At 29.2% G+C, this 288,358-nt stretch overlaps 7 protein-coding genes across 7 annotated transcripts; 3 read left to right on the forward strand and 4 right to left on the reverse strand.

Annotated features, from left to right (window-relative positions):
* Positions 1 to 15,316: 15,316 nt before the first annotated feature.
* On the forward strand, positions 15,317 to 33,861 carry LOC129964314 (PI-PLC X domain-containing protein 1-like). Its single transcript, XM_056079089.1, has 6 exons — positions 15,317 to 15,425; positions 22,241 to 22,356; positions 25,518 to 25,844; positions 28,318 to 28,625; positions 30,997 to 31,169; positions 32,741 to 33,861. Exons 2-6 carry the CDS (start codon positions 22,272 to 22,274, stop codon positions 33,165 to 33,167), a joined length of 1,320 nt encoding a protein of 439 aa, XP_055935064.1. The 5' UTR covers positions 15,317 to 15,425; positions 22,241 to 22,271; the 3' UTR covers positions 33,168 to 33,861.
* A 21,518-nt stretch (positions 33,862 to 55,379) lies between these two features.
* Positions 55,380 to 78,518, reverse strand: LOC129980614 (hairy/enhancer-of-split related with YRPW motif protein 1-like). The gene is made up of 5 exons (XM_056090998.1): positions 78,219 to 78,518; positions 75,168 to 75,225; positions 67,791 to 67,874; positions 66,918 to 66,990; positions 55,380 to 58,720 (listed from the first exon to the last, which is right to left on the reverse strand). Exons 1-5 carry the CDS (start codon positions 78,296 to 78,298, stop codon positions 58,164 to 58,166), a joined length of 852 nt encoding a protein of 283 aa, XP_055946973.1. The 5' UTR covers positions 78,299 to 78,518; the 3' UTR covers positions 55,380 to 58,163.
* Positions 78,519 to 98,684: 20,166 nt separating this feature from the next.
* LOC129974749 (uncharacterized protein K02A2.6-like) lies at positions 98,685 to 100,599 on the reverse strand. Its single transcript, XM_056087571.1, has 3 exons — positions 99,844 to 100,599; positions 98,878 to 99,723; positions 98,685 to 98,708 (listed from the first exon to the last, which is right to left on the reverse strand). Exons 1-3 carry the CDS (start codon positions 100,597 to 100,599, stop codon positions 98,685 to 98,687), a joined length of 1,626 nt encoding a protein of 541 aa, XP_055943546.1.
* An 11,097-nt stretch (positions 100,600 to 111,696) lies between these two features.
* Positions 111,697 to 125,565, forward strand: LOC129981540 (ketohexokinase-like). The gene is made up of 6 exons (XM_056092415.1): positions 111,697 to 111,983; positions 113,073 to 113,189; positions 116,532 to 116,666; positions 116,756 to 116,828; positions 120,806 to 121,041; positions 123,869 to 125,565. Exons 1-6 carry the CDS (start codon positions 111,886 to 111,888, stop codon positions 124,179 to 124,181), a joined length of 972 nt encoding a protein of 323 aa, XP_055948390.1. The 5' UTR covers positions 111,697 to 111,885; the 3' UTR covers positions 124,182 to 125,565.
* A 4,081-nt stretch (positions 125,566 to 129,646) lies between these two features.
* LOC129963433 (kynureninase-like) lies at positions 129,647 to 216,439 on the reverse strand. Its single transcript, XM_056077797.1, has 14 exons — positions 216,316 to 216,439; positions 174,701 to 174,886; positions 171,422 to 171,545; positions 163,962 to 164,044; positions 162,375 to 162,436; positions 152,130 to 152,201; positions 151,931 to 152,005; positions 150,930 to 151,076; positions 146,476 to 146,574; positions 142,012 to 142,147; positions 140,654 to 140,739; positions 137,761 to 137,994; positions 135,084 to 135,207; positions 129,647 to 129,896 (listed from the first exon to the last, which is right to left on the reverse strand). Exons 1-14 carry the CDS (start codon positions 216,347 to 216,349, stop codon positions 129,883 to 129,885), a joined length of 1,476 nt encoding a protein of 491 aa, XP_055933772.1. The 5' UTR covers positions 216,350 to 216,439; the 3' UTR covers positions 129,647 to 129,882.
* Positions 216,440 to 246,076: 29,637 nt separating this feature from the next.
* LOC129974765 (uncharacterized) lies at positions 246,077 to 248,491 on the reverse strand. Its single transcript, XM_056087572.1, has 2 exons — positions 248,228 to 248,491; positions 246,077 to 247,369 (listed from the first exon to the last, which is right to left on the reverse strand). The coding sequence occupies exons 1-2, from the start codon at positions 248,489 to 248,491 to the stop codon at positions 246,077 to 246,079; spliced, it is 1,557 nt and encodes a 518-aa protein (XP_055943547.1).
* A 13,205-nt stretch (positions 248,492 to 261,696) lies between these two features.
* LOC129967176 (uncharacterized) lies at positions 261,697 to 279,221 on the forward strand. Its single transcript, XM_056081868.1, has 10 exons — positions 261,697 to 261,899; positions 264,627 to 264,780; positions 267,441 to 267,507; positions 270,164 to 270,234; positions 270,780 to 270,954; positions 272,128 to 272,446; positions 274,147 to 274,326; positions 275,223 to 275,323; positions 276,397 to 276,586; positions 276,862 to 279,221. Exons 2-10 carry the CDS (start codon positions 264,671 to 264,673, stop codon positions 278,100 to 278,102), a joined length of 2,454 nt encoding a protein of 817 aa, XP_055937843.1. The 5' UTR covers positions 261,697 to 261,899; positions 264,627 to 264,670; the 3' UTR covers positions 278,103 to 279,221.
* The last annotated feature ends 9,137 nt before the right edge of the window (positions 279,222 to 288,358 follow it).

Here is a 288,358-nt window from a genome sequence, read left to right on the forward strand (position 1 = left end):
GTGGTTCGAAGACACTGTGGGATCATACATACCTCAGCAGTCGTATCGATTGTAGCCCCAACCATTGCCCAAACTTCCCACACGTATTTTATCCATTCTGACTGAATGACATATCGATTAGACGTCGTTTGAAGCGACTAAGGAACCCATTATCATAAAATACAATCACATAATACAGTACAATATAATAATGCTGAAATAAATACAGGCTTCAGTGTATCAATAATAGTAGAATATTCTTTATTTCTAAACAATAACAATATTGTTAAAAAGCTTATTGTTAATAACTGTTATTGCTAACCCTAACAACATTGTTAAAAAAGCTAGAAGGAAATAAAATATTATTATTTACTCCCATTTAAATTTCTTTATAAGTAAAACAGAAAACTGAATTTTATCATGAACCAGTGAAATTTTTATTGAATAATGCTTTGACGCGAATTATAAAAAAGAATATCTGTTGTACAACTAAGACTTTAATGCTGAACAATTCTATTTCTTGGAGCCATATTTTTGAGAAATCCATTTGGTTTCAGCAAGAAAAGTTTTTATATTATTTGAAGTTTAATCACTTCCGCTTCAAATTAAAATCCAGATTTTAAGAGAGCTGGAAGAAAATAAAAAAATGAATAATAAATAAACAGAAAGATGTAAAGCCTTTAAAATAGTATGGATTATATATATATATATCAACATTGTTAGCCATAACATTTTAATTAGGTAGTCGTTACAATTTTACATACTAGCCATAAACCATTTCATAAACTGTAATAAAAAATAACATAAATAAATATAGAATAATCCAAAGTTTAAAAACTTTTTAGAAAACATCAGCATTGCAATCTCCGGAGAAATATTAACTTTTAAGTGAAAATTTAAACAAGTCTTTAAGTATGATAATTAATCTTTATCTAGCCTTAATATCTTCAACTAAATTAAGGAAATAAAAGCTTCTATAATCGATTGGAAAATATTTAATTTTTATATTTTTGAATATATTATATCCATAGACACAGAGAATAGCTGTTTCCTTATCTATTCCATGACGACAGTTATCATTTTTTGATAGAATTTTCTTCGATGAACAGAGAAACTGGCATGGCCAATGATCAGTTGTTTTAAATAAAAAATTCCATATAACTTTATTTTCCCTTTGAAGAAGAAGCTCAAAAGTAAATCTTATCTCCACTATGGACTCGCAGTACTCTTACGATAACCTTAAAAGAAATTTTTTGTCTTATTCTTGCCCAAGATGTTGGTATTTTAACAGTAAAATCTATTTCTCATTTAGTAGTTACTTTAAACAAAGAATCAGCTTTATCATCGACAGCTATATCTTTATGGACTTTAACCTAATATAGTCTGCAGTTTGCCTTGTTATAATTTATCGGTTTGTAGATTCCGAATAATTTGGTTGCCGATTTGCAGCTCCTTCAGCCTCTATTTTAAAATTATTATTATTATTTAAAATTTCTCATATACAAAATATACCAAAAGAAAATATTGTAATCGTCAACAAGTCGAATTTTGACGGATCGAACTCGAAATTTTGACGGGTCTCTTTGTTTCAAGCATCCGAAAAACATATTTTAATTCTATCTGACTGTCTGTGAATATGATTACTTTAAAACTCTTAAAGGGTGAAATTTAGCATATGATTTTGACTCAAAATTTCCAGATTTCTGTCAAATTTTGAATGAAATCCGATGAGAGTAAGTCTGTCTGTCCGGTTGTACGTATGCAATTTATCAAGATAACTGCTATTCGAAACAAGTTAGGTAGAAAAAATTTGATACAGAGATTTAAAATGTCTATTCTTATGAAATTTGGAGCCAAATTCGTCAAGCGGTTGCTAGTATAGGTTCGTACTTTTACAAACATGTAAAGGCAGTAACTCAATAAAGCAATGATTTAGATATATGAAATTTGGTATGTGGTTTTGTAGTTATAATCGTTGTTTTATGTCAAATTTTGGTTTGTCTGTTGGGGAAAAGGTGTTCAAATTGCAAATTCTGTTTTCTTGTACTTGTTTATTGACTAACGATTAATCTCAAAAAAGTTCAAGACAGATCGCACGTTAATAGTTTTTTTTTTTCGTATCGATTGTTCTTCGACGAGATATTGTAAATATTCCACAAATACATTTATTACATAATATGCGAGAAAATTTTTCTTGAGACCACTCATGCTAGTGTAATATCATAAATAAGTATCAGTATAATCCTTAAAATTCCTCATTATTTTATTATTCTTAAGGAAGGCACATATAATTATCCATTTCGTTTGCTCTAATTGAACAAACATCCATATCAGCATTTTGTTTTTCAATATTTTGAACATTATTTTTGAAGATGCCAATGGGAGAATGTCCTACTGAAACACGCAGAGCAACATACATACAATCCGATAACTCTTAATTATACAATGTAAAGATTTCTTTATATATATATAAATTAATCTTATTTTTACACGTACAATACCTTTATACTAGATTCAATCTCATAAAGGATCAGTTTCTCAGCAGCTGAGGTGTATTTCTTTTAAACCTCAGGTTTAACTCCACAAGTCTCACTGCCACATCTACAGATCTTATATTGTATCTTAATAACTTTCATCTTTAATGAAATTCATATTTGGTGTCCAAAAGATTTGAAAAGATAAAATATATGTAATAAGGCCAAGATATTTTATCTCGGTAATATATTCTATATTTTTATTCTGTAGTAAAATTTGTCAACTTTAAGAAATTTTCTTAGGGAAAAAAACATGTACTGATCTAGTTGGATTAATTTGAAGACCATATTTAATTGCCTAGCCATCAAATTGACTAGGAACTTTCTTAATTGAATCGATAAAAATGTAAGCCGGTGATTTAGCATTCAATATGGTAATATCCTCCTCTTACCTAGTAGCACAAACATAATGTACAATATTATATGGTTGTATTATACAATATTAAATTGATCAATATTCGCAATATTGATCGATATCATATAATATCGCCCAATATTGTACAATATTGTGCAACAGGTTGTGCTATCTGGGTTATATTCATATTCCAAATTAGTTTTTTTTAAACCTATCAGTGATTAATATCCACTGTAATTAGGGACGACGAATATTTTAAGAGCGGTTATTGCGTCACCAATATCAAAAAGTCACAAATACAAGTGATCAATACTTTTCAAAGAGGGGTGTGATTCAAATCCTTGATACGATCTTACTGATGATATTTCGATTACAGGTTTTGGATCACGATAGAAAGTAACAATCGATACGATATCACTGAAATTTGCCGGAGCGGTGACTTCACTGGAAAGTAACAATCGATACGATCTGTCCAATGGAAGCTCTCGAAAGAAATCTGTGATTGGATTGAAAAGTGAACAGACCAGTTATTGGAATTATCGTATCGTATCATTGAATGGCATATCACTGAAATTTATCGGAGCGGTGATTTCACCGGAAAGTGCGAGGCTTCACTGGAAAGTGCGAAGTCACCGCTCCACTTTACGGGAGTGACCGATATTCGTAGTTGATGATGCACTATTCCATACAGATCATTTTTAATTGCTCGTGACATGATTGACTTTGATTACATGTACTCTGTTTACTGCTGGCGCCATCTATTGGTAGAATATAGGACTAAAGTAAACATTTTAAAGAAATGACATATATTTTTAACTCATCTTTTCCAGAAAATGGTTCACTCTAATAAATAAATTAAATAAATAGTTTTGAGAAAAAAAAATTTAAGAAGTAAGCTGAAACAGATAAATTAATTCAATCACACGTTACTTAAATTAGTAAATTAAGTATTAATTACAAATAATAAATTTTATATTTAATATTAAGTAATAATTTGTAATTAATAATATTATTGAAATAACAGATATTTGGAACGCATATTTTAAAATAACAATAGCAATATTATTTGTTATTCAAAAAATCGTGGATTATGCATCTCTATATTTAATTGCCTAGCCATCAAATTGACTAGGAACTTTCTTAGTTGAATCAGTAAAAATGTAAGCCGGTGATTTAGCATTCAATATGGTAATATCCTCCTCTTACCTAGTAGCACAAACATAATGTGCAATATTATATGGTTATATAATATTATATTGATCAATATTCGCAATATTGATCGATATCATATAATATCGCCCAATATTGTACAATATTGTGCAACAGGTCGTGCTATCTGGGTTATATTCATATTCCAAATTAGTTTTTTTTAAAACCTATCAGCGATTAATATCCACTGTATGGGTCCTAAACAGGATTTCATCATTATATTCATATTCAATATTATTTCTCCGTCAATTATGACTCTATTTGTCAAGAAATTATCATTCATATTTTCCAAGTAACTGGATTCATTTCCTTCATTGAGAATCTGTGTAATATTACTCCACCTGGTCGCATTACAGACGCTTGACATATCTAAACATATAAAAATGTTTAGAAGTGTTTCCAGTATTTTCATTTATTGTTGAAACAACTTTCTATAAAGCTAGAGAAGAACTTCTATATTTTCTACACCTGTATTGGTATCTATGAAATCTAGCTATCCAAAATAAAATGTGAATTTATATCAAAATTTGAACTTAACTTGTCAAAGGAAGACAGTTTGTTAGCCTACCTCTTTCAATACCTAAATGTCTCAAACGGCCATTTAATGAAACTACGAAACTAACTGGAGTCGCCCGGATATAAATGCAAAATCTCACTCACATTCATTAAATGTGATTAATTGAATATCCATGGCACGTGCTTTGTTCTCTAGGGTTGTTAGTACAGATGGATTTGGAGGAAGGAAAGTTTTCTAATACTCAAAGGATGTCCGAGCATACGTTTGCTTAGCAGCTATCAGTTAAGCGAAGACTTCTTTTTTAGAATAACATGGACTGTCATCGTGTTTTTTGAGAGCGATGGGGAACTTCTGTTATCTTTGAAAGAGGAATTCGGGCGTTCTAGAATTCAGAGGTAGCTGAACTAAAATGATGTTACGAATGAGAGGGCTATATATTCTTATGCATGTAATCTCAATAACTTCAATAAATGAAATTTGGCATGTGGTCTTTTAACTAGAATTATAGTTCAGTTTCAAATTTTGGTTTTAATTGGTCGAAAAAAAGATTTTCATTACGCTTCTATCGCTTTTCTCTGTTATACTCGGAAGTATAAAACGTTCATGCGCTAGAATCTGAAATTAAATTCCACATTTTTTTGGAGAGGGGGAGGAAAGGTAATATTCTATAAGGAAAATTTAGTCAAGTTTCATCATCGTCTAAAGGAACAGCTTGAGTTCGAAGTATCCTTAAAAATAACTAGAAAAAATGTATTATTATTTTATGTAATCATTAATAATAAGCGTCAATTAATGATTGGTCTTCCAAATTTAAAAATATTTGCCTAAAGATTAAAAACAATTCAAAATCGCATTTGCTATCAAAAACAAAGAAATACCAATCTAAGTCTTATCGTCGAATAGAGGAATTTCAACGAATTAGACGATATATTTTATCAATTTTTCTTTTATCTTGATATTAGATGGGATGTCCCACACTTATTCGAAGCCAAGTCATAAGCACGTGGAACAAAAGGAGGCGTGTTCCACGTGAAAAATACATTACATCCAATCAGTGTAGCTGCAGAAAGTAGGCTTGTCAAATACCGTCTCGTGAATCGCTGTTACTGCGCAGTGATACGAACCTTTGACCTTGCGGTATCGGCCACCACTGATTAATGTGTAACAAATAAACACGTGCGATTAAGGCAAGAATGTAAGAGCAGCTTGTGAAAAGCAGTGTTTTCAGGTAAACAAACAGCAATGTTGCAATAAATGTTATCAAATTTATGCATCAAACGTATCATTCATTTTCATTTTTGGTGATATTGATAATGAATAAAAGTTATTCGGCAATATTGTTTAACTCGTTTAATCCTGCTTAAACATGCATGTCTCAATGAAATACTATTAGTATATATAATTACCCACCGTCTTCTGTAATGCTGAGCAAAAAAATATGTCTCCCCCTCTCATTTTGTCTGCATCATTATTGAAAGCTCAAATTTCGCCCCCTAGTTTGAAGTCAATAAAATAGATCAGGTGTTTTAAAAAGTTAAACTGACTGATTTATCTATTTGCGAATAAAGCTAAACAGGAATAAAAATCGTAATGGAATCGTAAATCTCCCATTCCATTCACATTTTTTTGCTGGATTTTAGCAAAAGTCAATGAGTTGAAATCTGCAGTTTTAGACAGATTCATTGTATTCTCATTTTCAAGTCAATTAAAAGTTATTGTTAATATTTTCTTTTAGATTTTTAAAAATATTATTTCGTGTTTGACAATGCATTTTTTTCAGTTAGTGCGTCATTATTTACTTCGATTTTAATAATTAGATTTGATTTAGGTGTTCGCGAACTTTATCTATAGAGATTTCATTGCTTGTAAATGAAGATTAGCCAAAGTGGGAATTGCACGATGGCGAGATAAATCCAAATTCACATCCTTATGAAATCTAACAAAACAACAGCATGTCTAGACGGTCATATCTTCTTCTTGTAATTAGAAATGGTTAAAGGAAATGCCTTGTCTAGAAGTTTATCCATTGAATGTATTTAATATCTTTTTTGTTTAAAAATCATTATTTTGGACAATTGTGATTCAACAATAAGTAATATTAAGATATAGATATCTCTTATAAAAGCAGCATTATCCTGTAGAAACTCATTTTTACTTACTCATATATGAAATATAGAAGAAGAATCGTAATAGTAAAAAAATTTGAACTCGTATTTTAACAAATCTCCAAGATTTAGACCTCCTTTTTTAAAAAGAAAATATCCGTCTGTCCATTTGCCTGTCTGTGACAAATATAACTCGAAAACACTTTGAGCTAGACGGATGAAATTTAGTATATGGTTTTGATATCAAAGTTGTAGATTTCTATCGAATTTTGAGCAAAATACATTTTGAAGAAGTCTGTCTGCCTGTCTGTCCGAATAAAAGTTAACACAATAACTGCAAAACGAAGATTATTAGAATTTGGTGCATAGACTTAACATCTATAGTATATACATCTGATCTTTTAGACGATCTGTACTTTTAAAAACATGTAATTGCGATAGCGCAAAAACACAATGAAATATGTGAAATTTGGTATATAATTTTATGGCTACAAGTGTAGCTCTATGTAAACTTTTTTATTTCAATAGGTTGGAAAGAATGTGTCTAAAACGCAAATTCGATTTTCTTATATTATTAATCGCATGCCAGGGAGTAATCGTCAAAAAGAGCTCGCCAAAGATGTAAAAATGCTAAATACAAACCAAAGGTTAGTGTTTCCAAATTTTCTTACGCCAATGCTATGCTATGCAAAGTATTCTCTGGGATAACATTTTATTAAAGAGTATACGAGAAAGTTTCGGGGAGACCATTTCCATTCGTTGAAATATTATTTTGTGTTGAATAAATAAATTTACAGTTAGTATCTGATACCACTGGGGGTACTATTTCAGAGCTGATCGTTCTCTGATTCAGGTCTAAATTACGATCTGTGGATGAGTGAATGAAATACATGATTGAAGTTCGTCCCATAAAAAGGGTTGTGACGCATGAGTAGCTCTTGGCCCTAGTTGGCGCTACTGAAACAAGAGACGCTCTCTCGGCTTAAAATCGCTGACTTCGTTAGCTTGCTTGTCTATGACAAGTGCCACAAAAAACAACAACAGCAGTTAGTATAATAAAAAAAATCAAAATCAAAATCAAAATGTTCATGGTAAAAAAAAATTTTTTCAAATTTTATGCCAGCAAAACCTGTTTTTGATTCGTTTCTCATTGAAAATTTCACGAAAAAGAAAACTTGCGAATATCCATTCTCAAACAGTTACTAATTATATGAATTATAATTTGGAATGTAATATATTTTTCGTCATTCAAATTAGATTTAAATTATTTTCATCGTTTCAACAAATATTTAAGTCAGTGCTTTTCTTTCATGAAACACACGCATTTGCCTTGAAAACTAAGCAATTAAGAATTTCCTTATTTTTTTTTTCATAGTCTACGGCGATGTCATAATGTTTTTTTTCTTTCATATTTTCTTTCATCATTTGTTTGTGGATCTAATCAGGAAGCGATCGTACGTAATGTATTCGATGTGATGAAAGACTATACTACGTTTTTTTTATAATCACGTATCAGTAAATTTCACGCTAAATGTGCTTATATAAAGCAAATAAAATAAACCACATTGCTTTAATCTCGGAATCTATTGCCTTTTTTTTATAAATATATAAAGAATAAGATAACAGAATTTTGGTATTGCGTATTATAGCGTGTGCTATTAGATTTACGAACAGTTACGATCTTTAGGTAAATATGATAATACTCATTAGAGATTTTCATACGCGTATAAACGCATTAACCGCATTAGAAAAGTTAATGTGCACAATAAATAGAACAGGTAAATGATTATAGTAATGTGACTTTAATTTCTGTCGTTGTTTGATATTTAAAAGCACCTAATTACAAATATGTAGAATTAGCTACGACTATCAAGTTATGCATACGAGAATTAATAGAAATTAAGCGTTGGCAATATTCTTGTCACAATAACTGTTCGCCAATATAAGGCATAAAAATAAAATATGGTATTGCAATAACATGGCATAAAAATCAAAAATGGTGATAAAAAATTTTAAAATATTGAAAATTGAAGAAAAATCAGTTCACTTTGACTTTCTTTGATCAATTATCATTTATGTTCAATTCTAAACTAAGCATTAACTTTACTCCTTTGGGAGAATCTGCATTTTTCTGCATAATATGGCAAGTCATTAATATTTAATATTAGTCATTAATAATAAAATGGGACTACAATGATTTAGTGGTAAGTTTTAGGTTTTGGAGCCAGAAGTTTCCATGTTCGAAACTCAGTTCTGCTGAAAATCGGTTGTGTATGTGGTTCCATATTAGTTTTTGGTGCGTATTAAATCTGAAGTCGTGGATCCAATGTCCTCCTTTGGGTATGGTGCGGAAGTTTGAAAAAGGAAGTTCCAGCACAAGTGTAGCTCTCCTCATCTGATCAAGGTTTATAATTATGAAATCCGCCCCAAAATAGCTTTTGTGTTGATTTTAAACGGAATGCTCATACAATTAAACCTAAATCTGCAACGAAACAATGCATGGCCATCTTGCAAACTAATTTATCACTCTGTATTTTATTTGCTGTGGTTGCAGTTGATCTCTATCTGATAAAGCGCGCCAGTCTGCTTCTTAATCTCTGGTTCTCTATGGCGCTCTCAATATCAATGAATTTCTGAGGTTTTGGAATTATCTTTTGTTTTTTGATAATAAATCCTAAATTGATTGGACTTACAAAATAAAGTTCTGATATCGATGTTAATCTTTTGTAAAGGAACGTGTAATAGAGTATAGAGAAATCAATTGCTTGAGGAAAGCAATATTCTTAATTATAGAACTACAAATCCCAACATTTAATTGATTTCGGAAAAATCAATGACTCTGCTAATATGATTGTTGACTTTGGTATTAATTTTCATGCAAAGTTTAATTTCTCACAACATATTGATAATATACGAAAACTATATTTAAAAAAGCTTACATTTCTGAAGCATAAAACTATTGATTTCTTTTTTTTTTTTTTAAAGAAGTGATCTTAAAACTTTTCATCGTGGGTTTTGTACCTTATAGTACAGTGAAGGAAATGGAACCAAAAATTCGTACAAATCCTCAATGTAATGAAAACATCGCATATCAAATTTCATTCGAGTAAACCGTAGCATTTTCTAGGGAAAGCATTCGCATATTTGAAATTATATAGACCGATAGACATTCAAGCCTTTACAACTTTATTAAGCTTCATCTAACATCAGTACTGAAACCAGCAAAAGTGTTATTTCCGTGTTTTTCTCTCATTTATCACAACATCATGTGTTTTGTATTTTATAATACAATGAAGGAAATGGAAGCAGATATTTCAAATATGTTCCTTTCCATCAATTGTTTCCAAAATTTCGTATAGATCCTCAATGTAGTGAAAACATAGCATATCAAATTTCATTAGCGTAAACCGCTGCGTTTTCGTGGAAAAGCATTCGCATATTATAAGTATAAATGCGGAGAGACAATCAAATCTTTATGCCAATTTTTACTTCATTTATAAGCTTTGTTTGAGATTCGTACTAAAACCAGCGAAAGTGTTACGCTCATGATTTTCCCGCATCGTGCATTTTGTACGTCATAGTACAGTGTAGGAAAAGGAAGCAGATTTCTAATATTTACTTTCTATAGATTGTTTCCAAAATACAAATAATGTTAGAGATAATATCGCATATCGACATTCATTTGATTAAATCGCTACATTTTCTAATAAACGTGTTCGCCTATTTGAAAATAGACAAATAGACAGACATATATACAGCCCGATAGACAATCAAACTTTTATACCAGTCTTTACTTTATTTATAATTTTTGTCTAAAATCCGTATTAAAGCCAGTAAAAGTATTATGCCCATGACTTCTCGCTTATTAACATAATATCACTGTTTTGTAATTCAAAGTACAGTGATGGAAATTGCAAGCAGATTTGGGATGTGAGCACAGGCGGCTTCCAAAATTTTGAACAGATCCTTAACGTTAATGACAAAATCACATATCGAATTTCGTTTACATGAATTTCTGAGTTTATCAGTAATTGAGTTCATATTTGAAAATACACAGATCGATAGACAATCAAACTTTTGATTAAGTAGGTCCAAACTTTAAATCAAATCCACGTTTCTAATGATAAATCTATATGTTTTATTTCATATATCTAGCTTTTGCGTATTTCAGTTACATTTTTTAGAAATACTTTTTGTTAGAATTTTGATTGGATTTCAACTAGCTATTATTTAAAACGTGGAAAATTGTCAAAATCTTAAATTTCTCTATACTTTGTTTACAAGACAGTAATATTGTAATTTATTGTAATCCTACTTTCAAATATAATCTTTTAAGTCACATTAATTTTATTTCCGTACGATTTTTCTCTAAATGAAAACAATTAAAAAAATCTCTAAATATATTTTACAACACTTTATATTGCTTTATTTGTTGCATTTATACACGAGTGCATTGAAATATATTATATAGATTTCTTGTTACGATAATTTATAGAATTAAAAAAAATATGATAAAAACAACCGAGACATTATCAAAATGGCTGGTGGAGTGAGATTTTCTTTTCCTTATATTTCTGAACAAAAAAAAATCTACTTCAACTTTCCGGCTTGCAAACAGAAATTTTATTCATATGCGCTCAAATTGTGACCTTGCTAATTCTAAAATCATTATTCGATTCCCTCCTGATCAGCAAAGCTTCGCAAACAAGTTACAACGACGCATGTGAAAAAAAATGTACGAAATAAGTTCACTTTATTAAAAAAAATATGTTTTTATATTGAATGGAAAATCCTTCATAAGTAACACGAGATTGAAATGATAAAACTTGTTTGTTTACCCTCTTTTGTTGCGCGATCAAAAGATAGCATCGCTTGTCAGATACGAAGTTTTATCTTTGCTCTTTCCCGCAGTGATCAATGCTCGTCTGACAGCTCAGAGAAAAAGGAAAATATTTGCTGATTTATTTTGCCACGATATGTTTTTTTAGATTGATACACTTTCTATAGATTGTGTCATTTTTGATGCAAAATTCGCTCAATACGATGTGTAGAAACGCTGCTAAACCGTTGGATGTTGAGCTAATAAAAGTATCGAGTTTTAGGTTGATGACTTTTTGAACTGAATGATTTTTCGACACCTGACACTGCTATTGCTACGAGAAAGTGGTAATGGAAATATAACTACTTAATGTCTGGATGCTCCATATTACTCTAATTAAATTATAAAGAATTTTTTTAAATCTTGATTTAAGGATAAAAAAAATCCATCGATAATGGTCTCCTCCAAACTTTCTCACATTCGCTCTGAAAAAGTGTCATTCTTGATTTTCTACTTAAAATTGTGGACCTTGGGCTGGCCATGGATGCTGTGAGTGCTCAGATACTTATTTTTACTCATGAAAGTAGCGTGCTCTGCAGTTTAATAGAGTAAATCAAATATGCATTTTTAATGCTTTTTTTTTAACCAATTGAAATCAGAATTTTTCTCTGAACTACAACCTCTAATATAAAATCACATACCAAATTTAGTTTATTTAAGTCATTATGTTTTTATTTCATTTACAAACATATAAAAATACAGCCCTACAGTTGATTAACCCTTGAGCGATTTGGTTCCAAATTTGATAATTGTCTACATTTTAGAATTAAACTTTTGAACCGATTTTTCAAAGTGAACGCGTTCTCTTGTACTCGAGTAAACAGTCTTCCACTGAATGGATTCAAAACTTGACAGAAATCTTCAAATTTGCATTGAGAATACACATATCAAATTTGCTCGTCTGGCTCAAAGTGTTTTTGAGTTATCGTGTTCACAGTTTTATAGACTAATTCAAAAAAAAAAAAAAAATTGTCCTTTGAACTCAAGGAAGTCTGTAGCTTAGAAAGTAGTTAAAATCTCCAAGTTAAAAATTTTTTATGACGATCACAACATTTTTTTTTTTTTTGTGTGTGTGTGTGTGTATTTCAAATATGAGGAAGTAAAAATTAAAAAAGATCTAACCGTTTGTAGAGAGTTCTTTTTTACAATACATTTATATATCGACTTTTCTGCTTCGTTCAAAAGTTGTTGATCAGACATTAGAACATGGGAACGTTATTACTTGTGCATTAGGGTGGAATAAAAAAATCATTTTTTGATTTTTAATTTGTAATGGTGCGAAAAAGTTGCCTTTTGGTGTAGATAAAATAAATTATAAATATGAAAACTATTGGAGTAGGTCTTGATGTGCCGCAAAGACGTAAAAGTTTAATAAAATTGAAAATTTTGCTACATTTTAAAGTTTTTTTAGGAAATTATCAACTTTGATTTTTAATTTGTAATAGCGTGGAAAAGTTGTCTTTTGGTGTAGATAAAATGAATAAAAATTATAAAAAAATATTAGAATATATCTTGAGGTGCCGCATGGACGTTAAAGTTTCATGAAAACACACTTTTTGACACTTTTTAAGGATTTTTGCATGCCTCGATTATGAAACAAAAAGCTTTTATTAGGCACTGTTATATGAACAAAAGTATAAAAACAGTTTTATTATTGCACTGGCATGGCACTAAGTCGTCGCCGAAACAGTTATTATTGAAATAAGGCGGAGATTTGTCTGCGTCCGGTGACAAGGACAGAGCTGGTTTCAAATCAGAGCTTTGCCGAGTTCAGTTGAATTGGCGTCTCCCTTCGGTCTATTGTGTAACTGATTAACTTAACTGATTTGTTAGTTTGTGCTTGTGTGCTTTTCTGTGAGTAAAAATGGCTCAGTCTAAATTAATGAAGACAATATCGGAGTGTTCTATTTTCGGGAAATTTAGTGATTTGCTTGAAGTTGAACACATTACTGACGAATCTAGTGCTACTCTTATATAGACATCAACCCCAAAATTGATTCAGAGAAGGATGCTTCTGTAAGCGAAATATATGACACTTTAGTTCCTATAATAGAACAAATATGGTCAAGAGCTTTTATTCCCTTTTCTTCTAGCAAAAGAATTTCACAAATGATAAAAGCGTATCATGCTAAATACAGGAATTTAATAAAGTTCTAAAAGCAGAAAATGATCTGATAAGTTTAGTTGAACCCTCACAGAATTTAGAGAAAAAGCTAGATGTTTATTTAATATTGCTGACTTGTATAAAAGAAAAAATAAGTGCCGGTTATAGAATAAAAGTTTCTAAATGATCAATACTCTAACAGGAAGATGGTTATAGGTAATATTGATGTTGCTACCACAAGCGCCTTGAGGAAGAAAGAGCTAGAAAGAGTAAAGAACTAGTTAAGTTTAATTATTAACTAGTTAAGTAAAGAATAGTTAAGTTTAATCAAGAACGAACAAAAAATACTAGTGCATCGGGAAAAATTATTGGCGACTATGACAACGCTGAAGAACAAGAGTAGTCTTTACAAAAAGAGGCAAGCCAACCAGATTCATCAATTAGACAAAACGCTATAAAACTGTCAAGTGCCTGTGCGGTTTAATATTGAGTTAAAACTTTATACAGAAGGCACCTGAAGCTGAACCAAATAGTATAAGGGACTCGGTTATCGAATTTCCCCAGCTTCCGTGTCACATGCAAGCAATGGAAAGAGCAGTGAGACTGGTGGTAGAATCGGCTCAAAATGTCTGTGGTTCAATCGCAAGAGAAGCATACATAAGAGCAAAAATTGACTCACGTGTGAATATGCCAAAATTTAATTTTAAAAAAATTGGACATAAAAAATATTTTTTTATTATTATATTTTATATTTAATAATTTTTTCCAATTGTAATACTTATTTATGTATTTAAAAGCATCTTTTGTAATATTATATGAAAGAAAAAATTCATAAAAATATTTTTTTTTTATCAAAGTGTATAGTTTTTTAATTTTTTTACAAACTTTATTTTTTGAGGCACCTCGAAATATTGTTGTATTGCAACCAGAATATTTTAAAATTCTTTTTGACCTTAAAAGCTAACTTTTCACCACTATTGCCAAACTAAAATCTAAGAAAAAATTTTAAAAGCCCTTTTTAAGAATTTCTATTTTTTCACTTTTTTTTTTTTTTTTTTTTTTTGTAAATTTCAAGCTTTTTGCGGCCCCTCAAGATAATCTAATATTGCAGCTAAATTTTTAAATATGGTTTTTGAACTTAAAAGGCAACTTTTCCGCACTATTACCAAAGAAAAATCTATGAAAAACTTTTTTACCAAAGAAAAACTATAAAACCAACCAAGTATTGAAAAAATTCTTAAATTTTTAAAAAAAATTCATTTATTTTGTGCGCAAAATATAGAAAATAACTCCTTTAGATTGCCGAATTTATTTCATTTATGTGTATTTTATCACAATTTTTTTACAACATATTACTAAAAAAAAAAAAACTGCTTCTACAGAAATTTCACTAAAATGAATATTGCAAGACTTACGTTGCCTTTAGAGTCTTATAGGAATTAATCTGGCTCTGATTGTTGACACGATTAAGAACATATAATTCCGTTTCCCCGATAAACAACATTTTGACCGTCAGCAATTTAATGCACTTTCCTGGCGATGAAACGCCCGTTTGGCGACAATTCATTGACTTCCTTCAATTACGATAAGATAATAAATAGCTATGCCCATTTCTCTTTATAAAAGAACCGGCAGATGCTCACACCTTCAATGGTGCCTGTTTTGTTTTATCCATGCCTCCGCTGAGCTATTATTACAAAATATTTATCGACACTTGGTCCTGACATTGATTGTTAATCAAAGGTAATCTTTTTTTATTAATATTTATTTATTTATTTTAAATTATAGAAAATACTAGCATAATAAACCCTTCAATAAGTTTATTTTCCTCGCAATTTTTATTTATTGTTTTTAGTATTGTAATTATTAATTCAAATAAAATTTTAAAGATGCAAATAGTTTATTTATATAGAATTTCTATTGATTTTTTTCTGTTGAATCGAAAAATATAGTAAAACAATACTACTTCCATATAACTTCTATTTAATTGTAAATATCGTAGAATATTTCAAAAGCATATTTACCAATGACATTTCTTGTTAGAATAGCAATAAAAGATTAAAAAAAAGCTTTTTATACCAACAGTATTTTTTCTTAAATTGTTTTAAAATTCAGTTTTAATTTTTTACAAGAAAAAAGAAATCGTTCAAATATTATCTCATATACAAAGGAAATTAAACGACATTTTGTGTTTAAGATGTTATTAATATCCTTTTGGAATTATCTTTGCAGCAATTTTCTTTTATGAATTACGAAAAGTGCTTAACATAATGATCCTTTCAGTACAATATGATTATTATTTACATATTTTTCATTTGTTATTTTTAGTATTGTGATTGTGTGTGAATTTTAGACTCAAATTTTTATTTACATCACAAAATTTTTATTTAATTGCAAGTATTACTGAATATTTTAAACGCATATTTTCAACAAAGGCATTTTTTTTTTTGTTGGGACACCAGAAAGAATTCTATTTTTTAAATATTATATTAGATAATGTTAATAAAAATATTATTTCTCTCCTTAAATTGTTTTTAAAATTCACTTTTCAATTTCTATTAGAGAAAAAATACTCAAACATTAATCGCATACTTTATAAATTAAACAAGATTTCATGTGAAGTTCTTATTAGTATTGCTATGAGATATAATTATCCAAATTAAAAAAAAAAAAAAAAACTGAAACATAATTTTATCAAAAATTAATAATTACTTTGTAGGAATTAATTGTTTAAATATTAGTATAGGATAAACAAGATAGAATAAAGGAGAATCGAAACTCATAAGGCACGAGGGGAAATAACAAACCACGTTAGAATCTTCCAGAAACTAGAACTACAGCGTAAAAAAAGTGCATAAAAAAAAAAGAAAATGACAATGGCTCTGTTTTTTCCCCTTCGAATAATCGGCTCTCTTTTTTTTTTTTTTCAACCAACTTCTAGTTCCATTTCTTCGATGAACGATATTTTAGATGACATTCCTTTCCTTGCGAACGCGTTAGAATCTTCCAGAAACTGGAACTACAGCGTAAAAAAAAGTGCATAAAAAAAGAAAATGACAGTGGCACTGTTCCCCCCCCCCTACTAATAACCGGCTCTCTTTTTTTTTCCAACCAACTTCTAATTCCGTTTCTTCGATTAACGATATTTTAGATGACATCCCTTTCCTGGCGATAAAAATTCCTTTGGCGACAATTCATCAGTCTGCTTCATACATTTTTATTCAAGTTTATTTCTATATTCTGCTTCGATAGTAAATACATTGTCTAGAAATAATTCATTTGTAATATGCCTCCTTCTTCGAGGATCAGTAGTGATTCAGGAATTAATTTCAAAATTAATTCATGGCGAATATCAGTTAATTCTGAATCTGACAGGAACCTTTTTTTTTCTCTTACATGAATAAAAGTAGTCTTTCGACCGTATTGATAAGTATTTCTTAAAAATATTACATATGCCAATTTTAAAATCTGAATTTCGAAAGTATTTGTAAAATTCCAGCACCTCAAGTTCACTGATTCTGAACCATTGAACAATATCAGTTGAAGTCTGAGCAATTAGAAACAATTTGCATCTCGAGTACTTTTATTGATCCTATGTCTATGAAGAAGTAAGGTATCTGCATATTCAGTTTCATCTCTTGTAATAATGAAGATGAATGCGCGCGCGTGTGTGTATGTGTGTGTGTGTGTGTGTGTGTGTGTGTGTGTGCGTGTGTGTGTGCACGCGCGCGTAAGCATGTGGCGTAGGCGCGTGTGGCATTCTACAGACAAGATCATTTGACCAGCAGCACTTCGGAAGATTTTTCTGAAATTTTAGTTGGAATTTTAATTTATTAAGAATTAAGCTGAATGTTGGCGTTTTTTCAATAACTTCCGAACATAGTATCGCACAAAAATAAATTTTACACCATTTAAAATTTTAAAAAGACATCTTTCTAATGATACTAATTTCAAAATTGGACAATTTTTTTCTGATCTTTGGCAATTTGTTGTTGTGATTTATGGCACTTTACAAGCTCGTAGACAGTTATCTGTCAGCGACTTAAGCCGAGTGAGCGTCTCTTGTTTTTTCAGTAGCGCCAACTAGGGCCAAATGTACGATTTAGCTACTTCATGCGCCACATTCGCTTGCACAACCCCTTTTTATACCTCACATTCACGCACCTTACAGATAGAACACAGAAGAAGAACAGTCGTGCCCGAACCGAGACTCTAACCCTTGACACCCAGAACACGAGGAAGATGCGCTACTCATATACTAGGATTCCTGCGTGGAATTTTATTTATTAATTTATTTATTTTTGCTTAATTTCCAACAACGAATTACATGCTGACCTGAACCCAAACTGTTTTCATTATTTCATCACATATTTAATCGATTGACTTTTTTTATTTATTGAAAGCTATAGAAGAAGGATTTTATTTAATATCTGTGAAGTTTACAAGACAAATAAAAAAAGTGCAGTTCGAAAAATAGTAGAGGTACAAGACATTTGCGTTTTTAATTGCGATATAATGTCTTGGAAGTCTTCATTTAAGGTTCGTGCATACAATGAACAGAATATATGCAAGAAACTAAAATAGCATAACTTTAATATCAGTCAATTTGAAGTTATATTGAAACGATTTGACACAAATTAAACATAACCAATATCCCTGATGAACGAGCAAGTCTCCAAAGGTGTCTAATTATAAATAAGATTTTTAAAACAAATAATTAGAAATAAGAGATTTAAAATAAATGTATGACCTTTTTATGAAACACTTTTTCCTGTATTATATTTATTAGACCCTAGAGTTGCTCTTTACCTGCTATATGTAGTGTGAGAGTTTGATACTCTTTGTCTAAGGTATTTTTAGAACATTCTAAATTCCTGAGTACTCTTATCTCAAAACTTTTCGTTTTATATATGTGATGAATTTTATTGGATACCCTGGCTCTGCAAAACAAATTTTTCCTCAAAACCGCCAGTTTCAAAAATACATAATTTTATAATAAATCATTTTTTTCGTGTCAAAATTCCAATTTTACGGAATTTTTGTCATTTGCTTTTTAAAGGTTTCTATCAGATAAAAATAAGGCTATTTGATTACAGAATTACTTATTCAAATTCCGACTTTAATCGTATCCAAATATTTGCTAACTATCACGTGTTATTTAGTGGTTTCTATTTATACATATTAACAATCTGATTATACAAATAATTTGCCCTGTCCATTAATTTTCAATGTTTTTTTTAAAACTAAACACCAAATATTCATGGAGAGGATGCATGACTTGATCATTGTAAGACATAATGGCTTTGATTCGAAATAATTGCCTTTCATAACTTATGCAGAGCAGGGGAAGAGGAATTAATTTCAACTAATAATAAAAGGGAATGTGTGTGCATGCGTCGTTGCTACATATGACAGAGAGTTGGAATAAGATTACACACATTTTGCAGAGTTATACTTTCAAAGACAAAAATGCGTATATCTTAATTTTTAAAAATTTTAATTAAAATTAATTTTAATGTATGCAATCACTTTGCATTTTTTGTTGATAACTTCTGAAACTATCATCGCAATTTTTTACCATCTAAAAATTCTAGAATCTTTTTAATCATATCTATTTAAATGTTGATCAAATTTTAACTGAATTTTAATAATTGTTAAAGACATTTTTATATAGTATTTACAGTAATAATTTTTATTGCTATAAATAAGTAATAATTTTTATTACTGTAATAAATTACATCACTTTCATCGTTTATGCAAATATATTAAACAGCTTAATTGTTTGCGCGCTTTTCCTTCCATTCTTGAAAGCTGAGGAATTAATATTCCGTTTATTTTGTCATATTCTTCTGAAACGTCGTTATGAAGTTTTACTTTCTTATTTTATTTCATCATTTTTTTTTGTTGTTGTTGAAACTACTAAAAAGGCCTTATGAGATACTAGTTTCTTCACCCCCAACTTCACTTGCTTTTACATGTTCTCTCTTTATCTCCATTTATCTTTATATATGATCTGTCTACCTCTTTCCCTCTCTCTCTCTCTCTCTCTCTCTCTCTCTATGTATATATATATATATATATATATATATATATATATATATATATATATATATATATACACAGAGAGAGAGAGAGAGAGAGAGGAAAAATGCAATCAAATCATGCAATATGCAAATATTCAATCATACAATAATATAATACATATAATGCAATCATACAGTTTTTGAATTTTTACATTTAACCCATTAAGATGTTTTAGAATCATTGATTCTAATTTGAGTAGTGAATAATTAATTTTTATTAAATAAATAAATAAGTAAAAAATCATAATAAAAAAGTCCTTTCTATAAACTGTTTAAATTAATATAAAAACTGATTAAAATTAGAGAAACAGTTACACAGAAATAAAATTCATGTCACTAAAAGGGTACTTTTTAGAATTTTAAGATGGTATAAAAGTATTTTTTTTATGTAGTAGTACGTCCTGAAGTTATGGAGGAAAAACATAAAATATTTGTACATCCATTTCGCTGCTTTTAGAGGCGCATGCCAATTTTTTTAATATATAGTTAAACCGTTATATGCGAAGGAATATGTCTGCTAAATTTTGTTTAATTCTGTCTACTGTATAAGGATCAAATAAACAAATGTATATTCAATTCTATAGAGAGAGACTAGGTAGCATATACGATGCACTGATGGGTTAAAATGGCTGTTTTTTCATTTTCTTATTAGTATTTTCAATCCACCGAATAGACTGTTAGATGCGCTCGACTGGTATATATATTTATATATAGATAAAACACGCATTTTTATTTTGACATTGGAGCATTTTATTTTGGAATAGACAATGTGTAATTAAATGTTATATGACGTAAGCAATTGTGTTGTCTTATGACTTCGATAAGGAAATTCATACGCACAATAAAAACGAATAGGTCTATTCAAATAACTCGAATGTTTATCACAGTCTGATGTTTTAAAATACGTTCTCGAGAGATTATTAATTATGCATAAAAAATTATTTAAAAATATTACATCATCATTATTCTCGGAGAAGGCGTTGATCGTCGAAGACGATTAATTTTTAATATGTAGTATTTATTTCGGCCTTGAGTCTTCACAAATAAGGATAAACAGAAATTGTGTTTACAAGCTACTAACTATTTTATGAAGAATAACATCACATGCATTCACGCACAAAAGTCGCGTGAAAATTCAAAACTCGTGTCTTGTCGCATTTATAAAGTCAATTCATGCTCAGGTAAAATACGTTAAATACGGCAATTTATTTTATGTGTCTTCCAGACGGAACACATACACATCACGATGCAGTAAAAAAAAATTAAGTAAAATTGCAATAGCCAGACAGATGAAATTTAAAGGATATTGAAACCTCTAACATGGAAAAAACATCGCAATATGATATAACATTTTAAGTCCGACTGGTCTTTCTTTAAATTAATTTTTTAAATATATTCTTTATTAAATAGAAGTACTAACACACACGCACACACACACGCAAACATACACATACACACACGCGCGCACACACACACACACGCGCGAACATACACACACACGCGCGAACATACACACGCGCGCGTGCGCGCGCACAAGCACACACACAAAATATATTGGATATTGTTTATATCATGAGTATAAAATGTGTAGTTACTGAAGCAATGAAAATACTTTTAAAAAGTATTCTTACATGGGAATTTCATTAAAATGAAAGAGAAATTGCGAGAAAATAAAACTGATATCATTAAAAGTGAATTTTTCGCAATTTTATGAAGTAGTGTGTATGTTGCTGTAAATATAATAGACTGGTGCTAAAAATAATTTAAATGTGTAAATGTAAAAAATTAATCTGAATTATCGGTGATTGTGAATTATCACCGGTGATTATATATAATCACCGGATTGATCATATTTACTGTAACATATATATTGTTTCAGTATTACAATATATTTTAAAGATATTAAAGAAAACTGTTAACAATTGATTAATTTTAAATAAAATTTGCATAAAAATTCGAAAGTTTTGAAGGAGTTTTAACTTTATAATGTCGCAATTTACAATTAACATCCTCACTATAAATACTATAATGTAAAGTTATTTTGAAAATAATTTGAGCAAAATGTTTGAATAAAATATCAATAGAATTTTGACTTTTCAAACATTTTATGATCAATTTATACATGTGAAATTACTTTACAAAACAAATATGATTTTCGAATTCCATTTTTATACGAATATAATGATAACGATGAAATATTCATAGTTGTATTCATTTTCAAAAAAATCATTTATAAAGTTTAATTAATTAATTAGAAATCAGTAACCTAATTAGGATTATTTAAAAGTAAATTATCATAATAATTGAACTTGCTTTTCTTTTTACCAAGTTGAGATTTTGAAATTTAATTGATGTATGATGTTAGTACATAATTATTAATTTTATTATAATTTATTGAATTGTATTAAAATTTATTGAATTTTATATTGATTGCTATTGTATTATATTGCAAACCTTGTATTGATTTTGTTTCAGATATTTCCAAAATTTTCGAAGCCTCATAGAAATGCTACTGTATTGTTTTGGCTTCTTCATTTACTTCAACTTTGTGCAAATCGCCCAGTCAAATCACATCATCAATAGTGAACAAGGTAAATTCTATACTAATAAAAATTTTGTGAATGTTTTACCGACACTTTTTAGTTCAAATCGAGTATGCAATTCATTTATTTTGGCATGCATTTTTATTCTTCCTTTCTTTCTTTCTTTCTTTTTTTTTTTTTTGAAAAGTTTATTCACATTTAGCTCGTTTTAAATCCACAGCATCATGTTTCAATTTAGAGACATTTTATAATCAATCTTTGTCGCACGAGCGTCATGCAATAAATGGTTCATAATTTACAATTTTTGAATTAAAAATATCACTTATTTAATAGAATTCTTTATAACTACATTTAGACCACAGAAATCATATCCGACTAATGAAGATAAAAACTAAATATACTCCTTCCCCCCAAAATAAGATATACATTTGGAAAAAAATGTTATTCAAATTTAGGCTAGTTAAAACATTAATCAAGTATAATAAATTTACTATTGGCATAAATAATGCATTCATTTCATTTGAAATGAAATCTGGCTTTATTTACTTTTCATAACATTCTTTGTTTACAATGTTCTTATTTCACTGTTATAGTTTGTAATGAGTTGGCAGATTGACTTCTGAATTGACTCGATATCAGACAAATTCCATTTTGTAAAATTAAGAGACAGACGTAAATCAAAGTTTGACGGATCTGACCGTGTTTTGCTACTTCTATAACATCAAATTCGTAAACAACATTTCGTAAAAAGGTAGGAATACCCCGAGTTCAGCACAATTGTATTTATTACAATCCTATTGTTTCTCCACAATTTGCTTTTCATTTTATACTTTTACCTTCTCAGCAAATGTATTTGTCTGTCTGAGGACAGCCGCCAGCTTGTAAGTGCTTTAATCTATAATTGACTTTTACAATGAAATATTTCCCTCGTTGATACAAGAAATCTTAGAGCATTAACGGTTTATTGATCCTATTTTACTTTCATTTTTTTTTTAATCTTTGCAAGTAATAATACTTTCCAAAAAATAGCCTATTTCATAAATAGAGAATATGTTATTTTATTGTACCAAAAGAAATATTTTTCTTGTCAAAACTAAACTTATTATTTAATGTTTATTTTTCCTTCTATTTTATGTGCTAAAGGTTTCTCACAGATAAAATCAAGGTTATTTCATTGTTAAATCTTTTGTTTTATCCGTTGATTTTTTAATTGTTTTTAAAATGTATGCATATTTTCGGACAAGGAAAGTAATACGCGTCATTCAAAATGATTTCACGAATTGCAAATAGCTATAATTTCCGTATAAGCAACAATAGAAAGAAAGTTTTAAACGAAATACAGAAAGATGATTAGTTTGAATGCATTATAATTCCACGAAGATAGTTCCATTGTCTGCAGCTCGGTATTCACTTGTAAGTCCTCTCGCGTCAGATTCTTAAATGCAGATAAAGAATATTTAGAAACTTAGATTTGCATTAGAGAGCCACATTTTAACTATATTTACTGAAATTTTTCTCGTACTTTTATATATATATATATATATATATATATATATATATAGAGAGAGAGAGAGAGAGAGAGAGAGAGAGTTTAGTTTAGTTATATTAACGTCCCGTCGTAAAGCAACACTAGGGCTATTTATGGATGGACCTCGTAATTTTGAACCGTGGTCAGATGACGAGGGCGACACCTGAGCTGGCACTAGGAAAGGTCTGAAAAGAGGAAATTCGTTAAGCTCTCGTTGATGAATCTATTAAATCTTGTAGTATCTTTTGCATACTTTATATGCCGCAAAGTTTGAAGAAAAAAAAAGAAAGAAAGCGCCTAATTTTTTAAAATTTCATTTTATTTATCTGAAAATGCATATGGAGTATTATCCTTTCTTAATGCAACTATAATAAAATCACCGTGAGAGTCAGCGGCATTTTGTCATGGGGCTTCTTAATCGCGTGGTCTAATTGGGCTGACCTTAGTCAGCCTTGACTGCATGGATGATGACTTTGTGACTACATAGACACATTGAGGAATAAGTATGCAAGCAAACAAACCTTCCTTCTATATTGTGTTCAATTTTTTCTTCTTTAGGTTGCTTACGTTACAAGGAAATTATAGCATACTTCAATTGTTTTTACTGTGAGTTTTAATGGGCTTACAACTAAGAGTCAAAACTCGTTTCACCAACTTAATGAGAGATATAAGGAAAATAGCACGAAAAATGTCAAAAAGTAAAAACATATAGTTGGAAAAAAGTTACCGAATTTCGTGTAGTTACCTCTTGGGTAGTGTGCTTACCAAAATGGATTTTTAATTTTTAATTGCAATAATTTCGAAATATAATGTATAGAATTTGTAAGACCGCTTCCCTGTACAGTAAATTTCTTAGTAAAGAAGATGGTTTCACAGATTTAGTAATGAATGCTGAATGGATGCTGAGTTAGTGACCCTTAGTTTTGGCGACTTAAGCGGGTGAAAAAAATAATAATAAAGGATCCCGAATATTAGAGATTCATGGCGGTAGCTTTATTAAGACTCGAATTTCGGTATTTATTCAAGAACATATAATATCTTGTCACGACACCTATAAAAAGTGCAGTCTTATAGATAGGATTGTCCTGAATTGTGTGTAGTTGAGATAAGTCTCTCAGTGGAATGTCGATTTTTGAATTATCTCTGAGTACTTTGAACACTGTTGCTGCTATTTAAGAGCGATTTGCTTGCACTACTTCCTACAAGTTCTGTTTAGTGAAAGCTGCATTCGAGTTTTATTACCAATATTTCGTGTTTTCGTGCCAAAGAAGGCATTATTATCTTTTATTGAGATTTTTGGACATTTCGCCATACACCCACCGGATGGATTCTGGATTTTTTGATAATAATATAATCACACTAAAATCATTATTAGATTTAGATCAAATTAGATTTTCACTGATCTCAATTTCTTTTACTCAATTTAAATAACTTTTTAAAAATATTTTCAAGTATATTTAAAATTGTACTTTTCTGCTTTCTATACATAAGATGAAAATAAACGGATGCTTATGTTCACATCACCGTTAATTAAAGAGCAAATTTTTAAGAGTAATATTTAGATAATAAATCAAGCCTAAAGTCTTATTATATTACCATGTCTCAGACTAAAAATCCAATTTTTTTTTAAAAAAATTGTTACTCTTCAAAATAATCCCAATCATCATTTTTCATTTTCCAGATTGTTATTCTAACAGCCCTATGGCAGTAAGGGTCTTCCTGACTGTATCCTCACTCACAGCATCCACCACAACGAAAGGTGTCGTCAAGCGCCATCTGGAGGTGAACTGGGTCGCACCCCTACCGATCCGGAGTGACCGCATTCACATTTATCGTGTGGATCCGGTGAGGGACCCAACTGCCATCCCCATCCTCTCATTGGAACCAATTGATTACCCCGGTGGTTATTATAAAACCGATATTGAATTATCCGTCCACACCAGGAATTTGAGAGTCTCGTCTAAATACACATGTTTAGGATACTGGGCCACTTACAAAAGAATAAGCGGTGAGTTTTCACTCAAATTTCTGGCTAACCAAATCTCATTTTTACTTTCTTTTACAAGGAGTAATCACAATTCGATTTCGAGATTTTGACGCCTCTTCACGTTTCTCCAGCCCAGAGTAGAACACTATCTGTAAAATTATTATCGCATTTTTTGATTACACAATAATTTATTTGATAGTGAAGATTGTGGTCTGGGTGAAATGGCTTGAAGACACATGATGTCTTTTATGGAGTTTATTGGTAACATCAACAACAAAAGGCACTTGATTACGCCATAGTGTAGCAGGCCTAGAGAACTACACATAAAATTTACTACACATAACTCGGGAGAAAGAGAGCCGAGATCACACTCCCCCTAGTACACGAGTCGAGTTCGCTTCTACTGGAAAAAAAAATATACTAAACAACATGATTGGCAGTTAGCTCCGCCCAGGAAGATCACGTGGTTAACTGAATTCTTAACACTATCACCTCTGCATTGGTAAAAGAATAGAGTTCTGAACTCCTGTCTAATTTACTAGCGGTTTGAACTGGAAGATAACCCTGCTGTTGAAAATGTTTCTGAACAGTACATTACCCCACTGTTCCATCTTATTTGGGAATGATGACTACGGGTCTAGAGGCGTAGGTCGAAGGACCTCTGGAGGTGTTCTTCATGAGTTGGAACTCTCTGCTGGTTGGGTCAAGCTTGTGAACGCTGGCTGAGGCGTAGTGAAATTGTGGTGTGAAATGGTTCTGCAGGCCCTCCGGTTATACTGTGCAAAGACCTTGTTGTTAGCCGGTCGGGGGTGTTCCCGCTCTTTCTGTCCCATCTTATTAGTTCATTTGACGTATTCACGGCGCCATTCATATCTCTGCTTTTAATTGGAAATATTCAATGGAGCACTTTTCGCAGCTTTCTAGACAAATTGGTTAATGCTATTTAATCTCATGATCACCGTCTTGAGTAATATTTTAATACATGTCTTTGCATGTATCTAATGTTCCATTTTAATAGTAGTAATATGAAAATTTTTTTGGTTGTAATATTTATGTAAACGATTTGTCTTTTCTAATAATTTAAGCTATTCGAAGAGAACTTTGAAATTTTCTAAACTGTATCAGTTTTATAAAACAAACTATAAAACCTCCTAACTGTATCAGTTTTATAAAGTATTCTCTGCGATAAATTGACTAACATTGCTTATTCTCGTGAACATCGCCTTGAATAATATTTTGATGTATGCTTTTACAAGTATCCAATGTTCCATTTTGATAAAAGTAATCTGATTATTTCTTTTGGCTGTAATCTATATGATTTACACCTGTAATACGATTTTGTATATGATTCTTATTACAGGCCTGTATACGATATCATATTGGCGATATATATATCTGTCTGTATACAATTTTGGTTGGAATATTTTGCAGTAATTTTAGCTGTTCGAAGCTGTTAGCTATGAAATCTTCTAACTGTATCAGTATCTTAATGCATTTTCCACGACCATCCAATAATGATTTTGACATTCCTTAATCAATTAGATTAATTTATGACGTATTTCTTTTTTATTCACAACTCTTTCATTGATAAAATAAGCTAAATGTATTCCTTGTTTAATACCATTTGCATTATCAAGGAGGAAAAAAAATTTTTTATTTTATAATATACAGACATTATCATTTTTTTTCATTGCAAGCCCTATCTTTAAGTCTTTTGCATGACTTACAAATTGCATTGAAATAAGAATTGTTAAATGAGATCGTGACCAATTAAATGGCATTAACATATAAAAGCTTAAAAAAAAGGAAATCGATATTTTTTCTCAAAACAGATGATTGACAAAAACTCAACACCTTACATGTTACCGAAGTAATAAAATTTCTTGAAAACGAAAAAAAAAAAAAAAAAAAGGTTGCTTCAAAAAGCAACGTTCACATTAAAACAACATTGTTCAGTCAATTGATATTAGCTATATTCCGCCAATCAATATTGACAACAATAAATTATTGACTGATATCTTGAGCAATTAATTGACGATAACATATACATGTTGAAAAAAAAATAATATTTCTTCTCAAAACAGAAGTTTAACAAAGGTTTTACATCTTACATTTCACCGAAATAATAATTTTAAAAAATCATAAGAAAAAGGTTACTTTAAAAAACTGTTTGCATTAAGGATGTTAAAATGATGATAAGGATAAAAATGATGAAAGAAAGAAACGCTAACACCACGTCCGAGCGCCATTTACACATTCGTTACAACTAATAAAAGCAAGGGTCGAAAATATCATATTATGTCTGGGCTCCACTGAACTTTTGCTACGGCCAGTGCATCATTCTTTATTTGTACACGTGCAAATTTTACTGGCTCGACAATGCAAACTTGATCCAAAGGTATTTTTAATTCACTCTTAGACTTTTAATTCACTCTTGTGCTTTACCCACTTCATTTTCATTTGAACACATTTATTCAATTGAATTTCCTTCCAGGAGAAATGGTAACTTCGACATGTCTGCGGACACAACCGAAATGGATGTCCGAGAGCGCATACCACCTTGCTGGCCTGCAGCTGAGTGAGATCATGATTCCGGGCAGCCACGACTCCGGCAGCTTCTTCTATAGGCAGGAACGCGAGCCCTTTTCCAAATACAAGTACGCGCAGGAAGTGTCCATCTTCAACCAACTGGTGTACGGCCTTCGCTACTTCGACCTGCGAGTGGGACACTACGGGGACAAGTTCTATATCAATCACAATTTTCTGAGGACGGAACACACAGTGAAGTCCATTTTGCACGAGGTGAGTCGTCATTTCAATTTAGAATTGATGAATGAAAATTTTTTAATGATGTATAAGGGATTGATATCATATTATAAGTAGATTGCAAAATGCATGTCGTAAAAATCTCTTTTCAATTACAGAGTCTATCTTTTACTTCCAAAATAACTCAATAGATGGAGCCAGGTTTTGATTTACCTTTGATATAAATTTCCGAGATGCTAATGTTATTTCAGAAGCATTATAATTGCCGCATAAGTAAGGATCCCAGATTCTAATTATAATTCAATCTTCATAACTGTATTTTTGGAATTTTTTTAAAACGCTCATTTTTATGGGTTATGGATAATGATTTTAAGTTATACTATTAGTTTTTTAAATGCAAGTTTCAATTTTTTAATTTTTTCAAATAAAGTATCTGTTTTTTACTTTCAAAGCAAAAAAAAATTCAAAAATTCTCCATCTATTCAGTAACTTGAGAAATGGAGATATAAATTTTAAAATAATAAAAATAATTATTCGAATCAAATATCACTTCAATGGCGTTATAATATTACAATATGCTCAAATTTAATAATAAGTTAATTTAGACTGACGTCGCTTTAGATTTCAAATTCTTTTAATGCTATAATCTCCTTAAGTTTGCCTTTGATATTTTTTAAAAAAAATACTATCGGTAAATATATGTACTATCGGTAATATATATCGGTAAGTATATGCGCTATGTATGTTATAAAAATATAGTTTAACCTGAAGCCATCAAATTTAGCACATAATTACTTCTTTGGTAGTAGGTGCTCACTAAGAATTTTTAATTAATTAATTCTAAATTGTTTTAAAACAATTAATTTTCATTAATTAAAAATTTATTAAACTTTTAACTTTTTTTTTCTTGTTGAGAACTAAAGTAATATGGGAGGCTTTGAGTACGTTTATCTATTGATTCTTGTAAAAATAGCCATTTACGTATAAAATAAGAAATTTATATATTGTTCTCTGGTATGACTTTCCCATATTCTAGGACTAGATAGTGTAAAAAAAAAAATCGTAGCTAAATGACCACTGGATATGTATCCCAAATTTCTGCCTAGAATCAATTTGTGGTTTCAATCTTCGTTCAGTAAACGAGATTCTTGAACAACAATGATCAAGAACCTCGTTCTTGAATAAGTTGAGTTCAAAAGATCTCAAAAGGCGTTTTCACATTTTTAATATATCACTACCATATATAGTTGATTGAACGCTATTGCCCACTTTCTATCTGGATCACATCAAAAATATTTTCAAGGCGAATAATATACTTTTTACAATTATGGGGTCCATTAAACGCTATTTTATATCCTAGTTAACCTCAGATCATATTATTACATATCATGAAAATACAAAAATATGAGATTTTCAATGATGGTATGTGAATTTAAGTACAATTTTTTCTATGCTTTCTACATTAAAATTTTTTTGTTTGTTTGTTTACAAAGATATTTTAGTTATAGCGTTGAAACACATGCATAGTTGTGACAATTTAAAATATTTTTTTAAAAATATGTTGTCATTGCTATAGTTAAAAGTTTTTATGTATACTTAATTGAAGATAACATACAGACAGACGAATCAAGCATAAAACTCCAAACTCATATTGGAGTTTAATGCTTCGAACATTTTGAGTATAAAGCTCCAAAATAACAAAGCTATGTAATAAATATTGAATATGTTCAGCTGCACTTATCTAGATTTTTTTTACAATCTATGTGCAGAATTATAGTTATCTAAGTATGCGTTCTTTATGCTTGATGTTAAGTACAGAATATCTCATGGTTGAGTGTCATTCAACAGGTGTCTTGTAAGAGTTTCTCCTAGAATCTTCTTAAGTCCAGCAAGCTGTTTTCGGATCGTCTCCCATGAACAACCTCAATCCCTCATTCCTAAATTCCCTCATATACAGCTACCCTCGTTACCACACACCACTAAAATCCTATCCCATCTGCAAGTACTGTCCCCATTTGCAACTAACTCCAGATCATGTTTTTGACTGCCAGACCATTATCGGTTCCCTCTTTCAACTTGGAGCACCCCCAATCAAAATTCTCCATAGCCATCGGGCTCCAGAACTTGCAGATCTTGTCACCAAGGCTTTTGGAGGACTCTAGTCTTTTGCACTAGCACTGTATGCATAGACACGACAACAACAACAACACATACCACCAATCACTTTTGGTGTCTTGACAGGCCATTGTTCGTCTTCGTTCGTTCGTATGCTGAACATGTGGGAAAGCAATCCACATATTTTTACTGTCTGAAAGGAATACGTTGAAGGACATTATAAATAATATCCAGCAACAAAGATTCAAATTAGAGGTTCGAATCTCCTAAAATTTATTTTTTGTTCTTGCAGGTGCATAAGTTTTTGTCTTTAAGTCCGAAAGAAATCATCATCTTGGACTTCCACAACTTCCCTCATGGATTTCACAACGACAAGATTCACCAGAAACTGCAAAAACTCATCGTATCTGTGTTGGGATCCCACCTTATACCTTTCACAGACGAATTTGAAAATGCTACAATCGGGTAAGAATTCATGCTTGTTCATTTATTTTCAGGAGAGTATTGTGAAAAAAAAAAAAAAAATAAGCGATGATCTCTTTTTTTAGGATTTTGTTTCATTTGTTTTAAGAGAATTTTTGCGTAAAGGGTTGAAAAATTCAACTTACATGGAATTCTCATCCCTTTTCTCTTTAACCGAATTTTCAAACAGCTGCTGAGTTTTTCATACATTTTTCATACATAATTTATTGCAGTGGTGTAGTGACCGAGAGAAGTGGGGGAAAGCATAAATGCCTTTCCCTGCCTTTCTAGGTGGTTATTATTTTTATGTTGTTGCCTTTCTTTAAAAATGCCAAGGGAACAAAATATTAGTGCACTTATGCCGCTTTTTGACGAGAAATGTCTTGATTTTTGAAAAAATAATAACATAGACGACATTTATGCTTATTAATCAGTGACCAAAATGGTGTAGACCAGATAAATAGGACATGGGGAATAATGTCATTTTTCGTCTACACTGACCTAACAAGTGTAAATGATGTCCGAGGCTTGTATCTCCCTTGGAATACTTGCCATTTTGACTTAAATAAGATGACAAGCAAGTACTAATATTTTGTCCCCTTATCCACTCCCTGCTACACTACCACACTTCCCTGATGATGAGTTTGAAATGAAAAAACATCGTATGTCCAAGTATCACTTATGAATGACAATGAATTTATAAAATGAAAAAAATAAAAGAAGAAGAAGAACAGTTTCCATTTTTGCCCTTACTAGAAAAGATGGCATCGCTCAATGAATTTGAGCAGCAGTAGACATAAAATCTACGAAAAAAGAGGACATTTTAAAGTCATTGATTATAATGTGTAGCAGATTGGGATGAGCGAGGATAGAACCTAAGACCTTGTGGTTCGCAGTCCAGTAACATGACCACGATACAAAAGCAATTGCTCGAATAGCGCAGTTGTTAACTGGCTTATACGCTTTCACCACAGACTCTCCCTCCAGTGAGTCGGAGGTGAGACGAACGATATGGCTGTTGAGTGGTGATGTATTTGCTGTTGATTCTAATGCGCCTGTACCCATTTGAGTAGCGCCAAGCGTTATGGCGAGCGTGTGTGGGTGAGTGGTTGCTGATGCTGTTGCTGCGTCAAGCGAGTCTGACGACTTTGGGTTGCTGCGGCCTTTTTGTGTTGCTGCATCAAGTGAATCTGACGACTTTGGTTTGATGCGTCACGTGAATCTGACGTCTTTGGTTTGCTGCGTCAAGTGAGTCTCACGCCTTTGGTTTGCTGTGGGTAGATGGCGCCACAACAGCTGTACGAAGGTTGAAAGTTCATCGCCCGAGGTCACCAATGTGGCTGATTGGTAGGAGCGAGGATAGAACCTGCGACCTTGTGGTTCGCAGTCAGTAACATGACCACGATACAAAAGCAATTGCTCGGGTAGCGTAGTTGTTAACTGGTTTATAAGCTTTCACTGCAAATGTAATAAACATTATTATAGGTATTTAGTCTTATTTCCAAAATTCTAAAAGATCTTAACCAAATTTATAAATGAAAAATATGTGTTAATATGTATCTATGCTTTTCTAGGGATTTATGGGAGCACAAGAAAAATATTCTCTTGAGCTACGACAGCGATACCCGAAACTCTTTCTTCCCGGGTGTATTCTGGCCCAGCATTCCGAGAGCGTGGGGCAATAAACAAACTGCAGAAGGGCTAAAAGAATACTTCAGGGAATTTTTTGAAAAGCCCACGCCGCAGGGTTTATGGGCCTCCATGGCAGAGATCACCCCAAACACCAAGTCCATAATCTTACACCCGGTGAGTGGCCTGCGAGTTCTGGCTGAGAAAATCAACAGGAACATCACGCATTGGTTCAGGGACCTATATTGGCAAAAGGCAAATATTGTGGCAACGGATTATTTTCTAGGAAATGATATAATTGATGTTGCCATTCGGACAAACAGAATCAAAGGCATATGTCCAGAAAGTGCCTGGTCAAATATGACTCCTTGAAGAGGACTTAAAATATGGTTTCAAATATTCGTACATTAAGGTAAAACTTTGATAATCATGATGTTTCTTGGGTTTTAAAGGTAGCAACGAAATTTTATAGAAATGTTTATTAGCATATTAAGAACTTTGTATTGAGAAAAATAGTTTTAAATCTCATAATATTATGTTTATTCTGAAAAGTTTAGAATTAACTTTGGTATAAAACATATTTAACATGTAAATGGAAGAAAAATATTCATCCTTACATAATATGAATTCGAAAACTTGTAATATATTTTATTGAAAACATAAAATAAAACTGAAACAAAATGAATAATTTTGATACTTTGTTTTTTAATTATTTATTGTTAAAAGCAGAAAAATAGTAAAGATTGTTTAACCTATACTATTTCCTGTCTAATTTGTTGATTGAGCAATGAAATCTTGCTGACTGAGTATTTTTAAAAAGAGATTATATGTGATATTATACATATTTTAATATTATTTTTATTATTTTGTCCTCCTTGTTTAAAATTTTTGAGATTATTGTTTACTTTATTCCATCAAGTATGTTATTTGTTTTCTGATCTTGTTAACGTGCAAACAAGTGCACATGTTCTCATATTTTTCATCCTCATCGTATTTTCTCATACTTGTATATTTAAATTCCCATAATCCGGCATCGTTTTTTTTTTATATCTTCATTTTTTGTATATATTTCTTTTGCAATTTGTTCATTTTTTTTGTATGTGTTTTCTCTAAATAAATGAATTTTTTAAAAATATTTTGCTACTTGTTGTTTAAATTTTCTACAATAGATGGCGGCACAATGCATACGTCTGGTGGCAATGCATTCGTCTGGTGACAATAATTAATTATTAATATTATTTTTACAACCATTAATTACAACCATTGGGATTTCGATTACAAAATGCATCAGAAAGAGAAACGTTGTGAATATCAAATGCATGAATTAGAAAATAAATAAATTTCAAATTTAAATCAACAAGCTTACTATTATTTAAGTGATTTAAAAAAAAAAGTTAAAATAATATTTGAGAATATCGAAACTGTTATACAAGTAAAAGACAAAATAATAGTAATAATAATAATAATGATCTTAATGTTTAAAAGAACTATTTTAAAATTCACTCAACTTATATTTTGATTCATCATTATTATGTCTTTGACTTCAAAAAAAAAAAAAAAAACATTTCTTATTCGAGTATTCGAAAAATTCTTCTTTTACGACTTATTTATTAAATAATGAGCATCCAAAGGTAGTTTTTATCTATATACATATACAGATCTATTAAAATAAATTATGCTTTGTAAACAAATATGCTAAAAAAACAATATAAAATAATGAAAAAAAAAAAGCGGACTTTGATTTGAAATTGTAGCAAGTAATAAATTGCTGAATAAATTTACAGAAAAACTTAATTTAGAAGTTGCCATTAGATTTATCAAAAAATTTGAATTAAGGAAAACTTCTACTAAAAATGCAGCAAAGGAAAACAAGGAATTTTAAATTAAAATAGGCAATGAGCGATTAATTCATTTTCTTTAACAATTTTATAGCACATAATGAATAAGTAAGTCAAGAATTTAAAATAAAAATAAAAAGATATTTATTGATAAAAAAAGTATGATAATAATTATAGTAAACTTATAATGTAAAATCTCGTAAGTTACGAAAATTTTTATTGTCTTTTCCTTACTGGACACATTGAATAGCAATCATGTGAGCGAGGGAATTAAGGAGCGTAAGCAGTTATTTATTTACGATTTAATGTATGGCTGTATTTAGTAGCTAATGAAAATAATTCAGAATTTTTTTTAAAAAAGTTATAATTTCAAGGCTTGACTTTAAACTAAACAAAATCAATTAATCACGAGTCAATATTCTAAAACGATATAAATAAATAAATAAATAAAAATTCAAGAGTCAGAGAAAAAATCGAATTACTGGTGAATTAGAATTTAAAACTTTCAAATTAACCAAGATACCCATAAATCTGTTGGGGTCTGTTTAATTTGAATCTCTTTTTCACAAATGTTACAATCGAAAGGTATGTTCGTATTGCACTAATTGCAAATTGCTCCAAGGCAAGTGGGTCTTTTTTTACACAAAAGAGAGTATGACCCCCCCCCCATTCTTATTTCAGGATGTGTGGGAAGGAGGAGAGAAAGGAAAAAACTTGCTCTTGCAAAGAATCGATAAACCTTCCTGTTCCTTTTCACAAATAAATAAACAGCTATAAATTTTATATCACAAACAAACAACCTTTTCTGTGCAAAGCCTGGTCAAGAGGACTATTCAGTTATTTATTTATTGAAACCTGCGGCAAAGTGAAAGGTAAACTATTCCTCATTGCAGAGAGCGGCGATCCTTGCGACAGATGACAAAACGATGTGTTTTCTTCCTCATTTATTTATTTGCACTTTCGTTAAACTATTGCCTGCACAATGAAAAAAAAAGACCATGTGGAAACTAAATTTAAAAATATGAAAGAAATTCTAAATTTAACTATTTGAAAATCAACCGATATAGGATTTAGTTTTGACTAAGTTCGAGTCTTTTTTTTTTTTTTTTTTTTTAATTACAGTGCAGTACCGCTACTTACGCGCGGAGTGCTATTGGAAGCAATCGGTTTAATCAACTTAAGACCAACTTTCAGGACAGACACAAAATTTTTTAACTATAATCAGATCTCTGGTCTGATAATTGAGTTTTCCAATTATCCAAGAAATATTAACAAAATATATTGTTCATAGTTAATACAGTATATATCATGCAGTTAAAAAGTACGCATATTTTAACCTGTGATACTTGTATACCAATGCAAATTGATTTTATAAATTGCATTAAAAATTTGTAATTTGTAAGCGCTTTTCAACCAATAAAAAAATTTAACTTTAAAATTTTTTGTTTTAAAGTTTATTTTATAAATATTTTCATGCTAGTCGCCTCAGGTGACCATCTAGTTCTCCTGGAATACTCTTTATAATTGTATTCAGATACATCGTTAGCTATAATTTTATCATCATGATTCATCTAAACAGTTTGATATTAAAGCCGTGTTATTTTAACTGTCTTAGTAAGTTCAGTTTATTGTGTACAGGAATCATTTTAATACCGAACAGACTCAGAGTAGCTACTAAATATGTAAATATTCGGTTTATCTATCTTCTGAATTTCGCCATATAGTGACTTCACTTTTTTATATGTCTTGTAAACTTCACAGATATTAAACAGAAACCTTTTTCTTTAGCTTTTAATAACGGAAGAAAATCATGTGATTAAATATTTTAATGAAATAATGAAAACGGTTTGAATTTAAAGGCAACGATCTAATCTATTGCTGGAAATCAGACAAAAAAAATATACATCTTTTTTAAAAAAGTGCCAAAATTCAGTAAAATGTGTTCAATTATTAAAGTAGTATCATTAAAAAGACAAAATATTCAATTGGAGTAAAATCTGTTTTTGTTAATAATATTTGCAGAAGTTATCACCACCAAAATTCAGTTTAATTAATTTAAATTCTAATTAAATTTTCAAAAAGTTCGCTCCTAAATGCACATTCCTACCCTCAAAGTTTTATATATGTGTCAAATTTGTCTGTAGGTTAAATGGTCTGGCCTGTGGAGCGCTAACACGTACACATACACATATCAATCTTTATTATTAGTATAGATTAAAGTAATATTATTATTATTATTTAATTTATTTCTTTTTGTCTGCTCCTATATAAAGTATAGAAAGATAAAGCCCTGTACTCACACCAAAATTCAGTTTAATTAATTTAAATGCTAATTAAATTTTCAGAAAGTTCGCTCCTAAATGCACATTCCTACCCTCAAAGTTTTATATATGTGTCAAATTTGTCTGTAGGTTAAATGGTCTGGCCTGTAGAGCGCTAACACGTACACATACACATACACATATCAATCTTTATTATTAGTATAGATTAAAGTAATATTATTATTATTATTTAATTTATTTCTTTTTGTCTGCTCCTATATAAAGTATAGAAAGATAAAGCCCTGTACTCACACCAAAATTCAGTTTAATTAATTTAAATGCTAATTAAATTTTCAAAAAGTTGCTTCTAAATGTACATTCTTACCCTCAAAGTTTTATATATGTGTCAAATTTGTCTGTAAGTTAAATGGTCTGGCCTGTAGAGCGCTAACACGTTCACATACACATATCAATCTTTATTATTAGTATAGATTAAAGTAATATTATTATTATTATTTAATTTATTTCCTTTTGACTTCTCCTATATAAAGTATAGAAAGATAAAGCCCTGTACTCACACCAAAATTCAGTTTAATTAATTTAAATTCTAATTAAATTTTCAGAAAGTTCGCTCCTAAATGCACATTCCTACCCTCAAAGTTTTATATATGTGTCAAATTTGTCTGTAAGTTAAATGGTCTGGCCTGTAGAGCGCTAAAAGGTACACATACACATATCAATCTTTATTATTAGTATAGATTAAAGTAATATTATTATTATTATTTAATTTCTTTTCGCCTTCTCCTATATAAAGTATAGAAAGATAAAACCCTGTACTCACACCAAAATTCAGTTTAATTAATTTAAATTCTAATTAAATTTTCAAAAAGTTCGCTCCTAAATGCACATTCCTACCCTCAAAGTTTTATATATGTGTCAAATTTGTCTGTAGGTTAAATGGTCTGGCCTGTAGAGCGCTAACACGTATTCATATACATATCAATCTTTATTATTAGTATAGATTAAAGTATTATTATTATTATTATTTAATTTATTTCTTTTTGTCTGCTACTATATAAAGTATAGAAAGATAAAACCCTATACTCATCAAAAAAAAAAAAAAAAAAAAAAAAAAAAAAAAAAAAAAAAAACTGGAATCAAATTATTAAATTTTAATGAATTTTTACATTTTACAGCGCCCACAGTCTGAAAAAAATTTATTTTTGGAATAACATTTGACTATATAAACAACTTATTCTCACTTGAAATTTTCTGTTTAATCTAATTTTTATATTTTGCATAGTATGTATTCGTATAAAATATATAAAAGAATACATTTAGATATAGTATGTAGTCATTTTAAGTCGCTGTTTATGAAAGTACTAATGTTTTGTTTCCTACTATAGGATAAATCGATAGAAAAGTGTCAACGACTTCTGATCAACAAAATTTCTCGTGAATTTTTTTCATTGATGCCATTAGAGACATTTCCTAAATGTTTTTATATTGATCGTAATTTCAAAAAGAAATAAAAAATCAAGAACAGAGGAGTTCTTTTTCAATAAACTAAACTGAAATTCATAATTCTAGTGATTTGGTCAAGATGACTTTATATGATGAAAATTCAAATATAATTTATAATTCAGAAGAAAAAAAAATTAACACATTTGTGTATTTAAAAAAAAAAAAATATATACATTTTTTTTCTTATTATTATTTTATCGGTATATGTTCTTAGAGCAAAAACTGATGTTTCATTTAACTGGTTTTGCTATTTGTTCATTCAGCTTTTTCTTATCATATCATAATCACGTGACAAATATCACTTCGCACATTATGCAACATCTATATGTATAATTTTCATATTTTTTTTATGTATTTGTTCTTTTTATATGCTAACTATGGAGAAAATAATTCCAGTGGTGAAATTCTTGAAAATTTAATCATAATTATTAGTTAATTATTTCTTTACTTCGACATGATATTATAAAACATCATAAAGAAATAAAAAATTTAAAATAAATGTAACACTAAGAATTATTATTCTACAAGATTTGTCTATGCCAAGGCAAATACAAAAAGTAAGCAATGAATAATCAATGTTCCAATATATTATAAACTAGCCAACTTTGGAGACCAATCGGTTCGTTGGAATTAATTGTAGTTAAAAGTTTAATTAAAAATTTTAGTTGCACAATTTACTCTTAATGGTTTTCTCGGCAAAGAATTTTTGATCTTGAAATTTCTAAAGACATGTAAAATCTCTGCTTTAAAAGACATATACTATTCAGTTCATTGTGTAATGCCTTTCTCCCCCCCCCCTCTCTCTCTTTGCCATTTTACCATGAATTTGAATTTTAGTTTGAAAAACGGAAGTGGTGAAACCTTAATTAATGCAAAAATTTCCTTGCGGAAATTTTTAAAAAAAAATATTTTAACATGAAAGTAGAAAATAAAATTTTCCATCTTCGAATTTTTATGTATACTACAGAATAATTTTTTGAAATGATTCAGAGGATGATTTAATACAAATTTCTCTGATTCAACAAAAGAATTTAATGCGCTCCAGTAATAAAGTAATTTTCAAAGAATAAGAATGATAATTTGTTTTTGTACATTCAGTTAAATTATATTAAAGGGCAGCAGTATTTAGAAATAATTTTCATTGTTGATTACTGTGAAGTTAAATTAGTTGTAAGTACAACAAACTTAAAAAATATATTAAAATATATTTTAATTAAAGATATACTCAGTTTGGAAAAATAAGCCGTAACTTTATTCTTCATTAGCAACTGTGGGCAAAAAATTCAAAAAGAAATATTTGTACCAACAATGAAAACGTTATGAATTTTTTTTCAACAATTTCTTTACAACAATAAAACATATTATTGTAAAATAAGTTTAAAAATGATTTTGAAAATTAATTTGAAACAGACAAAAAAATATCACTACTGCAGTTAAATTGATATCTTTGAAAAAGCAATTCCATAAATTTTAAGAAGATACAAAACTCATTTTTGTGTTGAAATATTTTCCAATGTTACTGTGGAAAAACGTCAAGAATTTCGTCTAATTTTTGATTAATTAAATTCTAACTAAAATTTTTGAAAAATCGCTCCAAGGTGCATATTTTTACAATTCAAAATTTATATGTACCAAATTTGTTAATTGTAGATCAAACGGTCAGGTTCGTAAAGCCCCAACACAAGCACATATTCCATTTTATTTTATTAGTAGAGACTAGTAACCTTCAGTTCTTAGGGGATATTGGTTATATTTAATTTCAGTTTAATCATTTAGATATGACTTCATATCCATGATTTGATCAAACTGTAAAAACTTGTTATTTTCTCTATTTTTATGACTTTATTTTCTGTGAGATTATTTTCATGACATCATAGCATTATTACAATCCCAAATGAGAGGTTCATCTGTTTTCTAAATTCCGTATTATAATTTTACTTTTTTATTCATCTCATAAATTATCTGTTTTCTAAACTCCGTATTATAATTTTACTTTTTTATTCATCTCATAAATTATCTGTTTTCTAAACTCCGTATTATAATTTTACTTTTTTATTCATCTCATAAATTATCTGTTTTCTAAATTCCGTATTATAATTTTACTTTTTTATTCATCTCATAAATTATTCGGATATTAAACAGAATAATCCTTCTTTAGTTTTCAACAATGATAAAAAACATATGATGAAATAATGAAAATGGTTTGAATTTCACGTCCACGGGACAATCCTTGATAAAAACTAAGAAAAAAAAATATTTTAAAAATATTAGATTTAAGAAACATTTGAACGATTATTAAATTGATATCAATAAAAATACAATTATTATTATTTATTTATTTATTCCTGTTGTATTTTTGGAAGCTATTGGAGGAAATACCAAAATTAATTTTTAGATTATAATAATTCTAATTGAAATTTGAAAAAAAAAAATTCCTCCGAATTTCCACCCTTCAAAGTATAAATATATGGTAATTCTAGATCAAACGATCTGGCCTGTAGAGTATAAGCACACACGCACATTCATCTTTTTTACTGTTTCACATACGAAGTAATAAAGTGATCGCAAAAAAAAAAAAAAAAAAAAAAAACTGATTTTAAAGATTTTTAATTTTTACATTTTAGATCTCCCTGAGTTCGAGAAACACATTTTTGACATTATGTCTGCCTATCTATTTGTGCATACGATAGCTCAAAAATATTTTGAGCTAGATAGGTGAAATTCAATATATGATTTTAACACCATATTCCAAGATTTCTATGAAATTTCGTGCGAAATCCATTCAGACGAAGCGTGTCTGCTCGAATATAAGTTAGCACAATAATTATAAAATAAAGAGAGTTAGATAGATAAAATTTGGTGCATAGATTTAACATCTAAAGTGCAGATTCCTATCATATTCGAAACTATATCCATGGAGACATTGACCACCTGTCGGTCTATATTCCACAAACTTTAAAAGTGGTAACTAAAATACGCGCTGACTTGCATATATCAAATTTGCCATATACTTGTGTGACTACAGTTGTAACTCTATGCCAAATTTTGGTTTTAAACAGTCGGAGAGGAGGTTTCAAAATACAGAATCAATTTTCGTGTACTATTAACCGTATGCCAAATATTAATCGCCCTTCTTCAAGGATCCCTTGAGAGATTCAGTAAAATATCTAAACTCGTATCAAAGATCCATTTTTCGTAATTATTGTTTGCCAATACCGTACAAGGCATTCATGGTCTTAACCAAGATCTACAATTTTAAGGGGAAGGGAGGGGGTACTTTTATAAGAGAATATGCGAGAAAGTTTTAGAGAGACTTCACTCACTGATTTATTAGTACAAATAGAAAAAAATAATTATTTATATTTTTCGTAAAATATAAATAAATTTCAATCCTAATATTTTATAAACTAAATTTTAAAACTTTATAGCTAATATTTTATAGCTAAAAAAAATTAAATTCCTTACATATTTATTTGACAGCTAAACTAATAGCATGTTTTAATCAACTTGACTAAGGCTATTCAACCTGCTACTAGAACGGAACTCAGCTGCCTCAGGCTGCTACTCGTTCAGAAATCCGCCACTAACTAATACCACTTGTCATCTAGATAAAGAGAAGATAACTTCTTTTTCTTTTGAAAAATGAAGGACGTTTTAGCATGCTGAAATTCCAAGGTTCTTAAGAATCAGACATTTAAATTCGGGTGAGGTGACGGTTGAGTCCGGTTTACTGCCGACTTAAAATTTAAAATTCTGAATTCCGTTCTAAAATAGCCTTGTGAGCTCTAAAAGGAATAATAATTTAATTCAGCTCTTCTGGTGCAAGTTTTTCAATATCATTCCGAGCAACTATTTATTTTCGAAGGCTTTAATACGATGCTGAAAGAAATGAGTTTGTTCATAGGATATTGAAATACACTTCAATGCTTATATGCATAAAAGAACCTTAAATCAACAACTCCATCCCGCCCGAAAGCACACAGAAAATTCAGGATGACCGGACCGCCGCGACAGTAAACCCGCGTTCCTACGACCTGTCCCGTTTTCAAACATGGCACACTTTCCTCCATTTCCACTCTTTTGCTGTTTTCCGAGGTTCTTTGATGTCTGTACATATTATCGACAATTTGCGGGAAACTCCGAATCGCGTCTACAGACAATAAAGAAGCCCGCGAAACCGCAGGAGAGGGGAAATAGAGGAAAGTGTGCCATGTCTGAAGACGCACAGGTCGTAGGAAAGCGGCTTAACATTGGCGGGAACTGTGGTTGAGTTTTAATGGCCATCACCGGTCACGGTACAACCATTGCCTTGGGAAGTATATCCAGTCATCAATGAGAGGAGCCGACACCCACCTTTTTCTGTATCCACTAGGTTGGCGAGAAGCAACCACCATGCCGGAAGCTTATAATCCTCAATTACGATGTGCTCCCTAGCAGGAGATATGCATAAAAGAAATCGGAAATCGTCTTCTAAGAAATCAATAGAGTTTGTTAAGTTATTATTTTAATTGTAAATGCTTTGTCCTTTTTTTTTTCTTTTAATCTTCAAAGGGTTTTCGAGTGAAAAAAAAAACACCAAGAAATTCTGTCTGAGACCTTGAATTTTTGTCGCTTACATATAACGCCATTTCATGCACGAAAAAAAAAAATTGACACATTCATATACAATAGAAATGTTTAAAGGTGATGACCTAAAAATTAAACAGCGGGATTTGTCTTCCCAAAACTTTCTCGCGTATTCTGTAGTAAACTTGCCATGCCAGAGAACGTCTTACATGGCATTGGCGCACAAAAGTTACTTTCGGCGAGAATTACTGAATATTTTACATAATCTCCTTGGGTTAATTCCTTGCATGGGATTAATAATAACCGAAAACCAAATTTGTGTTCGGTTGAGATAAACAGGCGTTTATCTCAACCAATTGAAACAAAAATTTGGCACAAAACTGCACTTGTAGTTACAAAATTCCATACGAAATTTGATATATTTAAGTCACTGCGTTTGTAAATTAACGTGTTGGTCTATTTCGGAAAGTACAAACCTACAGACGGTCAACTCGCAGTAGGATTCGACTGAATATTTGATAGGTGTCTAAACTATAGATGTTAAATCTGTGTACCGAATTTTTAATATCTAGCTCTTGCTATCGTTTTGTAGTTATCGTTACATTCGAACAACTACACAAATGGATTTCCGCTGAGCAGGTTTTTCTAACTTTGTACAAAAAAAAATATCTCCAGAAGATAGAAATCTGCAAATTTGACGTAAAAACCATAAACCATATACCACATTTCAAGCGTCTAAGTCCAAGCGGTTTCGAATTATCTTTGTCACAGAGAGACGAACATTTTCTAAAAATTTGTTTCTCAAACCCAGGGAGGTCTGAAACGTGGAGATTCGTCAAAATCCGAACATTCGAATTTTTTTAGGGTTACTATACTTTCACTATACTACATATACAAGAAAGTAAAAAGTAAACATAGAAATAAAATTAAAAAGAATTTTTTTAATTACATTTCAAAAGGTTTTTATTAATATATATATATATATATATATATATATATATATATATATATATATATATATATATATATATATATATATATATATATATATAGATGTGTGTGTAACAATTTTCTGAAGACAGTGAAGATACTTTTAATTTCGTGACGTCGTTTTATTTCATTTTGAAGAAGCAGGCATATGTACAAGCGATGAGCACACAGAACGACACAGAAAAGGAATGAGGAAAAGCTTTTGAGCTTTTGGACATTTTATCCCTGGTCTTATATAACCTATGATTTTGATAGGGAAAATATTTCTTTACAGTGCTAATGTATTATGAGATTTCGATAGGGATTTTCGTTACACGCGTGGACAAGGTAGGGGAAACACAGGGAGATTTTAAAAAAAGAATTTGCCTCATCAACGATATTTTGCCTCTTCACTCACAGTGTGGGAAAGTTAGATTTTAGCTGATTCAACAAAGTTTCTCTTGAATTAATTAAGTAGAGACAGTGGAATTGGATCACGAGATAAGAGAATATTTTAGAATGAAGTTACTGTGGGCTAAATAAAGATAAAATCTTGGAAATTAATTAAATTGAAATTAAAAGTTTAAAATATCATCACATATATACATAATTTTTTTTAATTCTAATAAAATCTTCGAAGATTAATAGCGCTTTTTTTTTTTTTTTTTGCTTATAAATGTTGAATGTCTAATCATGTGAGATAATTTTTTTAGTTTATATGACCCCACTGGGGGACGGGATCCATAGCTATATAAGTCGACCCCTAAAACAATACAACATTTACACGCGAAGAACTAAAGTCCATCTGATTTGTTGATGCTGAATCGTCAAAAAAAAAATATAAAAAGTTCATCGCTCACGGGGCAGCATGCACTTTCTTCTTCCAGGTTGCCACATTTGCAGCGTGATTGCCTCCTGTTCCGTCGCCAAGGGGAAACGCGTCTGGTGCGGGGGGGTCATGGGCCACCGGTCGGGGGTTCGTGGGAATCCTGCGCTCAGCGCTGTCACACCGTCCGCGTGCTCCGGCTCCCTTTTTTTCAACCTTCTTTCGCCACAATGACGGGGCACGTGAACCGTGGCCAGTGTTTGCAGACACGTGCGACGCTGGGCCCTGATCACCTGTTCGCGGCCCGCAATCCCTCCCCCCTCCTGCTGCTATTCCGTTTTTTATTTTATTTTTGCATCTGTATGGTGTGCGGGTGATACTGGAGATGTTAAGTGAGTGCAACGGCAGTTGGGTGCAGTGTGGTGGATTTTTTTTGTTGGGGGGGGGAATCACCCCTCCCTCCCTTTTTCATTCCGTTGGAAACTTTCGGTTGTTATGGAAAAATCTGTTCAGGCTTCTGGAATGAATGAATTGATTTTTTATCTTTTTTTTAAACAGATGGTGTGGATCTCTGTAGTATAGTTTTGTAGATATTCGTTCAGATGGCTAGAAAGCATTGAACAATAGTGTTTTTTTATAAAGATTTTTTGAACAAATGAAAGGGAAACGCGAAATTATATCGTAGAGCTTATTGAATTATGTTCCGTAATTGTTGGGATGATAATTGCGGTACATAATTTAGAATTGACATTTATTTAACATAATTTGTCAAATAACATAATTTAGAATTGACAAATTTCTGTGTTTGTCAAATAACATAATTTAGAATTAACAAATTTTAGTATTTGTCAAATAACATACTTTAGAATTAACAAATTTTAGTGTTTGTCAAATAACAATTTAGAATGGACAAATTTTAGTATTTGTCAAATAACATAAGTTAGAATTGACAAATTTTAGTATTTGTCATATAACATAATCTAGAATGGACAAATTTTAGTATTTGACAAATAACATAAGTTAGAATTGACAAATTTTAGTATTTGTCATACAACATAATTTAGAATGGACAAATTTTAGTATTCGTCATATAACATAATTTAGAATGGACAAATTTTAGTATTTGACAAATAACATAAGTTAGAATTGACAAATTTTAGTATTTGTCATACAACATAATTTAGAATGGACAAATTTTAGTATTCGTCATATAACATAATTTAGAATGGACAAATTTTAGTATTTGTCAAATAACGTAATTTAGAATTAACAAATTTTAGTATTTGTCAAATAACATACTTTAGAATTAACAAATTTTAGTGTTTGTCAAATAACATAATTTAGAATGGACAAATTTTAGTATTTGTCAAATAACATAAGTTAGAATTGACAAATTTTAGTATTTGCCAATTCTAAAATTTGACATTGCTTATTAGTTTCATATATTCTTCTATTTTTAAAGAAAAAAAATGCATTAAAATTAAAATTTTAATGTTTAAATTCGCATTATTATGTACTAAAATTTTCATATTAGCTATTTTAAATTGAAATCTTGGGAACTTCGAAAAATTATGTTTAATTTATAAATATTATGATTTCTAAATAAATGCAAGAAAAAGCTGAAAATGTTGCATAGAACTTTTTGAACTTTGAACCGCTATTAGTGGAATTGCTTAAACTTAGAGAACACCTATTGCTCTCAGACTTTTTAAAAATTTGTTTCCAGACAAATGTAAGAAAATCAATTTGATTAAAATATTTTAATCAAATTTAATTTTATCCAAAATATTTTAATCATTTTGATCAAAGTTCAATTTATTTTGATAAAATATCTTAATCAATTTGCTCACATTTTTTTATTGAAATTTGGAATATAGATATTTTAAATTGTAATCTGAAAAACTTCTATCGATTTTACTTATTTATATAGACATGCAATCTAATTGAATAAAATAAAAACTGTAACACATAATTTTTGGAATTATTTGATTGCATCATTTTTGGAATCGTTCACATTTGACCCGATCTACTACTGCCAGAATCTACTGCTTGGGTAAGAAAATCAGCATACCTGTTATACCGAAAGTAGTCCCTTCAAAATTTTGCGAAATAGTTATTCATAAAATATGTTCATTAAAAAAAGTTAGGAAATAGTTATTTTAAATCATATTCTAGAGACAAATTGAGCAGTTGTATTTATTTATGAAGATGATGTTTTCTGAAAATAATTGAAAAGATGAATTGCTTCCCTACTGTTTCTCTTCTATCTTCTTCGAGTTGTTGAGTCGAGTTGTTCTCTCCTGTTATGGTATTACGTATTTATGGAATTTAGTTGTTTCCGTCCTTCTTTGGTATTCTAATGTTTTGAATTTGAGTAATTGAAACCAAAGCCCTTTATACTATCTTTGAGACTCTTGGAGTATCTGCTATTTTCCTAGCATCTCTTGTTTCAAATTAGTTTTCAAAGTTTTTAAGAATGTTCAGAGCGGTCTCCCTGAAACTTTCTTGCATATTAATATGCAAATTTTACTTTTAAATTGTAAATTTACTTTCCTTTTTTATTATATAAATTATACTTTTCCTGACTATATATGCAGGTGTATACTATCACAAATATGATTTTTATATACTTTTATTTAATTTGACTTGTTTCGTATTTGTTATAATGTGTTTTTTTCACTCGTTTCTTAACGTGTTAAAATTTAGAAATTGTGCACTCCAGTGCGTTCTCGATGAAAATTGATTATTTAAATATTTTAAAAACAGTTACCATTTTATCGATAAAAATTTGATTCCAGACGAATAGCATCTATCAGTAATGAATCTTAGAAGAAATTGATTTCAAAATAAAAATAAAAAATACATTTAAAAAAATTAATGTAAAAATATAATTTTAATATTTAACAAAAAAAGTTTTTGAAGAATTTTTTTTGTTAATTTATTTTTAAATTTGCATAATTACTTTTTAAATTAAAAGACATTCGAAACTAAGAGATTCGAATATTTTAAGATGATATTCTAAGCCTGATTCTTCTGTTTTTATCTTATTTTCAAAAATTGAATTTATTTGTAGCTTAATGTACACAAATATAAATTTTTTTATATACATGCACTTATGCTATAAATATATATCTTGTAACTATAAAAAAAATTATTTTTATAAAATTTACTTAGAGATGCTTTTAAATGTAATCAAGTTAAAGAAAAAAAAATTGTATGAAAATAAAATTAGCATCAATGAAAAAGGGATTTTATGAATTTTAAAGTGATTATCATTTGAATTAAAAGTTAATGGAAATTAAGATTCAAATTTCAATTTCAATTAATTTTGAATTAAAGATGAATGAAAATATTTAAATCCCTTTCTTAATGTGTAGCTACATCCAAGAAGTATTAGCGAGTCATATTTGACAGTTCTCATTTAATTGGTCTACAATATAGAGATGTTTTCATCATGTGTGTAGCTGCTTACAGAGAGTATGCCAGCCTATAAGATTATCGTGTTAAAATGGATTCATTTTCATTTATTTAGTCATGAAATTTGTTTTCGTATTACAATCACTTATTTACTTTGAAACTTCGTTGAATTTCCTAAAATTATTACTAAAGGCTTTGTGTCTGATTTTCATTCAATTGACAAACGCTTAATTATAATTTTACATTGCGAATATAAAAATATACCCTTAAGACTTTTATCTAGATAGCATATGCATTGAAGAATCGATTGAATGTTATATCAGAAAAATAATTCTAAATATTTTGGGAAATAATTAGTAAAATGCATCCTGAAGTGTAGTAATAAATTAAAGTCCCTTATTTTATTAAAGACAGCCTTTAAAAAATATTATCACAAATTATTCCTTTATTACAATGACATAGATATTTACAATGCTAACTGAATGTGTTCTCTCATCTTATTCCGAATAGTTTATTAATTTATTAATTAAACTCTGACATTTTTGATTAATAGTAGAAATTTTTCAATAAAAATTTGTAGCTTAACAATTATAATTTTTTAATTAATAAAATTAAATTAAAGATTTAAGTACATTTTCCCGTATATCTTATATTAGTTTATATAGATTATACAACTACAACAGAAATATTGAAAAACGTGCAATGTAGAATTAAGATCAGGGGTGGAGATTAAGTCGATCGCCAACACATTTTAGGGTGACCGCTTTTACTGAGATTTAAGACGCGCATGCTAAAAGAAACATATTTATGGAACATTGTATGCTCTTTAACTCTTAAGGAAAACGAATTTTTCTACTTCAAAATGACATGATTTTAAAAGTACACTGTTCAGAACGTAAGAATAATTTTTGGAATCTAATGGATGTATCCTAATTTTTTTGAAAAAAGTTGCATATCATTTAACATTGTTCTTTGGTTCGACCGATATGTGTGAATCTGCGTTTTCAACGATGAATATAATTAAGACAACTTATCGTCCCCACCTCACAAATGACCACTTAGAATCCAGTGCAAGATTAGCAGTTAGTAAGTATATACCGAGATATTCAAGATTGACGGACAGTATGCAGATTAAATCTTCTGCTAACTATAACTACGAGAATTAACTTTAGATTTTTTAATTTATTTTGAACTGTTTGATATTAAATGCATCATATGATATTATTATATTTGTGACAATTATTATGTTTGTTGTTATGTAGGTAAGTATATATTCTGTGTTTATTATTAAGTTATAATAAATATTGTAAACCTACGTCACTGGGTAGATCGCAGCACCTTGAAAAGATTAGAAGCAGCCCATACCCTGAAAAGGTCTGATCACCCCTGATTAACCAAACCAAAAATACAATTAAGATGATTTATGTAAAGAAAAAAAGTCCTTAGCATAGAGCTATAATTTATATCTAAAGTGAGCTGTCGCCAAAATTGTGCTCTGCCGCCATTACGTTTGCATTAATTAAATGAATAAATTATTTCCTTCGGCCACAGTCAAAGAAAAAGCAAAGCAAAGGAAGAAAGAGTTAAAAGAAAAGGAAAAAAGATATGTTGCATGGGCTCTCGAGGATAATTGTTAATACTCAAATTAGACCAATTTTCCAATTAGCCAGGAGATAAGAAATGATTTATCAAAAGGCTTTGGTGCGACTTCAGACGTACCGCCCTCCCTTGTAATAATCGTAACTTCTTATCTTTTTCTTAGCTTTGTTCCAATTTTATAAATTCGTTTTCAGAAATTTCTTACGTAATGATTCCGCTTTAAATGAATTTACGTCATCCGAACTCGGTCCAAAATTGTGAGGCTTGTCCAAAAGCATACCCTTGCATTTATTTCAACAGGAGGTTAATATAAGTAAATTAAACTAAACTGAAATGAATTCGTCTTCTAAAGAAATATTTTCGTGGACAGCATATGTTGATCAAACGATCTAATTATTGAATTTGTAACTGAATATCAAAATTAAATAAGCTAAATCCCTATTTTTTTGTCTATTTTTCTCGTATATGTAGTATAGAGAAAGTATAATAATCACCAAAAAATTCGAACTCAAGATTTTAACGAATCTTGACTTACTTTGACTAAACTTTGAGCTAGATTGTTGAAATTTGGTATACAGTCTTTACACCAACTTTGTAGATTTATATCAAATTTTGAGTAAAAACTGTTATGAGGAAGTCCCGCAATTGGAATATAAGTTAAACCATAACTACAAAGCGAAGAAAACTAGATAGATAAAATTCGGTACACTGATTTTAACACCTATATTGTAGACATTTATCAAATTTTGAACCAAATTCAACTGTGGGTTGACTGTCTATCAGACTGTAGTTTCAGAAACATAAAAACGCAATGAATTAAATATACATTGAAATCAGTACGGAATTTTGTAATTACAAGTACAGTTTTGCGTCAAATTTTTGTTTTAATCAGTCCAGAAAAATGTATCTAAAAGGCTAGCTAGGGATTAATCGCCAAATAACTCGCCAAGGATGACACGATAGATTCAGTAAAAATTCTAAATTCATGCCAAAAAAATATTTCCAAAGTATTGTACGCCATTGCCATATAAGGTATTCTCTGATATGAGAAATTTACTAAAGAGTATGCGAGAAAGTTTTGCGGAGATCATTCCCACTGGTTAAATTTTTATACACTGGTTGAAAAAATAATAAAGCTTAAACCTATTTTTTTTCTTATAAAAAAAAACTGCACCTTTTCAACATTTATCCGATTTTAGTCAGATTCCGTTGTAATTCCCCTGCGCTTAAAAATTATAAACAACAAAAAATACAATGAAATTACAGTAGATCCTATGTACATCACTTTGATGAAAGTATTTCAATCTCCCAAATCTAATTAAAAGAAAAAACAACTTTTTTTATGAGATCTGTTTTATAGTTTCATTTTCGTACTATTTTTTTTTCATTATTTGAAATAAATTTGTTAAACTTAATTTGATACACAATTTGTAATAAAGTTTTTAATATTATGATTGAATGTCAAACTCATTTATCAAAATATTCAATCATATGCAATCGCCAGTGTTAAAATTAATAAGGAGAAAAAAATGCTTCTTTTCGACTTTAACTCTGAGATAGAATTTTCATATTAACATTTTTATTTCATTTCGTAGAATATACACTTTTTAATTTTCATCCAGAGTAATCTGTAGTAGATTGATTTAATCAAATTCATATTTTTTCAGTCGTATCAACAGTCAAGTGAGATTTTTTAAAAAAGTATTCCATATTGATGGTCTCACAACCTAAAATATCAATAATCTGAGCAAACAGGTTGGTCGCCAAAGGCGTCTAGTACTTATATTCTCAATAATAGGAGAAACAGCATGCTCAAGGACCACCATAGTAACATTAGCTCTGGATCAAATAAGTTCATTTTAAATAATGCATTTAATTAGTAAGATTTGTGTTTATTGCACAAAATATATAAATTATACATTTAGTGTATATTACATTAATTACTATTACTTTAGTGTATATTACTATTAGAGTGATAAACTTAAGTTTCAACGTAAGAAAAGTAAGTATGCATAGATTTTTTTTTTCAAACTGACAATATATTTAATGTTAAAAATAGACAGATGGGGTGGTTGAAAAATGTCTTTTCAGCCCCTAAAGTCTAAGCAATTGCAGACACTAAAACGCTTTTAGTACAAAAATTGCTACTTTAAAGAGATTGTGATTCGCTTGATTTGATTTATTTTTCTATGTTTAATCGTAAGGAAATTATGAGTAAATGTAGAATTCAACTCCCTCCTTCCTTCCATCATTTCTCTCTCTGATACACATATATCAGAAAAATTAAAACTGGATTCTTTTGAATTCACGACATTATCCGAGGTCCACAAATTTACCGGAAGTGGAGGATAGTATCTTTATCAAAGAATATGCTAGAAAATTTTGTGAAACTATTCTCGTTAGTTTATTGTTTTATATATGCTACATCACTACTAACAATAAAGATGAAAGTGGGTTATTTGTGAGTATGTGTTTGGCAATAGAATACATAAAAAAAGCCAATTCTTTAAATTTTGAAAGGGTGTAAAATGCAGCTTAATTTTTAATTACTTAACATTTAAATTAAAATTTAAAAAAAAAATCACACCGTGGTACACATGGCCATCTTTCAAGGTGTGAATGTACCAATTTGGTAGCTGTAGAATAAATGATTTGGCCTGTACAGCAAAAACCCACACATCTTTATTATTAATCGAGATATTTTTTGTTAAATAATTACAAATTCTTACATTAATGATTTGTGGCTCATTTTACCCAAATCTATTAAAAAATAAAATAAACGTTTTATCTGCTTTTAGATATTTAGATACCAAGTGTAATTGATCGTGCATTTGTATCCGTTTTACATTTGTGTAATCGGATATCAACTGTCGATTGCTTAATGTGCTATAATTGACATTCGTTTTCAGCAGCAAGTTTGACCTAAATAATAAGTGGCTAACAAATACTAAATAATAAGTAATAATAAACACTGAGTGAGACTCTGTGAAATCCAGAAGTTACACTGTACAAATCACCAAGGAGAGGCGATCAAGTTGGGGTGTAATTTTGAGTATAAAATAACGGAATATATACTTAAGAAAAGTCTAAAATAATGGCTGATAGAAGTTTCTTTACTGTTAATAAAGATAAATGTCTGTTCGTTTTTGCTTGTGTGTTGGCTCTCTACAGACTAGATCGTTTGACCTAGACTCCAAATATATATATATATAAATTTGGGAGGGTGGAAATATGCAAATCGGAGCAATTTTAACACAAATTTTATTAGAATTATAATAATCTAAAAGTTAAGTTGAATTTCGAAATCTTTCCACTATAACTTCCAAAAATATTAGCAAAAAATAATTATTACATAATCTTAAAATTAAAAAAATAATTTCCAATGTTATCTATTATTTTAAATTATAATTTACTTTATTATTTTTTAAAAATATTTTAAGCATAATTCTTAATAATATATATCACATAAAATAAAAATAAAGTAAGACCTGCTCGAACACGTAATGATTGTATGAAAAAATTAGCCTTTATCTACATGTTGCCACCACAATTTGAAAGCTTAAGAAGTTAATTCTGATTGGAAATTAAATCTAGAAATGTTTCATTTTTAACACCTATCTGAAGGAAATAAAATAAAAATAAAACGATATTTTCTAGAAAAATAAAGGCAAGAAAAAAGGGTTTTGTTACTTTTAAAATATCTGCATTACAATTCAATAATTCAGTGAAATTTAAAGCAAACATAATATTATATATTCTACAGTGTGGATATTCTGATTAATATATTCAGAATATCCGCATTAATGAGCATTGAATAGCTTATTTCTGTTCCTGTAGTAATAAGAAAAATGGTTTAAATAAAGAAAACTATATTTTTTTCATGTTCATGAAAAATATATTTTATTAATGTTCAGAAGAATTACAGAATTCCTATTTTTTATAAAGGTTCTCGTATATAATAAAGAGTAAAATTTTTACATCTATCAATGCAAAATATTATATCTCTACTAATGATAAAAATAAATGTATATGTGTGTTTGCGTATTAGTGCTGTACGTGACAGACAGTTTGATAAAAAGCAATCAAATTTGGTAAAATTGCACTTTGTACAATTTCTCGGTAATTTTTAAGTAGAATTTTAATTAATTGAAAATTAAGCAATATGTAGGCGTTTTTCTGTGCTTACTTCCGAAAATATTACAGCACAAAAATAATTTATACATTCTTTCAAAATTCAAAAAATTACTCCTTCAGTGATACCAGTCTTTTGCAGTATAATTCTTTTCTGTTTTTAATTAATTTTAGAAAAATATTTAATTTATTTTTAAAAATAATTTAAGAGAATTTTACAACATTATATTTCATCTTTGAAATGAAATTTAAATTGTTTTTATTGTTGCTATTAATATTTCATCTTGACTTTTTTTTATTTTTTCAAATACGAAGAGAAATGATTTTAATAGCTAAGAAATTCAATTTCGAAATTTTGATGAATTTCTGCGTTTTAGAACTCTCCGCATATGAAAATTATATTTTTGAAATGACATCTCTCTGTGGACACGATGACCGAAAAAAGCTTTGAGCAATAAGAAACTTGGTATTGGGTCTTCAAACTAAGTTTGTAGATTTTTATCAAATTTATAAAAAGTTGGTTGAGTATAGGCGAACACGATAAGATACAAAACGTAAAAAGTTTTGCAGATAAAATTTGATGCATAACTTATGCATTTACAGCGCATATCAATATCAAATTTTGGACCAAATAAGTCAAGGTTTCATCTTCTGTATTTCTGCATGCATGTAACTGCAATAATTAAAAAACAGAACTATTAGATTAATGAAATTTAATAAGTGAATTTTAGTATTAATATTAAAACAGTAATTCTCTGTCAAATTTTGGTTTTAATCAGTCAAAATAGTTCTTCTGAAATGCATTCGATTTTTACTTTACTATAACGAAGTACAAAACTCTTATATGTAGGACTCTGAAAATAAAAATTTGAGCGCTCTTGGTATTCACGAACTTAACCATGTTCATAATATTATAATGCCGAATAAAACCTTTATTAGAGAATACGTGAGAAAGTTTTAAGGAGACCATTCTCACATGTTAAAGTATGAAATACAAATGGTGTAATTAATTATATTTACTTAATAATAACATATTTTGCATTTTCTGAAGTATTTTAAATTAAGTTCTTAAATCATTTGATTTTTCCCCCTTATCCCTTTAAAGGGCCATTTTTTTCTAGTCATATTATGTTAAAATATTTTTAAGCTTGAAATTAGAATAAGAAAGAGAATTCATTTAGCTTATTAGATAAATTTAATTTGATTAATTAATTAATTAGGTTAATTAATAATTAAGTAACAAATCAAGAGACATCATTTTGTGTAAGATAAAGAACTGAAACTTCTTAGTTTCTATCTTTATAAAAAAAATTTGACAGAACTGATGCCAACCTACATAAATTCATACAAATATTGATAAATTTGGTGGGAAGCATACTTCCCACGGCCTTAGAAAGGGTTAAGTAAATATTGGTCTGTAATGAGAACAAAACTCAAAATGAACAAAACAGAATTACAAAAAAGAAAATGTACATTTATTATAAAGTATAACATACATTAATATCAGTTTAGCAATAATTTTCAATGAGATCATTCTTTGCACAACATACTCATATAAAAAATACGTCCTGAAGAAAATAAGACTTATCTCTCCTATGTACAACAATAAATTAATTATTATTCTGTAGTTACAAAGTCATATAATGAATATTCACACGTACATAATGAAAAGTTGCATATCAACTTCAGAAAAAATAAAACACAGGGCTACTTAAATTTTTTCCTTGCAATCCATTTATAGCCTGGAAATTTTATCGCAATCTATTTTTGGTCCAAAAAATCAACGTAAATAAGAAAATAAAAGACCAATCAACCCAGGCGTAGAAATACCTTTCTGTGACCCATCAATAGAAACAGAGAGTCAGTTTGACTCTTGGTCTAAAGATAAGTCAATTTCGAAAGTGTTCCAAGTATTTTATTTATAAGGAAATTAAACATTTTTACAACTTAAATATCTTTTTAATAAATATTAATATGATAATGTTAATAGATATTAAATTTAATTTAATTTAAATTTACAAATAATAGTTTGACTATTATTTGTAAATTGCATGGCATAAAAATCATTCAAAGATCTCTAAAAGGTAGATTGGGCCTGGAGCTACCAAGATAGGCAAATATAATTATTTTTTCATATTACAAAAAATTCAATTTTAAAAAGTTGCAACAGAAATTTCAATTAAATTAAATGTTAAGTTTTTTTTAATTAATTAGGGTAAAAACATAAAAGAATTTGGTAAAAGCAGATGATGCTCACATATGAGTGATAATAATATTGAGGTATTTACAATTTAAGAAGACCTCATTTAAGGCACAAGTTGGCATGAGGAATACATCTCATATGCTCGCAAATTTCATTCAATTATTTATTATCGTGAACATTTCCTAAAACTATAAAAATTACTTTGTCATAACAGTAATAATACACACATTCCATTGTTCAAGGTACTTAAAAAAAGGCCCTGTTCCTCTATAGGAAAGAATTTTGCACAAATTGGTTTTTAAAAGAAAATTAATGAATAACTTACTTTTATTGCTGCTTCTCTAACATAAAGAATGATTTCCTCAAAATAACAATATGGGGGAAGGTTGAAGAAACCTTATTAAAATTATCCCCATATAATTTTAATCAAGTTTGTTTAACTTGAATAATTTTATTAAAAAAAAAAGGGGGGGAGATTAAATTTATCATTTAGTGTTTATGGGATTGTATTATAATTCTAAAAGGAAATAACAATCATAATGTAATATACAGTATAATTTTATATATAAAAAACCTTATTATATTCGCAGCTTGTCAGTTACGGAAACATGGCAAGTTCCTCATCAATAATTGAACTTTATAAATCGCCAAATTAAACTATACAAAAACAATCTACTGGCTCACTGAAATCACTTTAACAAGCTACCTTTATGATATTTTATAACAACTTTGTATAGAAGGCACTTATGATAATGTTTATAAATTATCTTACAAGGCTGCCTATATTTAAATTAACAGTTTCTTCAGAGCAAGAAAAAGTAGAAATATAACTGAATATCACAGGACTGCTACACAATGAGTAGAGATATGGTTGATGAGATTTATTAGACATAGAATATTATTATATTCTTAAGAAAAACCTTGTCGTTTTTCTGAAGAATTCACCTCGTCTTCTCCCACTTAAATATCTTCATTACTGATGCCATGGGAATATCCTTATTTTTTCTACAAGCTACAAAATGATTCTTAATTATAACTTATCTGTAAAGAGTACAGTACAATCAAAATATCAAGAAAGGATTTACAATTTTTATACATTGTCAAGACATTTTTAGTTATTACATCAATTTTTTCCACAGAAACATAATAAATATAAGTAAATTTGAATTATCTGTTATATATCAAATAACTACTGTAATCTATTTTATAAATTTGAAGATAACAGCTTTTTCAAACTATTGCAAAAATTTCAAAAGTTATGGCATAGATAAACCAAGCCCCAGTTCTATCTGATGGGTAATGCTACGACCCCAAAGTTTAAACATTACTTAATCATAACAAAAACTAAATCCTGTTAAAATTATTATTTCAAAACTTCAGTAAAATAATGGAAGTTAATTCAGTAAAATTTCAAATATCTGAAGTCAATTAAACACGAATCTCTAATATTCCAAATCAATTTTTGGAAGGGGAAGAATTTAAAATAAGGCAACATTATATAATAAAATCATTACGAATAATTTTAATGCATTTGTATAATATGTATGAAGTCAATTCTTATGTGTGATTTAATTTGTTCAACTTTTATGCAAATCATTCGCTATTTACATCTCTTTGCACCTTATAATTCTTAAAATTAATTTTATGAACTAAAGTTAATATCTTTTTAAATTTCTGACGCCTTCCTTTTTATTTAATTACTGATAATCCCTTATCAATTATCCGAATTTAAAATATCTGGATAGGCCAGATGTCCATTTAATTTGGGGAAATGGAACTACCATATTTGGTTACAAATGTATAATTATCTGAACTGAAAAAGATCATGTTAAAGGTTTTGTAAGTTCATTTGGGGTTGTGCCCTGAGAAAGAAAATTTGAAAATCCTGAGATAGATAATTCGAATATTTAGCTTTGCTCTATCCTTTTCCAAACGATAACAAATTATATCTTCGAATAACGACACCGGGAGACACAAGTCTATTCACACTGCTACATTCATTACAATATTGAATGATTTAAGTGTCTATAAATATCAGTAGGCCATCTCTGTTCCCCATGGTCTATACGGCTTTACTGGCGATCTCTGAGCTGGACTTTCTGGTAATAGCATCGAAGCTCGTCCGAAATTACCAATTAGACTGGAAGCATTCAGAGCTACAGGACTGATTGGCAATTGAGATCTTATTCTGGATGGTGACATCTTGCTGGTACTTTCGGTGGACATTGCGCTGCTGGCACTGCTTGGTCTTCTATCACTACCACTGGCACTGCTGCTGCTGTACATGGATAGGTCCCTGGGACTATTTCTGGCACCTTGGAATGAGGGGTACTGCGGAGTTGGCATGGCAGGAAGGGCTGAGAACCATGGATTCGGTGAAGGGCTCGGATGCGGTGAAGAATTTAGAGCCATGTCTCTTTGGGCGGAAAAGCACTGTAGGTGGCTCATCAGCCTCAACCTCAAAGGGTCCTGAAGATCGAGTCCTTCGAAGCCGACGAGGTACCGCGCCACTTCAGAAGCACACTCCCTGAAACCGATGCCATGATAGTCCATAACGAAGCTATGAGGATCAAAATTGAATACATCCATACCTGGAAAAAGACAAAAGCTTTAACGTATATATTATTTAATACAATGTAGGAAATCTTCTTGAATAATAAAAATAAGGAGTGACGATCAATTTTTATGACAATTTCTTTACAAATATCAGTAGTTTAGTTTAAATTACAAAAAAGTAATAAACCAATGCATGGCATTAACATCATTTTCCATCCCAAGCCCAAATTGGAGAGGGGGTGGAGAGAAAACAACTTAGCAACGTTTACCAGAGTTATTAATTTGAGAATTCATAAGATATTAATGAGCTTAACGAAAAAATACGACAATCTTACTACGTCTAGGTAATAAAAATCTTTCCGTTTAAGGAACTGCCGGTTGACCTCATATATTATTTTTGTAATCAACATCCCTTTTTCTCAACTAATAAGTTTATTAAGTCTACAGCGAAGAATAAGGAATCTTATGAAGGATTTCTTTTTACTAATTTCTGATATATACATTCATATCACATTTAAAATTTAAGTAAAAGAAAATGCTACGTACATTGTGACATAATATATTTCGTAGGTGCATCGCACATAAGACGTCTTTTTAAAAGCCATTAAAATTACCTATATTAATTACTGAAAACGACAAACAAACAAAAATTTCAATATGGTTACACTCCGATTTCAAACACCTGTGTACATAGTTATAAACCAGTCCTTATAATTTTGTGTGAACTTTTGCTTGAATGTTTGGTTTGAATTTGAAACCATTCCATTTGGGAGGGGGGGGGGTAGAGGAAGTTTGAGTGTGCCGAAAGCTTAACATGGATTTGCTAGTCTCCATTTATTATTTTTTTCTCAATTTAATGTTCATCATCATTTGCATTTTATTTTATAAATGCAAATGATTTTTATATTTAAGACTTCGAAAAGTTACAAAAACAGTGAGAGTATTCTCCTTAGAACTTTCTGGCATACTCTATAATAAAGATGTTATGTCAGTGAACGTCTTGCATGGCACTGTTGTACAATAGTTAGGAAATATTAACCATTGGCGTGAATTTATCATTTTTACTGAATCTGTTGTGTGATCTTTGGCGAGTGTTTTCGGCGATTAATCCCGGTATGGGTTAAAAGCATCAGAAAATCGAATTTGTGTTTTAGACGAATTTTAGCGGACCGATTGAAACAAAAAATTAACACAAGACTACACTTGTAGTCAAAAAATTACATATCAAACTTGATACATTTAAGTCATTGCGTTTTTGACTTATCGCCATTACATGTTTCTGAATGTAAAGACCGACCGACAAACTGCCAACCCCTTTTTGGATTTAGCTCAAAATTTGTACTAAAGATGTTAAATATTTGTACCGAAATTAATCTACCAAGCTGTCTTCATTTTGTAATGATCATGCTAACTTATATTCGAACAGGTGGACAGACAGACTTCCTCAGGACGAATTTTGCTCAAAATTTGATAGAAATCTACAAATTTGTTTTTAAGCCCGTATATCAAATTCATCCGTCTATCTTAAATCGTGTTTGAATTATCTTTGTCACAGACAGATAGATATACAGACAATTTGCAAACGTGTTGTTCGAACTCAATGAAGTCTAAAACGTGGAGATTCGTCAAATTGCTGATAATAAATTTAATTTAACAACAAATCATTTGATCTCTTCTTATATTAAAAACAGAACGAGCAAGGAAGAAAAATAAATAATTTAAGAAAATTTTAATTCTTTTGTTCGTATTCACAATAGCAAAAACTTTTTTTCTTGGTTGAAAATCTGCTTTCACGAATATAGTTTATAAATAATATAAATCAACAATAAACCAAAACAATGAACCAGAATTTTATCATAATTTCGTAAATAAAAATTTCTTTTATAATATGCTACGATAGAAACGATGTGATATATTTCGATTGTCAATTATATATCTCATTTTCAGAATTTTGACCATTGCATTAAAAAAAAAACTTATATATTTTTTACTAGCGGCCTCCTTACTCGTAAAGAACCAGGAATCAAATTGTTTTGAAAATACCATGTCATACCATGAACTCTTGGACAATCTAGATGATTTTAAGGATAATTAAGCTTTGGAAATGAGGAAACAAACGGTCTGCACGATCCACTTTTTTATATACATGTATATACTCACGACAAAAATAACCGAATCAAAGAGCAGTAAAGCGTGGCTTTTTCTCGATGACAACGTTGATGAGGCATAGCACAACGTGAGAAGAGAAAGAAACTCAAAAACAGGAAAAAAGGCGGTAAAAAAAAAAGCAGAATGTTTTATATTCATCACTTGCGCTCTTACGTTCCATCTTTTTTGTTTTGCAACTCAACTCGTCGGCAAATCGCTGTGAACACTGTGAGAACAAACGTCGATAAGAGCGTGGCAGTAAAAAAAAAGAAAAGAATAATCAACAAAACAAAATCAGAGCGTAAAAAATCCAACTCCGTGAGACAACAGCGATTCCGAGATGATAACATCCTGCGAGAGGAAAAACTCCGAGAACAGTTCACCTACTTTTTTTCTGCCTGTCGAAAGTCGTCTGCTGCTACTCATTCTCTCGAACATCAGTGAGGGGGGAAAGGGAAAAGGGAGGTGATAAAAACAAGTGGCTCTCGTGGGAAAACAATGCGGTTGAAGACAAAACTTCAAAAGAATACTAGTAAAGAAAAAAGAAAAATGGTTTTTGGAGAACCAAATATCTTTTTAATGCGCGTGAAATGAGTTTCTCATCTGTGAAAGTAATTTCATTTTTTTGTGGAATTTTTGCGGCAAACATGAGCGAAAAAAAAATTCTTCACTCGAGCTATAGAAAAAATAGTTTCTGAGACTGAGGTATATGCAATGAGCATTGATGGTTCATATATACAGTAATAAATGGGGAGGAGAGGATTTAAAGAAAAAGTGTTATTATTTTATGTCTTACATAATAGAAGAATTATCGATAATTTCTGAAGGAAATTAATATTAATTTTTTTTTATAACTATTACAAAAAATTTCATGAGATTTTTTTTTAAATATCGCAAGAAAGAAAATTTTTACTATTGCACTGTTTTTTAAAGATGTCACCATGTGAGTTTTTCACTATAATAGATGAATTACTACTTGAAGCCGAAATCTAAAATATATTATAAAGGAAATAAATTGAAAAATCAGTAATTTTTAAAAAAATTAAAATTACTAATTTTTTTGTGATTTTATTTTAATTTTATACTACTGAATTTCCTTTTTTAAAACATAAAAATAATTTAGTTCATGAAAGATAATTTTTTAAATAAAAATGTAATTACTTCATTCTTTTTTAAACATTTTAATTCTTTACGGTCTATATATAAAAGTCTTATTCCTTTCAATAATTAATAGTTTTTAAATGCTGTTATTAATTAAAATCAAGAAAGAACGGCTAAACTGGTAGTATGCATTTTTTCTCTAAATCAGCGATTAATCTATTAAAAGTACAGAACGCAATATACCTCACCAAATACAAAATGCATTATGACTGTTACCAAATATGTAACATAATATCGTATTGGAAATGTATCAGGATTTTAAAATTTAACAAAAAAAGTTACAACCTACACCAAATAAGCTTTGAATATTCGCCTGCTTGTATTCTATCCATTCTATAAGATTGATATTATAATAGCAAAAACAATATACCTGTAGAAATCAACTACCTGTTAATAAATAATGAGACATACCCCCATACCCACTTCAGTCATTACGTAAGTGAAAGCAAATAAAAGAAAAGACTATGTAAGAGAAGATAAAGAGCCCCCAACTGACGTTTGGCCCTAATTATTTCCGGTACGGCCCCTCTTTCAAATTACAGTAATCGCCCGTCCCTCGTTAATAAAGTGACCAGCCAGACAATAGGCCCGTGGCGCTCCTCGGTTGCTGGAATTGGCGAGCTTGGCGCAACTTTGCCTCCTTTCCCACGCTTCCGATTAGAACAATTATGGCGCTCTGACCCTTGTGCTGCGCCGACCGCGAGGACACGTTCGGAGACTCAACAATGATTAGGAAGAACCAAATTCCATCCGGTTTCGCGTATTTATAGGTAATTATGTGTTTTGTGCGTGTTGTTTCATTACTCTTTCTGAACCAGAAGTGCGATTCATCCGCGAGGATAACCTAGTTAATAGTTAAAGACATCTGAAGTTTTATTTCATTAGTACATTAATGTTCGAGTTCAGTGACATCTTCTTGAAAATACTGATAAATGAATCTGTTTGGTCTTCAATATTAAGTGTACTGATAATCAATTTACTGATTACAAATTATCAATTTCTGAGAAATTGATAATTTGTCGTTTTAGGTCAGATATGACAAGTACAAAACAAAGGTCAAAATCAAATGGTTTCCAGAATTTCCAATAGTCAGCAACGATTCAGTTCTATTGTATGAGAAACTATAATCGATGCATTTACAACTTAGTTAAATGGTCCTGATAACAAATCTAGGGCAGTTCTATATTATTAACATATTCGATTAAAAATTTATTTTAAGCACAAATAGAAGTTATTCTGTGTTATAAATTGCAAAAGCAAATAAAATAAATATTTTTATGACTATAATATGGTTAGAGAGTTCAAATAATTCGTGATTTAAAATTTGTCAGAAATGTGTTCGACATAACTATATTCGTTATAAGACAAATAACTCTAGTTTTGGTATTAAAGTATAGTAAAGTATTAAGATAGGATACCAATTAGAAAAAAAGTGATTCTTTGAGATATCAGCAAGATACTAATGGGAAGAAATATATTGTTTTACTATTTGGTTTACCAGATTAGTTTGAAAATTTGAAAGAGCACACATTTTTCAAACTTTCACTCCACAGTAAATGTTATATCTCAAAATATATTCGAGTTCGCATGAACTTAGCCTTATGATTTTTTCAGAATTGGAAGGTTCCAGTTCGGGGAGGCTGATGCCTACACAGATTAAGTCCTCATCCTCTGATTACGATTCGATGTGGAGGTCTCCCTTAAAAAGCCATTGTGTTGCAGAAAAATGAGATGCCAATATAACAACGCTATATCAATCGAAGTTATTCTTTGTCCAAGAAGAACCAACTGTCAACGTTATCTACTACCAGCTACATTTTCGTTAATTTTGCATTCTCTCGGTGATCACCCCCTTCTCCAACAAAAATTACCTTCCTTCCATATGTTGAATTTTTCCTACACTGATTTAATAAATCTTTTAAGTTAGTAAATAGATTCAATATGAATGATAGAATACATAATTCATATTGAAAAAACTATATTGATATTTTAGAAACTGCATTGATAAAACATTTTTCTCTCATTACAGTCAAAAATATAACTGCAATAAATATTCATTAGGAATCAGCCATAGAAGGATTATTCGTAAATTCTTTTACAAAACAGACGGCACCAATATAACTTGGAAACTTTTCTTAATAGTCATTATCGCAGCCCCTCCCAGCCCCCCCCCTTGGATCGCATTATCATCATCCTCTGCCCGAGTTCTTGGCCATCCTCTTAGTACAACAACATGAAAATCTGCCAGATTTAAAATGTACATTGTCTTAAACAAAACATATCTACGATTAAAACGAATTTCAAATTTCTGTTCCCTTCTTTCTGAAATTTAAAGCTGAGATTCAAGTTTATTGTGGCCATTGTTAAAAAATTCTTATTCAAAGAAGGATCTTTGATTGAATAGAATCTGGAACATGTGATAGTTGCACTTTGAAATACAGATAGTGATGTGGCCTTTGTTTCAAAAGCCATCACACAAAACGGATCATCGATTGAATCGAATATCGAGTACGTGATTCTTTCAACCTAAAATATACATTCTATATTTAGTCTACAGGGACCCTTGTATCGGAACTCAACTTTTTATATCGACTACAGAAGGTAAAAATTAATATCCGCAAAAGTTATTTCAGAATCTTACTAAATATTTTATTAAACTCCTAGAGAATTTTGAAACCTTAAGTGATTTTGTAACACAATCGAGTGACAATGCGTTATTTTTCACACTAAAAAATTCCCGCTCTCTCTCTTTTCTAATTCATTTTTTTGCATTCAAAAAATGATTTTCCATTAGTATCCTAGAATAAAACACAATTAGAAAAAAATGGACACATTTGTTGCTGTTCAGGAAATTATTTAAATGCATATCACATTCGAATGCATTCTGCGATCTGATAAAGAATATTTTTCACATCTAAATTAAAATATTCGAATATTCTTAACGAGTTTTTAAATATGAACTTTCGCACATCAGAATGCGAATTACTCTTTACATACTTGATAAGGCATAATATCTCTATAAATGCCTGTATCTACATCCACATTAGTAAAGGAATCGAAAAATTCGACATACGTAGTCATAACAAACCAAAACCAGACATGTACAGTTCGGAAGATGGCGTGGGAAAAAGTATATTGAGCAGACGATATCTGACCTTGCAGACGTGACTGCCGAAGGTAGATCAACCAGGTGCCGAACTCCCCAACAAGTGTTCCTGTAACTTGACACTCGCCACCCGTCCAATACAAATCGAGTGTCACCCCGATTAGAACGATATTTTTTTTTCACTCCCTACCTTGCATTTCAATTTCCAAAGAAGGAAAAGAATAGTTGGGAAAAAAAACACCCTCAGGCACATGTTCGAAATAAAGAGGCAGATGGTCCTTTTCTTCAATGGAGAATTCTCACATTTTACACGTGAATCACCATTTTTTTTTTTTTTTTAAGCAGATTTATGTGCAGGTGAAATGTTAACGCTTGTTACTCCGCTGAGCAAGGGTAATTTCGGAGTCAAAAGGGAATAATCGTATAGTTAAAAAAAATATCATGCCGATTAAAGAGATATGCATGATATTTTTTGAGATTATTCATGTCGTTTTTCTCATGCGGGTAAGGAGATTTTAATCTTAACCTACAACGATTTAAATAAATTTTGAACAAGTGTATTAATTTACTGACTGAATTTAAAAAAAGTGGGGGGGGGAGAAGTGAGGGAGGATATTCTATGTAAACGAAAATCAGCCAGTAAAAAAAATAAAGAAACGTTTGCCAATTAAAATTTCTTGCTCTTGTATAGTAATGAGGGGACGGTTTTTCAATAAGATTTCAAATTATAATACGTTCGCCAACGCTATTTGGAGATGAAAATTAAATTTTAGTAACTTTGTCAGTGGTTTTTGGATATTAAAATCAGATTTCTGGCTGCAAAATCCAACATAAGATTTTTAATTTTACCATATTAATTATTACTTACTCATTTTTTATTATTTATTATTATTATTTAAATAATGATGATTAATAATAAAAATAATTTATTATTATTATTATTTAATTTTTATTATTAATTGCCATTATTTAATTTTTTTATTATTAATTATTTACTAACCTCGAAAGAGAAACGTAAGAATTATGAAAAAACTTAGTTAATTTAAGTTACGGATGAAATTATAAAATTGAACAAAAAATGTAAAAAACAAAGACAAATGACAGACACATATTTTTTTCTCTCCTTCAAAACTTAGCTAAAACATTTGCCAATAAGTTATCTTATTTTTATAACATAGCGAAATAAAATCATTAAATTAATAAATATATGAATAAAATCTTCTGATGTTGTACTCTTTTTCTAAATTTTTTGCACTCTCTTTATAATTTTTTTTAAAAATAACAATTTGTTCTAACAATATACTAATGTATATAAATGAATTAATAAGCTTTTTTCTCACTGATAATAAACATTCTGCATATTATTTTTGTTCGTTGAAATGAATGATATCATACGTAAAGAAGTTCATATCAATTTAGTGTTGAAATATTCTGAAGTTAATATCTTTGAAGTCTGAAGTTAATATCTTTGTAAAGATTTTTTTTTTATGAAAAAAACTTGGTGAAAACTTCAGATTTAGATATTATATTTTTTCAGAATTGTTGATTAAGCTGAAAATTTAAGAAGACAGAAAGCATCATTACATTTTAAAATTTGATGTAATCACAAATTGATGAAACCTTTTAAAAAAATGAAATTGAGTGTTTCAAACTGTTATTAATCAGCATTAAAATATCTGTTTTTGAAACTGCTAGTCCATTTTGGAAATAGCTAAAAATAATAATTTAATATTAAACAGAGGCATATCTAATAAATTTATGTACTAACAACAGCCAATATATCCTAAAAAAAGGGAAATTATAATAATCATAATTACCTTTGGAATGCATAAACCTTAAATGATCCACGGTCATTTGCAGAATTTCAGCTTTTTCAAGCTTGGCAGAACCCTAAAAATTATTAGTTTCGTTATTTTGTTATCTTTTCAGTGCAATAACAAGCATAATATGAATAAAAGTATTGCCTCGGGTCTTACAAGAAAATAAGTAATTAATGTCAGCCAGAAATATTTATCTGGAATTCAAATTAAAGGTACATCACTCATGAAAGAATATTTACAACAGAAGAATATAAATTAACATTCAAAAATTTCAAGATAAATATTCCATTAACACACACAAGAAAGCTCTCGCTCCAACATTTGCAATTTATAGGTATATTGTTAAATTGACAAATCTATTTTATTATAATTCAGGACATACCGCTTTTATTTGGAGTAAATTTTGCAATATTAATTCATTTACTGTATGATCAAATAACGAAGCAAATCTTGCTTTGGACTATGGTCAAGTAAAATGAACGATATTCGAATCAGATCTCTTTATCCAGTTTTCTGCACCATAGTAATATCAGGATGTTTCCACATGTCCATAGACATAAGGTATATTAAAACTACATAATTCTAATATACAATCTTCCTAATTTCCATATCTAGATTTGGCTCTTAGATCGTCATAAAGATAGAATATTTTTAATGATTACAATATTTTTTTTTTTGTTTATTTCATACACAAAAATTAAAAGTTAATGAATGGGCAATAAAAAAACATTTTTAACTGAATTTTAATTATGACACATTTATTAATGAGGATATGGCGACATATGAAATATTTTTGAGATCTGTGAATGTATTCAAATACACATTTTCCATCCATTTATTTACTAATAAAATTTTACAATGAATAATTACCTGTTTCTCGAAAGCAGCAGGGACTAACCTCCGTAGCTCCGACAGTGAATTATTTATTCTGTCTCGTCTCCTCTTTTCAATGATCTAAAAACAAAATAAATTATTTTAGGCTTACAAGCAAGCATGGTCCATTTATAGTAAGATATTTCAATATAACTTCCAAAATATATCATAATTTCCTTTATTTTTGTGTGGATTCAACATCGATGAAAAATTAAAGCAGTTTTAAAGTTGCAGCAATTAATTTAATATAATTATTACTGTCTTTGATAGTGTTTTGCGTAGTGACACAAAAGTCTGAAATGACATTTCCTCCCCACACAAAAGTATGCTTTATTTGAATTTTTTTTAACGTTTTAAATACATAGTCATGATAACATGTGGTCACCCAAAGCCACCTGAAATATCATTACAGAGATTCAACATCGATGAAAAATTAAAGCAGTTTTAAAGTTGCAGCAATTAATTTAATATAATTATTACTGTCTTTGATAGTGTTTTGCGTAGTGACACAAAAGTCTGAAATGACATTTCCTCCCCACACAAAAGTATGCTTTATTTGAATTTTTTTTAACGTTTTAAATACATAGTCATGATAACATGTGGTCACCCAAAGCCACCTGAAATATCATTACAGAGTCAACTTAATAAATTCAGTATTGATTTTTTCGTATCACGCGCTTTATTATGGCTTCTTAATTCAATGTCCCATGTAAAAACTAGAAAAAATGTATTAACGACAAACTTCTTAAGTGCATTCAGATATTGAGTATTACAGCTAAGATAATACCCTGCATACCAAATTTTACACCATTCCAAAGACGGACGCTTGGACACGTATAGATTTAAAATGCACAGTAGTTGCGCATGCACAAAGATTCGTGTTCGAAGTCTTTCCATTATAAAGCCAATAACCAGTTACAAAGCAAATAATCTTTTTTTTTTTCTCTTCACGATTCTTTAAATTCCATTTTTTGTTGTTTACTTTGTTCTTCATAAAATTATAATTACATCTAATTCATAGTGTACATTTGATTAAAAAATATCATGATGCATTTTTTTCTACTCCACCAATGATTTATTTTCTCAAAATATGAATCACTCTGATCATTTTTTAGGCTTAAAAAACGCTTTATCCCGAAGAGTTTGCCTTCTCTCCAAACAATGAAAAAATGATAAAGAATAAAAAGAAACTCAATTCAAGATTGTTATTCTGTCCATTTTATTCAGATATTAAAGATAATTGATAAGATATAATTATAAAGATAATTGTTCTGTTCCTTTTATTAAAATAGTTTAGTTCAAGATAATTGTTCTGTTTATTTTATTGAAGTAGTTTAGTTGAAGATAATTGCTCTGTTCATTTTATTGAAATAGTTTAGTTCAAGATAATTGTTCTGTTCATTTTATTGAAATAGTTTAGTTCAAGATAATTATTCTGTCCATTTTATTGAAATAGTTTAGTTCAAGATAATTGTTCTGTCCATTTTATTGAAATAGTTTAGTTAAAGATAATTTTCACATTAATTTCAATTTATTAACTTAAAAGAATTTCGCAGAAAGTTCCCTGAAACCAAAATTTTTCTATGCGACCTTATTTTTGGTCGCGAATCTCAGTTTAAAAATATCTGTATTAAATAATTTTAATAATGAATTCTTCTCTGGTTCTTCCTGTTTCATTAAAGGGCTTTTAACTTTTCATCATACAGACGAAGATTCCAAAAGCAATGTACTAAATATTCCTTGACTTGAATTCATCTGTCATAACTTATTTCACTGAAAACTTTTTTTCACCTGAATACAAATACATAAACATTTTAAAAAGTTTACATTAAATCGTCCTTCAAGTAAATTCGCTGCAGATATTTTATCTCATTAAAAAAATTTATCTTCTGAATACAGGTACATAAAGGCTTAAGAAAGAAAAATGAAAAGAGAGAGAGAGAGAGAGAATCATAACAATCTGGTGCATTCCGAGAAGGCATTTTAAATAATAAAAGAAGCCGCCTGTCCGTGGGGAGGGCGTTTTTCGGAAACGAAAAGACAATAGTGTCGGATCGCGAAGATTTCTTCGTGGGACGAATACCGCTTTTAAAAAGTCACGTTTAGCATTTCCGATTCCAATGAATGTGAAGTTCGTGAAATTCCACAAGAAAATAGGTTGCCGACTAGCTTCCATAATAACGATCTCGTGTGACATCAGTCGCTTGGATGAAGTCTTTTACGTCATTTCAAGCAATAATAGTTCAAGGAAGACAGTACCGGGTTCTGAACAGAACAAGACACAAATGTGGCGCAGGTCACTACTCCCTTTTGCTTAAGATATAGGAAACTACTTCGGGAATAAAGTATAACTCTTGTATTTGCAAACCCATAATGTTCCCAATCATGCCTCAGGAACTGCCTGACTGATCATTTCAATTCTTTTGCATATGAACATAGGATACGTTTTGCATATGAACATTGTATTACTTATAAATAAGGCAGTTTATTACCATTGAAGGAATTCCAAAAGCGATGATTCGCGTTTTTTAAATGCTCATATTGTTGAGAACCATGACATATGATTCTTTTAGGAACCTGACTTAAAAATAAGAGTATTTACAAATTTATTAATACGTTGCTTCGATTTTCCATACTTTAATCAAAAGGGTATCATTATCTTGAAAGACTGCTTGAACTGTGGATTCCAAACGCAAGTGGTATTATGAAAAAAAAAAAAAACTCTAGCAGCGCCATCTTTTTTTTTAATTCCCCATTATTTTTTAACTTTAAATAACGAAATTTTAAAATTAAATAATTTTTTGTACTGAATCTGGGACAATTTAGAAATTTCGATGGGTTTTGCCTTGAAGGACCAACCAGGACGAAAAATCAACAACAGAGCCCATTCCGGTTAATCTGATATATCTGATTTCATTGTCATTAACACGAAACATAGATCAATTCAGTGAACTTTTCAGTGGAGTTTTGAGACTTTAAATAAACGATGATAAATGTATTATAGAAAACTGAATTTAAAAGCATAGATCAATTCAGTGAACTTTTCAGTGGAGTTTTGAGACTTTAAATAAACGATGATAAAGGTATTATAGAAAACTGAATTTAAAAGCATAGATCAATTCAATGGAGTTTTGAGACTTGAAAGAATCAATGACACGATGCTAAACGTAGTATAGAAGGCTGGATTTTATAATATTTATATAGGAATGTTTCTAATCTATCGGCGAATCTGACATACATAAATGTTTCAACTTGCAGAGTCTACTTATGTATTAATACTGCAATTGCGGTAGGACAGTTCATATCCTGATTGTTAAGTCCCAATTTTTTATTTATTTTCAGATCAAATGAATATATATCTACTCTGTAATCGTGATGTGACAATTCTTTATATTCAGATTAAATGCGCTGCTTGTAATGCTGCACGATTGTTTCACTTCCAGACAATGGCTGTAATATTGCCTAAATTGGCTTGTAAAGGACTATTTTCATGACTTTTCCAGTTTTTAATCCATAGGGTGTCTGTCACATGTTTAAATTTTAATACTGAATCGCTAACTTTTTTATTGTTTTATGAAGAGCTACTTTTAAATTATATTAATTTAATGTTCTTTTAATTATAATTTTAATATTTCTTTAATCCGATTTCATGAAAAATTTAACAATCTATCAAGAAATTGAATTTGTTTTATCTTTATGATGGGTAATTATTTATTTGGCGCAGTTTGGCAATCATTCTGGATCTTGGGTCATAAAATCCTAAACCAGATCAATTACCTCATTTACTAATCATAGTGAGCATGCGCGGTGGTTTGGATAAAGAAAGAGATAAGTAGGAACAAACTTAAAAATCGCATAAATTGTGATAATCAAATCTAATTTGTGAACAAATTCACAACAATCATTCGCTATCGTTATCAATATCGTTACATTTTCGCTTCTGTTTGACGCCAGTTAAAATTTATGTACTTTCACATTTTAATTCACTTGATTAGAATAATTATAATTTTGGCATATGGTAAGAATGCAAAAATCATTTCCTGCAATAGAAGTAAAAAGAAAATTTATCAATTCTTTTTCAAAAATGAGGCAAAAGCAAAGAAAAACAAAGCCAAAAATGCAGGAAATTAGTAAAATCCCTAATTTTGTTAGGCAATGGCGTGTGGAAGTGACAGTAATGATGGCATTGCGCTATTGAACTCATTTAACAAAGTGCAAATTTTGAAACTAACTTAATTTTTAATTTCATTGGGAACATATATTAAGTGCAAGACAATGGATCAAGAAAGTTTTAGTTCACTATGAGTTAATTTTACATGAGAAGAAAAAAAATGTTTTATCTTCGAATGTATTAGATTTTGTCATTGACATCAAAATTATGTCGAACAATAATTTACTTTTTATATAATTATTCTGAATTGATATGTATGCATACTAAGTACCTTAATAAATTATTTTTTACTAATCAGCTACTTTCCTATCCTTTTACTCCAGTTAGCTAAAATGTGGGTTATACAGGCGATATCTCAACATATTCGAATCCGACTTATGTACTTTTTATTACTGTCATTTATTGCATTTCAAAATGTAGTTGCGTACTATTCGTTTCAGTATTTCAAAACTAGTACTTTCAGACTCTTGCACTTCGCTAAGGGGTGATAAGCAGAAAGATGAACGATTATTATGCCATCTAATTCCGTGAATAATCTGAGTTCACCCTATTGCTAAATGTAAAAATCTCCTCTTTTCATCCTCCCCTTTTTTGACGAAATAAAACCAAAAGCACAAAGGGTTCTGAATCCAACAATGAACAGTGGCAGTGGATGATACAGATATTTTTCAGCTCTAAGTAGTATCCATCATCGGGCCACTCGTTTAATAAACCAGGTGCTCACTCTTTTTTTCTCTCATTTGATAAAAAGAGTCCTGCTAGGTTTTACACAAACAGAACTGCGAGGAGAAGATATCAGGATAAACTACTGTAAACTTGATCGTAACACCTATATGGTAGTAAAATTTCTGTACTTTTTTTCAAACTATCTTTCCTTACATATTTATTTACTAAAAGCATTTACCAATTCACTTTGGTTAAACTTATGATGACCTACCTATGCCTGAAAGATTTCTGTATAATCAATGTTAAAAAATAGAAAAACAACAAACAACAATTTTGGAACACCCTTCATAAAAGATGGACATTACAAAATCACAATTTACATCGATTGTAATGGGTAACTTTAGAATTTTATCAAAGTAAAGTATTCTCATTAAATAGGTAACACTTTATAGAATGTATTTCACAGCCTAAAACTGATATCTTTAATTAAAAACATTTAGGGAATGCTAATTTCCATATCTTAAATTTTTTATACATGTAGAATAAAAATGTGACGACAAATCTCGAAATAATGCATCTTGAAAAAAATTGTTAAATACTTTTTCCCTTTAATTTTTTCTTTGCAAAGTGAATTGGTTATTTGGGTAGAAGTTTTATCAAAGCAGACACAGATAGAATTAAAATGGGAAGTTTCTAGATTGCAATAAAATTAGTTGATTCAGCGTATTAGAAAATATCGTTATGTAATAGGGCAAAGCGTTCTCGCCGTAGTCAAAACAGTTTAAGAAAGTGAGCAGTATTAAAACTCCAAACAGTTCTCAATAAGAAATTATTTATCATATACATATTTATGATTAACTTTTTTTATCTTTACTTTCTCTCTTGTATAAGAATTCAAAATGAATTCCTGGGTAAGTTTAGGTTGATTAAATAACTCATCTAAGATTCTTATTATTTAGTATGCATTCTGAATTAACCATGATTTATCAAAAAGTCAATTTATTCTGAAAAAAATTAATTCGCTTTCATTTTCACAGCACCTAAGTGAATGAATTTAATGAATAAAAGTTTATCTGTTAATAATTTTTAATAATTTTCGTTCGATTAAATTTCTTTTCAATTACTTTCATAAATAAGAAGAAATTTGTAGCGTTACAATAGTACTTTTTCTGAAGATTTGAAAGAAGTTAAAAAAAAAAATCTTTAGCGCCGAAATATGAGCTTTACATAGGCTTCGAGATGCATTAAGGAACGATAATTTAACGATGGAAATCGATCCAAAAACTATAAATGTAAAAAAAAAAAAAAAAAAAAAAACCACGTTATGTCTTTAACTAAACAATTATTTTTCTTTCACTGAACAGAACATTATTATATTTTTCTTTTTTAATATGATTTTCAAAATTTTAATTCCTAAAAAAATTTCAAAATACTATTCCTGATTATTAACAAAAAATACATTAACAAATAAGTTTTTACGCTTCTCTGAATTAACAAATAAGTTTTTTTCCTCTTAAATTCATTGCAACTGTATATATTCCATTTTTTGATTTTTAGAATTCTAAAATTTCGAAGAAAGATTTTCGGTCAGTCTCAATATAAAATAATAATTGTTAACTTATAATTCAGTTGACATTCAAAATTTTGTTCAATTTACTGGCAACTCTATTACATTACAAATATTAAAACAACAGAAAGACAACAAAGTCACACTTCCTAATCTTGAATCGTGCTGTAATAACGCAAAAGACATCTAAGTCAGTATGCCATTCTCTACACGCCCATACCAAATCAAAATGTCAATATTTGGCCCCTACCTGGAACAATAGTAGTCTGGTATTAAGGTAACAGCCTCGGGACCAGAAGGTTCTAAGTTCGCAACACTATTCCAATAAAAATTCGCTTTGTTTGTGGGACTGGGGAATGTTAAATCTGATGTTATGAGCCACACGTCCTCTTTCCGCTGGCATAATGAGGAGAGAAGTGACATCTCAGATATCACCCCCATCTTTTAATCTGTGTTCAAAATTACGAGGCCCGTCTCAAAATAATGTCTCAATATTACTTTCAAATGGACCGTTAATATATCTAAACGAAATCTGACCCATGACTGAAAAATGGACTTTAAATGGAATCAGATTATGAACCTATAAACCTCCATCAATTTAACTTAAAGATAACTAGGCCTCCGAATAAAGAATCACAAGATAAAGAAATTATAATATTTAACTTAGAGGATATTTTGTTCAATTCATAAAATATCCACTATTTTCTTTTTGTGAACACGTTGGGAAAATGTAACTTGTTTCAATTAAGGATTGGATGAAAAGAATAAATATTATCTAGTATTATCCTCGCTTTGCACCTAGATGAGATGGCAAGTCGGGAACAATGTGAAAAATTAGATGTGAACTAGAATAAATGGCTGAATAAGATTCATTTATTTATTTTTTAAATCATGAATTTTAGTTTTGGTAGGAGATTCAATACAATAAAATTGTATTTCTGCAACAAATAAATATGAAATATACACTCACTCCTCTTCGCCTTTTCCGATTCATTATGTGTTGTCCATCGTCATCATTTGAGGGTGGGCTGAAAAAAAAAATGAAAAATTATCCAGATTAGAAAGCAAAAAAAAAAAAAAAAAAATGTAATAAGAGTTCTGGAATAAGGGCATGCTAGATATAGTATTTCTAATAATATTTTTATACGAAAATACCATTCGAAGAAATAAAAGATTATGAAATTGGTTTTTTCCAATTTAACTTCAGTAACTTCTGATTATTAACTTTTTAGAAATTATGGTAATTCGAAATCTGATGAAGCTAGTTACTCTTCGTTTTTAAAAGTGCTAAAAGAAATGACTTTGTTTTCTAGAAGGATTTCTTAGAGAAACTAAATGATATTTGTGTTAAAAAGAAAAAACTTCAAGTAGTTAGCCAAACAAAGTTTCAATTTTTGTCTAACGGCAATGCGAACGTAACCGCTGAGATAGTAATAATGAATAGATTAATACCCACAATACTTTTCTACAATTTTTTTTTACTCATTATCTTTGGTTGAGTTTTAAACTCAACAAGTGCTCTAGCTAAAAGAATTTTCGGTAAAACTAAAAACTGCAACACATATTTAATCAAATATTGCCCTCGTTATATTTTAATGCAATATAGCTAATTCAAGGCATTTTTTTACTTTTTTATAGTTTTTTTTTAATTTATATAATTCACCCTTTTTGTTCATTAAATGTCTTTATTTCCTTACACTTCTGTCTCTTTTTATTCGAAAAGCGCATAAGTAAATGAGAGAAAACCTTCTAAAACAAAATCAGTTTCAGAGATTCATCATTCAACTTTCCCTCTGAAATGTGATATAATGCGATTATACAATCAGGTGATCAAAATTTTGAGATCAAATTTAGTAGATTTGTGATTCTGATACCTACTGTAGCTGCAGGAATTGAGCGTTTGACATGCAATAGAAATTTGGAGAAGAGAAAAGAAGATTCAAGTGTCAGCGGCGATGGCTTATCATGATTCAAAATGGCGGTAACTGTCCTAAAATATTCTTTGTGTTTCAAATAATGACGTTAATCTATTTAATCTAAATTATAATCTCATCCTCAAAAAAAGAATCTTGAATTAAAAAAAAAAAAAAGAGAACTTTTTCTCGACTTGATGAAAGAAAGACAGTGAGAAAAAAAAGGAGTTAATTCGATTACTTTCATGAAAGAAAGCGATAATGATTTAACAAATTTGGTACTAACCCTTTAAGCAAAACATCGATAGTAACATCTCTAATTTCATGCAAAATTCACCTATCTTTATTTTAAGGTTCGAAATTCTTGTAACCTAGATCAGGTAAGCACAAAATTGAATTCCTTGATTTGTAACTTTAATCTTCCAATTAGGTGTAACCTTCTACTCGGGACACTATGGTTATTTTAATCCATGTAATAAGATAAAGGGCGTTTGAGATTCCGAAAAAGTTCTACGTGATTTTACATTTTAAATTATTTAATATTTTTACTTAATTGCAGATTTAAATATTAAAAATTCAATTATTCTATGCAACCGTCAGACAAGTTACAGCAATCGAAGGGGTTAAATAGGTTGAATGAAATGTATGAACATTTCTTATATGTATTAATAAATAATACAACAGTTAAAATTTTTGTTCAATGCAAACTTGCCCTTTTCTTCATTTATATGCCATTCTTTTGACAATCAGAATTTGCTTATTATTAATCCATATTTGAGTTTTTTGGACACATTTTTCAGTTTATGAATCAGTTTGTTTCAGTTCAATTCTGAATTGGAATTTCAATTTCCAATTTAGAACACATAGATTTTAATTTATGATTCACAACATATTTTTTAAAAATGAAATAAAAAATAATGGAATCCATGAAATAAAAAAATACAAGTATTCCATGCAAAATACAATATTGTAAGAATTGCCGATGCTTTTATAAGAGGATGAATCAAGAAAAATATTATTGCCTACAATTTAGTTCCAACTGAACTTTCGAAAAAAAAAAAAAAATGTGCTGATCACTTTTCTTAAACATCTATACCCAACAGAACCACATTTTGAACAATTTTCCTCTGATGAAATTTCAATAGATTCTATGAAAAAGGACTTTTAAAAATGCTTTCAAAATTATTCCTTTAACTTTACTAATTGTTTAGCCTTGAAATAAAGTGTATTTTTGAAATGGATAGCAAATATTTTAGTAAACATTTTCAATGGCAATTATATTCTATAAATTCAAAATGAAATCGCATATTTGAATTACTAATTTTTATGCATACATATAACAAATTTTTTTTTGTTTTTTGAAAATAATAATTTAAAAAAGTATTTGATAATAAACAAATGAAACTAATTTTATTTCTGACAAAACAGAAATTTATTGAAATTTTGTCAAAATTTCCTAGTTTTAGAAAAATTATATTTATTTTTATATTTTTATTACTAAGAAGAAAAATTCTTTCAATTTTCTGACAGCTATCGAATTTAAAAGACCAAATGTTAAAGTTTTTAAAGTGTATTTATTTAAAAAATTAAAAAAAAATCCTACAAATACTTTTTAATATGACATGTAAAAAAATACCAATCACTTATAAATAAATTTTAAAAATGGTGAAATGGCTTACTATTGTTGTGAAATTCGTTTGATAAAATAGAAACTTAAAAATGAAAAATTTGAAATAATTTTAATACATAACTCAAATGTAATAATTACATAAAACCACAGATATATTAATATCACTAATAAATGAAATGAATATTATAAAATTTGGGCACAATGATAGTTCAATAGGAAATTTTAAATATTTTTATCTTAATTTTCATTTATTTCATATATTTAATTTAAATAAAATTCAAATAAAGAAGTAAATATATGCGTAAATTAAAAATTTGTTTTATTTATATAAAAATAAATTATAAATGGCATCACAAAATCTCAAGACATTTCTGCATTTGAGTAATCAAATAATGAACTTAATTAAATATTTTTCTATAAAACCAATAACCTGAAAACATTTTCTGCAAATATTTATCAAAAACTTAAGCCTATTTACCTTTTAGATCCCTCCGTTAATTCGTATCCCTTCGAATCCTCCGAAAAAACATCATCACACTCAGAATCCATGTCACTCATGTTGACAGCTAGCTTCACTCCGCGACTAAAGACAGCAGCCGAATGCGCAGGACAGCAGGAGACGCGTTTCTATGACAACCTGCGTCGGAACGACCAATGATGAGACACGCGAGTGGCAAACGAACGGTACAACGGGTCCGCACCGATCATCCGGAGTTAATTTCGAACCGACACTTTCCCACGGCATCGGAGTTCCTTTGGATCAGTGCGGAAAGAAATAACAATAAAAAAAGAACACCCACTCGCCAATGCGCTGCTCTCTTTAGATGGGGGTTGCCGACAGCACGATCTCTCTCGTGCATGATTATCGCCAAATGAACTTGGCGAACTTCACTCCCAGCTGATGTCGCCAAACGCTTTTGCGGTGAAATTCCGCCACCAGAAAAAAATGATGTGCAGGTATGTCAATCATACAGTTGGCCCGTATTATTTTATTGCAGAGTGTTTTTAAATTTATATATAACTAAATAATTTATTCAAATTTTTTATAAGTAGTTTTAGAATTACACTTTTGTCGTTTATTATCAGTTTCTTGTTTCATAAATTAAAAAAAAAAAAAAAAATTGGGAATAGAACTTTTGATTTGTTACATAATTGTTCTCAATTTAAAATCATTAAAATCGGTGTCTAAGTGCAGCTTACATTCTTTTAAGAATCTTATAATAAATAAATATCTTTTTTTTAAAAAAACATTAATAAGGAATAAATATCTTTTTTTAAAAACATTAATAAGGAATAAATATCTTTTTTAGAACAATAATAAAGAATAAATATCTTTTTTTAAAAGCATTAATAAAGAATAAATATCTTTTTTAGAACAATAATAAAGAATAAATATCTTTTTTTAAAAACATATTCTTGTTTTTTTTTTATAGTAAGAATTCATATGGTACAAATAATTTTGTTCTTTTTAAAATGTTTAGTTATTTTTATATTCGTGTTTTATTTACTTGTAATATTTTGAATAGGCATCTGAAACAACATAGAAAACAACATCTGATTTCCTAAAATAAAAATATCAGTATTTAATAAACTTTTTCTGAAAAAAAATTATAATTTTTATCTCAAGAATACAAGTATAATTTTTTTTTTTTTAATTCACAGGCAATTCATAGGGATTTTTATAACTTTCCTTTTCTTTTCATCTTGCAGGAATTCGTAATATGTCTCCAAAATTCCTCAACTAATAAATGAGATATTTAATTTTTTTCAGAATTTCACTAAGTAAATATTTAGATTTAATTTTGAAATCTTGAAAAAATTCAAGAATTCACAATCAATCTAAAGATTTACTCAACAATTAAATGACAAATGTAATTTTTTTCAGAATACCATTAAGAGAATATTTAGATTTTGATTCTGAAGTCTTCGCGGAAATTTAAGAAATCACTATCTATTTCCAAATTTCTCAACAAAAAAAATAACAAATTTAATTTTGTTTTTCAGGATTTCGATAAGTAAATATTTAAATTTTGATTTTGAAGTTTTGACGGAAATTTTGGAATTTACAATCTGTCTCCAAAATTCTTCAACAATTAGATGACAATTTTTTTTTTTTCAGAATTTTGTTAAGTAAATATTTAAATTTAAGCTCCTAAGTTTTGGCGGAAATTCAAGAATTCGCAATCTATCTACAAAATGCCTGAATAATTAAAGGACAAATTTACATTTTCAGAATTTCGTTAAGAAAGTATTTAAAAATTGATTTTGAAGCCTTGGCAAAAATTTAAGAATTCACAATCTGTCTCCAAAATTTCTCAACAATTAGATGACAATTTTTTTTTAAGAATTTCTTTAACTGAATATTTAAATTTAATTCTAAAGTATTGGTACAAATTTAAAAATTAATAATCTGTTTCCAAAATTCCACAACAAATAAAAGACAAATTTATTTATTTATTTCAGAATTTCTTTAAGTAAATATTTAGATTTTTATTTTAAAGTCTTAGCAAAAAATTTTATAATTCAGATTTCAGAATACTAAGAATTTTTAAGCAATTCTTGTTAGATATTTACGAATTATATAAAAGCAAACTTAAAATAATAAGATACTGTAACTGTTCTTAAATGCTGCCCATTACTACGTTGTAATTTTGATAATAAAATAAGTTTGCTCCATATTTTTGGTAATAAAACAACATTAGGAATGTTTTTGTTTTATATTTTTCATATAATTCCAAAATATGGTTCATTTTGTGTTAAGTGTCATGTAGTGAAAAAATTAGAACATAATTAAAATACTGCTTCTTCTTGCCAACCGCTTGAACTAATTTTGCTATAGATATACAAATTAAATGAAATAATATACAACATTTCATCCATCTAGCATATTAGGTTTTTGATTCAATGTGTTTACATGCACATCAACGGAAAACAGATTCACCAGCATTGGAATTTGTCCCTTATTTGTAGATATCTGAAATTGTGGAATTAAGATTCATTTGTTTCGATGGCTTTGTTTCTTGAATTAACGTGTCTGCAGGTTGGAAAATTCCATTTTTTTAAACTAAGGGAAGTCTGAAACAATGGAAATTCAGAGATAGATAGAGAGAAAGACAAAAGATTTTTTTGTGATGAAGAGATAGACGAGAATAATTTTTTTGGTAAAAGAAATTTACCTGAACACATATTTTATAATATGACAATTTTAATATGGTATGTATATGTCTAAAAGTTCGAATTTGTGTACAACATAAATTCAAGATTATTTCATGGAATTGATTCTGCTTACAGAATAAGTAAACAATTTTTATTATTTGTAGTAAAACAAATTTATAATAAGTTCTGAGCTTAAAAACCTAAATCACGTCATCAACGCATTTTTTTTTTGCGTCATTTATTGTTTATTATAAAAAGCAAAATACGAAGATGTGATATCTTACGATCAAGGGTAAGCCCCTTTCCCGAGGCCCGTATGTGTCTTGAGTTCAGTCCCTTTTGCCCTCTTTATCTTCATTGCAGTTATCCGACTTCTTTGATAGCTGTTCATTTTACAGACAATTTGTGGGAAGCTCCTGACCAATGTCCACAGAGGATAGTGGTCCTATAATGGGTGAGATGGCAGTTTAGTTTAGCTTAGTTATATTAACACCCCGTTTTACAGTAACACTAGGGCTATTTTGGACAGACCTCGTAATATTTGAACCGCTGTCAGATAACGAGGATGACACCTGAGCTGGCAACCCCCACTCCACACCAGAGGGAGGACGTTTGGCCCAGATGTTTAACGTGCACCCGACACGCTTACACGACTGTTTTTCGCTGGAATCGTCTGAAGCCGGAGGTTCTGAAGCCGAGACCTTACCACCAAGCCACCGCGGCCTCGGGTCAGATGGCAGATTTACGACCATATCCGTAAAGTTAATGGGCCATGTGGACGGGGCTTTGCTCTTTCTTTCAGTCTATCAGCATTTTATTCCAATCTATATTTACTACTTACTGTAAGTTTTAAAAATAGGCCTTTTTGTTTCTTTTTATTTTCATAAGTAAAAATTATTTTACAAAAATGATCCTAATTATCTTCTTACTAGAAGCAAAATAAATAAATAAATGGTAATTTAATATTACTTAAGTGCATAGCTGTTAAACTTGAATAGATCAGTGTCAGTCTGTCATTCACAATCATTCAACCCTATACCACGCCAGTGAAGTAGAGGCACTCATATCTATCACCAATAAGAGAAACTGGTCATAATTGGCGTGGCGTAGACTGGAAAGTTAGATATCCAGTGCTGATTTCTTAATTATACGTGCAATTTCTCGTGGCAATCTAGATGCAATGGAAACCCATCATGCCATTTAGATTGACCGATCACTGGATGCAGGAAAAGTTCAGGGCCGAGCTAATATTGCTAAGGCTTAACAAGGCATGGATAATATATATATATATATATATATTATCTATTTTGATTTAATCATTATTTAAGTATAGCAAAGCTTAACAAATTGAAATAGGAAAATGTTCAAATGCAAATTTCGTAATTAATGCAGTTTAAAAAGTAACAGAGTATTAGAATTGTATATTTTTTTATTTAGTAAATTATATGTACATATCTCTCACTGATTTGCTGTATGTTATTAATAATTTATGGATTAGAGAATGGAGAAAAAAATATAGTAATCATAAAAAAAACGCGATCTCAGAACCTTCATGCATCTTTATCGATTTTGACTGTCTTCCTATCATAAGCGGATACCCTCTCTCCCTTTCTCTTTTTCCAATTCCTTTCATCAGTCTATCTAAATCAAAATCGGAAAGGTTGTGACGATTGAAATTTGACATGTTGTATTTTTAATACCTAATTCATGGATCTATTTCGAATTTCGGGCAAATAAATCCAATGGAGAGTCACCTTGTTCGCGTATATGAACGCAATAATTAAAAGGAAAAAATAATGAGCGAAACGGAAATGAAATTTTGCATATGATTTTATCATCCGTCGGTATCGAATTTTGAATACAATGCTGTCTGTTTATCCGTTAATGATTAAAAGAAAGTGATATCTCATAAGCTCAATAATTAACATAAATGAAATTTTCCATTGTCTTCGTACCAAAACTGTAGTTCTTCATGAAATTTTAGACCAGAAGGTCAAAAAAGTACAAAAAGTATTTTCAACAAGTTAACTATACGATGCGATTTGACCCAAAGTGCCATATTGTGTAAATATATGAAAAAGTCAAAAGTAGAGCTCATATATTGATTCAGTAAATTACATTTACGTTTATCATTTCTTGAAATATATATTTATCTTTTAAAAATAGATAAGTGACTTCATTTAAAAAAAATCGATTTTTTGGCAAAAATTTTGAATATATTTTTATTCAATAATCTTAATCTCTGAACAGCTTTTTTTTATATATAAAACAATCTTAATTTTGTTTCTGCTTTTATTAATTGGGAAATTAAAATGTTTTTTTTTCATATATTCATAATTTATATTTTAATGCTCTATTTACTTCATTAAATGTTATCTTCTCAAATTTTGAATTTTGATGAAATTTACTTGTTTAAAACCTTATAAATTTAAGTCCAATGCATATTTTTGTTGTTCCGATTTCTTACAATAATTTCTCCATATGCTCTGTAGTTCCAGAATTGCAAAATAAACAATCTGATCATTTAAAGATATCTTACTAGTGCTACCTAATGTGAAAAATTAAAAAAATTCATGTTATTTTTCAATTTTCAAATACTGTCTATTAAATCGTTCGAGAATAGTGTCATATGCAGTTTTAAATTATCTAAAAGATTTTAAATAAATCCTTTAATAAACTTCGGAGCTAGGTTTTTTTTTTTTTTTTTTCTTTTTCTTTATACCTCTTAATGATAAAAAAAAAAGTTGTGTTTCTTCCATTTTTCAAATCACTTTTGATTTCGAATTGACATTCTTTTGTTCTATAGGTGTTTTGCAACCTATTTTATTCAAAAAAAGGTTTTAATTAATAAAATGTTTATAATTTATAAGATTTTGGAAGAAATTCATTCTGATTGTAGTCACACACACATTTTAATTAAGGAATTATTTTTATTATTTTTGTTTATTTTCCCAAAATCTTCTCTTATGGTATCTTCTCTTAAATTTTTAGATTCTACGGCAAATATTCTTAAATTTTTGGATAATTAATTAAATTAAAAATGTAAAGAAAATCTTCAACTTTTTACTGAGTTTCCCACTCAAATAGATAATTTTGTGATGACCCAGCTGCGTGATGATCCGAGAACAATAAATCGGTGGACAAGAGAATGCTCCATCAGTTTCCAATGGTGCCTGATTTTGGATTCGCAATCAAAGATTGTTAATCAAAGATTGTTTTTTGGCTGCTAAATATAGACTATTCATTCTTCAGTGTGTGATCATTCGTAAAAGTAAATCGTCGTAAACTTTGAATGAATGCTTAGTTTGACTGTGATGGTTGTTTTGTTTAGATGAAAGCTAGTCTTTGGATCAGAAGTTAAAAAGAATATTTTTAAGATAGGTGACTAAAAAAATCGGTTTTTTTTTTTTTGTGAAATTATGAAATTTTTTTTATTTAATATTTTTAATGTTTTAACAGATATAGTTATAAAATTGTTAGAATTTGGTTTTTAAGTCTATTTTTTGGGAAAATTACACTGATTTTTTATTTGCGTTTGCATACGTTTTAAATGCAATTTTAAATCTTTAGATGCTATTTTCTTAAATTCTAATCTTTTGATAGAATTTTCTTATGAAAAACGTCGTGAATTAAAATCTAATGCATATCTTTTGTTCAAATTTAATATAATATTTCCCAATTTGTTCTAGAGTCCTTGAAGTAGAGAATAAGTAATCTATTCATTTAGAAATATTTTATAGCTGTTTTAGTGATTCACAATGTGAAAGAAATTGAAAATTTTGTGTTATTTATTATTCGAACCCAAATATTTAAAGAATGGATAGAAATATAACTTATTTTTAAGTTCAAGAACTAGATAACATATTTTCTAAACTACCTGCAAAAAGTGAAACAAATTATTTGACAAAATTTTAAACTATGAAATTTTTGTTTTATACCTCTTTTTATCTAAAAAAAATGTTTTTTTTTTCCAATTTTTTAAAAAATTTTTGTTACATAACTGGTATGTTTTGATTTTATAGATGTTTTTTCAATCTTTTTAACGCAAATATTCAAAAATATAACTATTTTCGAACGTTTTCCAAAATATTCATCCCGAAGGTAGTCACATACTTTAAATCAGCATTCTTAAATTTCCAAAAGTGTTACTTTTGTTGGTTGTATAAAACATTTTCTGGTTGTTGCTTTTATACTCATATGCATATTTTTTTATTGTTATCGGAAAAAAAATCTGACAAATTCTATACAAATTTTAAAAATGAGAAGAAAAAAAAAAAAAGAAAAGAAAAGAAAATGTGTTTAATGATTAATAAGATGAAACTGTGATTACCCCTGCTTCCATCTGTTCGCAATTTTTCTTTGAACAAAATCTTATAGCTTTAAACGAGCAATTCTTTTAAATATAAAAAATTATTTATCTCGTGTATCTTGGAAACGGTTCTAATAATTTGGATCAAATTTTATATTTAGATAAGTGTTTACTTTTTTATTTTATCTATATAGGCGTCTTTCCTGGAAAAAAAAATTACAACTAAATATTTACATGTGGCTATACAAGAGGTGCATATGCGTATCAGCGATGGTACAGTGGTTAGGACTTGGGACTTGGGGGACTTCGGACCCCCAAGTATTTTTCTAATGTCTGATCCCGCGTTTGCAATTCAATGAGATTTCACTTCTCTTATAACTTTAAACGAGCAATTCTTGTATATATGTATATGCATAAGTTTATTTCGTGTATCTCGGGAACGCCTCCAACAATTTGGATCAAATTTTATGTATAGATACGATTTTGCTTTTTAAGTTTATCTACATAAATGCCTTTCCTGGGGGGAAAAAATGCGATTTTTACACACATATAAAAACATTTTTCTTATAATTAACTGTTAGAGCTTTTTTCTTTCTGCTCTCATGCTGACAATGTCATATAGCTCTATCTCGTAATTTTTTGTGGTAATTGCATTGTCGCCTTAGGATGATAATCTACTCGCACCTCAAAATTTTGTGAGATGGCGTGGATGGTTATGAGAAGAGGTAAGATTGAAAAATATTCATGTGTAATCAGTATGAGATTTGTATATAAATATTTTCCCCGAAAAGACACGATTTTACAAAAAAAGTAGGGAAAAAAAAAACTGCAGACCGATCTTGGTCTCCTAAATATTATTATTAAAAGAAGAACTATTTAAACTTTTTTTTTATTTCTTTCATATATACAAATAACAAGTAAAATATTAATTAGTCTGAAAACACAGTTTTGGAATTATATCTGTGATCACGATACTTCAAAAATATTTTGAATTATAGCGACTAGATCAATCAAATTAATAAGTAATTGTAACTAAATCAGTCAAATTTAATAAGCAATTTTTGCTTCAAATTTGTCGATTTATATCAAATTCTAAACTGCATTCATTTATATTAAATATTCACCTTATCTTTGTCTATCCGAGTGAGCGAGAATGGGATAAATTAATTCAAAGTGCATAAAATTTACCACACAGAATTTAAAGAATTGTATCGAATTCTAAGTTAAATTTTGACCATCTTTAAATTTGCAGATTCCCAGGTATAAACGCAATAATCCAAAAATAGAACAATTTAGAATAAATGAAATATGGTATTCTATCTTGTCACTAAAACTGTAGAATTTTTGTTTCAGTTGGTCTATAAAAAAGTGTTCAAAATGCACAATAGGATTTCCTCACCACGTTACAAAGTCCAAACGTCCACAAGCGTTGAAAATAAAAATCTGAGTATTATATGGCCATCACAACCTTGATCTAGGTCTACATAATTTATGCCTGGAGAGAAAAGGTATAATATTTTAGTTAGAGACTATGTCGAAAAGTTTCGGGGGGATTACTCCCCCCTCCCACCTGGTTTTATTGCTTAAATGAACGTTTTGATTGGATGCAAATTTCATAAAAGTTAGTATGATGCATAATAAAATGATGATACCATGTACAATGTATGATAGAATAATAAAAACTATCACTATCTGCAAATCAAATCATACCGACAGTTTTTAATCCTTTGCCACCATTATGTGTGTTAGCCTTGCAAAGAAAAAAAATCAAAATTAGCGCAGAATTTTAATTCGACTTTTCACGTGCACTTTCTCTGCGTGGAATGTTTTTGGCTTAATCTCATTGTCTAGTAAATTATTATCTGCCTTTCTATGGATTTTATCACAAATGTGTTGCATTTCCACAATTCTAGTTCAAAGAACACAAACCAAATTTCACTCATCTAGCTCTTCTCATTTACAAAATTATAGTGTTCGCATGTACAAGAATAGACAAACATGGTACTTTTTGATTTCCTCCATTTATAATTTATTACAGATCTGCAAATGGTGATTTGCAATGCAAACAATACACCAAATTTCATTTATCTAGCTACTTGCGTTTTTGAATAATCATATTCACATCGGATCGGACGAACAAACTTTCCTATGAGTCGTTTCATCCAAAATTTGATCCAAATATATAATATATCTTAAAACCAGATACCAACTTTCTTTCATCTAGCGTATACTATTTTTAAATTATTATGTTCATAGATATATCTAATTATGTGCATAAACATTTTTGAGTACTAAGAGGTCTAAATCTTAAAAGATTTATCAAAATTACTTATGATAACGAAATTTTTTCTTAGGATACTTAGTATCCAAGAAAGTAACCATTGGTAATGGTTTCAGCGAATCTTTCTCGCATGCTTTCAAAGTGTTATTTTCCATCCCCAACTCCACGAGTTCTCAGATTTTTATTTTTAGGGTTATATACATGAAAGTTATGTGCTTTGACGGATAGCAAAGAAAATGAATTTGCATTTTGCTTATTTTCGACCGATGAAAAGCCAAATGTAAGACGTAACTACAATTTGAGTTCCAAGATCACATACAAATTTCATTTAAGTCTTTTGCTTTTGACCGATCGCATTTTTAAACATGCGAAAGTGAAGATTGTTAGGTGGTCAATTCCTTTATACATTTGGTTCAAAATTAGATAAGAATCTACATTTTGAATACAAAATTTATGTACCAAATTGTATCCGTCTAGCCTTTTATACTTTGTATTGTCTTGTTGCTTATACACAGATAGTCCAATTCACAGATTTCCACAGAATGGATTCTGTCCAAAAATTATCTACAAATAGATCTTTGAAGATATCTAAAAATTTAATGTTGAACCCGCATATCAAATTCCACTCATTTAGCTCATTTTGGGTTAAATATAATTTTTGAATTATCATGTTTATGGACAAACAAGCATAGTTACAAAATTTTATTTTTCGAATTCAGGTAGGTGTGAAAGGTGGAGATAGATCAAAATCCCAATTTCGAATTTTTTAAAAATACCAATATTTTCTCTGCCAATTTTGTACTCGAAAAAGTAACCAGCGGGAGTGGTCTGTCCAAAATTTTCTCACATACTCTCCGATAAACTTGTCATACTAGAGAAAGCCTTACATGGCATTGGCGAACAATAGTTACGAAATATTAACCATTGGCGTGAATTTAGCATTTTTACTGAATCTGTTGTATGATCCTTGGCAGGTTTCTTTTGGCGAGTAATCCTTGGTATACGGTTAACAGTATGCTAAATTCGAGTTTGTGTTTTAGACACGTTTTCCCCAAACGATTGAAACAAAAATTATCTACAAATAGATCTTTGAAGATATCTAAAAATTTAATGTTGAACCCTCATATCAAATTCCACTCATTTAGCTCATTTTGGGTTAAATATAATTTTTGAATTATCATGTTTATGGACAAACAAGCATAGTTACAAAATTTTATTTTTCGGATTCAGGTAGGTGTGAAAGGTGGAGATAGATCAAAATCACAATTTCGAATTTTTTAAAAATACCAATATTTTCTCTGCCAATTTTGTACTCGAAAAAGTAACCAGCGGGAGTGGTCTGTCCAAAATTTTCTCACATACTCTCCGATAAACTTGTCATACTAGAGAAAGCCTTACATGGCATTGGCGAACAATAGTTACGAAATATTAACCATTGGCGTGAATTTAGCATTTTTACTGAATCTGTTGTATGATCCTTGGCAGGTTTCTTTTGGCGAGTAATCCTTGGTATACGGTTAACAGTATGCTAAATTCGAGTTTGTGTTTTAGACACGTTTTCCCCAAACGATTGAAACAAAAACTTGGCCCAAAACTATACTTATAGTCACTAAAGTATACAGATCACAATAAAAAGTCACAATTTTGTTTCACAATAGTCACAATACAGTTTAAAAAGACACAAATTTGACATTTTTAAATCATTACGTTTTTGAGTTAGCGCGTTTACATGCTTCTGAAATTACAGACCGTGAGACAGTCAATCCCTTTTTGGATTTACCTCAAAATTCTGTTAAACTATACATACTAAATCTATGTGGTGTATACTATACATCTAAATCTATGTACTATACGGTGTTTAAACTATACATACTAAATCTATATCCAGAATCTGATGTATCTAGCTCTCTTCGTTTTTCAAGTTATCGTGTTAACGTATAGTCGAACAGACAGACTTCCTCTAAAAAGATTTTACTTAAAATGTAATAGAAATCTGCAAATTTAGAGTAGCCCTTATAAAAAATTTCCACCATTTAGTTCAAAGCATTTTTGAATTTTTTTTTTGTCATAGACAGACAGATAGACGGACATTTTCCAAAAATGTTTTTCTCGAATTCAGGGATGTATAAAACGAGGAAAGGCCCGCGATGGCCTAATGGTAAGATCTCGGCTTCGGAAGACTTCGGGTTTCAGGTTCAAGACCCGATTTCACGGAAGAACCGTCGTGTAAGAGGGTCTGGTGCGCGTTAAACCAGTCGGGGTCGAACGTCCTCCCGCATGTGATGTGGAAGTTTAGAGAGAGGGATGCCAGCTCTGGTATCGTCCTCGTCATTCGACCACGATTTAAAATTACGAGGTCCGTAAAAAATATTCGAATTTTTGGAAGATTACCATACTTTCTCTATACTGCGTATGTGAGAAAATAAAAATTTATAATTATAGGATGAAAGTATTCTATCAGGCATAAAATGAAATTTAAAAAAGTATTATTTCTTCCCAAATAATTATAAGGTGCACATTATTTGACAAGGAGATGCTCTTACTTACGTAAAAACCATAAAGAGAAAGGAGAAGAAAAAATCACTTTTGAATTCCTTCCTAAAACATTAATTTCTCTCTCCCCAACTTCCAAACGATAGAAATACAAATAACATTTCGAAACATAATCAACAGTTGGCTTGATTTGATTCGGAAGTGGGGTTAAAGAATTCCGTGAAAGGGCTAATTTTTCTGCGCGTCAGTATGTAGCTCACGGAAGAGTGCAATCGAAAAGAGAGAGGGGGGGGGAGCCGCCTATTAAGGAGCGCAGGGTTCAAATCACGTGGAAAGCGACCGTTACCGGCGATTGTTTGGATTGAGTGGGCAGGGGCCTGACCTCCGCCCGCACGGACACCCGCCATGGGAACGCACGCCGACAGAGGTTCACAGCCGACGCTCCAACACGCGCTCCGCCGGAACAACACACGCGGCACGAACACAAGCAGAACGGAGAGGTTCGCCAAATTGGCGCATTATCGCCCAGATTTTGTAGATAGATGAGCCGAAGATATTACTGATCACTTAAATGCCGCATAAAGATGAGAATTTGATAGGATTGGAGAAAAAATAAATGTGGTTTTGAGAAGCAGTTTAATTACATTTGACTGTTTAATTACATTTGAATTAATTACATTTGATAGTGTAATTACATTTGATTTACAAGTGATTCAGGTTTATTATATGACTTATTTCATTGCTATTATATCTTTCATTCTTTACCTTGCTTATAACGCTAGTTGCATATAATTTTATTTAAAACAATTTGTATGATGCTGATTTCAAAATAGAGAAAGAAAAATAGAATTTCTGTCATATTTCATTTTTTTGGCTGATATGCGAGCTATATGAAGTGTAATCGTCAAAATATTCGGTTTTGTGATATTGCCGGATCTTTACGTTCCAGATCCCGCCAAAGCCGAAAAGGACCTTTTTGGAATGTCTGTCAGTCTGTTTGTAAACATGATAACTCAGAAATGCTTAGAGATAGATGAATGCCATTTAATTTGTTGTCTTTATATTACATTTGTAAATTTCTATAAAATATTCAACCGAATCTATTCATAGAAGGTTTGTCTGAGAACAAATGAGCGTGATAACTTCAACTTGTAAAGAGCTAAATGCGTAACATTTAGTATATAATTAGAGTATCTGAAATGTAGATCCATAACAATTTTCACCTCAATCTGTCAATGGATTGTTTGTCTGTCTGTCTATTCCTTAGCTTTCATGTAAATACGATAAAAACACAACAACATAGTCAAATGAAATTCAGTATATGAACTTGTTAATAAAACTGTAGCTTGGGTAAATTTTGATTTCAGTTTGTCGAAAATAAGGCATCCAACATGCATACTTGAGTTCTTTTCACCACAAAACGTTCATCAGGGCCAAAATGTTTAACATACAAAGTAAGAATTGACTTAAAAATCTCACAATTTACAGGATCCTAACACCTAATTATTTTTTTTACGGAAAATTATTTAATTTTGGGCTTTTATTAACATTAAGTATAATGTTAACGAAAACATAAAATTAATTAGAAAATTACAGTAATAATATTAACATTATACTTAATGTTAACATTATTCTTGTATTATTATTACTTATCACTTGCAAGTTTTATGATATTTCAAAATTCTAAGAAATGTAGTGTTATGTTATTTGAAAAAAAAAAATATCCGCGCCTAGCCTATTATTAAATATCATTTATTTTGTGTTGAAAAAATTTTGTCTTGTTTTTAAAACTATTTTGCTAAAAACTACTTTTAAATTTCAGTTATGCATTTTTCTTATATGCGAAGTACTGACACATTTTAGAAAGTAATTGCCAATTCTTTTTGTCAAAGTTTGGTTCTTAAAACTACTTAAATAAATATTAAAATAAAATCAATAAAAAAAATTTGGTGTTGAAAGTTTTTAGAGGAAAAGAGACCCAGAGATTTTCATTACCTAACAGTCCCTTAGATGGTTCAATATTGCTTCCTGACGCATATGTGCAGGACTCTGAAAAAAGAAAAATCTGAATATTCCAGGTGTTCAGGATCTTTCCTAAGGTCCGCAATTTTTATGCGTGGCAGATATCGTAGGGATATGCGAGAAAGTTTCGGAGAGAATAATCTCGGTGATTGTTTTCACAAAAGGATAAAATCTGTTTATGATCAGAAAGAGATGCGTAGATTCCATGGTACTGATAATTAATATAAATCAATTGTCAGAACAGTTAATTACATTTTTTCTTCTTATTTTTCATTAAAAGATGACCAACGTTCATGATGACAAAATGATAGTCTTAAACGATCGGATCGTTATATTTTAGGACAAAAAATAAATAAATAAGAGAAAACCTACAAGTTCATTTTTCAACCATCAACAGGCATTTTCAAATGTTAGAATTTTTAAAAAGCTCTATATTTGAATTCCACATTGATTAAAAGAACATTGATTCAAGAAACAATACATTAAATATGTTGTTTACACTATAAATGTATTGAAAGTGATTCATTTTTGTAATAAAACTAAACCTTTACTTTACTTACTTATATAATTTGAAAAGTTTCAGAAAGAAATACTAATTCCAATTTTCAAAGGAGGATTATGTCATTAGCTGGTGGAATTGCAAAACATCATGATTTTTTTAATTGCTTTCAATGTGTATTATTAAAATCTTAAAACAAAATAATAATAATTAAATAATAAGTCCTGAAATGTTGAATCTGTCAGAACATTTTTCTTTTTTCAATGACAACGGAATATCATGCATGTCTTTAGTAACCAGTAAAAAAATTATTGGAATTAGGTTGATAAGTGATGATACAGTCATTACCAAATCCGATTTTTATGCCATAAAATAATCATTTATTGATGTCCCCACAAAACTATTTGAACGGTAAAAGTTATAGTTATAATGGTGATATGAGATCGTATTTAATTCAGGTTTTTGTTGTTATCGTCGCTAAGGGCCAGAAGTTCTATGAATACGGATAATGAAATTGTAAAAAAATTAATCAACTGTTATTGAACAAAATAAAAGACATATCATTGATAATATTGTAATGTCTTTATCTAGACATCAAATAACGAAGCAGAATTTCAAGACAATCCTTTATTTTATAGCTCTATATATACAAAAGAACAACTTGTTCTAATCTTTGTTAAATAAATAGTTATTTACACTTGTAGTAGGAGATACAACAGTCGAAGTCGAAGGATTTCTTGAAACTTAGTTCTCCATCAATACGGAGAACCAACACCACAGGGAACTCAGAGGTTGTTAGTCAACAAGACCACTCCCGTGGTAGTTCTCCGGACTCCGAATTCGTGGCCGTAGTCCAACAGTTTCCTGCAATTCGTTTCTTCTCTTCTCGTTTCTCTCTTCTTTTGTTTACATTTGAAGTTATAATTTTTGAGTCATTTTCTTTCTTCTTATTATATGTTAAAAGAGGAAATACTGGTGTGCTGATGGATGCATGCTTTAATGCGAAACACAAGAGTGACTGTCATGATAAAATGTTTTCTTATTTTCCTTTCAACAATCCTGGCTAGGGTTGGTACCTTTGGTATAGATTTTTTTAAGCCTTCGAAGTCGGTGATATGCTCCGATCATTTTGAAGAATTCATTCAGTGTGTGTTCATTTATTAAATCTTAAATGGAATTCCAGTAATCGCAAATGTTTCAGTAATTTTTTAGAAAAATTCTTCGAAAAAAAATTTGGTAAGCGATTTGCCAACAAAAACAATCAAACAAAATCGTGTGAGCATTTCTAATTCACTTTATTAACATTTGATAAATTTCTGATAATTTTGAATATGCTTAGAAGGTTTTAAAATGTTTACATGAATATTACATTGCATTTTCTAAAAACTCTTATCTAAATTTAATTAAAGTAAGTAAACAAACTCCTGCTGCAAAAATAACAACTGCTATAATGCTAAACTTAGGTGGAAGTGAATAAATTTCTTAAAGATTTATTTAATAAGTGAAATCTTTGCTAACTACTGAAAATTGAATTTTATATTGACTGTTATAATATATATATATAATTATATATAATTGATGTATTTTATTAAAAGTGCTCTTAATTTGATAAATTGAATGCTATACATAAGAAATATATATATAAGTTTTGAAAACACATGTCATTTAATTAAGTATATAAATTAGTTAAGTATAAAAACCATTAATTAACATCAAATAATTTTTGCATTTGATTTTTAGTTTTTGGCATTATAACAAAATGCATTATGAGGTTTTACTTTTTTATTATGAACCTTAAAGTTTTCTTTTAGTAATTCATGTTATTCAGTTATTGCTGGGTAATCATGTCTAAGAACAAAAGAGCATAATGGATGCTCCAGAAAGCATTATTACTAGTTTTCTAATTACATTTGCAGATTTGTGATGGATTCAAAGTGAATTTATATCAAACAACTTTTCTATTGTTAAAAATGAAATGTCAATAGTTTATTGTATTAAACTGTTATCATAATATCATGTCATACCATTGTGCACCTCAATGTTTTCTGTTTTAATAAATACAGATCTTTTCATTGAAAATCAATTTCCATATCAGCATTTATTATATAATTTTTATTCCCAACTTCATTGCTACATCCATGTTTCACTTTTTTTTCTTCTATTTTTTTAACATATCAATTTTGAATTATAAAATTCTGTAAAAGCATAAGTGTTTCTTCTAACTCATCTTTATATCCTATTTAACTTTCTCTCTCTCTATATATATATATTTATCATGACCTTATTCTTGTTTATTAAATTTACTGTATTGTATGTTTTATTTTATGATATTCATTCAATGTAATTTTTATTAATGTAACTTTAACATTTTTTAAAAAAAACTTCATAAATGTTCTGCTTTAAAAGTATATTGTTCAGCATAATGTTTTTATTCGTGATAAAAAAAAAAGCTATTGTTTAGTATTTAGAATGTTTCTGTTGAATAAAAATGATTTCATCATTTACATTGACATTCTTGTCATACTGTGTTTATATTTTTTCTAAGTGTCTAGAAAAATAAATGTTGATAAATAGTTTTTTGAATTAGTGAGTACATTGAAACATCCATTTGATCATATTTTTTCAAATAATTATCATATATATATATATATATATATATATATATATATATTTTAATGTGTAAATAAAAAAATAGGAAACTGTAATTTTTTTTTTTTTTTTTTTAATGATCTTTACAAATTAAAATGAAATAACTGATTCATAAGTTGCATAGATTTAAAAAATGGTATCTATACCTTTTATATTTCATAATTTGAAATTGTAAACATAATTTATTCAATATATACTAATTTTAATTTCATGTTCTTTCCTCTGAGAAAACTGAAAACATCAAAGTCTCAATATTAATAAAAATCATTAAATAAGAAAAAATGTAATAATTTTATTAACAAGCTTTAAAATATTAACTTATCTAAGAGTAATAATTTATTTTTAAAAAGAACTATATTTATAAGATTCAACATTCAATAATATTTAAATATGTAAAAAAAGAACATATGTAATTTTTCAAAAACACTGTCATAGTCATTTGTCAAAATTTATCCTTTGGATAAAAAAAGGGGGGGGGGAGAATGAAGCAGCACCAAACGAATTAAAAAGCGACGTTAATTAATTATGCAAAAACATTAACTCCATTGAAAATACAAATTACAATTTTCATGTAAGTAATAAAATTATATAACTACGAAAATTTGGAGAAAATAATTCAAAATAATATCTTAAAAAACATCAGAAGTTTTTAATAATTGATCGGCTAGCGTAACATTTACTAAACAATGGTTTCATCAACGTTATCGACAGACATCCCGACATGCGCAGAACGGTTGAAAATTGAACAGAAACGGTTTGTTTGGTAACTGACACATGACCGTGAATTAACCCCATTAAAGTTTAAGTTTGAAAACGATATAAAAAAAAAAGAACCACTGATGAGAATGAGGTCAAATTTGAACGGCATGTTATTGAAGAAGGCGGAAAGCATATGGCAGAAGAAAGAATTTAGTTTCAAATTTTAGCAACAGATAACTCTATAAGCGGCAGAAGATGTAAATTAAAATACCTGTCATGCGCACGACACATTTCAGTGTTATAAAACCGCCAGTTACACGGCTGTTCCTCATTTCGCGTCTCAGACGTTCGCCAAGGGTGTCTCATTGCAGAACCGCTGTCTGCTGGTAAAGCTGTATTACAAGAACGATGTTTGTGCAAGAGCAGCTCTGCAAAAGTTCAGGACATTGAAGCGTATAAAAGACGTTGGTCCAATGAGTGTCGTGGGTCTGAAGAAAATGATGCACAAATTCGAAACGACAGGTTCGTTTTATGTGCAATCTGGTAGAGGGAGAAAACGAGTGCATTCGACGGTAGTTGAAGAAGTGGTCACAGCATTACAAGAGGGGTCGGCCGGTGGTGTGTAACCTTGCTGTCGGCGCTGCCGAGCTTTTTTTTAATTCTTATTTCTCATCAGAAAAATTAATAAGGCAAAGACTGCCCTTTTAGTAAATAAATGTAAACGAAAATAATTGGCATGACACCATATTTAAATTTTTTTGACAACATTTAATTGACGTAGGACGAAACATAACATATAAGAACACTATTACAAAATTTAGTACGTTAACATCATAGAACTTTCGAACATCCATCTCTCTTCTCTCTCGGCACCGTCTCTCCCGCCGTCCTTCTTCTCCACACTCTTCCCTTCTGTTCGTTTTCTGGTTCTAATCATCCGCAGCGCCCTCACACGCCGCCCCTAAGAGAAAAACTGCTCTTCAAACCGCAAAAGTTTTTCTCTGATTCCTTTGGACAAAGTTAATAACATATAAGGTAAAATAACTAAACGAAATAAGAACATCTCATCCACGTATTGAAATAACAATAAAAGCTCCGAATATATATATATATGAAAAATAATTAAACGAAATATGAACATAGCATACATATATTAAATAAAAATGAATACATATATTGAAAATAATTAAACACAATAAGAATATAGCGTACATATGTTGAAATAAAAACTGAACAAAACATACATTAACACAATGGATATTGAGAACTAATTTTAACAAGAAAAAGAACTAATGTTTAGTTTGTAGACGAGATAAAGCATCAGCGTCTTTGTTTAAGATTCCAGGACGATGAGTAATTTTGTAACTCCATCGTTGCAAAGCCAATGCCCACCTAGTTAATTTAGGGCTTTTTGGAGTTTTTTCAATTAAGTATTTTAATGGATTATGATCAGTTACGATTTCTACCGTAGTTCCATGCAACCATTTATCAAATTTTTTAAATCCAAACAAAATAGCATAAGCTTCCTTTTCAATGGTTGACCAATTTTTTTGAGTTTTGTTAAATTTTTGGCTTACAAATGCGATGGGTTTATAATTTCCCTTTCCATCTTTTTGGGTTAGACAACAACCAACTGCATAGTCAGAAGCGTCTGAGTGAATTTCGAAAGGTTTACCAAAATCAGGGGCATTTAACGCTGTCGCCTCACATAAAGCTTTCTTCAATCTAAAAAACGATTCTTCTTCGCGTTTTCCCCAATTTACATCTCCTGATTTTTTCCCTTTGGTTAGTTCAGTTAGAGGGGTTGCAATTTCCGCATAATTAGGAATATATGATCGATAAAACCCCATTAGTCCTAACACAGATCTTACTTCCTTTTTCGTCTTTGGCCTTTCTAGTCGTTTTATTGTCGCAATGTTTTCCTCGTCTGGTGCATGCTTACCTCCTCCTATCTTATGGCCTAAAAATTGTAGTTCTCGGGCCGCGAAAGTGTATTTTTTAAATTTTAAAGAAAACCCTGTCTTTTCTAATTCCTGCAATACCTTTCTCAGATGAATTAAATGTTCGCTCCATGTTTTGGAGTACACTATTATATCGTCAATGTAAGCTTGAGCATAACTAGAATGGTTTCGAAGAACACTATTCATTATTTTTTGGAATGTACCCGATGCTCCCGACAGACCAAAAGGCATAACCTTCCACTGATATACTCCGTTATGAGTGGAAAAAGCTGTTAAAATTTTGTTCTCATCATTCATTTTAATTTGGTAATATCCTTTTAGCAAATCTAGACAAGATAACCATTGAGCCATCCCCGCAGTAAAAACTAATTCTTGTGTATCTTTCATGGGGTAATTAGGAACTTTTGTTACAGCATTAAGGGCTCTATAGTCAATACACATTCGAATGGATGCGTCCTTCTTTGCCACACATACTATAGGATATGTAATGTCTGCATTCGAAGGTTCAATCAAGTGTAAGTCCAACAGTTCTTTCACTTGTCTGTCCACCTCTGCTCTATAAGACATTGGAACACTGTAGGAATGCGGTTTCCGTCTAGTAATATTGGGCAAAAGTTCAATCACGTGCTCCCCGATTGCAACTGGTTGCACTGGTCTTTTGAATAAGGGTTCAAATTCTTTTAATAATGTCTCCAATTCTGTTTGCTGCGTAGTTGATAAGTCAGGTGAGGCTACGGATTTTACTTCCTGCCAAAAGGAGTCTTCTTTTAATGGAGTATTTTCGATGTCACCAAATTCTTCTTCCCCTTCAAATATGACGTTCACACTTCCGGAGCTAGCTATAAATTCTCTCATTTTATTTTAATGCACATGCCTCAGACTACCATCAGGCATCTCCACTAAAAATGAATGTTCATTCTTTCGTGATTCGATGGTACATGGACCTTGCCATCTAGCTAAAAGCTTGTTTCTAGAATCAGGTAATAGAACAATTACCTTGTCTCCTGGATTAAAGACTTTCTTCGTAGATCTCAAATTGTAATAACGAGCCATTCTTTCTTGCTGTACTGTTGAAATCAATTTTGCTTTCTCAGCTGCGTCTTCTAGCTGCTTCTTAAGCTTTTCCATGTAAAGAGGTACTGGAGTAGTATCCAACTGCAAACCCTCTTCATCTGCCACCCAAGTGTTCCTCAGAATAGATAAGGGTCCTTCTGGTTTTCGTCCATATAACAACTGAAAAGGTGCTACGCCGGTCGTGCTGTTGGGGACTTCTCGATAGGCCCACAAAATGAATGGTATTTTTGTATGCCATGTACGTGGCTCTTCCAAAATGACATGATGTAGCATGTGATTTAACGTCTGATTAAATCTTTCTACCAGCCCATTCGACTCTGGATGCAATGGTGTCGAAACTCTTGGGCTGGATCCCATTCTTTTTTCAAACTCTTGTGTCAAACTAGCATTGAAATTAGTCCCATTGCATGCTATTATATTAGGCACACCTGTCCGCATGAAGATGGTTAACAGTGCTTCACATGTAGCTTTGGCAGTTAAACTGGTCAGTGGTACTGCCTCAGCCCATCTCGTGTGTTGGTCAACTAGACATAATATATATCTGTGACCTTTTGCACTCAGCGGATCTATAGGTCCAATGATGTCGATGTTTACCACTTGGAACGGCAATTCTGGTCTTGCCATGGGAGTAATTGGTACTCTGTCCTTTTGATTTATTCGCCTTGTCAACTGACAATCTTTGCATTGTTGACAAAAAGCTCTGACATCTTTGGATATTCCATGCCAGTAAAAAGAATACCTTATTCTTTCAGCAGTTTTTCTTGCGCCCATGTGACCTCCAAATACCGAACAGTGAGCTAAATTTAGAACTTCAAGTCTACGCTTCTTAGGCAAAACTAGCTGAGCAACGGACTCCCCTAAAACTTTTTCTTTGTGAAACAAAAATTTATTATGGAAATAATATCCTCCGGACTTTTCATTTGCACATTTTCTAGCATATTCCAAATCTGGACAATCCACTTGATCTTTAAGAAATTCGTCCGACCTTGATAGTTCTTTAGCATTCTTTTCTGAATTTTCCACAGATAATGCCCTTATTTCTTCACTTCCCAAGACTGGGTTGTCATCACTTGTTTCATTGACGATTTCTCTATCTTGAATTGTCTTCAGTTCTGTGTCCTTTTCGGAAATATCAACGAAATAATTTTCTTGAACACCCTGCAACTTGTCCCTTATTTCTGGGGGCAACAGTACATCATCCACCAGAGTAGGAGCAACTGCACACAGCACTTCTTGGTGAATCATGTTCCCGTCTTTGCCAACGATGACACCCATTGGAATATTGACAAGAGAACATTTCTCTGCTGGACCAAAAATGCCTTTTATATAAATTGAAGCCTTATCTTCAACAGGAAAATCAGTCAATATATCTCTTCTGACTACGGTTATTTCAGTACCAGAATCAATTAAAGCTGTTGCAGGCTTTCCATTCACACTCATACGTATCTTTTCTAGATTACAAAGACCTTTATCAAGAGCAGGTCGTCTGTGAGACATCACTTTAGCCACTACTGCAGTTTCCTTAGTTACCGGTTCTGGGTCCACGACAGTTCTGTGAACATTTGCCTTTCTTCTACTATCTTGATCTGAGTTCGTCTTTAAAAGTTTGGGACAGAACTTCTTTACGTGACCATCCACTCCACAGAAATAGCAGGTAAACTTTGGACGGTTTTTCGGTTCGTATCTATTCCGTGTGAAACCTTTATCTTGCTTCATCTGTTTAGGACTATTATTATAGTCTCTGTTATCACGGCTAAAGGCGTTATTTCTAACATTTACTTGTTAATGTCCCTTGGGATTTGGATTCGATGGTCTCCGATAAGTTTTTCGAATGCACTCGTACTCGTCTAGCTTGTCTGCTAAATCTTGGGGTTTGACTAATGTCCCCCACACATCAACAAAATGGTCACGAACCTCTTGGGGAACTCTCTTCTTTACTTGATCCGTAATGATCAAGTCTTTCAGTCCCTCCAAATCTGTGACATTCAAAGCACTTATCCAGCCTTGAAAGTAATTTGTAACTTCATAAATGAAATCTTTCCAACTCTTCTCTGGATTTCTTTGGTGCTGAACAAATTTCTGCCGAAAACCTTCAGCATTCAATTTAAACTTCTTCATCAAGATTTCCTTCACATGTTCAAAATTAAAAAATTCTTCTTCTGGAATTCTTGCGATCAGTTCCACTATCTCTGCAGGCATGAGAGGTATTAAACATGACACCCAGTTTTCCTCATCAATTTTCAACCTCTTGACTTGTCTCTCAAACAATGACATATATAAGACAATGTCACATTCTTTTTCGTCGAATTTCGGCATGGACTTGGAAATTTCAATCTGCGGATTGATATGAAATTGTCCACCACTAGCTGAACTAGCATTAGCTGCAGCCATTCCTGCTTCTATTTTTTTCTTTTCCAATTCAAATTCCATCTCCATCTGTAACTTCGACTTACTCTCTTGTTCCTTTCTTGTAGAGATTATTGTTTCTAGTAAAGTTTTGACAAATTCTTCTTCATATACCTGACTGCCAGTGATTAATGTTTTTAGCCCATATACTGTCATATCAGATTTCGGTTCCTCCCCCATTTCAGTTGCCAACACTATAAGACCACACTTGATACCCTTTGCCAAAAACGCCATTATTAAATAATAATTCTGACCCGAAAATAGAAATTTACCCTGTTTCTTTTGAATTATACAAATATTTTTTTGTTGTTTTAAAAACGCGCAACAAGAATTCTGTTACTGCGGTGATACTCTTTACAATATTGAAAAAAAAATACTCAAATGAAAATAAAGTAAAATAATAATAATTGCTAACAATATTATCTTGATACTTTTTAAATTCATAAAACTTATTTTAACATTCTAAAATGCAAGTACATGTTCCAAACAATTTCTGTTTTATTTGAAAACATTTCTTAAAATATTAAACATAAAATGGTTTATGCACTTGCGACAAACTTTTTATAATGTAACACAAATTAACTTTTAACAACTTTTGTTGTTGTTCTATTTCACAACAATAAAATATAATCTCTAATACAACACTCCCTTTATACTTATATCAATAAAAAAAGAAAATGCAAAAGTAATAAATCTTCCATTAATAAAGATCATTCATATTAAAATATTAAACCATAATTATTTATTTGAGCTATAGTCAAATGTTACGAAACAATAACTGAAAGAATTTAGTACATAAATAATCATAAAATGAAGAGAGTATTAGAATGCTTTCCCGAATAACAGCAAATAGTATTAATTCTAAGAAATATCCTTTTAATAAAAAAACACAAATGGCATAAATTAGATGATAAAAAAAACCCCCATAAATCTACTCTTTCCTTTTACTTATTTCTTGTTTTCTTTTTTTAAAACTGCCGTCAACAGGATTCATAAAACAAGAATGATTTAACCGGAACACCGGAAATACGTATATCAATCAGAAAAGTATTATTTTTAAAATATCTTTCGTTCGGAATCGAAACGAAAGTGTTACTGGTAATTATTTTTCAACTAAAATACAGAATTATCAAGCACAAAATTCAATTAAACATATCACTTATTTACTAGAATATAGAATAATCAAGCATAAAATTCAATTAAACTTATCACTTATTTACTAGAATATAGAATAATCAAGCATAAAATTCAATTAAACTTATCACTTATTTAAGACAACAATCAAAATAAATTCTTTAATGTCCAGAATATCTGAAAAAAGAACATAAATATCAAAACAAGTGAAACAAAAACTCGTAGAGCTTATTGTATTTTCCAAGAATTAATTCCTTGCAATGTTTATGGAACAATTACTTTATTATATATTTAAAAAAATATATCAAAAGAACACCAGTTTTATTCTTATAAAAATAAAGAATTTATTATAAAATGATATACAATTATTTATGACAGCATTCACCCTTTCAAAACGAAACGATAGTGTATACAGTTGTTCAGCTCATTTCTTGATAGAAATAAATTTTTAATACAGCATGTTTTAGTTTTATTTCTCTAAAAGGTACAATAATCACCTTTTTTTTTTTTTACTCTCTTTATTTTACTGACGTAAACTATATTTAATCATCGTAACCACTGACGCGGTATTATCACTGACGTAACAAATAAAATGGCAAGTTCCTGGCGGAACAAAGTATAAACTATAATAAATTAATACTTATTTGTGCTGTAAAGATATATTAAAAGCATGTTAGAAGGTGACACAACATGCAGAAGTTAGAAATCTGGATATCACTGGCGTGATACAACAACTTATATTCCTGAAGGAACAAAATCACTGACGTGATACAACAAAATATATTCCTGACGGAACAAAATCACTGGCGTGATACAACAAATTATATTCCTGACGGAACAAAACTATATCTTTACATGCGCACCAAATCAGTAAACATTTAGCTTACCTGAGTTCCTTTATCTACTGCCGTAACTTCCCTCATCACATACCTGGATTCGTTGGGTTACCTCGATTTCCTTCTGGATTAAAAGAAAAGATAATAGACACCTTCATTAATCCAGATCCCGTTCGCTGCCACCAAGATGTCGGCGCTGCCGAGCTTTTTTTTAATTCTTATTTCTCATCAGAAAAATTAATAAGGCAAAGACTGCCCTTTTAGTAAATAAATGTAAACGAAAATAATTGGCATGACACCATATTTAAATTTTTTTGACAACATTTAATTGACGTAGGACGAAACATAACATATAAGAACACTATTACAAAATTTAGTACGTTAACATCATAGAACTTTCGAACATCCATCTCTCTTCTCTCTCGGCACCGTCTCTCCCGCCGTCCTTCTTCTCCACACTCTTCCCTTCAGTTCGTTTTCTGGTTCTAATCATCCGCAGCGCCCTCACACTTGCAGTGCACGAGGAATTGCCCGAACATTGGACAGGACTACGAGCACGGTGCTGAAAATTGTACATAACATCCTGCAATGCTATCCGTACAAAATTGGCCATGTGCAGGAATTGCTTCCTTCTGACCTGCCAGCAAGGGAGACGTTTGCGTTAGAATTTCTTGCTAATATGGAAGTGGATACTGAATGCCAGCGGAAAATTTTGTGGACAGATGAAGCCCATTTCCATCTGACAGGGTACGTCAATACCCAGAATTGTCGAATATGGGCAACAGAAAATGCACTGTCAAAGCACCCCGTACCACTTCATCCTGAAAAGGCCACGGTGCGGTGCGGCTTTACGGCATCATTCATCCTACAGACATATTTTTTCAAGCAGACGGTTGCTTCCGGTCCTGTTACCGCTACTGTCACTGGTCAGCACTATGCTTATCTTTTGCGCAATCACGTCATTCCAGCTCTGCAACAGCGTGGATGTGTGGATGGAATCATTTTTATGCAAGGTGGTGCTCCTCCGTGCATTGCACATCCCTTGAAGCAGCTGCTGAGACGCCATTTCGGAAATGCTCGAACTGTCAGCCGTCATTTCCCTACAGCCTGGCCGTCCTGATCACCTGGTCTTACTCCATGTGACTTCTGGTTGTGGAGTTATTTGAAAGATGTTGTGTTCCGTGCTCCAATTGCAAATTTAGCGGTATTAAAGGCATGCATTTCGCAACACATTCTGAACATCACCCCGGAGACACTGCGATCCGTTGTAGAACATGTTGTTTGTCGCTTTCAACTTGTTGCACACAACGGTGGATACCATATTGAACATGTTTTGCGCCAGTCTCGCGATATTTCCGAACTTCTTTGATGAATGGTTCTTATGCGGTATGTCTCCGTAAAACTCTTGAAACCGATTTGTCCCTTTCGATGTGTATGTACAGTCATGCAAATAAAACTACTCAACAATTCTAATTTGTCAATGCGTTTTAATGTGTAACTTACACCTTAGTCGTTGTTTTACGAATCATTTCTCATTTCTCGTCGTGATTCTGCCGCTTACAGCGCCATCTGTTGCTACAATTGGAAACTAAATTTTTTCTTCTGCCATACGCTTTCCGCTTTCTTCAATAACATGCCGTTCAAATTTGGCGTCATTCTCATCAATGGTTCTTTTTTTATAGCGTTTTGAAACTTAAACTTTAATTATAATCACCCTGTATTTATCACGTGAATATAATCATAAGTGAATCGATTCGTTCATAGGTTTTAAAAGGTCTAATGAGTGAATCTACAGGCTTTATTCCTTTATATATCGATAATTTCTCGCCTAATGTATAATATTTCTTTCCATTCAGAAGATTTTCTTAGTAACACCCGCTGAAGCTGATCATCAGTTCCTAATAAACTTTTATATTCGTCAGTATTTCTTACACATTTCCAGATTTTTTTTTCATAATTTTGAAAAAAATCGACGTAATGTTTATGAAGTTGCAGAAGGAAAACAATATCCAATAAATCCTTTGAAATAATCATAATTTGTGCAAAGATCATATTATGATTTAGTTATAGTTTTAAATATACTTTGCGAACTTAATTTTAAAACTTTCTTAACTTTTCCAAAGGTTTCTCTTCTATCATTCATAATGTTTTATTTTGAGTAAGAATATAAATAAGTTTTCAAGGAAAATTTAAAGCATAGTTTAGAAAGAAATATTTATTTTATTTTGAAATGCACCAAATGGGATCTTTGCTAGCGATATTTATCATCCCTAAATGCTCTAACGTTCCCCGTTTCCCTCACTTGATAATTAGCATTTCGGCCAGATGAAAATTCCTCTTCACCAGTAGAATCATTGCATCTGGTTATTAGTTGTATCTAGATAAAGAACCGCAGGTGTGCATTTCGTCATATCAAAGAGATCCATCATATCTTCAAGGAAAAAGAACGACAAACCATCCAGATGTTGAACTTTTTTCCATTATGAAGGGATTATAATTAACATATGTTCGAGAAGGTCAGCTACAAAGAGGAATCATCATCCACGATCGATTGGACACCATTGAGGAAGCACTGCTGAACAGTTATTGGGTGATAAGGAGCTCAAGTGCATCAATGAGAAAAGGAGAGGCAAAGATTTGACGGAAATAAAATGCGGTATTTTTTGAATAGAAAAGAGAAGAGCAGTGAGAGTCGTTTTGAGGAGGAGTCGGAGAGACATGAGTGTTAAAAAGTGTTCCTGATTTTGTGAGAAGCCGTGTGATTCGGCCTTTGTATTAAAACCCACCCGATAAAGATTGGTGGATTTTTGGAGCTACCCTGGAATAGCTGTTTGAGCTAACAACCTGTTATCATTGCTTTTGTTTTTTTCATCATATGAGAACATGATGTTGTTTTCGTTACGGGTGTGTTGAATAATTACGGCAACGAATTTATTACGGGTTGAATAATTGAAGGCAACGAATAACTGAAGCTCGAAATCACGTACGCAATGAATAAAACATAAATGTCAATATTCATCTTTATCTGCTTCGCCTGCTTTTACCAGTATTGCATTCTTATTATGTATGTTTCTTTGAAAGCAGATGCATTTTTAAAATATTGACCTGCTGTTAGAGACATGGGGATTACACCATAGTAATCTTACGAGACTATAGAAGACCCACCCATGGAGTCATCTACTGCGCATGCGCAGATGGTTTTCGTTATATCTCGTAAACTACTTATGTTAGAGACATGGGGTTTTCACCATAGTAATCCTACTGGGCTATAGAAGACCCCCATGGAGTCATCTACTGCGCATGCGCAGATTTTTTTCTCGTAAACTACATAGGTTAGAGACATGGAGTCTTCACTTAGAAGTGCTCCCGGGGGTCCTCTACTTACCCCCCCCCAAAGTTTGGATCCATTGCACATGCGCAGTACAGATTTCGCTTAATATTGGTCAAATCAATGTCGGATCAATACGATAGAGTTCCTATAGGTCTCGGGATGTCGATGACGTCAACTTCCGGTCAGACAGGAAATTGTTATATCTCGAGTTTTATGCAACGTAGAGACGAGTGCGACCTGTCTAAACACTCGTCTTGATGACTAGAATGGAATGTCATTTTTACCGAAACTCTGGTCTCGATAGAGTAAGATATCGGGTCTCGAAATTTACAAATTCGAGTTAAATTGTAGTTTCTCGTATCATTGGATAGTACTCGCCGAAATGCAAGTAACAATATGAGCTTCACGTTGCTACTCCGAGTGATTCGCGAACTACGGGCTCTCAAAATTGTAAAAATTTGCATTTTCGAGCGAGGTTTTCGACTTCGTTTTCGCAAAAACTCTCTTTACGATTAGCGTCGACACACTCTATCGAACGATACCAAATTTACGTCGCTTACGTTATTAGGAGCCGAGAAACGGAAACGAGAGCGGAAAAAGAACATGTTGTTTTGGTTAGGGAGGGAGTTGAAGCTCGAAGTCCGTAGGCAATGAATAAATCATAAATGGGGCGTCCTAAGCTTTCTACCTATGAAGCCTTGTAAAGAAAAAAAGAAGGGGAACAAAACCTTCTATCAACAAAAACAAATGATGGAAATTTAAAATTATAAGCTGATCGAATTAAACATGAACGTAAAATAGCTCTACAACGGGAACGAAGAAAGCGTAAACGTATGCAGTGTGTTGCAAGATTCTCAATCGCAACACTCAACTTCAAACACAGAACGTGTCCATTTGGATTCAGAATCACAACCGTCAACGTTCAACGTAAAACCTCTCCGTTTCGATTCTGAATTTCAAATATCGCTTTCTTGCTCTAAGCAATTCACCGAAAAAAATTTTCTCACATGATTTGAAATTTGCGATAACAGATTTTAATTTTTTTATGATAATTCCTTGCTTGGTTATTATTATTATTATTATTATTATTTGGTGTTTATTCTCCGAATTGATCGAGGAACTATTTCAAGATTAACTTTCAATTGTTGTGTGAATTTTGTAAATAAGATTAACTTAGATGTGAAAAAGTTGTTTTTGTTTACATATAATTATAAAATAAAGGAAAGGCTGTAAATAAAAGAATTGTTTGTTACTCTACTCTCTTATTTGATCGGTCAGGAGCAAGACATTACAATGCCAAGAACTTAAATGATCAACGAAAACTTTGCAGATGACGCTTATTAAAAATAATTTTTTTTGGAATAAAACTTTGATAGATAATATTTATTGAGGATTAATATCAAGCTTTTTCTGAAGATTTGTTCGTTGAGTTAATAATTAAATAAAAATTAATAATTAAATAAAGTTGAATAATTAAAAAAGAATAAAAGTGAATGTCTATTGTCATTTTTTTTTAGTTATAGAAAAAACAGTAAAGGTTATTATAAAATCCAAACTTATTCAATAAGACTGGAGTAATAACCACCAGAGAAATTAGGTTTGTTGTTATTATTTCCTCTCTTCTAAAACTAAAAATTAAAGTCGAAAATTTTTTGAGTAAAGAAATGTGGATAGTTAATGATTTTATTACTATCTCGCAGTAGTTACAAACATTAAAAGAGAGGCATATTCCTCAGGAGAAATAATCAAAAGAATGCTTATGATCTGCTTCTGAACAGCAGCCGGAAAAGAGCTTTTCTGATGATTTCAGAGCTTCAATGATCAAACTATTTATTCGATAGTGAATGTAAAAACCTTATTGAGGCAGAAAGGTAGCGATTCACCGATCTTTTGAGTACTTATTTGAAATTAAAACTTGATTACAATATTTATATTTAAATGTATTGAGATTCTTTCTGCAGTTGCGTCACAAATCATCTGATTGACTGGTGAATAAACAAAATAAAAACAGAAAAGAAATTATAGATATTTTTTGCAATTTCTTAATGATGTGGCTCTTAAAAAATGATGGGATCTACTGATGATTTACAAAAACATTCTTTATCAAAAATGCAAAATTTTCTAAATCAATATTTATTTTTATAAAAATCATCTGGATTCGCAGATGAATGAATAACACCTGATGAGTCGGATCTGGATGGATTCACTTGTTGGATCCAGAACCAGATAAAGTATTCTTTTCATAGTGAACGAGTATTCACTACAGTTTAGAGATTGAACAGATCTATTCACTTATCAGTGCACGATTTTCCGTTCTGAATCGGATCCTAAACACAAATGGAATTATTGCTCAAAATTACATCACTAATAATGTCTTTATTATTCAAATTTTAATTATTATTAAATGAATATTTTTATTAATTATTATTAATGATATACTTTTCATAAGATTAATTATATTAATATTCTATTGATTAATATCATTCGTTAATGTTTAAGTAGTAAAAATAATATTATCAATTTTTTGCAAAATAATTAATATTTTGTTCTTTCCGTACTTAGAATTGCCTTAAATTACTTGCTACATTTTTTAGTATTTCGAGTAAGACATGTGACATTTTTCAATTGTATTATAGTGTTTTAAATGCATACTTTCTATAAATTTATTTTTATTTTCAGGAGACAATTTATTCATTGAAATATTCATTGATGAAATTTCGCTTTAAATTTCTAATCAAATTGCTATACATACTCAATAAAATGAAGAAAGTCTTAATAATCTTAAGAAACTTCAAATTATTTTAAAGTTTTAACTATTAATAAGCCCAATCATAAAATTTTAGTTTCATTGATTTGCTGACAAATTTAACTATTATCAAAATTGCATCAAAATATAGATCTTATTTTAAAATGTTTTAATTTTGTCTATTTTAAGCGTACGTGATATGGTTAGAAAATCAACGACGTTTGAATCCAAACATTGCAAGCTCGATCACTGTCGATTCAGAGGACTATGTTTTATTTTTGCCTCTGTCGATAGATGATTAATTTTTCCAAGAATTTAAGTTTCGAATTATCTTTTAAAAATGTTGTCATAAAATATGTTTTATGATTTATTCTCATTTCCAAACGTAAAATATTATTTGAAATACACAGCGTAATTGCTATGCTATCGTAAATCCTAAACATTTTACAAGCGTCTAAAATAAAAATAGAAATATTCATTTCGTTACTTCCTAATGAAGAATTAATGGAACATACCTGCAAATAACGTTTCTTAAAATCTACAGTACCAGCAAATAAATCTATCCATTATTTGAACATGCTATTTATTACACTTCCTTTTATATATATACAAATGTATAGTAATTTCTAAACTCGCCCCCCCTCCCTGTTTGTATATTTAAAGCTTAAATACCAAAATTATTTGTAATTTAAAAAATATGGACTCGTCATTTCATCTAACCCTATTAACACAAAAATACTGTACAATATTGTTTGACATTGATCTATATTCTCAATATTGCTTAATAGTGTGGAATATTGTTTAATATCATATAATATCGCATAATATTGTACAGTATTGGGCAACAGGTTGTGCTACCTGGGAAATCTATTAAAATTTATTTTATCTAGTCTATTAATTTTATTTTATTAAGATTCTAATAAAGAAATATTTTTTGTATTTATAATTTCAACGTAGAACAAAAGAAAGTTATTTTACTGTATGTTTTTCATTCATTAAAATTTCTCAAAGAAGTAAATTTTTCAATTTTTTAGACATTGCTATTGCATTTTTCTTTTTTCAATATATCATATTTCTTAATCATTTTTTCTAGAAAAGAGAGAAAACTGTTTTCAGATATAGATTATTCCATTTGATAGATTTGTAAAAAGTGAAAAAAGAGGTAACAACCAATCTTTAAATTAAAATTCCTCTTTTACTATTCTTACCATATTATCTAGCACCATCGATTTAAGTTTTTGTAACATTAAAGAATATATCTTTTTCAATCAATTTCTGAATACTATTTGAATTACATCGATAATTTCCCAACCACTTAAAGGGATAAATATCGAAACTTTTCTTCTAAGAAATATTAAATTTATTATTAGCAATAATAATAATAATAATAATAATTCTAAAATGCTTTTCGCCAGTCGAAATTGTCTTCATCTGATAGTTTCCTTCAAAAGAAGTTTTGTTTTATTTTGTTTTCTGTCTGGTTCTTGCAAATTCAAGCATCACTTTCAAATATTGAGCTATTTGCTTTGCAGCTGTTAAACAGGATATATCATGTCTACCATACTTTTCAAGAACTCTAATATTCTATTTCAATTATTCTTTTTTTACGCATCCCTATCGGCACAAAATGACCAACAATATTGTTACAATATTTTCATGATACTGAACATCGAATATCGTGGATGTGTCGTACAATAACTGGAGTTAAATAGATATATTCATTCAATTTTCAAAATAATTGGCATAAATTGAAATTTTTAATTTTAAATTTGTATTTCTAAGTTAGTCATAAATTTGTTTTTGATACTAATTCTTTAGTTGAAAAATTAAAGATAAGATATTTGATATACATTTTTAAGCCAGAAAAAAAATCAAGAAAAAGTTTATAAAAATTAAAATACTAATACTCCTCATTTATTAACAAGAATATTTTTTTCAAGCTTTCTCATTGTATTAAAATTTTCTTGTGCAATATTAAAACTTTTAACTTCATTTGTCACAAAAAACAAATTATCCATTTGGAATAATTGAACAAAATCCGTAGGTCCTCTTCCCCCCTATCTTTAATATGTTTTTGCCCTCATCAGTATAGTTTCCATTCTAAAATTGACGAATGTTTGCGTAATCGTTCCTCGCGAATAAACCTGCTGCAAAAATATATATATATAGCGGTCGAATGGACAAGTAATGATCATTTCCCCTTCCTTTCCCCACAGAAACAACAAAAACAAACGAATTTTTTCTCTCTCAAACTGTTTCGGTCCAAGGAATGCATTATAATTCATTCTGAACCTGAACCGGGTCCACAGCGATATCACTATCTCAACGAATTATTTCTTTCGATTATTCGGATCCGGATTCGGTCATTCATATTGCGGTATCAGAACCACATTGCCGGTCTTTAATAAACAAAACTTCACTATACAGATACTAAGGCGCGTGACAAAATATAAAAGAATAATAGAGTGTGTGAAGGAAGATATGCATTATATTTATGTCATTAAATTTACTCTTATTTTTTGAATTATAGTATCTAATATTATAGTAAAATGTCAGAAGCAGGAGATAAAGTGTTATGCGTTGGATTATGTTGTTTAGATATCGTTATGTTTTGCAAATCATATCCGCTAGAAGATAGCGATCAAAGGTAAAAATCCCTTTTTTTCCTTTATTTCAATATATAATCGATACCTTATTAGTTTATTATTTAACGAATAATTTAAGGGATTGCCGAACATTTTAACGAATACGTGTAATGCAGTTTTAGCCATTTTAGCAAATATTCATGTTGTCGATACAGTAGGTTGAAAAGTTGAACTGGACCATTTTGATTGGGTTTCAGATTAGTTGTAAATACAGGAACAAATGTCAGTATCCTTGAATAATAATGTGATCACATTAGTTAAGTGCTAATGGCAATTTTATCATAAACAAAAGATTACTTTTCTATTATTTTGGCAGCAGTTATTACAAGAAGAAACTAATGGTATTTAGATTTGTTCATTTTATTATTTTATGGAAACTTTGAAATTTTCAGTCACTATGACAGCCTTGCATTGTTAATTGTGACAGGCTGCAGTGTAACATTGTTAGATTTATGTACTTGGTGCTTTTAACATGGAGTTTGACTGATATACAATCAGCCAATAATAATAATAAATACTTATAATTTTTTTCTTCAAATATATGATTTTTAAGTAATTTTTTTGTTAGTAATTGATTTAATATAATATTTGTGTTATAGTTATTCATTGCATTTCAGCAACTATTGCATTAATAAAATAACTTTTTTAAAATTAGTGATAAGAAATTATAAGTAAGTAATTCATATAAATTATCTTAATATATCCTTCCAAAATTGAAATAACATGTTCTCTTGAAAGATATTAACTTGAAGAATATTCTCTCCTTATGAAGATTTAAGATATCAAAGCCAAGAATAAGCATTCTAAAAACCAATCTCCCATTTTGATTAGTGATTGAGAAAAGTTGGAAGTATGGTGGATGTCATTTGGAAGAATTGTAACCCGAGGGCATCCACAGTATTTCTATATTTTCTTAATATTTCTACTAGAAGTTTGAAGGTGGATCAAGAAATGTATTCAGGTGATAACTATAAAGATTTTTCTTCTTTTTATTTTATAATAGCTTTTTTTTTATCAAAAGTTTGCACCTTTTTAAAAAAGGATTATCAAGTATATTATTATTATTTCTCTTTTTTTTTTTTTTGTTACAGGTGTCTGTACCATAGATGGCAACGTGGTGGAAATGCTTCAAACAATTGTACCATATTTGCAGAATTTAAGTTCCCATGCGAAATCTTAGGAACACTGAGTAATGATATTGGAGGGCAGTAAGTGTAAAATGTTTTGTGTGTTATATAAATATTTTATTTGCATTTCATTTTTAATGTTAGCTGCTGAATGATAAATTTTAAAATCTTTACTATTGTGGAGACGACATGGTTTCTTTTCAAATTATATAATTGTAAAATTTTTTCTGTAGTAAATTATACTTTAATGGTTTCTTTTTAATAATTTTATTAGACTGATGCTGACTTATGTAAAAAATAAATAAACTGTTTTTGGAAGTACAGATGATGATACATAAATTCTATCTGTTTTTATTTTCAACTGATAAAAATTGTTATTAATTCTTTACAGGATCATTGTTTATGATATGTAAAAAATCTGCAGGGTTAAAAATGATGATCTTGTACACTACCATTTAGAATAAACATTAAACAGTATTTTTATTACATGTTAAAAGTAAATTCTTATCAAATTTAGTAAGAAACTGTGTTTTCAGGGCCATTTGCTTCTTGCAGTAGCAATATTCAGATTAAAAAACCCATGGAAGTCAAGAATCAGTACTTGTCAATATTTATAGCCCATATGACAAATTGCCAAAAAATGAAAATTTTTTTAGTTGAAATTGTTGGAATTAAATCACTAACAAATGAAACCATAATGTAACTATCTAGTTGAAATATTGGCATCTTATGTAAGATGAAGCTATGTGAAATATGAAAATCACCAAGTAAGTCAATGGCCATAAAATCAACAAGTATCCCATTTTTACATTGCATTTAGATTTTTATTCATTTCTATTAATTTTTATTTCTTTATTAACACATATTGTTATAATAATAACAACAATATATTATAACAATTTTTAAAACAACCAAGTTAATATTTATATTGAATTCTTCCAATCCAAGTGAATTCATAATAATATTTTTAAAATTTGAATGCTTAAATACATAATAAGTGTTAATTGCATCTTATATAATAAATCTCGGTACAACCGGAGTTTAACCACCTGCTTGGTGAAATTTTCAAAAATCGCCAACTTGTTGATAACGGTCTTTCGCCGTGTTTTACGAAATGTTCAAAAGCGAGGGAGAAATGTCCAATCATAGCGCATAATAAAGGTGAAAGATAATAAGTTTGCCAGTCTGGAGGTTGCCAGCTTTGGCGCGTTATCGTAATTTGACGAAGAAGGGGGTTAAACTCTGGTTCAACCTAAATCTCAATGAATAAGGTGAAATAAGGATAAAAAAATATTTTGGTGAAATGAGAGGAAGGAAATTTTAGTTTGTCTGTTATTTTCATTTGAATTAATGATTCATTTGAATTTCATCAAAGTAATTAAAAGTTAACTTGCATTTGTCTTCTTCATAATCATGTTAAAATTGAGCATACAATGTGAATCGTTTACAATTTAAAAAATAAATATACTCAAATGATTAACATAGAATAATATAGAACAGCATATTTGACTACAGTTTGCATACATACAGTTTACTACAAATATGTCTATATGTCTACAGTTTACTACAAAATATGTCTATATTCATTTGATAAATAAATAAATAAACATTGACTTAAGTTTTAATACAAAATACTTTACTACTTTATTTCTTTTGAATAATTATTTAAAATAGCATAATAATAATTTGGTCAGATAATTTATCAGTGTTTTGTACAATTTCCTGATGTGAAGTAAGCTATCAAGGGGGGTGGGAATACTGTTCTAATCTGCTGAAGCAGCTAGTCCTAAAAGAAAACAATTATGCTTTTACAAACCATTAGTTGTAAGATATCTTGATTCTCTTATTTTAACTGTTATATTTTATTATCTTATCTATGACGGTTTTGTCTAATTATTTCAGTCTGGATCTTTATATTCATTACAATTATAATTTACTTCAGGTGTTTTAAAATGTTATATTATTTCATAAACTGACATATCTTTAATAGTTTCTATAGAAAATTTACTATTATTTCATTTTAACTAAGGAAATATATTTAACTAATTGTCACATATCATTCTTATCATCATATTATGATAGTATCCTTACTGAAATACTTCAAATGGTCGGTGTCACATTTTTGAATACACAATACAACAGAATTAAACTATCCACTCTCTTGCCTGCAATCAAAATGCATGTCACTAGGTGGTAGCTGAACCAGGGAATCAAGGATATTAGGGAATAAAGGAATTTTATTGATCTTGAAAAATGAGGGAAATTCAAAAACATATCTAAAAATCAATGAAATTGCCAAAGAGAACACTTATGCCTAGCATGGGTGATCTGTGATTTTGTACTGTCATTTCACTACAGCCAAAGTTTAATATCATCAAAATAATCTTATTAATAACAACCAAGGAAAGTTTTCTTTCAAGGGCATGGTAATTTTTTTTGAATTTTGTTATAATAAATAAGGAAAGTAATAAGTTGATGAATGTTCCTAACAGCAACCCTAATGAACTTTCATAAAAATGATTTTCACTTTTCAAAGAGTGAATACATTTTGGTTTGACCTACTCTCAACTCAAAACTTTGTAAAGATACCATTTCATTAGTAAATATGATAATAACACTGTCATGGTAACAGTAATATTGAGAGTTGATTTAGATCATTAAAAATTGCCAATGGGAGAATATGAAAGAACAAACTTTCATTGCAAGAAGAATTATTTATAGCAGCATTCATTCATATTAGTGATATAAGTAATTTTGAAATATATATTTCTTATTATTTAATAAGAAATATCGATTAACATAATATGTATGTAACATAATAAGTTATAGATTAACATAATATGTATTATTATTTTATGAAGCTACTCGTGTATTGTTTGTCAATATAGGATTTGTTTGTGTTATTAATACTGTACTAAACATTATTGAATGGATGGAATGTACTTGACACTTAGCCATAAAATATCTCTAACAAATTTTATTCTTTTCATATATCACATCTTAAGTTTCATATATCACTTTTAAAAATGTAGGTTGCATATTAAAAAAAAATAAAAAAAAATGTGTGTGTGTGTGTGTGTGTGTGTTTTTTTTCATGTTTAATGGTTTGTATATATATTGATAATATGGCATTTTTCAATAATCAAGTGTAAAACTAGGCATTATACTTTCTTATTTCAAGAAATTTCACATCAATTTCTATGAAAACTTATCAGCAATGTGTTGTATTTTCATTTTATCAATTGTGTGTTGAAGAATGAATTGCAGAATGTGAATTATTAGCCAAATAATCTCTTAAAGTATAGTTTCTTAAGTTTAAATCCTTATCGTAATGGATTTTAAAATGTCTAAGAAATATGATTTTTTCCTGTTATTAGCGAGGAAAATAATGCCATTTATTTTTCTAAAATTTTCAATATTTAGATTTATGAAAAAGAATTTCAAGGAATATGGTATACCTATTGATAACTGTCGAGTTTATGAAGAATATGAAAGCCCTATTTCAACAATTTGGATCAATCTTCAGAATGGGTCTAGGACTATTGTACATTCAAATAAGTAAGTTTCTACTCATGTAAAATCTACATTCATATTTCAAATCCTTTCTTGCATTGTACTGAATCAATTATGTCTTATATTAATTCTAGAAACATGCCAGAGGTTTCTTTTGACAATTTTAAAAATTTGAATCTGCGTAACTACTCATGGATACATTTCGAGGTATGATGTTCTTATATATATGATCCATGAAAATATTTATTATATTCAGTTTTATGAATAAAGCATGAACAAATTATTGAATTCTCTTTTTTTTTTTTAATATTATTGTCATGTTTTGCTTAAATCAGAACTTATAATGAGAAAAAAAATTACTGGAAACTTAAATTTCACTTCAATTAAATGACTTATGATTCCATATTAATTAGATTTATTCTGACTTTTGAAGTCAAGCTTCTAAGGGAACTAACTCTAAGTTCATTCGCTTAAAATGTTTCTAATGAATAATTATCAAAACATTTTTTATTTTGTTTAGTTATTTTTAAATGAATAAATTGGAATATATTATGCCTCTAGGAAAGTAACTTCATAATTTAAAACTCACATAAATTTTATAATTTAAGTATTGCTCTTTCATATGGAACATTATGCATAATCAACCTTTTGATTAATAGATTAAGTTTATTAATAGAAAATTTATTTATACATATAAGATTTAAAGAGGAAATGGAGAGTAAACTATTGAAGAATAATTATAAAAGCAAAAGGAAAAGTAAATGAAAGTTCTATTTAATTGTGCGATTTCCTTTAAATATTTGGAATATAGGTATATAAAAAAACTATTTTTTTTCCTCCATCCCCCTTTTCCAAAATTTCAAGTGATAAAGAAGCATATATTTACAGAAGTAAAATGAAACTTAAGGATAATAAAGGCATTATTCTCCTCTTCCCCTTCATAAAAATTTTGACCTTGATAAAGGTTATGAATGCAGTGCCACAAATGTTCAATATTTTCATAGTTTCCTACATGCAGTGGCATAACTAAGGTGAGGCAGACAGGGCAAGTATCCTTCCTGGCTGCCATTACCAAGGGACACAAAATTTTGGGATAAATAAGTACTTTTTTAATAAAATAATTTTTAAAACATTGTTTTAAAATTTAATAAAAAGTACTTTTTTAACTCTTATTCCCCAGTTTTAAACTAAAACTTAAAAAAAAAATGATGATTTTTTTGGGTTAATTTTAACGTTTCTATTTAGTCATTAACTTGGATTAATTCCCTAATTGAAATCTCTATTTAAGTTCTGTATGTTAACAAAATTTCTGAGATAAATGATCGAAGAACGTTTTAAACTACTTCTTTTATTAATAAGAAAGACAAATTTATTTTCATGATGCAAGTGATATTTGATTGAACCTGAAATCAGACTTAAAGGATTTGGATTGTGATTGGATTAAACTTGGATGGTTGTTTTCTTATTTACCATACATTCTTATCAATGAGCAAAAACTGTTTAGTGTTTTGTAATACCTGATAGATTGCTTAGAATTGCTAGAAATTAAATTGAATGAGAATTAGAAACATTTTTTTATGGATAATAAAAATGGCAAAATTAAAAATTACTTGTAAAAAAAGTTATGTTAAGGGTGGATAGAATAATGAGCTATTAATTGTATTTATTTGTTACTTTTTGAAGTTAGAATGAATATATTTTGTTGTAAATTTGAATAAGAACCACCACAACATTTTTTTTTCTCAGAATCTTAGAGTTAGGTTTCAAAGCGAACTCTTTGATGGAGGTTAAACTCTTATTTCACAAACTGATTCAGCTTGAGAAGTTCTTACTGACAATAATCATTTAATTATTGCATAATATATTTAGCATTGAATGATTAATCAGGTAAATTCTCTGAATTGCATAATCTCACTAAACTGTAGAGGTGACATAAACTTCATAAAAATACAAAATATTTTTATTTATTAAAGATAATGCTGAGTTTTTTGTTTAATTTTTTTAATATAGATATTAACTCATTATTTCCATTTCATTTTAAGGTAATATTTTTGAATTAAAAAATGTTTAAGGTCTGTTAATTTCGTATATGAGTAAAGATTAAATTAGACTAATTAAAAAATGAATAAAGATTTATTAATTATAATTTAATTTTTTTAATATTGTGTATAACTATAATCGATTGCTAAGTTACTTTCTTAAATTTAATTTGATGGAAAACAAGTTTCTGAATATTTGATGTAAAAATAACGCAGGTTAAAGGCCGTTTTAAAAGCTTACCATAGTTAAAATCTTCAAGTCGGTGTTAAAATATTAAAATAAAAAAAAATCAAAGTAATAAAATAAAAATATTAAAATAAAAGGAATTCGAAAGGAATAATTTTATATTAGCAATTGCTGATTCTAATATTGTAAAAAATTTATGCTAATAATTTTTAAAAATGCGCTCTTGAATTTCTATCTTCTTTAATTTCGTATCTAACTGTAGACTCATACATTTCCGCAAAAAAATGAATTTCAACATTTTTAAAATCAAATTTTATCATTCTTGAGATTAATTAAATTTCTTTTATATTACAATTCTAGAGTGTCTTAACCATCTTAAGTACTTTTTTGCTTTAATTTTTTCATTTTATTGTTCAATTATTCATGCTTGTTTTGCTTCTTGGTATTTATTTTTCTCAAAATTCATTATTTTATGAAGTATAGCTTTTTTTTTTCATTCCCAGCCTGTGTCATATCTGAGAGGTATTTTTAAAATTAAGATAAATTGTTCTTTGTTATTTATATTAAAGATAGTGCTCAGATATCCATCTTCCAAATTCTCAATTGTTTGATATTTTATTCAGGACAATATTTTAAAGCACCTGTTATTATTTATCAACTTTTTGGAATCAAGGAGTTGATCTAAAGACCATCTAGACCATCAGTGAGATTAGTAATAACAATGGCAACATATGAATTAAATGACTGTAGATTTTTTTTAAATCTCAAAATAATGGGAATTGCTATTTGCTTATGAAATACACAATTAAATAGTTATATCTTTATAAATTATGAAAACTAATTTATATATTAAAAAAATTATATATTTTTAATATAACAGGAAAAATCATAACCTGAAATAAATGTTACCTTGTGCTTAAGATTATAGAAGAGAGAGAAAGTAATATTGTAAGCTTTTCATTGCTTAAATGTAAAGTAAAATTTTCGATTTAAAAAGTTAAATAATATGCATTAATCTTTTTCCACAGAGGAAAAACAAATTTACAGTTTTGATGATGGAAACAGTTAGGGCTGAATTTCAACAAATGATTTTGAATTCTGACTTAAATTTCTTGCTTGACTTATATTTCAACTGTAGTAAATGTTACCTAGAAATATTTTTTAAATTTTAAATTCGGGAAAAAATTGCACAATGAAATATAAAATTGAAAAATTAAGTATTTGAATTTTAAGCTGGTATGACCATTTTTCAAATGTTAAGATAATATAATTGTTAACTATCTTTGTGTGATAATATTTTCAAAAGTCAACACTAAAAATGTAAAAATTTTGTGCCATTTTTGATGAATTAAAATTAATTTAAATGTTGAAAAAGTGCTCTGAGATGTGCCTTCCCATTTTATAAAGAAATTTTTATCATAAAAAAAATCTATGTTACATTTGATAACATAAATTGAAAAAATTTGGCCTCTAATGTGCCAGAGGACAGTAAGTCACACATTACCGTTTTTAGTATTAATAGATATAACTGCTTAATGAGTATTCAATATTGATGGTTCTTCATCTAAATCCTGATTTATATCATGTTGTAATAAATCTTATATTCAAAATCATTTCTTAAATTAATAATTATCAAGTTTGTACAGCAATAGAAAATTTTGAAAATAATTAATATAATTTTCTTTTTTTTTTTCCTTGCAGAAATTAATGTTTTGTATTGCATGAATAACATATTTTTACACTTGTATTTTTAATGATAAGATTTTTTTCTTAATATAATTTATTTATAATGTAATTTTATGTGTTGTGTAGGATAATAATTATTATTGCTATATTTACATTCATGTTTAGGCTATGTTCTCTTGCTTATTGACACTTTCTCAAGTGATATTAATATTGGTTATTAATGTTGAATGTAGTTTCTATTTCTTTTATTTTTATTTATTAATTTTTTATAGTGCCGCCCCCAATATGATGAAATGAAAAAAATGATTCAGTTCATAAGAAACTATAATTCAAAGAATGAAGAACATTCTATAACAATTTCAATTGAGATTGAAAAACCAAATTACAAATTGTTGGAACTTGTCGACCTTGGAGATATAGTATTCATTTCAAAAGATTTTGCATCTGCATGTGGCTTTTCTTGTATGTTATCAGCCGTTGAAAATTTAAGTTCCAAATTGGGACCTAGGTAAGTTTGATCTATTAAAGCATTTTTTTCTACTATTGGAAATAAATGAGTGTTTACTCTAAAGCTAACAATTTAAACTAGAATGATCAAATTTATCAGGCATATATTTACTGTGGTAGGAGAAGAAATAGTGTGATATGTTTTAAAATTTCAAATAAAATTTTAGTTGATAAAAATTTGCATAATTTTTTAATTATTTTATAATTTAAAATTTTTATCACACAAAATTTCTTTTCTTTCTTTCTTTTTTTGAAAATTAATATATTTATATTAGTTTAATTGTCATCCATTTGGCCTCTTGATTTTAATAATTTATAAAAAAATTATTTATGTAATATTTGCAACTATGTTTTTCATTATTGCAATGGAATTTAATCTATTTTCATTGTTTCTACAAATATTTAGAATTTCAAATATTTTTTTTTCCTTCTTCATTGAAATTAAAGAATGGGGAGTCTGTTTATTTACTTAGTATTCTTTAACAATGCTGTTATGAATAAATTTGTTCAGATTTCTTCAAAAATTTTTGCAGACTTTATAAAAATCCTATCAGATATTGTGTAATTTATCCATCTGATGTATCAAAAGATTATATAGTAACTAATTTTCTTAGTATATTTTATTCGTTTTAACATGCTATTAGGTGCTCTGATATAAAACTAATAAAATGTGCTGCATCAATTTGTTTTAGAATAAATTGTACATCTTATATGATAATTTTATATTGCTATATTAAATATAGACAAATATTTGTTGAAGTGGACAGTGAAATTATGCAAATATGCTTTCATGTGACTATTTAGGAGTTCATGTATACAATAAGCAAAAGACCTAAGTAACACTATTTTGAATACAGTTGGATGTTTCAAAATAATATGATAGAACTATGAATGCCCACTTATACATAAAAAGTGTAATTGAAATGAAAAACAGTGTATATTTTGATGAACAAGCTAGTCACTAAAATAGCTAATTTTAAATAGATGCGTGATATATGTATAGCTTAATATTAATTTTTATTCTTCTGTTGCAATCAATTTATTTTGGGTGGAATAATATAGATTTAAAATAATAAAATATGAATGAATATAATTTTTATATTTAAATTACAATATATCCAATTAATTAATTTAATTTTGATTCATTTATATTAGTTGAATATTTCTGTTGGTAAATTATTCCTTCTTAATTCAAAGAATTTAATTAGCATGTTGCTATTAATTAGGAAAATTGCTTTGCAACATTTTAAGTTTTTAATCATAGACATAAAATGAATTCATACATGAAAAATGTTCATTGCTGCTGTAAATTTTTTATTATTTTTTGTACAATTTTTTTGTCTTCATTGGTTTCTTAAAACAAATATTTTTTTATTTAATTTCAGTAGTCAGTAAAATAATTTGATTCTTTTGATTAAAAATAGTATTTGATTTTAAAAATAGTTTCTGTATAAAATAATTTATATGTACTATAATTTGTTCGTGATGGTGATGATATATGTTCTTATTAATTTAAAATGCTCTTAAGACATTACACAAGTCAAAAATATACTGTAAAGTAGAAATGCTAAACTTGTAATTCCCAAGGAATATCTTTGAGACCAATAAAGAACAATATGTAACAAAATTTAGAATAAAACTTTTGCAGCTTTGTCTTTAAAATTCCTAATTATACATAATTATCAATAATGAAGCATAACATTTTCCAACAACTGAATATGTTTTATGTTGATGCATTATTTCTTCTAACTGTAGAAATGAGGTTTATGCATTTTGAATCCTTGGGAGAAAAGTTTTCTCTTCAGTTTCCCTTTTAAATATAAAATTGCTGTCCTTCTGTATGTGAATGAAATTAATGGAAATCCTATGCTGTTTATCAAATTTAGTGAAGCTTAGCTATCTGAATTTCACCTATATTTATTATATGGCTTTGGAAACAATAAAAAATTAGCACATGAAATTATTTTTATGTTTGGAAGTACTTACTGGTACAAGCAATTGTTTAGACTTGAAAAAAAAGTAAATCCTTTGTCATTTCATATTTACTGGCATTCGTCTTGGATTGGTTTTGAAAATAATTACTTTGGGTTAGATATCACTTCAAGTAAAAATGGTGGTAACAGAGAAGAGAAGCTAAGTTCTGATTTTACTGAGGTTCTTGTTCTTTTTTATATCAAGTTTTTAAAATAAACTCTATATTTCTATAGTAATTTTTTTTCTGACCCATATAAACTTTATTTATTTGGTTATTTGAATTCGACACTGGTTGAGTGTTGTTATTTGTAAATATGGTTCATAGGAAGTTTACTTTCTTAGTAAGAAAAATAAAAAAAATCTAAGTTGCTCATTCTTACTTTCCTTTCCCCCTCCCTCCATTATCTATCATTAGAAGTGGTCATATCTCAAATGCAATAGTTTAACAAAAATAAATCTTTGATACAGGCATAACACCATTAGAATGGAAAGGGAAAAATTGGAAAAGAAAGTGCTATTAGCTCTTGCTATTTTCCAGAAAAATTTAAATGAAATATTTGTTTCATCTCCTGAATAAATGCATTCTTAAAATCATTTTTATTATGATTTCTAAGCAATCATTAAAATAAAGCAGAAAAATAACTGAAAATAAATTTGACTTTGAATTGAACTTGCTACACTTGCAAAAAGATTTATTACAATTTTTATAGCATATATGGTTTTTGTACATTAAGTATAGAAATAAAATATTAAATATGTGGAAAATTTACTGATCAAATGCATTTTTATTGTCAATTTAATCATTTGATTGTTTGTTCATGATTGTTGTAAGCAATAACGTCTGTTTTTCACAGAGCTACTGTTATATGTGCCTGGGGTGACCAAGGAGCCTGCGCTAAAACAGTCGATGGAGAAGTAGTATCGAGTGGGGCATTTCCACCACCTGAGATTGTATGTACTCTTGGAGCAGGTGATACTTTTGTGGCTGCCACCATCATGGCTTTGTGTAGAAAGAAAAGTTTAGCTGAGGCTATTAAAATTGGTTGTCAAGTTGCTGGAGCAAGATGTGGAATGTCAGATTCGAAAGGTCTGGGCAAATTATTTCCATCTTTATTCCAAGAGAAGCTAGAGGAATTTGAAATATTTAAAGAAAAGCTTACTGATTAAATTTTCTTCATTCTTTTATTCAAGTCTGTTTATACCAACAAGGGAGGGAAAAACTTTTAAAAAATTTTTTTGAAAAAGTGATAGATTTAAAGAATTAAAAATTGAAGTTATTTTAAAACTTTTATAGGAAACTTATTTATAAATTGAAACAGGCTATGGTTATTAAATATTAATCCAAGGCAAGATCATTTAGTGTTCTGTTGTCTTTTTTATGACAATATATATGTACTTTTTGCAATATAGCTCGGAAAATCGCCCTACTATTGAATCAATTTCTACTTAATTCAGTTCGTATAAAAAAAATTGTAGAAGGATTTTTGAAAAAAATCATATTTGAATTTGTTTATTGCAATTATTAATCATCTTTCTATCTATTTTTATTACTCATATCATTTGATATCATTAAATTAATTCTTGTGAAGCTTGATATTAGTTCTAAGCTTTACTGTTCCCACGTGTTTAAGCAATGCAAATGTGCATGTTTTTTACAATGCTCATTAAACCCAATGGGAAATAAAATCAGTGCAAAATTACATTGTAATTCATTGTATTTTTATTGTGATATATATCACAAGAAATGTAATCAATGTGGATTCATGTTGTAGGTTGTATGATTCATTTTGCGGCAGATTATATATTTGGATATTTCCAAAATTATTTGAGTTGCTTTTGACACCTATATTTCTTTACTGTAATTTTTTTACTTGATTGTTAAATATTGCATTTTGAGTTCATGTAACCAATTGTAAGCACATGCTTTTTAAAAATTTTAATTTGAAGAAAAACATTAGCAGCAAATAAACACATTTACCTTATGTTTTGCCACAAAGTTTAAAATATCCTTTTTCCATCATAAAAATTTTGTAAAAATTTATTTAAAATATTATTTTATATTATGTACAATAAATATTCATAGAATTGAAAAATGTTTCCCCCGAAGTTAAAACCAACATTTAACTGTAGAAAATTATATTGCAATATTATATAAAATTATAGAGAGTTTTAATTTGTAATTTATTTCTTTTTTAAATGATATTTAAATTTTTTGAAGATGCAGTGTTAAATTGCTTTATATTTTTCTGCGTATGCCTGCGCATTTTGAAATAGGATTTCATGATTGTGGAATATGAAAATTATATCAACAAATTAAGACTACTGATGATGCAGTTTTATTTATGCTGATTTGATTGAATTTTTGGAAAAAGTGTGCTGCAACTGTTATGGGATGCAAACAATCAAGCGTAGAATTTTCCTTTTTTATATTTGAACAGAAGAAAAATTTTAATGAAATTATCAACTTTTATGTTTCTTGTTTATATTTGCTATGATATATTTTTCTGTAATTTGTGATAATTTTATCTAATCAAATACATGAAATAAAAATTTAAAAAAAAATTTCCTGTTATGAAATTTTTGGGCATTTTTTTTATTTTGTTATATATGGTGAAATTCAATTCAAGAATATTTAAAGAAAATTACATGATTTAATTAATAAAGAAATTAATGTTATCTTAGTTTTCAGGGTAAAATATGGCTTATAATTTACTACTGTTTTTACATGTTTTGCTGTTGTTACATTTGAATACAAGTTGGTCACATTTGAATGGGCAATAAATTAATGTCTAATTAATGAAAACTTTGATTGTAATTGGCTAAGTAAAAGAAATAAATTAGTTTATTTTTATAATCTATCCTTTTGTGTTGACATATACAATCTTCTTAATGAAAACCTTAAAACTTCAATGATAAATAGTAAATTCACCATCTGTTTGAACACTAGGTGCTATATATTTTCTGTATAGTCAAAGCAAATAATGTGTCCTTAAGAATACTTTTTTGTTTATGTTAAAATTTCTTTGATATTTCGAGTATTATATGGTAGAGTTTGGAGTAAATTTAATGCTGGTGTTTGGTCATTATAGAAGCTTTCTATGCAAACGTTTACCTCCCATTCCTTTCTCTCCTGTGACCTTATTCCTATTAACAGTTCAGAGATAGCATTGTGCCTGCGTCATGAATTTAAGGAAATATTTATGTGTCTTAAATACTGTTTAGTAAGAATATCTAATATAGTAATACAATAAAAACCAAGACAGGTACAATGGAACTTTCAGATAAAAAAACACACACACACTTTTTTTAAAAATCTTTTTTATATTTGAGCATAAATTAGGATGGAATTTTAAAAACTTTTGCTGACTTCCTTCCATACTATCGGGAAGGGATTGGGATAAATCCTTAGTAAGTAAAATTTCTCCAGCCATTCTAGTTAAACATTTCTGCATTCCTGAATGTTAGTTGGCATCCTAAAGCGTCGATTATAGGACATTTCATCCAACCTTGTTTTTAGTTTGATGAGATGAAACTTGTGAAATTTTTATTATTTCGGATTTCAAAATACAGATCATTTGCTGCATTTTGCATTTACAATCCCTTCGCTTGAGGGCTTGCGTTGGGGTAGATTGACCCAACAGTGTTTTTAATTACCCTATTAAAGAGGTATATCAAGTTTCATGCAAATTGTTCTAGTCTTTTGGAAGTACAGGGTGGTTATAATTAAAGTTACCCTGTTGAGACCTACGTAGTGTTCGCTCTAGTGGAAGAATGTCGAAGAAACTTGATTCTTAGGTTGTATGGATCATGGGAAACAGAAATCTGCAAAAAAAAGAATTAGTTCAAATTTCAACCGCCAGGTGAGAAGGCGGCGCATAAAAAAAAAAAACAATTTGGAACTTAAAAACTTTATTTAATTGCAATATATTTTCAATGTGCATTCCATTTTCGTCAAGCACATGTTCAGAGCGTATTATGGCGTGTTCAATAGTGGCACGAAGGGTTTCTCGATCAATTTCAGCAACATGACGGGTTATACTTGCTTTCAATTCATGCAGAGTCCGTATGCTTCCTCCATAGACACGATCTTTCAGGAATCCCCACAACCAGAAATCACAGGGTTCAAGTCCGGAAAACGCGGAGACCAGGAAGTTGTAAAACTTCTTGAAATTACAAATTTATCTTCAAAATGGGCACGAAGCAATGCCGTCACTGGTCGAGCAATGTGAGGTGGTGCACCATCTTGCATGAAGACAGTAATCCCTAAACAATCTCGTTCTTGTAACGCAGGAATGACTTGCTGCTGAAGAAGGTCGCGGTAACGGGCACCCGTAACGGAACACCTTTGAGGGCCATGAAGCCTGTTTTCCTCAAAAAAAAAAAAAAAAAAAAAAAAAGAGGATCAAGAATGAAATCAGCAGTAAAACCACACCATACAGTAATGTAATCAGGATGTAGAGACTGTTCATGAACATCATTAGGACTTGCAGTACCCCATATGCGACAGTTCTGAGTATTAACTGCTCCTCCTAGGGTAAAATGAACCTTGTCCGACCACAAAATGTTCCAAGGCAATGAATTGTCAACGGCTATTCTGGCTAAAAAATTCTAGCAAATTGATTTCGTTTCTCCGGGTCTGCAGGATTCAGCGCTTGCACATGATGGATGTGTATGGATACTACTTTATAAGGGTCGAAGAACTTTTCGTACTGTAGACCAAGGGAGGGACAAATCACGTGTTACCGCTTGAGCACTTGATGAAGAATATTACGAATCAGACGTTCTTTCGACACGGCAAGAACGGCATCTTCCACAGTTTCATTTGAAATCCGTTTTCATTCTCTTCCTTGTACCACACCCAATTCTCCAGTCTATTGACAAATTATGTTGTTCTGATCAAACAACTTTATCAGTAAAGCTCTTCCTTTCTTCTCTAACGACATGGCAAAGAATGAGTTTGCGACAGTGAGTACTGGCTTTTTAAATTACTCTAAATTTGCATAATGGCCTTTATCGTACATGATAACCGCCATCTATCGGCCGAAATTTGAACTAATTTTTTTTATTGCATATTTCTTTTCCCCATGATCCATACAATCTAAATATCAAGTTTTTTCGACATCCTTCCACTAGAGCGGACACTACGTAGGTCTAAACAGGGTAACTTAAATTATAACCACCCTGTACTTGAACAAACATCAAATTCCTACACCTTGAATTGTATATGATTAATTTTTCTGCCATTTGATTTTTCTCTTGATTTGATTCTTTTCTCACTACTTAATTCAAACATCAAAATACTGTATTGCTCGGATTTTGGTTTTTTTTTCCCCTCATGCATCACAAAATCCACATCTCTTTTCTACTTTAAACTGCCTGTTAATACTCTATCTCATGAAATAGATCTCAGGGTCCATTGAATTGCAAATTCAGCAGTTTTCTACAGTTTTTTGATCAATGAAAATTTCCGCCTCGAGTACATAAATTTTGTCGCGATTTTCTCCTCATTCCCTTTTCTTTATCCTGTTCTAAAAAAGACTGCAGCGGTTCTATGTCATGCTTCAACAATATAATATCAATAACGTCGCGAGATGATGAATGCAATTTAAATGCTAAGAACAAATAAAAGTTTTGATTTAATTTCTGTGTAAAAATCTCTTTAGCAAATCCGAATTATCTAACATGTAGAACATTTGAAAATTGTCCAAATAAATGTTAAAGTTCTTGTAATATTATTATTATTTGCTAAGAACTTCGTGCATCTTCTAAACATGTGTATGCATTGTACTATACTCTGTTTCACCCTAACTTGGCAGTATTGTAAAAGGTAGAAAATGTGACGCTCCGCGTTGGGAAAAAGTTCCCCATCAATTCCGACTTTAAAATAGTTAAAATGCGCAGAAATTTATCAAATAATATCATAAATTACAGAAATCCTTTTTTTATCAATATGTATTTAAAATTATTCTCAAGTTAGAAGTGTTTATATGTTAAGTATTTTGTAAATAAAGCGAACGAATAAAACTAAAAGATTGACATAATGAATTCCACTTCGCCTAGAACCGGTCTTCAAGGTCAAATATTTGGCGCTCTTTTCTTTTACATCTCCGCCAAACATTCAGGTCTTGTAAAATATGATGATTTTACATTATCCTGTATTTGACGAAAAATCCATGCATATTTTCGTAGAAATGAGATCCCAACATTAGATAAAGTTTTAAAAGATGTGAACGATGATACAGATATCTTTTCGAAAAACATTAGTCGAACTACGCTTTACCGAATATTGAAAGATTTAGGGTTTTCTTTTCAGAAACGATGAAACGAAATGAAATAACATTAATGATTTATTAAAATAATGTATCAATAATATTAAAAAAATAATGAAAATAAGGAAACAATTAATTCTCCGATAAAGTGATAATATAATAAAGTAAATAAATATTTACTATTTGGCGAAAAATTTGCGAGATAAAGTTTCGCCAGTGATTTGCATTCCTAGTAACTTTGTACTTTAAAGTAACCCAGTTCCCCTGACAACGACTGCGATTCGGCATGCCTAGAATATACACTACTGCCAAGTTAGGGTGAAACAGAGTATAGTTCTTTTTGTTGAAGTATTGATAAAGACATTATTAAAAATCTATACAAGTTTATTAAAAATGTATATAAATAAAAAGGTAGAATACAATATACAAAACGTACACACACACACACACACAAAGAATATAAAATCTAACCATATTATGAAATCCCAATGTTATTTAAACTATACGAGAGTAATAAAAACAGGTAAAACTTTACAACTTGACATAAATGCCATTTTGTGAATGTTTGATCGGATTCTTCAACTTTTACTTAGCACAGCTCATTTTTCAGGATCTAAATTTGAAGAGAATTCCATAAATTAGAAAAAAATGTTTAAAGCAAATTATAATGTTTCCTACGTTACGTACGTAATGTACGTTATAGTAGAAACTTATAAAATGAGTTAAAATATTTTTAATAATATTTAATATAAATAGCAATTTAATAATATTTAATATAAAGTGATATAATAGAATATGCTTCCCAAAATTTTTAGAATATGCTTCTCAAAAATAACCCGAAATTTTTTTATCAATATATTTCATGGTTATCATGTTCTAAATATTATATATTTACTTGAGGGTCAACGCTCCTAATATTCTTACATTTTCTACTCAATTCGTAGCACACAAATGGTGAGGAAATAATTACTATTATCTGATTACATTGGCTAGAGAGAGAGACTCGTTTTAAATCTATTATGAGTGGAATAAAGTTTTAACTTTTAGTGGATTTCATAAAATTTAAGCGAAAATCTATATATATTCTCATAAGAAATTTATATTCACTTATGTATTTTTTTTCCCTGTTTTGTAATTTTATAAATTTTTATGCACTTTTAATTGACTTATTTAATGCGTATAAAAATGGAATTTCTAATTTCCTCGGTATGCTAAAGTTTCGAAATTTCTTTCTTTAATGCATTCTTGATGACAGTGCACGGCTTTATTATTATCAGCACTTAACTATCAGCTAATCCATTTGATTGGAAGTATCGCTTTGGAAACTGGGGCGCCATCTGGTAATAAATTAAAGAAAAAACTGATTTATAAATATTTATAATAATGAATAACAAATTAAAGACTTAAAATTAGAAAATGATTAAAATAACATTTCCATTCCATAATAAATTGGAAGTGGTAATACTTAGACTTCATAGCTAGAAAGCTCCATATACATATTTGCTTCAAAACGGAATATTAATATAACTAAAAAAAAAAAAAAAATAAATTACAGTTCATTTTAACTAAGTATGCGATCTTCAGTGTCTTAATTTAAAGAAAATTCATCAGTTTTGAATCAGTATTAGGGTGGCGGCTTTAACGACAGATACCAGATTTCTGCACCATTTTGAACTTGTATTTTATATAAATAAATAGGGTAACAATATTTGCGGATCAAAATAGTCTGTGTATTAATCTTTTTAAAAGTATTTGTTTTAAGAGTTGGCTTTCAAAAAAGGGAATTATCACATTTGAATTGCATAATCTATATATATTAAAATACTATTCCAATGCTCCTTTATTTTTTAAGAAATTCAATAGAACTCTACAAAAATTTTTTAAATACATTTTACACAAATGTTAATATCGATGGTTTGATTTTGATTTTATTGGAATAAATCCCACGATTTGATTTCGCTTCTTTAATGAGAGGGAATTATTTCTTTCTCCCCTAAAACTGCAATACTAAATATATAGTATTGCAGTGTTTGCTGACGATTTCAAGGGAAAATCCAATCCTCCACTTTGTCAATGTGCTTGTTAAGTTGCGTCATATTTGTTCCAGTAAGGAGAGTTGTAGTGTTTTATTCAGAAATAAGAAACATTAATTATATTAACATATTAGATAATTTCATACCGTGCTATATGAAAGATAATAAAAATTAATGAATATATAATGCATACTATTTTAACGAATCTGCTGATTAGTGGATGAATAGAAGTGCAAAGGCAGAGTTGTAGTGAATAGCATATAAACCAGTTAGCAACTACTCTGCACGAGCAATTGCTTTTGCATAATGGTTTAGTTACTGGACTGCACACCACAAGGTCCCATGTTCTATCTTCGCGCTTCTCAATCCCCTACATTGGTTACCTGGGACGATGAACATTCAACCTTCGTAATAGCTGTTGTGGCTCCATCTACCCTTAACCAAAGTCGTCAGACTCACTTGACGCAGCAACCACACACACTCGCTACTCAACTGGGTACAGGCCCATTAGACAACAGCTAAAAATACATCACCACTCAACAACCATATCGTTCGTCTCACCTCCGACTCACTGGAGGGAGACTGTAGTGAATAGCATATAAGCTAGTTAACAACTACGCTGCACGAGCAATTGCTTTTGCATAATGGTTTAGTTACTGGACTGCACACCACAAGGTCCCTTGTTCTATCTTCGCGCTTCTCAATCCCCTACATTGGTTACCTGGGGCGATGAACATTCAACCTTCGTAATAGCTGTTGTGGCTCCATCTACCCTTAACCAAAATCGTCAGACTCACTTGACGCAGCAACCACACACACTCTCTACTCAACTGGGTACAGGCCCATTAGACAACAGCTAAAAATACATCACCACTCAACAACCATATCGTTCGTCTCACCTCCGACTCACTGGTGGGAGAGTCTGTAGTGAATAGCATATAAGCTAGTTAACAACTATTCTGCACGAGCAATTGCTTTTGCAAAATGGTTTAGTTACTGGACTGCAAGCCATAAGGTCCTAGGTTCTATCTTCGCGCATCTCAATCCCCTGCAGAGTAATATCAACAATGAATTCACATTGGATATTTGAAGTAAGTATTACGAATGGGAATGAAAATTTGAGGACTGTTTATTAACAATGTGCATCTGTGAAGAGTTTATACTTATTACATGAACAATTTTGCATATGAAAATGATTTCTCTCTATATACACCACTATTACAGTGTCTCCGGAATGAGTAAGAGCCGAGTAATCTATATTTACATTTTAGAAGTCAATCTTTTCAGTTTTTAAAGATTCATTTCCTTCAGTGTCCTTACTATAGAAATTGCTTCATCTTTTAAGCTACAATTTCATTAGAATATTTGACAAAGTCATTATCACTTTTGTATCCTTAGTTTTTCAGAACATTAGATTCTTTCATTGCATTAGATTCTGAATTCTTCACTACTGAGTATTTGAGATTTAAATTTTTAAACAAATTCCGATTTATGTTGTTTTTGTAGTACTCGGAGTAATATTTTGAGCTAAAGAATTGAACAGAGTTATATAAAATACTATTTTTAATAAAGTTTCCATGTAGCATGGGATTTAAAAGTAAATGACATTTCTATAAAAGTATAGGACAGAAATGGGGATAAGTGAATCTGTATTTATAAAAGGAAGTGTTTGTATATCGCCGATATCCAGACAAGTTAATCATACTGACAGTCAAGAAATTTGGCATGAGGGTAGGTGGTTCAATGCATCTCGAAATCTTAAATTTAAAATTTAGTGTACATTTATTAAAATTAATATTTTTTGTTCATTTTGAATGCTTTTTTTTTTTTTTTCCATATCCGCCCCATCCCATAATAGGATTTCTAATGATCACAGAAGAAAAATCGTTTCATCAACTAAAATAGCAAATAACTGTCTTTTAAAAAATTGTTTTGACCTTTAATCTAATTTATTGAAGTTTAATAAGTTTTTAAAATCATTTTCCGAAAAGTTTTTAAATTTAAAATGAAAATTTCTGCAGTCACACAGTTTGTTTCCATTATCTTTTTCAAATTTTTTGGGTGATTATTTAAACATTTATCTTTAACTTAAAACAATAACGATCAAAATACCTTTATTGCTTGATTTTTAATTATTTTCCAGATAAATTGAATGATTTTTTCCCTCTGATCCGGTCAGTGCAGAACCAAAACGAAGATTTGTTTATTCATTAATTTATCATATTGCCAAATTAGTAAACCATGGATCATAAAATTTAAATGTACAAAGCGCTTATGTGGATGTAAAATCTTAACGAATTTATTAATCGCCGTTCGCAACAGCTCTCAATTTTAGACTGTATAGGTGTTTGGTTACGCGAAAAGTATGGGGCAACGATTTGTTTTTCTTTTTTACTTAAACAGTTTTAGCAAAATGAGTGAAATGAATGCAATTTCAATTATAAATTGAATTTAAAATCAAGTTGCATTAATATGTTATCAGTGAAATTTAACTTCAACAAAAGCATTGTAAAGGAACTCGCTTAATTGTAACCAAATTATAACGTAATATTTTAGAGTCAAAAACACTGGTTCTGCAAATGGCGAAAGATATTGGCGCATATCTTTACAATGGCGCAAAATGGCGTGCGGTAGAACATTAATAATGTATCTAGAAATCAAACACTGATGCGAGACAATTTCTGTCTAGGTACAATGGCTGTTGGGAATTTAGTTGATGTTTTCCCATCCCCCCCCCAAAAAAAAAATTAAAGATGAGTTTTTCCGATTTCCCTAAAAAACTGGAAAGGGGTGAAGGGTAGGTAATCACTAATGACACATCTAGAGGTCGCAAGATTTCATATTAAATTAAAATTTTTAAATCGATCATGGTTAGAAGTGACGAAATTTGTCAGGGAATTCACTAAAAAACAAATTTTTTTTGTACATCATTCTGAAGCTTTAAGTTTGCTTGGTTTTGGATTTTGATAAGATTGATCATTTCACGGACAACGCATTGCGAGTACTGCTAGTGTTATATAAAGAACTGTCAAGTTCCACAATTAATGTGCTTTGTACAAATCTGTAAATATTAAACAAAGAGCTAATTCAAAGAGTGGCATTTGAGTGCCAAGAAGTGTAAAAAATATAACAATATAATTAAGAAAAGGAAAATAAATTTTTCGTCAAACATATGACAGTTGACCGTATTATATAATCAGTTTTTCCTTATCAATGATAAGTTTCATTAAAAGAGAGCGCTTTTATTGGCAAGCTATCGAAATTTTCATTATTTTCTTCAGCATTATCTTGGCTTCCGTTATACATTTTTGTTAACAAATTGTTTTATGTTTTTAACTTGTAATTGCGAGAGCTTAAAATTTTATAAATTTTTATCTGCTAACATCTATCTTAAAGAGGATTTTTTTTTTCATTGAAAAGTTTATTTAAGAAATATAACTTTAATTATTCATTAAATTCGAGATATTTTTCACTTCAAGTTTTTAAGCGAAAACATTTAATTACCTTGTTTTCACACTTGCTATTTTTTCCTCATTTATATTGGTATATTTCATACTCTGAAATATATATATTTTTCTTTTATGAAGAGCTTTTACTATGCTTTTCGATCGACAATTTCTTTGACGATTCTCTATCTTTATTCAGAGAAGTGGAATGTTATAGTGTGATTTGGGAATTGGATGCAAGGATTTGTTGTACAAGTTAAGTTTCATCCTGGATATAATGTAGCATACAATAACGAATGTAATGTAAAATGCAATACTTACGTTCACTGCCTAATTCATTGTCCCAAATTTGCTTAAAAATATGGACGAAATTGCGAACTTCGCTGAACGTATTGTATAAAGGCACAGGGGTAATACGTATGACGACAGATCTTCTTATATCACACTAAAGGAAAAATAATGAATATGTAATATACGGTTATAGAAACATATTCGCAATATCTACACTGCGTAAAAAAAGTAGAAGGACAGTGTCTTTTTGCCAATTAATATCTCTTATTTTCTCCTAACTACCAGATATTTATGCAGATTTAGTTTAATGACACTTGTTTTCATTTTAGGCAAAAATTAAACATCTACCCCTAATATTATTAAGAAAATTAGTATATATAATTTCCGATGCGTAAAAAAAGTAGAAGGACACTTGCTAATATATTTAATTTAGTAAGTTGTTCTTTATTTAAATAGTGATTTTGTACTTTGTTTATCCTTTTCTGTCAAAAAAATCTAATTTGTTTAAAAGTTACGTTGTTTCTCCTTTCTCAGAAATGCCTAAAGGAATACCTTTGAACAATTTGCAAAAGGGGCAAATTTCCGCATATCAAAATGATAGTAAAGGTGTCAGAGAGATTGCTCGATTGTTGCAGGTGAGCCCCAATACAGTTTTAAACTTTATCAGAAATCCTTATAAAAATGGAAATAAAAAGAAGACTGGTAGACCGAAGAAGTTAACACCACGTGATGAAAGAAAACTTGCTCGTGTGCTGAAGAAGAACAAAGGAAGTGTTTCAAAGGCAAGAAATCAAGCAGGACTTAATCATGCGACGAAACAAACAGTTTACAACTATATTAAAAGATCTAAAAAATTCATTTTCAAAAAACTTAAACATCATCCTAAGTGGAAACAAGCTCACATTGATAACCGTTTAGCGTGGGCTAAGGAGCACATGTCCTGAACTACAGAATGGACTTCTGTGATATTTTCCGATGAAAAGAAATTTAACTTAAACGGTCCAGACGGATATCAGCACTACTGGCATTGTCTGGGAACTGAAGGCGAATACTATTCAACACGACAAATGGGAGGAGGGAGTTTAATGTTTTGGTTGGCTGTTGGATACGGAGGAAGGACAAGTCTGGTTTTCTTAAATGGTAGGCAAAAACATACAGACTACATTCAAGTACTGAATTCCGAGCTTCTTCCTTATGCCTCTGACATGGGGGGTGAATAGTGGAAATTTCAGCAAGACGGAGCTTCCATTCACACCGCGACTGGAGTCAAAAATTGGTTCCTAACAAATAATGTGGATGTTTTACCATGACCAGCCAAAAGTCCTGACCTTAATATAGTGGAAAACATTTGGGCAATGTTAGTTCGTCGAGTTTATGCTGATGGAAGGCAATTTAATTCGCAAATTCAGCTTCGAGAAGCATTGAATGACTCGTGGGACAATTTTTGTCAAACTGAAATTCAAACTCTATACAATTCACTTCCAAGCAGAATATTTGAAGTTATAAAGGCCAATGGGAAGACCATTCCTTATTAAAGTCACTATTTTTTCATTCATCATAATGCTGTCCTTCTACTTTTTTTACAAAGTTTCAAAAAAGAGAAACTATTTTTGTTGCCATTAATATTTTATGTTTGAACATCATAATTCTGATGTTAAAATTGTATTTTTGAAATATTTGTTAAATGTTTCTAATAAAAAATTTTAATAAAAATAAAATATTTTTCGGTTATTGTTACAAAATCAAGTGTCCTTCTACTTTTTTTACGCAGTGTAGTAGTTAAGTCTTCTTAAGGACAATCATAGAAGGTGGTTTTAATATCTAAGAATATAAAAAGAAATTATTGCAATAGTATTTCTCGCTTCTTTGTTTCATGATACTCATCACAAATCAATTGACAGTTATGTGTGCATTTCCAGTTAACACTTTCTGGGAAATGATAAGGATGTATGCATGTTCTTTCACTCATTTAGATAACAACAGATTAGATGCCAATATTAGTCTGTCTCATAATTCTTTTGTAGTATCAAAACTGTATCAAAAGTTAGTGTTAAAAATAATAAACGATAATTTTATTAAAAATTTAATGTCGAATTCCAACAATAAAATCAGAAATGATTAGGTATTGAAAAATGTCAAAAATAGTTTAAATCAAATATTCTGAAATACTCCAAATTCTTTCAAAAGTGCAAGTTTTAAAACAGGGGATTTGTCTAATTAAATATGTTAAATCTCTGACGACAGGATTAAAATATTTGAAATTCAACGTATCCAGAGCTGAACAATCAGTTAAATATATTCTGTAGTTAAAATTGTTTCCATAGTAATAAAAATAAATAAATAAATATCTGAGGTTCAGCTTAGAGTCATCTTCCTTAACTGGATTAAAGTAACTCATTAGCGATTTAGAGATATGATCTATGGTGCGATATGATAACATTATCATATGATAACATTATGTACTTATATTTAATAATTAATATTATAATTACAATAATATAATGATAATACCTATACTTAATATATTTGATAATTAATATTTAATAGTTATAATTAATATTCAGTTTGTATAAGCATTTTGCACATGCACATTTTCATATAAATTTGATACATGCATTAAGCAATTTCTGCTATATCGGTATTCTACTAGATTTAAATAAAGATCTAAAAAGAGTTAAGTCGCATGTTTATTTCTTTTACTACTTACAACTATCCCTTTTGCTTTTAGCAACGTTTCGCAGGCTGTTATGGGGACGGATGAAATCACACTGAGTTGGGACCCCCTATTTCTTGGGTTGTTGGGAGTGATGATTCGAATGTGAGGTTTCTCTGGATGAGTGTCTTCGTATTGCGGCAGGTGCTTCCTTAGCAGGTATTCCATGTACCCTGTGAGAAGTCTTTGTTTCGCTCGAAGTCTTTCCAGTCCAGCTTCTTTAAAGACCTGGAATACAAATTACAAGAACTTCTATATCTGTACTTATAATAAAGCTCAATGTGTGTGTGTGTGTGTGTGTGTGTTGGCGCTCTACAGGCAAGGTCATTTGACATACAGCTATCAAATTTGGTACATGTATACCTTAGAGGTCGGGAATGTGCACCTGGTGTCCCTTTTTTTGAAATTTTAATTACAATTTTAATTATTAATTAAAAACTAACTTTCCCGCCAAAAAAATCTTCCATTTTCCCCACCGCCAACTTTTCCGCCAAAAAAATCTTCTATTTTCCTCACCGCCAAATGAGTAAGGCTTCAGCATTTTTTTTCTCCCAACAGTAATGAGGCTAGGGTTAAATGTTTTTCGGCGGATTATTTCAAACGATTCTGTTTATTTTCTTAATGTTTTATGCATTTAAAATTAAACATTGTTAATTAATCCATGTTTCAGATTCATTCTGAAGTACTTTTGAATTAAAATAACACAGAATAAAGAAAATTAAAAATGTATAATCTGCATAGCGTTACCCCAACTGACGTAGAAAATTCACGCATTTGCATTACCGTAATTGGCGAAGAAAATTCACGCCTGCGCATTGTGTTCCGATTGTTGCCATGACAACCATTATCAACGGACGATTTAAATTATTTTTAGGTTAGTTGCATGCTTTTGTAAGTAAATTGTATTTATGTTAGTTATATATTTTTTGTACATGCTTATAGTTTTAAGTACATCGTTTTTTAAGTAGTTTTTTAAAACCCGTTTTCGACCGATTATTTTAAACGATTCATTTTATTTTTTGAGTGTTTGATGCATTTAAAATTAAACATTGTTAATGAATCGATCTGTTCCTGATGAATCTGAGAAAATTTTGTTGACAAATTCTTGAGATATTACATAAATTAAGAAAGATATTCTTATTATAGTGCCCAGAAAGTTTAAACGCTCAGTGACTCTGTTATCAGTAATCATATTATAAAAAAATGCTTTGTTTCAGTAAAAATATATTATTATATTAATTGTAGATTAATTCTTTCCACTTTAATTTAAAGCATAAATTCTACGGGAGCTAACAGAAAATTAGAGAGATACATATTACGTTATGATTGAAGGCCTTTATAATATTATGAGTGAATTATATGACTATCAAAATTTGAAGTTTTAAAATATTTTGATGAAGAATCTATTAAAGTAGGAATTGCGTAAAATATTTAATTATTAAAATTTAAACGCACATTAAGATTGGCGAACCAGCTGGTCGCCAAAGGCGGCTAGTAGTTTATAAAACGAACAAGATCAGGTTTCGATTTAAAACTTGTATTCTTTTTAGAGCTCATAGAAACGAATAATCCATAATCTATTACTTAGATAAATATTATTTATCAGTCGTGGCGAGTGTCTAAAATTATTTTTTAGTTTTCATCTATTTTTTTGAATTTTTGAATAACAAAATAAAACAAAATAAATATTTTAAAAATTTCATTTTTCAGTTATGATTAAAAAATTCATTATTCAATTTCTCAGTTCCTTTTACCATTTTACCAAGTCACAATTATCTCTAGCATAAAAGTTTGTATAGCATCAATAACAACATTTTCATTCAAGTGTTTGCTATCGTAGTACATATCTTAACTTATCTTTCTGTTTAGCATTCGATTTCTTATTCTGAATATAATCATCATTGCGTGGCTTTCTACTGTATTTCATTCTATTAAATCTTCAAAATGCCTTGTAGGAATCCATGACCGGAATATAACAACCCTGATATACCTTATGTAAAGTGATCTTTTCTTATTTCTAGCATATCTTTTCTCCACATACTTTTCGATTTTATTCTTTCGAGAGCAAGCTAGGATATGCATTAAAAGCTGTTACCATTCTGTTTGATTAGCTGTTAAATTACATCATTTGTTTGTCGAGCGTACTTGAAAGTTATACTCAGTCCCTGTGCTGTTTTCTTTGATGTAATTACTAACTAAGCTAATGGAAGATAAATTATATCATTTGTTGATCAAGTGTACTTGGCAGGTTCATTCGGTCCCTATACTGTAGTCCATGGTGTAACAATTAGCTAGCTTAATCACTTAAATGGTTAATCTATTAGGAATTAAGCAAACGGGGAAAATTTCTAGAATTCAGCAATAAGGGCAATCCTGATATTTCCGGATAATTCAGCAATCGTGATAATTCCGGAAGAAATCTTAGCATGTGAATATTCTTGAAATGGAATTATATGCCAGATACAGTGTGTACATTTAGCAACAAGTTTCACTATCTTCTTTCACCAGTGTTTTTATTTTATAAAATTCCAAAAATTTCCATTTAAAACATTCGGAATGCATTTAGAAACATCAAAAGTAGGATGCCTTCACATGATATAGAATCGCATCACTTCTCTTAAAATCTAAAAAAAATTAAAAATGTTTTCAGATGCATCAGCGAATTAATTTTTTTCAATGAATAAAACAAAGTTTTATAGCATTCAAATAATTCTCAATGTTTCGAAAATCAAATAAGTTTTTTTTATTTTTTTTTTATTTTTCTTAATAGTTTGCTCGTCAAATAATATTTAAATATATTTTACAGTCTATAAATTAGGAAATATTGTTGCCAATATTAGTAAAAAGCGAAATAATGGGGGAGGAGGGGAAAATGAAAAAAACCTACCTCAAGATTGGCTAACACCATGGCACTTAGAAAAGGAGATGGGTTGCTGAGCTTGAATCTATCTGCACCTTCTGCCGGTGTAAATTCTATTGGAATATTTACATATTTTTTGTTAAAACTGAACAGAAAAAATTTCTACAATATTAATGTTTCACATAATACCACAAAATGTAAATAGTTAACTCACTAATTAACAAAAATTAAGGCGAAAGAGTGTCTGTAAAATCGACCATCCGATAAATCATAAATTGCGTTATGAACATTATTTAAAATACATTTGAAACGACATTATATAATGTAAAATATGTAACATATATAATTCATACTGAGAGCTAAACATTCCTTACAACTGACATTAGATGGGTGAACAAAATATTCACCGAACTTCACCATCTTTGCTATTGAATGTTGTTTCTTTCGCCCTAGTTTGATACCTTAAATTAGATCTTTCCATCAAATCTGAAACCCGTTGATTCAAAGTCTAGGATTTACTGCATAATATTTTTAGCTCAATAAATGCTTGACATTACAATTAAGTTTTTAAAATTATATTCTTTTATTATAATAACGGGACTGCAGGAATTAGTTGGCAAAGTCTCATATTTGGGACTGGAGAGTTGAGTTTGAGCTCCATCGCTGTGACAAATCTGTTATGTACTCATTCATTTTTCCCTCGTGTTAAATTTCTGGAATTCAAATGGCCTTAAATCGACTTGATGAGTTTGTTGAAGTTTAGGGGCAGAACACTGGTTCAAATATCGTCCTCGTCTGATCATTCTCAAAATTAAATAATTTGTCCCAAAGTATCTTATCTTATCTTACGAATTAAAATATGATACTGATTGAACTAAATCAAAAATCAATGACAAAGGAAATCCTTTCTAGCCATAAATGAATGGTCATTAATTTCATAATCAAAAAGAAAGAGAAATAATTATTCAGCAAAATGTGTTCAGTTCCTTTATATATGTTTAGGTAGTTTCTTAATTTTTGGTTATCAATATTTAAAAGACAGCAATGCAAAAGCTTTTGCTTTCATGTTTAAGAGAGCTTCATATTAAAGGAACATGCGACTTAATAGGCCCATATTAATGCTTGTATAAGCATAATCATGCTGAATAATAATACTTAAAAATAAGTTCGCAAGATTTCGAAAATCAATTCCTTGTAGATTTATTTCCTACTTTCAAAGCCTTTAAATACTGGTTAATAAGTGTTCTATTTTTGCGTTGTACATTGTTGAATATCTTCTCTCTTCCTCCTCATACACACATTAAAACGGCATTTATAGTTGGAAAGAAAAATAAACCTAGCGATTCTGATTTTTCTCCTGTTTGGAATTAATTTCAAGTACATACCATCGGCGAAGTTGAACTTTGCTTTATCGGACAGCCCCCACCAGCCTCTCATAGCTGGGAGAATGCTATTTTTGCCTTGTGTGAGTCTTTGATGGACGAATGCTCCTCCCATGCATCCTGGACCGCTGTTCAGATACTAAAAAAAATTTCATTCTTAAAAATTGAAGTCAGTTTAACATTTTAATACAATTATTTTTTACTTTACCATCTATTGTTTGTGGTAGACAATTTATTTTTGATACGCATTCAAAACTTTTTCAGTTTTCAATAGCCAAATATTATATTGATGTGGATGTGATCAAATAAAGAAGCAATATCTCTTTTTCTTGTATTTTTTTATCTACATAAATAATTATAATCGCCCGAAAAATGCATTTCTAAAAAATCTTATTACTTTAAACGAGCAATTCTTGTATATGTATAAATTTATTTATTTCGTGTATGTCGAAAACGGTTCTATATTTGGATCAAATTTAATAATAAGGATTTTGCTTTTTAAATTTATCTATATAGGTGTCTTTATTGAAAAAACACAATTTTGCACACACACACACACACACACACACACACACACACACACACACACACACACACAAAACAAAAACATTTTTTATTACTAACTCTTAGAATAAATATATTTATCTTCCGCTTCGAAGTGTGGGCAGTGCAATATGGTAGTCAGAACAACAGGAATGACGCGTATGTTGCAGGACCTCGATTAGAGTTGCACTTTTGGCTTTATTTTTTTTTACTTATGTTTTTATATTTAATAATTTTGCTTTTTAAATTTATCTATATAGATGTCTTTCCTGAAAAAAAACTCCGAATTAACACTTCCCCATTTTTTTAAAACTAATTATTAGAGCCTTTTTCTATCTGCTCTCATGTTAACGTCATGTAGCGTCATATCGGACTGGATTTCACCATAGTAAAATTGAGTGTAGACTCAAAAATGTAAATAATGGTAGATAGACTGTAAAATGAATATTATAATATAACATATTTTTTCGAATAACGTGTTAAACTACGCACATTCGTGATTTTATTTAATTGAGCTGTTTATAATATTTATATGTAATCTCAATATGTGACTCGTATCTAAATATTTCCCCCCAAAAAACACAATTTTACAAAAAAAAAAAAAAAAAAAAAAAAAAACCGAGCGAAATTTGGACTTTTAGATATTAAATATTTTAAATTCTATCATTCGGAAATTTTTAATTCTCATATAATGCGAATTGTTTTTTTTACATGAACTTTCACGTTAAAACAATAAAAGAAGCTTTAAATTAGATATGGATTTGTTGAAAATGATAAGGAAAAAATAAAGACGACTTCATGCAACCCTGAAAGAACCCCTTTACAATTTTCAGAATACCGTCTCTTCAAGCACGCTTGTCTAATAATTATATAATTCTAATTACGATTTTAATAATCTTTATGCACATATAAAAATTTAGTATCAAGCATTCGAAATCTAATGATCATTTTCTTAAAATTGTCTAAGAGGGTTATAGATCTGAAAACAAGCTTACGTAAGAACATTTTGAATCAGCTGACCCATTTCTCTTTCAATATTAATCATTTTCAGAAGATTCATTTTGAGTTGAAGGTTACTTTCTCGAACATAACATTCATTCAAGGTTTCTGTATCATCGGGGGAAAGAAAAGGGGGAATCCGAAACAAATGTAACTATTTCTAGTAGGGAGAAAAATTATCATTATCAAGGTCATCTTTTCAACTCACCTTATTATCGTAACATGTAAATATTTTTTTGTTCAAGGACGCGTGTGTTTCGCCGCAAGGATATGACAGAACAATTTTAATTGAAATTTTGTAATTTAACACCGTTTTGGGCCGATTTTGTATTTATTTCTGTCCTGCTCCCTGCTTTTCGTTCCACATCTTCCATCTCTTATTTCTACATCTTTGTGGAAATAATATACCGGTTGTTTCAAGACGAATTTCAGGATTATAAAGTTATGTAACTGTTAACTGTGATTTACATCGGTAAAGATGTATGAAATTAAGTTTTTCCGCAAATGTGAAATTTGAGAATTCAATGGACATACAAATATTGAGTAAGTTCTTCCCATAATTTGATTAGTATCTTTAAATTAAAATGATGCAATAGGTGATTTATTTCCTATTTTTAAATCCGTTAAGTTAATTGATAACCGACGCACATTATGCTGTCTTATATAAATGTAATGATATTTTAAAATTTAATTTAAATCTTAATTTATTTCCTAATTTTTATCTTAATTTAACCCAAATGAACTTCATTCTAAAATGTTCTCTTATTTCCTGATCCAATTCCACCTTTTTTTAAATTTAATTATTGCTACACGAGCTTTGTAAAAATGCTCAAATCAGCACGACTCTCACGCTCCGAGTGAGGAGATAAAAATCTGTCAAGCTAAACAAATTCTTTTAAAAGATACCTATATTATCCTTTCCTAAATCAACACATGTAAAGAAATCCTTATCAGAATTTCATAGTATATAATCACTGGGGAAAATTATTTATGTCTCTTTTCGCTCTTGTGTCGTGCTGTATATTGGCGTATCTCGTCGCTTCTTGCTTGCACATAAATTATGCCTCCCCTGAAAGAATAAATGCGAAGTTTAAAAATTCAAAGTGTTTTCTTTCTCTTCGACCGCGAAACTGCTCAAAAATTTATGTTTTACATATGTTTTCCTAAGAAAACCCTCACGTTTCTTAGAAAAGTGAAAATGCGAAAAACTATCTCAAATATTGAGTTTTTTTTCTAATTTTCTTTTCCATCCTGTAATCTTTCCTTTAGAAAGACGTCCATTTCTTTCAAATCATGAAGCCCATTACGAATATTATCACTCGTGAGATCATAATTGGACTTAAAGTTAATCCTTTGAAATCGGATAGCTCCCTTCAGGTACTATTCAAGACGGTGCATGATTTTGAAGTCTTATCTTATTTTTTTAAAATTTTGATTGTTAAAAATACTTGCAGAATGGTAAGATGATTGAACTTTTGGGGGAAATTCAACTTTAAACAATTTATATATCTATTATTTTTTGATGTAGTAAATTCCTTGTATAAATAAATATGATGAATAATTATTCAATCGAATTACTTTTCCAAGTACAAAGGATTAATAGTGTTACGAATCTGTGATGCTGCTTCCCAGCATAGTTGGTTCCATCATCAGAAAGACTGTTTTACAGTCATCTGTATTGGACGGAGTCCGAGTGTCGTATCGCAGGTCCCAGAGCTTGGCGACAAACTTGGCTACCATTTGGCGACTTTGGCGCCAAATAGATTATACCCGAAACCGAGAATTATATTTTCATCGTGAAATTACAATTACGTTGAAATTACATTTTCATCGTAAACTTCGAGCATTTTGATATGTTTGCTATACTTGCAAAGTGGAAAAATTAATAAATAAAGCTGCCAAATCGCTAGTTATTTAAACGGGGGACTATCCAAGCTGACATTACTTGATCAAACTGCATCCGACTTAAAGTCTAATTTGTATTTGCTTAAAATTCAAATTATTACAATAGTTAAAAGTTATGAATTAGTGATAAAATGACCAAATAATAGAAGCTCGTTAACGTAAAAAAATGTTAAAAGTGCGAAGATGTAATTAAAGAATAAAAATTTAATGGATTTTAAGAAAGGATTATGAGAAGGTTTTCCCTACTAGTGTCAAAAAGGTAACAGATTGTTTTAAATTAATGCAATCTTTGAGGGATTAAAAATGTCATTCAACCAGAATGTGGAAATCAGATAAATCGAAATTTTAATGAGATTATCCTCTGTTTCACGAATTCATTGAGTATGCCCGCTTGAATAAAGAGTGGAGCTGAGATGCTTTTTAAAGATCACGTAAGATGGGCATATTAAGATAATTCGGTTGCGAATTTTGTTGTCTTGTTAGTTTTCTCGTTTTCGCTTATTCTCAGGTGGTATGATATTCAGTAAAAACATAATATTATAATTTTGTAAGTCCACTTGCCATTTCCTATAAACACAAGATACTCCATGATGCTTTTCAATATTCTAAATACCGGCCAATATTGCCAAGATATTGTATCAATGTTGTTAGACATTTTATGTTAATAGGGTTGAGTTTGACCTAACAAGTTAGCAAGGTCCCCTAATCCTCTTCATTTTCTTAGAACGAAGATATAAAGAGGTAGTAATGCCCCACAGTTTGATTTTTAAATTTTTTTCTCTATCTTTTAATTTTAAAGAAATTCTCTTTCTTAAACTGCCTAAACTTCAATTCACATTCGTATATGTTCTTGCATACAAATATCATTGACGGATAGCCATTTTATAATTCCTCGAAAAAAAAAAGATATGCTCCTAATTAAAAAAATCAATCCATTTTTCTAATTGATTTGCTTTCAGTAGTCATGACGGGTCACATGTATGCACCTTGAACTCAAGGCATGCTGGACAGAAAACCTACCTTGTATGTACACCAGACAGCAAAGTCGACATTCCAGTCATGTAATTGAAGCTGAACGTTTCCAATGGCGTGAGCTAAATCAAACCCCACAACACAACCCTGAAATAAAAGAAATACAAGTCAATGACCGCAGTTCTTGAGAACAGAAAGATTTTAACAAAATTTTTAACAGAAGAAAAAGTCACATTAGACACAGACATCGTTTTTCCGAGCGTGAAATGCATGCAGGCGATTTAACACCTTACATGAGGAGAATCCGAAATGACGCGTCGTGAAAATGACCTTCATTTTATTTTAACATCAAGGTTAATTATGTGTAACTTAAAAAAGTAACACGGTGTAACACGTTGAAGCATTGATTCTATTTTTAGTTCTGCCTGCAGGCTGAATTAACTTGCGATGTTATATGGTTGTTTGACTTGAACTTCTGTAGGTTCAAGTGACCTTCATCTTGATATACATTTGGAGAGCAAAGAAAAATTCTGAAATCGCCCTTATAGTACCTTGAAACATTGAATTTCGTTAGCTAAAATTAGAAACTGTTAGCTAAAACTGGATGTTAATAGCTAAAATGACCTTGTAATTTTATTTTCATTTCATCTATTTTTAAATCACAGAATATGTTAGGGAGATTACTGTAGCATTTAAGAAATAATTCAACTTCAATTAAGTTAATGAACTTTGAATTATTATTAACGAATATACATTTTCTGGCGGATACCAGGTTATTAGGTTGACTAGATTTATTGTATTACATATTATTACTATAAGTATGTGTCAAGTTTTAAATATTTCTTTTAAACGATATTTTACAAACGATTTTAATTTAATACTTTTTTTTTCTTAATTTCATTCAACATATTTACACTTATTTAAATGAACACATACATAATGCATTTTTATACATATTTCAAAATTTATACAAGTTTATTATGCTATTAGAGATAGAATGACAAAATTTAAAAACCACTTTTTTACTAATCCAAATCACCAAGACAGAAGAATTTCGCAAAAACTGTGCAGCATATTAGTATAAATTAAAATAATAATGTCTTATTTAAGAGAAATAAAATTTCTTCTCTAGCCTCCTTTTTCTGATTTTGAAATTATAAAATTAGATGCACTAGGATCAAAGTTAAATGTTTTTATATTTTAAGTTTTCTCTACCTATTAAAGATTTATTGGCAACATTGTAAAAATTATTCATTTCAGAAAGTTCCAGAAGCTTCTGACTTTGCTTTAGTTCCTTTGAATATCTTAAATGTTTTTATTTTTTTAGTTTTCTCTATTAAAGATTTATTGGCAACATTGTAAAAATTATTCATTTTAGAAAGTTCCAGAAACTTTGCTTTAGTTCCTTTGAATATCTTAAGTGTTTTTATTTAGTTAGTTTTCTCTAACTATTAAAGATTTATTGGCAACATTGTAAAAATTATTCATTTCAGAAAGTTCCAGAAGCTTCTGACTTTGCTTTAGTTCCTTTGAATATCTTAAATGTTTTTATTTTTTTAGTTTTCTCTATTAAAGATTTATTGGCAACATTGTAAAAATTATTCATTTTAGAAAGTTCCAGAAACTTTGCTTTAGTTCCTTTGAATATCTTAAGTGTTTTTATTTAGTTAGTTTTCTCTAACTATTAAAGATTTATTGGCAACATTGTAAAAATTATTCATTTCAGAAAGTTCCAGAAGCTTCTGACTTTGCTTTAGTTCCTTTGAATATCTTAAATGTTTTTATTTTTTTAGTTTTCTCTATTAAAGATTTATTGGCAACATTGTAAAAATTATTCATTTTAGAAAGTTCCAGAAACTTTGCTTTAGTTCCTTTGAATATCTTAAGTGTTTTTATTTAGTTAGTTTTATCTAACTATCAAAGATTTATTGGCAACATTGTAAAAATTATTCATTTCGTAAAGTTCCAGAAACTTCTGACTTTGCTTTAGTTCCTTTGAATATCTTTTTATTAAAAGCTTTATATTTGAAGCGACATTGTGTGATTATTTATTTTGCTTTTTTTTTTGACAATATGAAATAAACTAAATTATTTTCTAAAATTGATTTTTCTTTATGCAACATATTTAAAACATCTTACAATTTTATTTTTTATAGATATTTTGCTTCGATAAATCAAAAACATGGTTACTTGATACAGTAACTATTTTAAGTAATCATGCAACACTTGGTTCATGTTGTACTTGTAATCAAGTACTACTTGAAGTCAAAACAAAAAAATATATATTCGAATTAAGGCTATCGTAAGCCTTCCTAACATGCTAATTACTCAAAAATCTATCCTAAGATATATTTTTGAGTTACGAATAAGTTACTTTTGTACACTTTCATTAAACTTGATTCGTTTCATATTCAGTGGCGGTTCGTGCAATACAACCTAGGTAATGTTGTAACCTATTCTACACTGTGCATTTTAGTGATATCTTTCTGCATAACTTAAATTTTGCCTTTTCTGAATAATTCTGAGTAATTCAGTTACTAGTTATGCAAAATAATATTTTTCATTTAATGTAGTAGTTTTAACAGAAATTTCTAGTTCAAAACAGATACTTTCGATTACTTTTTTAGCATTCCTTATTACGAATTCATGCCAAATTTAATCAAAGTTATTATTATGAAAATGTAACTGAAAATTGGAAAGAAAGAATATAAAATTTACTTAACTTTTTAAAAATACAAATTCATAAAAATTTTCCATTTCCGTTATAAGTTTTAAATTGCTTATATTTTCAATCATAAGCAATTTAAAACTTATACGAAACTACTGGAATAATTGGGGGGAGGGATGAAATTCGAACTTCTAGCAGTTCGATTTACAATAACGGTGCAGTTAAGAAAAATGCATTTTATTTCGTCTCAATGAGCTTGAATTTAAAGGCTATGAATAAAACAACAATAAATAAATAAAAAAAAAAATATAAGTAAAAATATCTTTCAAGATTTGCTAACGTTAGCGGAAACATTATACAGAAATAAAACAAACATCTAATTTATTGAATTTTTAAACTGTTGATATCGTGAATTTTTTATATAGTATTAGGGTCCAATATTATAGGGAAAAAGCACCCCTTAAAATTATGTTTAATTTTTAATTAAAAATCTAATTAAAATTCTAAAAATTTTTGGTCAACACTTGCTAATGAAAAAATATCTATATGATCTATAATTTCTATTACATAAAGATTTTCGACTATTTTTAAATCATGTAGTTTAGATATAGTATCCAACTTATAAATATTATGCGAAAAAATTTTCTGATTATATTTTTACGGAGTGCAATGTAAAGTCACTTCTAAAATTATAAATTTGTTTCTGACATTTTTTTTATCCAAGGAATTTAAACCCCTTCTCATGCAATGGACACACATTGTAAAGTGGTGATGTCTAAATATGTGATTTAAAGTGGCAACAAGCCATCCTTGGGGTCAGCTGTTTACATACCTCATCAATAACATTGCTTTGATAATGTCTATATTGATGAACTACATCTTATTACACCAAATGAAAGCACTGTTTTAAATTATATTCTCACAATAGGTAGAGCGTTTCGATTATTTGGTTATATACGCAAGGTGTCGAAATTTATTAGCGAATAAAATTGGCAAAATCGTTCCAATCGAGGCTGAGAATTTTGTCACGGATTTGTTATGAAATATCTCTCGGAAAAAGAAAATTAGCGGGAATTTGTTTTGTTAAGGTCTTTTGACACACGAGGTCATGGTCATTACTGGCTAAACGGCAGAAAAAAATATATGTTTAAAATAAATTATTTGTTTTTGTACAAAGTCATTAAAATATATTGAATTTATTAAAAAATATTAAATAGAAAATAAAATACATGACAAGCAAATGATAAAAAAAAATAGAATTCTTCAATATTCTGTATATCTAAAATTATGACAAGAAAAAGTTAAAAGTATGTAAAAAATCCAATAGCTTTTAGGAAATCTAAATTAATTTCACGATATTTCTCACCCATGAGCTCTTGTAAAGTCGAGAATTAAATGATAGATACTCAGTTAAAATATGACAAACTTTAAAGTCAATTCGACATGTATTACATATATGAGCATTTTCACTCATTTTGGGTGCAGCGAGTCCATTTGACATAGGATTGGGGAGAAATACGTTGACGAGAAATACGTATTGATGACGCGCTTAGTGCCAGGATTTTCTAAAAAAATAAAAGTTGGCAAATTCACTCCAATGGTTAAACCTGGGGGACAGGCTCTTTGATTCTTCAAATTATTTTAAATGTATAATTAATACAAAAAAATCACGTGGACAGTCTTAAGTAGTATTTCAGGTATGCGCTGTAGGATTTAAATAATAAATGTCGTAAATAGAATACGTCATTTAATCAGAAAATTGAAACAAAATTCATTAATTAAGGAGATAATGATGAAATATTACTATAGGATTCAATATATTGTAGAAATTTACCTGCTCATGACCAAGGCGTGTTATTTCTTCCATATCAAATAATTGTCCTGTGTAGAAATGAACACCTTCCAGAAAAATGAGGGCAATATTTTCCCCTTCGCTTTCGATAACTTCTCGTATGTCTTTGGAACTTATAAGAAAATCATCCTAAAAAAATCAATTTAAAATCAGCTGGAGTAGTCTTCCCAAAACTTTCTAGCATATTCTATAATAAAGATGTTGTCCCACAGAGCGCCTTACATGGCATTGGCGTACAATAGTTCGGAAGTAATCTCTTGGCGTAAATTTAGCATTTTTGATGGATCTATTGTTTGATCCTTGGCACGTTGTTTGGCGATGAATCCCTAGTATACGATTAATAATATCCAAAAATGGAATTTTTGTTTTAACCACGTTTTCCCCAATCGATTGAAACAAAAACTTGACACAAAACTATATTTGTAGTCACAAAATCCCATACCAAATTCGATATATTTAAGTCATTGTGTTTTTGTGTTACCGCGTTTATATATTTCTGAAAAGAATAGACCGACGGACAGTCAAGCCTCAATTGGATTTGGCTCACACTTTGACAAGTGTCTGTACTATAGATGTTAAATCTGTGTACTGAATTTTATCTATCTTGCTCTCTTAGTTTTGTAGTTATCGTGTTAAACTATATTCGAACAGCCGGACAGACTAACTTCCTCTGAACGAATTTTGCTCCAAATTTGATAGAAGTCAACACATTTGGTATGAAGAGAGTATATGTTTCATCTGCATAGCTCAAAATATTTTTGAATTATTTTGGTCACAGACAGACCAACGGAAATTTTCCAAAAATGTGTTCTTCGAACTCAGGAATGTGTCGTCAAAATCTCGAGTTCGAATTTTTTGACGATTACTATATTTTTTCTATACTAATTATACGAGAAAATAAAAATTTAAATTTCTCATAATGATTCAGGAAGATCGATATTAGGCAGATATTTTGATTTTCAATGCACAAAATTTAAACTTACCGATTCTGGTTTTAGAAAAATCAGACTTTCATCAGGATCATAGCCTCGTAGTGTAATATGACTTCTCACAGCGTACTGAAAATATTAAAAATGTCTCAATATCACATTTATTTCAAGATTTCTTTTTAAATTATTTTCTTTATGCAATAAGGAAATTTGAAATAAATGTGCACAGAAAGAAAATTTATACATTTCTTACCAAATCTGAATGGAAGCAGTTAGCGACCATTAAAATTTTATTCCTTCCTTCCGTTGGTTTGTAAAAGGTGGCCTAAAAGCAAATATTTTGAAATAAGAACTTATGGTAAAAAGCATAAATATCTCAAAAGTGACAAGAATGTAAATTTTTAACTTACGTGCTTGTATAACAAATCAGACATTTAAAAATTTAAATACCTTCCTGTGGAATGAATTTTAAAAGGAAAATGCTAAGAAGTCTTATAAGATCTTATCAAAATACATATTTAATTAACTTATTACTAAAAATCCACTTAATAAACTATTCAGAATGTTTTAGATAAGATTCTAGAGCAAAACCGGAATTTTAAATTTCTTCATTATGAATACAATGTTCACATTCTTAACGCTAAAAATTTATCTCTGATGTTTGGTATAATTAATGAAGTTAAGTAGATTTTCAACTATCCTAATTTAAAAAAAAAAGCGTTTAACCAATTCGGATATGCGGAAATTGCATAAATTATAAAGCCAATGGGAATGGCCGTCTCGAAACTTTCTTTTTTAGAACGGTTTTATCTTCATCTTTCCTGTACACCTTAGATATAACCATGACCGCTATGAACTCTCAGAATTTAATTATCAAAGTCCCACCCCGCCTGGACACAATAGTAAACGCTTTCTAGTAAAGAAAACCGTATACAGTCAAACCCGTTTTTATAAAGTTCTTTGTTCATGCGATTTTATTTTATGTACGATTTATTTTGCTCGATTTTTTTATGCGGTTTGTGAATTTCAACGGTGTTGGCATTATAACATCGTTGTAACGTTTTCTATCAATGCACTTATGTACACTTATACAATGTGTGCAGTATATAATATGTGTAATATCACTTCAACTAATTCCAATATTCTAAAATAAATAATACATGCCAAAAATCAATTAAATTCAATATTTTTGAGTGAAATCATTTCGAACCAATTCATCACAAGAAAATGTGCGTTTTGCATTATGTTGAGTAATACTGAATTATGTGCATTTTGAAAATTTCTCTCTGTTTAAAATGAGAAATTAAATTTTAAAAATGTTTCTATGTGTAATTTAATTATTTATTTTATTTGGGGAGCGTTTTCTCATTATTTCGTAAATCTTCGACACATTTTACTGGTTAAACTTTATTTTATGTGGTTTTCCTCAAATGCATACATTTTTTCCCTTCGATGTGTTATAAAAAATTATTTGTTGCAATGAAGCTTTGGAATACATTTTTTTGTCCGATTTCTTTTATGAGGTCCCTGTTACCGCCTTGTTGGCGCCTTTTGTAAGGAATGTAGCAAACCTACGCTGACTTGGATTCAGCGATAAAATTATTGTAACCCTGCTGACATGGGATCAGTTTCAAAAACAGTTTCGTACTGAGGAGTTCGTTGCGGGGTCGTTGCACCTCGATGAAATAAAAGGTTGGCTTTCGAATTGTCGTTTGATTTTTAAAAGAATACAGTCCACTTATTAAAAAATTGAATGAACCAGCTTAACTTATGGTAAATTCGTACCATAAAATTTGGTCCGTTCGCGGAGTTTGAATTTTAATTAAATTTCGATTTGAATAGTAAATAATAATGGAGAAAGACATTACTTCGTTAAATAGGACTCGTGGTGGAATCAAGGAGCAAATAACTAGACTATTAGCGTCAATAAAGGATCAGCAGTTAGAGGATGTTGAAATAGAACAAATTGAAGTCAAGTTGGATAAAGTGCGTAAATTAAATCAACAGTTTGAACTTTTAAGACAAGACTACTACAAAGTTGTGAAAAGAGATGAAGATTTAGTGGAAATTGAAAATAGCTTCGAGGATATCGACTCGGATCTCCTAAAATTGGAGGTAAGCTTGAAAAAACTTTTTAATAATTGCATGCATGAAAATGGGAATGCAAAAATTAATAAATCTAATGATGTTAATATCAAGCTGCCAGAAATCCCATTACCAAAATTTTCGGGTAATTTTGAGGAATGGAACATTTTTAAAGCTCAATTTGATTCGTTAATTTCTTCTAACAAACAACTTTCAGAGTCGCAAAAGCTTTATTATTTACAATCATGCTTAGTTGGAAGTGCGGAAGTATTATCCCATTACCAAAATTTTCGGGTAATTTTGAGGAATGGAACATTTTTAAAGCTCAATTTGATTCGTTAATTTCTTTTAACAAACAACTTTCAGAGTCGCAAAAGCTTTATTATTTACAATCATGCTTAGTTGGAAGTGCGGCTCGGATGATATCGAATGACGATACATTTCATTCCTTATTGAAAGCTTTGGAAGACAGATTTGATAATAAAAGACTTATTGTTAATACTCACATTAATGAAATATTTTCGATTGAAAAGTTGCACAATGAAAGTGCCAAAGATTTAAGATCATTAGTTGATCAATTACATAAACATTTAAGAGTTCTAAAATTATTGGATTTAGATTTGGATAAACTAAGTGAAGCTATGTTGATTAACATTGTTATGCAGAAATTGGATAAAGAATCGCGTAAACAATTTGAAATGACTTTGACGTCAAATGAGCTAACTGATTGGAATACCTTTATAAAATTTATTGAAAAAAGATGTCAAATTTTAGAAAATTTGCAAAGTAATATCGTTCAACCACCAAAATCGAAATTTATTTCCCAAAGTTCTAAACCTCGTACTTTGGTAACCAAGGTAAATGACACTTCATCAAAGTGTCCTGTTTGTCGTCTACCAGCAAATCATCCTATCTATAAATGCAAAAGTTTTCTTGATTTAAATGCTGTGGAACGTTTTAATAAGGTTAAAAAACTCTCTCTGTGTGTGTTGTGCTTAAAACCAGGGCACAAATTAGCCTTTTGTCGCCAATCTAAGTACTTGTGTAACATCTGCAATGGTAATCATAATTATCTCTTGCACAGACATAACAAACCTTCGATCGGAGGAGAAGATGTTACTCATTCCGAAGCAATTCCTTCGGAGCCGAGGACTGATTTATCCCCCACAGATGTGACCTTGGCCGATTCACAGCATACGTCCTCTGCCTGCTTACTTATAAAAAATAAAAGTGTTCTACTTCCAACTGCAATAGTACTTATTCAGAATATTTATGGCCACTTCTCGAGGGCTAGAGTAATACTAGATAGTGCTTCTCAGGCAAATTTTGTAACAAAGCAGTTTGCTGACAGCGCGAATTTGCGAAAACAAAAAATAAATACATCGGTTTCTGGATTGGGAGGAATTTCTACTTCGATTGAATATGAGGCTGTTGCAAATATAGCCAATTGTAATGGATCTTTCTTTTTATCACAAACCTTTTTTGTAATAGATAAAATTACGGATATGTTTCCGGCAACAAATGTTAATTTAGAGAATTTAGAAATTCCACAGGTTATGCTTGGTGATCCGGAATTTACACGAAGTTCCAAAATCGATGCCCTTTTGGGTGCTGAAACCTTCTTTGAAATTGTTAAGGGTGAACAAATATGTTCATCTCTAAAATCATTAATATTTCAAAATACTGTATTTGGTTATGTCGCTGGTGGCTATGTAAATACAAATAATCAGGAGCCATGTACTAATTTATGTACTTTAGTTTCTCGAAATGAAAATATTGAAAAAGTAATCGAAAAATTCTGGTTAGTGGAAAATATTAGTGAAGGAAATACTATTCTTAGTAGTGAAGAAGAGTTTTGCGAGGCTCATTTTAAAGAAACCCACACCAGAAATAAGGATGGTCGATTCGTAGTTAAAATGCCGATGTAAGAAGGTTTGTTGGGTGATTCTATAGCCTTAGCCAACGTTAGACTTAACCAAACAGTTAAGCGATTGCATAAGAATCCCATGATGCAAAATTTATATAAGGAATTTATTGCAGAATACGAAAGTTTGGGTCATATGGAAAAAGTGAATAATGACCTTTGTGAAGGATATTATTTGCCGCATCATGGAGTTTATAAACCTGAAAACTCAACCACAAAATTAAGGGTTGTATTTAATGCCAGTGCCCCTAGTACATCGGGAAAAAGTTTAAATGATTTGCTTCTTGCCGGTGCAGCGAAAGAAAATATTTTTGAAATAATGTCTAGATTTAGGACTTATAAATACGCATTTACGGCAGATATTAAAAAGATGTACCGTCAAATATTAATTGATGAATCACAGAGAATTCTGCTAAAAATATTATGGAAGGATAATATGAATGAGTCTCCAACTACTTATCGCCTTAACACTGTCACTTACGGCACAAAATCGGCTCCACTTTTGGCCATTCGTTGTTTGAAGCAACTCGCTTTGGATGAAGCGAAAAAATTTCCGTTAGCTTCACAAGTTACACTAACAGATGTGTATATGGACGATTTCGTCTCGGGTGCTACTACTTTAGAAGCAGCCCAGGAATTACAAAGGCAATAGATACAAATGCTGCAAACTTGTGGCATGGAGCTTCATAAATTGACTTCAAATTCCTCTGAACTCATAAATAATAGCTCTGAGGAAACTAACCAACAATATTTTCTCGTTGATCGACATTCTTCAGTAAAAGCTTTGGGTCTGAATTGGCAACCAAAAGAAGATTATTTTCTTTTTAAGGTAGATTTAAAGATCAAGCTTTTCTACACTAAAAGAGACGTGTTGTCAGTTATCGCTCGTTTGTATGATCCATTAGGTCTCGTTGGTCCTGTTATCACAAAGGCCAAAATTTTTATGCAAAAATTATGGATCCAACAATTGAGCTGGGAAGATACTCTTCCCCCAGTCAATTCAGCCAGAATGGTCGAATTTTGTGACATCTTTGAAAGTCATCGAAAATTTCAAAATTCCTAGACATATCTTGACAGAATCTTATGAAAAAACTGTTATAGTAGGTTATGCTGATGCTTCTGAAGCTGCTTTAGGAGCGGTAGTTTATATGAAATCTATTATGGAAGATGGCACAGCTTTCAATAAACTTATTGCCAGTAAATCAAGAGTCGCTCCCATTAAAGTAATTTCGATCCCTCGTTTGGAGTTGTCAGCGTGTCTCCTTCTCTCGCAGTTGATAGAAAGAATTCGTCCTTCTCTTCAGATGCGAATCAGTGAAATAATCTGTTACACAGATTCAACAATTGCACTTGCCTGGATAAAGACACCTCCATATAAACTAAAAACTTTTGTTGCTACTCGGGTATCAAAGATACAAACTCTAAAAGAAAACATCCAGTGGAAACATATTTCTTCCCAACTGAATCCTGCTGATGTAATATCTAGAGGTTTGAACCCTCATGAACTATTAACCAACGACTTATGGTGGTGTGGTCCTGACTATTTATCGGACTCTAAAAATTATTCTAATGTTGAACTTGATGAGTCTGCAATTTCAGATGAACAATATCTGACTGAACTTAAATCACAGTAAAACATTAGTTTATCGTCTGTAAATAATATTTCATTTCTTGAGGATTTTTTAGCCATAAATAATGACTATGTAAAATTAATTCGTGTATTTAGTTTTCTTTGCAGGTTTTTATTCAATATTAAGAATAAAACAAAAATTACCGGTCCAATCACAAATAGTGAATTGGAAAGAGCAAAAAGGAAATTAATGGAGATTATGCAGGTAAGTGAATTTTATAATGAGATCAAGTAAGTCAAGTAAGTAAGTAAAAAACGGAGTAACTTTGAAGAAGGGTCCTAGAAGTCATTTAAATGCCTTTTTAGATGCAGACAATTTGTTAAGAGTAGATGGTAGATTGGTTCATGCAGATGTTAGCTATAATCATAAACATCAGATAATACTGCCTAAAAAGCACAAAATTACCACTCTAATTTTCCAGTATTATCACTTAAGGAACTTTCACGCAGGACCTCAATCATTATTACATTTTGTTCGGCAAGAATTTTGGCCCATTGGAGGCAAAAATATCGCAAGAAAGGTTGTGCACAACTGTATAACTTGTTTTAGGTGCAAACCTACTCCCTTAGACCAATTAATGGGGAATTTACCTCCAGAGCGAGTAAATCGCAACCCTGTATTTTCTAACACAGGTGTAGACTTTTGCGGTCCATTTTTCATAAGGTACAAAAATCAAAGAAAGGGTAATTTGCATAAGGTGTATGTAGCTATTTTCGTTTGCCTAATTACTAAGGCTATACATCTTGAAATAGTTTTTGACTTGACATCACAAGCATTTATTGCTTGCTTGAAAAGATTCTTCTCACGTCGAGGGAAATGCTCACCTTTATTTAGTGATAATAGTAAAACCTTTATAGGAGCCAACAAAGAATTGAAAAAACTCGCTTCACTTGTTAATTTTCCTGATGAAAATTTTTCCAAGTTTTTGGCAATGGAAAATATCTCCTGGAAATTTCTTCCCCCTCGGGCTCCAAATTTCGGAGGACTCTGGGAGTCTGGAGTTAAGTCCTTCAAGCATCATCTAAAAAGAACTGTTGCTGATGCAAAATTATTTTATGAGGAATTTTTAACTGTTATTACTCAAATAGAAGGCATCCTAAACTCAAGACCTATTTCACCTTTATCTTCCGATGCTTCGGACTTAGAACCAGGCCATTTTTTAATAGGCAGGTCCATAAATTCTATCCCAGAGCCTTCAGTAATAAATGAACTAGACAGTAAATTAACCCGTTGGCAAAGACTGACAAAAATAGTAGAACAAATCTGGAAACGCTGGTCGATTGACTATCTAAATCATTTGCAAGACCGAAAAAAATGGCGATTTTCAAAAAATAATATTAAGGAAAATGATATGGTTATACTAAAGGAGGATAACCTTCCACCTTTTAAATGGTGTCTTGGAAGAATAAGCCAAGTTATTCCCGGACAGGAATTCGTGTTGCAATTGTCAAAACTAAAAATGGTCATTTTAAAAGACCAATATCTAAAATTTGCCTCCTACCCATTCAGACTTGATTTTCTAATCTGTACATAAAAAAAAAAAAAAAAAAAAAACTGTATATTATTCTGAACATATTCAAAATTACCGCCTTGTTGGCGCCTTTTGTAAGGAATGTAGCAAACCTACGCTGACTTGGCTTCAGCGATAAAATTATTGTAACCCTGCTGACATGGGATCAGTTTCAAAAACAGTTTCGTACTGAGGAGTTCGTTGCGGGGTCGTTGCACCTCGATGAAATAAAAGGTTGGCTTTCGAATTGTCGTTTGATTTTTAAAAGAATACAGTCCACTTATTAAAAAATTGAATGAACCAGCTTAACTTATGGTAAATTTGTACCAGTCCCTATTACTGCACAAAGTCAGGTTTGACTGTGTATATACTTGGGGTTCCTTTTTTGTATCTGTTGAAATGAAATTTGGCACAGAACTAAAGTTTTATTAAAGATAACACTTACAAAATTTCATTTATCTAAATTTGTTTTTTAAGTTATCGTGTTTACATGTATTTGAAAGCAGATCGACAAACGGTCAACCATTAGTCGGATTTGATACAAAATTATATAAGAATCTACATTTTAGTTGCTAAATCTTAAATCGATTAATTATTATTATTTTTTTTTATGATTACAATACTTTCCTTGTATATTTTGTTTATGAAAAAATAAAAAATAAATAAAAAAAAACACCAGGAAAAGAAAATTTTAATTTGTAAAATTAAATTTAACATACTTATGATACAGAAGCATATAACTACTAGAAGACCATGTCATGGTTAGCAAATGGGCAACCGCCTATAGGCTTTGCAAATTTGTTGAGTCCATGAAACTTCGATTTGCTTTTGCTATAATTTACTATTCTTCGATAATTCAATCTTCAGTTTCCATTTGATTAAAAATTGATTATTATTTGATTATATTTAAACTAAAATCAAATGTTTTAAATTTCAAAATATTATTTTAATAATTATTTTTCCATATTCTCAAATTCATTTGCAAATCAAGGATTATTTTTTTTTTGTAATTATCTGATTGATTCTGAAATTAACAGTTCTAGGAAATCTCGAATTTCAATATTTAGAATGTTTTTAAAGAAATTTCTGCAATTTTTAAAAAAATATTTTCTTTAAAATTATTTTTTAAAAATGAACAAATAATTTTTTTTTTTTATAATCGGCATATTGAAACCTATTTTCTTGAAAGTGATCTACAATGAAATGTTTTAGCATTTTAATATTTCTCACTATTTGTTATTAAAAACCTCTTACATAAACATATTTTTATTAATTTAATATAACATGAATTTTGATAGGAATATTGATTTTCAAAGGGCCTTCAATCTGTATTAACCAAAGGCCTTTTCGGAGCTTAATCTGGCTTTGCATAAGGTTTATATATTATATATATGCATAAAGGTTTATATGTAATTTGAATGTTTCTGTACGTACCTTACTTTACCTTTTGCTTTGAAAGATTAAATCGTTTGCATATGATAAGGTCCCGTAGATGTTTTATGGCAATCAACTATACATTGTAGCATAAATTGCTGATCTATATGCTTAAAATATTTTTTTTCATGCATAGAAGTTGTTTCTTCATCAACAAGTATACAATTCTAAACTCCTCTAATCTATAAAGACACCACTTAACCAGGAATACACCTGACAGCGCAAATTAGCACAATGTTGTTTCGGAAAACGCACGAGAGAAACGAGAAGAGAATAAGCTGTGACTTCAATGACGCGGTTCATTGCTTCACGTGGTAGCCTCTTCTATTGGAAAGCATAAAGGATACTGATCACGTTGTCACTATTATTTTCTAATTTCGATATTTTCTACTTTTTCTTTCTCCAAAAAACTTATCTGGATAGTTACAGATTCGTATAATTCACTATAGGAGTTCTATCGCATATTCTATATTATCGCCGAAATCAAAGCCATGCGAATTTTAAACACGAATGTAACTATTGATAAAAATTGCCTCTTTTTTTTATTGAGAAAATATATAAGCATAAATCTGAAGCAAAAGTAAGAATATAAAAAGCTATAACATTTTATAAAGATAGTTAGCTTTTTAGGCTTATCGGTTCATTTTATATTTCAGTGGGTACAATTCTGCATATCAAACACTGTAAGACATTGGAATAAATAACGTGGATGGTAGCCTTCTGGTAGAATAAAAATGAATTAAAATTTTAAATTCTCATTAATCAATGATACTATTATCTTGAATTTTGAGAAACTATTGATTAAAGAAATGGGCAATACTTAGTCAACAACCACTATGGACACTATTTTATTTTTCTCATGCATTCTGTTTATATTTATTTTCCCCCTATTTTTTCTATTTAATACTTGATATACTATTGTTTAGCTTTCCGATGGTTTTTTATTATAAATGAATTCAATTGTTCAGCCCTCGATGTTGTTAATTAGTAAGGTATTTTTTGTGCTTTTATTATGTATGGGCTATTTCGCAGCTGCCTACTCGTTTGGCTTCAACTTGGATGGGATTTGAATTTTTTTTTATAAAGATTGTTGTATCGGACAAAAATTCTTTATAAAACAGTTACGGATATGATTGAGATTTATAATCCTTTTTGAGTAAATAATTTAACTTGGACAATGTGAATTGTGGTAAAATTCTCCTGGATCAAGATCTACAATTTTCATCGAATTTATCGGATTTAATTTAGAATTCATTTATTGAAATTTTGAATGAAACAACTAGAAAAAAAAATGAAATTCAGAAGAGAAAGTATCCCATTTTCGTAATTTTGGCTATAATGAAACAAAAATTAGGATAAAAAACAGATACATTATGACAGATACTTTTTGTCTTAATATATTGAAATTAGTTCTCGCAATAATATGGCACTTTTAATGCCATGACTCACGTCTGTTATTCGTATATTCTGTCTTATTGGATGACCACTTATTTTCTAAGTTATAATTATAATATAAAAGGAGTAATTTAATCAAATATTAATTATAAATCACAGGAGTGTGCCAAATGGATTGATAACAGCCGATATAAATCTAAGTATAAAATAGCCCAGCGATAGCAGCTATTAATCTAAGCATAAAAAAGAGTTCAGGGCAGTTAAAAAAACAATTTTCAAAGTATTTAAACAAACAAAGTATTTAATAGGAAAGTATATTTGATTTAATTAAAAAAAGTGCAAAATAATGAATATATAAATTTATTAATTTTACTTCAAAATTGAAGATGGGTTTTTCACTCGTTTATTTAGACTGAGATACTAAGATGCTAAATATAAACAAAACTTTTTCTTTCATGATTTTGGCAACAAAAGTGAAATTTTCTTGTTCAATGAAATTTATAATAGTAGCCATCTTACCAAAAATAATTGAATGTTTACGGTCAATCCATTCATACCAGCAACTTCTTCGGGTAGAGCACCTTAAAAACATAAAAAAAAATGATATAAAATAAGAAATAGCATTAAATACAAAGTCCTTTCAAATTCTATTGTAATATATATATATATATATATATATATATATATATATATATATATATATATATATATATATATATATATATATATATATATATATATATATATATATATATATATATATATATATATATATATATATATATAATATAATATAATATATAAAAATAAATATAAAATATATATATATAAATAAGTTTACATTAAAATGTTTATTGGAAACCTGAAATAGGAATAGGATGAATTAAAAAACAAAATCAAATTTAGTGGAGATTTTATCATTAAATCATTGCCAAAACAGGCGTTAAATTTATTTTAGCATATTAAATCGCCCACAAAGTAATAGAAAATTCGATGGAAATGTTTTGTTATCAAATATTTATTATTACACTACAGTGTTAACGGTTGAATCAGAGGAAGCTTAACAAAATATATATATAAAATAAATATATACTGAATTTAAATATAGCAAGTTCAAAGAATATCGAAAATCTGTTCATCATTCTTGATTATAAGAAGAAATAATGGTTATAAAATATAAATGTAATTTGATTTCAGCAGAATTTTGAAATTAAATCATGATACATACTCCATCAGACATCAATAAAAATTCATTCTGAAATTGTTCTGTGGTGCAATATTAGAATTTACTTTATATTACCAAATATCAAACTATGACAAAATATGAACTCCAGCTGTTTGCTAAGTTGGCCCTTCAGTAGTCGGTATTCTATCGTTTTCAAAAAAGTGAAAAAGAAAAGTTACTGCATGCAGGTGCTGCTATGATATAAACAGATTTTTATAAAGTTCATATTATTTATATATAATATTTTGTACGATAAAAATAAAATTGGTTTCTAAAATGCGTTTTTAAATGAATTTCTATTAATCTGAGCTTTTCGTTAGCCTATACCCAGAGTTTATATTTTAAATAAAAAATAATCTTTTAAAATATATTTTGATAAGAAATAACGAAGCAGAATTGTTAATGAATTTTGCTAAAGAGTAAATTATTCTACATCAGATCAACTGCACCAGAAATCTTTAAAATATGAATATATTTCATAGCAAAGTGTTTTTTTCTTGCTGTTTAAATAGTATATATTTTATCTTAAGATCTTGATCTTGAACCTGTCCTACTGGAGGAAAGAAAAAATGAACGCAAACATTTACGGCGTCATTGATGGGAATTCATATTTTTTTCTCTTACATAACAAAACAACCTGTTTTTGTTTCACTTGGACTTACGATAGCTGGAAAAACAAGATATATACCAATATCTCTGATTTTTATCTTGAATGAAAAATATATGTCAATAACAACATTAAAAGTTTATTTTTGGAGAAAAAAAATGTTGGAAAAACTTGAATGTGTTCGCACTCTTAAGACACAAACAATCAGAAAAAGTGACAACAGACCAGATTGATTTTTTGATACAGTCTTCTTCAAGCTTCTTTAGATATTTACCTACTAAATAAGCCATGTTTTCTTTTAAAGGTTTGTCACAGAATGCAGCTGGGAGATTTCCGCTGAAATGGCATTCCACACCTCTGAAAAGACATAGATGAAAATTTCTGTAAAGTTTTCTGATAATGCAATATAATCATATAGTACTACTTTCTTAGCACAACAAACAAAATACAAAATTTGATTTAAGCTATTAATTGCCATGGGTTTGCGTAATATGATCATCGAATAACAGCGTTTTTATAATATTATGTCCTTCCTAGACGTTGTAAATGGCAACATGGATAATATTTAGAATCAATAAATATTGCAGTTCTCAATAAAATGAATATTATCACCATTCCTTAACATTAAAAGCTACAATTAAATAGATATAGAAAAGAGTCAAAGAGTTAAACAAAATAAATATGAGGATTATTTTAAAATATTCCTTTCTCTGTATTCAATTGAATAAACTTAAAATTTTTCTTATGATGTCTTCCTTGTCCAAAAAATTCCGCAATACTATTTTTGGAAGAAACATTTTCTCTCCAACGACAAATATATCAATACTTATAAAAAGCTGTGTGTGTGTGTGTGTGTGTTCGTTTGTTCCAGAAAGTTTGAGCTACAGCTATCCCATTTGACACATGCTTACTTTGGAGGGTAGGAATCTACAAATAAAATGAAATTTTAATTAAAAATTAAACTGTATTCTCAGGGATTTACACCGTAAAATATGATAGCACAAAAACGATTTCAAATCTTAAAATTAATTATACTAATTTGATGATCATAAAAAATTTTCTTAAATTTTGCCAATTAAATTTTTTTGCTTAATATTCAAAAATGGATTACATTTCTGCTTTGAAATTGAATTTTCATTGTTTTATCAAATATTTGATAACTCAATATTTTTCCCATTTTCGAAAGTTAAAGAAGAAAAATGGCACACTGAACGAGACCGATCATTAGACTTCTGTCCCGTTCATTGCATTATATTTTTGAAGAAATGTACGAATCAGAAAATTGAATAGAATTTTAAGTGTTTTTTTTTGTTGGTAGAAGAATTTCATTCTTTTACACACTAAACAGATGTGTAAAATACAGTCAAATTTCTTGTATAGTTTTTTTTTTTGACGAAATATCCATTTACTTTTCAAAAGAAAGGAGTTTATAAAGTCACTTATATTATAACTGTTATTTTCAAAGAATTTTTAAAATCAAGGTCGGTAAAAGCTCGAGAAGAATTCATCTCCATATTTTGAAGCGAATGAAAAAAGAAAAAAAAACTGACTGAATTACTAAGTAAAACAAAATAAAAACGAGACACGTGGAAATTAAAACAAAATAAAGCTGCATAGGACACGTGGAAAATATATTATTTAAAAGTACATCTTCCTGCTGACATAAGAAATCACTATTATATAAAATTTTCGTCAAGAGAAACTCGTTTCGGCAACTAAATAAATGTATTCTTTTTATTTTAATATTCAGTACTCAGTTACGACTGATTAAATATGAGATGTAAAGTTCCCTAGAGAAATTTCATGTATAAAAATGTAAATTAATGAGGTGAAGAATTAGATTTTATTTTCGTTAAAGAGTGATATTTATTCAGTTTATATTAAAGATTTTAATCCGTTTTTAACACTTTTCATGTGCACCTTGTTCATGTGCAGATCGTTTGATGCACCTTGATTAAGTTTGCTACAATGATGGATTAGCACAAATGTGAGCTAGTGCCTTAAGAATGATTTTAGAATTCAAATTAGCAATTAATAAATTTCAGGTGGTAAATTCGGGATTCTTTTTTTGCCTGTTTCGGCAAATATTCATCAAGTAATTTGATCGCAGAATAATGATTTTTTTGAAAATTATTAAATCTGAAACCTGTTTTTTTTCTAATTTGTGTAACTTGAGCATGCGTATCGCTTTCTCAGTTTTTACCTTTTTTTACATATTTGTTGATTTTTTTTCCATTAACATTTGAGCTATTCAGAGCGTTAAAGTTACATTGATACAAATCACTTAAAAAGCTGAATTTAAAACTGCAACCAACCCATCGTTTTCAGTTCAACTCCTATTAAATTTTATCTTTTCCTGAGCCTGTTAAATTTCGATCTAAAAAATTCATATTCCTAATTAATAAAGTTAGAGTATTTTTTGCTTCCAAATAACAAGGTATCTTTACGATACGTTAATCTCTGGGAAAAGCATCGGGATTGGTGTCCCCAATCTCGCATACCCTCTCATAAAGGTGTCATCCCTGAGAATGCCTTGCATGGTATTGGTGTACAATAGTTACGAAATAATAATTTTTGGCATGAATTTAGTATTTTGACTGAATCTATCGTGTCATTCTTAGTGAATTTTATGGAGACTAATCCCTGGCAAGCGGTTAATAGTAACCAAAAAACGAATTTGTATTTTAGACACGTTTTTGTCAATCGAATGAAATAAAAATTTGACACAAAACTGCAATTGTAATCACAAAATTCCTTACCAAATTTGACATATTTAAGTCATTATGTTTTTCAATTATCGCTTTTACATATTTTTGAAATTTCTTAATGGATTTGCTTCAAAACTTGTCAGGTGTCTGTACTTTGATGTTAAATCTGTGTACTGAATTTTATCTATCTAGTTCTCGTCGTTTAATAATTATTGTCTTAACTTATATTCGAACAGCCAGATAGACGGACTTTTTTTAAGCAGATTTTACTCAAAATTTGATAGAAATCTGCAAATTTAGTGTAAAGACTGTATAATCATCTGTCTAGTTAGAAGTGTTTTTGAGTTATATTTGTCATAGACTGAGGATAATTTTACAAAAATGTGTTTTTGAACTTTGGGATGTCTAAAATATGGATATTCGTCAAAATTTTGAGTTCGAATTTTTGAGGATTTCTGTTTCTTCTCTATACTACGTCTACGAGAAAGTAAAAACGCGACTTGCATCATCGTAACTTTTACCGTCCATTTTATGCACCAAATTATTATTATTAATAATTATTGTCCCGAAAAGAGAAATTCTACTTTCATAATGAATATTGCAAGAGTTTATCACGTGCTTCCGTATTTTTATTTTCTTTATTTTGTTCTTCCATATTTTGTTTCGAAGGTATTTTATTGTGCGCTTCGGAATTGTTTCTCTTTAAGATTTTTACGTTTATAATCAGATTAAATAAATCTTTACTTTGACAATGATCACTTGTTTCATTAAAAAAAAAAACTGAGTTTCGAATCATGCCCTCAAAGGAGCATGTTGTCACAAGAATGCAAATAAGAGCATTCGAAATGGAAGAACAAAACGGAAGAAATTGGATAGATGCTAAAAAGAATGCAATTCGAAAGCATCTAGAAATTACGTAAAGCGAAAACGTAGGCTTGAAATGAATCTAAATGGAAAACTGACAGCTGGCACAGAGAAATTAATTAAATTTAAGAGTTTTATTTTTGAATGATGACACTGAGAGATAACTTTGTACTTTGCACATTGTGCAATAAAATATGAGTGTCATAACAATAATTCAAATTTTTCTCATAAATCTAGAAGCATTGTGAGTAAAAGATAGATATAGAATATTTTTTCAATTTCTGGTGTGAAAATGCGGCTTATAGGGTCATCAAGTATAAGTTGCAGTAATAGTAAACTGCAACTGACATTTATTTCGTCTTCTTATTGTTTCATACATGCATACTTGATTTACCTATAAGCACTAGTTTTCTGTGAAAGAACATCTATCTATGTGCTGTGCTGAATTAACAGTTCGTCATATTTTGATCAAACACCCAATTTTTTCTTCATTCATTATATGTAACTTCCAGAATTGCTGGGAAAGAATTACCATCCAAACATTTTATAATTTTTAAATGATATGCTTCATTTACCATATAACTACAACACTTTCCAATTTTTAATTGCTGTTTTTAATACACAAAGCTCATCTTTCGTTTAGATTCTTGTTTTAGCTGTTTTATTTTAGTATATCCGTAAGTATAATTTTATACAATGTTTAAAAATTTAACTATGTTCTGCTTTATCATATAAATGGAGCAGTATGGCCAGAAATGACCCGTGTGCAAATGAACTATACATCCACCTACTTACTCTGTCTTTATAGTCATTTATGAACCTATGAAATGTCCATTTACAGGAGGAATTTAAGAGTCAAAAACTGTTTGAATTCTTGTCTGATTTTTGAAATTTATTTTTGAACTGAATTTTTGTCAAAATCTCAAAAGGGGTATATGAAAAAAATTTGGACTCCGAGCAGCAGCTGGTTACCCGCCGATTTAATTAATATCAACAAATGAATCTTTTAGAACAAATTTTTTAACTCTGAAGTAGCAAAGAAAATAGAGATTGGTATAATGAAACTTGACAAATTGAGGGATCCATAAATATGAATGAAAAAAAAGTTAATTAAATTAATCAAAATAATTAATTAATTTTAAGAACGAGAATAAAGAGAAACGATGATTTTAAACCGGAACTGGAGAAACAAATTTGTTTGTAACATTTATTATTTTAATAAGCAATACGAAAAAGAATTATATATTATAAAATCAAGGAAACTAATGTGATTTAAGAAATACTTATGATAAAGAATGAATCTGGCCAGAAGATTTTATCAAGGGTTATCATTATGCTGGGATTCAAATCAGGGATTTTTTTTTTCTTTTTGGAGCCAAATCTTCGTTCAAAACACTGAACTCTGGTGGCATAATATTGATTCAAGATTGACGCTCCAAAGGAGCAAGAATTCGATATAATATAGAATCTTTGGAAATTTGAGGTTATCATATTTTCCGGAACCTCTCAATTTCATAAGATTTTCGGGTCACCAGAGGTCACTTCTTCGAACGAAAGTCCATACAAAGAAAAAGTTCTTAGTTTGAAATTATTGCCTGAAGAGAATTCTTGATAAAATTTCTAGATAAGATTAAATTTTATTCTTTTTTTAATCTTATCTTAACTATTTATTGATTCAGATTGCATTCTTGGATTTTTCCAAGAATTGCATTCTTGGATTTTTCCAAGAATTGCATTCTTGGATACTTCTTTAGACAATTTCATTTGTGTTTTAGATGTAGCAGCATTTTTCCCACTCTAAACACAAAGTTTTTCTAATAATTTATTCAGTATTAGCTTTATTTCAAATGGTTTGCTGATCATTCATTATAAACGGATAAACGAGAATTTTAATAAAAAGTGATAAATATAATTAAAATGTTAATAATTTTAAAAATAATAAATTTAATAAATAAGCAAACATTTGCAATAAGTGCATACACAATTGATAAATTGGAATGCAACGATTGTGTAAGAAAACATAAAAATTAATGATTATATTTACTTTAAAATTCCAGAGCTTTCTTAAAATTGAAAAATGTTTTATTGGATTTTTGTATAATTTTTTATTTAATACATTGTTGCATTTAGATTACCTATGTTCCTTTGTATTAATATGCAGCACAGATTATATGTCTGACCAAACATTTACAGTTTATCAGTACAAGTAAATGGCGAATATGTACCAAACATTTGCAGTAACTTTAGCTTAAATTTAAACATTTGCAGTTTGTCAGTTCAATGAATGGCGAAAATTCATCCAATTAAAAAAAAACTAATCAAATACAAAGAAAATATTCTATTCAGAAATATAGATTGTATTCTAATAAAAAATGTAGAAACATTTTTCAAAAAATGCCTTTTAAAAAATGCGGGTCATAACGCACGACTTCAAGGTAGAGTAAAGCTACATTAAATTGTTGAAAAATTTTACCAAATCTTTAAGATTTTTTTGGTGCTTGTAAATAGTGTGAAAAAAATCAACTTTTCAATAAAATTTATCGAATCACTTATGAATAAACAAGATGTTATTTTTAAATCCTGCTTTTGGTTCGCTATGAAACGTTTAAGAGAAGTAACTTTAGGGAGAACTTATTGTATGAAAAGTGGTTAAGAATTAAAAGAACTTAAGGTAAGATTTGATCTCTTGATTAACAAAGATTTCATTTGCCGAGAAATAAATAATAAATGTCTATAAAAATATCTATAAGATGTATAAACTTTACAGATCCATATAAGATGAAGCTAAATAAAATGGATATCTAGTTTTCCAAAATTTTGTGGGAATTCTTTTTTTTTTTCCTTCATAGAAAAACAGACGGCTATCCATTCTAGAATATATTCTGAATATGATAATTTCTTTTAATAAAATATACTTAAATATTCTACTTTTTCTAAACTATAATTTTAACACATAAACCATGATTAGACGAACAATAATCGTAATGTAATATGTATATGTTAGACATCTAATTTTCATTTGAACTCTGGATTTGCAAGAATAATGTTTGGATTTATAACCTTGATGCCATATTTGAACAGAAAAATATACACCAAAGAATGCTTAAAAGTGACAAATTTATATTCACAGCAATTTGATCAAACTGTATGCCTTATGTGAAGAAAATATCGAAATTCGAAGAAATAAAGGAGATTGTTTAAAAAAATTAATTCGCTTTATGTAAGTAATAAGTACAAAAAATGCGCTCCATTTTCAAATCTTGGAAATATTAGCGGAAGGAAATATGTGCCCTATTGCAATGCATTCTACTCAATTAATATACTTGACTCGTATTTTCTGTATTTAACAGAATATTTTTATTTACGCAATTTCTTTTTTGTTTAAAAAAGATGTATATTTATCAAGATAATTATTAACTAAATACATTAACATAAACTAAAATATATATGTTAATAATCAATATTCATTAACTGTGAATATAAAATTATGTTTGTTATTAGCTGAAAAAATTAATTTCGCTTCAAAATACATTCAGTTTTATTTCTTTCTTCAATAAGCGTAATTTCGGCATTTTTACAAATTTTATAAAGTGGCATTAAAACCTTCCATAAAATATCTCAAAATTTTTTGAAAGATTTACTTTTGGATATAGGCAACATGATGTGAATTTTCGAAGCTAAAAAGTAACTGAAACTTGATAAATGATTTAAATTTAATAAAAAAATTTAAAAAATTTGAGCATTATTTTACATAAAATAAGTAAAAAAAAAAAAAAAAAAAAAAGGAAATTTTAAGAACAGAGTTTGAATGCTAATTCTCTATTTCTCTAAAGAAGCAAAAAATTAATCATGAAATTTCTTCGTAACATTCAGGCTAATTTTTTTTCTATGTTTAAATCAATCCTTGTTTTTCTTTCCTCTTACAAAAAATATTCGAAAGTATTTTAAAATTCATTAAAATTGTGGTTTTTAGTAATTTGAATTGAACAATTGAAGTGAGCACATTTCACGGTTTTTAAATAAAACATAAAAAACACCCTTTAAAATTAAAAAACAAACTTGGAATTTGACGATGGGAAATAGATTTTGAAATATTATTTTTAAATTGATTTAGTTAAAATGACTTTACAGAAAAAAAAATTTCTTTTTGTCATGTACTTACTTTTCCGCCCAATTTTTTAAGACATTTTCAACGGAAGTTTCAATTGATTTCAATTGCAGTCCTAAGGAGTGGCCACAAAAATAAATCGAATCTTCATCTTCGTCAAGCAAACTGTTGGGATCAACTGCAAAAAAGAATTTAAATATTGATTGCAATCATCTGTTAAAGAGATCAAAAATTATGTTAACAAATTTAAATTATAAGTTTGATTAATAAGAAAGGAAAAAAAATAATCAATTATTCTGAGTTCTATTGACTATCGATTTTTTTATTAAATACCAGCTCAGATGCAACGCTTGGAAATAAATTCAATAGCAATCTTAACAGCAAAAAATAAACAAGTTATCACGCGAAAATCGCAGAAGTAGCAGGAAATATCGGTGAAGATAACGGGATTAGTGATTGGTCAAATTATCGCAGTCAATTATTAGACGAAGTGATTATTTCTATTAGATGAAATATGCCGAAAAATTGAATTGTCTTAAATTAAAGAATATTTTCTTGGTTTCTTACTATAATTATATTTTTATATAAGACAAATTTGATATTCAGGTGCGATCAAATTTGCAGCTGAAGCAAGATCATTGGAAAATACCTTCTTGCCTAGTTTGTGAATGTTGCTCTTAAATCCTGTAGTAAATCAGCTATGATGGATTCAATATCATGCCTTTCAGACGCATGCTTTCTTCTTTCCCTCTTGTGGTACTTTCAAGCTGATAAATCTTGCCAATTTTTGCAAATAGGTGCTAGAGTCAGAGAAGTGGTCAGAAAATTCAATTGTGGTAAGCTAATTGTTCCACTATATTCTTTTTAATAAAAGAAATATTCATATCAATTCATTAAATTGGGTTTGTTTAACTATTTTAGGGCTATTTTATAGCAAATTTAGCACTTTTGAAGAGCTTCCTCCACATGCTCTGCCCTGAATCAGCAGTTGTATGGCATGGAATTCTGCTTTCTCCTCACCACAGGATTTAAAGAGAACCAATCCAGAGACACACAGATCTGCTTTATAATTAGCGAGGCTCTTAAAATCTGAATCATTTCATCAAATGATTAAACTCTCAAAAGACAAGACCAAACATTTATTCTAAGGAAGATTGATTTTGCTTATTTGTATGGCTTAGGGACTTCAAAACTAAAATTAAATTGAATACTTAGCCTAAAGACTTGCACAGTAAATAGTTTTTTATAAAGGATAATCTTTCTTAATTCTATTAAGTGTAATATGCTTGACTAAAAGTAGATGTTTGAGAAGTTTAAGATAATGTGTGGTTAGAGTACAGAAATATATACCTACTTCGGTTAAATATTAAAGCATAAATAAAATATAGGAGCAAAAAATTTGTCGATTTTAAAGTGTAAACCGACTGATCACAGCGAAACTTTTTTTGTCAAAAGCACACATTTGTTTCAGATTTTATATTTGTATATTTCAAATAATTATGAAAAACATAAGGGCCAATCCTCCCAATTCCAATCACTTGTTCAGTTTCTATAATATTTATTTTACATGGAAGTTCCTGATAATCTAGATATATTATTAAAGTTGCCTATTCTTGAAATGAAATGTTTTTTGAGAGAATCTCAAAATAAATAAATGAATAAAATCACTGCACATTCTGCATGGAAAAAAATAACGACACAGTTTGCCAGTACCTACCACTAAATAAATGTCAACAATTTTTATTTCAAATGAAAGTTAACGACATCTAGATAACATCAATAGTTACTTGTTCCCTGTCACCACAGTTTTCTAGAGAAGTCTCAAACCTCCACAACTGGACCTATTTCGCAAACAATTTCTCCAAACAAAATCAAATATGACGTTCTATGTTTATTATGCAAGAAATATAATTACATGCACAACAAATGTAAACATTTGGGGTGTAATAAATATAAATAAGTTTATTACACACTAAATGAAAGAATTATAATTACAATAATAATTCTTTCATTTGGCGTTTTGAAATGTAGTGCATCAAATTTGGCTTATAGTACTATATTTATTATGATAGGAAACAGTTGGTTGCCAAATGCGAATAGTCAACATTGATTTAGAAAGCAGTCAGGTTCTATATCATGATAATCTAAAAATTAGATGAATACTCGATTTTCATACATGTCAGTTTATATTTCAACATGATTCTTTTTCAGTATCATGACTGACAAGTCGCCTTTGGCGATTAGCTAATTCGCTGAGAATATTGATTATATTTATTTTCTTTTAAATATTTTGGGTATATTTTCACGCAGTATTACACCAAACTATCAGACATTAAAGCCGTGCTATTTTAACTGTTTTTATATGCTCTGTCTATTGAATATATGAACTTTTCTGCTGAAGATTTGTCCTTTGATGTCATAACACTATTAAAAAAGCCACTTTCCTGTTCAATAAGCTTCTAATATTCGAAGTATTGTAACTTCACTGTTTTATTCTTCACGTAAATTTCACAGATAATTAACAGAATTTTTCTTCTTTAGCTTTCCTAAATGGGAGAAATGTGATTAAATGTTTGATGAAACAATGAAAACTGAATTTCAGAGCAACCAAGTAATATATTGGTGAAAATAATATATATTTTATTGAAAATATATATAATACTTAAAAACTGACGATTAATATCATTAAAAAGATATTTTTTCCCCCAATTTTTTAAGATGCAAACATCACTTTTGTGCTATCGTATTTTCAGAAGTTATGGAGAAAAAAATTGTAAAAATTTCATTTAATATTTAATTAAAATTTCCAAAAAAACGACACTCTGAGTTTCAGATTCATACCCTTCAAAATATGAAATTACCAAATGTGGTAACTGTAGGTCAAACCGTTTTGGTCTATACAGCGCGCGCACACACACGCTCACGCTTACACTTACACTTACACTTATATCCCAGCACCGTTAAATTGCTTCTTGTATAGACGTTAAATCATTACAAGCAAAGTTCGAATTTTCAACATTAAAAAATACGTGAACTATACTTTTGGGATTATTTTGCTGTTTGAATACTTCAGTTTTAAAAGCATGTATGAAAATATAATGTAAATATAACATGCATGAGTATAGAAACTTGCATGAAAATAGAATGTAAACATATATGAAAATATAACATGTAGGAATATATAAACATATATGAAAATATAATGTAAATATAACATGTAGGAATATATAAACATATATGAAAATATAATGTAAATATAACATGTACGAATATATAATGTAAATATAATACGAATGAATATATAAACATGTATGAAAATATAATGTAACTCACCACCATTCAAATATTTTTTCTTCGGGTAATAGAAACGTTTACGGAAATCTCTCAAAGGATCCTCTTTGTCCAACTGTCTTGCAAATTCTTCCGAATCCACATCAAGAACCCACGATTTGGACTTTCTCTGGAAGTCATTGAAGAGAATATTGTTCAACAGCGCTTCGGATGAGGAGCAAATATTTCCTGGAAAATAAATGAACATCGGTAACTTTAACTTATTTCACAGACATTAAAATGTACCACAATATTTCAGAAGAAATCAACATAATTCAATATCATATTTTTATATATTCACATCAGAATTTAATTAAGAATTTCAAAGAAATCTCGAACATCAAGAAATGGAAAATTAATTCCAAATTCTAATCTTAGAATTCAGATCAAACTTTGATGAATTGCTCGTTATTTTGCGTTAAATTTCTATCATTACCAACAATCAACTCATAATTACTTATTAAATAAATTACAATACATAAAACAAAAAGTATTCAGTTACAATCACTAAAGTAAATGCTATCAAATGCAAACGATAAAATTAAAGAGTTTCCACAAATAACGAATTTCGTTTTTAATAAACATTGTAAAAATATTTCGGAAACCTTTCTTTAAAAAATTAAAAATGCTAAAAAAAATTACACAATTTTAGACTAAATCAACATAATTCCAATATTATATAATATATTCATCTTTTCTAAATAGCAACAAAAGGATAAAAGATTTTCTAATTTTAAACTGAAATTAAAAGCTTCAGAATAAACTATGATGAATTATATGTTATTTTGTATTAAATTTCTGTCTTTGCCAACAATAAATTTGCAATTATATATTAAACAAATTACAATACAAAAAAAGAAGAAATATTTAATTACAATAATTAAAATAATACAAATTCTGAATGCAAATTTCGAATGCAAACGATAACATTAAAATGTTCTCACAAATGCAAATAACGAATTTCATTTATGTTGTCGAATGTAAACGATAAAATTAAAAAATTCTCACAAATAAAAATAGCAAATTTCATTTATGTTATTGAATGCAAACGACAAAATTAAAAAGTTTTCACTAATACAAATAACGAATTTCATTTATGCTATCGAATGTAAACGATAAAATTAAAAATGTTATCTCAAATAAAAATAACAAATTTCATTTATGTTATCGAATACAAACGATAAAATTAAAAAGTTCTCACAAATACAAATAACGAATTTCATTTATGCTATCGAATGTAAACGGTAAAATTAAAAAGTTGTTCTCACAAATACAAATAACGAATTTTATTTCTGCTATCGAATGCAAACAATGAAATGAAAAAGTTCTTACAAATACAAATAACGAATTTCATTTCTGCTATCGAATGCAAACGATAAAATTAAAAAGTTATTCTCACAAATACAAATAAAGAATTTCATTTCTGCTATTGAATGCAAACAATGAAATGAAAAAGTTCTCTCAAATGCAAATAACGAATTTCATTTCTGCTATCGAATGCAAACGGTAAAGTTAAAAAGTTCTAGCAAATAAAAGTAATGAATTTTTGTTGCGAGAAAATGAATGAAATTTTTTGAAGTAATTAAGGTTTTTCATATATACGGTAACAAATTTCGGAAGCTTTTCTAAAAAAAGATGTGTGATTATATATTTGACGGATTATATATTGAAAACATTGTAAACAAACAGAACATAAACAGAATCTTTAAAAATAATATTTCTTAGAAAATTAGTCAAAATTTATTATTTTTTGCTCTTAGCATTATATCATAAAAAATAGAAATGTCAGAAATACGTGACACATTTATGAATTAATTGCTGAATATCGAAACATCTAAAAGGAGCAAAATATTTTTACCGTACCGTTCATATTTGTAAATGTCTTGCCGAAGTTTGGAAACATAATAGAATCCTATCGCCAACGATTTCTTTTATAAGTTTCAAGTTACCAATGACCTTGCTGGGACGTGATCGAATTTCAAACTCAGAAACAAAAGTTACTTCAGAAGAAACATCAAAATGCTCCAGTAAAAAAAAAAAGTCATTCATGCAATTATGAATTTCTGGATAATTTAGAAATGGTATGTAATAGAAAGAGACCATTTGAAGGACAATCATTTTTAATATTGTTTCGGTAGTAATTATTTTTTTTTCATTCTTACGCTACTTTTTAATTATTATTAACTTCAATAACATACTTTTTTGGAATTTGTTTTTCGATTGGAAAATGATATATTTTCCCATGAATTAACGGCATGGTATGTTTATTAATTTTAGAGATCTTATGCTAATACTAAATTGTAAATTACTTGGGGCCTCACATGATTTACAGCTTATACGACATTTTTTTTAACATAAAATGATTTTGAAATATCCTTTATGAATATTATGAGAAATTAAATTTACCCGAAGCTACGAATTTTGAATATTAATCTGATAAAAAAAACCCGATTTTAATAGAAATGCGAAGGTAACTTTTACTCAAATTGAACTTTATATTTTAAGCTTATGAGTCACTTACTCACATGATTAAATTAAATTATATTAGTTATTCCACATTCACTCGCAATTATATATATATATATATATATATATATATATATATATATATATATATATATATATATATATATATATATATATATATATATATATATATATATATATATATATATATATATATATATGTTACGGTGAAACACCGAAATCTGGAGAATGTCGACAAACACATAGTCGCTTGGTGTATGTCCGAAATATTTGCTAAATACCCTTATTTCTGACTTTCACCGGTGAATGTCGACATTCACCATGCACTAATGGCAAATGTTGAACATGTCCAAGATTTATATTTTTTTCTCCGTAATTCAGTCGTGATAAATTTTTCGCCTCTCTTTCTGAGAGGAATAACTAAGTACTTAAAACACACAGTACTTTCAAAATGAGAAAGGAAAATAATAGAAGTAAAAAACTTACTTAATTATCCAGTACGTTCTAAATGAGAAAATAAAATAATAGTAATAAAAAGCTTACTAAATTATGTGAATCAAATCTTATTTATTGCAACAACTTAAACTATTATGACACTTTGAATTGCACAAGAGGCCCTTGCTTTTACAACTGCATTTATTTGTGGAACACTTCTTTTTGCAATGACAGCGTGTATAGCCTTGCCCAACGCTTCTCGAATTAGCTGCAGCTGCTTCTCTCAGCGAAATTTCTTGAAAAGAAGTCTTATCTATGGAAAGGAGCTTTTCTTTACAAATTTCGAACTGATTACGTGTGTAAACCTGCTTGAGGGTACCATTTTCATTCGCAAGTTTATAGAAGTCGGAGTCTTCTATTCCAACAACAACCGCTAACACATTTCGGTTATCTGTACGACCCCGGTTGACATCAGGGACTTGTATTCGTACAGTATCACCAGTTTGAACAGGAGGAAATTGATTTTGTGAGGTTCGCAACATTTTTGTTGCTTGCAGTAGAAGATTCCCTTTCGCGGCCGCTCTTTTTATAGAAATTAACTCGTGTTTTTCATTCAGAACTTTATGTGAAGACGTGGTAGATTGCAAGTCCTCTTCAATATTTTTCTTTGGAATTTGGTTTTCGGTTTGACCACCACTCAAATTTTTTTCAGAAGTATTACCAGTTTCTTCAACCTGTTCTTCGGTTTCAAAAGTATTGGCGATTTCTTCAAGTTGTTCCTCAGTTTCGATACTTGCGATTTGTTCGCTAGGCAAAAAAGACGATGCTATGCCTCTTTTCACTTTAATGCCAAACATGGCTTCATAAGGACTTTGGCGTATTCCTTCTTGGTATGTAGTGTTCTTGGCAAATTGAACAAAGGGTAAACCTTCTGACCATTTATTTGTATTGTTATCGTTCATCCATGCAGTTAGCATATTCTGTATATCCTGATTGGCCCTTTCAACTGAGCCTTGTGTTTGACTGTGAACGAGGCTTTCCATGAACTATCTTAACATCTTTCCACATAGCGCATATTTCGGATATGACTTGATTACTGAATTCTCTACCATTATCTGATTGCAATATAGCTGGAGCACCAAATGTTAAAAATATTGGAAGAACGTGATACGCTGCTTCTTCAGCCCTCTTAGAGAGAGCCCTCATTTTAGAGTACTTTTCTCGAGAAAAATAAAAGCAATTGTCTTCTCGTTTACCCGCAATTAATACATTTAACTTTTCAAGAAAAAGATCACGATTCACTGCAGTATCCATTCTGTATAAATTAGGAAATCAGAAAAAAAAATTAAGAAAACTTTGCTCTCACCATTGAACCTTGCATATGCATAAGACTGACTGACTCCATCAGCACAAAGGATTTGGCGGGAGACTCCACCAGAACAAAGGATTTAGCGAGAAACAGCCAGTCGCCTCTTTGTCGGCTCCTCTCTTTTCGACCTCCACCAGAGCATATCTGTGATTGTCAACATACACCGGTGAGGGTCCGAATGTACAAGAATGTAATGAAATATTCGATCTTTCACCGACGTATTTGGTGTTTGTCGACATTCTCTGATTTCGGTCTTTCACGGTAATATATATATATATATATATATATATATATATATATATATATATATTAAAACATAGAGAAAATGGCACCATTTATTTTGAATTTTTTCTTATTTTCCAATGCAAGCAATTTTATTCATTGTTTTTGGTAATTTACAAAACTTAAAATTATTAAAAAAATTAATATAAAAAATCATGCATCTATGGGTTATAATATTCTTTATGCATCAAATTTTGTTTTAAAAAATTGCAATTTTCGTATTCGTTCAATATTTATAAAATTTATTTTAAAATATTAAAATATGTGAGATTCATATTTAAGATCTGATCTTTGCTGTATACAATATATTAAATGAAAATGCTATATTCAATATTTTAAAAGAAAATTCAAGTTTTTATAATGTTTCGATTCATATATGAAAGTATTTGCAGAAAAAAAAATGCGATTTTTGTGGCATTTTATCTATTTATTTTAAAAACTAATTTGAAACTCTAGATAGTTGAATCTTTTTTATTAGTAAAGAAATAAAACTGTAAAATTCGGTTTCAGAAAAGATGCGTCTTGATAACCATTAATTGTTATAACAAACAATTGTCATTGTCGTGGCGTTGAAACTTGGAAAGCGAAACGATGGCTCGGGATTTTTATCTGATAACAGTACGATTTGTAAGGTATAGGTCGATTTCTCTATATAACCCAGAAATAGCTTTAAAAAATTATTTCAAATTGAACTACTGCAAATATTAACCCCTTAATCTGTGTGCACAATGAGTCCTACGGGTATCGAATTATGATTTCTGAAACTTAATATCATTCAAAAACATTAATTAACACAATATCCATAAAAATTTCGAGCAAATTCTTGAAACGGAAAGAGTATATTACTAAATAATTTAGAAAAAGCAAAGCAGTTAAGGGTTTTCAAAAAAAAATGTTTAAGGGCACAAGGAGTATCTTAGTTATTACAGTTCAATGGAATAATACATTTCAAATCAACAACCCAAAGTTGATAGTTGATTTAGATGAAATTTTATTATTTAAGAATAAAACTAAGATAACTCTTAATAAAACTGTGAGTTATCTTAGTTTTATCTTAGTTAACTCTTAATAAAACTAAGATAACGATTTCGAAACAGAACAAAGCAGAACAGAAAAACAGAAATCAAAAAATCGTTTGGGAATTCCGTTTTTTTTTTTTTTTTTTTTTACTTTAATGCATTTGAGATATTATAGCCTAAAAAAATGTATTCATTTTAGATTCATTTCATTCGGAAAAAAATTTTCTATCTTCTTTCCTCTATTAAATACATTAAAAAAGAAGTAAAAGTTTTGTTTTCTACTTTTTAGTATTTTATTTCTTATTAATCATTATAAATACCGTGGAATTCAGGAATCATTTTTTTAAAATCCTAAACTCTTTATCAGGTAGCGCCAGGTATATGAATTAACTAATAACGAATTCTGATATCATTAATTAAATTCTAATATTAATGTTATCTTATTTCATCAAGAACATGCAAGTACACAAAATTTGAAAGAATTCTCGAACATCAGAAAGAGGAAAATTAACTCCAAATTCTAAATTTATGATTATAAATAAAGAATAAAATGTGCGTAAAAAAGAAAAAAAAAGCATTGTATAAAATGAAATCGCATGAACGATTGAGAAAAGATAGAATATCTAGTAACGAAAAAATCACAGAAAAAATTGGAACAATCTTTTGCACATGCATATTATTGAAGTAATTTATTACCCCTATTTGTTTCATGATTTCGTATCTTCTAAAAATTATTGTTTGTGCTTAGTACTAATTAAGATTTATATAAAATGATATCTCGGATTTTCAGAATTTGGTTTTCACAACCATTCTTCATAAAATATTTTCTATTATAGTTCGAATTAAGAATAAAAAAAATATCTAATTCTTTAATTAATCATAATTAAATAATTCGGAATTTTCTGTTCATTAAATCAGCAAGAGTAATTTCTTCAATACATCCTTTCTTTCCTTTCACTTAAAAACGAGACATTTTGAGAAATGCCGTAAATGTCATGATGGCTTAGATTTTGATTTTCAGATTGTCGCAAACGAGCATTCAGTGATTCGTAATATAGTGAAGAAAAACAAAATCAAAAATTCCATCCGTCTATCACAAAATGTTTCAGAGAGTTCATAGAGAGACAGACGGAGAATTACAAACAAAATTTTTAGAGAATATCTGGAACGTAGAGATTCGTCTAAATTTCGAGTTCGAATTTCTTGATGATTACAATACTTATTCTTACATATGCGAGAAAGTAAAGAAAAAAAATTATGTAAAATGCAATTAAAAATAAGCCAATAAAGAAGAAAAAATTTTAAATCGAAAAATAGCAATCGTATTTATCATATTTTAAGCCTACATCCATTTAATTTTTAAGATAATTTTATTAAATTGAAATCTGAGCTCTTAATTTCTAACAAAGAAATGTAATTGTTCAACTGTATTCTATTCATACGCAAATATTCTCAGAAATGAAAAAATACAATAAAATTCGCTAATTTCTGTATTTTACTCACTATTAACTTTACGCTTTTTTTCCTTCATTCCGATTCTTTCTCAAAGGTATTGAATTGGATCTGGCCGGTAGCTAGTTCCCGTAAAATTCGGGTATGGGGCTTCTAAAAATCATATTCACTCTTAACACGTATTCCTCGACGAACAAAAAATAAAGTGGGTTCAGATATAGTGTTTTCTAGAATTGAGTAATGTTATATATCAGATTTAAGAACTTTATTTTTTTGTTAAAAAAGCATTATATAACTAAAAAGTAGGCGAACCAGTTTTTTTACGTGTCTCTAAATGAAAACAGAATCCGGTAGCTGAGTTTAATAAAGAAATGATAAATTACGTAAAACTGAACAATAAAGATTGCCCCTCTGCTGTTAACGCTGCATTTTAAGAAGGAATTTAGATTAAATATTTGAATAGAATTTTCTGGAGAGATATTGAAGTTTTAATTATGATAAAGATCGTTGTCGAGGCGATTCAATAAAATGTACCCATAACTCATTTTTGAAATGCGATGGAACTCGTTTTAATAATTAAAAAATTACTATAAAAATTTTATTTAATGTGAGAAAATGCTTTATCTATTGTTCTAAGGAAACTCCGTCTAAAGGAACTCCGATTATATTATTATTGTCTAAAGGAACTCCGATTATATTGTGTCCCTGATAATAAGAACCAAATTTAAATGATAAAAATTAATAAATCAAGTCTGAGTATGGATGCATTTTGAACTCGTAAAGCGCCTGAATCGTTATTTAAAGCATCACTTTGCTCGATTTAAATAATGAAAAAAATCATTTACAGAAAGTTACTTATTAAGTTTTTAGGAAAAAATCTCAATTTATTTTTCTGGTCACGACTCTGAAATGGAACTTTATGTCTTTATGTTATGTAAACATTACGCTCATGTGAATATTTATGCGTCTGTTTCTGAGTCTCGATTCTTTTCCACATGCAAAGAGTTAATATTAAAGAAAAAACTGCCTTTATCATCTTTGCTTTTGAATGATTTTTATTTTGTTACTTAGCATTTAAAGTACAAAATCTTAAATCACCTGAATGAAAAAGTATTTATGTAATATACATGCACTTAAAATTGATTTTAATTAATCCAGTACTGTCTTGTACAGCCATGTTAAAGCATTAAAAAGTAGATTAAATAGAAAAAAAAAAGTAGATCATGATTTTTTTTGAGAGTTTTTTTTAACATTGCGCATTTGAAATTATAAAAGTTATGTGGATAAAAGTTACAAAGTAAAGTAATTAAAAAAGTATCATCATGCACTAATATTTTAATAGGTTCAAAGATTAATCACTAAGGAAAGGAAGAAAATTTCGTCTGCTCGAAAACAGATTCACTGACACCTGTTTAACGAGCCATTTTCTTCAAAAAACTGCGTGAAAATTGCTGAAGTATCCACACTGTCATCAATGAGTTCCTTAACCCTTCTTTGCACGAATTTTTTTTTTTTTTTTTTTTTTTTGTGAAATAGATCAGGGTGATATAATTGATGCTTTCGATTAAAGGAAAAATGTTAAAAAATCTTAGTATAAATGTATAATCTATACTTATAATAAAGCTCAATGTGTGTGTGTGTGTGTTGGCGCTCTACAGGCCAGGTCATTTGACATACAGCTATCAAATTTGGTACATGTATACCTTACAGGTCGGGAATGTGCACCTGGGGTCCCTTTTTTTGAAATTTTAATTACAATTTTAATTATTAATTAAAAACTAACTTTCCCGCCAAAAAAATCTTCCATTTTCCCCACCGCCAACTTTTCCGCCAAAAAAATCTTCCATTTTCCCCACCGCCAAATGAGTAAGGCTTCAAATGTTTTTTTCTCCCAACAGTAATGAGGCCAGGGTTAACATTTTTCGACGGATTATTTCAAACGATTCTGTTTATTTTCTTAATGTTTTATGCATTTAAAACTAAACATTGTTAATTAATCCATGTTTCAGATTCATTCTGAAGTACTTTTGAATTAAAATAACACAGAATAAAGGAAATTAAAAATGTCTAATCTGCATAGCGTTACCCCAACTGGCGAAGAAAATTCACGCATGCGCATTATGTTCTGACTGTTGCCATGACAACCAACGGATGATTTAAATTATTTTTAGGTTAGTTGCATGCTTTTGTAAGTAAATTGTATTTATGTTAGTTATATATTTTTTGTATATGCTTATAGTTTTAAGTACATCGTTTTTTAAGTAGTTTTTTTAACCTGTTTTCAATTATTTAAATTATTTTTAGGTTAATTGCATGTTTTTGTAATTAAATTGTATTTATGTTAGTTATATATTTTTTTGTATATGCTTATAGATTTAAGTACATCGTTTTTTAAGTAGTTTTTGTAAACCTGTTTTCGACCGATTATTTTAAATGATTCATTTTATTTTCTTAGTGTTTGATGCATTTAAAATTAAACATTGTTAATAAATCGATCTGTTCATGATGAATCTGAGAAATTTTTGTGGACAAATTCTTGAGATATTACATAAATTAAGAAAGATATTCTTTAGTGACCATAAAGTTTAAACGCTCAGTGACTCTATTATCAGTAATCATATTATTAAAAAAAATGCTTTTTTTCAGTAAAAAATATTATTATATTAATTGCAGATTAATCATTTACACTTTAATTTAAAGCATAATTTCTACGAGGGGTAACAGAAAATTAGAGATACATATCACGCTATGACTGAAGGCCTTTATAATATTATGAGTGAATTATATGACTATCAAAATTTGAAGTTTTAAAATATTTTGATGAAGAATCTATTAAAGTTGGAATTGCGTAAAATATTTAATGGTACGACCGGAGTTTAACCCCCTGCTTGCGCAATTTTTAAAAATCGCCAACAACGGCCTTGCGAAATGTTTAAAAGCAAAGGAGCAGATATTCAATTATAGCGCATAATAAAGATAGCCAGCTTTGGTGCGTTATCGCAACTTGGCGAAGAAGGGGGTTAAACTCCGGTTCAACCTATTTAATTATTAAAATTTAAACGAACATTAAGATTTGCCAACCGGCTGGTCGCCAAAGGCGGCTAGTATAAAATAATTAAAAAAAAACAGTATGATGGAAATATCCATTATCATGCAAATTTACGTGCTAAGTTCAGTACAAAATCTTCAATGTCCCTCTCTTATAAATTTCTCCACTCATTATCGCTTTTATTAGCAAAAAAGTTAGATTAGTTATAAAAAAATATAGATCGAACAATACCTTGTTCGATTTTAAAAGCTGAAAAAAAAATGATATATGTTCGATTAACCGAAATCTCGGTTGATAGAGAACCAGATAATCAGATTAGTTTCAACTATAACTAACTGCAAATTCCGAAATCTATTAGATGGAACGGAATTCTGCCTTAAGTCAAAAGGACCCTATCATCAACGCTTCCAATTTCCATATTTAATATTTTCCCATAGTAGCCATTCTTTATAACCGCAGGGTGTAAGACCGAAATAGATCCAAAGTAACTCGGAGAAGCTACTGATGCCAAAACACTTTAATTAAAATAGTTTTTCCATGCGACAAGATTTAATATCGCATTTAGCGTCCTTGAAAAAGGATATTTGTAGGTATTTCATAATCATCGACTTGAGAAAGATGAACAAATAAAGATCTTTATAATAGATTTTGTTCCAGCTAAAAATAGTACTGCATTTATTTGTTTTCATTCGCTGATTCCAGAAAATTTGAAGACAAGTTACAGTTGCGGCGACCTTCAATTTTTTAAAAAACTACTCACAAATTGACAAACTAGAAAGCAGTTCAGTTTGAGTTTTGATTAAATTAGCATTCCAAATTGATTTAGAAGACTATTTTTATACAAAGACTATTTTTGAAATGAACAATAATTTGAACTACGCTCGAATAAAGCGGGTGACCCAAATCAGCAATTCCTGACACGTCAAGACTTCAACACCATATTCATAATGGATTCCGAAGTGTTTAGCGGATACCATAACCGTGTTACTTGAATCTGTTAGATTTGAGACTTGGACTTGCGACCCTTTGGTTGTAAAATCGAATCTCTGTGTAAGATAAATAGGATATCAAACATATGTTATATAAAAGGATGTCAAATATACAAACATTCCTTTCACAATTTAGAAATGAGATTCATAGCAAGGATTGGAACTTTTCCATCAATTTCGTGCAAGAATATTTTCGGAAATTACTGTGGGGAAAATTGTCAAAAATATAAGTTCAAATATAAGTTCAGAATTGTTTAATATAAGTTCAAATTTTGATATTCATAAAATTCACTCATAAAAGTTTTAAGCCATAATATAATATGTGTCTCTCTAATTTTCTGTGAGATCCTTTAAAATTTCAATTTTAAATTCAAGTGTAAATAATTAAACTGCAATTAATATTTAAAAATCCTTTTTTTACTAAAACCAAGCATTTTCTTTTTAAAAAAAAAATATGAGTATTGAAAGTGGAATCGTTCAGCATTGAAGTCTTAAGTGCAATACAGAATAATTTTCATAATTTATATAATATCTTAAAAATTTCTCAGATTCTTCATAAAATTCAGTTTTTAGTTTTACTTTCAAAAGGATTTAAATGATGTCAAGAATACTATTTTATTTTATTCCGCCTATAAATATATTTCAAAAAATTATGAAATTTAAATTTTAAATAGTGTTTTGGTTTTAAGGAATCATATTCTTCAAAATCTTCTTAACAACCCAAACTTTTAAATAAATAAATAAACATTTCTATCTTCTGCTATCAAATCTGATAGATTTATAAAGTTTTGAGTAGAATAATTTAAAACAATCAATATTTTTATAATCTTAATTAGTCTTGAGAAACCCTGGGTGCTCATTGGATATAATCTTTGAGACAATCGATGCAGTGGTCTAAAATCGCCCATTTTTATCGATTCTATTTAAATTTTCTAAAAACTTTTTAATAGAATATAGAAAATCTATTTAAATTTTCATAAATCAGTCAGTTTTAGTGACTGATTTAGTTGATTGGAGTGCAACTCTTTTTATTTAAAAATATAAATGTCACAAGAATATTTAGCAAAGGATCTAGATAAAAATTAACCATTCTTAATTTATTAGAGCATTTATTGACTCAAGTTACATAAGATATAATTAATTACTTCATTTAGTCCATTTCAAGACATTAATTTCTATTAATAAAGTTTTACAAATTAGCCGTTAGGCTTTGAATTGAAAGGATATATACTAAGCCATATTTGCCTTATTAAAGATGATTTATTAATTAATAATGTAGATATTGTAATAGGTTATAGGAAAATTGATCTTTCATTTAATTTTTAGAAAATATTATATTTCTATTTCATTTCATACAGACATGAGCTGAATATTTCATTTTTCTAGCAATATTTAACTCTTTTTTTTAAAAAATTTGACCTATTATCAATGTGATGGCAACACGTTAATAAAAGCTAATTTTTTCTCATGCACTCGTAATGTGCTTGTGTAGGTTACATTTTAGTTTTATTTTTTGCGAAATAAATTGTTGAAAAATATAATTAAATCATTTTTTAAAAAATTCATTAAAAATAGAAATTTAATTTATAGGTAAAAACATTAGTATCATTAAAAATATTATTTTTGAAACTTCTATATGATGTAAAAATCAATTTCGTACTGTAATATTTTCGAAAGTTATAGCGGAAAAACGCCAAAAATTTCGCTTAATTTTTAATTAATTAAAATTGTAATTAAAAATTCAAAAAAATAAATTCCGAGGGACACATTTCCGACTTCCAAGGTATACATGTGTTAAATCCAGTAACTCTAGGACAAACACCTCTAGAGCGCCAACATGCACACACACACACATGCAGTTTTATTATAAGTAGAGATTCTAAAAGTCTCTCACGTGAGAGTTCTGAATTATAGAGAAGAAAAGCCTGTAGGAATTTCGATCGATTGAGGACAAAATTTGGTATACAAATATTATTTTACTTATAAAATCGGACTCTAAATCTCATTTATTTCGGTCTTTGTTTTTTTAAGTTATCACCTTTAAATGCCGACTAATATACAGACTAACATATGGTTAAACTTTTGGTATATTTGGTTCAAAATTGTATTGGGATGTATATTTTTAGATGCTTAAATTGTGTATCAAATTTTATGCATCAATCTCTTTACGTTTTATAGTTATTGTGTTTATTAATAAGACAGACCAGGTAAATTTTATTAAAAATTTGAATGATTTTTTTTAATTTGATAGAAATCTACCGATATGGTGTAAACTCTTGGTGCTTTTGTGCTAACCGTATTCACATTTAGATATAATTCAAAAAAGCGTTTCTCGGATTCAGAGATGTTTGAAATGTGGAGTCTTATCAAAATCTTGAGTTCGATTTTTTTTTTTTTTTTTTTTTTTTTTTTTTTTTTTTTTTTACTATTACGAAACATTTTAATAATTTAAAATCATATTCATACAATATTTCCCATAACTACTTTTTTATAGTAAACTTATTGGACCGTTTTTAATATTTATAAAATATTCTAATGCTTTAAATACTTTTAGCAATACTTCTAAAATTCCTGTCATTCTTAATGAACGATTAAAATTCTTAATGAAAGATTTAAATCTTTTGACCACTTGCAGTAGCAAGAAATTCACAGATGTGCATGCCAAAGTAGTCCACTTTAACTGGCCGGAAGCCACACAAAGTATTCGATATTTTAATAAAATCGGGAAAAGATTTATCTTTTCTAAATGAATTAATTTCCGACATAAGACTGTTCCATGAAACAATCGACGGACCGAGAACATTTTTGTTTCCGTGACAATAGCATGCTCACGAGAGTAGCACGTCGTTGGTGATTTTGTGACAAAATTATTCCGATGTGCGTGACGCGCCTTCCTAATACAAGCAGTTAAGACTCAAAAGCCTTTAGAAAACTCTGATCAAAGTGGATTTAATTTTCAAATGCGATTATCAACCCACATATGAATTTTGTTTCATTAAGGTCATTGTAAACAATCAGTTGCTTTGACGTAAACAATTAATTATACGCTCGATAAACTAGCAATTGCTGGCATGGATATCTTTTCAAGGTTATATTAATCCAGTAAATTAAACATCAATTATTTAGATTTTTATTCAAAGCATTCTTGCCGATTACCTGTTTGATTATGCAATGTTTACGGAGTACACACTGAAGAAAACTTGGGTAATTACTACTTAATGGATGCAAATGACATAACGAATGGGTGATTTTGAAATTAATTCGTGGTTTAACGTCCCAACCCTTCAAATAAACTATATCTTTGTTGGAAAAATACTTTTTGGGAAGGTCTTAATATAACCTTGTTTATTTAATAAAAAAACTTTTAAAAAAACTTATTTTTAGCAATTGCATAAATTTTGAGATTCTACCTATCAGAATTTTTTTTATTAAAAAGACCTATCAGAATTTTTTTTATTAATGTTCTTTTTATTTAAATTAAGGACGTTCTTTCATTTAAATAAAAAGAACATTAGCTTGGAATTAAAAGGTCATGAAGAGTTGTATTTACTTTGTTTGGTGCGGATGAAAGCTCAATGACACCGGTTTGGATTGCTTGCATTTTTTATGGCACAAGAGCCATGAATGTGAACATGGCGTGATAAATTAAATAAAATTCATTCTAAATAAAAATCTAAAACTTTTATGCATGAAAATACAATTAAAGTTAATATTGTTTAAATATGCGGATAGAAAACGATGGATTTCAAAAAAGCAGTCAGAGGGAGTTGTCTCTCCAAAACTTTCTCGCATACTATTTAATAAAAGTGTTATCCCAAAGAATGCATTGCATGGCACTGATGTGAAATAGTTAGGGAATATTAACCTTTGTCGTAAATTTAGCATTCTTACAAAATCTATGATTTAGTCTGTAACGGTTTGTGTGACGGGACCTTGTGGTTCGCAATCCAGTAACATGACCATGATACAAAAGCAATTCCTCGTGCTGCGTAGTTGTTAACTGGCTTATAAACTATTCACTACAGACTCTCCCTCCAGTGAGTCGGAGGTGAGACGAACAATATGGCTGTTAAGTAGTGATGTATTTAGCTGTTGATTCTAATGTGCCTGTACCCATTCGAGCATTTGAGTAGCGCCAAGCGTTATGGCGAGCGTGTGTGGGTGGTTGCTGATGCTGTTGATGCGTCAAGTGAGTCTGACGACTTTGGGTTGCTGCTACCTTTTTGTGTTGCTGCGTCAAGTGAATCTGACGACTTTGGTTGCGGGTAGATGGCGTCACAACAGCTGTACATGTACGCGAAAGTACAGTTCAATAGGCGATAAACCATCCGGGTTACGCCCTTATCGTTTTGTAGTTACCATGTTCGTTTGCGCATGGGCAGGAAGACGAATCATTCGCAGGAAGTTTGTCTAGTTCAAAACTCGAGAGGAATCCACAAATCTGCTACAAAGACTACATAATAAATTTTTCAATCTAATTCAAAAGTTTGAGTTGTGATCATAAAACAGACAAATAGTTATAATTCCAAAAATGAGTTTTTTAGTTTCAGAGATACATCAACATCTCAAGATCGATTTTTTTTTTTTTATGATTGCAAAACTTCACAGTTGATAAAATGGTAACTCTGATTTAGCAAAAAGTATATCAGTTGGCTTTATTTTTAAAATATTCAACGACACGATGAAAGATTCTTTTCTGTTGACGCATGTTAATCTATTTTCGAGTCATTTTTAGCTATCTAATTTACAACATAATTATACATTACTTATTGATATTTAAAATTCGTTGAGATAATTTTATTACTACTTCAAACTGAATAATTCATATCAAACTGACAACAATCAGCAAAATTTTATATTATGAAAACTTGATTTTTATTCATTTTATTTAAGGGCGTACAATCTCGCACTGAACCAGAACTATAAATTTGCTGAATAATGTTGAAAAAAATTCAGTATAGAGAGAAATTTGAATCCAGAGATAAGATAATAATCTAAAGAAAAGCGACTGACTATTTTAGTGTTTTAACTAAATTTTTAAACTATTTTAAAAGGTATACATGCACTGCACATTCATCTTGAGGGAATATTTAAAGGAAGTAAATTAACCGCAACAAGGTGGTAATGTATTCGAAATGATAATTCATAAGCATTTGACTTTCTTCCTCTCAAATTAATTCTTTATTTAGCACGGTTGCTCAGAATTAACGTATTGTCGTAGCCTCTTATGGGAGATCTACAACTGGAGTTGCTTTATATAGATATTGTAAGCAGACATGGATAATTAAAATAAAATTTTCAGAATTTAAAAAATTCTAAGAACACGGAAAATATTATGCATTTATGCACTCATTAAGTTTTTACGACAACTTTTCAACTTTTCCACTAAAAAAGGTAATAATAAAATGTTCTTGAAAGGCCTTTTAAGAAAATGGAGAAATATTATTTAATGGTATTATTATTCATGCATTAATCGTTAATGATTAATCAATTTGATTTCGCATTTTTACATGTTAGCTTAATTAATATGTTAATGAACTATTTTAGTTAAATATTTATTTATTTTTATATGAAGGAAATAATGTTTAAATATAGTAATTATCAAGCAATTCAGCCTCTAGAACTTGACAAATTCTCACATTTTAGAAAACCGAAAAACATTTTTTAAAAAAGAATTATGTCTTTAACACGACTCAAAAATGCTTTGAGGTAGAAAATTGAAATTTAGTATATGATTTTAACAACAATTTGTAGATTTCTATAAAATTTTGTACGAAATTTGTTAAGAAAAGGCTGTCTGCCTGTCTGTTCCTTGACTGGTTATTCAATCACACGGCTTTCTAACATGCTAAAAATTTCTTCCATGTCCATCGATAGATTTTAAAGATCCCAATTAAACAAAATTACATTACATTATCACAAATGACAACGTACAAATTTAAATAAGTAACCCCCAACACTTAAATTTTCAGCGGCTTTATGATGCTATAGACCCGGTTTCATTGGGAAGATTTATGTTTAATTAATTACTTTATATTTATTAATTAATTACTTTATATTAATGTTTGCCATAATTAAAGATACTTCTTTGAGGGAATCATGATTATCAAGTAAGGCATTAGAATTTTATTGAAGCTCAATCAATATTCCAATCAAACCAGCTAGCTGGAAAAGTAGCTGCAAGTCTACCTAGAAAGCAATTAATAAGATGCAGTAAGTTATTGATGAGTTTTAAATTCTTCTGCCAACAAGCTTCAATTATCAGTTTATGTAAGAAGATTGATTCTAACATTAGACAAATAAAAATAGTGCTAACGTTTGCTTCCGTGGACTATGAAAGAAAAAAATTCGGATTTTAACTGAAGCAGATGACAAATATTTTTCAATCATTGTTTTATAATTCAAGATGTTTTAATTTACACTAAATTCTCTTGAAATAGATTGATTGAAGATTTTAATCGACAATTGATGATTGTTTTAAACAAGGTCTTCTATGAATTTTTTCAGCAGTTTATGTAAAAGTGTAAAATCTACTGCCATTCCAAAAAAAAAAAAAAAAAAAAAAAAACTGCATTTTCTAAATCATATACTTCCAATTCAGTCTACAAAATGGCATTATGAATTAATTGTTTGGAAAAAGTGTCGTTGGGTAAAAAGAAGTCTCCATCTAATCCTAGCGTGTTTTTTTAACAGCAATTTTTTTATTCTAGAAATTTTTGTATAAACATGAAATTTTTAATAAAAAATGAAAGGTTTTACAAAAATATGCTAAATTTAATGCTTTATAAATTACTGTTCGTTTTCTTTGAATGAAAACTTTCATTTCAAAAATCGTTTAAAAAAATTACGAGAATATCCAAATTTTTTTTGTTCAAATTAAATTATTTTATCCCTACTATTAAATGATTATAATATTAAGTGTTTCAAAGAGCGGATCTTTTTTTTTCTTAACAATAATTTTTGGTACACTAATCAATTTTTTTTCTGTCGCCAACTTGACTGAAATCGTGCCACATTTATTTCTATTCCATTCAGACAGCCTGTTTTCCTCTATTAGTTAATTTCATTCTATTATTACCAAATTAATATTTTGTGGATACATTGTATCGATCTAGAAGAAGAAAATTTTTTACTATCCTTAAATCATTGGATGCATTTTCAAAATAAAAATGGATTTAATATCAAGAATTTTTCAGAAATGTTCAAATGATGATTAAATAAAGTTTTTACGTCTTGAATTTGTACTTAGATATTTAATTTTATTATATAATTAACCAATTTCTAGTTGCACTCCAAGAAGTAGAAATTCGCTTGCTTCGAGTCAATTCTAAAATAAAGGTTCGAAAACAATATCGAAAGAAAAATCCATACACACGAAAATTCAAGTCCAAAAATGAATAATAAATATAACAGTATCAATTGGCAATTACTAGAACTGCATACAGCTAATATAAATTACATGTTTACAAGCATTATTCTTTGGAATTTTGATCATCCTTAGGAATTGATTTTAATGTCTTTAAAATCCTTAAATCCTCACCATTACAGTAAAATAACCGTACAATGAGAATGTTCTTTACTTGAATATCCCACACTTCGAGCGGGCTGCGGTAGCCTGTGGTAAGGTTTACGCTTCAGGGATGAAGGATTCCAAGTTCGAGACCCGCTGGTAATCCGTCGTGTACGCGAGCTCTCTCCGCTAAGCGTGGTGAATTCTAAATCCAATGTCATAGGCAAACGTCCCTCCGTTGGTGCAGTGCAGAAGCTTACAAGGAGAGGTGCCAGCTCAGGTGTAGTCCTCATTACGTGAGTGGGATTCGAACTTATGCTATTCGTCCTAGAATTGTCTTCATATTGCTTCCAAGCGGGTCGTTAATATAATTAACTAACTCTCGCACTTCGATACTTTATTACCTTTCTTTTTGCCTGCATTCTATGCTCTCTAAATATATTTATGTTTTGGGGGAGAGTTGGAAGACAGCAAACTCTCGAAATTCATGCCAATCCGCAAGCATGAGAACTCCTCCCCCAATTCTGATCTCCACATGTAGTAATACAATATCGCATTTTTTGTGCCCCATGAAATAATTGAAAACGCATTTTGGACTGCTCTTTTCCCAACGATTGAACATAAAATTTGACGTAGATTCTACAATTTTGGTACGAAACGCATATCAAAATTTATTTTTCTAACTCGTTGCATTTTAAAATTATTATGCATGCGCACGTTTATACTAACAGTCAAATTTCCATTATCCTGGAAAGATTTGATTCAAAATTTAATAAATCTACAATTTTGATGATGAATTTACATAAAAAATTTCATCCATTTATCTTTTTGTGTTTTTGAGTTATCCTGTTCAAATGTATGTGAGATTTCCCATTGGAGGATTTTATCCAAAATTTGATGAAAATCTTCAAACTGATTCGATAGATTTTTGTTAAAAATCTGCAATTTACAGGAAAAAGTTGGTGGCAAGACCATATATCAAATCAACATTTTTTCAACTCAACACTTTTTTAAGTTATCGAGTTCTTAGGCAGACAGATAGACATGAATCGAAAATTGTGTTTTCAGGACTGAAAAAGGTATGAAATGCGGAGATTTGTTAAGATCTAATATTTTAACGATTACAATACTTTCTCTGTGTATATTTCGTCTTCGAGAAAATAAAAACTGTATTTGATTGCATATTTAAGAAGTATTGGGTTCGATTCTGTATCATTATTTCTAATGTTATAACTTAAAATTCGTTGCAGTTCGATAACAATACTGTAACCGTAATCGTTTTGGTTCGCTAACTGTACATGTAAATACTAACTGACGCACACCTGTTATCTTTCTTTTGTAGTATACATCTTTCATTTGTAATTCGGTTAACAGCCCTTGGAAATTTCTTTAAAAAAATGCTGATTTCTATGACCTGGAAAATTTCAACAACGTTGCACGTTTTCCAATTTGAAATTTTTTTTAGAAAACATCTCAATAAATTTTGTAATTTTCAACGCATAATTAAATTTATTCTGAATCACTGTGATGTTCATATTTTTGCTTTTAGTTGGGAAAAAAACCATGTTAGTGTCAAATTTAAAGTAGAATTACTAATAATATAAAACTATGAGTTAGCTTTTTATAACTTTTTTTTCAGTAATTCGTTTGTTAAATTTGTGTTTCAAAATCCATAATATTTATGACTCGATAGAAATTTAAGTCGTAATAAAAGTAATAGTTCATGATAAGGTTGAATAATCACTAAAAGCTGAATAGTCATTCAAAGTATTTCACAACTCTTAAAAGTATGCCTTTAAATTCTTATTAGTATTTGAATCTGTATTGCCAATGATTAGGATTTAGCAAAGTATGACAAATTGTGGATAAGAAATAATAAACAAATATATAAAAATTAGCTGCTTTAGACGACCTGCTTCTTTGCCCGAAATTTTGGTTGGCTTGTTCCTGAGGGTGACCCTTGAAAAAGTCTTCAGGCCGGATTCTTTTTTTAATATTTTTTTAAATATTTTTTTAATATTTTTTAAATAATTTTTTTGGTTTAATTTTTATTTGATTTTTGTTTTTCCTATTAACTTGATTCTAATACTTTTGTATCAATTCATCTGTGTTTTAGAAGTAGCTGCAATTGCGCTCTCTAAATACTATGAAGTTCCTTTTTGGTTTTAGTTTAAATAGGTAATAAATTTTAGTTGCGATTGCGAAACTGTTTTGTTTCGTTTTCATTTTAGTTTCGTTTTCAAACTTTTTCTTACTTTAGATTGGTTACTCGTTCTTGCATTTGGTTGGAATTTAGCTGCAGGTGCGCTGTTCCACGAACTGCAAATTTTTAAATAAAATATTTTTAATAGTTTTTTTTGGTGGTGGTGGGGGGTTCAATAGGTTTTTCGGTGTATTGCCTAAAAAATTTAAGAATTTTCAGATCATTTTTCCTGATTTTACTTTTTTGAGAATTCCTTGTTTTTGGCGTTTAGGAGATATATTTTCATTTTAATAAATAAATTAAACTATGCAAAAAGTTAGTAACGAATTTATCATAGCGCATGGCCCGTCGCGCGCTCTACCAAGGGGCACTGTGGATAGCTTTGTGTCAGGAGCATTCACGGAGAAAAAATTACTGACACAATTGTTTTGTTTAAAAAATCTTAAAAATACAAAAAAAAAATATATATATATATATAAAATTTGTGGAAACGGAAAGTGTAGGACATGTCCATTAGCAGATAAGGAACAGATCAAAAATGAAAACTCAAAATTGCAAACATTCTGTAAAAACAAAAATTTGATTTATCTCCTTAATTGTTCAGAATGTAATTTAAAATATATTGGCCAAACTAGCACCGAGCTTAATTTAAGAATTAACAATCACAGATCCGATATAAAAAACTTCATAAAAAATAGGACCACTGACTTCGAACTGGAGCATTTTCAAAACCATAACTTTAACAATATTAATATCTACATTCTAGAAGACAATATTAACGAATTAAACAAAAGATTAGATCTGGAAAACATTTATATTTGCAACCTGAAAACTTTATTTCCTTATGGTCTCAATAGTAAATTAAATGGGGAAGGTTATGCAGATTTAAACAATAATTGCATTTATAACAAATTTAACATATTTAAAAATTTTCTAAATAAAGATAACTTTTCTAAAAGATTTAAAAGAGGTAAAGGGAAAGGAGGCAATTTTCAAATTATATTTGAGGAATTTCAAAATTACTGTAATCTGGAACACAATAGTGAAAACATTCACAGAATTAGGAAATACATTTTTGGTCTTAGAAATAATAAAATGAAATGGTTTTTAAATAATAAATTCGTGGAATTAGAGTTTAAAAATTCGTACACTAAATGTATTATTCTAGATCTTATTAAATGTAAACTTAACATTGGAAAAAACGATTTACTTTTTAATAATAAAAATAATGTTTACAAAGAATACTGTGTGATTAAATTCTTGGATATTTACTTCGAATATCTAAAATTACCCAAAATTATACATAATAATAATATATTTTTTCGTCTTGCAGATAAAACTACTGTATCAATAGCGTTTAGTTACACTTCAACTTTAAAGAAAAAAATTTGTAATTATAACTACTATAGCAAAAATTTAGATAAAATAAATAAAACAGATTGTTACTGTAAGAAGGAAAAATATAAAGATTTTATAGATATTGATAAAGGTCATATTATTACAGGTAATTTAAAAATTATTGAATCCAACTCTTTAAGAGATTTGATGGGAAAAGGAACAAAATTTAGATTAAGAGAAAAAATAAACCATAACAAAATTTTGATTTCTATTGGTAATGATTTGGATGTTTTTATTGCCAAATTATCTAGAAAATACCATTGGCCTGCGGAAGGTTTCGGGGAATGGAAAGTGAGAATTTTAAAGGAAATTAAAATAAAATTGAATACTGATTTTGACAGATCTAAAGAACGTGGGATTTATTTTAGTAAAACATTAAAAAATGAAATAAAAAATTTAAAAGAAAAATTTGTTATTACAGTAATAGATAAATCAGCAAATAATTTCTGTTTAATTTGTAAATATTATTATAAAGAACTTTTAATTAATGAATATAACTCTAATGCAACTTATATGTTAAAGAACACCGGGAAAAAGGAATTAGATAAAAGAATGCTAGCTTTCGCAAAAAAACCCAAAACTAAGACTTGCTCTCTTAACTATCCTTATTTATTCCCAACAGTTAAATTTCATAAAAATCCAGTAAAATTCAGATTCGTAACCTGTAGCACTGGTAGTTATAATTACTATACGGGTAAACATTTCTTTAAATACTTAAAAATTATCCTGGACAAAATAAAAAATGAAGACAACTTTATTATTTCTAGTAACAAAGAAGTATTGGATTTTCTTAAAGATAACAACATTAATAAACTTAATACTTTTGATTTCGAAAATTTATACACTAATCTACCTCATGAAAAATTAATAAAGGTCTGCACTTTTATATATGATGAATATTTAAATGAAAATATCATTCCTAAAAATAACTGGCTTGAGTTATGTAATTTTAATATTACTGAAAATTACGTGTTTAATGGTATTAATTTTTATAAACAAGTCAAGGGCATTCCAATGGGGACAGCTTTCTCAAGTGCTTTAACTAATATTTTCCTGCATTACTATGAGAAAAAAATAATTAAATATAATTTAATAAACGGGTGGAGATATATGGATGACCTACTTTTGATTAACTTCGACAATACTAATATTATTACTAATTGCTATCCAAAAGATTTAATTCTAAAAGATACAAATAAAAATCAACTTGAGGCTACCTTTCTGGATTTAAAAATCGAAATTGCTAATGATAAAACAATAGTTGGTATATACGATAAAAGGGATGATTTCAACTTTAAAATAACAAAACTATGTAACTACCATTCCAATCTAAACTCTAAAATTTTCAAAAATCTTATTTTCTCACAAGTTAACAGGATCAAAAGGGTTTGCAATAATAAAAATTCTTATATTGAAGCATCAAATATCCTCCTTAAAAATTTAATTAAAAATGATTTTCCTAGAAATTACTGTAATGTCAATTTTTTAATTAAACAAGGTATGGTTTGGGATTAATCCTTTGGCTTAAATAAAAATAGAACTTTACTTGCATATTGGATCACTCAATAGATGGTGCTGGGTTCCTACCTCTGTTTACATAATTTACCGTTAACTTTTTTAAAAACAGGAAATCACAATCGATTGTTTAAAGTTTCCTTGACTGTTGGATGGTATGTTCTGGCTTTTTCGTTTTTAATTTTAATTTTAATTTTAATGCTGTTTTTGTTTTTTTGTTATTGTTTTTATTGTATTTTTACTTTGTTGTGGTTCTTTTTTTCTAATTTGTTATTTTGTATTTCCTTTCTGTTAAAATCGTATATCTTTTGAGCATAATTTCAGGGGATTTTCGGGTCACGAGGAATCATTATTAGACAAAGTCTGTATGTCCTCACAGAAAAAATCCCTTTATTTGAATCCCTGCCTGAGGGTGACCCTTGAAAAAGTCTTCAGGCCGGATTCTTTTTTTAATATTTTTTTAATAATTTTTTTGGTTTAATTTTTATTTGATTTTTGTTTTTCCTATTAACTTGATTCTAATACTTTTGTATCAATTCATCTGTGTTTTAGAAGTAGCTGCAATTGCGCTCTCTAAATACTATGAAGTTCCTTTTTGGTTTTAGTTTAAATAGGTAATAAATTTTAGTTGCGATTGCGAAACTGTTTTGTTTCGTTTTCATTTTAGTTTCGTTTTCAAACTTTTTCTTACTTTAGATTGGTTATATATATATATATATATATATATATATATATATATATATATATATATATATATATATATATATATATATATATATATATATATATATATATAATTTTCATTTACAATTTTTCTAGCAAGCAAAAAAAAGTTTTGGGGCTCGAAAGATTTTGAGATAAAAAAAATAAAGAAAGAAAATCGCTTTTCTAAAATTTAAGGATTGCGCAATCATTCCAAATCAGTTTAATCGCAAAAAAAATTTTCTGCATAAAACATGCATAATCTGATAATCTTGTCATTATTTCAAACCGCTGTAAATTGGTAAATGATTTAAATTAATTAAGACAAACAATTACTTTAAAAAATAAATAATGTTCTCGCATGAAAACTTGAAATTTTCGATAACAGATTTCAATTTATATATATATATATATATATATATATATATATATATATATATATATATATATATATATACTTTTTAATACTGCCTAGGCTAATGTCTGGTTGCTTGAGCGATCTTCCAAATATTTTAGGCCTTTATTTAGCTGACTAATATCACTTAATGTCGACAGACAGGAGTGTAATCACAGAATCACAGGGACATTTTAAGACATCGTTTGTAGGACTTGCTTGCGAAAGGAAATCTGCCAGACCCGATATGCACATCTCAGCCATAAAAAATGACCGAAAGGTTCTAGATCTTTTATAGCCAGATCTAGGGATATTATCCTAGTTAAACTGCTCTGACAACATACAGAATTTGTAATGGACATTGTACTTATTTAAAATGATTCCATTTAATTGCTTCGAAATTTATAGAAATATTTTCTTATAATTAAGAATTTGCTAAATTTTCCCCCCCAAAAAAAGTCTTTGGTCCCGTCATTTTTCTAGTCTAGTATTCATATAAATATTCGATTATTAACTCGTTGAAATAAAGCAAGAAAATGAATTACTTCAAAGGAATGTTAACCTTCAGGTCGCCGTAAACACTATCTTTGTTACATTGCATTGGTTGCTAACCTAATCGTTGTATCATAACCAATCATTTCTAGTTCATCAGTGCCAATTAGGAACTGGAAACGATCGTTTCCAATCAATCTATAATTATCTTTCGGCTATTTCATTTGTATTCGGATATTTCACCGCAGGTTCTATTTGCCAGTTTCACGTGGTCGACATATCGCTTGTTAAACCCATGAATCTTGCGAACATGCTGGTTTTTTTTACTTCTAAGCAACTTTTTTTGTCGAAAAATAGTGTTCACTTTTTCGCATCAAAACATATTTCCTTTGTTAGGAGACGCTTCATATATTATCTTATAACATACAGTTAAATGAAATTTTCCATCTATTTCTATAACAGTAAAATCTTGATTTTATTTATTTTATAGTATACAATTTAATAAAAGTTTGCATTTATTAATGTAATGGAGAAAGTCTGATTTATTACTTTTTTTACAAAAACTTTAGCCTAAATGGATGAAATTTAGAATATGAAACATAGTTTCCAAATATGATTTTTTTGTCACCAGGCAACTAAAAATATTTAAAGGTTATTAAAAACCATAAGTTTTAATCTGTATAATTTTAATGTAAAGGTAAATTGTGGATTGAGAGTTAACTCAGACACTAATCAGTCGAATGAGTTACATCGGTAGCATAGTTTTTTTCGAATCCTATAAGATTTTTTTTTTCTTTTTCTTGCCATTTTTCAGATTTTTAGGTTTTTTTCAGGCTATTGAAAATTTATGGAAAAGTATTTTTTTTAAATATATTTCGGTTACTTGGCATTCAAAGATGAAACTTTTGAGTCCTATTACATTCGACACTCAGAGAATAGATTTCTTCTCTCTTCTCTATTCAAGGCATACCATTATGCAATGAATTAAATGAAGAAAAGTTTAAGCTTATATAAGATTAAAAAATATGAATTTAATTAAATCTGTCTTACAAATTACTACTCAAACAAATTAAAAATTGTATACGATATGAAATAAAGGCGGAAATGAAAAATTGGCTTTGGAATTAATATCAAAAACAATAATCTTTTTTAAAAATCTGAGGATCAGCAAAAACATATTATTGTTTGATTTGAAGAAACAATGAAATTAGTTTCAATTGTTTCACAACGATAAAAATGTTATTTCAGATTTTGTATCAAATTAAATTCAAAAACTTTATTTAAATTAAAGAAAAAAGTATATGGAAATGAAATTAATTATCATAAAAAAAACAAACTAGTTTTTGATTTTTCAGATAGTGCGAAAAAACTCTGCTTGTGAGATAATATTTTCTACAGATATAGTTGAAAAGAATTAAACTTGCTTAATTTTTAATTATATGTTAATTAAATTTAGGACTTCGAACTATTGGTTGCCTCTTCCTTTTTATCTTAAAGAGTATATATATAACATTCCTTGAAGAAACAGCCCTGGACTGGAAACAGGCATTGTTAAAGAAACTGTTCTTTAACAATTTTTATTTTTCATGGTTCTAAGAACACAGTCCAATTTTCATATTTTGTCAGGATTTCTTTGTAAACGCCATGACGATTGAATTAGAAAGGTGAAAAGAAAGACAAGGTGACCGTGAGAAAGTATTTTGAACTTACATAGTGTCAGAAAGGAATTTGCCGATACAATGCTTTGGTTCCGTGGGAAATGCCTGCTCGACATAGAAGTGAGTGAAGGGATTTGAAAATTGTTTTTAATGAGAATTATGACATGCATGGTCAGTTACATGTTATGGTCAGTGTTATAATTCAATTAATCACTTTGACCGATAATTATTATTGATAACAGATTAACCACATTAATCATAACATATAGATTACTCACTAACAACATAATGTTTTTTTTCTTAAAGTTCTTCTAAAAATCGCAAAAAAAAATTTATTATATGACGATTTACATTGACAGGGTTGACAATATTACGCACTTGTATCCATTCTCAAAGCGAATTTGAGAGTTCTCTGTATTCGAAAAAAACATTTTAAGAAAACACTAATGTTAAGTTTTCTAAGTATCGAAAAATACGATAAAACATCATTTTTGTTTTCCAGAACGATCATATTACGATATCAGTAACCCATCAAGGAGCGATGAAAGCCCATTTCAGCACTAATTTTGAGAAGAAAGAGTTAATACCCATAGATTACGCATACAAAAACATCAATCTTTAACGATTATATTAACGAGAACATGTCAATAGATATATCTTCAAGATCCTTGACCTACAAGTTTTTCAACACTTTCGATAGATTTAACTGTTTATCAGCAATTTTCTAAAGAGGTAAAAGCGTTCGTCGCTACGTGGTAACATTACATTAGAAAGGAATTATCAAATTTTAAACTTAGATAAGATTCACAATGTTTTAATTTTACAAATTTATCTAAATTACTGATCAATTACTCATTATTTACTAAAATCCATGATCAATTATTTATTATTTACTAAAATTCTGGATCAATTACATATTAATCTTAAAATATTACTATGATTTCTTAAATTAAATACATTTTTGTATCATGCATTTAATCGGAAATTAATGAAGTATTTAAAAATAAAATTAAGAAAATTTTTTAAAGATTAAACTAAGAAGCATAAGAATTTAGTTATTTCAAAGATTATTAAAATTTGTAGGGGGAAATTTTTTTTTATAAATGATTCGAATTTGTAATTCTAATTATTTCAGCATGATAATAATTTCGAGTCAATTCACCTATTTTTTAAAAGTTTGCTTATAATTATATAGTAGCCGATAACGCGCCCACAAAAAGTTATTTAATATCTTTTAAACGCAGGTTTAAATATTATCACTAAAACAATGAAAAGTGTTAGAGTAAAATATAATTAAAATATCTTCAAAAATTATTGAAATTAAAAAAAATTTAACTAATATAACAGAGAATTTTTTTAAAAAATTTTAAAGTGATATCAAAATAGTTTTCGGTGAAAAATAAAATTCTTCCGAAGTTCTAAGGTGAAGGTTTAAAATTTAATTCATCTTTAATAAAAATTCTATTTATAATTTTGAAAAGGTTTTTTTTAATGAGAATCTATTATCCATAAAGAAACTGGGTAAAAAATTATCTATGAGAAAATAGAGTAGTCGTCAATAAATTCAAATCTCCTTTTCGCAGACTTCTCTGAGTTTTAAAACATATTTTTTTAATTATTTCTCTCTGTAAACAAGACAACTCAAAAACGCTTTCAATTAGAAGGAGGATATCTGGTGCAGGATCTTGCGTCAAATTTGTCTATTTCTATAAATTTTTGAATGAAATTCATTAAGAGGAAGTATGTTTTCACAATGCAAGTTAACCCGATAATTATAAAACGGACAGAGCTAGCTGGATGAAATTTACAGATAGATTTAGCATTCAAAATGTAGATCTATATCGAATTTAGAATCAAATCCTCCAAGGAGTTTATAATTTGGTTTTTGAATATATATAAACGTGACAATTCAAAAATGCAATGATATAAATTAATGAAATTTAGCATACGGTCTCCTGACTACAAATTTATTTCTGTGACAAATTTTAACTATAATAGATCTGAAAAAAGCACCCAAAATACATATTGGTTATTCTGGTATTGTGTATCAGCTACATCCGGGCGATTAAAAGCCAAAGAGCACAAACTAACCCTTTAAAGGGCCATTTTTTTCTAGTCATATTATGTTAATATATTTTTAGGCTTGAAATTTGAATAAGAAAAGAGATTCATTTAGCTTATTAGATAAATTTAATTTGATTAATTCATTAATTTGGTTAATTAATAATTAAGTATCAAATCAAGACACATCATTTTGTCTGAGATAAAGAACTAAAGCATCTAAGTTTCTGTCTTTCTAAAAAAATTGGTCTGAACTTATGCCAACCTACATAAATTCATACAAAGATTGATAAATTTGGTGGGAAGCATACTTCTCACGGCCCTAGAAAGGGTTAAAAGGCTTTTTCGTAAGCAAAATGGCATGCGGTTATTAACCAGTTACCTGTTTCGACTTCTTCGGAAAATGAGTATCTAAATTGTCATAAACATATATTTATTATATAAATATAATAAATAATTAATTATAAAAGTAATAATTAAAAATAAATAAATAAATATAATAATTGTCATTAAATAAACTCATCATAACGCAAAATGTTGTACTTTTTCTACGTCGAGTATACTCGTCCAAAATAGGTATCTGGTTAACATATAAGTATCGTTTTTCTTTATCAAAACCAAAATCATCGGCGCTTTGTCAATACTTCTACCAAAGAAGCGAAATCCAGATTTGGAATCATATTCTTATCAGCATCATCTTCCAGTCTCCACGCAATTACGGATATTTCCTCAATAATTACAAAATATTTTTAACAGCGGTAATTACGTAATTACCGCAATAATTATAAGAACCAATACCCAGCGTGTTTCCGATTTCATTTCAATGAAAAAAGCTTCGGTTACTGGCCGTATCAGATGCAGCAGTGTCAGGTGAAAGTATAGTATCAATCTGTACCTGATACTGCAAAATCAAATATCCACGCAGCCCAAATGATTATAATAATAATAAACATCGGGAATCGGACACAAAATGATAGTACATAATATTTTGACTTGATTCCTTCTGTCTTTAGATTATATTTAAGAATTTACTGTTAATTATACCAACGATAGTGTTTAATATCATCCCAACGCTCATTTCTATAAATGCAATAACTACAATAATAAAAAGAATTATTTAAAAATTTCTTTAATTTTTTAAATATTTAATTACACCTTAAAATTTAATTAGAGAGAAAATACATGGAATCAAAACTGTTATCACTAAGACACTGTTTTTCTTTGATTTTAAAGTAGTTATGGTGGTGAAATTATATATTTTGAAGTTATTGATGGAAAATATAATTTCAATTACTTTTTAGTTAAAAAGCAAATTAACGTTAAAAAAGCTTTTTTTTTAGTTCGCATTTATTTTTCAAGTAAAAACTACGGGCTAAATTTAATAGCTACAAATCCATCCTCTGTACAATGTTAAAAACAGTTTTTGCATCGTGCACGCCACATCAGGAAATTTACATATAATATTCACTTTATAAACATTATATCAGAAAAAGAAGGATTTTTTATTCCTTACATTTAAATAAACAAGTAGAAGAACAAGCAATTAATAATGAAATATGGCGTTATTACCATATTTAATTATAAGAGATTTATTTCTTATAATTTTTTTCAATAGAAAGTAATAATTTCAGCCAATATTTCTTCAGCTAATTCGCATTTTGACAAGAATTCTTTGGCAAAATTCCAATAACGGGTTAGAATCTAACATTTTCCAACTACTGGCCTTCAAAGTATTATCAAATAAATAAACACTTTTTAACTAAAGGGTCAACCGATTTTAACCAATCAAAATGATCAAAAATTTTTCGTTTTATTGACAATCGATTAAAGTACGTGTAGAGCTTCCAAAACAGAATGCAAAGGACATATCTTAGGAAGGAGGACAAAAAATTTATTAATATTTCATTTTTTTAAATTTCAAAATATGTTAATTAAATAATTTGATAGATTGAAAAATGGAAGCAGAAGTTAAACAAACAAATTCATTGAAATCGTCCTATGTTCGCAAAACTAATGTGCTAAAAATGTGGAAGTTACTCTAAATATAGAAAAATTAAAGTACATTAGAGAATATATTTTTTCAATAAAATTTAAATTCCAAAATCTTTGAAATTAACTAATAAATAAGTAATAGAATGCAATTCCCTAACTTAAATTTTTGCCCCAAAGTATTTTTTTCTCTTTCCGACAAAATATGTATTAAATATTTCATAGTAAAATTTGAAAGATAGGAATATTATTATTATTTTTTTAAATCAGAATTTTTTCTATAATTGTTCACCAACTTTAAAATCTTAAACAAAAAGCGAAGTGTTATTTTTTATTTTTATTTATTATATGACTTACTGTTTAGAAATGCTAATCTGTCAAAGTATGAATTAAGGTAGATGACTTCGTAAAACGTCGTTTTTGAGTAAAAATATTAATTAAAAACAATTCGATATTCTCTATTTTTGAATACAGTAGGCCAATTACTATGCGCAATAGAAGGCCACAACTATCACATGACGGTAATGGGGCAATGGCAAATAGTTGCCCCTTTGAGACAACTATATCCCATTGTCCCATTACTGTCCATAGTTAAAAAAAATGCAAAAATTAACAAGTGGATCGAGTTGGGTTAAGGCCTATATTGGAATATATGGTGATGAAAAGGCGGATCAATATGCAAAGTTGGCGGCTGAGAAAGAGAGTGTTAATACAATTGCCCCCGAAATAAATGGTGTCTTAAAATGGAAATTAAGAGAAGAAATAAAGCTACAAGGGTTTGAAAGATGATAGATGTCCAAAAAAAGGAAGAGTTACTTATGACTTTTAATCCAGAAATAAAGATATGAAAATGCCATCCACTGGTAATCCAAATCATATCAGGGCATAGGAGATTTCCCGCATATTTCCAATGATTTGGTAGAATGCAGGAAAATAAATGCATCTGTGGAGGAATCTGTTCTGTTTACCATTATTTAAAGAAATGCATAACAATCTCGCAATCAAGCACTGATGGTACCAGGCAGTCTTAAAACTCTGATGGATATGATATTAAAAATTCTAACCAAATTGTTGAAAGTTTGAAAGTGTTTGGATTTCTGCTGTTGTGAAACAAGAATTTGGAGAAATATTGAAAAATTTGAGAAGATTTTCTTTAAGTGATGGCCTGTTCTTTGTTTAATAGAAAGACAGCTGAACGGGAAGATGAGGAGAAAGGTCAGTGACTGATTACTTTGTGGCTAGGGACCAATTTCATCGAAGAGGATGTCAGTTTGGTGAATATGTCAGTGTTATGGACGGACTATGCTAAAGATAGACCACAACAAATCCTGTCGATACTGCTACAGCGGCGGGATGGTCAACTATAGACAATAGTGGCGGGATGGTCAATTATAGACAAGAAGAAGAAGCGTCACATGAATTTCCTCAGATAGGCGTCATTTTCTACCGCGCACAATAGTTGGCCTCGTGTAAAAGCTGCTTAAGAGTGATGTCAAAATGCAATATTTAAGGAAATAAAATATTGTTCCTCTTTGTTTAGGCACCCTTCATAGACTGGTATACGAACAATTATTAAAAGGATTTGATCCACAATTTGATCCTGGTCAATATTTTTTAATTCTAAATCTCATCTAATTTCATTAAATCTAAACTTCATTTATCTAGGTATTTATGTTATGTTATTATCGTATCCTTGTTCTCGGCTAACGACTTGACAGGTTTTCTTTGAATGCATTTGGTTCAAAATTCGAAGAGAAATTTACATACTCGGTTCATGAACACATACATATTCATATGTCTAGTTGAAAGAGTTTTTCAGCTGTCTCGTGTTCACAAAGATATATAATTCCAAAACTGTATGTTTTGGATTCCGAGATCTGAAACGTAAGATCCTCAAAATTCCGATTTCGAATTTTTTGAGGATTATAGTATTTTCCTTTTGTATACTTCTTATACAAGAAATGAATGAAGGCAAAATTATTAAAATAAGTACTGAGAGAATTATCTCTTTCCTAAATTTTGTCGAGATTTTTTTTTATTGAACTCCAATTCGGAAACCACAAATCAGTGTAAGCGAATAAGGAAAAGAATGAACTTCTGTTTATTATATTGACTAAGGATGAATTCAGAATTGGTTGTCATAGTCTCTGTATCATGCCAACCTATCCCCAACCCTCCTTCCCTTGAAAGAAATGTCACCCCGCAGCAGTTCCGCGACTCCACCACTTTGACAATCACCTCCTAAATTAATAAAACTGCATAATAAAGATATAAAAACTGAATTAAAATTTATGTATTTTTTGGTGCTTCTTATATATTTATTGCGCTGTCATCTATAGATGAGAAATCTAATCTTTTTTTATAATTTGTAGATTTTGATTAATAATTTAAAAATACAATGAAATTTTAAAATTCCAACAACATTACATTCAAAAGGAATACATTCATTTAAAAAAACCGCACTATCTTTTTACACAGAAATTTAAAAAAAAAAAAATGTTTCTCTGGAGGTCAAGAAACTTGTACGTCATCTTGTACAAAAACAAAATAACACGATAACCTAGGCTAAGATTTCAGTTTCTTAATCACTGTTACCTGAAATAGCATTACTTTATCACTATACTTCCGTATTTATCACTATATTCCATTTGGATCAACGCATGTGTAGTATGCCCAACACATGTCTTACTCCCCAAAGTATGTCATGTTGTGTTGTGATATGCAGTGATCAGAGCCAGATAGGCATTCTAAGAAACATTAAGCAATGCAAATTTCGGGAATCTCCATTTTTCTTCGAAATGACAAAACACTTGAAGAATATTTTAGAATATAAAGAATGATTTTATATTATAAAGAATGATTTAGTTTTTCATCTTGTTAAGAAAGAATAAAATATTAAAAAAATTACCAAACACATTCGTTTAATTATTTATTTATAATTTGATTCATATAATTTATTTCCGTCAATAGAAATTCACATTTAAGTTATAGCCATCAAAATGTTTACTTTTGAAAATAGTCTTTTGTCATTTAGTATCGAAAATAATCACAAATAATAAATACTTTTTCTTGATTATGCATTTCCTGTTTCGTTACAGAACATATTTAACATATGAAGAGAATTTTACAAAAATAGCGAATATTACTATCCATTTTTGATAGCGTACATTTGAATTACTCAATTAATCATCAATTCATTAATTATCCTTTTAATTGATTTTTACATGCTATACCAGTGATAGACAAACTACGCAGCTTACTTTAAATAAAGTATCGGTCGCTGATTTAAAAATAATAATTATATTACAATAAATACATTCAAGTACAAACCAAATCATGAAGAGTTTCCAGAAATTCAATGCTTCAATTGCCACATCAATATTAAAGAATTTCAAAATATTATTTTTAAATATTTTTGGGTCCTTCTTGAGTTTTAAAATAATTTTTTAAAATTTTCCTTTTTTTTCCCTACTTTTTTTCAATTTCTTCTTTTTTGGCTCAGTTTATAAAAATTTGTACTTCTTGTTCTAGTAATTATAATAGGCGTTTTAAAAAACATGTATTCTTTGAAGCATCCATTTTGAAAACTTTTTTACGGTTTAAAAATATTACTCTTATTATTTATTTATTGCATATGTCTTTTTGTAGATGTTAATAAAAAGTCATTCATACGAAAAAAAAAATTAAGGGCGATTCAAACTTGTATTCTATATTATCATTGGATGATAATTTCTTTAGGTTCGATTCGTTCTTCTTTATTTTATTTTTCAAGTTTTTTTCTTTATCATATAACTGCGATATTGTGAGTATCAAAATACAAAAAAAAAAAAACAAAAAAAAAAAATTGCCGTAATGCGCATGGGTTTAAATGCAATAGCTAAAACTATTGCTGTAATTTGTATTTAAAAATAATTGAGGGCCTCTGTGGCCTGGTGGTAAGGTCTCGGCTTCGGAAACGGAGGGTTTCAGGTTCGTGACCGAATTCCATCGAAGAACCGTCGTGTAAGCGGGTCTGATGCGTGTAATCCGTCCGTGCCAAACGCCCTCTCGCTGGCGTGATATGGGAGGCAGCTCAGGTGTCGTTCCGTTCCGTCATAGTCGCGGTCCAAAATTACGAGGTCCGTCCCAAAATAGCCCTAGTGTTGCTTTAAAATGGGACTTTAATATAACTAAACTGAAAAAAAAAAGCCTTTGAAATCAAAAAATTAAAATTTGTATCATTGAAAAAAATATCCTTTTTTGTTTCACATTCGTGTAAAAATTGTTTTCGGGTGTTAATTTATTCTGACTATGCTGAGGAAAAAACATTGACATTTCTTTTAATTATTAATTCTAATATAAATTATCAAAACTTCATTGCTTGTTTGTATCTTCTACTTAAGAATTACTTATTTACAGAATTTGGCATCTTTAAATGCAGCAGGGTTCTCTATAGAATGATTCGAATGATTTTTTGCATCGTGCCTGTCGTAGTTTGTAATTTATAGGTCGTATTTATACATAGCATAAAATGAAGTCCCCTGAAATGTTTGTATGTTGTACTCCTGTATGTTTGAAAGGGTAAAACTCGAGAAATACTTAATTGATATTGGAGATATTTGTACCGTTTAGTAGAGCATTTATTGGAGAAGGTTTAAGTACATTGAAGTCATATCAAAATAAAAAAAGGAGTTTTATAATTGTGATTATAATTATTTTCCTACTACGATTCTCGAATGCTTAAAATAGTAGTATCTGTGCTTTGCACTTCTCCGCGCTAGTGCGAAAACCTCAAACTTTGCATGCGCAAATAGCAAGAGCTGTGGTATGCATATACGATACATTTCTTTGTTTAAGTCCAATTTTAAACAGCGATTCAACACTCATTAGGCGCAAAAAATTAACTGATATTGGAGATATTTGTACCATTTTGTAGGGCATTTATGGGGAAGATTTTAATATCTTGAAATCATATCAAAATATATATATATATATATATATATATATATATATATATATATATATATATATATATATATATATATATATATATATATATATATATATATATATATATATATATATATATATATATATATATATATATATATATATATATAATTTATAATTGAGATTTTAATTATTTTCTTGCTACGCTTAAGTGAAGAATTTTTTTCTCATGGACAACTTTATGTTGCATTTTCTAGAGTTACATCCAAACAAAATCTTCTTGTCTTGGCACCAGGAGGAAAAACAGCCAATATAGTTTACGAAGAAACATGATGAAGCAAGCTGAATTTTATTTTCATATCAGATTATACAGAGTTGATAAACAGTGTGGAACAGTGGGAACAATGACTTATTTGTATATTTATAAATTTTAAAAGAGCTTTTCTATTGTATACTTTTAGTGAACGTTTTGGCTAACATATTTGGCGAACATATCATATTTTTTACCTTTTTAACTGTCTAAATATTTTTGAATGTGTGCTATAAAAATTATTTTGTAGTTATTTTTGATGATTTCTAAATATATTTTTATAATTGTTTGAGGTTGCGCGATATACCCATGTCACATCGGGTGGAGGATGTTATGCCACGGGCAACGCTATGCGGGTACTGCTAGTCTAATATCTAAACATTCACATGTTGACATAATATTGGAACACATTAAAAATGTATGTAAATATTTGTTAATATTACATAGACTTAATTTTATAAAACTATTCATAAACAGTAATTTTTTAAAGACTCTAGTTTTTAGTATCTTATTAATTATTAATATAAGCTCTCACCACAAATTAATAAATTTTAACATATACAAAAAAAGTCATTTTTTCTATGTATGTATGTTCTGCATCTCCACCAATGGACCGAATTAACTTATTATTATTTAATACAAAAGAACACTTATTATTTAATACAAAAGAACACTTATTATTTAATACAAAAGAACACTTATTATTTAATGCTAAAGAAAGAATACTATGAACTTCTCAAATCGCAAAAATTAAATATTCATTTAATAAAAAATTAACCAAAACTTTGTCATTTTTAGTAATGATTTCAAATCATATTTCTTCTGCAATGGTTATTTAATTTCTTTAATTTTGCCTGTACATTATTATTAATACCGTTTCTGTCCAATTATTTCCTTCAATTTTTATTTTAATATTTAATACATAATTGAATAGAGGCAGATGATATTGATATTAAGAAATTCATAGATTTGCCATTGTTAAACAGCGGTGCGATTCTATGAACTACTTTACTTTTGTATTTTGAAATTTCTATTTTGCATTTTAAACATATTTTAGTAGCGTTTTCATTGATCTTAACAGAATTCTAGAAATTTTTTCATTAAATAAAAAATTGCAAACGATAAAAAGATTTAATGCACGATAATATTTTATGTAAAATAAGCGTTTGCATTAAAAATAAATTCATTATAAAGAATTCGCTTACAAACGCATTGGGATTCTGTCGAATGTTAACTAGAATCTTATTTTTTCGCCTACGGTGTATAATTAAAACATAAATACTGCATTATAAACAAGATTTTAATGAAAATTTTGTAAAAATTAACACAACTCATTAGACAAAAACATGTAAATTTCATCTGGAATAAGATTGGATATTTCCGTTAATTTTAATATGATGAACAGATTATCATGAAATGAATATTTTTTAAGCGGACTTATTAACTGTTTTAGAATTTTCAAATCTGTATTTGCAAGATCTATATCTCTGAAATGAAGTCTATTTACATGAATTAAATCAAATTTGATTTTTTGTTGTTGTTGTTAAAGCAAATAACATTTTTCGAATTTCAAAATAAACACCAAGCATTTTAAGAAACGGAGGTTATTTATTTGAAATAGATCAAGGACATCTTCTTGGGTGCATTTAAGGAGTATCTTTTTAATTTCTTTCTTGACAATTATCTCTGAAGAAATTGATTTTACCTCGAAAAGTTTCTCTTTTAAATAAATATTAATAAAAGAATTTTAAACATTAAGATAACCAGGAAACGAATAAAAGGAATGTTTGTTATTAGTTTCCATTGCATTAAAAGTTTCCGTCACTGTATCGCGCACTTTTACAGCACCTGGAAACATCTTTTCAATTTTCATCCATCTATAGCTTTAAAATAGAAAGCTCGAATAACCAATACTCCAGTTGCAGTTACTGTTTCGAGTTCACCAATTTTTATTTCATATGAAAGATCATGAAACGATTGAGATTCGTCACCAGTGATTACATGCCCTTATCGTTCTTTACTTTAGAGAAAAAGCTCAAATAATAGCCAGTACATAATAAAGCTGTGTTAAAACATAAATAATCAAAGTTGATCGGCATTTATAAATTAAGGCTCTAAATCTGATTTGTTAACAGGTGGTTATCGAAAATGGTCGGATTACTTTATGTTAATTTATGTAATTTAATTTTTAAAATTAGTAATTTTTTATTTTGAAGTATTCTAATTAAAAGAAATCTTTTCAAATGGCATATTAATTTTCTAAATTTAAAATATCAGTATTATTATTTACTGGCCTTTGCCTAGATTTCCAAGCAGTTGTTAAATTTTAAACAAAATACTACATTATTATTATTTATCTTTTCATTTGTAAGTCTCAATTGAAAATAAATCAAATAATGCAAATTTTTTGAGTTATTATATAAACAATCTATTTTTCCTGATTTAACAAATAATTGAATTGTATTTTAATTTATACGAAGAATTAAACAACGCATAAGATAGATAATGATCAAAATGGTTTAAAAAACTGCTAACATGATTTTTAATTTTAAAATTTATTTTGAAACTAATTCTTGGAAACAAATGAATAACTTTATAGAAATTAAACCTCATACCCGGTGTTTTTTTTCATAATAAAATTACAGGTTGATTTTGGCCATTATTTATATGAAATGATTATGTATAAGTCCAAATATTATTTGCTTCGAAACAAATATGTTCTTTTACATCCAAAACTGTAGCTACATAGTCCACCAAAATATACGAAAAAGGTTTTCTGACCTAAATTTTTATATGCAATTTAAATAAGGCAAAAATTAAAATTTTCATATGCATTATTTATATGCAATGGAATTATGAATAATTAATTAAATTATGAATAATATTATGAATAAATCCAAATATTATTTGCTTCGATTCAATTTTTTTACATCCAAAGCTGTAGCTACATAGTCCACCAAAATATACGAAAAAGGTTTTCTGACCTAAATTTTTATATGCAATTTAAATAATGCAAAAATTAAAATTTTCATATGCATTATTTATATGCATTGGAATTATGAATAATTAATTAAATTATGAATAATATTATGAATAAGTCCAAATATTATTTGCTTCGATTCAATTTTTTTACATCCAAAGCTGTAGCTACATAGTCCACCAAAATATACGAAAAAAGTTTTCTGACCTAAATTTTTATATGCAATTTAAATAATGCAAAAATTAAAATTTTCATATGCATTATTTATATGCAATGGAATTATGAATAATTAATTAAATTATGAATAATATTATGAATAAGTCCAAATATTATTTGCTTCGATTCAATTTTTTTACATCCAAAGCTGTAGCTACATGGTCCACCAAAATATACGAAAAAAGTTTTCTGACCTAAATTTTTATATGCAATTTAAATAATGCAAAAATTAAAATTTTCATATGCATTATTTATATGCAATGGAATTATGAATAATTAATTAAATTATGAATAATATTATGAATAAGTCCAAATATTATTTGCTTCGATTCAATTTTTTTACATCCAAAGCTGTAGCTACATAGTCCACCAAAATATACGAAAAAAGTTTTCTGACCTAAATTTTTATATGCAATTTAAATAATGCAAAAATTAAAATTTTCATATGCATTATTTATATGCAATGGAATTATGAATAATTAATTAAATTATGAATAATATTATGAATAAGTCCAAATATTATTTGCTTCGATTCAATTTTTTTACATCCAAAGCTGTAGCTACATAGTCCACCAAAATATACGAAAAAAGTTTTCTGACCTAAATTTTTATATGCAATTTAAATAATGCAAAAATTAAAATTTTCATATGCATTATTTATATGCAATGGAATTATGAATAATTAATTAAATTATGAATAATATTATGAATAAGTCCAAATATTATTTGCTTCGATTCAATTTTTTTACATCCAAAGCTGTAGCTACATGGTCCACCAAAATATACGAAAAAAGTTTTCTGACCTAAATTTTTATATGCAATTTAAATAATGCAAAAATTAAAATTTTCATATGCATTATTTATATGCAATGGAATTATGAATAATTAATTAAATTATGAATAATATTATGAATAAGTCCAAATATTATTTGCTTCGATTCAATTTTTTTACATCCAAAGCTGTAGCTACATAGTCCACCAAAATATAAGAAAAAAGTTTTCTGACCTAAATTTTTATATGCAATTTAAATAATGCAAAAATTAAAATTTTCATATGCATTATTTATATGCAATGGAATTATGAATAATTAATTAAATTATGAATAAGTCCAAATATTATTTGCTTCGATTCAATTTTTTTTTTACATCCAAAGCTGTAGCTACATAGTCCACCAAAATATACGAAAAAAGTTTTCTGACCTAAATTTTTATATACAATTTAAATGATGCAAAAATTAAAATTTTCATATGAATTATTTATATGCAATGGTTACATGAAGGTTAAGTCCAAACATTATTTGCTTCGAACAATTTTTTTTTTTTTTTTTTTTTTTTTTTTGCATTCGTAATGCATTGTCCACCAAAATAAGCGTAATAATTTTTATGTCGTAAATTATCGGCTGCTTTTTTTATCATCATTTATATGCAATGCTTGCAAATCAAGCCAGATACATTTGCAATGATGCAAATATGTTTTTTAATATCAATGCAATGTTACTATTTATTATATGGTATGACAAAATACATGGAAAAAATGAGTAGGATCTGATATAGTATCAGAAGCAAGAAGGTCAAATTTGACATAAAAAATAGCAAATAAAAACATAAAATTTCTCTGAACACTGCTATAAAAAATTAGAAACTAGTTAAAATTTTAGAAATTTTGATATATAATTAGTGGATACTTAAGACAAATATATGTATTTTTTAAATATATATATATATATATATATATATATATATATATATATATATATATATATATATGTGTGTGTGTGTGTGTGTGTGTGTGTGTGTGTGTGTGTGTGTGTGTGTGTGTGTGTGTGTGTGTGTGTTTATCATCAGTTATATGCAATGGCTGCAAATGAAACCAAATATATTTTCTACTACAGAAATGCTTTTTTATCCATCCAGTGTTAATATATATTATATGATATAACAAAATATATGGAAAAAATGAGAAGGAATTGTTATATTATCCGAAGCAAGAAAGATATAAAGACATAAAATCTCCATGTCTCCTCCCCCCCCAAAAAAAAAATTAAAAACAAGTCACAATTTTAAAAATTTGGATGTATAATTAGTGGATACTTAAAACATATATATATATATATATATATATATATATATTAGTCAATTTGCTTTCAAATTTTGAAAATATTTAAATATGGCTACTCACCTGACGATTCTAATCCGTTAGTATTATCTTCCATCCTCAACTTCAGGTAAATCTTGATCTTCCCAAGTTTGAGAGCGTACTATAAGTTTGATCGGTTTGCGTCCCCATATAAATAAGCCAGAAAGCGCAAAAGAAAATGTTTCGATAATTCTCTGATAAGAAAGTTGATAGGTTGCCGCACAAGGGACAGCATTTAGTTACGCAATCCACCACTCATTTCTCAAAGCGATCGTTTTTGATTCATCATTTATCTTGATGGGTCGCATAGCTAAAACTGCATCTCCGCTCCTTTATCAGGGAAGAAAACAGATGAGAAGTCACCCGATATTTTGAAATCAGGCGTAAAATTTCAATTGCCGTCGTGAATCAATAAACTATTACATATGTCAGTTAGAAAAGCCCCATATTACTATCTCAAGGGGAAAATTTCTGACTTGTCACCTTTTTTTTTCTCAGAAAAAAAGAAATCCACTTTTTATGGGGAGAAATACCAAACAGAAACGTGCTTTCGTAATTTCGTTGGATTTTTTTTATCTATTATCGGGAGTTCAATGAGAGGTTAGGGGGCCTAAATGGAAAATATTCACCTAAATGTTAGGCTCGAGTTTCTTTCTGAACCTGATAACATTTATATGCTGTCATACTATCTGTAAATTGTATCACGCGCCATGTATGATGAAAAAAGTTACATGAAAAAAAAAAGATACATACAAAACGCTTGACAGAACAGATTGTTGGTTCTATAGCTACACCAAATTTGGCTTCTAGGATTATTTGCTTGAAAATTAACTGAAATTTTAATGTTTAATTTCTATGACTTTCGAAGCTTACAAATCATTTTTCATCTCCTTAAATTGGAAAATTTTAGAGAATCAATTGTATTCTCGTACAATTTTTTTATCATTGTTAAATAAATATCATTCAAAACGCTTTTCAGAGCTGACTGTTTACAGCTACACCAAATTTGGCAAATAGTTGTTCCTTGGAGTATTTAATTAAAAATTAATTGAAATTGTAAAGTTTACCCTCGATCATTTTTTGTGGCATAGAAACTAGCTTTACACGACTTTAAAATAAATACAAAAATGTGAAATCAATTTTATTTCTGTACTATTTTGTCTCAATTTTTAATGAATTTTTCAAAATAGTTTGAAGTATTTTTTTACAGCAATTCTCTACTAGATTGATACTCTTGCACATTAGAACGATATTTAAAATATTATATTGTGTATGATCGCTGCGATATAAATATTGTAATTTCTGTAGCATAATCAGCAGGTGTTGTCACTCCAACGTTTTTTGTTTAATCTCTATTAAATGTGATATTACAGAGAATACATAGCATGGCATATACGTATAATATTTAGAGAATATTAACCTTTGGAATGAATTTAGTATCTTTACTGAATCTAATGTGTGATCCTTGAGAAGTTTTTTTGGCGATTGATCCCTTTGGGCCGCTGTGGCCTGGTGGTAAGGTCTCGGCTTCGGAACCGGAGGGTTTCAGGTTCGAGACCCGATTCCACCGAAGAACCGTCGTGTAAGGGGGTCTGTTGCACGTTAAATCTGTCATGACCAAACGTCCTCCCGCTGGTGTGGTGCGGTGTGGAGAGGGGGTGCCAGCTCAGGTGTCGTCCTCGTCATCTGACCGTGGTTCAAAATTACGAGGTCCGTCCCAAAATAGCCCTAGTGTTGCTTCAAACGGGACGTTAATATAACTAAACTAAACTAACTGGCGATTAATCCCTGGAATGCAACTTATAATATATTACAATCGAATTTGTGTTTTAGATGAGTTTTTACTACTCATTGAAGTAAAATTTTGATACAGAATAACCATTGTAATGGCAAAATCCTCTGTCAAATTTCATATATTAAAGTCGAGCCTTCGTGTCTCTATGTTTCTGAAAGTACAGATCGATAAACTGTCAACTCCTTGTTGGATTTGACTCAAAAAGGGACAGGTGTTTACATTACACGTAAAGTTCGATAAACTGTCAACTCTTTGTTGGATTTGACTCAAAAAGGGACAGGTGTTTACATTACACGTAAAGTTCGATAAACTGTCAACTCTTTGTTGGATTTGACTCAAAAAGGGACAGGTGTTTACATTACACGTAAAGTTCGATAAACTGCCAACTCTTTGTTGGATTTGACTCAAAAAGGGACAGGTGTTTACATTACACGTAAAGTTCGATAAACTGCCAACTCTTTGTTGGATTTGACTCAAAAAGGGACAGGTGTTTACATTACACGTAAAGTTCGATAAACTGTCAACTCTTTGTTGGATTTGACTCAAAAAGGGACAGGTGTTTACATTACGCGTAAAGTTCGATAAACTGCCAACTCTTTGTTGGATTTGACTCAAAAAGGGACAGGTGTTTACATTACACGTAAAGTTCGATAAACTGTCAACTCTTTATTGGATTTGACTCAAAAAGGGACAGGTGTTTACATTACACGTAAAGTTCGATAAACTGTCAACTCTTTGTTGGATTTGACTCAAAAAGGGACAGGTGTTTACATTACACGTAAAGTTCGATAAACTGTCAACTCTTTTTGGATTTGACTCAAAAAGGGACAGGTGTTTACATTACACGTAAAGTTCGATAAACTGCCAACTCTTTGTTGGATTTGACTCAAAAAGGGACAGGTGTTTACATTACACGTAATGTTCGATAAACTGTCAACTCTTTGTTGGATTTGACTAAAAAAGGGACAGGTGTTTACATTACACGTAAAGTTCGATAAACTGTCAACTCTTTGTTGAATTTGACTCAAAAAGGGACAGGTGTTTACATTACACGTAAAGTTCGATAAACTGCCAACTCGTTGTTGGATTTGACTCAAAAAGGGACAGGTGTTTACATTACACGTAAAGTTCGATAAACTGCCAACTCTTTGTTGGATTTGACTCAAAAAGGGACAGGTGTTTACATTACACGTAAAGTTCGATAAACTGTCAACTCTTTGTTGGATTTGACTCAAAAAGGGACAGGTGTTTACATTACACGTAAAGTTCGATAAACTGCCAACTCTTTGTTGGATTTGACTCAAAAAGATACAGGTGTTTACATTACACGTAAAGTTCGATAAACTGTCAACTCTTTGTTGGATTTGACTCAAAAAGGGGCAGGTGTTTACATTACACGTAAAGTTCGATAAACTGTCAACTCTTTGTTAGATTTGACTAAAAACGGGACAGGTGTTTACATTACACGTAAAGTTCGATAAACTGTCAACTCTTTGTTGGATTTGACTCAAAAAGGGACAGGTGTTTACATTACACGTAAAGTTCGATAAACTGTCAACTCTTTGTTGTATTTGACTCACAAAGGGACAGGTGTTTACATTACACGTAAAGTTCGATAAACTGTCAACTCTTTGTTGGATTTGACTCAAAAAGGGACAGGTGTTTACATTACACGTAAAGTTCGATAAACTGTCAACTCTGTTGGATTTGACTCAAAAAGGGACAGGTGTTTACATTACACGTAAAGTTCGATAAACTGTCAACTCTTTGTTGGATTTGACTCAAAAAGGGACAGGTGTTTACATTACACGTAAAGTTCGATAAACTGTCAACTCTTTGTTGTATTTGACTCACAAAGGGACAGGTGTTTACATTACACGTAAAGTTCGATAAACTGTCAACTCTTTGTTGGATTTGACTCAAAAAGGGACAGGTGTTTACATTACACGTAAAGTTCGATAAACTGTCAACTCTTTGTTGGATTTGACTCAAAAAGGGACAGGTGTTTACATTACACGTAAAGTTCGATAAACTGTCAACTCTTTGTTGGATTTGACTCAAAAAGGGACAGGTGTTTACATTACACGTAAAGTTCGATAAACTGTCAACTCTTTGTTGGATTTGACTCAAAAAGGGACAGGTGTTTACATTACACGTAAAGTTCGATAAACTGTCAACTCTTTGTTGGATTTGACTCAAAAAGGGACAGGTGTTTACATTACACGTAAAGTTCGATAAACTGTCAACTCTTTGTTGGATTTGACTCAAAAAGGGACAGGTGTTTACATTACACGTAAAGTTCGATAAACTGTCAACTCTTTGTTGGATTTGACTCAAAAAGGGACAGGTGTTTACATTACACGTAAAGTTCGATAAACTGTCAACTCCTTGTTGGATTTGACTCAAAAAGGGACAGGTGTTTACATTACACGTAAAGTTCGATAAACTGTCAACTCTTTGTTGGATTTGACTCAAAAAGGGACAGGTGTTTACATTACACGTAAAGTTCGATAAACTGTCAACTCTTTGTTGGATTTGACTCAAAAAGGGACAGGTGTTTACATTACACGTAAAGTTCGATAAACTCTCAACTCCTTGTTGGATTTGACTCAAAAAGGGACAGGTGTTTACATTACACGTAAAGTTCGATAAAGTGTCAACTCTTTATTGGATTTGACTCAAAAAGGGACAGGTGTTTTCATTATACGTAAAGTTCGATAAACTGTCAACTCTTTTTTGGATTTGATTCAAAAAGGGACAGATGTTTACATTACACGTGTTAAATCTGTAAACTGAATTTTATTCTTTTAGCTCTCTTTGCTTTGTAATTATCGTGTTAACGTATATTCGAACAGGTGGACAGACAGACTTCCTCTGACTAGATTTTTTTCAAAACTTGATAGACATCTATAAATTTGGTGTAAAGACCGTATATCAAATTTCATCTTTTTGGTTCATAGCATTTTTGAGTTATCTTTGCCACAAACACATGGACAGACAGACATAATACCAAAAATGTGTTAGTGGTTTCAAAGGTGGAGATTCGACAATATCTTGAGTTACAATTTTTCGACGATTACAACACTTGTTACATACTCCGCATATTAGAAAGTAAAAATAAGTATATACTGTACACTATCACCGAATTCCATGCGACATGCATGATGAAAATGATAAACAGGGAAAAAACGCTTTTCCTGTTTATCATTTTCTCAATGTAAAAATTTAGAACAGAACTTTAGATCTAGAACTACTGAATTTAGCCGACAATGACTTCTATCAGTATTTGATTAAAAATTAATTGAAATTCCAACACTTTCCCTCAATTTACGTGGCAAAAATGCACATACACATTTTTTAGGTCATTATGAAATGCAAAATAAACAACACGATTTTTCAGTGATATCAGTTTTATTTATTTTATATAATTTTGTCTCAAATTATAATTTTACCTATTTTAGGGAGAGTGGACGGTGTGCTTGAGCTTCAGGTTATTTTTCTTTGGTTTCAACAAAAGTGCTTTAATAATAACATTACTTAGCAAGATGATTGTATAAAATTAATTATAAGATGCTTAGCAAGTATCGAAGTTTATTCAATAAAAATATGAAAAAAAAAGAGAAAAATTAATGCTAGATAATGAGGTAACCATCAAAACTCGATCGTAGAGTCATATCATCACGGTGAAGCTGCAAGTGGTGTATTAATCGTAGATGAATAAAAGTAATCTTTTCATGTTCTTGGGTCTTTGAATCATAACTCTCAATCCAACATTTTCGATCTTATTAAGTTCATATAAAATCTGGTGAATAATTTTTTTTATGAAATTCAGTGATGATAAAGAAATGAAGATCTTTTTCGATGTCATTATTTCAGACAAATTACAGAACTTTACTTATCTGCTTTACCACCTTGTTTTGGATCATTTTTAATTCACGAACATAAATCTTGGCTTAGTAATCCAATGAGGGATGCATTAGAGATATTTTCAAAATAGTTTTAAGTATTGTTTACAAAATACTTTCCTAGATTTGTATTTACACACATTGTGATGATGTTAAATATTTTTTTGTGTATGTACGTATTTATTCACATGCATAAAAAATGATACACATTGCAAATAATATTAGTAAGGGCACACATTACTAATAATGTGTGCCATTAAATACAACAAAATGCTTAAAATGCCTGAAATACATGAAAGTTAATGAATTAATTACTTATATAAAAGACAATTAATTATTTTGTATCTTTTTAATATTATATGCCTAAAACTTCTGAGGTGATTGTTTATCATTTTGATACCTTCTTTATAATTTAAATATAGAAATAGAAAAGTTCATGTTTTGAAATACTCTAACTACTGATGTCCTTTCAAATGAAATATCAGTTTCTAGATGCAAGTTGGTAAAATGACAATACCTTTTTTGAAAGGTTACTATGCATTTTTCAAATGTTATTTGAAACTTTTATTAATTCTTATTTATTTATTTACAAATTTCTTTGAGACTGAATTGAAACTTATAATATTCCTTTTCAATATTTCTATCGCACATTAAATATGTTTTAAATAGAAATCAATGAAGAAAATCCATATGTTTACTATAATGAATGTTTATAACAGAATAATTATTAATTTTTAAATTTAATATTAGCTTAAATTATGCTAAAATTATATTTTATCAGTTTAATATTATTTACGTAGAAAATAGAGTTTTTGAAAATAGTTTTTACAATTTAATAAAAGCCATTTGAATTTAAACGCTTTCAAATTACCTCAACATCTTTAATTAATAATAATTAAACCTTAAAATTTTGTAAAATTGAATGTAATCTTGGTAAATTAAATTTAAAAAATTCACTTTTCTATTTTAAAATAGTTGATGAAAGCGTTTAGAAAATATACGAAAAATATTAGATTATTCAAAATATTTTTTTCGAAAATAATATTCTTTTAATAAAAATGCTTTTGAATTCATTTTTACAAATTTTTTTATTTAATGAAAAATATCGAAATATTCAAACTATACAAAATAATGTACAGGTTGTTATCAAAATAATGAAAACATCTGTGAATAAAACAGACATTTTTGAACGTGCTTCGTAAGCCTTAAAATATAATAATAGTCACCAGTTTTTTTGTATAAATAACAAGGTATATATCTTGGTAGCAGGTATTAGCATTTTTAAAGTTCTATAATCCTTGAATTTTTTTTTTTCAAAATAATACCTCTCAGATTTTCAGAGGCCAAATGGTAGGAGACCGTCTAGCTGGAGCTGGTGTGACCGAAACATCTCAGCTTTTCGGCGTTTCTAGAGGCACGGTGTCTAAAGTCATGACAGCATACATACACCGCGGCAAGACAAGCTCGGCAAAGCAAAATAGTGAGCCGGAAGAGAAGCTCAGTGAAAGTGACCGACGGGTATTGAAGCGGATTGTAATGTCTAAAAAGCGGACAACTGCAGCAAAAGTGACCGCAGAGCTCAATCCCCATCTGGATTCTCCAGTGTCAGTGATTACAATTAGAAGGCACCTTCATAAACAGAACATTTATGGCAGAGCAGCTATTCCCAAGCCACTTGTCGCAGATGTTAATGGTAAACGTCATCTACAGTGGTGTCACACTCACAAAACCTGGTCAATTGATAAATGGAAGAAAGTAATATGGTCTGACGAATCGTGTTTCACACTTTTCCCTACAACAGGACAGGTGCACGTTAGGAGGATACCTGCACAAGAGTATGATCGTGATTGTCTTTTTCCAACTGTCAAGCATGGAGGTGGATCTGTCATGATACGGGCAGCCATGAGTGGTTTTCTGCGGGACCAATCGTAACCCTGAAAGGAAGGATCACTGGGGAGAAATATTGAGAAACTTTAGCTGACCAGGTCCATCCTATGATGCAAATTTGCACAAGAGTATGATCGTTTCCTGTAAGAGATGGAATTTTCCAGGATGATAATGCCCCTATCCATACAGTGTAATGTCTTGATCTAGACTGATCAAATAACGAAGCAGAATTTCCAGACAATTCTTTATTTTACAGCCCTATATATACAAAAGAACAACTTGTTCTAATCTTGGTTAAATAAATAGTTATTTACACCTATAGTAGGAGACAAAACAGTCGAAGTCGAAGGTTTATCTTGAAACTCAGTTCTCCATCAATACAACAGTGTCACTTGCCCAAACGTGGTTTGACGAACACGAGGATGAAATTAAACATCTGCCTTGGCCCGCACTGTCACCCGACCTCAATATAATTGAACCGTTATGGTCTATTTTAAAGCGTCCAATACGGAATTGATGTCTTCAACCGACATCTCTCCCAGAATTTTCTCAATATCCAGGAAGAATGGTACGATATTCCTTTAAACATGATTCAACACTTGTATTAATCGATTCCTAGGTGAACCCAAGCTGTATTATATGCCAAAGGTGTTCTACATCATACTAATAAAGGATTCTTTACAAATCTAAGGTGTTTCCATTATTTTGATAACCACCTGTATATTAAGAAAATTTCGCAAATTTTACTGGAATAGTAAATTAGAAAACTTTAAACATTATAAAAAATTACGATTCGTAACATAAAAAATATCGAATTGATAAATAATCATTTTAGTGCTTTAAGGGGAGTAGTATAAAATTAAAAAATATGATCAAGCAAATTCTCTCCAAAATAAACACTTTCCTTTTTGCCTGAAAATATTTCATAAAGCAAAATACACTTAGCAGAGGAGATAACCCCATATCAATGTTTTTCTTTTTAACCGAAAATATTTAATAAAGCAAAATATACTTAGCAGAGGAGATAACCATACATAAATATTTTTCTTTTTACCTGAAAGTATTTTATAAAGTAAAATACACTTAGCAGAGGAGATAACCATTATGTTTTCAGTTTTGGTTTTGATTATATATATATATATATATATATATATTAATTTAATGCGAGCCTATGAATGGAAGCAAGTTTCCAAATAGTTAATTATTGATCAATGACTATGGATCTGTTGCTACTGGCGATAAGCGAGGATCGAACTCGCAACCTTTGGGTTCGTAGCCGAGTAACAAGACCACTAGACAAAAGAAATTTCTCATGTCTCGTACCTATTATCTGGCTTATAAAGCGTCACCACATTACTCCCCCTTCAGTTCGTCGGAGGTGAGACGAACGATTTTTTGTCCTGTTTTTGCTGTTATTAGTGGTGATATATTGGCTGTAGCGTCTTATCCATTTTTTTTTGGGGGGGGGCTGATTATTTATCAGCTGCATTTTTTTTATTATTATTATTGGCCGATTATTTATCAACTTCATTTTATTTATTGGCCGATTATTTATCAGCTTCATTTTATTTATTGGCCGATTGTTTATCAGCTTCATTTTTTTTTGGCTGATTATTTTATCAGCTTTGATTTTATTTATTTCTGGTAGAGGGCGCTACAACAGTTGTATGAAAATTTTTTGCGTATCACGTCATCGGGTCACCAATGTTGCTACTGGCGATAGGCGAGGATCGAACTCGCAACCTTTGGGTTCGTAGCCGAGTAACAAGACCACTAGACAAAAGAAATTTCTCATGTCTCGTAGCTATTATCTGGCTTATAAAGCGTCACCACAGATCAATTAGATCTCAAAAAATTAAAACAAAGAGTACAGTGATGGTGTAATATTACCTAAAAGATAATAAAATGCTTTTAAAATCAAAAATTAAAAAAGTATAGTATAGATGATTACATTAAAAATTGAGAAATGAATTTCGCCTTTGAACCGAAAATTGGGAAAAAGAATTATGCAAGTATGATAAGAGAATTTCATTTTTAAATCGAAAATTAGGTAAAACGAATCGCAACTTCAAAAGGGAATTTCTCCTTTTAATCGGAAATTTGGAAAAAGAATTGTGCAATTGTGAAAGGTTGCTTAGTTACTGGCTTATGAAACACTTAATCATCGTTACTCTAGAAATTCTTCGTCCAGTTTTATTGTTGTTTGTTTCTTATGGCACTTGCCACTGACAAGCCCGCTGTTACGAAGACAGCGATTTAAGCCTGAGGGGGAACGTCTCTTATTTTTTATAGCAGCGCCAACTAGGGCCAAGAGTACGACTTTGCTACTCACGCATCACTCATTCGCTTGCACAACCCCTTTTTACAGGAGGGCACATTCACACATCTCACAGATAGAACAACAGAAGAACAACCATGCCCAAACCGGGACTCGAACCCGGGATGCCCAGATCACGGGAAAGACGCGCTACCCCTATGCCAGGACGCCGGCTACCCAGTTTTATAAAATATATTTGCTTTTGCCTTAATATTTTTTAATTATTGTCAATTCCAAATACGTTTTTAATCTATGAACTAATTGCTTTTGTCAACTGTTTCCCCTGATCAACGGTTGTTAAAATTTTCAATATTGTGTAACTATGCTTTAATGGCTTCCCAATCAAAATATTTTAAACTTCAAATTTTGTTGGAATATAACTCATAATATTTTAGAAGTCTCACACCATTTTTATCATTTTGATACACATTTCTTTAATTTTATGTCTATTCAAAATTTTGAAAATAAGCCAAAAATTTAAAAAAAAAATATTAAACTCATACCTTATTATGAAAAGTATACAACAAGGGAAAATAAACCGAATTTTCATGTCTTGACCATAACAATGGGAAAATAATAAAAATAAAATATTAGTCGCAACATTTAAAATGATTTGAGTTTCACTTCAACAATAAAATATATCGTTTTAAAATATTTTTTAAAAGATTGATATAAATTTGGTATTATTAAAATTCATATTATTTGGTATTAATGAAAAGAGAATTTTTAAATATTTAAGTGACGTAAAAATATTTTTTTAATGCTACGAACGTTATCTAGGAAACACGCCAAAATATCGTTTAATTTTTAGTTGATTAAAATTCTAATTAATATAAAAAAAGACACAAGGTGCACATTTCCAACTTTGAAAGTTTATATGCGCAAAGTTTGACACTTCTAAGTGAAACGATCTGGCTTGTAGAGATCGAACACACACACACACACACACACACACACACACACACACACACACACACACACACACACACACACACACACACACACACACACACACACACACACACACACACACACACACACACACACACACACACACACACACTTCCCTTTATTAGAGATAGAGATATCTTGTTAACAAATGTTTATTTCATTTTTTCATTCAAAAATCAATAATAACTATTCATAAAATAAAAATATATTTCTACAAAAAAGAATATTTCCGAATTTATATGAAGTGAATTCACGATTAACTGAAATAGTCAAATGCTTCATGCCAATCTAATCTCGAAATCCATTGCACATTTTGAATGTGTCGTCACTATGTAGCATGTTGCTTAATATTAGAAACATGAGCAGTTTCTTTTAGCATGTAACATCAGACGGTTTTATAAACAATGAGTACACATACACGCAAAATAAAATAATGACAAATTGATAAATTTCAAAATAATTAGTAAAATCATGAAACTAATCTCTAGCCTCATTCATGAATCTGATTATGTATTAAAATGTATGACCTCTAAATATGACAACAATAATAATCTGCTTACCACCATCTTCCATTGCCGGTAGAAATCTGAAAACTATAAATTCTCAGCAGACTCTCTAAGATGAAGACAGGTCACCTCATAATTCCACAGCCTCGAGAATTGGACCGATTTCGCCAATTTCATATACCAATTAATTTCGCCAATCTGCATGAATAGCCAGTCTATGAGAAAATTTTATACCATCCAAATTGACTAAAATGATTAAATTAATATTATTAACCCTTTCTAGGGCCGTGGGAAGTATGCTTCCCACTAAATTTATCAATCTTTGTATGAAATTATGTAGTTTGGCATAAGTTCTAACAAATTTTTTTAGTAAAACAAAAACTGAGATACTTCAGTTTTTTATCTCACACAAAATGATGTGTCTTGATTTGTACTTAATTATTAATTAACCAAACTAATAAATGAATCAAATTAAATTTATTTAATAAATTAAATGAATTCCTTTCCTTATTCAATTTCAAGACTAAAAATATTTTAACATAAAATGACTAGGAAAAAATGGTCCTTTAAAGGGTTAATATGGTGGTCGAATAGGTAGCTGGTCGCCGAAAACTGCTAGTAATTCGTAAAAAAATAACTGAAATAATACTTTGGAAAGTCAAAAACTGCTCTCATTAAATAGGTTTATGGAAATATTAAATAATTAATATGAACTATAAACGTCTTTCAAGTAGAAGATTTATTTCTATCTCTACTCATAATAAAGATGAATGTGTCTGTGGTTCCGTGTTTGTGTAAGTTATAAAGAAAGAAAATGAATTGGCACTCTGCTGGACAGACCGTTAGACCTACAACCGCCAAATATGGCACAGATATATTTTAGATTGTGGGAATGAACGTCTTGGAACTATATTTTTAAAATTTTAAGCAGAATTTTAATTAATAAATTTTAAGCGAAATTTGGCTTTTACCGCGATAACTTCAGAAAAGATTTTTGCAAAAACTGAATTTTACATCATTTTAAAATTTAAAAGTCTTCTTTTTTTTAGATATAACTGTATAAATTTTCTTAATTTGGAAATTTCTGTTAAATAAGCCATTTTTCTTATTTTTCCATGATTTTTAATAATAAATTTCATCGTTGAAATGAAATTTAAACGATTTTCATTGTATTTAGTAATACTTAATTGCATATTTTTTTTTATCCATTCTTAAAAGCTGAAGTAAGCTTAATATGTGCATGATTTACATAAGGAACAAGGAAGGGATGTTACAATACTGCAAAAATTAGAAGATAAACGAATGGCGTCTTTACGTATTTTAAGAGCATTGTGATGTTAAATGACTCGATCCCTTTAAGTTGGTCCTCATGCACAATGAATTCAAATATGTAAAGCTATTAAAATAATAAGGTTTTAATATTTGTCATAATTTAATGCTGAAAACATTTTCTGAGGAAAAGAATTATGAGCATCAAGCTTTGAATAACATATTTAATTGAAAGTCAATACAACTCAGCATTTTCAGTGAATCAGCTGGTCGCCAAAGGTGGCTAGATAGTTAATCATTTTATTCCATATATATATATATATATATAAAAGTATATATATATATATATATATATATATATATATATATATATATATATATATATATATATATATATATATATATACTTTTTTTCTTTATAACTTACATAATAAATTGAAACAAATACGGGAAAACATCAAAATATAAAATACAAAACTATCTTTGATTTAAAAAAAAAATTATTGACATATAGCTTTCTTTTAGATACAAATAAAATATTTAACCGTGGTGTTGTAAACAAATATACAACAGAGTAATATTATACGTAATATTAGAAGTTAATATATTTTTTGCCCAAAATTAACTCTAATTGACCATGAGAGATAATTGAAGTAAATTATTTTCCCCTCAAGTTAAACTACTTTCAACTGAGGTCAAACACTGGTTATGAAATTCAGAAGCAATTGAAAATTTTAATCACGCCATTTCACTGATGATCAAGTCATCAGTTCTTAAAAAATAGTAAAATATTGTTTAGATATTTTAAATCCGTAACGTGTTTTTTACACGTGCTTGAAACATCTACTCTTAAACCATTCTCACTGTGTGTTGTAAGACTTTTCTTACGACATATATCGAGGCGCAACTTTAATAAACACTACTTTTTTTGGCGAAACTTTTATCATATGCAAACTTGAGCTTTGTTTGTAGGAAGTTTCATCAAGCATGCTTATTATTCTTTTAAACTTATATTTAACACTTGTTTCTGTGACTAATGATAACTAAGGAGAGAATGTTTTAGAGTATCTATGCGTTCCGTAATATAAATGGGTGATTTATTTCTATAATTTAATTGGGTTTATAAAAATATATTAAATTTGTTCTATTTTCTTATTGCAGTGTAGTAAATTTTTTTGAATCAATTAATAAAAGGTTTCTAGGATATTATAAAAATTATAAAATATTCATAGTTACAGAAAAATAAAATTCTGATTCTAAATAATGTCAGCCATTTTCCTCATAAAACGTTTGAGCATGTTTCAGCTCAAAAAGTTGTGTAATAATATAATTATATTCAAATTATGTTTTGTTTTGAAAATATTTTATATTTTTGGAAAAAAGTGTCGTTATAAAATGATCAATAAAATCATTTTAATAAAATAAATAAAAGACTGAGTGAACAGCATATCTTTTATAATAAGATATGCTGCTCGCACGGTCTTTTGTTTATTTTATTAAAATGATTTTATGTATCATTATCTACGGTATTTCATTATAATATAAAAACCACACAAAAATATAATGCTTCAAATATGATTATTCTGTTCCTTTCAATTTACAGATAAATTTCAGATTTATACATTTGTTGTAAAGAAACGAAGCACATAGTATACACTTTCTGCAACATACAAATTTATTGATATATACAGGGTGGTTATAATTAAACTTCCCCTATAAACAGCATTCTACAACACAAACGGGTGAACGGATTGCAAAGAAATTTGGTATATAGGCTATACACGATTTGCGCTCACTGAATTTCGAAAAAAATTTTAGTTCCAAAATGACGTCCAGAGGACGTCTATTCAGGAAAAACATTAAATTTAACACAAAAAACGACCAAAACGGAATACAGAAACAATATTAATAATCCAGAACAGGAATTATGAGTAGTAAAATGTAAAACTGGGAAAGGCTGTCAGTTCTAGGAAAAAATATCAAGATTTGCATGCTTGCGAAGAAGATTAAGCTTTATGCAAAACAGGTTTGGATAAGAAACGTTTGACAGTAGTTGTCATGTTTCATGTCGATGTTTCCGGCTGTAATGATGACGGTATCTTGTTGCGACGTTGAATAACTTGAAGAACTAAATAACGTTTCATGTGCGAAGCATCACAAGCTGATCAATTACGATCTGCTGTTGAACATACTGTCCATAGACTTGAAATTCTGCAGGTGAATGAGGTTTGTCATATGAAGCACTTATCTCTACATCGTCCTGTACAAGACTAACAACTGCTCATCTTGTGCATAAGCTGTTCTTGTTTCTGCAAACTGAACTTTTTTTTTCCCTCAAACAGCGTAGTGCTATTTTTTTCCTTACTTTTATTTACATTCCTTAATGTGGTTCGATGACAAGGTGATCAGAAACTATTCAATAAATGTTAGTATTGTTTCTGTATTCTATTTTGGTTGTTTATTGTGTTAAATTCAATGTTTTTTCTAGAAAAGGTGCCCTCTGGGGGACATTTGGAACTAGTTTTTTTTTTCAAAATTCCGTGAGCGCATCTCACGGTATAGTCTACATATCAAATTTCGTTGCAATCCATATATATATATATATATATATATATATATATATATATACACAGAATGAAAATAAAATGTCAGGCGTTCCAAATATATTTTTGGCGCCGAGTGGTGCACATGAAATTTCGATATCCCCAAACGGGGATTGCCGCAACCTAATGGGTTAAAGTTGAAACTTTAAGTAAGATGTCAGATAAAGAAATTTGTTCAGGTGCATACAATAATAAACTTCAACACGAGGAAAACTTCTTAGATAGTAAGAGTTACATGTCTATAATAAATTGAAATTAAAAAATATTTTCTTGAGGGAGTTTATCTTAAACTACATTCCGCTTAAAGCATTTTTTAAAAAGTTTTCGGCAAGCAGTAATCTTGGTGAGCAACTCATTGCCAAAGGCTACTAGTTTCTGCACTATTAATAAAAGATCACATTTTATTAGAATGTGCCAATGTAAGATTTGTTACATTGGCCCACTACAAGAGAGATCATGGACGTAGAGATATGAAACATGGTACAGATGTACTTTGGAGGATTAAAATATGACTCTAAATGGGATTTTAAAAACTTTTTGATTAATTAAAAATTAAGTAGGAATTTGAAGTTTTTCCGCCATGGATTCCTAAAATATTATTAAACATTAGAGATTTTTTGTATCGTTTCAAGATTCGTAATTTGCATGGGGATCTAGCAGTTGACAAAAAGCGGGTAATTTATAATAAAATAGATTTAGCTGTACAAGTGGGCAGCTGTTTAATTTCAGGCAGCTATTTTTGCAAATTTTATTTAATTGTACTTATGTTCGCGACTTTTTTTAAATGAAGTGCCCGATCAATTCAATCAGTTGCATATCAGACTACTTATGATACAATATATTTATTTTTAAAAATATCGCGTTGTGATTTCTTTTTCTTATAATTATTATTTATTTATTTTCTAATAATAATGCAGTGACATCCCGACATAAGAAAACTAACGGATGCTGCTTCTTATTTTTCTTTTTCTTTTAGAATCTTTCAAATTTTAGAATATGATACAAACGCAAAAATACAAATGCAGAATAAACACTAACAAAATGCAGTTGAAGCGTACACAACACTATGTAGTAAATATCAGTACACAAGCTGAAAAAGCTGTAATAAACAACCATAATAGCACAAAGTGTTCAGAGAGAACTCGCAGGAGATCAATACTCCAAAGACAGAATTCGCTCAATTACTTAATTGAACTCAACTCAATTACTCATTAATTCATTTCTGAATCCTATCAACTTTGATAACTGCCATAACAGGGCATCGAATAGGCTGAAACAAATATTGAAACCCAAATTCTAATAGATATTTCACCAAGATTTTTTTAACATTCTTTATCTTTCATTTTGTCTGCCAAATATGGCAAATGGTCACCAAAGAAGGGCTCACTGATTGGACATCCACTCAGAAGTCATTACTATATTTGTGAAACCATATTTTTTATCAGGAATCTAACTGCGTAGGGAAGCAATATTACAAATTTTTAATAATATCAAGAATTTAATTGGTTATTGACTATTTTGTCAACCAATCGATATCAATATCAACCGCAAAAGAATTACAAGTCTTAGAGACAATAGATTCTAATGAGGAACTATTCCAGCCACAAAGCAAGCAATAAAGAATAATTAACTTCTTATAAATAAATTTTACGTGAAGAAAACAAATTGTTAGGCATTTAGAGGAATCTGTTAGATTTTATGAAAGTTATCCGTGCAAAGATAACGTTGTTTCACGTGACATCTTTTATTTTAATACTAATCGAATTTGGCGACCAGTTGGTTCTCTGGGATTACTCATTATACAAAATTTCAATTAAATATTTTTAGCAACTATATCCTAATGATTTCCTTTGCAAAATATTTTCAAACTGTAAGCCTTCATAAACATATAACGCATCCTATTTTAAGAAGTTTTACGGCATTCTGTTTATTGAGCTGACGTTTCAAAAAAAAAAATTCTATAGCTTTATTCATTCAATTATATCACTGGAAAGAGCAGTAATATAAAAAAATGCACGGATATTAAAAAATTTGTTTTACCATCATTTGATTTTGAAACTAAATTTTAATTTTAAATGGAAGAAAATGTCAAAAATTTTATTAAAAAACATGTTTTATACTGAAACTTATTCATCTTGATAATAAACAGCCTAAATAAACCATGATGAACTATATTAGTAATGAAAATAATTCAAGTTTCACTTTAACGACAAAATATATAGTTGTAGTATACATTTAAAACATTCTACGAAAATTATTTAAAAAGAGAAAAAATTATGCAGCAAGAAAAATTAGTGTCAGTAATACAGTAATTTGTGAATTTTAAGATGATATAAAATTGATTTTTGTGCTAAAATTTTTTGGAAAAAGGCAAAATTTCTCTTTTTTAATTAATTTAAATTTTAATTAAAATATCGAAGAAATCATTCGGAAATGCATATTCAATCTCTCCAAAGTATATGCCTTCAAGTTTGAATGATCTGTATTGCTTTCTGTCCGATAGAGAGCCCTGCACACACACGCTCCCAACGATGTGCTTCGTGCACGGTGTTGGGGTGGAGTGCCATATTAAATGCACACACACGCTCATATATATATTTATCTTTTCTAAAGATACATTATTTTGCATCTCTATGCATAAAAGTTCTTCATTATTTGTTTATCTTGCAAACAGAATATTTTTTTAAAACTTTTTTATACACTAAGTACTCAAAGAGAAAATGTTGAAGCGTCGAAAAATTCGAACTCGAGATTTTGGCAAATCGTTATGTTTTAGGGTTTCCATGAGATCGAAAAACTCATTTTGGATTATATCTACATGTGTGTGATAGAGATAATTCAAAAACGCCTTATGCTAGATTGATGAAATTTGATATATGGTTCTTACATCAAATTTGTAGATTTCTATCAAATTTTCTGTGAAATTCATTCGGTGGAAGTCGTCTGTCTGTCCAGCTGTCCCATTATAAATTGGCACGATAATTTTAAAACAAAAACAAATGCCGGCGTCCTGGCATAGAGGTAGCGAGTCTTCACATTGATCTGGGCGTCCCGGGTTCGAGTCCCGGTTTGGGCATGGTTGTTCTATGTGTGAATGCGCCCCCCTGTAAAAAGGGGTTGTGCAAGCGAATGAGTGATTCGTGAGTAGCAAAGTCGCACTCTTCTTCTTTTTTTCTTTGTTGAGAGGGATTACGGCTCATTGGGGCCGCAGGCCCCACCATCCGTAAATCTAAAAATGGTTAACTTTGGAGTGATATGAAACTGACCTTAGTAATTACAGTGCATCATACATGGTTTATTTTAGTTTGGAAATATTGTTTTCTTGTGTGTGGAAAAAAAAAGGGTTATGTATTATTTGTCTGCAATTTAAATTGCAAGGGCACAGCGAGGTCTGCGTTTGTTGCAGGTGTCGTTTATATCATATGTCGGTAGATTACTTAGGGTGGGGTTGTCTATATTTATGATGTTTCCATAGAAGTTTTGGGCTTGTTTGAGGATGAATTGTTTGATTGGGGGGATGTTCAGAGCTTTAATGATTTCCGCATTTCTGATGAACCATCTGGCCCTGACTATCAGCCTTAATGTTTTGTTTTCCAGTGCGACTATTTTTTGTAGGTTAGTTTTCGCCGTAGCACAAGTCGCACTCTTGGCCCTAGTTGGTGCTACTATTAAAACAAGAGACGCTCCCCCTCCGACTTAAATCGCTGTCTTCGTAACAGTGAGCTTATTCGTGGCAAGTGCCATAAGAAACAAAAACAAATGAATGAATAAAATTTAGTACACAAATTTTAACATTTAAAATGTAAATATCTATCAAATTTTGGACCATATCTATCAAATGGGTGACTTTCCGTCTGTATTTTCACAAGCTATAAATCAAAAACGCAATGACTTAAATTTATGGAATTTGATATGTGATTTTGTGTCTACAAATGTAGTTCTGTGTTAATTTTGGTTTCAATGGGTTGGAAACAGCACATTTATAACAAAAATTCAATTGTATGGTACCCAGTGATTTCTAAATTCTAGGGATTGATTGCCAGGTTCACGTGACAGATTCAGTGAAAATGCTAAATTCAAAGTAAAGATCAATTCGTAACTTTTTCGTAACTATTGCTCGCTAAAGTTATGCAAAGTATTCGCTCCAAGATCCAGAATTTTATGTTGGATTTATTAGAGAGTATGCGACTAAGTTTGGTGAGATGACTTCAGCTTTTTTTAAACTCTTTTGAGTCTGATGTACTAAATAGTGAGATTGATATAAAGACCTCATTCCAAATTTCATCCGTCTAGTTCAAAGTTTTTTTGAGTATTTTCACAGACAGATCTTCTCCAAAATTGTGTTTTTCGAATTCAGGAAGGTCTGAAACGCAAAGATTCGTCAAAATGTCGAGTTCAAATTTTTTTTAACCATTACTATACTTTCTCTATACTACATATAAGAGAAAAGTAAAAATTCTTTATTTAAAGAATTATGAACATTAAGTTATGTTTAACTGTGAAAACGAGCTAACACCGTCCTGCCATAGTATCCAGAGTAAACAGAAAACAGTCATCACGACAGCACTAAAGCAGGGACTATGGTTGAATCCTAATGGCAACCCCTGCTTATATGCAACCCCTGCCGTAAGAGACGTATCCTGTTATCGGAGTGGAGGCGACGTGACCCCTAATTTTATTTTATCAATCAGGGGTGTGAGAACCAGCCACCATATTAGAAGATCCTCATTCCAGTATTTGCGGTGTCTTCAAGTAAAAATTAAATTATGCGTAACAAATTTAACCGAAATCAAACACAGCTAGTATTTTTAGCGAATTAGCTTGCCACCAAACTAGCTTTCAAATAAACTAGCTTTCAAATTAAAAAAAAAATCCAAAAAATCCATTTATTTCATTACACAGTGCAGTGCATTTCGCATCTTTTTCTAACATACTCAATTCCACTGTAAAGAATCTTTATTTTCTGGAACTTTGGGAAAAAAATTTAATAGTCTAGTTGTAAAACGTTGTTAAAAATAATATTAAATCAATTTAGGTTAATTAGGTAAATTCTCATTCGGAAGCAACTCGAGGCATATTTTAAGATAGACTCCGTATTTTTAAATCTCAATTCGATGAATGGAACGGCACCTGAATTTCCATATTCTCTCAATAAAACTCTGTATTATACCAACTGGAAGAAATGTGATTTGCGATGACATATTTAAATATACCAAATCCATATAAACAATGCATCTTTAGTGGAATCGAGTTCTACATCTGAAGCTCTCCGGACCCAAAGCAAACTTTACAATCATAAACATTCTATCAAGTGATGAGTATTCAAATATCTGATGTGGTGCCTCCTAGCTATACTTTTAACAACATTAGATCACTGTTAGAAATTTTACATTATTCCAATATTGGTGCCCATCCAGATAAAAAATAAAGTAAAAAATATGAAACAAATTAAATTAAACATAGATTAAAATACTAAATTAAAACGAATTTCTGAAATAAAAACTTTTCTCATCTTGTTATGTTTGCTGTGCAATGAAATACCGGATTCAGTCAATTGAAATCACGATTAGACATTGAACATAGGATAAGATTTCAAAACTCATTCGGAATGTTTTCTTATAGATCAATCGAATTATCTTAAACTGTATCAAAATATTGAAAAAAGTACCTAACAGAAGCTTGCTATGAATAGACCATCCAAAACAAGCCTCTAATATTTCATCTGGATTATCGGATAAGGAGAAATGGAGAAGGTGAGTTGAAAAAACATCGGGTTTTCGCGTTTAAATGAAAAGCAATTGATCTGAGAGAAAACGCATCAATAAAAAAATATTAAATACAAAAGGACCTATAAAACGAGTACTCGAACATTATGATAACTTAATTAGATCAAGAGTAAGTTTTAAAAAGTGTGAATTTGTAAAGTTATTATTAATTTTTGGAAAATCGGAAATTCATTATTATTATTATTATTTAATTTTTAGAATTTTACTTAAGTACATGTTACACAAAAGAAACTAATTGATAAAAAAAATGATGAAAATTGAATTTGAAATAGAAAAAATGTCTCACTTTTCGGTCCCTGATTTTCAAAAAACATTAAAAAGAGCAAAAAACATTATTTACCAAAGTAACGGTCATTTAAAATAAATTAATGATTAATTCCGAGACAAAATGTTAACTTTAAATTTAGTTTTCACTAATTTTTTTAAATCAACTTTTATCATTTAGAATCGTAGAACATGTTCAAAATAATTTTTTTTTATCCTCGAATTTGAGCATTTAAAAAATTTCTTATAGGCGTTTTTGGAAGATTCTGATTTTTAAAAAACGTAGGTGACGATTAAAAAGATAATTCAGATATCAGCATGAAATTTTTACCAGTTATTTCCATTTACGTAACATGTACTTAAACAAAATTTCAAAAAAAAAACAAACAAAATAAACTTAAATTAAAAAATATATATTTTTCTATTTTTGAATTTTTTTAAAAATATATTCCTAATCTAATTAATATAACGTTAACAATATTTCTCATCTGTTATAACATTAGAGAGTCCATTTTATAGGTATTTTGAACAGCTACAATTTTATAATTTTAATTTTCTTCTCAGATTGTTATTTAAACGCGGAAAACTGATATTTCAGCTTCACCCTCACTCCTTCCTTATCCAGTGAAATCCTTAACTTATTCCATCCTTATCCTCTAACATTCTAAACTTATTCCATCCTTATCCAGCAACATCCTTAACCTATTCCATCCTTATACTGTAACATCCTTAACCTATTCCATCCTTATTCTGTAACATCCTTAACCTATTCCATCCTTATTCTGTAACATCCTTAATCTATTCCATCCTTATACTGTAACATCCTTAACCTATTCCATCCTTATTCTGTAACATCCTTAACCTATTCCATCCTTATACTGTAACATCCTTAACATATTCCATCCTTATTCTGTAACATCCTTAACCTATTCCATCCTTATACTGTAACATCTTTAACCTATTCCATCCTTATTCTGTAACATCCTTAACCTATTCCATACTTATCCAGTAACATCCTTAATCTATTTCATCCTTATCCAGACCAGGGATACAACATTAGAATCATGTTTTGGATAGCTCATTCAATTACTGAAACTTGAAATGAAAAAATTTGTTAAAACTACTATTCGATTGGATTATTAACTTTAAAAGAAGTTTATAAAGGTTTATAATTCATTTTTCAGAAATATCAATGTAAATATAAAATTTTAAATTAAAACATTTAAAAATAAAAAGGATTTCCATTTTCCTCCCAATTTCCGCTTGGCAGGTACCTCGATTTTCTACTCGTTTGAAAATATCATGTTTACACATTTGTTGTCTACGTAATTTTGTTAACGACACCGATAATCTATTTGAAACAACAACTTGTTACCACAAGAGTGTCTTGAAAAACCGAAATTTATTTTCTTCTTTCTATAAAATTGGATAGAAGTAATAGCTATTATATTTTTTTGCATATTTCCATAATTATAAAAATGCAAAGCCATTTTCTTTGAGTGAAATTTTCTGATTGGATTGTTAAACTGAATTTTCCACTTATCTATTTTTATTTTTTTTATGCAAATCACTCAATTTTTCCTCTAGATATCTTTCTGTATTCTTTGTCATTAAAAAAAAACTATTTGTTACAACTTCAACCAGTCATAAATCCCATAAATTTGCAGAAATAATTGCGTCTAAAATATAAAAACAATTTAAAATAGTGAATAAGCATCTTTCCGTGTGCTTATTCAGCATTCACTAAATAATTTTATTCATTTATTTATTGACTAAACTTGAAACGCATCAGCACAAGCAAATCTAAATGTTACCTTTACAATTGAAAAAAATAACGTTCCCGATATAAAGTTTTATTTTGCTACATTTTGACTTCCTTTGTACGAAATATTGAAGAAGTATTTTAATCGCAATAATAATAATAATAAATCCCCATCAAATTTGAGATTTTGACGAATCTTCACGTTATAGACATCTCTGAATGCATGACTGTCTATCCATTTGTCAATCCATGACTGTCTATCCATCTCTGAATGCATGACTGTCTATCCATTTGTCTATCTGTGACTGTCTATCCATCTCTGAATGCATGACTGTCTATCCATTTGTCAATCCATGACTGTCTATCCATCTCTGAATGCATGACTGTCTATCCATTTGTCTATCTGTGACTGTCTATCCATCTCTGAATGCATGACTGTCTATCCATCTCTGAATGCATGACTGTCTATCCATTTGTCAATACATGACTGCCTATCAATCTCTGAATGCATGACTGTCTATCCATCTCTGAATGCATGACTGTATATCCATTTGTCTGTCTGTGACTGTCTATCCATCTCTGAATGCATGACTGTCTATCCATTTGTCTTTCTGTGACAGAGAGAGCCCAAATATGCTTTGAGCTGGACAGATAAATTTGGTATAAAATTGTTACGCCAAATTTGTAGATTTCTGTCAAGTTTTTAGAAGAGGAAATCTGTTTTTCTGACTGTTCGAATAAATTTAACATAATAATTACAAAATGAAGAGAGCTAGATAGATAAAATTCGGTACACAGATTTAATATCTATAGCGTAGACATCTACCAAATTTTTAGCGAAACTCAAGAAGGGTTGAGAAGGGACCGTCTGTCGGTAGGTAGCACCCAAGCTATAAATATTATCTAGCTAAAGTGATTAATTGTTCTCAGTATTGAAATATAAATAGAACATTGTGTGGAATTTATTAACACTATCTGCTTCCTAAACTTGATTTTCTTCAATAACTCGACGAATTTATTAATACTTTTAATATTTTTAAAGGCTAACGATTGGCGAGAATTATATGGACTTGTCAATGAATTCATCCCTCATTTTTAAGTTTAATCATACATTAGACATCATCGAATAGAAAGTTGTCAGAACTGCTATTTTTTGCCTGATGCATCGTTATTCAAATAATAATATATCGATATTCATTGTTCCTATTCACAATTAGCGCCAAATTGAAGAATATGACCACTTTTCATTAAACATTTTTTTTATGAAGAGTGTAATAATTAACAACAATCTTTTGAAGTATTTGAAATCAATGTTCGAAAGATTCGCAATCAGAAGCGATACTTGCTCTGCATGTTATTATTCATCTTACTTTGTTATTGCATTAGTTTAAAATTGTATTCCATTCAACCTGTGGCACATAATTTCTTTACAAAATTAACTGTTAAAGGGCTCCCCGTAACGATATTCTTATGTGTTTAAGAAATCCAATGTAAAAAAGACATTTTATTTTGTACCTCAACTAATTTTAAAGTTTGTTTCATGATTTTAGAATTTCTCTGTACAAAGGAAAGGAAATATATCATTTATAGATCAGCTTGTGAATACAAATCTGAAATAAACAAGTGGGACTGGGGTTCTGGAAACTTTCTCACTTAATAAAGGCGTCATGCCCTTCTCTTTCACATAAAAATTATGAAACTCTGCAATGGTGATGAATGCTGCCAATGCTCAGACCTTTATTGATCATCAGCTTAAGGGATTCTTAATAAAGCGAAGTCATATCACTGACTCTCCGACCCGTCCGAAAGCACACGGATAACGAAAACTGAATGACCTGGCCTCAGCAACAGCAACACTGGTGAGAACTGTGGTTGAGTGCTAAGGGTCATCACCGGCTACGGTACAATCCTTCCCGAAGGAAGTACGTCCCGTCATCAATGGGAGGAACCAGATCCTCCACCTTTTTGTGTACCCTCCAATGTGGCGAGATCCAACCACCTTACCGGAAGCATCTCATCCTCATTTCGAGGTGCCCCCGGGGGTTTCCTAATAAAGTAAAGAAAGCCAAGTATGCATTTTGAAGAAATTTTTGTAAACCGATTGAAATCAAAACTTGATTTTTTTAAAAAACAACTAAAATATTAGTAACAAATCGACATATCGAATTTAATTTACCTAAGTCGATGTGTTTATTGAGTTACCCAGTTTATATGATTGAGAATGTCCAGGCAGACAGACGGTCGATCTTTGGACAGATTTTGTTCAAAATTTGATACGAATCTACACTTTCGATGCCAAAACTTGAATTAAACTTTATTTGTCTAAGTTTTTGAGTTATCGCGTGTAAGTTACATATCAACAAACAGTCAACACCTGGTCGGATTGGGTTTTAAATAAAAAAACCTATATGTGAATGAAGAATATATCAATGAAAACATATAAATATAAAACAACATAAATATAAATAAAAAAAAGCATATCAAAACTTTAGATTTTAAAACTCCGAATCAAATTTATCGCTTTACATTCTGCAGATATCGTGTTCACTTGTTCCAAGACAGATATATGGATTTCTTGTGAATGGATTTTGTTCGAAATTGAATAGAAATATATAAATTGAATGTTAAATCATGCACCATATTTCTCCCGTAGAACGCAAAATGTTTATGTGTTATCATGCTCACAAGAGAGATATAATTCTAAAAATGTCTTTATCAGACCCAGGAGAGTGTAGTGAATAGCTTATAAGCCAGTTAACAGCTACGCTACACGAGCAATTGCTTTTGTATTGTGGTCATTTTCTCGGCTGCGAACCGCGAGGTCTCGGGTTCTATCCCCGCTCATACCAATTCTCTACATTGGTGACCTAGGACAATGAACCTTCAACCTTCGAACAGCTGTTGTGGCGCCATCTACCCACAGCAAACCAAAGTCGTCAGATTCATTTGCCGCAGCAACCCAAAGTCGTCAGACTCACTTGACGCAGCAACAGCAACCATTCACCCACACACGCTCGCCAGAACGCTTGGCGCTACTCAAATGCTCGAATGGGTACAGGCACAGTAGAATCAACAGCTAAATACATCACCACTCAACAGCCATATCGTTCGTCTCACCTACGACTCACTGGGGAGAAGAGTCTGTAGTGAATATCTTATAAGCCAGTTAACAGCTACGCTACACAAGCAATTGCTTTTGTATTGTGGTCATGTTCCCCGCTCATACCAATTCGCTACAAGAGTATAAAAGTGAAGATTCGTCAAAATTTCGAATACGAATGTTTGGGCGATTACAATACTTTTTTCATAGATGAGGAAGCAAATATGAACAGAAATTAAGGCAATTATGTTTGATTTGTACTTTCTGGTATACGTAGAATAAAGAAAATGTTGCAATCATCAAAAAAAATTCGAATTGATTTTGACGAATCTCCTCATTTCAGACCTCCCAGAATTCGAAAAACACACTTTTGGAAGATGTCCATATGTCTGTGGAAAAGATAACTAAAAAATCGTTTTAAGCTAAATCGATGAAATTTGATGCACACTCTTTACACCAGATTTGTGAGCAAACTCCAACCAGAAGTCTGTTTGTCCGGCTGTTCGAATATGTTAAAACAAGGATTACAAAGCGAAGAGAGCTAGATGGATAAAATTTAGTACACATTTTTTTACATTTATAGACATCTGGTACGAATTTACCATAAGTTAAGCTGGTTCATTTAATTTTTTAATAAGTGGACTGTATTCTTTTAAAAATCAAACGACAATTCGAAAGCCAACTTTTTATTTCATCGAGGTGCAACGACCCCGCAACGAACTCCTCAGTACGAAACTGTTTTTCAAACTGACCCCATGTCAGCAGGGTTACAATAATTTTATCGCTGAAGCCAAGTCAGCGTAGGTTTGCTACATTCCTTACAAAAGGCGCCAACAAGGCGGTAATTTTGAATATGTTCAGAATAATATACAGTTTTTTTTTTTTTTTTTTTTTTTTTTTTTTATGTACAGATTAGAAAATCAAGTCTGAATGGGTAGGAGGCAAATTTTAGATATTGGTCTTTTAAAATGACCATTTTTAGTTTTGACAATTGCAACACGAATTCCTGTCCGGGAATAACTTGGCTTATTCTTCCAAGACACCATTTAAAAGGTGGAAGGTTATCCTCCTTTAGTATAACCATATCATTTTCCTTAATATTATTTTTTGAAAATCGCCATTTTTTTCGGTCTTGCAAATGATTTAGATAGTCAATCGACCAGCGTTTCCAGATTTGTTCTACTATTTTTGTCAGTCTTTGCCAACGGGTTAATTTACTGTCTAGTTCATTTATTACTGAAGGCTCTGGGATAGAATTTATGGGCCTGCCTATTAAAAAATGGCCTGGAGTTAATGGTTCTAAGTCCGAAGCATCGGAAGATAAAGGTGAAATAGGTCTTGAGTTTAGGATGCCTTCTATTTGAGTAATAACAGTTAAAAATTCCTCATAAAATAATTTTGCATCAGCAACAGTTCTTTTTAGATGATGCTTGAAGGACTTAACTCCAGACTCCCAGAGTCCTCCGAAATTAGGGGCCCGAGGGGGAAGAAATTTCCAGGAGATATTTTCCATTGCCAAAAACCTTGATAAATTTTCATCAGGAAAATTAACAAATGAAGCGAGTTTTTTCAATTCTTTGTTGGCTCCTATAAAGGTTTTACTATTATCACTAAATAAAGTTGAGCATTTCCCTCGACGTGAGAAGAATCTTTTCAAGCAAGCAATAAATGCTTGTGATGTCAAGTCAAAAACTATTTCAAGATGTATAGCCTTAGTAACTAGACAAACGAAAATAGCTACATACACCTTATGTAGATTACCCTTTCTTTGATTTTTGTACCTTATGAAAAATGGACCGCAAAAGTCTACACCTGTGTTAGAAAATACAGGGTTGGGATTTACTCGCTCTGGAGGTAAATTCCCCATTAATTGGTCTAAAGAAGTAGGTTTGCACCTAAAACAAGTTATACAGTTGCGCACAACCTTTCTTGCGATATTTTTGCCTCCAATGGGTCAAAATTCTCGTCGAACAAAATGTAATAGTGATTGAGGTCCTGCATGAAAGTTCTTTAAGTGATAATACTGGAAAATTAGAGTGGTAATTTTGTGCTTTTTAGGCAGTATTATCTGATGTTTATAATTATAACTTACATCTGCATGAACCAATCTACCACCTACTCTTAACAAATTGTCTGCATCTAAAAAAGCATTTAAATGACTTATAGGACCCTTCTTCAAAGTTACTCCGTTTTTTAGGGCCTTTATCTCTTTATAAAATTTACTTACCTGAATAATCTTCATTAATTTCTTTTTTGCTCTTTCCAATTCACTATTTGTGATTGGACCGGTAATTTTTGTTTTATTCTTAATATTGAATAAAAACCTGCAAATAAAACTAAATACACGAATTAATTTTACATAGTTATTACTTATGGCTAAAAAATCCTCAAGAAATGAAATATTATTTACAGAAGATAAACTAATGTTTGACTGTGATTTCAGTTCAGTCAGATATTGTTCATCTGAAATTGCAGACTCATCAAGTTCAACACTAGAATAATTTTTAGAATCCAGTAAATAGTCAGGACCACGCCACCATAAGTCGTTGGTTAAGAGTTCATGAGGGTTCAAACCTCTAGATATTACATCAGCAGGATTCAGTTGGGAAGAAATATGTTTCCACTGGAAGTTTTCTGTGAGAGTTTGTATCTTTGATACTCGAGTAGCGACAAAAGTTTTTAGTTTATATGGAGGTGTCTTTATACAGGCAAGTGCAATTGTTGAATCGGTGTAACAGATTGTTTCACTGATTAGCATCTGAAGAGAAGGACGAATTCTTTCTATCAACTGCGACAGAAGGAGACACGCTGACAACTCCAAACGAGGGATCGAAATTACTTTAATGGGAGCAACTCTTGATTTACTGGCAATAAGTTTATTGACAGCTGTGCCATCTTCCATAATAGATTTCATGTAAACTACCGCTCCGAAAGCAGCTTCAGAAGCATCAGCATAACCTACTATAACAGTTCTTTCATAAGATTCTGTCAAGATATGTCTAGGAATTTTGAGATTTTCGATGACTTTTAAAGATGTCACAAAATTCGACCATTCTGGCTGAATTGACTGGGGGAGAGTATCTTCCCAGTTCAATTGTTGGATCCATAATTTTTGCATAAGAATTTTGGCCTTTGTGATAACAGGACTAACGAGACCTAATGGATCATACAAACGAGCGATAACTGACAACACGTCTCTTTTAGTGTAGAAAGGCTTGATCTTTAAGTCTACCTTAAAGAGAAAATAATCTTCTTTTGGTTGCCAATTCAGACCCAAAGCTTTTACTGAAGAATGTCGATCAACAAGAAAATATTGTTGTTTAGTTTCCTCAGAGCTATTATTTATGAGTTCAGAGGAATTTGAAGTCCATTTATGAAGCTCCATGCCACAAGTTTGCAGCATTTGTATCAACTGCCTTTGTAATTCCTGGGCTGCTTTTAAAGTAGCAGCACCCGAGACGAAATCGTCCATATACACGTCTGTTAGTGTAACTTGCGAAGCTAACGGAAATTTTTTCGCTTCATCCAAAGCGAGTTGCTTCAAACAACGAATGGCCAAAAATGGAGCCGATTTTGTGCCGTAAGTGACAGTGTTAAGGCGATAAGTAGTTGGAAACTCTTTCATATTATCCTTCCATAATATTTTTAGCAGATTCCTCTACGATTCATCAATTAATATTTGACGGTACATCTTTTTAATATCTGCCGTAAATGCGTATTTATAAGTCCGAAATCTAGACATTATTTCAAAAATATTTTCTTTCACTGCACCGGCAAGAAGCAAATCATTTAAACTTTGTCCCGATGTACTAGGGGCACTGGCATTAAATACAACCCTTAATTTTGTGGTTGAGTTTTCAGGTTTATAAACTCCATGATGCGGCAAATAATAAGATCCTTCACAAAGGTCATTATTCGCTTTTTCCATATGACCCAAACTTTCGTATTCTGCAATAAATTCCTTATATAAATTTTTCATCATGGGATTCTTATGCAATCGCTTAACTGTTTGGTTAAGTCTAACGTTGGCTAAGGCTTTAGAATCACCCAACAAACCTTCTTTCATCGGCATTTTAACTACGAATCGACCATCCTTATTTCTGGTGTGGGTTTCTTTAAAATGAGCCTCGCAAAACTCTTCTTCACTACTAAGAATAGTATTTTCTTCACTAATATTTTCCACTAACCAGAATTTTTCGATTACATTTTCAATATTTTCATTTCGAGAAACTAAAGTACATAAATTAGTACATGGCTCCTGATTATTTGCATTTACATAGCCACCAGCGACATAACCAAATACAGTATTTTGAAATATTAATGAATTTAGAGATGAACGTATTTGTTCACCCTTAACAATTTCAAAGAAGGTTTCAGCACCCAAAAGGGCATCGATTTTGGAACTCCGTGTAAATTCCGGATCACCAAGCATAACCTGTGGAATTTCTAAATTCTCTAAATTAACATTTGTTGCCGGAACCATATCCGTAATTTTATCTATTACAAAAAAGGTTTGTGATAAGCAGAAAGATCCATTACAATTGGCGATATTAGCAACAGCCTCATATTCAATCGAAGTAGAAATTCCTCCCAATCCAGAAACCGATGTATTTATTTTTTGTTTTCGCAAATTAGCATTGTCAGCAAACTGCTTTGTTACAAAATTTGCCTGAGAAGCACTGTCAAGTATTACTCTAGCTCTTGAGAAGTGGCCATAAATATTCTGAATAAGTACTATTGCAGTTGGAAGTAGAACGCTTTTATTTTTTATAAGTAAGCAGGCAGAGGAAGTACGCTGTGAATCGGCCAAGGTCACATCTTTGGGGGAGAAATCAGTCCTCGGCTCCGAAGGAATTGCTTCGGAATGAGTAACATTTTCTCCTTCGCTCGAAGGTTTGCTATGTCTGTGCAAGAGATAATTGTGATTACCATTGCAGATGTTACACAAATACTTAGATTGGCGACAAAAGGCTAATTTGTGCCCTGGTTTTAAGCACAACACACAGAGAGAGAGTTTTTTAACCATATTAAAACGTTTCACAGCATTTAAATCAAGAAAACTTTTGCATTTATAGATAGGATGATTTGCTGGTAGACGACAAACAGGACACTTTGATGAAGTGTCATTTACCTTTGTTACCAAAGTACGAGGTTTAGAATTTTGGGAAATAAATTTCGATTTTGGTAGTTGAACGATATTACTTTGCAAATTTTCTAAAATTTGACATCTTTTTTCAATAAATTTTATAAAGGTATCCCAATTAATTATCTCATTTGACGTCAAAGTCATTTCAAATTGTTTACGCGATTCTTTATCCAATTTCTGCATAACAATATTAATCAACATAGCTTCACTTAGTTTACCCAAATCTAAATCCAATAATTTTAAAGCTCTTAAATGTTTATGTAATTGATCAACTAATGATCTTAAATCTTTGGCACTTTCATTGTGCAACTTTTCAATCGAAAATATTTCATTAATATGAGTATTAACAATAAGTCTTTTATTATCAAATCTATCTTCCAAAGCTTTCAATAAGGAATGAAATGTATCGTCATTCGATATCATCCGAGCCGCACTTCCAACTAAGCATGATTGTAAATAATAAAGCTTTTGCGACTCTGAAAGTTGTTTGTTAGAAGAAATTAACGAATCAAATTGAGCTTTAAAAATGTTCCATTCCTCAAAATTACCCGAAAATTTTGGTAATGGGATTTCTGGCAGCTTGATATTAACATCATTAGATTTATTAATTTTTGCATTCCCATTTTCATGCATGCAATTATTAAAAAGTTTTTTCAAGCTTACCTCCAATTTTAGGAGATCCGAGTCGATATCCTCGAAGCTATTTTCAATTTCCACTAAATCTTCATCTTTTTTCACAACTTTGTAGTAGTCTTGTCTTAAAAGTTCAAACTGTTGATTTAATTTATGCACTTTATCCAACTTGACTTCAATTTCTTCTATTTCAACATCCTCTAACTGCTGATCCTTTATTGACGCTAATAGTCTAGTTATTTGCGCCTTGATTCCACCACGAGTCCTATTTAACGAAGTAATGTCTTTCTCCATTATTATTTACTATTCAAATCGAAATTTAATTAAAATTCAAACTCCACGAGCGGACCAAATTTTATGGTACGAAATTACCATAAGTTAAGCTGGTTCATTTAATTTTTTAATAAGTGGACTGTATTCTTTTAAAAATCAAATACAATTCGAAAGCCAACTTTTTATTTCATCGAGGTGCAACGACCCCGCAACGAACTCCTCAGTACGAAACTGTTTTTCAAACTGACTCCATGTCAGCAGGGTTACAATAATTTTATCGCTGAAGCCAAGTCAGCGTAGGTTTGCTACATTCCTTACAAAAGGCGCCAACAAGGCCGTAACAACATCTATCAAAATTTGAGCCAAATATATCAAGGAATTGGCCGTTTGTCAGTCTGTACTTTCAGAAACATATAAATGCTATAACTCAAAGCCTCAAAGACTTAAATATATCAAATTTGATATGGAATTTTTTGATTACAAGTGTAGTTTTGTGTCAAATTTTTGTTTCAGTCGCTTGGGAAAAACGCTTCTAAAACCAAATTAGATTTTCAGATACTTTTAACCAAATGCCAGAGATTAATCGCCGACCCCTCCACCGAAATAAACCTCGCCAGGGATTACACGATATATTCAGTAAAAAAGAATAAATTCAACATTTCTTAACAATTATTTTACATTTACAGTTCACTATTATTTTACATATCAACATTTCTTAACTATTGTACGGCAATACTACGCAAGCCGTCTCTGGGATGACACCTTTATTAGAGAGTATGAGAGAAAGTTTTAGGGGGACCACGTTTGGGGACCAAGGACCAATTAATGGACCAAGTTTTGGGTTTTAGCTGCTATTTATTGAAAAAACGGGTCTTTTTTGCAATTATTTGTTTAAATCCATTGGATGTATTGATACTATTTTTAGAAAGTTTATAATTCAGAAATGTAAATTGCATTATTATTTTTGAAATAAGATAAACATATCGAATCAAGCATCAATTTTTTCCCAACATTTTTGTGTTAACCTTCCGCGCTTTGAGAAACGCAAATTATATCTAAAAATATCTGCAAATATTTTGATTTTCTGCATTCCATTTTCATCACACTTTGATAGCACACGTGTCAGGGAATTTGTGGATTATATTATTATAAACTAAGTTTATGTTTTTATTCAGCCAATTTTTCTTTTTGATTAAGAACAAAAAGAAACTTCCACTTATCACATCGGAAGACAGCAGGATCTTGCAAATCGCTCAAAGCAGATATCAAAATTTCATAACTGACTCAACATATGTTTTGAATGCTCTTTCTTATGAGATAATTTTTATCTAATCTTAACTCTTTCATCGCTAGGTTGTGACTTCTCCGAATAATAATAAAAAAAAGGCTTATAAATTTCGTCATTAATCTGTATTTCATCGATAACCTTATCTATCATCTCTTTATCTGCTTCGTATTATCTCTTGCGCTGAAGTCGCATCTGATCTGATATTTTTTTAGTTTACAAAGTGTTTGTTTTGCTTTTTTCCCCATCCGTTTTTTTTTTATGATAAGCACATGGTGTTAAGCGTTAAAGATTCTTCTTCCCATTAAACGTTTGGTTTGATGTTATCAAAAGTGGAATTTAAAACAAAATTCCATCATATAAAATCGAATTTACAGATGTGTGACAAAACATGTTTATCACTTTAAAAGATTAGGCAAAATAATTGCCTGTTTCAAGAGGTTTTATATCCAGGGTCAAATGAAAGCAAATAAATATAAGTAACTGAGATTACTGAGTGGTTCCTTTTTGTAAAAATCCTTGGATAAATAATCAGAAGATAGTTGTTTTGAAATTCAGAAAACAATTTTATTGTCAATGTCATCTGCTAATACTATGTTTGTGATATTTTTATGCATTTGATTACTATATAAATTATAAAATTGTGCGCATTTAGTTAGTAAAGCATAAATTAACACTAATAATAATTAATCAACATTCAACACTAACTAGCTTAAATTTGAAGCAAAACTACAATTTTAGTGATAAGATTTTGGTGAAACTTATAAGCCAGATAACAAACTCGGGACACAAGTGGTCACTATTGTCTAGTGGTCTTCTTACTCGGCTACAAACCCCAACGTTGCGAATTCGATCCTACCAAATGCTACTTTCTCAGGATCATATACCATATTGTATTTATCTAAAATAATAGGTTTTTGAGTTACCGTCTTTACAAGCACAAGAATGCACAGATTGCCAGATGGACAACCATTTGATTTTAATCGGAAATTTGATTCGAGCCTGCAATTTAGATTTTTAAATTGTGTACAAAATTTTATACTACCCGCTCTTTATGTTATGTAGTTATTGTGTTCCCTTGTACTCGGACAGCAAACCAGACAGATTTTCTAGGCATGGATTTCATTCAAAATTTGATAGAAATCTGCAGATTTGGTGTAAAGGCCACTTATCAAATTTCATCAGTCTAGCTCACAACGCTTATGAACCAACATGCTCACAGACAGAGAGATAAAACGACAGACTGGCAGTTATATTTCCAAAAATGGCTTTCTCTGACTCGATGAGCTTTAAAAACTCAGAGATTTGTCAAAATCTGGAATTTAAATTTTTTGACGATTTCAGTGCTTTTTCTTTTTATATTTCGTATACGAAAAATTAAAAAGCCTGAAATTTGATGCTATAGAAATCGAAAGGTCAGCAAAGGCTTCCTTTCAGAATTATGTTTTAATATGCACATACACATACACAATCATATGTTCAAATTAAATTGTTTACTAAGGAATCTTAAATGGAACAATATTATTACAATATATTGCAAGACATTCCGAATATCAAACAACACTGTGCGAACGTCGTTCAAAATCCTATCTCCATAACTAAAAGAAATCCATTCCAAAATCTGACCAGCCTTTACACCTCGCGAGGGTCCCATCCAATTATTTGATAATCGACTAATCTCACTATATAGTACATTTGTAAACTCGGGAGGAAGTTTATTCGTTCTAAATAGATCAAATTCATAAATCGGATTAAAATCTCAGTGTCACAAAATTCAGTTGCCCGCCATGCCTTCCTGTGCCTCGTTAAGTCACAGAACAGAATCCGGAATGAAAGACCTCAAACTTAATTAATCGAGATCTTAGCAGCATCAATTTAACAACTAATGATACATCGTAGGTTACAATTAAACTTAAATCTATAAAAATTGGGTGCATATAGATGCAATAATTTCAATCATACATTTATAATTTACAAAATAGGTACTACATTAGTACTTCGTATTAAAAACGCAAACTTCACAGACAGAAAACTAAATGACATGCTGAAAAGACAAATTCGTAATCTTTGCTCTGCCCGTGCTGTTCTCGAATGATTTAATTCAACAAAACGGCAGAACACCAAACCTGTATGTTATTGATACTGACATTCTTGCCAAGCCAGAATATGACGTTAAGCCCTTTCCTATCAGCACAAACATATCGTATGATATTTTTTGTGATATTGTTGGATATTCTAAAAGATATGCTTTATCGTGAAGTCATTGTAGCCTTAATATAAAGCATCTTGCACTGTTTAGGCTGCCCCATAACATGACATTGCCATGCTTGAAATCTAGATTCTTAGATGGAAGTTCAAACTAAATGTGAAAAATTCGAAATGACAATTTCTTATAAAAATTAAATTTTTACTAACATTTACAATATGCTCATCCCCTGGGAACAAGGAAATTAAGTACCTTCGCATTTTCATAGACTCATATCTAAACTTTCCCAAACAAATCTTCTCAGAGAGCAACTTCATAAAACATTTAGGACAGACATTCACTAAAATGTAAGAATTTTTAACTTTCAAACGACACCGAATTTCGGATTCATTTATTTAATTTAATTCAGCAATTTTAACCAAATTAATATTTTGTTGGGGAAAAAAAAAACCCAACAGAATGATTATGCATTTATAAAAACATAAATCGGAGCAGCATCTGGTATTTCTTCGTTGAAACATTTTATACTAATGTTTACCATAAGTTGTTTTTCTAAAAAAAAAAAAAAAAAAAAAAAAAAATGCTTCCATTCACTAAATTTATTCAGAATAATATACCAAATAATTCATATAAAGTAAGCAAATATCATTATATTATTATACAAAACAGTATTCTGTACCAATTCTCGCAAATAAATAAATAGATAAATAAATACAATTTAAAGTTACCATAAATGAATAAAATAACATATAAAAGCAGCCCAGAACTAGTTGAATAAAGCCTCTCTGATATCGATACATGCAAATTCCGATCGTCAAATACGTTGATCTGAAACTCGACCTTCGGAACTACTACTCGGAACTTTCACCATTTTCTGTTTAAAGATTAAATAGTTCTATGAAATTGAAAATGCTTAATATCAATAACTTGTATGATGAGTTTCACCTATCATGGTCTTACAAATTGTGCAAATTTGCTTGTTGGCGACGCTTTTTGTGCCAAATGTGGAGAGTTGATAGCTAATCTGATGGTAGTTTTAACAATTTGACTACAGAGGACGACATGTTTGTTGAACTGCCTGTCCCGAAATTCTCATACTTTACCAGAAAATTTTGGGAGTATTCTGAGCGCATATAAAACCCTCGAATTTGTGTTCTATTTTCTTCACCCGATTGAAGAAAAAATTTGACACAGATCTATACTTGTAATCCCAAAATCACATATAAAACTTGACATAATTAAGTCATTGCTTTTTTGTCTTTTGTCCTTTGAATCTATCCTTTTGTTGCATTTGTATTAAAATATGATAGTTGTCTACACTATTGATGTTAAATCTATATTCTGAATTTCATCCATTTAGCTCTCTTCGTTTTATAGATATCGTGTTAACCCTTTAAAGAGCTATTTTTTTCTAGTCATGATATATTAAAATATTTTTAGGATTGTGACTGGCTTAAGAAAAGTGACTCATTTAGCTCATTAGATAAATTTCTTTTGATTCATTAATTAATTTTTTTAATTAATAATTAAGTAACAAATCAAGACACCATTTTGTGTGAGATAAGGAAATGAAGCATCTAAGTGCCCGTCTGATTGAAAAATTTATCATAACTTACGCAAAACTACATAATTCCATACAAAGATTGATGAATTTGGTGGGAAGCATACTTCCCACCAAATTAAGGGCCGTTCTAATATAAGTTAACCAATTAGAAAGGGTTAACTTATTTTAGAACGGCCTGACAGACGACTTTTTCTGAACAGATTTTGTTCGAAATTAGTCAAAAATCTACAAATTTAGTGCAACGTTAGTAAATTTTATTCACCTAGTTTAAAGCATTTTTTGTGCTATCTTTGTCAAAGACAATTAAACATAATGACAAAAATGTGTTTTTCGAGATCAAGGAGGCTGAAATGTGGAGATCGTAAAAATCTCGAGTTCAAAGCTTTTGGTGATTACAATACTTCGCTTACAAAAAAGTAAAAAAAAGTAAAAAAAAAAAAAAAAAAAAAAAACATGAGCATTAATCTTTTTTATTATTTGATTACTTCTTAAAACTAATTAAAAGTTAATGTGTTTCTTTTAATCTATTATCTGATTTACTATTACTATTAACTTTTACTTATGAAATCATTTGCAGAAAAGTTAACAATTTTTGGACTGAAAGTGAAAAGCTTTCTAAGTCTTTAATGGATAAGTAACTATTCAGCGTTTTAATATTCATAAATTACACTCTATGCATAAAAAAAGAAATTTAATCTTCTTTAACCTTCTTATTTTAATTATAATTCCCATTATCCAAACTCTTAACATAATTTTTCCGCTTCGAAACTACAAATAGTGGTTAATAGTTGATTCAACGGTAGATTTCCAACTACTCAGACTAGGCATGCTAGAATGAGAAGGAGCAAATAGCAGGTTGGTTAAAAAACTTTATTGTATTATGTCGCCAAATAAATATATTAGTAAAAAATACAGGTTCTATGAATGATAAAATATTAGGATAATGTTAACACTTTGTAAAGTGTAGATAATCATATTCTCCTCTTTTTCATTACGTTCTCTTAATTATTATAATTTTTTATTAAATCTAACATTCGCATCAATGATATTGTGTACAAGTATGTATGTTGGGAAATCTGGAGTCATATCATAAGTAAATATATGTTTAAAAACTTAATAAAATAAAATAAATATTAATCAAAAATAAATCATCAATATACTAAAACAGTGAAATTAAATTGGTCATTTTATTAAAAGAGGGATCTTATAGTATAAAGGGCCCTCTTATATTATGTTCTTGCCATTTGCTTAGGGTTAAATCCATCCCTGAGGTGAGGAAAAAATAGGACTATTATTTCAATGTCGAATTGTACTAGATCTATATGTTTACTATCATTTTGGTTATTCAAGGCAAATCAAAAGTAGTGGCGTAATTAGGGTGGAATAGTAATGGAGAGGTTCAATAATGATGACGGACCTTTTTTAGTTTTTTAAAGATTTTATTGTTTCTCTGCTTTCGGGAGTTGGTTTGAGCTTCGCCTTTCGGCGTGCTGCTTCGTCGATGATGTTACAAAGACTGATAGTTTTTTACATATACCGCTAGAGGGCATTACAAGTGAGAGGCTGGGCAACATGCTTACGTAACAAGTAAGACAAGTGCCATTGATGTGATTCTAGGAATGTTACTCCCTCCTTAGTGAAAAAGTAATCCTCGTTAAATCGTATACTCCGTTTATGGCATCATAACGGCTTTATAACAAAAATTAAAACTTTAATTTCATATTGTATGTTTCGATATAAAATGACATTTTAAATTAACTTATCTGACGGATTTGTTTATAAAATTATGACAAAATATTGATTTGAATTAAGATAATTCTTAATTAATGGGGTATATCGTTTTAAAGAAACTATGAAATAATAACACGAAGGCATAAAAAATGTAATAAAAATATTGGAAGAATTAAATGAAAGCGAAGAAAAACTGGATCTTTTGATATAAAAATATTATGTCGTCATAAATATAGGTAAATACCTATTAGTAACTTAAAGAGAATTGTAAAATTGTTATTTCATTCATTCATTAATGATTTTAATTTCCATTTACAATGAACATTGAAAATTTATTATAAGTTGTTTGTCTGATTGAATATCTAAATTAGACTGATTTTTTTTATCATTATTTTACTTTTCTTAAAAAAATCGCAATATTTAAAAACTAATGTAAATTATTTCAATAAGATGACATCATTGCCATCCAATTATTTGAATAAGATAGCATAGATGTCACCTCGCTTTTTATAATACTTTAAAACTTTTGTAAATCATTTTATGACTAAAATTCTCAAAAACTTATTCGAGATCTTATTTCGAGGACAAAAACGTTTTTAAAATCCAAAATTCATCTCTAATTTATAATGTTTTATGTAAAATGTTTTCAATTACTCCTAAAAAAAGTGTAATTTTTTCGCAAAAAATTTTATATTTTCAGCAAAGTAGGGTCGCCACATGTGCTCAGATTTTTATTTTCGGAGTCGTACAGATGAATGTTCCATGTCTCCTAGTTTAATGTAGAAAATCGAGTATGAATTTAGATGCCTCTTTTTCAACTGAATGAAAACAAAATGTAGCATTCAAACCAAACTTTACTAATAAGATCACAAGTTCAAGTTCTTTTCCTTTTTGAGCTATCATTTAAAAGCATGATGATGAATAAACCATCAGACGGTCAGCCCTTTAAAGGATTCTCTTTAAAATGTAACAAGAATTTTCGATTTACATGTATAGACTGTGTAACAAATTTAATTTATCTTTACTGTAACTATCGTATTTATATGCGTGTGAAGGTAAAGACCAAAAAACGAGTCGCATTTAACATGTTACTGTTCTGCTATTTAGATGTAAATTTGTACACCAAATTTTATCCATATAGCTCTTTATGTTTTATAGTTATCTTTTACACTTGGATTCGGACAACCAGAAAGAGTTTCTGTGTATCAATTTTGTTCAAAGTTTGATTAAATTCTACATATGATGGAATCACCACATCTCAAATTTCAAAACTTTATCGCCATGTGATTCATAGATAGGAGGGCATGATTTTAAAAAATGTGTTTTTTGGACTTAGGGAAGTTTGAAATGTGGGGATTCGACAAAATATCTATTTTTGAATTTTTTTGGTAATTATAATAGATTTATTTGTGCATTTAAAAAATAAATCAATAGTCATAAATCAATGAAATGTTTGTGATATTTAATTATCACTTTAGCATACTCAAAGAGATAGAATTATAATCATCAAAAAATTCCAACTCAATATTTTGAAGAATATTTTTTAGTTTTTGGTTGAATAAAATAATTTTTAATATTATAGAATTGAAATATTTTATTTAATTGAAGTTTTTAGAGGTTGTGTTTTTTCTACTTAATAAATCTATTTATAAAATGCTTTTTTTCGTTTTTTTTTTTTAAATTTCTTTGAGATTTTAATTCTTATGATAATTTTTTAAAAAAAAATCAAAAAGTGAAAAAATTTTTTTAATTAAAAAAGCTTGTCTGTTCAATATATTTGATTAAAATAAATTTTAAATATTTTAAACTAATCACTCATTTATGAGTTGAAGTCTTTTTAAATGAGCATGAATTTCAAGGAATGAGCCGAAATTGAAATCCAGATTTTCAACTTAAAATTTCTTATGATATTATCAACACTTTACCAAAAGAAACTTAAAGGATAGAGCGAAAGTGTAAGCATGGGATGCTATTTTCCGTATCTAATTCTCTTATTTGAAGTGATACTAAACTACAAGAAACTGCTAGTATGCGAAAAGGAAAATTAGGAAAGAAAGAAAAAAAAAAAAAAAAAAAAAAACTAACCGATGAAGAATATAAAAGCAATCTCTAAAACTTACTCCGTATCATGTTAAACCTTCATAATTTAGCAATTTCAACATTTTTTTTTTCACTTTTGCTTTTGAAATATAATGTATTGATTCAATTAAGAATTGAGTTGTTTAAAGGTATAATATAATTTTTGCATTAATTTATAAAATTTAACACAGATTTAGCCTACGGATTCCTGAAAACCTTAGATTCATAGATTTCAGATTCGAGCCCTAGAGTTCTTTTAAAAATAAGAGAAATTTCTTACCGTTCTCAAACTCTACAACGATAGTTTACATTCTTAATGGATTCATACACAAAACAGAACACTACTAGCCGATGGATATTAGAGAAATTTATAGTAGAGAAATGGGATTAACAAAGGTTTTAAGATACATTATTTATTTATTTATTGAGACAGAGAGAGTTAGAGAGTTCTAAGAGATCTCCCTTTCTCCAATTCATCTGGAAAAACTATTCAAATGAACAAAATGTACAAATCAGATATTCAGTCAAAACGAGTAATGAACAAACTGTATGAATCAGATTCTGAATCATAACAAGTAACGAAAGGAAGCAGAAATTTCAAGGAATTTTTGGTGCTCATTACTCTTTACTTTCAATTCCGAAGGATCATAGTGCATGTACATATAATGTAGTATACAGCTATGTGCCTATTTTGAATGAAGACGATAGTTAAATGGTGGAAGGGGAATCTAAAGTATTAAGAATCTAGACACCAATAGTAGTACTTAAAATATCTTTCTTAAAGATTATATTTTCATGGTGAAAATGTATTGTAATTGGAAAATTTTCTATGAGAATTGTGAAAAAAATCTCTAAAAATATAATGTCATCAATCGGAATGATATCATATTAAAGATACTCCTCTGATTAAATGAGAATCTTCAGAAAAATTAGAATAAAAATGACTTGAAATAGAGTTGTGAATTTTACCTAAGAAATTTATTTTTGCTCTGAGATATCGTTCCTCGGCAAGAGAGAAAGATTAAATATAAAAGTATACATTTTATTCTGTGGTGAATAGCATATAATCCAGTTAACAACTACGCTACACGAGCGTACGCTTTTGTATCCTGGTTTAGTTACTGGACTGCTAACCAAAAAGTCCCAGGTTCATCCTTCGCGCATCACAATCACCTAAATTGGTGACCTCGGACTATGAACCTTCAACCTTCGTACAGCTGTTGTGGTGCCATCTGCTCGCAACCAAAGTCGTCAGACTCACTTGACGCAGCAAAATCAAAGTCGTCAGACTCACTTGACGCGGCAACCACTCACCCCCACACACTCGCAACTCAACTGGGTAAGGCCCATTAGACAACAGCTAATAACTCAATACATCACCACTCAACAGCCATATCGTTCGTCTCACTGGAGGGAAGAGTACTGTGGTGAATAGCATATAATCCAGTTAACAACTACGCTGCACGTGAGTACGATTTTGTATCCTGGTTTAGTTACTAGACTGCTAACCGACAGGTCCCAGGTTCTACCTTCGTGCATTACTTGCTGTTAAAATTCTCTTGTAAACGAAGAGTTGATAAGAAATGCAAATGTCAAAAAAATTCGAATTTCTAGGTTTTTTAGAATCTTAATGTTTTTTATGAGGGGTTAACAACTTTGTTAGAGAGTATGGTAGAAAGCATTGGGGAGATTACTTCCATTAGTTAAGTTATTGAAAGAAAAATATCCACTCCAAGATGATATAAAGATGGATAATTAGTGAAAATAAGGATTTTACTTAAATGTGCCACATTTTCGGTATATTAAAATTAGAAAGAAAATAAATAAATAAAAGGAAAACTTTTATTGCGAAACATTATGGCATCACAATGTTTCAAACTTAATTCCGTCTTTCTTTAATTAATTTCAAAAATTAAGTTTTAATTATATAGTAGCGTTGATGTGCCCGCAAAATATATTCTTACTGTCACTGCAATGCGTGTGAGCATAACAGTCAGGCATTAAATTGCGTACCTTCGACCAGGCTTTGAATATCACTTTTGCTGGGACTTTTACTATCAGAATCCCAAATAAAAGAGTTGTGCGCTTTATTTAGTTGTGCAGCAAGAAAACCGGTACTTGTGTGTTAATTGTATAATATTTGAGAGCAATAGTTACGAAATATCGATCGTTGGCTTAAATCTAGTGTTTCGTTGAATCTAGTGTGCAATCTTTGGCGATTTTTTTTCGCCGATTAATCGCTGGTGTCCAGTTAATAAGCCAGTACCAGAAAATCGACTATATGTTTTGGAAGCCCTTTTCTCGTCCGATTGAAAACAAAATTTGACATAGAACTACCATTGTAATCAAAAGATCACATATTAAATATCATTTAATTATGTTGTTTTCATATTATTACCTTTATTTACATTCAAAAATGCCGACCAATATTAGCTTAATCCGAAGACGAATATGATTCTGAATTCGATGGATCTACATTTTTGATACTTAACCTAAATACCAAATTTTATTTATCTAGTTCTTCTAGTCAGCGCGCTCACATATGCTTTGACAATTCTGGGCAGATTTTCTCTCAATGAATTTCTTTCAAAATATGATGGGTATCTGCTAATTTGGTATAAAGTCTATGTACCAAATTTCATCTGTGTAGCTCAAAGTGTTTTTTTTTTAGTTATAGTGTTTGTAAGTAACCAAACATAATTCAAAAAGATATTATTTGGGAATGCGATAAATTAAGAATGCAGGGAGGAAAAAAATTGGTATCACTGAAAAACTTTTTATTTCCTTGGAAAATTTTTGTCTAATAATATTTGCTCTGTAATTATGAGAAGTAACATTAAAATTTTGATTTGTTTTTTTATTATATTTTTGAAAAAAAACCTTTATTATTGATTAAATAAGAAATTACTGAGTGTTAAATTTATGTCATCTTTTAAACGATTTTTTCACCTTATTCGTGTTACAATTTAAAGATTATATGTCAGCTTTCGGAAGTTATTATATTAATATAAAAATTCCTGTTAGTCAAAGCGTCTTTCCTAACAACTAATACTGATGTCAAATAAATGTTCCAAATTCTGCGAAATTGTTTGAGAAAATAATTCTAAATATAATTATAAGTAAGAAGAATCTGGAGGTAAATCTGACAAATTTCTGATGATAAATCTGATCCCAATAATACAAAATTCATGCAATATTGTCATGATAGCTTCATAATATTCAACCGCTTGCAGAATATTGAACAACATCGGGAAGATTCCATATTGATTCAATAAAGGAGCAGTTTTTGAAAATTTAATGGAAATTTTTTTTGATTTGTTCGAAATAAATTTTATATTAGGCCATATGATTCTCATTATTACTGTTTTTGAAACACTAATAATTTTCTTAATCTCCAAATGAAGGAAGCGCAGAAAAAAAAAAGAGAAAACGATTGAACGATAGATTTGTGAAGTAAAAGTTTGTTCTTCATCTTTATAGTTGATTAATGAATACTAGCTACTCGACTTTATAGATTTCCATGCATTCTTTATGAAAATAAGACAAGTTATATTATTATTTGACTTTATACTGCCTTAAAACCTCGAGGATCAAGTCGAAAATATGTTATAGATTTTATTTTAATGATAGTCTAAAAATTGAAATAGTTTATTATAAATTAAACCTTCGCTTTTCAAGTATTAAAAAGTATTGGCGATTCGATTTCTATATTTGTAGCTTCCAATACTACAACAAAATTAGAGTTGACTATTCGTGCCCTCTGTTGAAAGTACATAGAATTAAAAACATGAACTTTGAAAAAACTGTATTAAAAAGAGATGAGAGTTTTTTTTTTTTTTTTTTTAAATTTTAACTTTTTTTCAAAACACTTGATATATACTTAATAAGATATTTTTTAATTAAAAATATTATTGAAATAGCCATAATTTAGGAAAGATATTTAAAAATAACACTAGGAAATTTATTTTTTCAAAAATTTGGGGCTTAAGTTTTCCTAATAGTTACAATAGATTATTTTAATGCCTATTTTTGAAGATATCATTTTTTGATACCATGTTTAGGTTGGTGATTTGAAGTGATAAGTTTCAAAATTTTGAGCTCAAAAGCTGTAGTTCTATTACAATAGAAACCTGAAGTTTTAAGAGTATTTTGTTATCAAAAAAACTATAAATTTATCAAAACAAAGAGTAATATTTATATCCATAAATTTAAAAAAAACACATCTCTTATTATAAACTTCACTGTAACTGTATCATGTTGTTTCTCGGAACAGGAACTAAAGTTTAAGTTGGCAATGAGAAAAATAAATAAACAAACTGTTGAATATGGGCTAATTTGGTAAAATATGTTCTTAAAATTTTGCATCTGTTTTTTAATATTTCACGTTATTTATTTTGAAAACATTAATAAATATGAAAATTAAGTCATTTTGTTCTCCGAATTGTTGGAAATGTTAGTGAGGATTTGATTTTTAAAGTTAAGAAATGTATTGTTTTGAAATGTAAAACACGACTTAGTCTCCAGATGTAAAAAAATTGAAAGATCTATAGATGCTTATTAACAGGTGAGAAATTTCTTAAGATTTAAATAAATGGAAATATTCTACTATATATTAATTATTAGAATCATTAACAACACTAAATAAAAGGGTTTTTAATTTATTTTCCATTAGAAGTCTGACAAATTTGACATTCCGACAGTCTTATTTTGTTTACAAATACCTTTAAAGTTTGATTAAGTTATTATTTTATGCTTAAATTTTTGCAGAAGCCTTTATATTTTGCTGAGGTAATATATAGTTAGTTTCAATTTTGATTCCCTAATTCTGAAATTTCAACTTCCTCCGAGGTCTTTCCCCGGAATTTATGAGTCATACTTCCGAGTTTGTTCATGTTTATTTATAATCGCTGTGGTTTTAAAAATATTTATATAAATTGATTTTCCGGATATACCCCCAAATAAAGAAATTGTTTGCACTTATCTTTATAATGAATAATTAATTAAAACAATATGTGTTATAATTTTTATTTAACCTTATACTTATTAAAAGGTATTTATTATTGAAGTAAATATAAATTAATTTTATATATGCATGGATGAAATTTGTTTTTTATTTGCTACTAGTAATTTTTTTTAATGATTTTATGTATGTTGTTACTGTGATTATGCTTGTTTTTGTTAATTATTTTTTCTGTGTGTAACTGTATAAAATTTAAAATTTTGAGGCTAGCTTTGTACCTCTTTTCCATATCTTATATTTTTTTGTCTGTTTCATTATTTGAGGAATATTTTCTGCCTTTTTTTTGTTTTTTTTGTTTCTCTTTTAAGGATAATTTATAAAAATTGAGCAAATTTTACATGAAAATAAAGTTTTAATATAATTTCCAAATCATTGTCTGTAGTACATTGACAGATAATGCATAGTTTCCAATTTGCTAGTATAATAATGAGAAAAAAAAATACCATGTATGAAAGTATGTCTTTACTTATTATTGCAATATCTTTTTTTATACAATTACTATCTGGAACAAATAATTATATACTTATTACTGTTTTTTTTGTACCTGAATTTTTATATGGTTTCTATATTAATGGCAAAAATGCTTTTGTGCAGATAATTAAGTTAAAAAATTATCATTTGAGGAATTGATGAATTTTAATGTAGTTGATTTATAAAATTCAAGCCAAAGGTTGAAGATAATAAATTTTGTTAGGGATTTCTTTTTCGCATGTTTAGGAAAGAGTATCTTAAGTATTTTTAAATGAATGTTATAAGCATTAGAGATTTTTATCCTTTTGCTCATTTTTATTGCTCATCAATATTCTTATTCATTGATTTTTTTAAAATGGAATACTATGTCTTTCAGTTGAAAGACGCTTTTACTTCCTTGAACCACAGTTAAAGAAAATTCAACTGAGAGGAAAAATAAAAATTTTACTGAGTCAAATTTAATTTTATAATTTCTGAAACAATAAACTTCAACAATACTATCATAATTTCAAAAATGCAAGATGCTTTGCCATCCCCTATAATGATATTCAATTAAATCATTGAGCTTTTCATTCAGCAAAAGTGAAAATAAGACATTGTATTTATGGGTCATATTTTGACATTCAAACAGTGAAGCAGAACCTTGACAGACTGCCAAAGATTGATTTTCTTGAAGTATTTCATGCAGATGCAATCAAAAAGTGATCAGGTTTGCAAGAATGTTTATGCTGTCTGTTTAGACATGTTAAAAAGAAGTTTTTTGAGATTTAGAAACATGACAATGCAAATTTACCAATGCATTATAAAAATCAATGAAGAGAACAACAATGTTTACGTTGACTTTGAAAATATTCATCATCCAAGAGAAGATTAGAAAGTGTATGATTTAAACAAGCTTTCAAATAGTTATATGTTCAAATACAACAAATAATTCTGGTATATATTCAAATATAATATTTTTAATGAGAAGGATTTAGAATCGAAAGATAAAATAGATACCAAAATCTGATGGTTTACTCACTGCACTTTCTGTACACTCTCGAGTTTAGAAACTTAATAGAAAACTAAACATGTGAAAACAATTTAACATTTATGCAAAAGATTTTCAAGTAACAGTGAAACTTGATAATACTTCCAAAACTGAAATGGTTCCAAAATGTAATATATGTTTCTTCAAGAGTGGACATTCTCAGAGAGAATTTTGAAGATTGCAACTACCTCAATGAAAATTGTGGTTTAAGTTACTCTATTTAAACTTAAAAGATATTTTTTTAACTTTTCAGTTTTAGTAGAATTTTGAAAAAAAATTTTTTGTTCTGAATTTTTGATACTTTTTCAAAATTTGATATATACAATGCCTTATATGAAAACAAATGCTTTTAGCAAGTTTTTTGTTATAACAGCCCTTCTAGCCCAAATCTAGCATTTTCTTCGGCATCATAGACTGTACACTTTAAATGAAATTATTAGTTAAAATTATTTAAGAAGTTACCATTGTTTACTGGAAAAATTTTATAAAATGGATATGTTTGCCTTTATAAAAAGCTTGTTTTGTTGCTGTATAAAAGAAAAATTGACTTTATTGTCAGTGAAAATTAAGATAGTTTATTCTTTCACTTAAGGTATTTGGTATTTATTTAAAAAATATATTATTGGTCCACTCTTTAAAATATTTGAAATTGCAAATGATTTTTGTTGATAAAAAATATAATTATTAATATCTTCTTATTATGAATATATTCTTCAAAGCATATTTACTTTTATCTATTCCAATTTATATTCATTATTTTCATTTCTTAGATCTCCCCATGATGAATCTGCGTTGTTAGAATTTACATAATCTAATGGCTGCAGAGAATATTGTTGCTGAACTTTCATGGCTTTGTGCATTGCTGTTTTTAGTTGTTGGCATCATGCTTATAGCTACTTGTGTGTGTTTCAAAGATAATGAAAAGTAAGATAAACCATCTATTTTTTATTCATTTTTTTTTCTTTAGATTTTTTTTAACAATTTGTGGGCATTCCTTGCACAGTTTTTATTTTATGCATAGATAATTCATGTTATATTGTTTATCAGTTGTGATGTGAAGGCCAACTATTATTTAAGTAGAAACATAATTTCCAAATTAAACATTAATAATAACTGAAATTTTGATTCAAATATATTTGTAATTAAACTTTGGGGAATTGGCTACTAAAAGTCATTATGAGACATACAATAATTTGAAATTGGTCCATTAAAGACTCCTAAAAAAAGAATTTGGGATCAGGAAGCAACAAAGGACTTCCTTGTAATAATTAGAGACATGTATTCAAATTTAAGCCTCTGCCTTCCAGCCGGGTGGTTTGGAAATTTTCCCCAAGTCGGTCAGTTTGGGGCGCCTGCTTTTGATTTAGGAGAGAAGGGTATTAAAAGCGGCGATTGTGTTAAGCACTCCTGGGAATAAGTGTTATATCTGACAATCGCAGCTTTATCACAGAAGATTCCTCTGTGACTTAAGGCGATTGGGGTTGAGGAGGGATTCACTGAATAGGTTGTGCGCATTGATTTTGTGTTTTGAAAGGGTTTTATTTTCTAATTTCATGTGTTGTTATCAGAAAATTGGAAACATTTTATTTTTATTTATAAATGAAATTTTATACAAAAGTGCTCTGTTAACGATGAATGATATTTTAGTATACCAACACACTCTTTATTTTCTGATAAACACCACATATGTTTTCAATATTAAGATTATTGTAATAATATAAATACAAGCTATTGGATTGTCACTGCGGCCTATTCACATTGCAATTTTCTCACAAAATGTGTAGCGATTCTTATCACTGAAAGCAGTAGTTTGTACTAGAGTACAAACTACCGCTTTCAAATAGAATTAAAAGATCTGAAAAAAATTCGGAGTTTCCTTTTTTCCATGTAGTGAGATAAGTTATATAAATACTAAGTTCCTTTTATGAATGCCATTCTGAAAATATTTCTTCAGCTGTGAATTTCTGCTCTTTATTTTACAAAATGTGAATTGGTTTTTGGTAATTTTTAAAATTAAACATTTAATATTTCTGCATTATGAGTAAAAGGAAACATGAACTCACTGAAGAAGAAATCAAATCAATTTCGCAATGCATTTTTGTTTGAACCATTTTCTCAAATTTTATTTATTTTCCTAATTTCAGAATAAAATGAAGTTTTAAAAACTATTCGTCTATTTTTCTGAATTCATTTTATGTAAAAAAATTACCATTTTAAGAGCTTGAAATAAGCATAATGAAAAATAAGGATATTTTTTGTGTCGCTATTTGTCCTTACTTTTATTCCAATGATCGAAAAAGATTTACTAATTATCAAAATTTTGCGTATGATTCACTCATGCGTAAATTTGTGGAAATTTAATACGAAACTTAAGTTCAAAAATTTATTTTGTCATAAAAATATTATAAAAAAACTTGAAATCAGAAATTTAGCATGACTGTTTATGCTAAAAAAGTAATATTTATGATGAATTAAAGTAAAATGTTTCTGCTGTAATAAAGCTGAAGAAATATAATTTCGAAGTATATTTCACTGAGTAATTTTTACCTGAATTTTATTTAACAAATTTTTACATTGCAGTAGTAAATGAAGTTTTAAAAATATATTATCTTATCTATCTAATTGATTTGACATATGAGAAATATAACATCTCACATAATGTATTCTTTAGTTTTGACAAAAATTTTAGAAGCTATATTTTAAAAGTCAGCAAAAATGAGTAGTAAAAAAAAAGGATATTTATGGAATGCATATTTGTCCTAAATTAATTTTCGATGATTTAATGTAAAAACAAGAATGCATAAGTTTTTAGAAACAAAGTAACATAAAAGCCGAAAAAGTCTGGATATTAAAGGGAGTGCCGCTTGGAAAGTGCTTGAATGTTAAAGAATTAACGTATTTTATCATAAATATATGACTTGTAATATATAGGGATGTTTTATAGATAATGGCTAAAAATCGCCTGAGGAAGAGGCAGAGCCAAATAACGATCCCCCCCCCAAAAAAAAAAAGAATTGGGGAACAATAAAAGACAATATATTAGTAATGAATGTCTCATTTATTATATATTGCACTTTCAAGATAACAATTATGTTACATTAAAAATATTATAACATCTTACTTTCATCCAAAAGTATTTTATGCTGCTAATAATATACACACCCACTTTGTACACAAATGATTTAATGATGTCATTCTAAGATTGTTAAGGGAAACTAACAATTCTCTTCTTGAACCTCAAACTTTAATTGTTAAAAACATATACATTTTGCATCTCACAGGGAAGATAAATGTTTTAAATGTTTGAAACAAACATTTGATTGTTTTTTATCTAACAATTTAAGATCTAATAAATTAGCTTTTAAGATGAATAAAACAGTTTTTTAAACCATTTAATCAAGCCTCAGATTTTAAGAATATATTATCTGTGGAATTTTAAAAATACTGACATGAATTACTGGATTTTAAAATAAATATAAAAAATAAACCGAAAAATCAGAATAAAAAATATTTGTGCTGTTTAGAGAGTTAAAAAATAATCTTTAATGACCACTTTCGTGATTTTCAATTACTCATGTTTTTAGATCTCCGGAATATGGCACTGCTGGGCGACTGTCAATTACCAGAGATTCACCTATTTTTCAACATCAGGTAAATATCCTTTAATATTTATTATCATAATATTAAAATTTGTTATTGCATAGCTGAATTTTTTTACAAATTTTTATATTATCATTTTTTTTAGTACATGAAAAAATAGATTGATTTTTCTGTTTTGATATATTCAAATGTCTATACATGCTGTCGAATTTGTTTCGAAATCCCTTGTCTTTAATCAAACTTAAAAAGAATCCCTTCACACATCTGTATGATTTTTACATTTTTCAGTTTATTCCTTATAAGTATTAATATATGTTTTAAAAAGTATCTTCAGAAGTGATAAAAATAATAATTGTGGATTTGTTTTTGTAATAAATCTATTTCTCATTACTATATTTAGACTACAGAAATAAAATTATTATATGAAGCGGTTTCTATTTGTCAATCTTTTGTCAAATGAGTGTGTCAATTTTTTTTTTATTAATAACCATTATTTGTTTTCCTTTTACCATTATCATATAAAATTTAGTATTATTGGATAAAGATTTCATACATTTTTGTTTTTATTCAATTCCCCTAGTAACAGCTGTATCAATATTATTCACTAAAAAGAAAATGAATAGTTTGGTGTGTATGTGGGTTTGCTCCTTGGTCTATCCTAAATTTTCTTTTTAGCTTTAAGAATTTTTACTTTCAATATTTTTTATACCACATTAAAACTTTTTAAATTTCTAGTAGTAAACTGATTTTTTTTTCTTTCTGTTTTATTTCATAAATGCAATATATGTATTGAAAAGTGAAATATATATATATATACCTGATGTATTTTACTAATAGCACTGGGAATATGCATTGCTTGAATTATGGTTTGTTCCTTTTTTGATTTAGCTATTAGGAACAGAAGGGAGCTTTTTATATTAAAGGTTTTATAATTTGTCCTTTTTTCCTCTAAACATTTTGGTATACAGGAAAATGTTGGAGAAAAAGAATAATTAGGCTAAAAAAACATAGATGGTATTGAAATGCATTATTCATTTTTAGAATACTACTGATTATTTTGTAAAAATTCATTTGGTATATTGTTCTCAATCATATTAAGAAGCAATCCTGCATATACTACATTTACTTCATAGTTATGAATGTGGAAATGAAATAAATGGTGACATAGAATTAAAATTTATGTTTTGCTGTTATTGTCATGTAGAAATATTTCTACTACAAAGCAAGTAATATTTAAAAAAAAATAATATTAAGTCAATTCCTACTTTTGCAAGAATTGAACTCACATTCTTCACCGTCACGTGAAAAATACTGAAATCCTTGCATTTACCAATTGAACTACTGCCTGTTGATTTCAGTTTTCATTACAAACTGCTAAAACTCTATTTAAAGTATTAAAAATTAATTAAATTTAATAATTAATGAATTAATATTTGAAAAAAAACTGTATTATCATCAAGTGTCATCCACTACAAGTTTTAAAAAATGTATTTGGACTTGAGTGGATAAATAAAAGTATTTTATTAATGATTAAAAATTTGAGCAAGATATATAAATATATATAGGGAGAGTGTTTACTAATAATAGGAATTGGAAAAAGAAAGACAGTTGTCAACATCTGATGAGCTTTTAATAACTATGCTTATTTGCCTCCCTTTATGCTTTTGCAATTTCTCTTTATTTGCAAAGCCTCTAAACTTTTATGTAAAAAATAATGTATTAAGCAATACTTCATTTTTCAATGCATTAATTTTTTTATGACTGTTTGTATATGTCCCTTAGAAATTAGTCTAAAATTGTAAATTTACTATGGGGATATTTAACTGTATGACCCTAATTTAATTTATCTGGTCACTTAAAGAAAGATGATTATTTTGACAACAAGAATGTGAGAAATTTAGTATGGGAATTCTTTTTTATCATCCATATTGAATTTTCAATTCCTTTGTGTTGTTATCCTCTAGATTGTCATATCTTCTTTTGCCAGATCTTTATAAATTTATTCAATATATATATTAACGAATGTATTTAATTAATAATATGTTTTTAAAACAGCCAAACTGCCATTTTTTTGTTAGATATGTTTTATCACATGTAATTAACATAAGAGGGTTTATTATTATTATTACTGGTATATTAGCTCTAAAACTAGCATCAAACCATGTAAATGGAATAATTGTGTATTTCATTTCAATTTTTTGCTTATCCATTTAGGCTGATCATTCACAAGCATTCTGTACTAGTTTCAGTCCATTCCCCTTAATCAATGATTTACTAGAGTTTATCACAAGCTCCTACATGTGCATCAAACTTCTCTTTCCACCTGCATTTAGTAGCATCCGTTTCAAATATCTGATTGGAAATAATAATTAGTGGGGATATCCAACTTTTTGCTTCATGCCTTATTCCATACTACACCAATTCTGAGAGGTTTCCACTTTGATAATCAATTTTGGCATGAAACAGTTATATTTGCATAGCGTGGAGTGTCTGTTAATGATATGGTTGGCTTAAGAGTGTTCATAAATTCTATTTGTACTTGTAACTTCTAGAGTTACTGAAATTGGGTATTTTATATATTTTCTTATTGCAGATTCAATTTTGAATATTTATCAAATTTTTCATTTCGTTAGCTTTAGGATTCATTGTAAGTAATGGAAAATTTATTTCTGTAACTTGCTATAGAAAAATTCTTTTATATTTGCAGCCAAGAAATGGGACTCTGTCTACAAGTTCTAAACAGAGTGATCTTAATTCAGATGATGGCAATGCAAAAAGGTATTTTATTATTTTTTAAAGGTTTAAATGGAGCCTAAATATATAATTTAAGGTAATAGCTGTTTATTTTTGAAAGGAGTGGCTATAAACAAATGAAATAGAATGCTTATATCTTAAAATTAGGATTTATTTTTTAATTGTTATACACATAATTATATCTTTCTATCCTATCGCTCCTTATATATTATGAGGCTTTTTTTTTTACTTATTTGAATATTTTATGTTTACTTATAAGGATATTATTATTAAAATTTTAAATTAAATAACACTTTACAATTTTAAGATATTTATAGTATGTCTTGTGTCAAATTTTCTGAATTCATTTATTAATTCGTATAGTTTAATACTTATGATAAATGTAGTATATTTTTTAAAAAATTTTGTTTTTTGTATCAGAGATTTTTGTTTTTTATTTCTTTACTTGAAAATATTTAATGTTTGATCACTGTATCAATTTTTATAGAACTTGCACCTTGAATAGGTTTAAGTGTTATAGAGAAAAATGAAATGTTGAATTTTTAAAATTAGTAAACTTTTCATTTTAGGAACTCCTGGACTGTGAAAGACAGAGCTCTTCCAGAAATTCCTGGTTCTACATTTACTCCAGTAGAAAATGCTGGGAATGTTGCAAATTCAGCAACTGCATCTGAACAAACTAAAGTAAAAAGCCACAATAAAGCACCAGCCCCCAAGCCACCTGGAAATGATCCTTCGAAAGTGGTAAGATTTAGTTGAATTTTCTGAATTTCAGGGAGATCAACTATAATACTTGTGACTTTCCTGATTTCTTTTCCAACTGTTGTTTAAACTTCATATTTGTATTTAGATTTACTAGATTTTTTCTTTGTTAATAATTGTATGTAGTAAATATGAATTATGGTATATTAGCTCGGAAATTTATTTTCATGGATATTTCTTTTGAAAAGTATGAATTCTACTGACTTATTATACTTAAATCTAAATTGAAAATGTATCAAAGAAAATTTTTATCAATTTTTCTGTTATTAATTATTTTTGGTTCATTATTGAATCAGGTGTCATTTAAACTTATAGTCCAGTAATCATATTTTAAATATATACTTGGAGATATTTTTAAATAAAATAACAAATAAGTCATGCAAAAAATTGTTAATTGGGATATCAGTATTTCTAATGCATCCACTTTAAGTTTTTTTTTTTTTTTTGACATGGATGCTATCGAAATATTCCTTAAATAGTTATTTAGGAAGTAATAATTGCTACAAAAAATAGCAGATAAATTCATCATCATATTTGAATTATCATACCTTGTTACAGCAACTAAATAAAGTATTATTTTTGTGTATATGCTGTTACTTATCTTTTTAGAAATTTTACTGAGAAATTTAATTTTAGTTTCTTGTTTGACTTTCAGATTTATTTTTGACTAGCATAATTTTTTAAAAAAATATTATATTTTTTTTGAAAAAAAAATTTGGTTTATATTTATCAGTTACAAGTTGTATTATGTTATGAGTTCATTATTATTGTATTTCATATATTAAAATAATACTTGTGACATTTTTATAAAAATTAATTTTTAACTAAATAATTTATGCATAATTTTTAAAACTGTTTAATGAATGAGTAATTGGATTACACAGTTTAATAAAAAAAAAATTGATTGTAGGTTAAACAAACTCACCCTCCCTTTTTTTTTTTTTTTTGAAAATTACTGCATGAAGTATTTGTGAAGTATAGAAATTATCAAAGCTTTCAGATTTCATAATTTTAGTAATTAAATTTCTGAAATAATTAAGGATGGTTAATTTTATAAAAAGACTCCCCCCCATGGATAACATTACTTATGGCATTTTCATTTTGGAAATTTACAAAAATTATAAATTTATCTCAATTTTTTCTTTCTTTCTTCAGTTTCCTATGAATGGGTCAACTCCCTTTCCTGTGGCTGATTCAACTTCTGGAGTAACAGTGACCATTACTGTAAATGATAAAACTCAAATAATTGGTAACAATTCATCCTTGTCGGAGAGAACTTCTAAATCCAAGATACCTGTAGCTGATAGTCTTCCAGGTGCAACTAACAGTATGGTTATTCTTAAAAAAGTTGAAAAAGTTGAAAGTAAGGAGAGTCCTATTAAAGCAGGGACAAGTTCTGACAATTTTTATGATATTGTTCCTGATAATCGCAGTGACCTGGGTTCACAATCTACATCCATGTCATCTAGTCCTGGTAAGATAACAAAAATAATGGTGAAGTTAATCTTTTCTTTCTGAATAGGCATTTCATCTCTGCAATTTTCCTTCTTGTTTTGAGAGGTATTTTGTCTTCAATGATTAACTTCAAAACAGATCCTCAGGGAATATCCTCATTTGGTCCTCATTTTGGATCTAATAGAAGACTTCTTTCCCCCTTTTCTTTGAAAATATTTTCTGATGCTGATAATTGTTTCCAAATAGAAAATAAATGTGTCTATCAATTTTTTAGTATTTTCAAACTTAGCTGGTATTTTACAATTCCAGGCATCAACATTTGCAATGAATCTTCACTTCAAATAAAATAACACTGATTTCAGTACCTTAATCATGACTACTAGTAATCTATTATTTATAATTGTTATGACTGATTCTTAATAACTATCTATAGTTAGAAATTCTAAAAATTAAGCTTTGAAAATTTTTATTAAAATTTTTTTTATATGCCTCTTATGTCTTTTTGGATAAAGTTATTCATTATTGGCTGCATACAAAATACAGGGAGTGAGTTCTTTGTGAATTCTTTGACTTCCGTTTTGTAAACGATTATTGTGTAATGTTACATATATGTAACAATGTGAACAAAATATATTCATGTATTATTTGAAAACATGAACAGAAGACATTGATAAAGAAAAAAGAATCTAAGAGAGTAAGATATTTTTAAAATATTATTACATTAATTTTTTACATATTGAGAAAGTGTATTCTGTAATATTTAAAAGCTACATTTTATCTGATGTTAAAATATTCTGTTTTGAATATGCATATGCAGTGTATATATTTTATTTTAAAAGAAATAAATATTTTGGAAAAATTACGGTTAAACAAAAATACCCTTCAATTTTGTTGTTTAATTAATACAAATCCTTTTTAGATTTTGAAACATGATAGTTAAGTTGGTGAGTCTTAACTGTGGAGGTTAGAGGATAATGGCTTTTTAACCCAATTCCATTGAAAATTAATGTTGCTTATGAACTTAATCACTTAACTGCAGTCAGTAATCAGTAAAATGTCTTTTTATCTGTATTGCATGGAAGTGTAGGAGAGTAGTGGTGGTGGATGGGTTGAATTAGAAGTATGTTTGTTCAGTATTGTGATGTCTATTTCCAAAGCATTAATCAAACATCAGAATTGGGTGTTAATACTGTAAACCAATAAATCCTCATTAGAATAAACAATAAGTTGTAATTTTAACTTCTGTGAAACAATTTTATAAATATTGCTGTGAATAAAGCTATAAAATTCCTCTTTTTTTTTTTTTTTTGAATCTTTTAAATCTGAAAAGAACTCTTGCTTATAACCCCCTTGCTTACCCCCTTTGATATCTTTTGTGATAGAAAAAAAATCAAATGTTTTTTTATTGCTTTATGAAAAATTAATGAGATTAACAAATATTTATTTTGATGTTTAGTATAATTGATAGTCTTACTGTGATTTGACTGGAATTAATTCTTTCCTGATTGTTATATATTTTAATTAAAATATTAAATAATCTGCTGCGATTAATTAATCAAGGTATCTTTTCTGATTTCAAATCTGAAGATTTTAATATATATTGTTATTAAATACTAGTTTTTTTAAAACAAAATATATTGCATATGTATATATTGCTTATTTAGAACTGTAAAAATATTTATTTCATTCGCAAATAATTTTTTAAATCAATTTTTTTAGTTTGCATTAAAGTTTCGGGATCAGCTGCACCATCTGAAGATGGTACTTCTAGCAATCTCTCAGCAAGCCTTGCTGTAGCAGGTGCTGTGCCTTCTTCTGATATTCCATATATGACCCCGCCTCTACATCATAATATACCACCTCCATTATTGCATGAACCAACAGGAAATGATATTACTGGTAATGCAGTCTTTTGTAAAACTCTTTTGTTTTAAAAAATTAAAGGATATTTTTTAAGAAATTATTTTTTATTTTTAAATTATATTGAAAAGCCAGGATGTTCTCTGTAATCAATAAAGGAAGTATTGGAATAAGTTAAGAGCATAGCATTTAAAAAAAAATTTTTTTTATAAGTTAAATTGCTGCTATATTTTTTTAATCTTAAAAAGTTTAGAAATATATACTTTGATATTTTGTAAGTAGTTAAATCTGTTTTCAAGAATTTTTTTTCTATCAGCGAATAGAAAGATTAATCTCTCCCCTCCCTCCCTGAAAATGTGAATGATGTAACCAATTTGTTTGATGATTTTATTATATGCAATATTTTTGAAGTAATTGTAATACTGTGCAATGATGTGGGATTTCTCTTATTGAATAACTGTTTTGCTGTTGGGCTTTATTTTATTATTCATTCAGTAAAGCAACATTTACACAAGTAGAAATATAGGTGATATGAAAAATAATATCATTTAATGTTAGATTTGTACTTCTGATATTCATATACTAAAATTTAAATTTTTTTGTAAGAAGGTAAAAGAAAATTGTATAAAAATGAATATATTTTTTTAATTAATGATATTCCGATTTAAAAAAAAACTGATATTTAGCAAATGCTATTGATATCAGGTAAAAATAGGATTATAAAGCCATTAAATAGCATTCTATAATTATTAACATTTCTTTAATATATTTGTAGACGACAGGAATCATTCAATGATTTTCATGACTTCGTCTAGTGTTTTATTTAATTTCTTGCATTTGAAATGAATATCAAATCACAATTTATATTTTTCTCATTTAGAATATCTATTAGGTTAGAATTAAAACATTACTCAAATATTTATTTCCTTTGATAGGTGGTCGCAGTGAAGTACCTTATACTGTCATTTCAGTTCGTGAGCCATTGGCCAGAGTAAGAGAAATAACCATGCGAAGGCAGAGAGCTGCAGCTCAGCAGGTAATAAAACTTATTTAGATATATGGTGATGATGCAAACATTTGATGTCTTAATCAAGAACTATTCTTCCTTGTTTTTTTGTATTAAGAATTTTTTTCAACTTTGATTCAAATAATACGTTATCACAATTGTTGTTGCCTAAAATCTCATGATAATTAATATTGAGAGTATTTTTACAGTTCTTTTTCCAAAATAGGTTAGTTCATCAGAATTGCTTTTCTAATCTTTTAATAAAATTAATTCAAATTATAATTGATTATGTGATACACACCTGTAAAGTAAATATAATTTCTGTATTAAGAAAATATGTGTCACCCTTAACAGAATAATTTCATTGTTGTGTAAAAGAGCATACTTTAAATTAATTTTTATTTTAATATTACTCAGTTCATCAAGACTCTGAGATTGGTGATATAAATACTTCCTGCCAAACTGCTTGATAAATTTTTCTATGTATCTGTATTGCAACTTGAAGATTGTTGTGTGGCAGCAATAACTTTGGGTTTCTTTTTTTGTACTGTATAGTTTATGAAAAATTTCAAGATAATTCAAAGCATCTGTAGTTCCTGCTGTAAGAAGAAATTTAACTAACAAAAACAAATTTTATCTTACTAACATCATTATGAAGTTGTAGTCTTGAATTCTCAATTTTCAAAGATGCTCCATGTTGATTTTCCTTAAACTGGTGTTAGAGTTTTAGATACCTGCAAAAGACTCCTATATTTCAATATAGATTATCAAAACAATTCACACTTCTTGTTCATTAGAGGCTGTTTATTCTGTTTCATATCTAATATCAATAAAAAAAAAATTGATATTAGATATGAAAAATGTGTTAAAAAAAGGAAAAAATTAAATAATTATACTTGCATTATTAAAAATTATTGTGCAAAAAACTTTTATTCCAGTATCAATTGACATATATTTTTAGAGCATGATTCATAATTAGAAAAATCTTTCACCCCCCCCCCATTTTAGCTTTAAAAAAAGTCTGGATTAAAATGCAATTTTTTTTTCTTTATAATAATTTTTATTTTAGAAATTTTAACTGTTTGTAATACATTTATATCTAGAACGTTGAAGAAAATGAAGATCACTATGCAATGGTTCCTGAAGAAGAACAAATGTATGCAGAAATAGGCTCAGGTCATGATTCAGGCTCATCATCCATCACTTATGCGCACATTGAACCTAGGCAACTTCCTCCTGTGCCACCTACTGTTGAAAGCCTTAAATCAGTTGCTCATGCTCACAGTCGACAAGGTATTGTCAGTGTTTGATATTATTTTTGTAACTTAGGAGTATAGGAACTTAGTTGATTTTCTATCTTTCCACATTAATAATTTACAAAGCAATAAGTGAAAATCAATATTAAATGATTTTATCTTTTTATATAGATTTTGCCATAGATAGTTTAAATATATTTAAAATAAGTTAAGTACCAGTGCTATATATATATATATATATATATATATATATATATATATTTCTGATATAAGAACTTTAAATGGGTATTAATGTAAAATTCCCATTTACAGCTTCTACTGTTTCAACATCATCAATAGGAAGTTGTTTATCAAGTTTAGGAGATGCATCACCTCCCCAGCTGCGAAATCCATCTTCTTCTCTCTATTCCACTGTAGATAAAAGTGGCAGCAAACAAAGAAAAACGATTCATGTAGCAGAAGGTGTTAGTTTAGTCACTACTGCTGAAAAGAGGAAAAAGGTAGAAGATCTCTATGCCAAGGTACGTAAAAAAAGAATTGATCTTACCATTGGAACACCAGGTTCAGAAGATGGGTATCAAGGAATACATGAAGGCAATTCTGAGTGTATGACTCCTCCTCCATCCCCATGGGCTTCTACCACACCACCAGCTCCACCTCCTATTACTGGACGCATACAAGCTGCTTCTCTAAGTGTTTTGTTACCTGGTACATCACAACACGTGCGACGGCACTCTGCTGATCCGAATCTTCCAGAGATTATTAATGAAAATCGAGTATTTGCTGGAAGTACTCGCAGTTCTGTTGCCTCATCCATCAAAGATCCAACTGAACCAGATTACGAAAAGATTTACAATGAGGACAATTCTGCTGATTCTTGTTATGAGAAAATCAAGGAAGAAACTGATGGTAATGATAATACCAGTGGATCAGTTTGGCATTCTGTTCCATCTAATTCTGCTTTTCCTGGCTATGCATCTGTGAAAGATCCCAATGAAGATGAAGATTCATTGGATCCAAATTATGAATGTGTTGTTCAGGGTGGTTCAGAAAATGATCCTGGCTATGAACCAGTAAGAGTTTCAGGTAATTTTGATGACAGTGACTCCAATTCAGATTATACAGTTGTCAAATCAGAAGGTGGGAGGGAAGCTGGCTATGAACGGGTTAAAAATCTGGATCGTTCTGAGAGTGATGCAGCTGATCCTGGTTATGAAAAGATCAAAAACTTACCTCGAGCAGGTAGTGATGCAACAGATCCTGGATATGAGAGGGTTAGAAATAAAGGAGAGGACTTATCTGAACCTGGTTATGAAACGGTTCAAAGATCTGACAGTGATACAGATCCAGGTTATGAAGTTGTGCACCAAAATAGGTCTTTTAACAGTAGGTATGCTGCTGATTCACCACTTCGTAGATCAGTGATTCGGGATTCTAATAGCACTGTCTTATTTATTTCGGGTAATACTAATTCTCATCTATCTAATGATTCCAATCTTCACGATAATGAACAATCTTCTGGATCCAATGAACCCACTGCAACATTTTTGTAATCTTTTCGTTATGTGGCAAAAAATAGTTGTTCCTTATAAACTTTTAAAGTGCAAAGCAAAATCTCAAATGCTCTCTTAGGCCATAATTTTTTTGACTGCAATATGCATATCATTCTGCTGAATATATTTTAAGAAGAAGTAGGTTATGTTGTCCATTGTTTGATATTTTTCTATTTATCTGGTGTTTTTTTTTTTTTTTTTTCAAGTTATGCAAAAAAAATTAGTTGCTTGTAAATATGTATGAAATGTTTATTGTTAAAAGCCTAAAGCCTAGGATTATTTTGTTTGTTATTATTTTTGATGTGCAGTATGTTATCATCTTAAGAAGTTTGGAGCATGTTTTATTTAATCATTAGATAGAATATTTCTTAGTTTAGGCTTAATGAGCTTATGTGTAAAGAGTTGTGAAATATCCTTTCTGAGCCATTGAATGATATCAAAATATCAAATGTTTTCAATGAATATTCTTGTACCTAGCTTATACCATCCAGTTTCTAAATAAGTGTCTTTTTTATGTTGTGAACTTTTTGAAAAATTGTTCAATTTTTTTAAAAAAGTTGAACTTTTTTCAGCATACATTTTGTTCTAAAAATGGATGAATTTTACTATAGGATCTGGATAAATTTTACTCTGGTTATTTAATCTTAAAAATTTGTCTTTTTTTAGTAAGCAAATTTGTTCTTGATGCCCCTTATATTTTACAGCATAAAATATTGCGGATTTAATCAAAGGGATAATGTACTAATTACATTAATGTGTACTAATTCCGTATCTTAATAATGAAGTTTAAGTAACTTTATTACATTTTTAAAAGAAAGGGGGTAGCCACTATTTATATTTATTATTTATTTATTGATGTTTTTAATAGATTAATATTTTAACATTAAGTAATTGTGATTTTTAATCATTTTTGTGCACTCTCTCCTTGATCAAATTTATTTCTTAATTTTGTACATCATTCCTTTAGAGAGATAGAAACAATCACTGTGTTGGATAACATATTGAAATAAGTTATCTTTTTATCCAGGAGTTTGACTTTTCAGTAATTCACTGAAAACTGATTTCATTCTATTTCATATCATTTATTTGTTTTGAAATAGGTGTAAATAAATTAATGATGTTTATTTTGAGAATTGTTATGAAAGCTGCAACGGATTTTCTTTTATGGTTTTACTTACTGATGTTTTCATATTATATGTTTTGATATCTTCATATTAAATATCAGTAATCTATTATTCATCCTCTTTCATATTGAGTTAATATTCACTAATAACTGATATTTGATATATTTATTCTTCAAATATCAACAAGTAGGTATAAATGCACTGCTATTTATTTATTTAAACTAAGCATCTGTAGTGCTGTATTTCTAGTCTTAACAGTTTATAAAATTGTAAGTATAGTAACATATGTTTGTGTTTTGGTGTAATCTTGCCTTACAATTCTAAAAACTTAGTTTTGTTATTTGCTAACTTGTTTAAATGTTTTATCATTTTCATCATTTAGTATAACTTCTTAATAACATTCCTGAAGTGTTAATAGTAAGTTCCTAAAATCATGTAATTACTACACTGGTTTTTTTTTTTTTTTTTTTTTTTTTTTTTGTAATATTCTCTCACATATTTTGAAGCACAATGCTCATGCTTTATCAAATATCCTCTGCAACAGATACTTGCAATAAGGTCCATTTTATGAATACTGTAAGGAATTTGTAACGAACTTCTGTCATAAATTTACAAAGTTAACTCAGAGAAAATCTTAAGTAGTTGTTTGTTAAAAAGCATCAGGTACTATACAAGCATAAGGTACTATGATCAATAATGATACAAAAGAATAATTAAATGTTTAATAAGCAGTAGATAACTTTTAAAGTGAAAAAAAAAAATTCTTGTGAATGTAAATAATACTGCATTTCTGTGTTTATTGTTGCTGTTCTTTCATTAAAATTGTGAATATAAATTAATTTTTATCAAAATTTATGAAATTTATTTTTTTTTCTTGTTTTTTTTGTGTGAAATTGCTTAACATTTGTCATAAGAATCTAATAGTGATGGGAAGCTATAAAATAAAGAAATATTGTTGTAAAATAATACATCAAAATTGTCATATGACAGTTTTAATTATTGTAACTTAATCATTGTCACATTTTTATTCTTAAATGTAAATAAATTGTTATATCATTAATCTAAAGAAGTTAGGTATTTAAAATTATAGATATGACTTCATAAAGATCAATAGCTTTTATTGCAATCATTTAATTTTAATTTTAAATACATTGTATTATGTATTATCTACTATTAGAAAAATAGATAGATGAGTAAAATGATCTTGATTCTCTGTATGATTAATTAATACTGATTGCTTTTCAATTATAAAATCATGACAAAACTGTATATATTGCAGTTGTTTTGAAGAAGTAAAAAATGAATTTTTAAAATGGAGATTGTATTACAACAGAATTTTTTGTTCTAAACTAGTATTTTTATATATTTCTTTCTGTATCTTTTCAATAATCATTGTGAAGTTTCAGAACATTTCTCTAGAAATAATGTGATTTGCTTATAACAAATTAACTAAATAATTGACTTCTGATGATTTTTATTAAAAAAATCTATAATGAATGCATAACTTATATTTTGATCAAAGAGTTAATCATTATGTATTTAATATGTGCTCTAGATACTTCATTAATTTCAAATACTTATATACTTATAAGAGGAAGGCTTTGGTATTCTGCCAGTTCTTTTTATTTTTATTTATAATGGCATATACAATTAATCTTGTAATAATATAAAGTTTGTATATATGTAATTTTCTATGCATATAAATGAGGAATATGAAAGAGCTTGGAAGTTTAAATATTAAAAAATGTAACTTGTATATCAATACTTAATGAAATTTTAAAGCTTATATTCATCAAATAATTAAACACTAAAACTAATGCACATGAAAATTACTCTCAGGGTATTTATATAATTCACTGCAACTATTTTAAAAATTCATTTTAAATTTGTACTGAACTCTGCTTTTATTTGTTTGAAAACTAAAATTTTACTTGGTGCATTTGAAGAAAAGAATAGCGTGCTTATATTCTATTGTTATTAAGGCGTATGTTTGCTCAAACTAGTGCCTTTAGTCTGTTTTTTCTTTCTACATTTCCAGTCATTGCATAGGTGGAGATAGCATTCAGGCTTATTTTCGAAGTTTGCAAAATAGGAAGTATTAAGTAAATGATTTTTTGTTTTCAGAACTCCCGTCAAGCTTGAACACAATATTATTCCATTGGTGCTATTGTCCATCACTATGAGAGTTATTGCTAAAATTGACGAATTATTGATAAGCTTTGTTAGGGTTTTTCGTAGGAACCTAAGATAAATAAAAAGTATCAAATATCAATAAAAAATTATTTGCATAAATTTTTAAAAAAAATCTGTATTTTGGTGGCCAATCTTAGTGATTTTACAAAAATTTAGAATGTCCATTTTTGCTCATTTTTTTTAAAAGGAAGTTGTAGAAGAACCTTTTGAAAATGTTTAAGCTTCTAATTTAAACAGATGAGGACATTTACTCACATTTCATTCTGTATTGTTTTAAAATAAAAGATGAAAATCTCCACATTTTTAGTTAGATTTGGACGTTAGTCCTTTTTTTTATCTGGATACTGAAAGCAGCATAAATTCCTTGCATCATATTAAGTAATTTTCTTATAATTTCAGGTTTTCCAAGATTATAATTTGAAATATATTTCCTATATTTCTTTATCTTCTTTATATATTTAATACATTAGCATTTTCAAAAATATGGTTTAAGTAAAGTTTCTTTTAACATGTATGTGTAGCACATATTATTATACTAAGTAAAATTAAAATTTTTTTATTTGATGTGAATTCTATAATACCAATATTTTTTCAGATTTTCCTTTATAATTATTAATTTGCTGTTTATTAAAGATATGTTTGATTCTTTAAATATGAACTTGCTCATATTAAAGCTAAATTTCAATTCGTAATTAACTCTAGGGAGCAAGGCCACCTTTGAATTGTTAACTGAACTTTGAGGAAAGTATTACTTATGTTTATAATTAATAAATTAATCAAGGATTGTTTTTAGTTAATTAGTTTTAAATTTTTAACTGGGCATGCTAAAAATAATTTTTTATTTAACAATTATTGCATTAGTAATAAATTAATTATCATACTAAATGTTTAATTCACATAAACTCTAAAAAACAAGATTAATATCACTTAACTGTTTATTTATTTGTCCACGCTCAGATGTACTTTCATTTGATCTACACATTAAATTAATAAGCCTGAGACAAAGCATTAAAAATTTAGGCAGATATTGAATGATTAATTTTTTAAAGCTATACTAAAAAAGCTTAAAAATCATGAATCTATGAAAAAAAACACAATAAGAATTCAATGTAGAGATATCTTCTGTAGTCATGTTATAAATTACACTGATTAAAATAATTTTGATTTTTTTGTCGTGATTGAATAATTTTACTCCTATAAATTGATTTATTATTTTTGAAAATCAGTTACATGTTAGCATTTTAAATATTATTTAATGCAAATAATTAAAATTGCAGTTAAAACATGTTTTCTTTGCACATTGATTGACACTAATGTTAATTAGCTCGTGTTTGTGATTCATACTATATATTAAATGACCCCGTTCTTTTCTTTAGTATAATAGATAGCAGAGAAAGAGTTATCTAATCAAATAGGTGCTGTCAACTGTATGCATAAATCTGATCAGTGAATATATTAAACAACACTACTCTTTTCCATCCAAATATTTATTGGTATCTATTTATATTGGTATTTATTGATTTTGGAAGTTTTTTTTTTCCCCACCAGTAATTATCCATTTCCCCCTCCCTCTAATTTCTGTTATATTAAAAAAATCAATGGCAATATTTGACATTGTAAATAATAAAATTGTACAAAATTGAAAATGAAGCCATGTTTAAAATTCTTAATCTGCACCACTGACATATCTTTTCTGCAACATACTCTTTTCAATTTTTTAATTTTTGTACTTTTAAATAGCGAAAATGGTGCCAAATAACTATGAATTAAACTACTTAGATGTGCCTTTTAACTAAGAAGCAACCAGAATCGGGTTATTAAAGCAAAATAGTACAAATTTAAAGCCACATTTTGAATTAAAAAGTGGCAAAAATCCAACTTTTCATCTTTTGTAAGTGCTCTTTAAAGACTTAACTCGATAGTATTAAAGTATAATTTTTGTTGTATTATAGTATTGAAGTTTATTTCCTTATATTATTTTTTAACTTAAGGACCTTTATTTAATTTTTTGATGTAATAATTTTGATTATTAAATATATTAATTTAATGAATGCTATAATTTTTATTACATTGTTTTAATGTTATTTTTGATATAAGTAATTGAATTCATGACTTAATATTTTGTTTGTGTGTACAAATCAAACAGTTTCCAAATATTCTTTCTAATACATTTATAAATCATTCTCATAGAGAAACTTGTACAGATATTTCACTCTCAATGTTGTGTATTCAGATATATTTAATGTTATATTTATGAAGGAGAAAAGCATTCTCGGTGCACTTTTTACTTTAGTGTCAAATAGAAATATTTATTTAGTTTTTTTTAGTGTGCAATATTAAAAATGTGCTTTTTGGTACTCTTAAAGTAGAATATTATTTAATATGGGGCTATTTTTGTAAACAGTAGATGTAAAATTTGTATAGCTTGTTATTTTAATATATTTATTTAATTATGTTTAGTGCTGTTAATAAATAGATGATGTTTACTTTTGTCACTGTTATCATGAAAAGTTTTAAGGTATTTTATATTATCTTTTAAAAAGTTTTGAACCTATAGTTTATTCTGCAATACAGACATCAATCACTATTATTACATTTTAATGGGAACATGGAGTCTACTTTTACTCCTGATCGAGGATTAGTCCATTTTATACTAGTATATTGTATGAAAATATGCTAACAATTGTCTAAATTGAATGAAAGTAATTTTATTTATCTAAGTACCAATTAATATTAGCCTACAAAAACTTTTGTGGAACCCAAGATTCGCAGTTTAAATCTGTCTTATGTTTAAAATCATTTTAATTGGTAATGCTTCAAAATGTTTAAATGTGATGTTACTGGACTTCAAATGTAAATGTAATGCTTGCTGGATAACAGGAAACACAGATATCTTGTAATCTTCATTTGGCTTAAAAGATTTCCATCTCGTCTTGCAATGGCAAGCTGCCTGTTTGAGAGGGAGATAAAATCTTTGAGATCCATGTTTTCATTCTATAAATGAGAAGAATTGTGCTTTAGAAGCAGACCTCCTGTGCCATTATGAATTGTTAATTTTTTCAGTTTAAAGAGAGAATTTTTGACCCTTATACTTTAAAAAATGTACTTTTAGAATGAAATTTTAAGCTAACAGATATTTCTTTTTCGTTGCATTTTTATATTTTATGTATCAAAACTTTCAATTTAATTTTATTTTATCTTTAATTAATAGATTACATTTTTTAAAATTCCATATTGCAGCAGCTTTTTTTAATAGCTTTTCATGAAATCAGTGTAAAACTTGTTAATCATCATTTAGAATACATGTAACATCTACATCATATTTGGTACAATTTAAATAATAAATGAAATTGTTTTTACTAATTTGTGTTTGAATAACAATCAAAAAATAAATATTATTTCTTTTATTTATTTAAAAAAGAACTGTATTATAACTAACTTTTTGAAATGAAATATAATTTAATAATTCTTTGAATTGTTTGCCTATTTTTATTATTTTTCTAATTTTGTACTTTATTTAATAATTACTTTGAAGATGCAATGTTTATGTACGTAAATATGTACTGTGTTATATGTATATGTCACAGATACAAACTTATAGTAAAGTGTATTCTGTCCATTTACAAAGGATTGGAAGAAGTATTTATAAATACATTGAATATATATGACTTCTTGCAAATATATATGTGTGTGAAAGTCCAATGTTGTATGAATGTGTTTATAAATATGTTGTGACGGTTTTTTAAATAACTGTTATTAAATATTTACTATTATGCTAATATGTAGAAAAATTATATTGTTTTACTACATTAAAAATTTTCAAACTATTTTTTAATCTCATAACCTGTAATTTTCGAAGTAGTTAAAATTTGACTTCAATCAAATTTGGCTGTAATTGCATTTACTAGAAAATGTTTTTTTTAAAATAATTTATCTCTCTTTTTTTCATAATTTTAATTTTTTTTATGTGTGGTTTTGAATGCTTAAAAATGTGATATTTGCCACCTATCTTCATTCGTTTTTGTTTGTATTTTAGAAACTTCTGTTTTTTGAAAAAAATTGATCCTCTTTTTTATGTTATATTTAAATCAAAACGTGAATACATACTACTTAATTTTGGGATGTTTTATTCTATTGTGAGTTATTAAAAACTCAGAATCTATCTTAAAATTAAATTTGTTTCAGGAAGCAGCTGTATAATTTATGATGAATTTCTGCCATAAGGATGTGAAGTTGCTTTAAACTAAAATTTCTTAATGACTCTTTCAATTTTCATTTTATTTAGGCATAATGTAAAGCTCCTGAGAATTATATTGCTACTCAGCCATTTCAATATTAATGCTAGCATTTATGAAAGAAAAATTCCCATTCTGAAAAAAAAAATTAAAAACCTGCTGAACTAAATTGGTTCAGTAGCATTTTCTTTAGAAGAAGTAATCATATTTATTTGCATTCCAATGGCAGTTATTATTATTTTGACCATCTGAAAGTTTGCCTTTTTTGTGTAGTTATCAATTCGAATAAACATATTGCATTTTTTCTACAGTATATGATAAATTTTTTCAAGATATTTGTGCAAAAATCTCAAAGGATTTCATAAGGCCAATAGTAGCTGTAATATCTGCATACCATTATTCTTTTACAGATTATGAGCTTTTCTTATTTCAATCCTTATTCTGTCCAATTTCATTTTATTTTTTATGTTCAAGTTAATATATCAATGAAAAAAAGATTAGAATAAATTAGAGCCGAAGAATTTTGGCATTTTTTATATATAATTTGGATGCTTTCAAATAGACAGGAGTCAATAAATCTGTTAATAGAAATAATGGCATTTTATGTAAGTGATTTAAATCCTTACATAAATGCATCTTTTTAGAATAATTGGAAAATGAATGAGGTCTCAAAAAAGGTAATTTACAAGGTTTTAAAATTTCAAAGTGAAAATCAAATTCTTCTAGAAAATGTAAAGGGAATAGATGATACTTATAAATATCTATCTTTTTCAACTTTACTTTAGCCTTTACAATCATAATTTGAAATAAGAGTGGCAGTATTATTTTCAAATGCTTTATTTATTTATTTATATATTTATTTTGCAAATAAAATTTAAAAGGTATTAGAAAAACAATTTTCAAATTAATGGAGTGTGATTTTATGTATTTGAGCTCTCCCATTCTCAAAATGTAATTCAATTTTAAAGTTATGTAACAACGGTTTGAATTGGATGACTTCAAATTCAACATTCCATTTGCAGAAATTTTTTCCATATAAATAAATGATAACATTCCACTGACTTAGAAATTTAATTGCGATAAAAAAAAATGTATTCTGACCAATCGCATGAATGATACTTTTTTCAATATTAATCCATTCTACAAAGCACTTTTAAGAATATTTTCGAACTAATTTATGATGTTTAAAACAATTTTAATTTTTATATTTATTTAATAAATTTTAGAATGTGATAATAACTTTAAAATCTTTTGATTGTTTTTTTAGACAATATTTTTATGCTTCATTATTTTCTTCTTATTATTATTTCTTTAATAAATTTAATTTTTATGAACAGTTAAAATTGTGGAAATGAAAAGATAGAACTGTTATGGATTAGGGATTAATATGGGATATTAATTCACTGTTACGTTTTTATTATAAATGTATATTTTTTTAAAAAATTATTTTATTTGTAACTTTGTTACATAATAAGCGGGGAAACTATTTTATGCTTATTATGTTGTCAGCATTGGGAGAAAAAAAAAACAAGATTGTATTTAAAAGTAAATTTCTGTTACCACTAATTTTTCATAGAATCCAGTTTTTTAAATATTTGATGTCGATGCATTTGGCTATTTTAAAAATCTATTTTGTTAATATTTTATTTTATGAAATAAGTAAAATCAGTTTTAAAAATCATAAATCATTGATAACGTGCTAAATGTACTGTTAAAAAAAACTAGCATGTGTCATTTTAAATTTTATATAAAATCACACTGCATCACAATTCAACCAAATTATTTTTGATTTTCATAATTTTGTTTTCCCGGTTCAAAATATTATGTAGCTTTTATAGTATTATTTTTCTCTCTTAAGCTTTTTCGTTTTTTTAATTTCAAAAGCAATGTTATTTGCTCAGCATAAATTAAATTACAGGAATAATATCAATTTATTTATAGCAAATTCTATAAAATGTATGCATTAATTCTTTTCTGAAATGTCATTAGTTTATTAAAAATATTAATGATACCTGTTAATTTTTTTTTAATTTCAACATTTTTCCATATAACTTATTATATAGAAAAGTATAAGGTTTGTATTTCAGATTGTATTCCTTTTATGTGTTTTAATATCACTAATATATATATGGAGTCCTAAGTTTTTATTGTCAATACATAAAGTGCCAATTCGTGTAATTCCCAAATGCTATGAATAAAACTAACTAAAAAAAAATATTTGTGGTTTCCTTTCTTTCCTTTTTCACTATGCAGAATCAGGTTCATTGTACAGAATGCACGAGGAGGAAAATAATAGTTATTCAAGGCAGATATGTGAATAATTTGCAAACTTTGGAGCTAACATCCAATCAGACAAGATGCAGACTTTCAAACGGGCTTGCATTTACAACTTTCAAAAATATTAATAAAATATAAAACATTGCTTAAAAGCATTAAGTGAGATAATTGAATGTATTAGGAGGACCGAAAAGCAATTTATTGAATGTCAAATATTGTTTATCTTTTATCGCTCATTGTGTACTTCAAAGTCATTGCAAAGTCTTTTAAGGCTAAAATGCCTTATTTACTTTAAAATAATTAAATTCTTTTTTTTTTTCAATTTTGGAAAAACCAGCCAAATATCAAAACAGGTATATATCCAGCATTGTAAGATTTATGAGCTTCGCAAGGGTAGTAATTCAACAATTGATACCACAAACATTTG

Source organism: Argiope bruennichi, chromosome 1 (genome assembly GCF_947563725.1).
Source record: "Argiope bruennichi chromosome 1, qqArgBrue1.1, whole genome shotgun sequence".
Lineage (NCBI taxonomy): Eukaryota > Metazoa > Arthropoda > Arachnida > Araneae > Araneidae > Argiope > Argiope bruennichi.

What these genes read in the sequence shown, in the direction of transcription:
- LOC129964314 (XM_056079089.1), top strand. Translation starts at nt 22,272, where the DNA reads ATGCTACTGTATTGTTTTGGCTTCTTCATTTACTTCAACTTTGTGCAA. An exon ending in CACTTACAAAAGAATAAGCG is followed by an intron (nt 25,845 to 28,317) that starts GTGAGTTTTCAC and finishes ATTTCCTTCCAG; the next exon opens with GAGAAATGGTAACTTCGACA. An exon ending in TGAAGTCCATTTTGCACGAG is followed by an intron (nt 28,626 to 30,996) that starts GTGAGTCGTCAT and finishes TTGTTCTTGCAG; the next exon opens with GTGCATAAGTTTTTGTCTTT.
- LOC129980614 (XM_056090998.1), bottom strand. Translation starts at nt 78,298, where the DNA reads ATGAGTGACATGGATTCTGAGTGTGATGATGTTTTTTCGGAGGATTCG. An exon ending in TTAACGGAGGGATCTAAAAG is followed by an intron (nt 75,226 to 78,218) that starts GTAAATAGGCTT and finishes TTTTTTTTTCAG; the next exon opens with CCCACCCTCAAATGATGACG. An exon ending in CTGCTGCTTTCGAGAAACAG is followed by an intron (nt 66,991 to 67,790) that starts GTAATTATTCAT and finishes AATAATTTTTAG; the next exon opens with GGTTCTGCCAAGCTTGAAAA.
- LOC129974749 (XM_056087571.1), bottom strand. Translation starts at nt 100,599, where the DNA reads ATGAAGCAAGATAAAGGTTTCACACGGAATAGATACGAACCGAAAAAC. An exon ending in ACGAATTTCTTAAAGATCAA is followed by an intron (nt 99,724 to 99,843) that starts GTGGATTGTCCA and finishes TCCGTTGCTCAG; the next exon opens with CTAGTTTTGCCTAAGAAGCG. An exon ending in AAGCAAAATTGATTTCAACA is followed by an intron (nt 98,709 to 98,877) that starts GTACAGCAAGAA and finishes ATTCATTTTTAG; the next exon opens with TGGAGATGCCTGATGGTAGT.
- LOC129981540 (XM_056092415.1), top strand. Translation starts at nt 111,886, where the DNA reads ATGTCAGAAGCAGGAGATAAAGTGTTATGCGTTGGATTATGTTGTTTA. An exon ending in ACTCATGGATACATTTCGAG is followed by an intron (nt 116,829 to 120,805) that starts GTATGATGTTCT and finishes AATTTTTTATAG; the next exon opens with TGCCGCCCCCAATATGATGA. An exon ending in AGTTCCAAATTGGGACCTAG is followed by an intron (nt 121,042 to 123,868) that starts GTAAGTTTGATC and finishes TGTTTTTCACAG; the next exon opens with AGCTACTGTTATATGTGCCT.
- LOC129963433 (XM_056077797.1), bottom strand. Translation starts at nt 216,349, where the DNA reads ATGGAAGATAATACTAACGGATTAGAATCGTCAG. An exon ending in AAACATGGCTTATTTAGTAG is followed by an intron (nt 162,437 to 163,961) that starts GTAAATATCTAA and finishes TATGTTTTTAAG; the next exon opens with GTGCTCTACCCGAAGAAGTT. An exon ending in TTTTTCTAAAACCAGAATCG is followed by an intron (nt 151,077 to 151,930) that starts GTAAGTTTAAAT and finishes TGATTTTTTTAG; the next exon opens with GATGATTTTCTTATAAGTTC.
- LOC129974765 (XM_056087572.1), bottom strand. Translation starts at nt 248,491, where the DNA reads ATGGAGAAAGACATTACTTCGTTAAATAGGACTCGTGGTGGAATCAAG. An exon ending in CGGATCTCCTAAAATTGGAG is followed by an intron (nt 247,370 to 248,227) that starts GTAAGCTTGAAA and finishes CGCCAATCTAAG; the next exon opens with TATTTGTGTAACATCTGCAA.
- LOC129967176 (XM_056081868.1), top strand. Translation starts at nt 264,671, where the DNA reads ATGGCTGCAGAGAATATTGTTGCTGAACTTTCATGGCTTTGTGCATTG. An exon ending in CACCTATTTTTCAACATCAG is followed by an intron (nt 267,508 to 270,163) that starts GTAAATATCCTT and finishes TTATATTTGCAG; the next exon opens with CCAAGAAATGGGACTCTGTC. An exon ending in AACAGGAAATGATATTACTG is followed by an intron (nt 274,327 to 275,222) that starts GTAATGCAGTCT and finishes TTCCTTTGATAG; the next exon opens with GTGGTCGCAGTGAAGTACCT.